Below are 273,542 nucleotides of genomic sequence, written 5' to 3' on the forward strand. Positions count from 1 at the left end.
ATGAATGGAACTGATCTGACCTGCCTGCGGAATATCCATCTGGCTTCTGCACACTCTTTTCCTTAGAATTCTCATTCTCACCTCCCAATCATTCACATTCTAAGAACTATTCAAAGCCTAAACCAAGTCCAGTCACCTTCAAGCAGCTCTCTCTCTCTTATTTTTTGTCTTTTTAGGGCTGCACCTGCAGCATATGGAAGTTCCCAGGCTAGGGGACTGGAACCGGAGCTAGCTGACCTATACCACAGCCACAGCAATGCCAGATAGAAGCCCCGTCCTCACGGACACTAATCAGGCTCGATGCCACCAAGGGAGGGCCACAGCAGCTCTCTCCAGCTCCCACCGGCCACAGTGATAACTGCCCCCTTATCTTCCTATATTGCTTTGTTGTCTCTTTTATAGGCCACGAGCACAGCTCCAACCTTGGATATCTTTTCCCAGTGAGACTGTGAACTCTTCGGGCCTGCGATCATGTTTTAATGCTTCTTGTATGATTGTGAGGTACAAAGCAAGGTGCTGTGCCTTGAGAACGTTCAACAAAGATTTATGGAGAAAAATGAATCTATGTGTTAGGCTCCATGAAAACCATTTTCCTGAAAACAGCCCCTCATCGCTCAAGCAGGAAGGCATATAAACCATCATTGACTGGAGTTGGTGTCTTTATTATTCTTTTCACCATCATACACATTCTAACACTTTCTGACAACCGCTTAGAGGAGACAGAGGCATGCTTATCAAATTTCGGGTGACACAAAAGCAGAGCTAATATATAATGCACAGGATGACAGACTCAAAATGAGGCAAGTTGGAATGAAGCAGACAACATTTAACACGGATAACTGCAAAATTTGATTTCAAAAAAAACAGCAGCCCAGTTACCGCAGGGACAGACATGGCTGATGCCGATTTATAGGAAAAGGCTTTCAGGTTTTAATTGGTTGCTGGGCTGACAGGAGCCCAGAGTGGGGACACAGGACCTTTTCTATAACTAGGCTCAGGGTAATTGGTGGCAAAGTATTCAGGCTCTTTCAAGGTGTGGGCATGAATTCAAGCACTAGGTGGAGACCGGCTGGAGGCAGATGAAAGCTCCGTGTTAGGAAAGGGGTGGAGGAGTGTCCCGCACTTTAGCCCGAGCAGGCTCCGCTCCCGGCTTGACCTTCATCTGTAGCCTTGGCGGGGATCCTCCGCTGAGGGCGCCTCTACCTGGCTTCTGGACACCAAGCTGGTTCCAAGAGAGCAGCATGGGTTCCCTGAAAGTTTTGCCTCAAGCGTAGAACCCAGGAGGTCTTAAAGTCTGTTATTTTGGTTTTGGTCCCCTCCCCAGTGTCAGGGTCAGAGCTATCTTTCACTTAAGACCCCTTATTTTGTGAGGCTGAGAAATGCCATGTCATGGGGCCCATTCAGTTCACCCCTGAGAGGGGGAAGAAGGCAGGTCACGTGTCCTCTGTTGCTCAGTTGGGACAAGTGTTCCAGGACCTCTGGCTAGATCTCTCCTAGAAACCGACAAGTCCTAAAAAACCTGTCAGAGTCCTGGCAAGACGGCTGTGGCCTGGGCCTCTGACCGGGACCACAAAACAGCCAATACCATCTGAGGCAGTGTTCATGGAAGCTTAGCATCTGGAATAAGGGTCCTCCCTTGGTCTGTGCTGGTCAGACCACACAGGAAGAACTGTTTCTATTCCAGATACCATGATTTTAAAGGGATACAGGCAGACTGGTGTGTATCAAAAGGAAGATGGCCAGAATGTTGCATCCCTGGTTCCTTGTTAGTGATTCTGCTCAAGGTCAGGGTGGGTCTGCATGATGGGTAGAAGGAGGGGTCAGGCAGCAGCAATAGCAGAACTGTCTCCAGATGGGGCATGCTGTCCCCTGAAGGAACCCCAGAGGCAGAACTAGACCCAGTGGGATTTAGGCCCCAAATGCAGCATTGTTAAGTGTTACAGCGCTGCAAAAGTGGAGTCCAGTCTGTGAGGTTTGGAAAGTTGCGGTAAATACAGATCTGGCGAATGTCAGAGATGTTTCAGCGGGAATTCCAGGACATTGAGGGTGAAGTTAGGTGAGAGGGTTTCTAGGGCCATTCAAATCTAATGCTGTATGACCGAATCAGTCTTTAAATTAGAAACGTGCTGCACAACTGAGGAAGGAAGGTTATCACCGGGGACTATTCTGGAGCTACAACCTGAAGTGGGTTTTCCTCTCCAAAAGAGCAGAACCACGAATTAGTTCCTCTGCAGTGTGCGGCAGGGAAAAAAACAGAAGCTGAATACCACTAAGAAGAGAAAGACACTTTCCGAGGGGCATGAAGAAAAGGAACATGAAGCAAATACCCCGGGAAATCCGCGAGGTTGGTACAGGTGCGAGGGAAAGGCGGCGGGGAGGTGGGGGGCGGGGGGGGGGGACGGGAAGCCTCCTTCTCAGGGACAAGCGTGCTGCTGGCCCTGCGGGCGTGAGCGCCCACCCATCCTTAAGGCCTCTGCCTGCCTGCAGGGGTCCCGCCAGAATCACCCTGTTCCTCAGAACCAACTGTCCTTGGAACACTGGGAGTTTCTCTGTCCGTTGCTCTGGGGGTGCTCCTTGGACTTCGTTTCCCACACGGGGGAAGACACAGTATTCCCTCGATGATCTCAAGTCTTACGTGGGGTGAAGGGTCCCTTGCAAAGTCAAGGTAACGGAGACTGGGTGCTAGGACAGCTGCCCACGCCACGCTGGGAACTGGGGGGGGCGGGGGAGGGCTACCCCGTGCTGGGCGACCTGGGAACAGGAGGGTAGGGAGTCAGGTCAAAGCCCCCGCATCCCCGCAGGAACCCCCCCACCCTCTGCGCCTCGACGTCCCGAAGCCCCTGCGGCCGCCCTGCCCGGACGGCGGCCGGCTCTGCGAGCGCCTAGGGCCGAGGCGAGCGGTGCACCTGCGCCCGAGGGCGGCCGCGCGCCGCGGGCCGAGGTTCCCCCCTCGGCCGCCGCCCCCCGCCCGCAGCCCCCGCGCTCGCCGCGGCCGGGCCGCCCCCTCCAGCCCCGTGCCCGGCGCCGCAGGCCGAGCGCGCGAGTGGGCGCGGGCTGCGCGCGGGCCGCGCCCGGGCTCTGGGCATGCTCAGTGGCGCGGGCAGGGCCCCGGGCGCGAGCCGGGCTCCCGCCGCACCGCATTCATCGGCTGCCAGGGGAGCGGCCGGGCGCACGCCGGCTCCTGCGCGCGCCGCCCCAGCCATGGCCGCGCTCGGCCACCCCGCCGCCTTCGGCCGGGCCACCCACGTCGTGGTGCGGGCGCTGCCCGAGTCCCTCGGGCGCCTGGCGCTGCGGAGCACCCAGGGCGAGGAGGTGGACTTGGCGCGCGCCGAGCGGCAGCACCAGCTCTACGTGGACGTGCTGGGCGCGAAGCTGGGGCTGCAGGTGGTGCAGCTGCCGGCCGACGAGAGCCTCCCCGACTGCGTGTTCGTGGAGGACGTGGCCGTGGTGTGCGAGGAGACGGCGCTCATCACCCGCCCCGGGGCGCCGAGCCGGAGGAAGGAGGTAACCGCCCGCCCTGAGACGCGAGGGGCGCGGCCGGGGAAGCGCGCCCGGCCCTCCCCCGGCGCCCGCGCCCGGCCGGCGGCGGGAATCGCCGAGCTGGCCTCCGGGCTAGTTCGGAACTTCCCGGTCGAAGCAGAGGCGGGTGTGTGCGGGACGCCCGTTGCTTGTTCACGCCCTCCGGCGCGGCTCCGAGGCCTTGGGGAGGCGCGGGTGGAGGGGGTGGGGGTGCCGACTCGGGCAGGTGGGTGCGGTGGGGAATCCATCTCACGGGCGTTTTTGTCTGGAAAGATTTAAAAGCTGCCGAGACGGTGCCGCTTGCTTGTTTCCCAGGGAGCGGGGGCGGGGGGGGGGTGCTGCTCCAGGAGGGCGAGGACTCCAGGGGCCGGGGGATGACCCTGAACCCCCAGTCCCAGTCCTGGCCAGAGCTGGAGCTGGGCGGGCCAGGTGAGTTGCGGGGCGTCGGTGCCCGCAGGCCTTTCCCGCGTTACTTTCCGGGGTGCAGGCTGAGGGCTGCAGAAAGGCAGGGCAAGTGAATGGGCATTGCCGAGCTGGCGGCTGCCTTTGAAAAGCTGGACTCACTGCAAGGTGTTGGGTGTGTGTGTGTGTGTGTGTGTGTGTGTGTGTGTGTGTCCATGTGTTTAACTGGAAACGGTTGTTTCCCAAATTCCATCTTTTTTATTCTCTATATTTTACAATTTATACCAATGAGAGTTTTTTGTGTTCTCAAGCGGTAGTGACTACTTTAAAATATTGCAGCCTGTGAAAAATGGCTGTGATTGCTTTAAACACAAGGTAGGTTAGAGAAGAGACACGAATAGAGAGAGACTGGATTTAAAACGCCATCCGGACTGGATTCTTCTCGTTGTCTATAAGAGCCCAGTCTTAAGACTGTGTTGGCATCAAGTGGCATGGCAAGAAGCCAGTGGTTTCTTTCATATTGGGTGGGTTAGGGACCCCCCCCATTTTGTCTTTATAATGTTCTCACTGGAAATGCCTCATAGAGCTTAGAGTTAAAATATGCTTATTCACACATGCTTCATGACTCGGTTGACTGAACTTTACTTGGTCTGAGGGAATAAGCCTGTTCGATTTATTTCTCACTGAGATAATCAGCTTTTCTTCCCCCACCTCACCTTAGCAGCAAACCAAGAGTAACGGGTCGCAGAGCACTTTTATCTCCTTTGCCACTCCCCTCCGTCGTTGAGTCTGTGGAGAAACCCACTCTGTTTTAAACCGATAAGCATGTCACCCTGCTTGAATACTTTCTGATGTGTCCCAGACGACGTGGCAAAGCTGTGGTGTGTACTTACAAGAGTAAAATAGATTCCCCAAACCCTTTCATTTGATGAGGTAGTCCAATTTCCTTCTAAGAGACCATGGTATGTTTCATCATCCATTTCATTTTATTCCTGTAATAAAACCTTTCAAATTTTGGCCTTCAGATTTTGAGGCATACATTTTTAATTAGCTTCACTCTTGGGTTTTTTTTTTTCTTTGAAGGCATACATTTTTAATTAGCTTCACTCTTGTTTTTTTTTTTTCTTTTTTTCCTTTTTTTTTTTAGAGCTGCACCTGCCGTGTATGGAAGTTCCCAGGCTAGGGGTTGAAGTGGAGCCACAGCTGGCGGCCTACACCACAGCCACAGCAATGCCAGATCCAAGCTGCATCTGCACCCTACACCACCGTTCCTGGCAATGCCGGATGCTTAACCCACTGATCGAGGCCAGGGATTGAACCTATGTCTTCATGGATCCCAGTCGGGTTTGTAATCTGCCGAGCCACAACGGGAACTCCCAGCTTCACTCTTATATCAGGCTGGTGACCCACTGCCAGAGGCCACACCGTATAGTGGATAAGAACATCAGACTGGATGGAATTCTATGACCTTGGGGAGTGTCTCGTGCCTCAGTTTTCTTAACCTGTAAAGTGGACATAATTGTCCCTATTTCATAGAATTGTTGTAACCGGTTTATGGATCCGTCTGAAGTGTAGAGGCCAGGACACTTCGTGGGTGTTGGTTATCACCCAGTGCTTGGTCACAGAGGGTCTCCTCCTTGAGCAGTAAGACGTCTACTGATCCCTGATGCAGTGACAGTGACATTTCTCCTTCCTGGGGCGAAAGGGCTCATCTTCATGCCTTAGGGTCCCTCCTAATCTGCTCTGTAGCACCGTCTCCCAGCCTGAGGTTCCTGCTGGTGTGCGGTCTCTCCCCACCCACCCTGGCCACTGCACCTCATCTGGATCCCCAGAGAAACAGAGCTTCCAACAGAGAGAGCAGCGCAGGCAGTCATGTTGGGGTGCATCAGAGATTTCCCTGAAATATCTCACAGTCTGCTGCCTTGGTTGAAGTTAATAAATGCTTCCTGCATGAATGGACACAGGAATTAATGAAATGATTGTTCATATCACTATGCCGATAATCAGTACTTCAGGGCCGTCCTGGATTGTTTGATACATATCTCACGTGACACCTATCTCCCTAAATGAAATTCTACAACTGCCGAGGTATTATTTTAAAATTATTAACACTGATTTTCTTGCCTCCTGTCTCTTCCCTCTCCATTCCACTCCGACACTGTAAGCTGGTTCTTCTAAACTCCAATCTGATCACGTCCCTCCTCTGATGAAAATTCTAGAGGGGCCTCCACTGAGCTTGACAGACCCACTGCGTGGGTTCTGCTTGCCTTTCCAGCTTCAGGTGCACCTCTGACCCCACCCCAGGTGCCTCCGCACCCTTGGCTTGAGCCAGGTTCTTTTCTCAAGCTCCCTGTACTGTTGCTTTTATGGGTACGCCTTCCTCCTCTGCCTGAGACACTTTGCCTCTTTTCTCTCCTGCTCTTTACCTGGCTGTTCTGTTCATGCTTCAGTTCTCAGCTTACTGTTACCATTAATAGCATTAGCTAATCCTTATTGGGTGCTCGCCATTTGCCAGACATTGTGCCGAGTTTATGACATGCATTTCATTGAATGCTCACATCAACTCTTTGAGCTCATTGCAATCATTATTCCTGTTTAAACATTGATGAAGGCTTTGAGAGATTAATAAACTGGCCAGGCTTGTAGAGTAGAGCCAGTGGAACGAGGGTGTGAACTCAGATTTGCAGGGCTCTGAAGCTCTAGTCTCAACTGTCGTGATATTAAACATGCGTCGCGTCACCTTTCCAAGCATAAGATTGGTTCTCGTTTAATGAGCGCCTCTGGACCCCCGTCTATGGTACTTATCATACCATATGGTAATTGCCTGTTTACCTTTCTGTCCCCGCGGTTATGAAAACTGTAAAGGCGAGAATCATATCTGCGTTGTTCGGCATTTTGTCCCCTGGGTCTTGAACACAGTAGTCGTGCAGCAAACACTTTGTTGGACCAATTCATCCGTGATTTTAGGCCAACCTTCGTTCTCCCCACTTAGGACGTATTTGGTGTGTTTTGCAAGCATTTCCAATCAGTGGCGTCCCCAGTTGCATCACAACTGTAGGGGATTTATAACTTTTTCTCTCCCTCTCTCTTCCCTTGCCTCTGTCTCTTGTTGTTGTTTTGTTTTAAAATCCCAAGAAGTCTCTTCTTAATCAAAACAACATGTTGCATTTAATGCCTTTTCTTCCTTAGAAGAAAGGGCTGAGAACCACACTCAAGAAAGGAGTCCTTCCGTGAAAGCCCAGCGTTCGCCGTAGTGGGGCCTCAAAAGATGAATGAAGTGCAGACTGTGTCTGCAGGCAGCTCAGGCTTGAGTGAAGAAAACTCTGTGCAGAAAGGCAGCAAATGACGCTGCTTGCCTAATAACTCCGTGTCTTTAGGACTTTGCATGTTTTAAGATGTTTAATCTTTTGAAGACAAACACATTAGCCTGGAGAAGCCAATCGTATTTTAAATGAGTGCAGCCTACACTGTAGGGGAAAACACGTCAACTTCCCCGTGTCCAAGTCCAGTAAACAAGTACCTAAAAGCCGAAGTAAGGCATGTTGACAGGGTGTGAGGATTGGGTTTTTAAAAAGCTAAGTTTTTGTCTTTGGGATACACGCCCGCAGTACCACGGTCAAGAGGTACAGGAGGGCCGCGGTGAAAGGAAGCCTCGCCCTCACGTCACCTCGCACCTGCCACCTGTTCCCATCCCCAGAGGCAGCGGCTGTGAAGGCCATTTCCTTGAGTTTGTTTCCCAGAAGGTTTTTGGTGCTAAATAAATGATTAACTGCCAAAGCTTGCTTACGGAACATTGTGAAGTAAACCTCGTGCCCGTTCGCCCGTCTCTCAGCGCCCTTTAACCCTCCTCGCCCCGAGCATCAGCACGGGCGGTATTCCACCTGGGGAAGCAGCACGCAGACCCAGGCTCGCGAAGGGGTGGTGGCCTCCGTTAGCTTTGCCTGGAGCACCTGCACTGTGAGCGACCTCTTCGGAGCAAGGCAGGCCTAGCACACGTCGCTGCCGAGTCTCTCAGGTAGAAATATCAGGGGCATAGACGGAAGAGGAGAGCAAATTGGCCTGGGTTTATCCTTTTGTTAGGGAAGAGCCTAATTATACTGATGCCAGAGGCAAGACGAGCATCTGATGACTAGACCGTGTCTAACGAGCAGCCCATGTGTGCCAGCTTAGGTGTATCATGAGCTGTATTTAGGAGCTAAGGAGCCGAGGCTCTGGTGACCAGGTTCAGTAACTTCTCCAAAGTCACCCACAGCCAGTAAGGGGCAGAACAGAGCTTCTCCTGAAAGTACGAAGGTCATTTTCACTTGAAGTGCTTGTTGCCACTTGTGGTTAATCATAGCACATCATTGAATCAATATAAAATAACTGCCTGAATTTCATTCTACACTTTAACAATATGCAGTGTAACTTGGGTGTTAACTAAGCGAATCATTTTACTTCCCTCCTCTCCTCAACGAGAGCAGGTTGTCTTCAGTTCAGAAGAATTATTAAAAAATAATTCTGTCGTTGACATGAAAGCCTTGACTTGCCCAGGCACAGTTCATGTGTCACCGTGTCTCGTTTACCAGCAGACTGGGGGGTCGCTTTTTCACACACATTTCCTCCAGCTTCTGTGTAGCTGCAGGTGAGGAGACTGCCCCAAAGCGTAATTAGAAAGGCCCTGCCCCTCAGCAGGCTGGACGGGGTGTGCACGGCGCCGTTGATCGGTTCTTGATAAACGGTCACCTCCAGCTGGTTGGAACAGCTGCTCCCTTGCAGGGGGTTTCTTTTCCGGCTCTTCTGCATGGCCTTGGCGTGAAATGTTTGGAGGGTAATGTGAGTCGTGGAAACTGGGTTGCATCCAGTAATCTACTCCCATGCAGTTGGTCTTGAAAGCCTTGAAAATAAGAACGCAATGAAGAGCAGGGCGTGGCTACTGTTAGATGCGCTCAGCTGAAAATGAGCTTTCGGCAGAGATCCCCGGAATCCTTAGCGAATCGTTAGAGGAAGACTAAGAAGGCAGGGATGGATCCCTTATAATTTAGATGTCCTGGAAAATTGCTTTTGCGTGTTTTTGAATTCTTATCGAGCTCAGATTTCTTCAAAATTAGCTTTATCAGAGTAACAGTGGGTATCCAATCCATTAATATAAACCACCACGCAGAAAAATCTACTTAAGATGTTAAACAGATCTATTTTCCACTGTCTTTGTATCATAAGTAAATTATTCATGGCCTCTTATGAACCTCAGTATAAATTTGGAGGTGCATGTTTTAAAAATGAGTGATGGTTCGTATTTATTTTCTGACATTTGCTGTTAAAATCTGTAACCACCTCAGCTTCGTTTTCCAACCAGAGACCTGGGCATGTGGCAGAGTTCATTCCCTCATCAAGAGGTATCACAATTAGAGACAGAATAGCTGAAATCTTAATGAGAGAGGGGAAGCTTTCGTCTCTGTCGTCTACGGAGCACAGTACCTTGTCCGCCCCAGATAGGAGAGAAATGCTTATTTACTGAAACACATGTTCCTTCGAAATCCCCCGACCTTTGAGGCTGGCTCTCGTGCCTCTCACTAGACTGATGCTGAGCGTGACATCTGTCGGAGTCCTCAGACTCATCTCTAAACGTCGGCTGGATAAACGGGAGTGATCTCCTCAGACTCATCTCTAAACGTCGGCTGGATAAACGGGAGTGATCTCCTCAGACTCATCTCTAAACGTCGGCTGGATAAACGGGAGTGATCTCCTCAGACTCATCTCTAAACGTCGGCTGGATAAACGGGAGTGATCTCCTCAGACTCATCTCTAAACGTCGGCTGGATAAACGGGAGTGATCTCCTCAGATCCCAAACACCAGATCCGTCTTAAGATGTGTGCCTGTGATAACGGCGCCCTAGTCTCCGTTGTCGTCACTGTCCACCAGGGCCATGACGCTCATCGTCTCCCCGGCCTGATGCTCACACCGCAGCAGGGTCGCCAGAGAGGCCCGGATCCCGAGGCTTGGGACGCCTGCTCCTGCGGCCCGGGTCTTCCAAGCACGCGCTGCAGAGAAATGAGCGCAGGGGAGTGTGCAGATCGGAGCACATGTGAGTGCAGGGTTGGTTTAATTTCAGCCAGCAGCTCCGTGTGGACGAGGCTGACTTTTAAGTCTGCTTTTGTAGTTGGGTGGCTTGTGGGGTGAATTGCCTTTCCGGTGAAGATAAATACATTGGTGCTCTGCTGGGTTTGAATATGCGTGAGGAAACCTTTGACTTCATTAAAAATACGTCTGCCCTGATGCCTTTGTTCTTATTTTGTTTAAAAAATATTAAGGTTTTCTGGAGTTCCCATCGTGGCGCAGTGGTTAACGAATCCGACTAGGAACCATGAGGTTGCAGGTTCGGTCCCTGCCCTTGCTCAGTGGGTTAGCGATCCGGCGTTGCCGTGAGCTGTGGTGTAGGCTGCAGACGCGGCTCGGATCCCGCGTTGCTGTGGCTCTGGCGTAGGCCGGTGGCTACAGCTCCGATTCAACCCCTGGCCTGGGAACCTCCATATGCCACGGAAGCGGCCCAAGAAATAGCAACAACAACAACAACAACAAAAAGACAAAAGACAAAAAAAAAAAATTAAGGTTTTCTAATTGGCTTCTGGCTGTAATTTTGAGCACCATGCCTGCATTAAAAACGGTGGTGCTTTTGAAGGGGAAGGCACGACGATTGCCTCCCTCGTGCAGTAAGTGTGTGCACTCAGCACCCGTCTGCCACACGCCCTACCCCGTGTTTGGGGCTGGGGAGACGGGGGTGACTCAGCCCCGTGGCCCACGAGGACCTCGCCGTCCAGCCAGGGAGCAGACCGGGGGCGGACATGCACAGAGCAAGGGGACAGGTTTTATGACAGAGCCGGGTCTGGGGCTACGGAACCTCCAGGGGGTGGGTCCGACCCCTGCCAGGAAGTGATCACTTCTCAGAAGTGATTACTGAGTTCGAAGTACCCAGGGCAGGCCGAGAGGGTAGCCTTCTGCGGGGACTGGGCGACAGGACGGGGGCGGCCGAGCACACGCAGCTCGCCGGTGACGGGAAGGGCCGGAGCGAGAGCAGCCCGCCGGTGCCCCCACATCGCTGAGATTTGGGACCCCCAGGTCCAGGGCCACCAGGAGAACCAGACCCTCAACCACATTTCCCGTGGGGGCCGGACAGATTTGACTGCCTGGCACCTCACTTCTCACTGCCGTTTCTCCTGCCACACGTTCCCACGTGACACTCTTTCCAGGACTCCTGACTCGCATGGTTTGGGAACGTTATCGTCCCCCCAAGTCTGAGACGCACTTCTGAGGCTGCTAGAATGTCATTTGGCTGGGCAGTAATTTTTTCCCTTTGGCCCAAAATACTCATTGGGATGCGTCAAGCAAACCTGGAATCCGCGACGTAGAGTGGATATGATATGATCCATGAAATAGCGGTAACGGAAAACGCCTTCCTATTTGTTGTCGAAGTGTGTTTTTACTCGCAGACCTTCCCGTCTTGGCAGAAGACACCACCGCGTCTCACATCAGCGTAAATCACGCACAGCCTAAACCGAGCGTGCGTCTGCAGCCACGGGCTGAATTTTGTATAAGCTGCGGAAGGCAGCGTGGTGGGCATACAGCACGGTCCTAGGTGTTAGGGGACCCTGATTTTGACTCTCGTGGTGATGATAAGATCTAGTATCTCTCCAGCGTGGAGCTGCTGTGCCTTCCTTTGGGAACTCAGGTGTGTTGGGTGGGAAGGGCCAGTGGGAAAGGGATAGCAGGAAGGGGAAGAGGGTGGGGGGTTACGATAACTCGCATTCGCCAGATGGGATCGGGGTTTGAGGAATAAAATACACGGGATTTTATTCAACCCAAGACTTGTTCTACTTCATTAACCAGTCCCTTAAACTCATGCCTTGCTAATGGTAATCCATCACGAGAGGAAGTTGAGTTTGCTAACTCTGTTTCAAGATCTCTGCGTCCTCGGCCATTTACATAGCTGAGTAATTTGATAAGAAATATTTCCCATAGAAAACTTTTGTTTTTCTGTCTTTTTAGGGCCGCACCTGCAGCATATGGAGGTTCCCAGCCTAGGGGCTGAATCAGAGCTGCAGCTGCCAATCTACACCACAGCCACGCCAGATCTGAGCTGCATCTGTGACCTACACCACGGCGCACAGCAACGCCAGATCCTTAACCCACTGAGCGAGGCCAGGGATCAAACCTGTGTCCTCATGGGTACTAATCAGGTTCATGAACAGCTGAGCCACGACGGGAACTCCCCCATAGAAAACTTTAAATAAAAGCCACGGAAAGAGCCTAAGATTCCAAGGCCACGTGATTTCTAGCGTCACGCACCAGTGTCGTTGGCGTCTGCCAGCTGGGTTTCGGTGGCAACCGTCAGTCGGTGGCTCGGACAAAGGAGAGGAGGGGTCTAGGTCTGTGCTGGGGTGCGTTTCCTGCTCCAAAGCCTTCGCTTTGCACAGCACCCCTTTCCTGTAAACCCTCCCAGCCTGTGTGCCCGTCTCCTTCCCACGCTGTAATTGGAATTTCGTGTCCCAGATTTTTGATTTTCATCTTCTAAAACTGCAAACAGTTATTTTTTCTAAGTAAACACAAAAAAGTAAAAGATACCCATGGAAATGCAGCCTTTCTATGGTGAGCTGCGCACCCACAGTAAGACATTGATGTGACAACTTCTTTTGAACTTAGAGACATGCTTGCAGTAAACTTAGACATTTTTGGCCTGAAATGATTCAAAAACTTAGCATTTGTTAAATAATCTTGGTGCAGTTACAAGATAAAAATAAAAGAGAAATACATCCATTTTATTTGAATTTTTGGAGTCATAAAAAAACTTTCATTTTGTGAAGAAGGAGTAATGTAACTGGCCTTGGATCCTGTTTTAGGCTGCCTGTGATGTAGGCCTCTTTTCAGGTCAAGCGTCTTAGGTGCGGAACTTCAAATCTAGGGCTTTATTTGAGGTGCTCAAGCCATTTTTGCTTTGCTTTTAACCTACGTGTGCTGTCCTAGCCCCGCCTCAGGGCTCCTGGCCTCTGGCTCTGCTTTCCCTGCAAGATGCGCTGTTGGGAGACGGGGGCCCCAGGCAAAAAGGGCACTGATTTCTAAGCTTTTCTCTGTTACTCCCAAACCAAACATCTCTAATGCTCTAGGCCTCCCCTAATCTCCCAGATTCCCTCAGCCACTCTGTGTAGATAAGCAGTTTAACTCGGAGTAGAGCACAGCTTTAAGAAAGCTTTTAGTATAATTGTGCGTGTGTGTGTGCACGCACTCGCGTGCACACACGTGTGCATCTTCAAATTGCTGCTCTCCACCCACTGTCGTGGGGTCACGGTACCATTGAGTGGGTCCTGTCCAGCCCTTTCATTTTTGATAGAAAGAACATGTCAGCGTCCCTGGCAGCACAGGATCAGTACTGTTTCATGACACCTTTCGCTTGATACATTTGCATTTGTGTATGTATTAATTAGGACTAGAAAGTACGTTTCTTACTCTGACTCATAGTAAACGGTGTGAAACCCCACTGTATCTGCTTTCAACCAGACTGCACCGCTCAGTCTCTTTACCCAAGTTCTAGAGGGTCACGCCCGCCGGCCAGTGGTCCTCAGAGCCGCGGCCAGGTCCCCAAATGTTTCTCTCTGCGGTCAGAGCCCACATGACGTCCACTTGCTGGGGCTCACTCTCTGCAGTGCTGATGTCCTGGCTCTTTGGGCCCCTGTCCATCCAACCCCAGCGTCAAAAAGCTTAACCGGGTCCAGGAGGAGGAGGAAGCGTGTCACCTTCACCATCTGCTAGGAGCTGGTCCCACCTCCCCTTCTTTGGTGACATTCTAGCCAGTTCAGGGCTGGTTACATTGACCAAGATGGGAAAGCATAGTTTCCATCTGAACTTGCCTCTTTTTAGTCTTTGGAGAAGAGATTTGGCGGCGGTGGCGGTGGCGGCGGTGCACCCTGAGCCGCTTGCATGGGGAGGGGTCGTGCTCCTGTGTCTTCCCACGTGCAGCCTCCAGGGGACCTGAGCTCTGCCTCGGGGTCCAGTGTCAGGATCTGGCCACGGGCGCTCTGGGGATAAGGATGGAACCTCAGAACACCCTGTTGTTGTTGTTAAAAGAACCCCGGGATGTGTCAAAACAGAATGTGTTAAAACAGTTATAATGTTCACGTCATTCTCAGACCCGAAGGCCTTGAAAATCCCTGCTTTCACCATGTTATCTTTGCACTTCTGCAACACTGAACAGGTGGAAACCCGGCCTTTATGGAAGAAGGCCTGCAGGAAATGTCGTTTTCTCCCCCAGGCACCCCCTTTCAGCAGCACCTTGGGTGGTGTGCCCATCACATGGGCGTTTGGGCTGGTGGAGCTTGCAGTTCCTTCTGAGAAAGCGAGTTTGCCTGGTTAGTGATGAGTCTGTCTGGATCACGGGGAACCAGAGTGTCAGGTTTTCGGCAGTACCAAGAGTGGAGGTGCTCCGCCACAGCCCCCCGCCCCCCCAGGGCTTTGAAGATTTTGGTAAGAGACGTTAATGACAGAGGCAAACAGAGAGTGGTGGTGACTGGAGGAATCGTGTGTTTGCGGGCAAAGGGCTTGGAATTGTGGTCTCAGCCGCTGTGGTGGCGTGAGAGAGGGTGGGCATTGCGATTGTCACGTCTGGGAGCGCCTTCTTCCTTGTGAGCCCCGAACTGGGCAACTGAAGCCTCTGAGGGGATTGCTGTTGCTTCCAGACTGGACCCCACGGAGAAGCATCTTGGGGGGGGTGGTAATAGGGATTTAAGTTAGAGCATTTTCTTGAGAGTAAATGCAGGCGAACACACACGATCCAGCCCACCGCCTTCGACGCAGCTGTGGCCTCAATTACAAGCACACCCTGGATCCCTTGCCTGCCCCAAGGTCAGCCTAATGACTGGAAATTCCACAAATGTAGCAGTTACTGTCCCTTGGCTGGTGTAAACACACACACACACACATGCTGAATCAGATTTGGATAAAATCAGTTTTCCATCAATGCCTTCCTTATGAATAATGCTCGGTAGTAATTTGGGTCAACAGAAATGGTTAGAGGGGAGTTCCTGCTGTGGCTCAGCAGGTTAAGAACCCGACTAGGAACGATGAGGACGTGGGTTCGATCCCTGGCCTCGATCAGTGGGTTAAGGATCCAGCGTTGCCGTGAGCTGTGGTGTAGGCCGCAGACACGGCTTGAATCCCACGTCCTGGTGGCTGTGGCTCCATTCGACCCCTAGGCTGGGAACCTCGTGCCGTGGGTGTGGGCCCGAAAAGAAAAAAGTGGTTAGAAGGAGTCTCGAGTTCCATTGTTTTGGTGGACCACGAGCCAGGGAGCCACATGTCTTACCGGATCCTGCGTTTCCACGGGGCTCCTTGGTCTGCAGTCTCCTCCGCGCTGCCCCCATCTCCCTGGCTTCTCCCTCTGCGGGAGCCGCCAGCTGAGGGCAAGGAGCCTGCGGGGCTCCTGAAGCCCCCCTTCCACCCCGCTGCCAGGGAGTTCCTGAAACGCCACGGGTTTGTCCTCGTATTCTGGGCCCGGATAGTGACTGTCAGAGGACAAGTCGAACCCCCAAGGGGATCATAAAATCACCCTCGTGCATCACTGCACTTTTTCGGTTTTTTTTATAAGTGAACTGGACTTGGATAGCAATATCAGGGTGCTCGCGCTGCTGGAGGACAGCCAGGTATTGTTTCACGTCGGCTTTGTTCGTTATCCACGTTCTGCCTGCTCCCTCGGTTGTGATGGGGCTCCCGTTCGTTATCCACGTTCTGCCTGCTCCCTCGGTTGCGATGGGGCTCCCGTAAAGGGTCTTTGTTACCATGGGTCACTGTCATTGAAATCTGCTCTCTAGGAGACCATCAGGAAACTGTCGTTTTAAACTATCATTTTAGCTTTTGTTGTCATTCTGCACAGTTTGCAGCAACAGCAGAATTTTGGCACCTGTCAAAGGCACTTGACCGTCCTTGAGCAAATGGGCAGCTTGGTCTCAGGGACGCCTTGGTAACCTGGTAGGAAGGGACAGCCACTCAGCTAAATGCAGCAAAGTGCAGAGACGGATGGAAGAGAAGAAAAGAGGCAGCGGAAAGGGGTGAAGAAGTAGTTGAAAGTCTTGGGCTCTTCTCGGTAAGTGAGCGTTTTCAGATTTCAGGGACCCGCACATGAATGCTACAGAGTGTTTCCACACACGTGGACGTGGTGAGTAAACCAAAGCATGACGTCCTGCGTCCAGCGCAGGATGGCAGATGTTCAGAAAGCACAGCTCTGGTTAGAAGGGCCGCAGCAGAGCCCTGTGCCCCTTCGTCTCGCCGACCCCAGCCCAGCTCCGCTGACGCTGCTCTCCCCGGCTGCCCGCTCCTCTGCCCGCCGCGTCTTTAGCTTTGCTCCAGCCTGCAGGCGTCCAGTCATCCCAGCAGACTCCCCGGTCACACGGGCCGGGTAGGCGAGACGTGCATCCGAACTGGCTCGTGTCGCCCTGAGCGTGGGCGGCTCCTGTCTGCGCCCCGCGAGGAAGAGGAGCACGGCTGTGACTCCAGATGTGGGTCCACCGCGTGGGAGCCGCGCGGCCTGGAGCACATTGCACTTCAGCCTCATCATCTCTACAAACTGAAGGGCTTCCGCCGACCAGGCGGCGCTCACGTGCCGCCTCTTTCTGTGGTTGTCTGCTGTCTGCCTTTCCAGAGAGCCGTGCCACCGGGACTGCTGGAGTCCCCGGGCTGAGACTGCGCTCTTCTCCTGCTCCTTTGTCTCCATGGAAACCGGAGACCTCCGTCCCCCTGGCCGTGCCCTCCTGCCCGGGGCCCGCCTGGACACTGAGTCGTGGCCCAGAGTTGGGATTCGTGGCTCCTGTGTGTTGGAGTCCTGTGCTGGCACTTCCACCTGGAACCTGCCAGGAGCGGGGGGGAGGCCTCTAGGAAGAGCCGCCCGAGCCTCAGCGGTGGCTGGGCCAGGCCCCGAAAACCTGTGCTGCCGAAAAGGCAGGGGTAATACGGGCCTGGCCCTTCTGCCCACCTCTCTTTTCAGGAGCCAGTCCTCGTATTCAACTGAATCGGACGATGCGCCCCTTCCTGTTACTCCTCTTGGTCCTCCTGCTCTTCTGCAGGAGGGAATGCTTAGAGCACCGCCACCTCGAAGCTTTCCACCTGAACTGGTTTGAACTGGTTGTGTGTGCATGGATGCCTTGATTTGAATTCACAGTTTCCGACACCTTGACACGTTTAATGTCTTTTCCATTTTTGAAACACTAAAAATGCTGCTTCCATTGCAAGGTGAAATCCCAGCTGGAGTGGTCGTGAGCCATGGTTCCGCTTCTCGGCTGCATCCGCTTGGACAGTTCACCCGCTTCAGGGTCCAGCCCGGCATCTTTTCGCCTGCTTCCCAAGAGGTTGAAGATCAAGGAGGTCTCAGTGCCGTGATGCCGTCTGCAAAAGTGATTCCCCTGTACCACTGTTACGAGGAGTGATTACTTAGGGACTGGAGCTGACCCCCTCGTTCTTGATGAGATCTGACCGATGACCCCTAGGCTCGGCAGCCCTTTGAGGGCCCCCGATGTAGAGGCTACTCTCAGAAAGCTTCAGGCAACTCGAGAGACCCAGATCTGCTGCTTGTTAGCAGGTGAACTTGGGCAAATAACATTTGGGTGCACTGTGGTCCCCTGTTAAAAACAGTTAACACAGGAGTTCTTGTCGTGGCACAGTGGTTAACGAATCCGACTAGGAACCATGAGGTTGCGGGTTCGGTCCCTGCCCTTGCTCAGTGGGTTAATGATCTGGCGTTGCCGTGAGCTGTGGTGTAGGTTGCAGACGCGGCTCGGATCCCGAGTTGCTGTGGCTCTGGCGTAGGCCGGTGGCTACAGCTCCGATTCAACCCCTAGCCTGGGAACCTCCATATGCCGTGGGAGCAGCCCAAGAAATAGCAACAACAACAACAACAACAAAAAACAGTTAACACAGCTCTTTTGTTCCTTCAGCCAGCAGTGACTGTTGTTGAGTGCCTGCTCTGTGTGAAACTGATAAAGTAAAGGAACACAACACCTGCCTTGATGGAACCTGTAGTTTCATTGGGGAGATAAACATAAAATAAATAATCACAAATAATGTATACTTCAAAGAATGGTAAGGACCTACCGTATAGCCCAGGAACTGAATTCAATATCTTACAATAACCTATAATGGAAGAGACTCTGAAAAAGCATGTATATGTTTATAGTTGTGTCTGTCTATACACACATATGTACAACTGAATCACTTGGTTGTGCACCTGAAACTTTGTAAATCAACTATACTTTAGTAAAAAATTAACTAAAAACATGAATTTTATTTTTTTATTTTAATTTTTTTTGTCTTCTTGCCTTTTTCTAGGGGTGCTCCTGCAGCATATGGAGGTTCCCAGGCTAGGGGTCTAATCAGAGCTGTAGCCGCCAGCCTACGCCAGAGCCACAGCAACACTAGATCCGAGCCGGTCTGCGACCTACACCACAGCTCACGGCAACGCCGGATCATTAACCCACGGAGCAAGGCCAGGGATCAAACCCGCAACCTCATGGCTCCTAGTCGGTTTCATTAACCACTGCGCCACAACGGGAACTCCTAAAAACATGAATTTTAAATTAAAATGTTGAAGATAAAACCGTGGTAAGCATTGCAAAGGAAGGGATGACTTCCCCGTAAGAGTGGAAAAAGTCCCTGAGAGACCACGCCTGGAAAGGGCCCAGGTGTTCTAGACAAGGCCTCCCATTAAATCGTAGGCAGCAGTGTCTGAGCAAGTGACAAATAACTGGCGGAAGAGGGGTTTGCCAGAAGCCCTGCCCCAGGCAGTAAAGAGGTAGTCGGCATGGAGCCGGAGCTGGGCTGACAGTCTTCAGACCTCTCTGCTCAGAGCTGTGAGTTGGGGGCCGGCCTGGCTGGTGGGCGATCTCTGTGGACCTCAGGATTCCCCTCCCCCCCGCTCTCGTGAACCGGGGCAGCGCTGCTTTCAGCCCGCCTCTGTTGTGCTCAAGTTCAAGTGAACAAATGAATGAAAGCCCTCTGTAAGGGTCGCGGTCATGGATGTTTTGTAGCGGCTGCCTCTGACCTCTCAACCCGGCACCTGTAGGAGCTGGGCCACGGCCCGTCCTGCCAGGTCACCTGAAGATGGGTGCTAGTCCAGAGTCCTTGCCAGAAGCCTTAGAACCAGCTCTTGGGGTCCCTGCCTGCTGGAGATGGTGCCCAGACCTTTGGTGTCAGGACCCGGAGCAGTGGGGTGCGGGGCGTGGCCTTCTCCCCGTGTTAAGGGACCGGCTCGCCTATGGGACTCCCCGGAGTGCCGCCTGCTCCCCGAGCCCAGGAGCCTAGGCGCAGCAGAACACGCACCCTTTAAGTAGAACTTGGGAGCTAGATGGTCTCCAGGTACTTCCCGTGGGCTGTGCCTGCCTCTGTGTTCACCCCCTTATCTCATCCTCCAGCCCCCACCCCGGTTTTCAGGTGAGGGACTGAGGAGATTACTGGGCGACTTAGTGAAGGTCACATGGGTGTGAAGTAACGCGCTGGGGGCCGGGCCTTTCCTGCCCCCAAGCTCGGGCACTGGCCACAGGACCACCGAGAAGGCGAGCTGCTGTATAACCATCAGAGAATTGGGGCTAGCAAGACCCTCTTGATGAAAACACCACAGCCTCGGCTTGATGCCCCCCAGGGCAGCTGTCCCAGCCATTAGTGAGGGCATCCAGAAGCATGAGAGACAGAAGTTCCCGTCCTGACTCAGTGGTTAACGAACCCGACTAGCATCCATGAGGACATGGGTTCGATCCCTGGCCTTGCTCAGTGGGTTAAGGATCCGGTGTTGCTGTGAGCTGTGGTGTAGGCTGCAGACGCGACTTGGATCCTGCATTGCTGTGACTGTGGTGTCGGCCGGCAGCTGTAGCTCTGATTCAACCCCTAGCCTGGGAACCTCCATATGCCTTGGGTGTGGCCATAAAAAGACAAAAAAAGAAAAAAGACAAAGCCTTCCTTTCTGAGTTTCAGAAACCTCGGGTTTCAGCTCAGCACCTGCCGTCTCTCCATCCCTCACCCATGAGGTGGGCCCCGAGACGCTTCCCCCACCAGCAGAGTCAGTGTCTCCAGCCAAGCATTCAGTCTGGGCTTGATATTTGCTGGCTGGGTTCCTCAGCAGGTAATTAATGGCCCATGGGGAACTGTGACCTTAGCTTGTACGCACAGGAGGATGTGCTGACTAAGAGTTTGAACTGGAATCCTGGGAATGGCCACAGCTCGAGGAAGGAACCCCTGGCTCTTTGGAACAAAACACAGGATTAATTCCATCCATATGTCCACACTCCCTCTTGCTCAGTCTTCCCAGAGGTGATTCAGAGGGAAAATTATGTGAAAAATACGTGAAAGATGGGGGCACAGCTTGTCACTGTTCTGGACATAGATGTTACCCTGACTGTGTGTTTTCATCGGTAACAGAGACCCCGGGTCAACAACACAAACAATAATACAAGCCCCCATACAGGCAGTAGGAAAATGGGCTGCAGCCTGTTTAATTCCTGGGCCCCTGTGTTTTGGCTGAAGGAACAGAGCTGTTCATGGAAGTGAGCTGGACGTTGTTCTCTCGGGGTCTTGGAGGAGGGAGGGTGCGTGACAAGCCTGGCTTTGGGTCCCAGCATCCCTTACCCTACGGGTGAGATGCTCCGTTGGCCTGGGTAAGCTGTGGCTCTGTTCCCCTCCCGTCAGTCTTGCTTTGGGGATCAGGGGTCAGTATTTCCTGCATTCAAGAGGAATTAGTGCATCACCCCTGCCGGTGCTTCTGTTTGTCAGGCTCTTTGTCGTGTTCTTATGAATCTTCCCTCTCCCCTCTGGAGGGACTGGACTCCTGCAGCCCCTGGGGACCCGCCTCTGGCCAGCTTCTCGCATCCTCCGCCTCCCAGCCTCCCTCCCACTGCTTTCTGCCACTGTGCTTTCCAGAGACTCTGCCCGCTGCTTGGACTCCCACCGTCCACACGTCTAGTTTTTGGGTTCGTAGACCCCTTCCAGGGCGAGCCACCCTCTCCCTTCAAACCTTTAACAATAAACACCAGCAGTAAGATCATTTCTCGTGTGTTTAGTGTGCACGAGTGGTTTATTTCGTTAGCTGTCTTGGTCCTGTTCCAAGCTCTGGAGCAGTCTGGCTATTAGCAGAGGAAATGAAGGGACCCCGGGTCAGTAGATCAGTGGGTCCGCCTCATCATTTCTGCTCCTGGCCTTGGCCTAACTTGACCCCATTCCTTTCACATGCTGAGGTCATGCCCTGGTGCCATTCGCTAGGTTTATATCTTGACGCCCTTTGCTGAATTTCTGCTGGGAGCCCCCATGAGAGCCCTCAAGGCTTAACTCTGGTCCTTATGTGAGAGACTCCCTGAAACCTCCTGCCAGGCCTTCTGGCGCCGTGTTATGCCAGCCCGTTCATGTTTCTGCCCAGGGAATGTATCAGGCCAGCCCCCGGCCTGCCTTGTGCTGGGCTAACGCGTCAACCTGGTCCCTTTAGCTGGGGCTGGAGCCGTCCCTGGTCCCTGGCCTTGTCCTGGGGGACCACTCTGCTCACTGGACCTGGGATCCAACACATGCTTTATGAAGTGTCTGTTGGGCTCACCATGAGGAAGTTTGGGGCGAGTTGACTTGAGTAGGCATTTAGTAGGTGTTTAAACCTTTTCTCCCGCCTCACCTCCTATAGTAATTAGCTATCAGTTAAATGCTACTTTTCCAGCTTAGTTTAATATGTAAGTTTATTCTTCGAATTCTCACTAAGGAGACTTTAGTACAATTTAGTAAATTGGCATTTTCTGGTAGAAAAGTAACCTTACTGTGTTTAATTGAACAGATTAAAATGTGATTGTCTCAGCTGTCAAAAATGTTTTCATAGGTTTCCTGTGTTTAGTGTTGTTTTTTGTAGAGGAAACATTATTCGCATTATTGTCATTCCATGCAGTGCGCAGCTAGAACAAAGGAGTTGATGCAGAGCCTCCGGCAGAAAGGTCGCTTGAGTCGCGGCAGCGTCCCGGACCACAGTGGGAACTTGGAGCTGCCGTTGCTGCAGTCCATTCCTTGGGATCCTGACACCACTCGCTTGTGTGGGTATTTGCGCCGAAGGGGCGCCATGGAGACCTTCACCTGTAAGCAGAGGCAGGCCGTGTGCGGGGAGATAAACGTAGACGTCCGAGATAAACCAGATTCTCGGAGCCTCTCACTGACTAATTCCTGCCGTTCTCTCTCTTTGAGGACAGAAGGGATTGAGGGAATTAACGAGCAGGATGTGCGGTGATAAAACATGCGTTCCGACGGGTGATGCCGGGGAACGACCTGAGACACGTAGACCTTGAGGTTCTGACAGCGAGGACGACGAAGAGTCCGAGCCCTGATGCCGGCTGGTTGTTCAGCAGTAAATGTCTCGAGGGCTCCGCGTCTTCCTGGGGTATGTTCAGATCAGTGATGCCCACGGGGCACAGCTGGCTCGTCTGGATGAGTGAGGGCGCAGGAAGAGGGCAGTTCTGCGGAGCAGAAACCTTTTGAGTTAGCCTGTCGATGAGGAAATCCGGGAGCAGAGGCCAGTGAAACTTTTGGTTAACGTTTTGCAGAATTCAGACTGACTAAGCCCACAATTCCTGGTAACTCAATTTAAATCTTTGGCAAACTTTGGAACTAGATGGGGCGTTACCTGCCTCCAGGCTAAAACGAGCCATCCATTACTGGGTCAGTGATTTGTGCATGCCAGTCACATTGGTTTAGGGTCGTTGCAGAGACCTGTCCGCAGCCACGGCGAGAACGAGGGGGAGAATTGCCAGGATACATGGAAGTGAAACCACAGACGCATTAGGAGCACACAGCTCTTCTTCCCCCCAGGCTCCGCTTGTCTCTGTGGGTCTGCTTCACTCTGCTCTGTTTTCTCCCAGCGGCTTCCCTCTGGCTCGGACTTGACCTCATATCCCTTTAACCTGTAGCTGCCACATCAGTCCGACTCAAAGCGGTTTCTCCACTTCAAATTCCCAGAGCAGGAGTCTCGGGCACGTGTACTGCTTGCTGAGCCAGGCAGCCAAGTCGCTGGGAGCTGGCGTTGGTCTGGATAGACTGGGTTTTTGCTGGTGCCTGAGGCTGGTCCAGTCAGCTGTGCTTCAGGGTCAGAGGCCAGAGCAGGTTTGCTTAAAGCGGCAGAGGGTGGACAGGGCAGAGTCTGGACAGGGCAGAGGGTGGACAGGGCAGAGTCTGGACAGGGCAGAGGGCGGCGCATAAACAGACAGGCGACAGCTAGTCTCCTGCTAACGGTGCACGTGAACACTGACCTGTTGAGGAGAAACTGCGGCGGGTGAACCACCACGTGACCTTTTCTCTCTGTGGTTTTGAAATTCCGTGATAATGACCTTCCTGTCTCTCCTGTTGTAAGGTGGCCCCGTCCACATCCCTGCAGTGAGAACACTTTTCTCATATGGAAATTAAGACCTAACATAAAAAGCTACAGGAAAATGGGCCCTGAGAAGAAGGGCAAATGGGAAGAGAGAAGGGGCAGGATGGGGGGGAACGGGCTGGAAATGAGAGCCTCACTTTGCACCTACAAACCTGACACATCTCCATGGTGCTAAGCTGTAAATTCAAAGACTAGGCGAGGGATGGATGGGAGGTTTGAGGAAGAGGAAGAGGGAGGCGTGGCTTAAGAACCCGACGAGTACCCAGAGGAGGGAGGTTCCATCCCTGGCCTTGCTCTGTGGGTTAAGGATCCGGCGTTGCTGTGGCTGTGGTGCAGGCCGGCAGCTGCAGCTCTGATTTGACCCCTAGCCCGGAAACTTCCATATCCCATGGATGCCACCCTAAAAAGCGCACACACGCGCGCACACACACACACACACACACACACACACACACACACGGGGTGGGGGAGAAGAGGAAGGAAGCAGAAGTCAAAACAAGGGCAAAAGAGCAGGAAGGAGAGGATTTGGGATGTTGGCCTCGGGGTGAGGATTCCACCTTGGAGGGACACGGCCGGAGGGGAACGCGCAGGAGGATGACAGCGGCGCAGGCCGGCTTTCGGGCTCCCCTCTTCCTGAAGGCAGCCCAGTGGACAAGCTCACGGGCAGTCTGGGGCAGCACAGGTCAGCAGGAGCATCGCAACGTCTAAGCAGCTCCGGTTAGAGGTGCTCCGGAAGACAAACCTGGCCATGTTGCAGCCACCTTTACTGTTTTGGTGATGTTTTGGTTTGCCCTCCTAGCAGACGGTCACGGTTGCAGGTGACCTTTTACTGTGGGCGTCAGTTCGTCTGGCTTTAAAACGCAGCATGGTCGTTTCATTGAGCACATAACCTTCAGGGAAGGGAAGGGCCCCTCTATTCTCCTGTATCTTTATTTGCTTCTAACGTTATCCATCCCTCCTAATTTGATGTCCTATTCAAAAGCCACCTACGTCAAGCTTCCTGGACATTTGGTCTTGGGCACAGTGCTTCCACTGCAAGAAGCACTGATCTTTTACCTTCTTTATTGACAAGGCGGGGTCTGCGTGTGGAGCTCTTGAGGTCATCCCGCTAGACCCCGCTCAGGCGCCCCTCCTCGAAGCATTCCTAGAGTCACGTGTCCTCTGCACGTCGGTCAGCACAGAGCTCTCTGTGTTGCAGTGGCTCATGTGCGTGGTGGGCTCCCTCCCCCACCCGTGACCTCGGTCCTGCCTCACCTGTGACGTGTTCACTTCTGGGCCTCCAGCCCTGAGCATAGTGAGGCGCCCGCTGCAGGTGCTCGGGGAATGTCAGTCGAAGAGAGTGCGTCCAGCCCAGCTTAGCGTTCCCAGCCTTCTCAGGGCCCAGCCTTGACGGCGGCAGCGTGCGTGAAGGAGGAAGAGCATGAGCGTTGGAGTTGGGGCACCTGTGCTCGAGCCCCCGTTTGTCCTTTAGGAAGGTGTGGATTTGGTCACAGCCTCCCTGAGCTTCAGCGTCCTCACATGTAAAACGGGAATAAGGATTCCTGCCACTTAAGGCTTCTGTGAAGACAAAGTGAAAACACATGACGTGGCAAGTCTTCGTCATGTATCAGATCAGCAAGACGTCACCAAAAGCATCCTTTTGGATATTCAGGAAGCAATCTTCGTGCGATGTGCTCAAAGACCTTTCTTCTGCAGAGTCCTGCCCTGCAGCAGACGCGTCATGGTGTGGAAAGCTGTGCTGTTGTGAGAATGATCAGCAGAAAACATCTAGGACGGGCCCAGCTTCCAGGAGTCGCTCAGGGCGGAGGGCTGTCCTGGCCGTGGTCTCTGCTGCTGCTGTTAGGGTGCCACGGCGCTTCCTCGGCCGGCTCGGAGGGAGGCAGTTGGGGGCCCCGAGCGCGGCGGCAGAGCCCAGTCCTGATCCGGCCCGCAGCGCTCTCTGCACAACACGCAACTGATTTCTTGCCCGCGTGTCCATCGTCTGACCTTCACTGAGCGATGGCGCTGCCTCTGAGCGCAGCAGGAGGCGCTGTAAAATCCAGGTGAGCGCAGCTCTCCCCTCGAGCGTGTGCTGTACTCCTCTTACTGTCTGGGTCTGTGGGGCGTCGGAGCCTCCGCGGAGGATGGAGAGACCACAGGAACACCTGTGTTTATCTGCAAGGCTGATCCACCCCTTCGTTTGGAGGCTGAGATGGAACCAGTCAAGTGACTTGATGCCATTGGGCCTGGTTGCCATGTGAAAAGGGTTCATTCTTTCTTTCTCTCTCTCTCTCTCTCTTTCATTCGTTCTTAACCATTCTTAATTTTCCAGTCCTGCTTTTTGTTGGCTTCAGATGTGCTCGCAGGAGTCCTGCCAGCTTTGGTTGGAAGGAATATATTTCCGAGCTTAGTTGGACATCGGTTTTTTTGGGGCCCGGCCCAGACTCTTGACAGAGGAGGTAGTGTTAAGGGGTTGATGGTGTCTAGACAGTAAGGTCAGAAACTGTGTAATTTATGTTGTATTACAGACACTCACTTCCCGGATTGGAAAAAGGAAACTGGTTTTTATCTAAGGAAGTTACATGAAAACACCAAAGCCCCTGGGTAGTTCTGACCTGTGAAAAGTTGAAGCTTGCCTGGTTTTACACAACATTCTCCAGCCCCTTTAGAGACGGGAATGACCGGGAGTGTGACCGCGCCAGGCCAGAGGCGACAAGAGACTCCAGGTCTCAGGAGACGGTCCCAGAACCGGGGAGTGATCTTCCGGCTGCGCGCCTGGGGTCAGACCCCTGCAAGCTCACGACGCAGTTGGGCTATTGCACAGCAGTTGCAGAGGGACACTGGCAAGCTGGAGAGAAGTGTGGCTAATGACGAGAGAGGATACAGTTGTCTGGGACTGTAAAGAGGATTGAAGATCTGACTCAAGGATCAGAAAAGAAATTGGCCTCGGCCTTAAAGAAAAAGCACGCTCTTGGTCAGGGGAAAGTATGATAAAGTCTTTAAAATGCCTCCATCACACTGTAATATCTTGTGTTTCAGTTTAGGTTGCTTAATGGTCATACATATCCGATATTCAACATTCATTACCATGGAAAATACTGGAAAGACAGAATCTGAATAAGCTAGGCAAATTTATGTGGAACTAAAGATTTTTAAAGCCCATGATGGCTTTTGTGAGTTGGATAATCATCCAGGGCTTCAATTAAAACTCTGCATTTCTTCAAAAAGAAAGAAAGAAAGAAGTGGGAGTTCCCATCGTGGCGCAGTGGAAATGAATCTGACTAGTATCCATGAGGAGGCGGGTTCAATCCCTGCCCTTGCTCAGTGGGTTAACGATCCGGCGATGCCATGAGCTGTGGTGTAGGTTGCAGACGCGACTTGGACCCTGCGTTGCTGTGGCTGTGGTGTAGGCTGGCACCTGCAGCTCCGATTCGACCCCTAGCCTGGGAACCTCCATGTGCCTCGGGTGAGGCCCTAAAAAGACAACAACAATAATAATAACAATAAATAATAAAACTGCATTTCTTTTGGAAAAGTACAAACCGGTCTCAAAGGCTGCTTTCTGAACTGTCCTAGAAGAACACATGCCTTTACAATGTTGTAGTCTTATTAGCATGACGAATTCAGCCGCTTTTCTGTCAGTCTTGTAAAAGTTATTAATTGCTCTTAAAATAGGGAAATTAGGAGTTCCCGTCATGGCTCAGTGGTTAGCGAACCCGACTAGGAACCATGAGGTTGCGGGTTTGATGCCTGGCCTCGCTCAGTGGGTTAAGGATCTGGCATTGCTGTGAGCTGTGGTGTAGATCACAGACACGGCTCAGATCCGGCGTTGCTGTGGCTGTGGTGTAGGCCGGCGGCTACAGCTCCTATTCAGCCCCTAGCCCAGGAATCTCCATATGCCATGGGTGTGGCCCTAGAAAAGACAAAAAGGCAAAAAAAAAAATAGGGAAATTAATCATCAAACTTCATTACCAACAAACTGTCTATCTTTATCAGGACCTAGGTTACTCTACTAGATTTAATTTCAGTGTAATCATTTTCCCTGCCTCGTACCCGAGTCCTGAAAGCGCACACTCAACAGGTGGTGGTTGAACTGTATGCTGACCTGTTTTTAAATCTTTCATGGAAGCACTTTTTCGTGTGTGGGAGCTACACAATTAAAATTATTTAAAGAGCAGATAGTTTCAGAAATATTCACTATTTGACAGTGATATTAGATGTTGGAAAATAGAGAGGAGTTTCACGTGCAGATCCTCACGGTGCGTGCGCCATAGGCAGAACGCTTTGCGGCAGCCAGGGAGGTGATAAAGCGCTTTAGCAGGGAGCCGGGATCGGAACCCAGTCGGACGCCTGACGCTCAGCTGCTCTGATTGCTGCCTCTCAGTCTCCGTCCTTCCGTAGTTCCCACAGGTGTAGCGCCGCACGGGGAACGTAGGGGATGCCGTGGGGACTTCTTGCTTAATTGGCGAAATGCCTGCGTCGACGATGACTTTGGTAACTGGCGTAAGCGGAAAGATCAGTATTCCACCCCTGCTAATGACGGTAGAAAGCAGAGATGGAAAAACTGCAGAAGTAGCAGTAATAATGGTCACCGTTAACGAAGGATGATGGGAGGCACTCTCAATCAAGCACTTTCTCCCCACGGGCCTGTGAATTTCGTGGTGTTCCCACAGTCTTCCCGGTGGGCGAACTGAAGTTCAGAGACGTCGAATGACTTGACTAAGATCACAAACTCCATAAATGCTAGGGTTTTTAGATTCCCATTTGGTCTGTCTTGAGCCCAACAACCATCCTTATTTTATTGAAATATAACTGACATGCGGTGTCATGTCAGCTTCAGAGGAGCTGCTCAGAGATTGACACTTGGCGTCTTAGGAAACGGTCACCGCCGCCGCCTCCCCGCCCCGCGGTCATTACTGTGTTAATGACCCGGCTGGGTTCCTGAAGCTGTATGCTACCTCCGGGCGGCTTAGTCTCGCCTGCAGGCCTGTGCCCCTTAATTCTCTCCTACCACACACCCCCCTCCGCTCGGGCACCGCCCCCCCCCCCCCCCCCCGCCGTGTGTTCGCTGTATCTGCGGATGGGCATTTGTTTTGTTTTGTTTGTTTTGTTTTGGATTCCACATAAAGTGAGATCATATGGTATCTGTCTTTCTCTGACTTATTTCACTGAGCACAGTGTCCTCTCAATCCATCCGTGTTGTTGCAAATGGCAAGATTTCTTTTTTATGTGGCTGAGCATTTTCCATTAGGATTAGATAATATATCATGATGGAAAATAGTGTGTGTGTGTGAGATACACGTTTATAAAGAAGATGTGACTGATACGTATGTATATACATCAATTACATCTTCTTTTTCCATTCATCCATCAGTGGATACTTAAGTTGCTCCTGGCCTTGGCTGTTACAAATAATGCTGCAGTGAATATTGGTGTGCACATACCTTTTTGGTTCGTATTTTTGCTTTCTTCGGGCAAATATCTGAAGTGAAATTGCCGGGTCATGTGGCAGTTCTTTTTTTAATTTTGGAGGAGCTTCCGTACTGTTTTCCAAGGGGCTGCACCAGTTTACAGCTCCCTGTTCTTCACATGCGCGCCAATACCTGTTATTTGTCATCCTTTTGATCATAGCCATTCTGACAGGTGTCGGTTGGTACCTTATTGTGGCTTTGGTTTGCGTTTCCCTGATGATGTGGGATGTTGAGCATCCTTTCATGTACCTGTCAGTTGTCTCTGTTTCTTCTTCGGAAAAAATGCCTATTCATGTCCTCTGCCCGTTTTTTAATCAGGTTTTTGTTTTTTGATGTTGACTTGTATGAGTTCTTTGTGTATGTTGGATATTTACCTCTTATCAAAAATATCATTTGCAGTTTTCTTCTCCCATTCAGTAAGCTGTCTTTTCATTTTGTTGATAGTCTCTTTCACTGTGCAGAGCTTTTTGTTGGATGTTGCCCCATTTGTTTTTTATTTTGTTTTTCTTGCCAGAGGAGACAGATTCAGAAAAATATTACTAAAACAAATATCGAAGGACATACTGCTTATATTTTCTTCTAGAAATTTCATGGTTTCAGGTCCTACTTTCAGTCTTCAATCCATTTTTAGTTTATTTTCATATGTGGAATGAGAAAGTAATCCAGTTTGATTCTTTTGCTTATTTTTCCCAACACCATTTATTGAAGAGGCTGTCTTTTCCCCATTGCGTATTCTTTTTTTTTTTTTTTGGTCATTCTGCCATTTCTTGGGCCACTCCCACGGCATATGGAGGTTCCCAGGCTAGGGGTCTAATCAGAGCTGTAGCTGCCAGCCTATGCCAGAGCCACAGCAATGCAGGATCTGAGCCGCGTCTGTGACCTACACCACAGCTCATGGCAACGCCGGATCCTTAACCCACTGAGCAAGGGCAGGGATTGAACCCACAACCTCATGGTTCCTAGTTGGATTCGTTAACCACTGCACCATGACGGGAACTCCCCCCATTGTGTATTCTTACTTGCTTTGTTGTAGAGGCACATATGTGTGGCTTTATTTCTAGGCTCTCTGTTTTATTCCATGAATCTGTGTGTTTGTTTTTGTGACTGTACCATCCCTTTTTGATTACCATAGCTTTGTGGTGTAATTTGAAATCAGGGATCTCCAGCTTTGTTCCTTTCTCAAGATTACTTTGGCTATTCAAGGTCATTTGTGGTTCCATACAGATTTCAGAATTATTTGTTCTAGTTCTGTGGAAAATCCCTTTGGTATTTTGGTAGGGATTGTATTGAATCAGTAGATTGCCTTGGGTATTATAGTCATTTTAACAGTATTAATTCTTGCAATGCATCAGCAGGGCATGTCTTTACATTTGTTTGTGTCATCTTCAGTTTGTTACATCTTATAGTTTTCAGAGGAGAAGTCTTTCGCCTCTTTGGTTAAATTCCTTTTTAGATATTTTATTATTTTTGAAGCAGTTATAAATAGGACTGTTTCATTAATTTCTCTTTCTGGTAGTTCATTATTAGCATACAGAAATGCAACCAATCTCTCTACATTAATCTTGTACCCTGCAGCTTTACTGAATGCATTTATTAATTCTAATAGTTTTTGGTAGTGTCTTTCGGATTTTCTCAGTATAGTATCGTGTCATCTACAAGCAGTGACAGTTTTGCTTCTTCCTTCCCAATTTGGATGCCTTTTGTTCCTTTTCTTTGTCTCACTGCTGTGGCTAGGAGTTCCGTCACTAGCGGCAAGTTGAATAAAGTGGCAAGAGTGAGCATCCTTGTCTTGTTCTGATCTTGGAGCAAATGCTTTTAGGTTTTTTCTGCTAAGTATGATATTGGCTATGAGTTTGTCATATACGGCCTTTTATTGTGTTGAGGAATATTCCCTCTATACCCACTTTGTTGAGAAATTTTTTCTCATAAGTGGATGTTGAATTTTGTTGAAAATTTTTTTTGCATCTGCTGCAGTGATCCACTGATTTTTATTCTTCAGTATGTTAACGTGGTATATCACATTCTTGTATCTCTGGAATAAATCTCATGTGATTGTGGTGTATGATTCTTTAATGTTGAATTTGGTTTGCTGATATTCTGTTGGAGATTTTTGCATCTATGTTCATCGGTGATATTGGCCTGTAATTTTCTTTTTTTGTATATCTGTCTGATTTTGGTATCAGGGTGATGCTGGACTCATGAAGTGAATTTGGAAGTGTTTCTTCCTTTTCAATTTTTTAGAATAATTTGAAGAGGATTAATGTTAACTCTTCTTTCAGTGTTTTATAGAATTCACCTGTGAAGCCTTCTGGCTCTGGAGTTTTATTTGTTGGGTTTTTTTGTTATTACTGATTTAATTTCTTTCCTGGTAATCAGTCTTTTCATACTTCCTATTTCTTCTTCTTTTTAAAAAAATTTAGTTTATTTTTTGTGTCTTTTTTGGGGGGCATGGCATATGGAAGTTCCCAGGCCAGTGGTTGAATTGGAGCTGTAGCTGCCGGCCTACACCACAGCCACAGCAAAGCAGGATCCAAGCTGCATCTGTGACCTACACCACAGCTCCTGGCAACACCAAATCCTTAACCCACTGAGTGAGGCCAGGAATCGAACCCATGTCCTTATGGATCCTAGTCAGGTTCATTACCACTGGGCCACAATGGGAACTCCCCCATTTCTTCTTGATTCAGTCTTGGGAGGTTGTACATTTCTAGGAGTTTACTTATTTCTTCTAGGTTGTCTGTTTTGTTGGTGTATAATTGTTTCTGCTAGTCTCCTATGATCCTTTTGTTTCTGTGGTATCAGTTGTAACTTCTCTTTAATTTCTGATTGTATTGATTTGGGCCCTCTCTCTTTTTCCTGATGAGTCTGGCAAGAGGTTTATCAATTTTGTTTATCTTTTCAAAGAACCAGCTCTTAATTTCTTTGATCCTTTCTATTTTTCAAAGTCTCAATTTCACTTATTTCTTTTTGTAGTTTATTTTCTTCTACTAACTTGGAGTTTTACTTGTTCTTCTTTTTCTGGTTCCTTTAAGTGTAAGGTTATATTGCTTATTTGAAATTTTTCTTGTTTCCTGATGTAGGCTTGTATTGGTTTAAACTTCCTTCCTAGAACTGGTTTTACTGAGTCCCATAGATTTTGGATTTTCATTTGTCTCCATGTGTTTTTTCACTTCCTCTTTTATTTCTTCAGTGACCCATTGTTTATTTAGTAACATTGTTTAGACTCCAAATGTTTGCAGTTTTTGCAGTTTTTTCTTGTAGTTGATTTCTAGTCTCATACTGTGGTGGTCAGGAAAGATTCTTGATATTTCAGTCTCCTTAAGTTTACTGAGACTTATTTTGTGGCCTAGCATGTGATTTGCCCTGGAGAATGGTCCGTGTGCTTTTGAAAAGATTGTATATTCTGCTGATTCAGGATGGAATGTTTCTCATATATACTTATTTATTTATCTATCAATTCCATGTGGCTAATGTGTTATTTAAGGCTGTCTTTTCCTTACTGACTTTCTGTCTGGATGATCTGTCCATCCACGTGAGTGGGCGTCGCTGTTATTCCGTTACTGTAGATTTCTCCCTTTGTGCTTGTTAATAGTTGCTTTTTGGGTTTAGGTGCTTCTGTATGAGGTGCATGTATTTTTACAATTGTTGTATCTTCTTGTTGGATCGATCCCTTTACTGTTATGTAATGTCCTCAATTGTCTTTTGTTACCATCTTTGTTTGAAAGTCTATTTGTCTGATATAAGTACTGCTACCCCAGCTTTCTTCTGGTTTTCATTTGCATGGAGCACCGTTTTCCATCTCCTTACTTTCAGCTTGTGTGCGTCTTTAGGTCTGAAGTGGGTCTCTCGTAGGCCGCATATATTTGGGTCTTGGTTTTTTTTGTTTTTTCAGTCTCTTCAACCACTCTATGTCTTTTGATTGGAACATTTAGTCTTTTACATTTAAAGTAATTATTGACAGTTATATCTATTATCATTGTGTTAATTGTTTTCTGGTTGTTTCTGTAGCTCTTTTTTTGCTTCTTTCTTCCCTTATTAGTTAATAACTGTATTTAGCGTTGTGTCTGGATTCCTCTCTCTTTTGTATGTGTGTATGTAGGCTTTTGGTTTGTGGCCCCAGGAGGTGCATGGATGACAACACATGACTATGACCACTTTAAGTCAATCTTTTCTTAAGCTTGGACACGTTATAACAGCCCAAGGTTTTAACCACTCTTGCCACGTTTAATAATTTTGATGTCATATTTTGCATCTTTTTGTTTTGCGTATCCCATAATTATTTATTGTGGGCATATGATGTTGCTACCTTTGTCTTCTAACTTTCCTGCCAGTTTGATAAGTAGTTAATCTTCTACATTTATTGTATTTTTTCCTTCATCAGAGAGATTTTTCCTTTTGTAATTTTCATATTTCTAGTTGTGTCCTTTTTTTTTCCACTTAGAGAAATCTCTTTAACACTTCTTATAAAGCCGGTTTAGTGGCACTGAACAATTTTAGCTTTTGCTTGTCTGTGAAACTCTATCTCTCCTTCAGTTCTAAGTGAATATCCTTGCCAGATAGAGTATTCTTGGTTGTAAGGGTATTTTTTTTCCTTTCATCACTTTACATATATGCCACTCCCTTCTGGCCCACAAAGTTTTTGCTGCAAAGTCAGCTTATAGCCTTATTTGAGTTCCCTTGTGTGTGTCTGGTTGCTTTTCCCTTACTGCTTTTAATATTCTCTCTTTGTATTTCTGACATTTTAATCACACCGTGTCTTGGTGCGGTCCTCTTTGGGTGCCCTGACTGGGACTCTCTGGGACTTCTGGATTGGGATGTTCTTCCCCAGGTCAGAGAGGTTTTCAGCTATTATTTCTTCAAATAAGCCTCTGCCCCTTTCTCTCTCTTCTCCTTTGGGGACCCCGGTAACGTGAGTATTGCTACACTTCATGCTGTCTCAGAGGTCTCCTAAGCTACCCTTATCTTTTGGCGTTTTTCTTCTTCTGTTCAGCTTGTGTGATTTCCACTACTCCGTCTTTCAGATCACTGCTCCGTTTCTCTGTATTATCTGATCTGCGGCTGCTTCCTTCTAGTGTAAATTCATTACCGTACTCTTCAGCTCTGTTTGGTTCTTTATATTTTCTGACCCTGTTGAAGTTCTCACTGTGTGTATCCATCCTTCTCCCAGTTCGTTGAGCATACTTACGATCACAACCTTGAACTCTTTATCAGTTAGATTGCTATCACTACTGTGTTTAGTTCTTTTTCTGGAATTTTGCCCTGTTCCTTCATTTGGAACATATTTCTCTGTCTCCTCATTTTTGCTCAATTCTCTGTGTTTATTTCTATGTCTCAGATCAGTCAGTTAGGTTTCTCGATCTTGGAGAAGTTGCCTTCTATAGGGGACGTCCTGTGGGTCCCAGCACTGCGCCTATCTCCAGAACTGTTTGCTCTGGGGCGTACCCCTGTGTGCTGTGGTAGATAGACTACTGTGGATGCACTGGTGGGGTACTCTGGCTCCCATGGGGTTGACTGTGAGCCATGCCTTGTACAATGGTGGGGAAGCGCAGCATAAGCTTATTGTGTGGCTTCTTGCATGGCCCTGGGTGTGGGGGGGTGGAGCTGCTGTCAGCCTACTGGTGGGTGGGGCCAGGCCCCTGCATGCCTGTCTGCATGACCCAGGAAGGCTTGGGACTGAGTGCTCACATGGCTGTTGGCAAGGCCTGGGGGCAAAACGTATCCACTTACTTATCATCCTGTTGTAGAATATTTATTCACCTTCACCATCAGTTTCTCACGGAAGGTTTATTTTGACCTCCCCTGGTCTGCTCAGCAGGGCTCTCTGGGTGTCTGTGTATCACGTCTCAAAAGCTAAAGGCCCTTTGAAAGTAGATCTTCTGCATCGTCATCCTCTTGGTCTTTGTTCTGGTTGTTTAATGCTACCTGACAAGTTATCACAGAACTTAGTGGCTTAAAGCAATGGCAGAATTTGCTCATAAATTTGCAATTTGGGCAGGACTTAGTGGGGCCAGCTCATCTCTGCTTTGCTTGATGTCAGCTGGGGGAGCTCAAAGAGGAGAAGAATGATTATTTACATTTTTGGCATATGATGCTGGAAAGACTCAAACAACTGGAGGCTGGCACTGCTGGGGCTCCCCAGGCCTTTCTCTTCCTCTCCGTGTGGATTTGCCTGCAGTCTCTCCAGAATGGTGGCATCGGAGTTGGTGCGCTTCCTAAAGTCAGCTCAGGGCGTCCTAGCGACTGAATCAGAGACAGATGCACACACACGCTGTGGGTGGGGGGAGAGAAAGAGAGAGGTTGGGGAGAGAGAAGGCATGCATGTGCAGGGTGGAAGCTGTGTTACCTTGACTTAACCTTGTCTTGGAAATCTTGCATCATCACAGCTTTTATTATTATTATTATTATTATTACTATTACTATTATTATTATTATTATTATTAGAAGCAAGCCATTAAGGAAGATATTTAAAGGAAGGGGAGTTCGTTTTTACCATTTGTTGGAAGAACGCCAAAGAAGGTGCGAACTTGTGTTAAAACTCCACAGGGACATGAATCTTGCTTGAGTAGACCCTCTCCTGTAGCAGCTTTAGGCAGCAGGGCTGGCTCTGGGCACAAATGGGAGGGCAGCGTGCAGGGTCCACAGCATCCGTCAGGCCGCCGTTGTGGCCCTGGCCTCTTCAGGGCCTCTCCTCCCACTGGCAGTGGCCCCGGTGCTCTGGAGTTCCTCTGCCCCCGCCGGCTCAGCCCTGGGCAGCTCTCCTGCGCTGCCCCCCTTACCTGCACCACGACACTCATCCAGATGATCACTTCACCCGGGACAGGGGAGCCCAGAGGTGCCAGGCGCCAGCAGCGCTCCTGCAGCCACTTCTGAGTGCCAGGCACCAGCACCAACACAGCCAGCAGAGCTCCTGCAGCCACTTCTGACCAAGGCCCACAGTGTGCCGATATCGCCGTGGCACACATTTTCATCGTTGCTTTCTCATCATTTGTATTCACGATATAACCACAGCTTTCCCAGGATGGTTCTGCCAAAACCTTCACTGTCCATTTTAGTATACCACACTCTTGTGTTCTCTGAACTATTAAATCAACGCGAATGGCATAAATGGAAGGTGATAGCTTTTGCATGGCAAACACCTATTTGATAGCGTAGAAAAGAGGTGCGTTTGCCTTCCTAGGAAGAAAACAGTGGTTGCCGAGACAAGGGGGGATTTTTCTTCTTTGGCTTCCTTGATGATTTTTTTTTTTTAAGGTAGTGTTCATGGCATGTGGAGGTTCCCAGGCTTAGGAGTCCAGTCGGAGCTACAGCTGCCGGCCTATACCACAGCCACAGCAGCTCGGGATCTGAGCCGCATCTGCGACCTACGCCACAGCTCATGGCAATGCCGGATCCTTAACCCGCTGAGCGAGGCCAGGGATGGAACCCGCAACCTCGTAGTTCCTAGTCAGATTCGTTTCCATGGCACCATGATGGTAACTCCAGCTTCCTTGATGATTTTGATTTGCTGGAACATAAAATATAGCACCTTAGGGATTTTCATAAATCTTGTTGCATATTTTTCTCAAGTTTGTGAAAATTTATTTTTAGAAAATAAAATTAAAATACTAAAATCTTCTTAGAGCTTTGAGAAATGATAGAGAGCACTTTTTTGTGCTAGTAAAAGAAATTATTGTACCATTATTTCTTTGTACCCTTAAGGGACTCCTGCAGATTCCAAAATCCACAGATGCTCGAGGGCATGCTCCCTTATATAAAATGGTATAGAATTTGCATAAACCTGTGCACGTCCTCCCTTGACCTTCAGATCACCTCTAGATTACGTCTAATACCCAATACAGTATAAATGTTATGAAAATAGTTGTGAGTCCTATGTAAGTAGTTTCTGGCACACAGAAAATTCAAGTTTTGGGTTTCGGAACTTTCTGGAATTTTTAAAAAATATTTTTGATCCGTGGTTGATTGACTCTGCAAGTGCAGAACCCACAGATATGGAAGACTGACTGTGGTTTTGTCCGGAATGTCCTCTGCCTTATTTCCGAAACACCATCTTTTCATTGTGTTCTTAAAGCTGAACTAATTTGCAGGACTTAGGGTGTAAGGGCCGGCGGCTCTATGCCTTGTTTTAAGTCATTTTGTAAGTTGTGTCGTGGTCTGTGAAGGCATGGACCAAATCCATTTCCGAGTGTAAGATGCATCCCTTGATTTGGGGAGAGTAGTCACGGCGCTCAAGGCTTCGTACGTCACTCCTGTTCTTGGTCCGTTCATCCCGCGTGAGCAGTGGGTCTGTGCTCCCCAGCCCCGCTTCTGTCAGCAGCCATCCCCAGTCTTTGTCACTGAGGAGGCTGCATCCTGGTGTGTCCTGGCAGTGCCAGATCATGAGGCTGAGTCCAGGCACGGTTGACTGTCACCATCGCCAGTGGCCCTGTGACAAGGACTTCAGATTTTTTCATCTCCTAAACCCTCTGAGGTAGATGCTAACACCCACATTTTATCAGAGCAGCACCAAGGCTCCAGGAGATCAGTTGCCCAGCATCACCCCCAAGCAGATGTGGAGAACTTGCTTCTAAAGTGGGCTTTCTGGCTCCCAGCCCTTGCTTTTGCCTGGTATCCTCCACAGCAGCCGCCAGGAGTCACGCTCCTAATGCTCCATCCTCCCCTCCCACAGCCTTGCTGTCATGTGGCAGCTCCCAGCTGCTGGAGGGTGCTCTTTCCAGTGGTGCTGCTGGGAGGTACTGTCTCTCCTGCACTGTGAGGTACGTGTATAGTAAGCAAAGAATCCAAGGGTATTTCCATTAATATGGGACATTGGATTAACAAATCTTTTTTTTTTTTTTTTTTGGTATTTGAAAAATACGTCATTTCCTTTTGGCCTTCATGGCTTCTGATGAAAAATCCACTCTTATTTGAAGAGTTTTCCCTCTGTAGATAAGTTGTTTCTTGATACTTCTGAGATTTTTATTTGTGTGTCTTACTCTTCAGAAGTTTGATTGTGGTATGACTTGGTGTGGATTTCCTTGGGTTTGTTTTCTTTGGAATGTGTTCAGCTTCTTGAATCCGTAGGTTCATGTCTTTTGCCAACTTTGGGAAGTTTTCAGCCATCATTTCTTTGAGAGCTGTTCAGCCTTTCTCCTCTCCACCTGAGATTCTGATGACACGAATATTAGCGCTTTGGTGACAGTCTCACAGGTTCATTTGTTTCTTCTTTATGTGTTCTCTTTCTTCGCTACAACCTCCTATTTTTCTGTTTGTTTCAGGCATATTGTGATTGCTCACAAAATATTTTTATGAGGCTGCTTTAAAACGTTTGTGTTGTGCTTCTAACACACTCATCGTCTCGGCGTTGGTGTCTCTTGATTGTCTTTTTAAAATGCACGTTGGGGTTTTCTGTGACCTTGGGATGATTGTGATTTTCAGTTGAAACCTTCAGGGGTCATAGGCTGTAGATTTTATTTAAAACATTTGTCTTAATTAGCCTCCTCTGGCACCACTCTGGCAAGGGGAAGATGAGGATGTTGCCTCAGTACCTGAACCCGGCTTCTTTTGTACAGCGTGACCTCTTAAAGTTCCTTTGCCCATTGTGCTTATATTGAATGTGTAGATCAGTTTTGGATGAGATGACCTCTTGACAGTATTGAATCAGACAAGGAAGACCTAACTATTTAGGTCTTATCGAATGTCCCACTGCAATGTTTTGTAATCTTGTAGTTTCCTTACCTAGTTGATAATTTTTGATGCTATTATAAATGGCATTTTTTTCTTAGAATTATTTTCCCCTTGTTTATTTGCAGTATACAGAAATACAGCTGTTTAAATTGTGTGTATTGAGTCCATCTCTGCAACCTTGCTAAATTTATTTATTTATTTCTTAGGGATTTTGTGGGATTTTCTGTGTCCGTGATCGTGTCATATAAAACCACACAGTTGCACTTCTCCCTCTGAACAACCGTCTCTCCTTTTTCCTTCCTCCTCCCCTCCCTTTCTTTTTGGTCGTATTGCTCTAACTGGGACCTTTAGTACAACATTGAAAGAGGTTGTGAAAGTGAGCATTCTGGCCCATTTCTAATCCACAGGGGAAAAGCATTCAGTTTTTCACCATTAAATACGATGTTAGTTGTAAGTTTTTCATAGATACCCCTTGTTAGATTGATAAAATGACTTTCTATTCCTACCTTGCTGAGAGTTTTTATGAATTTCATGAATGGGTGTTAAATGTTTTCATACGCCTTTTCTGCAGTCTTGAGATAATCATATAATTTGCAATTCTCTTAATATGGTGATTTTTTTTTTAGTATGGCAGATAACTACTTAAATCAATGATCAACATTAAAACATAAACATTTTCTTATTAAAAATTATCACAGGAGTTCCTGTTGTAGCTCAGTGGTAACAAAGTTGACTAGTATCCATGTGAACACAGGTTCGATCCCTGGCCTTGCTCAGTGGGTTAATGATCCAGTGTTGCCATGAGCTGTGGAGTAGGTCGCAGATGCAGCTTGGATCCCGTGTTACTGTCGCTGTGGTGTAGGCTTGCAGCTGCAGTTCTGATTCAGCCCCTAGCCTGGGAACTTACATATGCTGCGGGTGCCGCCCTAAAAAGAAAAAAAAATTATTATCACAAGTTGAGGCCCATTTCACTTTTACTTGCTGTTGTTCTTGAATTTCTGGGCAGTGCAATAAAATATGAAAGAGCCGTAAGGCTGCAGCCTGACCATGTGTGCTGTCCTCACTCCCATCTAACTGCTCCCCAGAAACGCTCCCTTCTGAGGCTTCGCACCTGCCAGCTCTGTCTGTCTTGAACACTCCTCCCTCAGACCTGTGCGTGGCCCAGCCCCCACTGCCATCATGCCTTTACTCAAGGAGGTCACTGTAGACCACCTTATTTAAAATTGCAGAACTGGAGTTCCCACTGTGGTGCAGTGGGTTAAGAATCTGACTGCAGTGACTTGGGTCACTGTGGAGATGTGGGTTCACTCCCCCGACCAGTGCAGTGGGTTAAGGATATAGCATTGCCACAGCTGTAGTGTAGGTCGCAGCTATGGCTCTGATTCAGTCCCTGGCCTGGGGACTTCCATATGCCCAGGGTGCAGCCGTAAGATAAAAATAAATAAGCCAATGAAAATAAAATTGCAGAAGCCCCCACAGCCTGCATTTCTTGTCTCTGTTATTCTTATTCTGCTCTGTTTTTCCTTAGGATTCATCGCCTTTTCACATCCCTTATTTATAGCATTTATTTTTTGTATCCCCCACTGGAATGTAAGCTCCCTTAGGGTGGGGATTTTTGTGTGTCTAATTTCACACATCTCTTCCTGTTGTCTAGGTCATGCCCATTATAATAGAGACTCATTGAGTATGTGCTGAATGAGTGCATATTTATTGGAAAGGAAGAGACTAAAGTCACGATTATTTGCCTTGTTAAATTGTCCAATTAACATAGTTTGGAAGAGACTATGACAGTTTATATCAGTGTAATTGAATCGTTTTGCGCTACAGCAGAAATTAACACATTGTAAACCAACTATACTTCAATAAGATACATTTTTTAAAAAATAACCTATTAGTAAATATTTTTAAATATTATGCAAATATAAAATGCCTGGGGAAGACTTTTATTTAAAAATCCTCAGGACTCATAAAAGGAAAATTAGGAGTTCCCGTCGTGGCGCAGTGGTTAACGAATCCGACTGGGAACCATGAGGTTGCGGGTTCGGTCCCTGCCCTTGCTCAGTGGGTTAAGGATCCAGCGTTGCCGTGAGCTGTGGTGTAGGTTGCAGACGCGGCTCGGATCCCGCGTTGCTGTGGCTCTGGCGTAGGCCGGTGGCTGCAGCTTCGATTCGACCCCTAGCCTGGGAATCTCCATGTGCCGCAGGAACGGCCCAAAGAAATAGCAAAAAAAAAAGGAAAATTATAAAACTTTACTCGGAGATATCAAACAACAAGAACACAAAAAGATATGCTTCTGGATGGTTACCTAATATCACATATACTATAAAAATTTCCATTCTTACAAATTAATGCATACATTTTATAATCTTTAATATGAACATTGTTTAATATTGTATGTCTAACAGTGTTCCGATTAAATCCCAATAGGGTTTTCTTTGCCTTCACAGATGAGTTAAAGCTTTGCTGTAAATTCAAGACTGCGTGGGTACAGATAACCAGGAAAACTCTTGAAGGGGCAAGTTGTGTTCAGTTAGAGAGTGTCTCCTGTTGTGAGTACTGAAGCAGAGTGTTACAGGAAAGCAAGTCAGGTGCTGGTGTGAGAGTAGAGGTAGAAATGAGTAAAGCCTAGGAGGTGTCCAGGACCCAGACTCAGGTGTGCATAAGGATTTAATAAATGTGTTAACAGCATCGCAAATCAGGCTGAGCAGTTGATTAAAAATTAAGGTATCACATGACACATCCGAATAAATTCTAGATGGATCAAAACGTTAAATATAAAAACTAAAAAGGCTCCACTGTGGTGCAGTGGGATCGGTGGTATCTCTGCAGTGCTGGGATGCAGGTTCGATCTCCGATCCCCTGCCCAGCACAGTGGATTACAGATCCAGTGTTGCCACAGCTGTGGCTTGGATCTGACCCCTGCCCTGGAAACTCCATATGCTGTGGGGCAGCCAAAAAAGGAAAAAAAAAAAAAACAATGAAACTAAAATATAATAAACCATGGAGAAAAAGAGAAACAGGTCACTTCCGTGTGTTATTAGGATGGGGGGAGGGCTGTAACTGCAAAGCAGGGAAAGGAAGGAAGAGCCGCAGGAGGAGTCCACTTTCACCACCGTTTACCTCCTGATACCATCCCTCGGGTTGGCTTTTAATTAATCAGAAATATGGTATACAAAAATGTTAAATTGTGTTCTTTGAATCCCACATTTGATCTAAAGAACTGAAATAAATATCTGGGGTTTATGTGTTTCTTTTCTATAAAATCAAATATCAAAAACATTTAACATACATGGATTTTGAATTAAGTAAATAGTAACTAATAAAGTATTTATTGTTCTCTTGAGTTTAAAATTTTCCTAGCATTTCCCTCCATAATTAACCTAGCTTGGGCTATAAATAATCCATCTAGGTTACAATGCCTGGTTGTCAGCTTGTCGACATTGTTTTTATGAAGGAACTTAGATGCTCTGAATGACTTTCTTATGAAAGAATGGTACAAAACGTGGCAACTTGAGATTTTTAAATATTTGCTCAGTTTTTTTCCAGCTGAAGAACTTAATTCAAAGGGATTAGATCTTACGTGTTTCATCACAAGAAAAAAAAATTTATAGCAATGTATGGCAAGGAGTGTTAACTAGACTCACTGCAGTGAGGTGCAGATATGTATGCAGATACATGTTGCACTGTATGCAAATGTCGAATCAGGTTGCAAACCTGAAACCAATAGGTCAGTCATATCTAAAAAATGATAATAATTTGGTGTAAGTGTTATGTGTATTATCTGTTTTGTTTACCTAGTTGTTGGATTGACAGCAATGCCTATGAAATTCCTTACAATTTTCTGTATCAATTAGCCTTCTTCAGAGAATTCAAATGGTATTCTCAGACCGGGGGCCAGGTTTTTTGCGTAAGCGCAGTGGTCATTGTTATTTAGCAGCAAGGATTGGAATCTCTGCAGACGTCCGGCCAATACTTGATGCATCTTCCGGGACCTCTTTCCGGGGGGAGGCTTCCCGTGCAGAGGTGGAGAAGGCCCCTCTCCTCCCCCACAAGCACAGACCCTGCCCTGCTCCCTGCCTCTCCCTGCCTCGGGCCTGCCAGCTCAGGTCCCTTGCCAGGTCCTCCATGTTCTGCCTAATTACAGCTCTTCTTGGCATCCCAGCCTTCGCACAACATTCTCTAAATGGCACATACAGGACCTCAAAAACAAAAGCACAAAAAATTGAGATCCCCCCCCCCCCCGCCAACTACGCACACGCACACGTGCACACGCACGCACGCACAGCCTGGCCCCAAACCAGTTCTGTTACGTGAACTGCTGTCACACAGCGTAACTGTCATTAACCCAGAGTGGATTCCATGGTGTGGAGCCATCGCCTCTGAACCTGTTTAAGCCAAAACGAAATGCAGAATTACGAGGTCGGGAGGGTGGTTTTGTTTTGTTGGTTTTGGTTTTGGGGACTCGTCCAAGTCCTGATCAGTTCCCGCCCTCATTTGCTTTCACATTATGTGCCTTCAAGACGCTGGAGTACCAGAGTGCAAAGGGAAGGATTCTCGTATGTTTTTAAGATGCTTTAAATTCCGAACATTTGAACTAGCTGATGGAAGGTGGAGTTCCGAAACCAAATCAAGTAAACTGAAATTCATTTATATTGGTTTCTGGAGTGTGTCATGTGGTATTTTCCTGAGAAGAGTCACATTCTTAATTATGTCTGGTTTACAGTAATATTAAAATAACCGTATTTCCTGAGTACGATTCAATTGTGCCTTTACGGGACGTGGCATTCTTTCATCATTCCAGGCAGAGGGGAATCCACTGGGAATAAAAATGGGCCGTGCATGGTCCACAGAAGTAAAATAGATTCGATTGTATTTAGAAGCATCTGGAATAACAGAGTCTGCATTATCTCTGAGTTCTTGTGTTGCTGAGAGGCTCAGAACCCTCTTTGGTGGGGGGTGTTGGAGGGTCTCCTCTGGGATGGGCACAGGTTAGCTGAGGGCCTGCGCTGGGCCGTGCGCTGAGGTCGCGGACAGGGAGGCGGGAGCTGGGGAGGCCACACCCTCAGAGAGCTCCCCGTTGGGCCATGTGTGGTCCAGCTCTCTCCAGCCTCTGTTCACTCCTTCATGCCCCGGGACTTCCAGGCAGGGCTGGTCCACCACCTCACGCAGCTCACAGTCTAGGAGAGGATGCAGGAGACGGGCCGAGCAGGTGGGGAAACCTCACCTTCCAGCTCCACAAAGGCACCTCACGGCTCCCGCGGCTCTTCCAGAAATGCCTTTCCTTGGGCTTAGGGATGAGGAAAGCACGTGCCGATGAAGCTGGTCACCTTTGGGTCGACAGGGACACAGCGCCCGCTGAGGGTGTAAGCACAGAGCAGGTGCCGAGGCTGTGGGGACGGGCCCTCCTCCAGGACCCTGCCCCTTCTATCCACCCCAGAGGCGGCCTCGCGGGGAGATGGAGGGGCCCTTGGAGACCATTCTCCTCGCCTGGCTGGACAGCTTTGCTCCGTTGCTGAGGCCGGACCTAGGTGCACGGAAGGAAAATTTCGGATGCCCCCGAGCACCCGCTTGGCCAGGCTGGAGGTGCTGCTCGGCCAGTCACATGCCTGATGGGATGAAATGTGCTCCTGCGCAGGGAAGGACATGGGTAGGTATCTTTAAAACACTGGCTTTGTCTTTAAAATAAAAAAAGGAGGCAAGAGGGAGAGAAAAATGTCCTGGTCGGTAGACACAGGAGGAAGATCTAGCTTAGGAAACAGTGTCCTTCCCTTTAGTTCGTGGAACTGCTCCCTGTCAGACGGGAAAGGGGGCATTTTGCCCAGGGCCTGCTCTGCAGACCTGCCCTAGCATCCTCGGCAGGACTCAGAATCCTGCGGCCCCCACAGCGCTCCCGGTTTCCCAGTCTGCTTGTCCATGGCTCTGGGCTTCTGCTCCTGCCCCTCTGCCCGGTTCACTTTCCTGCGTGGCTCCTCCAGCCGCATGGCCCAGACCCTTGGACTTGATCACACGTGCTCAGCAGGAGAAGCCCGTGCTGGGAGACTGCAGCCAGTGGGGCTCAAATGCTTGATCTTCCTGAATAAAGCGCTGCTTCCTTTGCTGTGCGGCCAAGCGGGAGTAGACAGCCAGCTGCCGGCCGTGCCGTCTGCAGTTACTCGTCTTGAGGCTGTGGCCGGAAGTTCCCGCTGCTTCTCATGTATCCGTTCGCTGACCTGGCAGCAGCCTGCCCCTTGCTGAGTAGTGCTTGTCTCCAGGCACACACCTCGGCAAGGCAAGCACACCCTCTCCTGAGCCTTGATTCTAAGAAATCCGGAAAGGCAGGTGGGTAGCTTGAAGGATCTCGGGTGGCACCGACGGCTTGGGTTCTGGATGTGGAGAGACGCTTGGCGCAGTTAGCTGGGCCCCAGAACTTGCCGTACCAGCGAGACCAGGATGTGGTTGGTGCCATGAACGCGAAGGTCGGGCTCACATTCACGTCGCTCGGGTCGTTCTCTGTGTTCGGATCTCAGGGCCGGAGGAGGTGCTTGACACCTGAAGGACCAGAGTCGTTCTACCCCTCCTTCTAGCATGTTCGGGAGCACAGTTCACCAGGGAACCCCCAGATGTTTACGGGGTGGGAAGGACGCAAAAAGGAAGAACCGTGCTCGACAGTCAGAAAGCCCTGGTGTGGCCTCCTCTGACTCTTCTGCTGCTTCTCACTCTGCCTTCTGTCACGTCCTTAGAGAGAAGCAGGGTATTTTCACTGTCTTTGTCTGTTTTTCAAGAGCGGTTTACAGCAGACAGTCGTGTGCGCATTGGCTTAACGCTCGTGTGAGCGGATGACGCTTCGGGTCTGTCCGCTGAGCCGGCCCCGCGAGGACGGCCGGGGCCCAAGCACTGCACACCTGCCGTTTCTGCGTAGAGATCCCACAGCTGGAAAAGTCTCGCTTGAATCCAGGTTACCTCATGAACCAGCTGGAATAAAACCTCAAACAAAAGTTCCATCACTGGCTTGTTCCTTCTGAGCAGGCTCCTTGACACCTAGAAATCTGAAACTTCACATAAAAGGTTTCAGAAAATGAACAGATTTTGGGATGTGCTCTAATAGAAATGCCCTCCTCTCCAACTTGTTTTCACCGTTTCTTCCATTAAAGAAAAGAAAAAAAACATCAAACAAAAATGGAACCACAAGAATGATGAGCTCTTTACACACCATGGAATTGAGTAGTGTTTAAATGAGAGTCCGAGGCCTGTGTTCTATTTTATGTGTAAACACACCTAGCACAGACATGTGAAATGGAAACCGGAGCTGATACTAACCGGCTGTGGTCCTGAGGGAGTTGCTGAACTTCTCTGAGCCGTATATGCTTCAGCCGTAAGATAAAGGACTTGAATGAAGATCACCCATAAGATAATGAGGAGTTTTAAAAGTTTTAGCCTAAGTGACTGTGCGCAGAAGATGTAATGTGTTTCAGGACCGTTGCGATCTGGGGCCACGTGTTGAGAGCCAAGAATAGAGGCGCAGTTGGGAAACTGACGGCCACTTACCTGCTTTGAGTGGTTGGTGTCTTCAGCCTCAAGCGTTTTCACGATGGCCTGAAAAGTGGCCGTGCCACTTACAGCCGATGCCACCGAAAATGACCATTCCGCTCACTGAACATGTCGGGAGGCACTTGGGAATGTAAGGACCGATGCCAGAAGCTGCATAATGACACGTGTAACCTGCGTAGCGGTTGATGATGTGTAGCAGCGCTTTCATGTGAATGGTTTCATGTGATTTTGTACCAGCACTGGGCTGGAGAGCTCTCACCATTTTACAGGCGAGGAGACTGCGGCTCGGTGAAGTCGCACGGAACTAATTTCATCTGTTGTTTCTGGCTTCCAAGGAGACAGGGAATGGGGAAAAGATGAGAGGAAAGCTTTCTGTGAAAATTAAACATCAGATAGTGATGATGATGGCTTACATTCAGTGAGTTCTCGTTGTGTGCCAGACCATATTCTGAGTTTAATTCTCATAACAATCCCATGAAGAAGGGCCTGAAATCATCCTACCGGCGATGGATCCGTGTCAGGTCCCCGAGGACAGGGCTTTGACTCATGTTCACTGCCGTATCCCCAGCAGTTAGGATGGAGTAGACTCCGTTAATATTTTTTGAATGAATAAAAGTTTCTAAATGTTTTAAATGAATGAATGTCTGTATTTCAGATAGAAAACTGAGGGACAGGAGTTCCTGTCATGGCTCAGTGGTTAACGAATCCAACTAGGAAACATGAGGTTGCGGGTTTGATCCCTGCCCTTGCTCAGCGGGTTAAGGATCTGGCACTGCCGTGAGCTGTAGTGTAGGTCGCAGATGCGGCTCGGATCTGGTGTTGCTGTGGCTGTGGTGTAGGCTGGTGGCTACAGCTCCGTTTAGACCCCTAGCCTGAGAACCTCCATATGCTGTGGGAGTGGCCCAAGAAAAGACAAAAAGGCAAAAAAAAAATTTTTTTTTAAAGAGAAAGAAGACTGAGGGACAGGATAATTAAGTAACTGCCCTTGACCAAGGTCACTCTGCTAATACAAAGTGGATACAAGGTCTAAACTTGGAGAGCCTAATCCAGAATTCTTTAAGACAATAAGCCAGCATTGTATTAAAACAGCTCACTAACCAAACTAAGTGTATACTCTAGGGGGATGTTTTAAACTGCCGTGGAAAATCGCAATAACTTTCTTATCCTCAGATTTAAATTCTTGCAAAGAAACATTTTATGATGTAAAATCCCAAACTTGATCTATAAGTTTATATATATCACCCAGACTGGTGGTGATCGGGGTCGGAAAACAGTGGTTTGCCTGAGTTTTCTGGTGCTTCTGCTTAAGAATGTGCTCTCTAATTAAGTGGGCGAGAGTTTCCCTTTGTGTTGGCCGAGGCACTCATTCAGACTAGAACAGTTTAGCGCTGATGTACCCATCCTTAGAAATCTGCCTGAGAGATGACTGACATGACTGCCCGTAGGCACTGGAGATGTACATGCAGTGGAGAGGGATGCGAACTTAAGTCAGTCAAAAGAAAACACCTAAGAAACACTGACTTATCAGAAAGCTGCTAACTTGGAAATTGGGAAAGGGAAATAAGAAAAGAAGGGAAGCCTTGCCTTTAAAAAATAAAAATGTGAAACATGCAATCTTAGAATGAGATTTTGGTTTCAATATGAAAGCGCTGCAGTGTAAACTATAGAAAGTATAACTTCATTCGGCAGATAATATGACCTGGCAGCTCACCTGGAGGTGAACTGTAAAGACATGTTTTATTTAAAAGCAATATTGCATGATCTCAATAATTAAAATAGTGAAAGCTTCTTGGCAGAGCCCAAGTCGGTTTTCCAGAAAAGTGTATTCTGTCGTACAGACAGCTTGAGAGGGTAGCCTGGGCGTCATGATTTTTGCTGTTGTTTGTATAACGAATGCAATTCCTATGCCTTTTCTGCAGTTTACACTTGCCTCTTATTTTACATTGATAAACTAGAAAGGAAAGGCAAAGATAGATTCCTCTTTATTTTGAAATTTCTTTCTATTATATAATTAATACATTCATTGGAGAAACTTTGGAAAATATAGAAACACTTTTTTTAGACTTGTGGTTGCCAAGGGGGAGGGGGAGGGAGTGGGATGGACCGGGACTTTTGGGTTAGTAGGTGCAAACTTTTGCATTTGTAGTGGATAAGCAATGAGGTCCTGCTGTATAGCACAGGGAGCTGTATCTAGCCACTTGTGATGGAACATGATGGGGGATAATGTGAGAAAAAGAACGTATATATAGATGTATCACTGGGTTGCTTTGCTGTATAGCAAAAATTGACAGAACATTGTAAATCAACTATAAAAAATGGAAAATAAATAAATGAATAAATTTATTATCTCAGAGTTTAGACATTTCCTGTAGAGAGGTGACATATGGTGTATGTTAAGTCCTTTCGGAACTCAAATAATTGTTATTTTGATATTATGTACCCATGGGGGTTAAAGAGGAGGGAGATGATGGTACCCATTTTAACACTTGAGAAAATGAAGATACTGGCTGAGGAAAGGGAAAAAAAGGAATGCGTTTTAAAAAACGAATCATGCCCACTACACTTTATTTACAAAGATCTTCCTTCCCATACTTACATCTGTACTATCAGCTTAGTTCATATTTGCAGAAAAACGTGGCTATTTCAGGTTCCATAATCCATGATACCCTAGCCTCACGAGTCCCAGGGTCTTTGCCATCTCGTCCCCTTGTGAGCAGTAACCTTCAAAGTCAAACCAATAAAAAAGCACCAGGTCCAGTTGGTTTCATTGGTGATTCTACCCAATATTTAAGGAAGAACTGACACCAATTCTCTATAATCTTCCAGAAAGTAGAAGCAGAGAAATACCTCCTAACTCATTCTCAGACAAGTGTTACCCTAACAGCCAAACCAGATAAAGACAAAAGGAACACTGGATGCAGGCCAGTATCTCTAATGAACATAGGTACAAAAAGCCTCAGCAATGTGTTAGCAAATTGCATCCACTACCTGTACAAAAAGTTACATGCCATGACTGAGTGGCCCTTATTTCAGGTTATATAAGGCTGATTCAACATTTGAAAATCACTGGGTGTAATCTACCACAGGGACAGATAAGGAAGGAAAATTAAATGATTACAATAATACATGAAGAAAAGAATATTTGACAAAATCCAGCACTCATTCATGATTAAAAAAAAATACTCTCAACAAAAACTAGGAATGGCAAGGAACTTCTTTAACTTAATAAAGAATATCTACCAAAAAACCCTCCACAAAACTCTACGGCTAACACATACTTGATAGTAACAACCCAGATATTTCCCCCCTAAGATCAGGAACAAGACAGAGATTATCTCTCTCTCGTCACTACTGTTCAACGTTGTACTGAAAGTCCTAGATGGTGCTGTAAAACAAGAAAAGGAAATAAAAAATTTACAGATTAGGAGGAAGAAATAAAACTGTCCTTCGTTTGTTTGTAGGTACCATAATTGCTGCATAGTAAAACCCCAAAGAATTGACTAAGAACCAAAAACTGAAATCTTCTGGAATTAACAGAGCATGGTAAGATCTCAGGCACAACGTTGATATGCAGGTTAACTGCTTGCCTGTATACCACCAACAAACAATTTGAATTTGAAATTGAAAAAAAAATACCATTTGCAATAGCACACCCCCCCAAAAAAAAAAGAAAAAAAGAAAAGAAGGAAGGAAGCAAACTGGAAGCAGCCAAGATGTCCCTACCTAGGTGACTGGGCTCTTATATGGTACATCTGAAGGAAGGTAAGTATTAAAACTGAGAAATGAGCCATACAGCCATGAAAGGATGTCTGTGAATCTTAAATGCATATTGGTAAGTGAGAGAAGCCAGACTGAAAAGGCTATGTACAATATTATTCCAATTACAGGATACTCTGGAAAAGACAAAATGTAGTGACAGTGAAAAGGTCAGTGGTTGCCAGGGTCCCAGGAGAGAGGAGAGTTAAATATGGGACACAGAGGTTATTCTGTGGGGCAGGGGCCCTGCTCTGTATGATCCTCTTAACGGACACAGGCCATGACGCGTTTGTCAGAACCCTTAGAGCAGGACATTACAGCACAAAGAGTGCACTTCAGTGTATGCGGACTTCGAAAAAAACATTTGACAGACTTGCGGTTGCCAAGGGGGAAGGGGAGGAAGTGGGATGGATTGGGAATTTGGGGTTCATAGATGCAAACTCTTACCTTCAGAAGGGATAAGCAATGGGATCCTGCTGTGTAGCCCTGGGAACTATGTCTGGTCACTTATGATGGAGCATGATAGTGTGGGAAAAAAGAACGTGTACATGTACGTGTAACTGGGTCACCTTGCTGTTCAGTAGAAAATTGACAGAACACTGTAAACCAGCTATAATGGAAAAAGTAAAAATCATTTTAAAAAAAGCAAACAACCATTTGGTGCTGGAGAGGATGTGGAGAAACGGGAACCCTCCTCCATTGTTGGTGGGAATATAAGTTGGTCCAGCCACTCTGGAAGACAGTATGGAGCTTCCTCAGAAAACTAAGGATAGAATTATATGATCCAGCAATCCTGCTCTGGGCATATATCCAGACAAAACTTTCATTCAAAAAGACACATGCACCTCTATGTTCATGGCACCTCTGTTCGCCATAGCCGAGACCTGGAAACCACCTAAATGTCCATCAACAGATGAAGGAAGAAGATGTGGTGCATGTACACAGTGGAATACTACTCAGCCATCAAAAGTAATGAAATAATGCCATTTGTAGCAACTAGATATTATCATGCTAAGTGGAGTAAGTCAGAAAGAGAAAGACAAATACCATATGATATCGCTTATATGTGGAATCAAAAGTACAGCCCAAATGAACCTTTCTACAAAACAGAAACAGACTCACAGATACAGACCTAGAACAGACTTGTGGTTGTCAAGGGGGAGGGATTTGAGGGAGGGCTGGGGGAGATTGGTGTTAGCGGATGTCAGTTGTAACACGCGGAGAGACAGTCAGCAAGATCTTGCTGTATGACACAGAGAGCCGCGTTCGCTGTCCTGTGTTAAACCATAATGGAAAAGAATATGTTCAAAAAGAGGGAATATGTATATTACTTATGTATAACTGAATCATTTGCTGTACAGCAGAAATTCACACAACATTGCAAATGAGCGAAGCTTCAATTTAAAAGAAAAATTTGGAAGATTGGGAGTCCCAGGATGGAAAAAAGAATGTGATTTTAAAAACCAAGCTCTCTATATTACAGGGCATGACACAGCCTCACGGAAGGGAGAGAGCTGCTGACCTAGTGCTTTGGAAATGAGTGGAAGCGCTAAGGGTAAAAGCAGAAGAAACAGTACACGAGCACTGTACAATAGTTGGCATTTTTTTCCCTTGGAGATACCAGGATTCTTGCTACCCATGCACACTGGAGTTGAACGATTAAGTCATGGATGACAGATGGTAGAAGCTATGTTTCTCACTGTTGCAGTAAGAGTTTAAAATAAGCAAGAAAAGCCAGAATGATTCCCTACAGTAATAAATCAGAGTTGGAGACATTGGTATGAATTCATGTTTAGCTTCCTATAAATACAGATGGTTGCATATAGAAATATTTATAGGTATGTGTATATACATGGGTTAATATATGCAAATATATTTCTTGCTCTACCAGCCGGGAGGACCTACCCGTAATAACACTACGTCGCCATGACCGTACGGTGCGCCCGGATCATCCCCCCATAAAAGGGACCAGGACTCCTTGGAGAAACAGTCAATCCTGGGACTAGATCAGGAAGTCTCCACGGTGAGCCTGCATCATCTTGTCATGCCGGGAAATCAGGAGATACTTAACACACGCGCGGACTATGGAGTACGACAGAGGGACACAGGACTAATCCAAAGAGCTCCCGATGGCGGAAGAGGGAAAACTGAAGCAACAGAGCGTAGAAAATGCATGATTATAACCCAAAGTGTAAAATAACTCCCTGAGCTCACACGGACACAAATGCATGATTGAATAAATAAATACACGTGGCAGAAGAATTCCACATAATGTGTGTAGATCACCTGCCTTCCAGGAGATAGAATGAAACTGCCCCGTTTTCGGTGTAGGCTGCACAGTGACTTCCTCCCAAAGGTACAGGAGGGACGAGGGGAGAGACGGTGACCTCACAGGGGAGAGAGCCGACACCACGGCCTCCGCCGGGGGCAGGGCCAGCATGGGCAACGGGGAGGCAACAGTAGGTGCTCTAGATGTAGTGCGAGCAAAGAGGGGTCTTCCTCCATCCCCCCAAACCATAAAACCCAGGCCTGCCGTGAGAAAACCCTCAGGCAAACCCAAACCAGGCAAACCCAAACCGAGGGACGTTCTACAGCATACCTCACCAGCACGCCCCAAAACTGTCAAAGTCGTCAAAACAAGGACGTTCTGAAAAACCGTCACAGCCAAGAGGCGCCCGGGAGACATGTGGCTGAAAGGAGTTTGGTGCCCTGGATGGGGTCCTGAGACAGACAGAGGCATCGGCGTACAACTAAGGCGACCCCAATAAAGCCTGGATTTGTGGAGAGAACTGTCTCAGTATTGGTTCTTAACAACACACCAATCAATACTGGGAACAAAAGTACCGTACGAATGTAAGGTGTTAATTGTAGGGAAAACTGGTTTTAACTGTCTGTATCAGCTTCACAGTTTTTCTATAAATCTCAAACTGACCTAAAAACAAAGTAGTTTTTTTTTTTTTTAATGTTGTCCAGACTTTCTTGCTGCTGCTGTCCTAAGGGCCCGTCCATTGCACAACCCAGCAAACGCATGCATGTTAAGTTCCGTGTGCATGATCCCCGGAGTCTTGCAAGGCTGAAGTTCTTCTCCAGCTGGAGTGGCTTTTTCCCAAGAAAAACCATTGCGTTTGCCATTTGTCAGCATATGTTTTCCCTGTGAAACTCGCGCTCAGTTTATTACAGACCCCACCTCACTGGTTCTCCCAGGAGGGGAGGATGGGGCTGGATGGGTAACAGGCTTTTGTGGACAGAGGAATGGACGACGGCCACCCTCTTGCTCAGGAGGCAGTGGCCCACGTACGCGCAGCGAGGAGAGCAGAGCCAGGCAGGGCAGGCCGACTGCTCGCGTTGTCCTGGGCTGTGACCACCTGTGCCCTCGGGTGGCAAGGGCCGCTCCTGGCACACGTGGCCGTCTCGAGGCTTCGACCTCCGGAACCAGGAGCCAGTTCAGATGGGCCAAGAAAGCGGGAATCGTGCTCAGAGTTGCATCGGTCGCAATTCTGAACGCCAAGAAGGGCTTTTCCAGCAGCCGAAAGATTGCTACATTGTTTTTTCAGCCTGCCCAAATGAGAATGTGAAAGAGAAAACTGTGTGGACTGCTCTGAAAACGTGGCCCTTTAGCTGAAATATGTAAATGAAATATTAAATCCCCAGGACATGTGAGGCCTTCCCTGCGCTTTGGTCCATAAATTGTGTTCCACCAGATTTGAGATCATAAAGTTCCCCTCATTCCAGACCAAATTAATGACCTTTCGCTTTCTGTCCCTGTAAATTATAAACCCCAGATGTGTCAAATTATGTAATGAAAACCATATAAAAAGGCATTTGTTTTTAAGGAACTTCATAACTTTTTGTTTTTCTGAGGTTTATTGGTCTTATTCTAATGGGGCAGAAGAGAAATTGACCTCGGGTGCTTACCCTGTTTTTCCGCACTGAAGGGAGACCCCGAATTGTCAGGGCAAAAGGGGGAAATACTTTCCTGGGGCCAGTTTTGTGAAGACAGTGGGTCCAGTTGCTGAGATAAGGCCCTCACTGGATCAAATGTGGGCTTGGTGTTCGGTCTGGGATCTTATCTGCAGCTTAATAACAAAGGAGCGCCAAAGAGATGAAGCTGTGCGGTGTTCTCACAGAGCTCTGTGGACCGGGTCGCTGCGCGTCCTCATCCAACTCTGAAAGCTTATCTTTTGCCACCATTTGCTCGCCTTTGCGCAGAGCGGCCGTTGTTCATGGTCATGAGTGGACGGGCGCGTGGCGTGTAGATACACTTGACACTTCCTCTGCGGGACATGGCTGAAGACCATCTCTTAAAGAATCTCAGGCGACGTGAACTTTTGCTTTATTTTTTGTTTTCAAATCGGAGCCCTTTGTAGGTCTTTTGCACACATGGCAGTGGGTGTCCTCAGTTTGTTCTTCAGTTCAGGAGGGAGACGGCTTTTTTAGGGCAAATAAGTTGAATGGGTGCCCTGGGGGGGGGGGGGTCCTAGGTGACCGTGCAGGATGGTTGCACTCTTTCTGGGTTGGATGAAGCTTTAGGAAGATGCTCCTGATTATAGGGGAGTTTTGTGTATGAAGATGGGTAAAGGAGATTATTTTAAGGCTTTAAGATTTCCCCAGAATGAGATGGGATTCACATTCTAAGCTTGGTTTTCTTCGAAGGATCATGTTTGCTTAAACTCCCAGAAACTGTGGTTGGCGTCCTCAGTCAGCTGAGTTGAAGGCGGTCTAGACACCTGCCCGGAGGCGGGGCCTGCCCACGTTGGGAGGGTCTCGGTGGAGACGTTGGAAGTGGGACTGTCATGATGGGAGTGACGGGGACCAAAATTCCCAGGGCACAGGCTTCTTGAGCCCCTTGTCTCTCCACGAGTGGGGCTCGGCCATCGCCTCCCCTCCCACGCAGGCAGCCCAGGACCGACCCCGCCGTGCCAGGAGGCCGCTGTCCTCGGCAGGAGCCAGCCCTGGCTGCGCGCTCTGCTCCCCACCGCCTTCCAGCACCACCAGCTGGGCGCGGAGGCCTCGGATTCACCTCCACGCGCCCACGAAGCCCCTTCACTAAGCTCAGATTTTTTCGCCTGGTACTTCCTACTTCCATCATTTCTCGGTTGGTGGGTTTCATCCACAAAAACGACCTTCTGGAAGCTGAAGTCCTAGGCGCTCTGGCCTGCTGTTAGAGCAGGAACGTAGCCTGCGGGAGCTGCGGAGAACCTCGGTGAAGGGTCCAGTTCAGTCCTCTGACCACTCCAGCTCCGACTGCACCGCTCGAAACTCCTCTGGAAATAAAAAATACTTGTTTTGAAATAAATATCATTTGGGAATGTGCATCTCCCTGTGGATAATCAGACTAAGCAGATACCATTTATAGAAGGAAAAAGCAAAATCAGAGGCACGGAGACGGAGTGAGGGACTCTAAAGTAAAAAATTCCGAGAAGGTTCTTTTCGTCATACCTGGAAGTAAATGTTATGCAAATATGTTCTAATACAAGCAAACTCGAAACTCAAAAATGTGAATATCACCATAGATAAATTAGGGCATTATTTTAGTTGCTTTACTAAGACTTTCATGATACAATTTATGCAGATAGATAAGTCCTAAGGTGGGATTCAGCTAGAATTTGATTTACTTAAAAATGCAGCCCACATGTGATTCTGTAATTATTAAATAATATTATACGTTCAGAAGACTATTATAAAACATAACTGAGGAGTTCCCACTGTGGCTCCGGAGCCCTGGGACGCAGGTTCGATCCCTGGCCCAGCTCAATGGGTTAAGGATCCAGCGTCGCCACAGCTGCTGTGTAGGTCACGACTGTGGCTGGACCTGATCCCTGGCTTGGGAACGCCATATGCCATAGGGTGGCCAGGAAAAAAAATATTGAACAGTTTACAGAGAAATAATAAAACACTTGTGTATTTATTACACAAATTAAGGAAAAAACCTCAGAAGGCCCCTGAATAATGCCCCCCCCACTCACAACCCTCCCCCAGGGGTAACCACTCATCTGAATTTGATGTTAACTTATTTCCTTGTTTCTCTTTATAATTTAATCATCCGTGTAATTTTTTTTTCCTCCAAAATCATACAGTGTTTAGTTTTGTCTGTTTTCAAACTTTCTATAAACAGAATCATACTTTCTGTTTTCGTGTGCTTTCTTGGGTACATACTGTTCAGTGTATTCCAGGGTGCAGATACAGTCAATTTATTTATCCGTTTTACTGCTAATTTACGCTTGCCTTGTCTCTAGTGTCTTGTTGTGAGCACTCCTGCCTGCTTTCTGGGCCGCACGTCCACGGGCGCCTCTCGGGTGGAATCCGGGAGCAGAGCCGGCTTGTCGGGTGCTCGGCTGCACTGAGTCGGCCACCGTGCCTGCCCGGTGGCCGGTCCTGTTCATGTCCCCAGCATCACGTCCCTCTGCCACTCGATGTTACTTGGCTCGCGTTCCTTCCAGAGCAGTGAGTATGCTCTCCCGTTGTGCTTTTCGTTTTGTGTCCCTGATGACCAGTGAGGCTGGATATTTTCTATACGTTTATGAGCCATTCGTGTTTTCACTCATTCAGCTGATATTGTTGGGGTGCCTCATGTGCTAGGCACTGTGTGGGTCTCTTCCACTTCTTTGAAATATCTGGACTTGTCGTGAATTGCTTTCCCTCTTTCAAAGGAGTTCTTTATAAGTTCTGAAGGCGTCGTTTGTTGGCGCTTGTCTTCAAAATCTGTGCAGGTTTGTGGCTTACCTTTTACTCTGTGTGGTTCCTGGTGAAGGAGCTCTTCGTTTTGATGTGATTAGATGCCCTTTCTATAGTGTCTTCTTAAAGCGTGAACTTTTGTCTTTCAAATTTAAGACCTCTCGTCCCTTGAAATGTACTCTTCTACGTCGTTGCGTGAGATCCGACTTCTTTCTCTTCGTTTCTTTACTCTCCCGGCATCCCTGCTGACTCTTCCTCCTTTGCCTGCTCCCCCACCGTGCCTGCTGTCGCCCCGTGCCCTGGGCGTGGCTGTGCCCTGCTTCTGGGCTCTCCCTCCCGAGTCGCTGCTCTCTTTGCCTCCCTTCCATGGCCCCACTGTCTTAATTACCCGTCACGAGAAAAGAGGACGGTAGGGATTATTTTGGAAGTGCCTGACACATGTTAAGCCTCAGAAGATGTCATCAATTACCATTTGAGTAGAGAGGGTGCTTTAATATGTTGTCTTAAACAGTATCTAGGGAATTCCCGGCGTGGCTCAACGGTTAACGCACCCAACTAGGATCCATGAGTTTGAGGGTTCGCTGGCCTCGCTCAGTGGGTAAAGGGTCCGGTGTTGTTGCCATGAGCTGTGGTGTAGGTTGCAGATGCGGCGTGGACCTTGCGTTGCTGTGGCTGTGGTGTAGGCCGGCAGCTGTAGCTCTGATTCAACCCTTAGCCTGGAAACTTCCATATGTATTGGGTGTGACCCTAAAAAGCAAAAAAAAAAAAAAAAAAAAAAAAAAAAAAACCTCTAAACTCTGTAGCGACTCAGTAACCATTCAGTTAGAAATAACCACTTCTCTTTGCATTCCATCTGGGTTCCATGGCCCTCCGACTTAGGACGTATTCATGCTCAGTCGTTGCCTTTGCCCTCCTCTAAAGCCTGTGGGAAAAGGTGAAAGATGAATTCTACATATTCTTTACTCAGTTCTCACTCAGCAGTCCCTTAAAAAGGCTAAAGGAAGCAGGCTTGACTTGGATAATTTGTTTCTTCTACAGAATTGAATTTTAGAAGACAAAATGTATGAAAGACTAAAGAGGCATTTTTGGGAAAGACTTTCAGTGATAAATATTTACAGCACCCAGCTGTCTACACCTTGCTTCTATTCCATATTTATTACAAGTCACCTCACAGTTGTTATAAAATCTGATGGAGGAGAGGGAAGTGCCACATTTTAACTGTTACTGAAAAAAATGTTCTTTGCTCTTTCAATTTTGGACTTTCACAAAATACTTGATTCCAGATGTTAAATTGTTTTTTCAGAAGCCTTGTGAACGTGCCAGAGCATTAGATTTTTGAAGGCATTTCCAAACCCCAGCTGATTATCACAACACACAGGAATCCAAACTTTCAAAGCTCAGCTTTGGCTCTGAAGTGTATCAGCAGCTGCAAAAAATATGTGCAAAAGCACAGGTTCACAGGACTGGGATCCAGTGTCCTTATACGGTCAAACTATAAGTAAATTTCCTTTCCTTCCTGGTTTTCAGACATTCGGTTCAGTTTCTTGAGGGGCACTATGTTTCCTTGAGTCCATCAAAAAACTGTGGCAAGGTGACATGTAGGGTCTATTAAGTAACACCATAGAGTTTTAAAATTTCTTTAATTTTATAAGTTCTTCTACCAAATTATTCACAATAATTAATTTATTTTACTTTTTTTTTTTTTGGATGTGGCCATGGCGTATGGAAATTCCCAGGCCAGGGATAGAACCTGAGCCACAGCTGCTCCTTAACCGTTGTGTGGCTTCAGCACTGCTGGCTCCTTTAACTCACTGCACCGGCCGGGGATTGACTCTGCGCCCCTGCAACACCCTGAGCTGCTGCAGTTGGATTCTTAACCCACCGCGCCACAGCAGGAACTCCTGTTTTACATTGTACTGGACCTGTCGATTCCAGAGCACATTAACAGGGTGACCGTTCCTCAGGTCACACGTAGTCACTGTCTGTGCTCTTGAGAGGCTTCGTCATCTCCAGGGAAACAGCTTCATGCTTTGCACACACACACACACACACACACACACACACACACACACCACACACACACCCGTCTCCCCGCCGCTGAGGGCAGAGGAGCAGGTGCCCTGGACACAAAGAGGGTGGGACGGTGTGGCATTAGGAGGGAACCGAGGGGGCTCTGGAGCCACGGCTCACCTGTCGCCGGTGAGGAAGAGCGGAAGAGCCGTGGGTGGGAAATGACCAAGCCGACGCACAGCGGCCGTAGTGGCCGAGACTCTTGTCGCGGGAAAGCTCGCTTACCCACTCAGGAGGGAACGGGGGATTGTGGTTTGTTAAGGGGACAAACGATTGGCAGACGATCCTACAAGGTAAAAATTCAGTGCGTTCCAAGAGCAGGTTGCTTGTTTCTGTGTTGGTCTATATCATTTGATGAATAGCATTCGAGCATCTAGAACAGTAGCCTCCACACTCAATAAACTCTTGTTGGATAGAGTTGAATTACAAGGACAGTTCATAACAAATGAGAGGCCATCCCAAGCCTTTACATGTTTGAAACTAATTTTTAAAAAATATCTTCTGTTTCCGACCACTGGCATGACGCCTGGAATTTAGTGCATGGAGGAATTAAAAATCAGCCTAATGCCTCTTTTTCTCCTGAATTCTGCAAGTACGGTCCACGCTGGCAGGATCGTTTAGAAGAAGCCGTGAGGATATCAGTGTGGAAAATTCCTCCAGGCCTGGGTGGGGTGGAGGCTCTGCTGTTATCCATTTCTGATGTCCTCTCTAGCTGTTGATTGGCCTCTGTGGTGCCGAGGCAGAGGTCTCAGCCGATCTTCCTCTGGTTTCTTAAGATTTCCCCTTTAAAAGCAGAAGCCAGCATGACCAGACATAGAAGCCCTCAGCAGCGGTCCCCGCAGGGGGCCTCGTAGTGAGCGGCGCGTCCCCCTCGCTTGGCTCGGCAGTGGTCATCGTGGCCTCGCTCAGGACTGCAGGTGTCTCTCAGGCTTTCTGTTCGGGCCCAGCAGAGCTCCCTGCCGGCCGGCCTGGCATCTGGGTCTAGACAGATGTGCTGAGCAGCCGTGTTGCTAAGGGCTGGGATCCAGACGTGAGCGACTCTGTGACAGCACAGGGTGATAATCCACCCAGCTTAGCGTAAAAACCAGGGTCCACGCTGACTTGGCCGGGCACCCTGCTTCGGGCAGGTCTGTTACTGTCCTAATTGGTTTCCCACTATATGAAGTCTTTTCTTTGTTCTACTTGACCTTACCACTTGCAGGTTTTTTCATCTTATTCTAAGCTACTCCTTGCAATTGTTCCAGATGTTTAATTTGTAATTCTTCTAGTTCCTCAAACTACTTTGTGACAATAATGGTTCTAAAAACCACGCCCTAAAAAGCAAAACAAAAACAAAATCTCGAGCATACATTTCTTAGGCAATAATTCTGTTCTCAAAAGCTGCCTGTGTGAAGGAGTTCCCTGGTGGCTCAGTGGGCTAAGGGTCTGGCATTGACACTGCTGTGGTATGGGTTCAGGCCCTGACCAGGAAACTTCTACCTGCCATGGGTGTGGCCAAAAATGAAAAATGAAATTAATTAATTAAAAACTGCCTGAAAATTTAATTCAGACAGTCGTAACAATTTATTGCTGTTTCTCAGACTGCCACTTCTCTGTCAGACTGTTTTGGTCTGTTTCACGGATGACAGTGGCTGAATATTTTCCCAGGTTCTGCAGTGGCTTTGGTGATGTGCTCATTTGTGGGCTGGTCTGGGTCCCTCCGGGCACTCAGTCAGAAGACCTGCGAAGAGTGTAATTGCACAGAGTTGGTCGCAAGACGTCGTCTCAGAGCCCTGGGTGAACAAGACTGTCTGGCGCCGAGCCTGTGCTTCTCTGGTGTCTCCCTGGTTCAGCAGCCCCTTCACAGACCTTGTTGGTCCATTTCCCCAAGGTCGTTACACCAGAAGCAAGGGGATCCTTTTTACTGACTTCCTTGCTTTGATGGTCCATCAAAGAAGAAAAGGCTTAATTACTTATGAGATGAAGCTAAGTCAGATCGAGAATTAAAATATTCTTGGGACTAGGTCCTGCCTACCACTACATATTATCTTTTTTTTTTTCTTGCTTTTTAGGGCTGCACCCACGGCTTATGGAGGTTTCTAGGCCAGGGGTCCAATCGGAACTGCAGCTGCCGGCCTATGCCACAGCCACAGCAATGCAGGATCCGAGCCGTGTCTGCGACCCACACCACAGCTCACGGCAATGCTGGATCCCTAACCCACTGAGCAAGGCCAGGAATCGAACCTGCATCCTCAGGGGTGCTAGTCCAATTTGTTTCCGCTGCACCACAACAGGAACTCCTTTTTTTTTTTTAATGGCTGCACTCACAGCATCTGGAAGTTCCCAGGCCAGGGATTGAATCCAAGCCACAGCTGTGACCTTCATTGCAGCTGCAGCGACACTGCATCCTTTAACCCGCTGTGCCAGGCTGGAGATCAAACCCCCCACCTCCACAGTGACTTGAGCCACTGCAGTTGGATTCTTAACCCACTACACCACAGTGACAACTCCTTATCTTTAAGACCATATTCAAAATATGCGTTCTAAACCAAATCATATTTAAACCTAAAAATATTCAATATTAATCTCATTTTCCCTTTTCTCAAAAGGAGATAAACATTCAATTTTAAGGGAATTTCTTTAGCTCTATCTTTTCATTATATGTGTTGGAATGTACAGAAGGAAAACTGCTATGATTATAATAAGGATTGGATCTGCCTAGTTCTCTTTTAGCTCAACAAGTCAAGTTGGGATGAAGTCTAGTGGAGCCATGGGTCTCATATGACTAATAGCTTATGTTTTGATGAAACTTCAGCAGAGTACCCTCAAAATGGTTTTGCCCAATAAGTAGCATTCCCTGTAAAAAGAGTTGACAGCTCACATATGCGTTGCAGATGACGCTGAAGCAGCAGCGAATGCCATCATGGAGGCGACACAGACTGCTCTCGGAGCACAGAAGCACCTGCCTGCTGTGTAGGAATCAGGCAGCGTTTGAGCTGGGTCTAGAATGATGAGCAGAAGTTCCAGGCAGAGAAAGGGAAATAACCTTTTTTCAGGCTGTGTGAAAAAGCATAGAAATGTATCAGCATCTCTACAGAACAGTAGGAAAGTTCATGTGACCGGAACTTAAAGTAACAGGAAACAAATTGGCAGGTCAGCCTGGATGCCAAGCCGAGATGGTCCTGCTCTCTCCTGTACTGCAGGTTAATGGAAAATGATGACCGTGTTTCTCTAGGCGGAGATGTGCTTAGATCTGAGTCTGGACCAGCAGGGACTATGGGCCCAGAAGGCAGGTGATGAAGTTGGTGGGGCTCAGAGCTCGGCGGTTGGTTCTCTGAGGCCAGGGAACGTGTGTGTTTTATTCACGTTCGCCCCCCAGAGTTCTCTCTCCCTGTTGTGATTCCCACGCTGATGGCCCCTTCTCGAAAGCTCCCAGCCTTTGCACTTTATTCCCCGGTTGTTGCTGGTTGGTCCACACCATCCAGTGTAACCAACCCACTCGCAGCTTCTGTTGCCGCCAGATCATAAAAGTGTCATCAACAAAGTCAGTAAAAATCACACTCAGTATCCTTACTCATCTGTACTTTTTCCTACATTTTGTTTCATTCTGTTTGTCCATCCAGCTCATGCTGGAAAAACAGCTACATTTTTTGGTAGATGTGTGTAATGTGCCCTATTTCTGATAGTAAGCTACATATTATGAAATGATCCTTAGCAATTACTTTAAAAAGTAGAATTATATATACAGATATGGAAAGATTTCTAAGAAGTTCTTTTTTTAAAAAAAGTAATTTGTAGAACAATATGTGACAATATACTAAACAGAGAAAATAACCAAAAATCAAAATTATCTGTTTATTGATGTAATTGATATATTATATATAAGATTGATAGAACTATGTAAATGTTCAGAAAGCAGCATGAAAGCGAATACTCCAGATTGATGACCGTGGTTCCGTCTGAGTTGGAAAGACCAGAAGGGGAAGGGGGATCTTTCAGCTAATCTTTATTGTTTGAATATTTCACACCCCCCACCCAAACAAAAGATGCAAAAAAAAAAAAAGAGAGAGAGAGAGAAAGAGACGGAAGGAGAAGAGGAGGCGATAAAGCGGCTAAAAGCAGAGCTCTTTTTTTTCACTTTTAAAAGTTTTATGGACGTCTAGTTGATTTACAGTGTTGTGGTCGTTTCTCCTGTTCAGCAAAGTGGTTCAGTTATATAAACACACGCATCCATTCTTTTTCAGATTCTTTTCCCACCTACATGATCACGGAACATTGGGTAGAGTTCCCTGTGCTCTACAGCAGGTCCTGTTAGCCTGTCATTCCGTTATCTCAGCGTGCAGATGCCCCCAGTCCATGCCTCCTCTCCCCGCCTGTCCCTTTTGGTCCCTTTATAAAGTCTGTGGGTCTGTCTGTTCAAGCAGAACTCTTTCAAGGCAGAAAATGTCTTGTTCTGTCTTCCGTTTGTCAAGAGCAGAAGAAATTGGGAAGTGTGTCTTTGTCCAAAAAGAAAAGGAAAGATGGATTTGGTTTCATGAATTATTCTTTTAATTGCTGCTGAGTTGGACTGGTTAAAGTAGTGCAACAGATCTAATACTTAATTTTACACTAGAAAATCTATGTTGTAAATCTGGACCTGCCCTAGGAGCTCAAGCAAACAATTTAAATTCCATGTGCATCGTCTTCCAGCTCTAAGGCCAGAGAAATAACACCCTGAAAAAGGATACTGGAGGGACAAATGACAGATCTGAGCAAAACAACTGAACTCTTTGAATTTCAAGTGAACATCAGATGGGATGTTTGGGAATCATCTCGACATGTATGCGTCTCCTGACAGACCCTGGTATCTCTTGCATAATACTTCCCAATTTCACATGTGCAAATTATTGTTTAGGGTTATCGTGGGTAATCCTTGGGTCAACATTATAAAACACTAACAATCAGTTCTTTCAGCTTCAGATTTCAAAAAGCCTCCTTTCAGATTTAAATCGAATGGGCAGCCACTGTCTTTAGGGCTTAAAAACACTGGACTCTCCAGTTAGTAGCAGCTGCTGTCTAATCAGGTGAAAGTGATCTTCTGAGACAGGCTATCGATCCTTATAAAGGCTAGAATCGTAATTCAGGTGTACTTGCAGATGCCAGTGAGTTGCCGGAGAGCCACAAGTTTCACTTTCCGCTCCGACAGAGTTTTAAAAGAGGTCAGAGTACGTGCTGCCGTCGTGTCCAGCGATGTGCCTTTCTTCAGACCTTCTGGCCGTCATTCCTGCACATTCCGGCTAAATCAGTGAACCAGCCATTGCTGGCTGGCTCCACTCTCAGTTGCTAAGAGATTTTTCAAGCACACTGAGGCTCCATTTCTACACGGCCTATAAAAAGGGCAAAATCTATTAAATTTTAAAATGTCTCATCGTTCCTAAATGAGTAGTTAAAACTTTGCCCAGAACTTTAACATTGGATAATGGGAGCGTCAGTGTGCGGCTGGAGGAGTTTCCATTTAGGAAAATACAGGAGAAAACTTCCTATTCATAACTCTTCACAAATACGTGTATGGAGGAAATGGAAACAGTTAAAACCCCAAACAAAAACTTGACGAGAGAGGTCCGAACTCTTTTTTAAAAACCTGTGCTTGTTCGTACAGCTTTCAGATGAAGAAGGGGGTCTTTCGTTTTTATTAAAGTTTCATTGTTTCTCTTTGAGCCATAAAGATGTTCTTTGTAATGGAGCATGTTATTTTAAAGCTTTGATATACTAGTTTTTAATGCAAAAATTAAAAACTACGATAAAAATGGAATGTATTTTTTCAGCTTGCAATTTATGAATGTATAAATTATATCATGTTCTATGTGTATCCTTCCTGAATATTTCAAGCTGCAAAATACAGAATCCCACAATTTATCGTAGAGATTAATGTTTTATTTTAATGAGAGGAAAGAGAGCATTTGGACTACAAATTTTAAAAGAGAAAGAGCATCATGACTCTTCAAAACAAGGTTTTTCAAAAGTGATTGGATTTGGACCTTTTCCTTAGTTTCTCAGGATAAAATTCTATTCCCTAAACCTCTCATAAGGATGAAACTTTTGAGTTAGAATATGGGCTTTGAAGCTGAACCAGCTTGAGTTGTGCTCCTGGCCGCCCCACGTTCTAGAAGGCATGACCTTGGTTGAGTTACTGTCTTTAGGCCTCAGCTTCCACGACTGTAGCATAATTACACCCATCACAGCAGGTGCTGTTGGATTCCACTGAGGAAACCTCTCAGCCCTGGCACTTCGGGGGTCGGCAAACAAGCCCTTCCTCGGCTGCTCCGGCACTCTGGGCGGCTGACATCAGGACTCTCTTAAATGCTCAGAACCAAACCCCATTTGTTTTAAGCTGACAACCTTAGTGCTTGTTGCACTTGTAGTTTCAACAGAGCTGTATTCCAGCGAGTTGGGGAGACCATGCGTCCGAGGTTGGGGAGTTTGCCTGGAAGGGCCTCGTGCCTTGGCCTTCTTGCCTGCAGAGAAGCCAAACATTTGTCCTTCTTGGCTTCTTGCATCACCTCTTCCTGCAAGAGCCTCTCCTTCTCGCTGTGGACCTGAGCTCCTTTCAAGACCCTGTTCCACCTGGCTTCTTCAGCCTGCTGCTCACCGCTGGAAGGCAGGACTTCGTTGAGGGCGCTTGAATTTCTCCAGCCAAATGTCGGGCAGGGGATGAGCCACACCTTCACGCTGGCCCTGTTCTGTTGATCCAGAACGTTGCTTTTTAAGACTTTCAAACAAACTTACAGGAAAATAAGGAGTGACCTGTTTATATGCCTAAGCTCCCTACCACCTGGATTTGTTCAAAGGAAATAGCTCCATGTCTGTACTAATATTTGCTGACATCCACCCCACCAAGTACATTATTTTTACAGTAAGTTTTTTAATGTCGGGGAAAAACAAGATCTTTTCCTCAGGTGTTTGGCTATTTCCCTCTGTAATCTTAGAAACAGTTTAATCCCTCTTTCTTTTAGGTAATCTTTGTTATGCTAGCGTGTCAGCAAATGGAATAAAACCATTTGGCCTGTCCGATGAGTGAACCTGCAGAGAACAGCTAGCGTCTCTGCTGTCAGAATGACGTGAAGAGAACCCGGTAGCCCCTGCCTGAAGAAAGAAGGCCGCCTGTGGCTTCAGAGTCGTTTCAGCAGAACCACGCCACTGTCCTTGCCCAGAGGAGACGGAGCCGAGCACAGAGGATGTGACACTCAGGCTCTCCGGAGGCAGACTCTGCAGTCGGTTGCTCCTTGGCAAAAATGAAGCAAAACAAAACCCAAAGGATAGACGGTTTTAGGCTTGATGCCCAAAGAAATGACGTCCCCCAAATGAAGAAAATCGGCCTAGACGGACTGCAATTGCAGGGCCGGCATTCAGAAGAGCATGACATGGAACCAGTCATGCGGCTTTCTGTTAGAGTTGCACCTCGCGGTTGTAATTTTTGTAAATTCAGCTTGGGGGAGGGACGTCGCCCTCACTTTCTAAATCAGGGCTCAGGGGCGCATTAGAGGACCCCCGGGCCGGAGACGCCGTGACGGGGAGATGAAGAAATACCCGAGTCTGCAGAGTCCCACTGACCTCGTTCCCTCTCAGCGGAGACACGCTCCGCATTCCCGCCAGAGTCTGGAACATAGTTCCGTCTATTGCCCGCGGTCTGGACGCGCAGGTCGGGTTATTCTCGGCTCCCGGGCGCGTTGTCCAGGTGGATGTTAGAACTGGGAGCCTGCTGGCGAGGCTGTGGGGGAGCCGCTCCTCTGAAGCGGTTTCCGACGGCAGTGTGCCCGCGGCCGGCGCTGCTGAGGGCAGAGGAAGCTTGGAGCGCCTTCTAGAACGTGGCCCCGCGGGGCCTGTCGCCTGCAGTCCTGTAGGGCAGAGGTGCGTGTCTAAAGGGCCCTTATGCCCCAGTGGCCTCCTCGAAGAAGAGGGGTCTAGAAACGAAGGTCAGTGCATTTAGAAACTTGTGAATTGTTATGTTGCTCTGACCTTTTCTGATTAGTTTTATTCGCGACATACAATATGCAGGTCTTAAAGGAAAATTCCATAAACCTTTTGTTTTCTTTTGTGTGGGCTTTAAAGTATTCTAGAAAATTTCTGTTAAAGACTAATTATGGAAAGATTTCTTTTTTTTTTTTTTTTTTTTTTTTGCCATTTCTTGGGCCGCTCCCGTGGTGTATGGAGTTTCCCAGGCTAGGGGTTGAATCAGAGCTGTAGCCTCCAGCCTACGCCAGAGCCACAGCAACGCAGGATCCGAGCCGCGTCTGCAACCTACACCACAGCTCACGGCAACACTGGATCATTAACCCACTGAGCAAGGGCAGGGATCGACCCCGCAACCCATGGTTCCTAGTCGGATTCGTTAACCACTGCGCCATGATGGGAACTCCCTAGAAAGATTTCTTATCCGTGAGGAGTAGCAAGAGAAATACAGTTAGGATTTAAGATACAGAAATTTTTTGTATTAAGGAGTGTTTAATTGTCGGCAGTTAGGATGTTAAAATGAAACATGTTGGTTTTGCCAAGAGCACAGCATGTATCTGTTTGTAAGCAGTCACAGAGGGAAACTGTACTTTACGATTCTTCCCACTGAATTATTTTTGTAGTAAACAACTTGACACAAAGTAGACGGAATTACCCATTTATTTTAGCCGCTATGTTCAATTGCAGATGAATGGTCCAGAATAAAGCGTGAACTGGTTTAATGCAGGAGTGAGCCTTAGGAGGAAACATGGGTGTTTTCCCAACCGAGACCCGTCGTCGTGTTTTCTTTGCTGAGGAGCTCGTTTCCCCTCACTGGGTTTAGGAGCTGCCCGGACCACAGCCAGCCTCGGGAATCCCTTCGTTCAGAAAGGGTCCGTATGGGCGAGGAGCGACTCCGGGGCTGAAAACAGATCAGCATTTCGGTTTCCGACTGCAGATTTTTAGCGAAAAGGGCCGAGAGCTCCAGTTGGAAAACTGCAGGTGCTCCAGGACGCGGCGCCTGGAGCTAAGACTCCTGAACGGCCGAGCTCGGGGACGCTCCGGAGGCCTTCTCGGAAAGGAGCCTTCGGGGACCCCTTAGGGGACCGTGGGCCTCGCACGTTTGGAGCGGTTCTTCTCAGGTTTTTCTGGGATGTAACTCTTCTGTTTTGTTTTACTTCTTTTCCACAGTTCTGTCCGGTAAACCTGGGGGTTTACGCGTCCATGGGAAAAATTCCCTCGGACTTGCTACCGTTGGTGTCCAGCTCAAAGCCTGGGAGGCCCTGAGGGGCGTCCCTGCTGCCGCCAACACACACACGCGCCGCTTATCAACCGGGGCCAGACGCTCCTCAGAGGCGCGCACAGCTTCCTGAGGAGAGCAGCTATCTGTGGAGGTTAAACTAATGTTTTTGAAGCATAAACAAGAATTCAGAGAAGATTTTTTATTCGTTCATTAGGATTTCTGGAAACGAAACCTTAGGTCAGCTTTATTTACTGGAAAATCCAGGCAGTACTTTTGTATCTTAGTATTTATAACTGACATGATAAATTTCAGAGGAAATTTTCAAATAAATACATTCTAAAACAGTGGGGGAAATTCATATATACTGTCTTTTGAAAACGTTTTGTCTATTAAAAAGTTTGGAAAGTATTCACATTTGCTTTTAGGTGAAAGACTGATTAAAGGGAAAAAAATTCAGCCTTAGACTCTGGCTGGAAAAGAGAAATAGGTGACTTTTTAAAAGACTACCCTTTCATAACACATTCACAAAGAACTAGGTACAAAACCGTTTATGAAAGGGTTTTCTTTGTAATAAGATGGTAATAGTGCATTTCCTTTTTAAAAATGCACATAGAGCCATAGCTGATCCTGCAGTTGAATGAGGAATTTTTAAATAGCTCAAGTGTTATGTCTCTTAAAATGCAAAGTAAAATTATAGTTCACCCTCGCGGCAGCCTTTTTCCTCTAACATAAACACCAGCCGTCCTGTGCTCTGTACGCTGTTGTCCCTGCAGTTGTGATTTCTTCCGTCTCGTGTGCTCCCAGAAAGTGAACGAGCCCAGGTAAGAGGAAGTTGCCCTCTTCTGATGAATTGCAGGTTTTCGTAGTTGTTTCCCTTCTGCCTTTGGCGCTCCAGACTCTTGGGGAAAGAAGACAATTCTGTCGTTTTATTGTTCAACTTGGCCAGCAGAGACTAGTGTCACAGCGGCTCTTAAGCGCTGCGGGGCAGTTTCTGCCCAGCCCCCAAATGTCCTGAGGAAGGAGAGGGCGTCTGGTGTACGCTCAATGTGCGCTCTGCAGCCCGGTGTCCTGCACCGTCCAAGTACAGCTTCACCGACTCGGGACCCACGCCTGCCCGTCGTCTTTGAAGAACGCGATCGTGCTGTGGGTGGGTACCATCGCTCTGCTTACTCCACTATGTTGTTCATTCATGCTGCAGAGGGATGTGCGACAGCTTAGAGGCATGTGTAAAATACAGGGTAGAATCCATCAAAATGCGCATAAAGGAAGAAAACTAATCACCATCAGGTAGAGCGTGGAACGTAATTTGTGACCCAACTGATCTCCACGCCGTTCTGGAGCCACAGTTCCACTGTGAGCTTTCTAAGTGCTAGTGTGAAGAGGGCTGCTGGCAGGCGTTTCACCCTGCGGGGGCCGTGCGGTATGGGCGGGTCCATGACTGAGAAGGATCCGGCGCAAGTGCACGGGTTCTCGATGCTGAGCTTAGAGAGGAATTTCCTGTGGGACCCTGTGGATGGTGTGTGATGATGCTAATAGCACCATCTGTGACACTCTGGAGTAGGTGTGCTACAGTACGGGAGCTCTCTTAATTCAGATGTGAATTTTAGAATTTCTAGAATAGGAGACTGGTGTTCTTCCGGGAGTCCTCCCTGATTGTTTTTGCTAAATAATGCCAATGAGCTCCAAATTGTATTATGAAAAGGTGGCTGGGATACAGCAAAACAAAGCCAAGATTTTCCAAAGGAAAGAAAACTTTGGGTCAGTCATGCACATGGACCGAAAGATAAGGGGAGATGGGGGGGACCCCACAGTCCTTTTCCTTTAGCAGGGCTGACTCAAGTGCAGTCTCACAAGTATGCAAAGCCGTAAAGCGGGACTCCGCGTGACCAAAGTAAGATCTTAGTGAAACCTGTGTTGAGTTGGGGCACTGCTGTTTCCTTGCCCGTCTCCAAGGTGAACTGCAGGAAAACAGCACCCCCAGGGAACTGAAAGATTTAGTTTCCTCCAGATGGCTGCGTGTAAGACAAATAAATGATAAAATCACTTCGGTTAGATGATGTTTGAGTTTTGGCCCCGTGTTTTAGTTATTACCAGTTAGTAAGTTTATCTTATCAGGCCATGCTTAGTTAGAAATAAGTCAGACCCTTGGCTTCCTGCTGCCTGTAGCAGAAGAACAAACATGTATTTCATCCAGAAACAGTACCGCATCCTCTCGCCCCTGAATTACAAGCTGTGTGTGGGGTCCGGGGGGCGGGGACCCTCCGCTTCTTTTCCTCGTTTCCTTAAAGGGGACCATTGCAGCGAAGCACTCTGGTCCTTGGATCCATGGCAGGAAGTGGCTAATCCCAGTGGGCAGCCCCCTTTTTGAGGGGACTGGCAGGTCCCTTTGCCTCCGAAGCAGGGAGCGGGTTCCACTTTTTCTCCTGCTCAGCAGAGCGTGCCTTGCCTCGGTCCCCCTGCCTTGTGGAGTGTCTCGGGACAGGGGGTGGAGTGGAGAGGGGTGCGAGGGTTTTCAGACCAGGTTTCCCCTGCTTGCACCCCAGGCTGTGCTCGGTTCTGACTGCAAGATAGGAGACCTGGGGAGTTCCTGTCGTGGCGCAGCGGAAACAAACCAGACTAGGTACCATGAGGTTGCGGGTTCAATGCCTGGCCTCACTCAGTGGGTCAAGGATCCGGCGTTGCTGTGGCTGTGGTGTAGGCTGGCAGCTGTAGCTCTGATTAGACCCCTAGCCTGGGAACCTCCGTATGCCGCGGGTGTGGCCCTAAAAAGCCAAAAAAGAAAAAGATAGGGGCCCTGGCCCGTGCCCCTGTCGCCCCGTTGCCAGGGGACCTGGACGAAGCTGACCTCTGAGCCCCATTCGCCGTCTCCCTCAGCACTTGTGCCCGGCACTCCCAGCCAGTGGTAAGTAGGTCAGGAACACGGGCCGGGCTCGGTTTGACCTTCCAAAGGAGACCGTGTGACAGTCACGCCTTTCTGTCCTTTGACTTCACATATTAAACTGACTAGAGTTTCTTTTTTTCTCTGATAAATAAGAAGGATCCTTCTGTTCCTTGTTGGAAAGAGGTCTTTTAGAAAAAATGTTGTTTGCCATTGAACTGTGCTGGCAGGACTGGAATAGAAATCTTTGGTATTTTATTCACGGCGATCCCTCCCACTGCCTGAAATTCCCTCCCCGCCCTCCCTGCTTCCGCTCCCCCTTTGGGGGCCTGGTTCCACCTCCTGCTGGAACATGAGTTCCTTGAGGTCTCAGAGTCCGTCTTAATTATCTGTGTATCAGAATCATTAATTCACCCCTTACTCATTTGTCAAAACCGACAAACAAACTCACCAGTGGCTCCTGTTGGGCAGGCACCAGGCCGGGCCTCCCAGTGGTGCCCCTGCCGACGTGACTGGCTGCCTTGAACCTGGGAACCGAAGCACGGAGCCCAGGCCCGGCAGCATCAGCCTCCTTGCCCGTGTCTGTTCAGTGGATGGTGAATCAGAACCAATGGAAGGGGCACCGAGGCAGTGCCCTGAGTTTTCTGGATGGATTGTCTGGGCTCTTAGATTATAATTTAACAGGTTGTAAATAAATACTATTTATGGAGTTCCCGTGGTTGCGTAGTGGTTAACGAATCCGACTAGGAACCATGAGGTTGTGGGTTCGGTCCCCGCCCTTGCTCAGTGGGTTAAGGATCCAGTGTGGCCGTGAGCTGTGGTGTAGGTTACAGACGCGGCTCGGATCCCATGTTGCTGTGGCTCTGGTGTAGGCCGGCAGCTACAGCTCCGATTTGACCCCTGGCCTGGGAACCTCCATATGCCGCGGGAGCGGCCCTAGAAATAGCAAAAAGACAAAACAAACAAACAAACAAAACATTTAAAAACAAATAAATAAATACTATTTATTAAGCATTTACTCTGGCTAGAGTCCCATGCCAGGTACTTACATGTACCGTTTTATTCAGCACAGCAACCCTATCAGGTGAAAGCAGTTTTGGTGTTCATTTTACAGATGAAGAAACTGAAGCTTAGCCTATAAGTAACTTGCCTGGTCAGCTCACAACTCTCAGAACAAGGACAGGACCAGGCTGCTCAGTTCCAAAGCTTGTGAACTTACGCGCTTTGCTGTACAGCCTCTCAGGTTTGTCCATCTGAATTCCTTTTAGGGAACCCTGGGCGAGTGGGACCTGAACAAAGAAGCCATTGATGGGAGTTCCCATCGTGACTCATCATGTTAAGGATCAGACTAGTATCCATGAGGATGTGGGTTCAACCCCTGGCCTCCCTCAGTGGGTTAAGGATCCCGCGTGGCTGTGGCTGTGGCTGTGGCACAGGCTGGCAGCTGCAGCTCCATTTAGATCCCTAGCCTGGGAAAGGTGTGGATCAAAAAAAAAAAAAAAAAAAGCCATCCATCAGTCAGGAAACCAAATATTGTATATTGAAAGAAGATGAAAATAGCTTCATGAAGTGTCACGGTGAGGGTGACACTTTCTTCTTTTTTGCTGTTTTTCAGAGAACTATTAGCTGTCCTGGAATGGTAGTATATCCTAGGATTTTTCTGAGTCTTACATTCAGATAAATTAAAGAGGAAATGCTTATGGTTCTTTTAATGAAGTTGTAGTTTTTAATATAAATTGTAATTTTAGACTTTATTAAGGGCCCTAGTGATTCTGGACAACACGTTTAAATGTGGAGCCAGGTGGGAAAAGAGGCAAATTAGATGCATTGTTCTCCTCCTTAGACACGTCCACACTCAGTTCTGAGGAAAACAGCGAACATAGTTAAAACTATTTGTATGTATGTATTTTAATTTTTTTATCTTTTTAGGGACACACCTGCGATATACAGAGGTTCCCAGGCTAGGGGTTGAATTGGTGCTGTAGCCACCGGCCTACGCCAGAGCCACAGCAACGCGGGCGGGATCCGAGCCATGTCTGCGACCTACACCACAGCTCATGGCAATGCCGGATCCTTAACCCACTGAGCGAGGCCAGGCATCGAACCTGCATCCTCATGGATACTAGTCAGGTTCTTTAACCACTGAGCCTCAACAGGAACTCCAAAACTGTTTTTATATAATTACTTTTCATTCAGCCATTCAGGGAAGTTCCCATTGTGGCTCAGTGGTAATGAGCCCAACTAGTATCCACGAGGATGTGGGTTCGATCCCTGGCCTTGCTCAGTGGGTTGAGGATCTGGTGTGCCATGAACTGTGGTGTAGGTCACAGACACAGCTCAGATCCCACGTCACTGTGGCTGTGGTGAAGGCTGGCAACTGTAGCTCCGTTTTGACCCCTAGCCTGGGAATTTCCACATGCTGGGGCGTGCAACCCTAAAAAGCAAAAAAAAAAAAAAAAATCCGGTTATTTCTGTAATCTCAGTTTGTAACATTTACTTTGTGTATGTATGAATTGTATTCACAAAGCTAGTGTCTGAGAGGCAGGTTTTTTTTCAGCGATCGTGGTAATAGTGGCGACAGCTAAGATGGAGTTTGCCGTGTGCCAGACATTATGCGAAGGCTTTTGCACACAGTATCTCACTTCATCACCACAGCAACCCTATGAGACAGATATTAGTATCATCTCCGCTTGAAAATGAAGGGCTCTGTCCTGCTGAAAAGCACGGGGGACCACGCCCAGCCTCTTGGGAGAGACCATGATGGAAGATGATATGAGAATTGTGTGTACATGTGTGACCGGGTCACTTCGCTGTACAGCAGAAATGGGCACAACATTGTAAGTCAACTCTACTTTAATAAACAAGCAAATAGAAATCCGCACCCTGGAGTGACCATCATGGCACAACAGGATGGCGGCGTCTCTGCAGTGCCAGGATGCAGATTTAATCCCCACCCGCAGAGTGAGTTAAAAGGATCTGGCGTTGCTGCAGCTGTGGTGTTGGAGAGGTTGGGTAACATCTCAAGGCTGATCTTCTATTCAAAACGAGGTCTGGATGATTCTAACGTCCATGAACTCAGCTGCTCTTCTCAGCAGGCCCCTGCAAGGTTGGGGGGTGGCTGTAACAAAACACACCTCAGGGGAGCCTTCCTTCCGGTTAAAACAAACATTCCCAGGGATTGGAGGGGAAGATGGGTGCATTTTCTAACTTGATAATATTCTTTTAAAATGTGTTTTTAAATAACAAATGATTTTAATTCGTTAAAAGCAAATTATTAAAGAACAGGGTCATTAAGACAACATTTAGTACTGTTTTATGACTCCTTTCTTGTCGTCTGAGATGTTCCTGGTTTTCCTCACGGGGCCTGAATGCACTGGTCTTCCCCCGAGCCATGCTGACTTTGTTTTTGCTTCAGGTCGGCCAAGCTCCCTGGGAATAGCTGTGGCTCCGTGTTTCCAGCTGCTTTGCTCTGTGTGGAGGCTCTCACTCCCAGAGGTATTCTGGCAGCCAGGTCTCTCTTGTTGAGATATTGTGGAGGAGAGGAGGGGAGGAGCCAGCAGCAGTTATTAATGATGCTTTGCAGCCTCTGCTAATTTTAATATAATGGTTAAATTTGCTTATTAATGACTTTGCTACAGGTTCATTTCCCAAACACAGTCCAGAAACAGACTGCTGTATCATTACAGATGGCCTCCCCTAATTAGCTTCCAAGCTCCCTTAATTAGTTAGCAACCATATCAGAGCATAGCATTTTAAGTAAAATTTAAATAAACACTGAAGGAGTTTTATCACACTCACTACCTGCCCCCTCTCATGCCAGCATCACTAATATCATCGGCAATCACTGTACTTATTCTTACAGGACTAATTTCTCGACCTTCCATTTATTTGTTTGGTCCTCATTGTTTCCATGAGGAGAGTCACTTGAGTCATAGGAAATTATATAATGTTGTCATGGAGGTTGACATGGAAGCAGCCACAATGTTTAAGTTTACAGGCTTGAGCCTTCCACTTCCATCCAAGAAAACCTGCAGGAATTTCCCCTTTTCTGTAAACAATTGGAAAACCGAACCGATTATATGCAAAAAGGGTTTTTAGACTGTGTGTAAGAGGAAGTGCAGGACTGTGATCCCTGAGGGAAGGGAAGCAAATGGAGCGAGATCTATAATTGCTCCAGCTGACTGTCTAGAAGCAGTTTCCAGGCCACAGAGGAGGGACGGGCAGCAGTGGTCTTACGAGTTGAGACGACAAAGATCAGAGTTTGGAGAGACCAAGATGGTAGAATTTGCAGGACAGAGGACTGGAGATGAAGGCGCTTCAGAGAGAGAGCATTTCAGAGATCTGCAGATTTGTTCCTTTAATCTTTGGCTAAGACTTTGTCTGTGCATACATAAGAGGAAGCACGTAAGGCTGGAAAAAGAACCAACAGAAAATATGTCCAACAATTCCCAGGAGGCACGCCTAGGTGGAAATTGTTCATAGTCCCACCAGCCAGAGTGGAGAGAGATGAGAATATATAGGACACAGGACATTGGGTGGAGCCTCGGAAGAGCCGTGCCTTAGAGTGAGGGAGAGCTATACCAGAGTAAATACTGCCCAGGAAGCACCGTAACAAAGCATGAAAGTAATACTCACAAGGACCAAAGTGATCTCAAAGTTACTGAACTTCACATCAAAACAAAAGCCAACATTCTTTAAAGAAACACAATAAAATCTAGCACCCACTAATGTAAACGTTTACAATGTCCAGAATCTAATTAAAAAAATTGTCAGCTATGCAAAGAAGCAGGCAACAATGACCTAGATTCAGGAGAAAAATCAATTCAATAGAAAAAAGACATGTAAATGAGAGGGACAGTGGAAACAGTAGATAAGGACCTGGAAACAGTTATCATAAAAATCTCATAAATACAGTTAAGGATGTAAAGGAAAGCTCAGAAAGACATGAAAGATATACTTTTAAAAAATAGCGACATTTCAAGAAATGAAAAAAAGTCTTGAAAACACACTGGGTGGGATTAATAGCAGATTGGACTGTAGAGGAAAAGATGGGTGAACTTGAAGACATTGTAGTAGAAACTTTCCAAAATGAAACACACAGAGGAAAAGTACTTAAAGGAAAAGAACATTTGGAGCTTAGGTGAGAACAGAAAAAATTCTTGAAAGAGTAATGGCTGAACATGAAAACTCTAAGCCTATAGACTTAAAAAAATGCTAAATGGATACCAAACGGAAGAAATAGAGGCAAAGCAAAATATGTTATAATCAAATTACTGAAAACCAGTGATGAGGAGAAAATCTTAAAAACAGAGGAAAAATGTGTCTCGTGTAGAGAAACAAAAGAATGACAGCAGAATTTTCATTAGAAACAGTGCAGTCCACAAGGCAGTGTACTGACAATTGTTTAAAGCACAAAAAAAGGGAAAAATACTGCCAACCTAAAATTCTATATCCAGAGAAAATATCTTTACAGTTCATATTTCCTTCCCTGAAACCCATGAGGCCAAATGTGCTCCAGAATTCAGAATTTTTCAGATTTCAAAAAAAGGTGGGATATATAAACTCTGTATTTCAAAATACATCTAGACTAGTCAGACAGCAACCTATATAGTCAAACACATTAGTATGTATGCAGAACACATATATTACTCATTCGTAGAATGTATATTATATTTTTTTCTAGGTAAGATAAAGTGTATAAATATCTTCACATCAGTTGAGGTTAGATTTTGCCACCAAATTTTAAATTTGATATTTCAGAATCACAGGTAAGAGATTTTGTGCTCGTCACTCTTCTAGACATTATTGTAACCTCTCATTTTTCCCAAACACATATTATTATTCAAGTTTTACTCAAGTGGAGGCTGATATTAAGTAAATGATGGAATTACTTCCAAGCAAGAAGCACCCCTGCTTCCTCTTCAGTGTGACCTTGGAAATCAGGAGGCGGGAGCCTCTTGGCTCCTTCTACCAAGGATGCCCTCCGCCACCATCACGTAAACTAATGGCTCCATTTGGCAAAGCCCAGAGAAGCTTCAAACCTCGTCGAGTCCGAGGGTTCATGTGGGAAGTCTTGGGTCGAGTAGAAATAACTGACACCCATCCTGGATTCCGCGTGGCAGCAGGTGTGATACATGTACTCCCGTGGCCCTGATTTCCCTACCACCATCCTTACTTTACTGCCCTTCACCACGAGTAAGCGGAGAAGAAAGGTGTGTGTGAGAGAGAGAGAGAGAGAGAGGAAGGAGCGGGCCAGTGGAGCAAAGGGACCTCACCGTCGGAACCGGATTGCAGGGCTGCAGGAGGCAGCAGGGATGCTGTAACCAGAGACCAGAGCGACTGTGGTGGTTCAGCTGGGACTGTGCCAGTGACCAAGACTCTAGGACCGTGACGGGATGATGGCGCTTCCCGAGCGGGGCCAGCCCAGGGTTCTGTGTGCGTGCTGTGTGAAAAATACCTAGAAAAAAGGAGGTGAATTCAACTGAGCTAAAATTTTAAATGAGTGAGGAATTACTGGATTTGACTATATTTACCTGGGCTGTTTTCTGTCTCTAGAAAATTTGTGTAGTTATAACAAAATAAAGTTCCATGTTTATATGACAGGATTTGTAGGGTTTTTTAAATTATCTACTGCATATGCCTTATGTCACAGGGCCTGCTTCATCATCTTTGAAATTAGAGAAAGTAATACCAAATTCACACAATTGTGTAAGATTTCAGGAGCTCCCATCGTGGCTCAGCGGTAACAAACGTGACTAGTATCCACGAGGCTGCAGGTTTGATCCCTGGCCTCAATCACTGGGTTAAGGATTTGGCGTCGCCATGAGCTGTGGTGTGGGTCACAGATGCAGCTTGGATCTGGGGTGGCTGTGGCTGTGGTGTAGACCAGCAGCTGCAGCTCCAATTGGACCCCTACCTTGAGAACTTATATATGCCAGGGGTGTGGCCCTAAAAAGCAAAAACAAAAAACAAACAAGCAGAAGTTTCGAGGAGTAGTGTGTGGGGGGAAAGACTTTAAACATTCAAGAGAAATTTCCAAGTGTGAACGTTAGGTAAGCTTAGGTCTTGAAACGGATGAGATTCCTGCTGTTGAGGAAACGTACCCTGGCTGTGGCGTGTGTGGTGAGCTGGAGAAGACAGGCCGTTAGGAGGAGACCCGTTCGGAGGCGGAGTCACTGTCAGGCCCTGGGGATGAGGCCGCATTTGGGACGTTACGGCGCATGGGGGTTCAAGTGCCTTTCCGGGGACAGGAGTGGGGGGGGGGTCCGAGGCTGGGCTTGGACTCAGAGCACAGGGATGACATTAACTGAGGTGGGGCCTGAGGGAAAGATGGGGTCCACTGGGTCCCGCCGAGCTTAGGAAGAAGGCAAGTCCCCAGTCGGGGAAGAGTTGCTTAGGATGGGATTAGCTCTGGGGGCAGACGCCTGCAAAAGTCACTTCAGCCCTCACTGCTTCGGCTTCCTTCCCGGTAGGCTGGTGGGAATTACACGCGCTTCATAGATTTGTATGATGCTCGGGTGCAAACTCGTCCCGGGTACCATCGTTCCGTGCAGCTGTGGTGGCCATCGGCCTTGAGGGGAGTGCAGTGCTAAGGACGTGATGGGAAGAGCACGGCTCTGAGCTGTAACTAGCCAGTGACTTTGAACAAGAGGTTCAGCTAGACCTCTGTCTGTCCATCTGTGAAAACAAGGGATGGGATAAATTCTCCATAAGGGTCTTTATAGCAGTTGCCGTTGCATGATAGTGTTGAGGCTGAAAGCAAAATTTGCTACAGATAAACTATAATGTAAATAATGCATTCATAGAGAGTGGAGCAATGGCGTTTAACACATTTTTAGTACCTGTGTGTCCAGCTTACGATATGTTTTTGCCTTTAGAGCACATTAGGGAATTTAAACACGGTAAAGGCATCTGGAGATTTTTTTTTTTATATTTATAGTTTCAACTATGCAGTATTCCAGTGGCTTTTTATGTTTGCTTGTCGCTATAAAGTTTCTGTAGGGTCTCAAATAAATGTCTGGAGCCTTTTCCTGTTATACTTGACTTGGTGATGCCGCAAAATAGCTGTCTGGGTGTTTTCTTCATTTTCAAGAACAGGTGCTTCATTTGCCAGAGTTTTCACTGGAAGAACAATCCCAGCTCCAGAGGCCAGGTACTGATTTACTATTTTTTGATAAAAGCCCTCTGAGCCGGGCGCCAGCCTCTCCCCATGAGGCAACTAGGAAGTTTCTTTGAAATGAACAAGCTAAGTATAGAAACAGAGCTAAGATTTGCATTCGGCATATTTGGAGAAAAGATTTTGAGAGGAGCTTTTACGGAGAAGATACCCAAGGACTCCCTCTTCATCCTTACGCCCGCTCTGTCGCTTCGCCACTAACGGGGAAGTTCATTCGCTCTCATTAACTTCTGTTATCCCTTTCTGGTTTTTAGAATTTGACACCCACTCATATGTATTGAACAGAATCATTTTTCCCTTATGTATCTTGTAAGCTGCAATGTGCAGGATATGTTTGAAAGAACAGGATGGAGCCTATGAGACACCTGAGGGAAGTCAGCCTCATTACCTCGTTACCTGGTGTTCATGCTGAGAGCTGTCTTCATGTGACACGTCCTGTCGTCCACAGACGCATCTTCACGATGTTCAGCCATCGGAAATTAGAAATCAGTACAAACACTGTGTCGGTTTATAGTACGTATTTTCTAACTTTTCATGTGGGCAGGTTTCAAACGCTAATGAAGAGGAAGTGAGCTTGTCCACTTGGGAAACCGGATCTCGAAAGTCTTCCTAAATGTGTGTGCGTGAGAGAGAGAGAGGGAGAGATTTTACTTCATGCAAGAACCTTTTAGGGAACTCTGGCAGACGTCGTGAATAGCTTTGATTTTTTGCTGTTTCCTAGCAGTTGAAAGCATGCAAGGCCGCCCGGACCGCTAGCTTTGCAGAGCACGGAAGCCTCTGCAGGTGCAGCAGGCTGCGGGATGAGACCAGACCGCGGTCCCTGCCCATGTCTCCCAGCGCCAAGCCACAGTTATTCTGTGGTCTTTGGTTTCATCAGCTAGCAAATGCTGCCTCGTTTGATACCGTGAAAAGTGAAATCCCAGCCAATATGAAAACTTTAAATGAAATCAGGTTACTTGAGCCTAAGAAGACAATTTAAATGTAATGCATATGTAATCAATAACATAAATTCTCACACCGTTTAAGTAGAAACAGTTTTTATTAGTAGTCTTAACATTGACTTTTTGTCTCAAAAACATTTCTACTGAGTCAGGAATTTTGTTATGCTATAAAGAATGGGACATGGGTTCTAGCCCTGCTTTTGTCCGGTAACTGGGTAACGTTACCAAAATCAAGTGGTACTTGGTCCTCTGATCTGTGTAACTGCTAAGATCTCTTCTGATCTTAAAAGTCTGTGATTCCGTGAGTTACGCATTCTGTGCTAGTTTCTTTTCATTTAATTCTCCAGTCCAAAAATTTACAACGTGTATATCTGCATCCGGCTTTAACATCTATAAGATGATCAAAAAAATATTTGTTAAAGTAATGGTGTGTTTTGCTGTTTCTGATGGATTGTGAAATTGCTGTCATTTCACAGCTTTTTTATTGGGCTGTGACTCATTTCTGTTTTGGCCGAATGGGATCGTTGTTGCTTTAACATTTATTTCCTCTCTGCTCTGGCTTTGTGCATGATTTGGAGTTAGTTTTTATGTGTTCTCACTAAGGTGTTTCAGAGGGGAAGCTGCAGGAAAGACTCTTTCGCTATACCTAATCTTAGTTGCTCCAAAAAGATAGACACAAAATTTTCATAATCATAAAATAATCCAGAAAGTGGATTTTACTTTTATTCAGCTTGACTTTGCTCGTGGAGAAAACGCAAACACCACACTGTGAGGACACTGGCCGATTAATTTAAACAGTAGCTCTATGGAAAGAAACGCCACCCCACTTCTACCCATTGGAAAACCGACTGGTTAGAGACAAAAATTTGCGGCACCCTGAGTTGGAGGAGACCTGTCCTTTCTTCTAAGGCTTTTACATGGATATACCAAATAGAAAAAAGATACAGGAAAGCAGTTTCTTCCTGTTTAATGAAATAATTTTAAAATTAAGGCATTTATTCCCTTAAGGCTAGTTTTTTCCATCGTACATTTTCAGTTAATCTTTATATAGGAGATAAACTGCTCAACGAAGTCAGTCATCAGATTGGTAGTATAGATAGTGCGTTAGTTCTTTAAAAGTGCCCAGTTCTATGGGAAATATATTCTTAGTATTAACACCGATACAGCAGTGGCTTAATATACCATTTACAGTGGAGAGACAATTAGTTATGCTAGTAAAAAGCAAACTTTAAGGCATTTAATCCACTGTATATGATTGTTTGTTCTGAGCGACTTACCCAAGACGTGTAGGGTTTAATTTCGAACCCAGAATAAATGAAGGGACGGGAAGCCAGACTTCCCCCGTGCTGAGGAGAGACCCCTGCTTGCGACGGCCTATGAATGGCTGCACTGTTCAGCGTTCGTTCAGGGCGGCCAGGGTCTTGCCATTCCACACTCAGGCTTGTTTTTATTTTTAAGGAATGTCGGAAAATGGTGGAAATGAATGTTTTTCCTTTTCTTTTTCCTTAATACCTCATGGATCCTGACCTTTCCCTTTAAACTGGTTTAGTGTGTGTTTCCTTTAAAATCGGTCATTGATCCAAAAATAAGTTTGATTTTCTTTTTCCATGATCTTCTCGAAAGAATTCTGTTAATAGCATACTAAACTGGATTACAAACTTACTGAATAAGTGCTTTGAGTTCTGGGCAACCTTGGAATAAAGGGCACAGAAAGAGTCATCCTGCATAGAATGAGACTGGGCAAGTCGGATGAAGGAAAGGAATGCAATTGTATGGCCGATGCGATCCACATCTTTTAGTGGGTTTATTAGCAATTTAATGGATATGGTTATTCAAGCACAAGAATGGCTTCAGTGGAAAGGTCTGTTCTGCTCTCTTTCCCATACACTTTGGAATGAGTTGAATGTGACAGTTGAGCTTTCAACAAGCTTCATGAATTTTAAATCCTGTTTAGTCATAAACTGGGGTGCATGGTATGCAGTCAGTGTGGACAAGGAGTTGGCAGCCTCGCCAGATATTAGGGGTATCAGGTGTCTTCAAAACTGAGGACTTGGACCCACCAGGTGCTTTCTGGGTCTGCTCTACGTACCCACGAGGGATGGAGGACCTCTCTTTGTCCAACATCTAATAATGAACCACTTTGCAGAAGAAAATCTATACTGATATCTCAGAACAAAGTATTTTTTGGCAGACAAATACGTCTGTTTTTTCCTTCCTCTTGTCTGACTCACGCACCTATCGCAGAGCCTGCTCCATGAGTTGTTACATCGATCTGAACACTCAAATTTTGGCGCATATTCTGATGGATCCCGAAGCATTTCTTTGAATGTTTGAAGGGTTTATAAAGTTGCTCTTGAATTCTCCTCCCACCCCAAAAACCTTAGTCTTTGCTTAGGGTTAAGTCTTGAAGTATATTCTGAAATTCAGTACCAGGAGCTTTATGTGTTGTCTTTGGAAGTACCTCACAAAGACTGTTTTCAGAAAATAGTTTTTCAGGGTCACCTTGAAAGCAATCTGTGAATATATTTTTAATCACCTTATAATAATGCCCCACGTTTTATTTAAATATGGACTTGTGTGCTTATAGTATAATTTTACACATGTAAGCAAAAAACTGTTGTCAAAAACGTGTGTGATAAGAAGTTCTGGAAGTTTATGTGCCAGGTAATGAGCAGTGGCATCTAAGCCTGGCGTTGGTGTTACAAACATTTCTCAGGGTTTGTTTTCACTTTTCCGTGCCTTCTGATTTGTCTGCATTGAATGGGAGGGGCGGGCTGCGCTGCCTTTGTCACCTCAAGACCAGGAGCAGAGACCCCTCAGAGGCTGGCTCCGTGTTCCCTGCAGGCGGGAAGCACCACGGACTGGAGTCTGGGCGACCGTGGGGGCAGAAGTGGGGTGGCTGTTGAACGAGGGGCCACAGGACCCCGTGGCTGCGGCTGCACCTGCACCACCAGCACCCGTGGAGGGTTTGCGCAGACTACAGATGGGCCGGCAGGAGCAAAGCTGGGCTGGGGCTGTTTCAAAGCCAGTCCAAGGGGCGAGCCCAAGAAGTCCCAGGGCCCCCACAATGAGAGCCTGGGTGGCGGGGACGGCGGCTGAACCAGGGAAGGGCCGATGACCCAGCCCTGAAGGACGCCTGCAGAGCAGGTGCCTGTGGGCCTCTCTTCCTCCCCCGGGGCCACGATCCTACTTGCGTGTTTGGAGTCATGGGGCTGCGCTGGCATCGGGTCCTGTCCCAGGGCTGCCTTGGGAGCCTGCCTGGGCAGTGGTGCCTGTAGGTGCTGGCAGCGGATGAAGTTTCAAGGATTCGGGTGTCTCGCAGCGTCTCCCACCGGGGACATAACAGTCCTTTTCCACCAACCGACCAGGGCGCCTCTCAGTTTTGCACGTTTCCTTTTCGTCTTTATTAATAGTCACACCTTTAAGAAATTGTTGTAATCTAGTGTTTTGCATAGTCTTTTAACTGCTGAATTTATCTACGTTTTTTATTATTAACTGAGCTTCTCTCTCAGTTTTTCTCTGGGTATTTATAAAGACGCTCCTCGGTTCATTGCACGAACCCTAAATAATGTCATTCACTAAAGAGGCGGCCTGTTAAAATGGGCTCTGGAGACCTGAAAGAGTTACTTTACCTCTCAAGGTTCTGCGGTCGCGTCAGGGAGAATCTTCTTAACTGTACAGCATCAGTAAGAAATACTGAGCACGTATATTTGAATAATACTGAAATGTGTTTAGTTTTGACAGCATAAACATGTGTTTACAGGGACTTATTTCAAGATTGCGTCTCAACCTCTGTGATGGCAAATTTAGTTCAGAGACATCTGAACCCTTTACCCACTGTCCTCACTGTTAAAGCGGTCTTTTGCTAACACACTGTATGCTTTGTACATTTTATAATAAGCACATGCCTCCTGTGAAATGAATGCATCTGATCCGTAATAGATCTGGTTGAGAGACAGTGGAACCGAGCCAGCTCAGCCCCGGTTCAAGGGAAAAAGCAGTGAACAGCGGCAGTGACGTTTATGAGGATCTGATTTCATCAAGCTCTGCCTCCTGGGAAGAGGCTCCAGGTGGCATTAAGTTTATTGTACTTTGAGAATTATTCAAAACCAGACATGAAGTCCCTTCTGGGTTATGTAAGGGACAAGTAGCTGTTCCTCAAATGAATGTTTTATTTAAAAGTTAATAAATACTTAGGGGTGAATTGGAAAGAGGAATAAACTTTTTGAATAAAAAGAGAAAAACTGTAAGGGCAAGGACGTTCCCGTGTTTTTCTAAGGCAGTTTGGAAAAGGCAAAACTCATGAGCTAGACAATAATTTGTTTTCCTTGGTAAAACATTGACTGGAGTGTTTCTATTAGGAAAACATTATCAAACTGTTCCAGTCTCGGTCCAGCCAAGGACGCCCAGATGGGACAACAGAGAAGAGAAGTCACTCGCCGTTGGTGTCACCGTCTTGCCAGAATGTGAACAGCTGTCAAAAGCAAGGACAGTTCCTTGAAGCTGTAGCCATTTCGTACAACTATTGCTGGAAACAAGCCTTTACTTAGTATCTGTAAGCATGCAGATATTCAGCTGATGGCTTTGCACTAACGTATTTTCTAAATAAGCTTCAAAAGAAGCAAGTGTTTGAACATGTGACAAAGGGTGACTATTTACAAAATTTCTGCCCACACAGCAGCCTGGGCTCAGAAGGCAGCCCCTCAGGGTGAACCGCTGTCTCTTCTGCAGCCCTGACGGGGCTGCCCCAGCATCTGAAACGAAGGCTTCGCCGAGACTCACGGCAGCCCAGGACTAGGGAGGCAAAAAATCAAAAGGATTTGATTATCACGTGCGAACCCTGAGCCATCTGCTACAGTCAAAAGAGCACCAAGTCAGAATTCCCGCTGTGGTGCAGTGAGTTAAGAATCTGACTGCATCTGCTCGGGTCGCTGTGGAGGCACAGGTTCGGACCCGGGTCGCTGTGGGTTAGGGACCCTTAGGTCGTCGCTGCAGCTCAGATTCAAATTCAGTCCGTGGCCCGGGAGTTACCATGTGCCATGGGTGCAGCCATTCAAAAAAAAAAACACCAACTTGCAGCAATTGTGAAGAAAGCATGTTTCAACGGGTAGAAGATGAGTAAGTACAGTATTTTCCTAAAGAAATGCAGCCTCACTCGTTTTTCACACATACAGCAGACACTGAGGTCCACTGACGAAGGGTTTCTCAATCAAGAGCTCTAGTGAACCTATTGAATAGGGAGTAAAATGTGTTTGAATTAGCACAGCGGCGTTTATTCAGTCTACAGCTCTGCAGTCCAAATGGAGTTTGGACAGACTCATCTAAAACGTGCCTGAAAGTTGTTTTTCCTGCAGCCTGTGGACGCTGTTTATTTGCTTAATGAACTTTGCCTTGTCTCCTGTTCAAGTGCTCATTCAAAATTGAAGGTTTCTAAAAGAAGAAAATCTTGTACTACTGCTATATTTTATAGCTTCCACAAAACTGAATTTAACTGGAAACTGGACAGGCAACTGACAAGTACTGCTTGAAGACTTCACGCATCTACTGCTTCTGGAAAGTTCGTTACAGTCCATGGAGATGTTTCCGAACCTTCCATCCTGGTGGTGTCTGTGCGGTCGTAATCCTTGTGCCCAGAGCAGGGCTTTGCTGCCCCCGGGAGACTTTTCCAACCATTGCTGCAGATAGTACCATGCGTTGCAACAGCAGTGGGTCAAAAATATCTCCAGGAGTCTCTTTCTTTGAATACTGTTTTTAGGAGGAATTGTCACATCACTTCCTGCATGACAGAGTTTGAGATAGTTCTGATGTCCTTTGGTTTTTTGTTTGTTTGTTTTGTTTTTTTTTAAGGCCGCACCCAAGGCATATGGAGGTTCCCAGGCTAGGGGGCCAATCAGAGCTGTAGCTGCCGGTCTACACCACAGCCACAGCAAAGCCAGATCCGAGCCAAGTCTGCTACCTACTCCACAGCTCACGGCAATGCCGGATCCTTAACCCATGGAGGGAGGCCAGGGATTGAACCTACAACCTCATGGTTCCTAGCCGGATTCGTTAACCACTGAGCCACGAAAACCATAAGTTTTTCAATGTCTGTGAGTCAGTATCTGTTCTGCAAAGAAGTTCATTGTGTCCTTTTTTCAGATTTCACATGTCAGTGAAAGCATTTGATGTTGGTGTCTCATTGTCTGACTGACTTCCCTTAGCCTGATCGTTTCTAGGTCCATCCATGTTGCTAAAAATGCTGGTATTTTGTTCCTTTTAATGGCGGAGTGATATTCCATTGTGTGTATGGACCACATTTTCTGGATCCACTCCTCTGTCGATGGACATTTAGGTTGTTTCCATGTCTTGGCTATTGCAAATAGTGCTACGATGAACTGGTGTCCCTTGGTTTTATATGCTGTTTTTATGCTATTGACTCCAAATCTTGTTTCCAGTTCTGACTACTCCCCAGAAGTCTAGATTAATATATTCAAATGTCTTGACCTCTCCGCTTGCATATCTGCAAACATTTCAGACTCAACATGGCCAAAACGGAACTCGTGAATTTTTTCCCAGACTTGCTCCTCTGCAGTTTCTTCCATATAAGAAAGTGCTACCACCATTCACCCAGCTGCCCAAGACAAAAACCTGAGAGTCCGTCGTGATTCTTTTCTTTCCTTCCCGCCCGCAGCTAATCCACCAAGTCCTGTCCACTGTCCTTCGAAACACACCCCGCATTCGGCTGCATTCTTCCTCTCTGCCGTCAATACCCTTGTCCGTTCTCTTTCGTTAGCACAACGGCAGCGGCCCTTAATGAGTTTCCCTGCCCCAGTTCTTGCCTTCTGATCCATTTTCCCCAAAGCAGCCAGCTAGAATTGTCTTTGTAAGTGAGATTATGTCACTCGCCTCCCTCAAAATTCCAGTGGCTTCTGATGACACAAAATTCCAACCCCTTAGGCTGGATTGCTAAGGTCATGAGACCTGCCCGCATCCCACATGGCCAGCTTTATCTAGTACCTTGCCGCATTCAGTTTCTAGAGATGCCATAACAACACACCATAGACCAGGTGGCTTAGTTTCTTACCAATCTGGAGGCTGGACGTCTGAGATCCTGGGTCACAGGCCGCTTGCTCCACAGCGTCTCTGCTTGGCTTGTGCGTGGCCGCCCCCTGTTTCTTCAGTGCCTCTTCTGCTGCACCTGCCTGTGTCCTGATTTCCTCTTCCTGTACAGACGCCAGTCGGATTGGACTGGGGCTCACCCTAGTGGCTTCATTTTAACTTAATTACCTCTTAGAACCCCCTATCTTCAAATATGATCGTATTCTGGGGTTAGGACTTCAGCCCATGAACTTGCAGGGGTGGGGAGAGCTCCACTTATAACACTGCCCTTCTCACTGCAGTCCCATACCGGCGACCTTCCTCTTCCTCGAACGCGTTAAGCTGGCCCCCCCACCCTAGGACCTTCGCACTGGCTTCTGTTGGAACATTCTTCTCCCTCCTGGTCCTTTAGGGGATTCGGGCCTCAGTACACATGTCACATTTTCAGGAAGTGGTTCCTAGCTTCCCAGCCTACACTGAGATGGTCACCACTCATTTTATATCACATCCCTGAATCAAACCTCCACCTAATATGTTCTCTGTTTATTCCTCTCTAGCCTCCGTCTCCCCACCAGAGTGTACAGAAGGATCTTCTCTCTTTGCTGGTGTATTTCCAGGGCCTAGAATCGTACCTGACGGGTTAAAACTGTTGAATAGATTCTTGTCAAGTGGCAGATACATGAGCGAGATTATTGGAGAAGGTACAGACACGGGCGTTGGTTAATGGTTATTAGGACAAAGAGACCAAGGGTGATCTCCTCGGCGGGAGGTCTTTAGGAATAAGGATGAACCTGCTACCCTTCAAGAGTAAGGGTTGTCTGGAAGAGGTCACCCCATCTTGTGACTGTGCCTTGGCCAACTAAGAGGATAGTGTTTCACTGAGGTATAGCTTTGTTACACTGTTTCTAGACCTTATGACTCACTTGCAGAGTTGTTTGGCGTTTGGTGAACATACGGAGCGTGTGTGAGGCCACATCTTTGGGTAGTAGAATGCCGGGGGCAGGGGCGGACCCCGGGAGCGTATAGCAGGCCTGCAGTTGGGGCAGAAGAGCGTCTGTTGGAGGGACTTCGGGGCAGCTTAGGACCTGCCGTGTAGTCATCGTGTCCTGGACACACAGCATATTTCTCATGCTTTAAGTCTGATTGCCTTTATAAGTGGCAGCATGCAGCATCTCTGAATGCATAGGGAATTATGGGCACGTCAGGTTCTATGTCTGGTGCTTATTTTGGATGGATGGGCACAGCAGTTTTATGCTTCTTCACTTTTGGGAAAATTAGTTTAAACGTTTAGAAACTTGTCAGTTCCCTAGTTTTTAATATCCTGCATCTTGCAGGCCTTTTGGCAGCTGACATTTATTTTCGTTTGGTATTTGGTGATAAAGCATATTTTTATTTGTTCTCTGCAGACAGAAAGTCAGTGGCTCTTAGGCATTCAGTATGCTTATTGTATCGTCATCATCAACGAGGAAACAGACCATTTGAATCAGTACGTTACATCAAAAGAGCAGCCAGACCAACAAGGGCTCCTGCCTTGTTTTTCATTTAAAAGCTACATGTTGCTTGCATCCTTCTTCCGGGAAACGGTCTTGCTCTGACCTCTCGATGGAGGGGCCTTTGAACATTTAGAACTTGGCTGTTATGTCCTTGTGTTCTCTCCAGATGTGACAAGGCTCTTGCCCGGTTTTCTGCAGAGCTGCTGTGTCTCTCCTGTGTACTCTGCCCCCGCTGGCTTTCCTTCCGCCTTTCTGTCTAACTTTTCTAGTCACGTCCCTCCAGACTGTGCCTGGGCTCCAAGGTGTGTGAGCTGGAACGTTCGCTTCCAGCTCTGACACAAGGAGCTGTAACAGTTGGGCTTTCTCTAGAGAATCGAGGCGGTGTGATCCTTTTGGGGTGCTTTTCTCTTTACAAATTATTACTTGTAATTTGTTTTCTATAAGTAGGTGGTCTGCATGTGATCAGTGACATTCTTAACAGCCAAGTTAGCAGGTGTTATCACTCCAAGTAACATGGGCCTTATCGTGTAATTTGTCAGATGGCCAGTCACGGTGTATCCCGAGAGAAAGAAAAGTGCTCCGTCCATCGTTGTGTTACATCAGAATTTCCTAAGTCTTCGAATGTGGTCTTGCCACGGACTCTTTGGATACTGCCTGTCAATTTTGTCACATAAATAAATGAGTTGCTTTTAGCTGCAGCTAACAGAAAACTCAAACCAAATCGGTTCAGGAAATGAAGCATCTCGTCTATCAGAACTCCAGGGCTCCAGAGGTCAGTCCTCGCAAGGCCGTCTAAGACCCAGACTCTTTCTGTCTCTTTGGCCTTCGTGATGGAGGCGGATGACAGCTGTGTTCTCAGACCAATGCCCGTTCCAGGTGCTGACAGGACAGTGTCTGAAGGAAGAAGCAGGACTGTGTTTCTTCGTGTGCCGCCGGGAACCTCTCCACAGACGTCCCCTTGGTGGCCACAGTTAGGTCGTTTGCACCAGTCCCCACAAAGTTGGAACTGCCACGACCAATGTAGGCAGAAGAGGGGTGTGGCATCGTGCAGCGAGATAATCTGTGTAAAGCCACCTGTCACAATGCTCGGCCCTTAGAAAGAGCTTAACACATTTTACTTACTGATTTAGGTCTGTGGCATTTAAACTGTAAAAGAGGGCGGGTTAGAGGAGTCGAGAGGTAGACTCCTCAGATCTTGGCGATACTGGTCCCGCGTGGAGGACGGAGAGTGATGACAAGGGCCCCGTGCCTGTAGCAGGCGCATCCCCACAGCTGGGCTGTGGCACCAAGCTCAGAACTTCAGGAGAGGAGCTCCCGTCGTGGCACAGCAGAAATAAATCTGACTAGGATCCATGAGGACGCAGGTTCGATCCCCGGCCTCACTCCACGGGTCGGGGATCTGGCGTTGCCCTGAGCTGTGGTGTAGGTTGCAGATGTGGCTCAGATCCAGCATCGCTGTGGCTGCGGTGGAGGCCGGCAGCTGCAGCGCCGATTGGACCCCTAGCTGGGAACCTCCATATGCCGCAGTGTGGCCCTAAAAAGCAGAAAAGAAACCTTCAGGAGAGCACAGAGAAGGGCCCTGCTCTGCTCACAGGAAGAGACTGGGGTAGTTACTACAACAGGGCTCCAGGGCCAAGAATCAGAGCAGTGCCCAGGTATACGGTCTAAAATGGGAGAACGCGTGAAGAATGACAGTGCCGAGCCCCAGAGCGTCGTCCCGGAGCCTCTTAGAGCCTCCTCTCTCGGGTCACCGTTGGTCCCGGGAGCGGGTAGGGATGAAGCCAAAGCTGATGAAATCTATCGTATTCCATGTGGCTGCGAGAAAGTGCGCAGAGATTAGCAGCAAGCAAAGCCTGACATCTGTCTTCTCGTAGGAACGGCATTATTGCTGGTCTGCGCAGTAGAATTACTCTCGCTGTTGGCAGGTAGGGAACAGCACTGTGGATTACTCAAAAAAAAAAAAAAAAGTGCGTACCTAAGGTAGCATGAAGACACACGTACACCTTGATTTCTAGATACAGGTTCGCCCGCCGCCGCAGAGCCTCCCCTCACCCTGAGAGTCTCATCCGTTTTGGGACCAGTCTTATCTTTCCCCACATCTGTACACCCAGCCTCTTCTGACTGGATTTGCTTAAACGCCAGAATACTTTACTCATGAATAACCATCTGGGATGTTTTCAGTAAACTCTCTGGGAGGGAAATAGAATTACAGTTAGAGTCACATTTATGAATGCCAAAAATTGCTTTGAGACTACAACGCTTAGAAATCTGGAGCTGGAAATGACCTCATTCTTAAGCCCTGCCCCCTCGTCTTACAAATATGGAAATCAAGAAGCTAAATATCCGGGTCCATCTTTAGAACTTGTCACTAGAAATAAACCAGTAGGTTTAGAAATCCAAGAAATCAATGGGAAAAAATGCAACGCATATGTAATAGTCAGTGGGAAGAGAGAGCATTTTCGTGTCACAGTTGCTATTACAGAAGTTCAAAAACAGGGAAATGAACTGGGCGGTTGTAAAACTTTGGTACATGTTGACTGTTCTGTAAATATCATGAGTTCCCAGGATAATCACAGGATTGTCGACATTCATGTGACTGATAACTTTGGAAGATTTTAATGTATTAAATAGCGTCTAGTCCTCTTGACCATTTTCCCAAAACAGTGAGCCCTTCCTTACTTCTGCGTAGACTGAACTGAGCTGTTGACGGTCTGAGGATCCTCCAGAAGCCCTTTTCGTTGCTAAGGAAGCGTCCAGACCCACCAGCAGGAGCAGATGACTGCTATTAACACGTCGAGCTCTTGGTGCAAATGTTAGGTCCTCAGAGTGACCTTCCACGACCCTCTGAATCAGGTACCCCTCCTCCTCCCCAGAGCGCACGGCCGCTCTCCTTCAGGCCCTCGGCATGACGTACGCTGCATGTTGACTCGGGTGACCCTGGGGTCTGTATCCCGGGTCACTCTACGGCAGGGTCGTGTCTGTTTTCTGACGACCGCTGGCCGCAGTCTCTCATGGTGCCTAGCTCTCGAGAGACACGCAGTATTCACTGAGTACATGAAACAAAATAGTATTGAAATGGCCCAAGGCACAGTTTAACTTTATATTACGGCTTACATACCTGTATCGTTTTAATTTCTGTCAGCATGTATTTGATTTGCACCTAAAAAAAAATTAGTATAACTTATTTTCTTCATTTTAAAATGTAATTGCACAACATTTCAGTAAATAATGAATTAAGGAAGGTGGTGGGTCTGGAACCTTAAACTTATTTAAAACATTGTTGGGAATTTCTTAGGAGCATTTTAAGAATTGGTACATCATATTCTGAACAAACAACTTGGAAATGAATATTTAGTTCAACGTTTTGCTTCCATTCAAAGGCTGCTTTAAATACATTTAAAAGTAAAATCTGTCTAAATTTGAGGCTTTCTCTGTTAGTTGTCCATTGCTACCAAAAACGTAGTACTTAAAACACACCCACTCATTGTCTCACGGAGTTTGTAGGGTGGTGGTCTGGGCATCATTTACCTGGTTGTCAGCTGGGCTGTGTTCTCATCTGGAGCTTGGTTTTCCTCCCAGATTGTTCAGGTTATTGGAAGATTTCAGTTCCTTGGGGCTGCAATGCTAAGGTCCTGTGTTTTTGCTGGCTGCCAACCGGGACTTGTTCTCAGTTCCTAGTGGCCACCGTGTGGTTTCCACAGGCAGTTCCAACATGGCTGTTTGCCTTCTTCCGGAACAGGAGGAGAACGTCTCTCTGGCCTCCTCCATCTCTGACCTTTAAACTCTCTTTTAGGGGCTCGTCTGATTAGGTCATGCCCACCCAAGATAATCTTCCTTTAACTCAAGTCAACTGATTAGGAACCTTAATTACACCTGCAGACTGTCTTTGCCTGTGCCAGAAAACCTAACCTAATGGCAGGAGTGATAACACTCAAAGGGAGAGATTTGCACATGGCAGGTGCATAGGGATGGCAGTCTTGGGTCCTGTCATCGAATCCTGCCAGACATACCTACCACTGTGGCAGAAACCCTCCTCATAGTCTCTTCAGATTGATTGAATTTGGTTTGGAGTATATCTACCTGTCCATATGCTTTTGTAATCTCACTATAGTTAAAATCCATTGTTGACTATTTAAAGACTTCTCCGTAAGTAATTCCTCGTAATCTGATCTAGAAGCTGGAAGGATGAGGGAGTTCCCATCGTGGCTCAGTGGTAATGAACCTGACTAGGATCCATGAGGACTCGGGTTCGATCCCTGGCCTCGCTCAGTGGGTTAAGGATCCAGTGTTGCGGTGAGCTGCAGTGTAGGTCTCAGACACAGCTCAGATCTGCCGTTGCTGTGGCTGTGGTGTGGGCCAGCAACTGCAGCTCTGATTTGACCCCTAGCCTGGGAACTTCCATGACACAGGTGCAGCCCTAAAAAGACAAGAGAGAGAGGGAGAGGGAGAGAGAGAGAGAGAGAGAGAGAAAGAGGGAGAGAGAAAGAAAGGAAGGAAGGAAGAGAAAGAAAGGAGGAAAGAAAGGGAAAAGAAACTGCAAGGATGAAGTAATGGCTCCCAAATTCATTAGCTTTACCTTGTGCGTGCTTTTAGGAAAACAAAATTTAGAATCTTTAGGAACCAGACCTTGGTTCACCTTGCTGGGGTTTTAGCTCTGTCCCTGCGTTTCTCTAGACTGTCTTAGTTGACATTTTGTTTGACTGAATAGATGAAAGTGAACATCGCATGCTTGTAAGAGCACTATAGAGTCTCACAGTCATTTCTAACATTTATTTTCATTTGCACAGTGGATGGCGGAGTGATCTTTTTGTTAGAGATGAATTGTATAGACAAGAAGAACACACACCTCAGAGTGAAGCTAGGTTCGGATCTCAGCCCCTTTGCCATGCGACCCTGGGCAAGTCACTACTCTGCCTCGGTTTGCTCAGCTGTCCAGCAGAAATGATGTTGGCACTTGTCTGTTGGATTCCGAAGGTTAAGGTCGACTCTGAGCTCTGGGTGGGGTTCTGGCACGCAGGAAGACTCCGTGGATGTTTGCTGTTGTCATTACTAACTGAATTCCTCTGAAGAGTTTTTCCCCGGAATCAGAATGCAGAAGAGAATTTCAGTATGTGTCCATTTAGGAATTTTTTAGTCTGAGTCACTTAGTATGTTAGGCCTCTCTTTGATCTTTTTCTCGGGCGGTTTTGAATAGATTGGTATTTCATTGGCGCCTGTGGGAAAGAGGGATAAACCCGTGAGCAGACCTTAAGCACGTCGACGTCGCGCGCGGCGGCCCCGGTGGGCGCTCCAGCGAGGTGTGCACTCCCTGCTCGGCTTCCTGGAGGGCTTCTTTCACCACCCCTTTCCTCCTAGGGTCCCCATGTTCGGAAAGGTCACCGTCTCTGCCGTGAATAGATGGTGGAATCCAGCATCTCCCAGGGTCACGTAACCCGCAGGGGACGTAAGTGTGCGGAGCGGGAGAGAGCGTTCCCGAGCTCCCGCTCTGATGTGGGCTGTGCTGCAGATGGTCCCGCAGCAGAATCAGAGTCTCGCAGTGCCAGGAAGAGGAACGTGACCCGGGTGTGGGCTCAGGAGGCTCGGTGCAGCCATCAGCCGCCTTCCTTAGCCTTTTTAACCAAGGTCACTGCTGTGGCGGCAACCGTAGCTCTGATTCAACCCCTAGCCTGGAAACCTCCATGTGCTGCAGGTGCAGCCCTCAATGTAAAATGGTGCAGCAGCGTGTGTCCTCCCTGCCTTGGGGTTATCCTGAGCATTGCGACGAAACTCCACTTCACTGTGACTGCATATTCAGCATGTCTGCCCTACTAAACGGTTCGCTTCCCAGGGACAGGGACTCTGGTTTTGTAGGGTTTTTTTAATCTTCGCAGCTTGGTTTTTAAAAAAATGTTGAGGAGTTCCTGTTGTGGCTCAGCAGTTAATGAACCCGATGATGAGGACCCGGGTTCAATCCCTGGCCTTGCTCTGTGGGTTAAGGATCTGGCATTGCTGTGAGCTGTGGTATAGGTCACAGATGCGACTCGGACCCAGCACTGCTGTGGCGGTGAGCATAGCTCTCATTCAACCCCTAGCCTGGGAACCTCCATGTGCTGCAGGTGCAGCCCTAAAAAGACCAAAAAAACAAAAAAAAACTACAAAAACAATTGGCATCCACTAAATGTTTATTGAACTAAAATATTGATCAAATGAGAAAACATGTGAGAAAGCATGACATGGACATTGAGTGTTGTTACAACATCAGCCAGACGGGCTAGTCCCAGTGGCCACAGTGACCGAGGGTGTGCTGGACCACAAAGAACATTAAGGGGCATAAACGAAGGAACGTTCCGCGTGACCAGGGATGCCACAGGGCAGTCTCGGTACAGGTTCCAAGCCAGCTGCATCTTGAGCTCGAGACAGCACACCAGCTTCGCGAGTGGCTTCCTCAGCACGATCTACATGTCACACTAACATTAATCAGCAAGACAAAGTCAGCGACAAGGTGAGAAAATGAAACCATCTCACCACCCACGAAGCCACGTGGCTGCGGTCCAGGGCGTTAGAGCTGGACCAGAGTATGGGTGGGGCGAGGGGATAGTTTCAAAGCTCTCCAATATGATGAGTTAAAAGGGACTCGAGACCTGTGCATGGATGGGCCTTGAAAACATAGTACTAAGAGCGTTGGAAGCGCCCGGCCGAAAGCAGAACTGAGGGTGACCGAGGCGTGTCAGCTGCAGACAGGCCAGTACCCAGGGCCCTGTTCGCCATGAGTACATCGGGCAGTGGTGGAGCAGAAGCAGCCGAAGGAAAGGGGCCTGGCGAGCAGAGGGCAGGTTCTGCACGGAGCACAGACCTGGCCATCAGACCTCGCGGCCCGGTCGCAGCCTCCAAGGGAAGAGCTGAAGCGTTCCACGTGGTCGTTGTGGAAAACAGGCACCAAAATCAACTTTGGACAAGGCCGACTGGCAAGTACTGGCATCTAAACAACGAATATTTAACTAATCGCTGTATATTGCAAACGACTATGGAATGTAACTTGCCAATACCAATGTATAGGGGTTTTTTTTTTAACCTGTTTTGGTATTTTGTGTTTGCGGGAAATTTTTCAAGAAAAAAAGGAGAAGTGGGATCACAAGTTGTTTTATTTTATACCAAAAATGGTATGTTTTATAGTTTATTTTTTGAAAGGTAGCCAGAATCCAAAGCACTGCGTTAATTTAGGGCAAAAATAAGGATACCAGCAACTACTGGTTTTGAGCACAATGTGCCAGGTGCTGAACGGGGCACTGCCTGTGTGGTTGGTCTCCTTGCTATTCACGTAACCCCACTAGGGAGAGAGCACTGGCCCGTTGGCAGGTCAGGAAACCGGCTCAGAGACATTAACTCGTGTGCTGCTGAGAAGTGTTGAAGCTGGTTTTCAAATTCCCAGTTCCTCCTGTTCTCGGGAAGCAGAGGGAATTCTTCAGACTGAGCCCTTCAGAGGGACTGCGTCTTTGGTAACTCATGATCCCGTGTCATTTCGGGCTGATGCTCTTCCGAGGCCTGGGGGACGTCTCTCTGCACAGGCCCACTTCCCACCTTACGTATTGCCCCTGAGGGCGCCTTAAAGCAGAGATCACACGTGAAGTCTGGGCAGAGCCCGACAGCCTCCAGGAGCTGGAAGGAAGGCAGCATGTAACGGCTTAGATTTCCATGTGTCCCCAAGGTGTGTGCTGTGATTTTACGTTGGCTCTTTTGCAGAAGAGGCTGTGATTTCAATTCATTGGGAAGCAGATGGGGTCTGTCACGAGATGGTAAAACAGAAGGAACGCATCCAAATTTAAGAGGAAGCAACAGCTTTTCTCTTGTGGGTTGTTTTCATCGTCCAGGCATTTGTCACGGGCCCACACAGGATGGTTTTCATCAAGGTAACAGAAGTCATACCTAATAGTTACTAAGCAGTTGTCAGGTGCGAAGCGCTTTCCAGGCATTTGATGTTCAGGAGGAGCCTGGGAAGCTGACTACAGCACCCGTTATGACCAGCCGCCCACTTTAAAGATGGGAAAACCGAGGCTCGGAACGTTAAACAACGTAAGGGTCACGTGGCCAGTAGGTCACAGGGCTGGATTTGAACCCCAGGCCCTGGATCGTAACACTCCAGTCTGTGGACCTTCCCTCGAGTGCCCGAATGTCTGTCCCCAAGAACTTGACAGTGGGTCGCACTGGCCAGACAAGGAAGAAGGGGAGGGAGGGAAGATGCAGAGAAAAAGACGGTTGCCTCGAAAATAGCGCCAATTTCTGAAGAGAAGGATGTGCGTGTGCAGTGGCACGGGGGTCCCTGAAGCCCGGTGGCCAGAGGGCAGAAATGTGGGGTGAAGGCGGGAGGCAAAAAGATGGGTCAGGGAGCACTGGGAGTAGAGGTAAACAAGAGGAAGGACAGGCGGAACGATGCTCGTGGAGCAGCAGAGAGTCTTGCAGAGTTCTTAGACTAGGTGTGAAAGCAACGCGGTAAATGCAAGTTAATTAAGGCTGTTTCCCTCGTTCGCCCTTTTTGCTTCTAATTTCATGGGCTAACGCGACGCTTTCGGCTCCGCCTGTCGGGGTGATGCCGTGTGTTCTGTGTTTCTCTCCACCTGAGTGGTGCTGACGTCCCCTCTGCAAGGCTGCTGTCTCTGTGAAAGGTGTGTGTGCTGTTCAGTCTTTTTTTTTCCCCTCGAAAGTTAATTAAGTCCACACAGACCTTTCCCGGCAGCAGCCTCACTTCTGTAACTGTATTTGGTGCTCTCAGTGCCTGAAGGGCTGCCTGCTGGGTGTTGTCACCGAGTCGGTCTGCTCCACGGCGCCCCTGTGCCAAGAGCGCGTGCTGCTCAACGGACGGCGTCTGGGTTCAGCCTCTTGCTTCTTCTCCAGAAACTTCACTGGGGCGAACGTTGCCCATGTGATGCCACGTGGCCCTGCAGTTGTCAAAACTGTTGACTTCATGTTTAAAACATTTAAAATGTGTCCATACCCTTAACTCTGAGAGTCAGAGGATCACCAGTGCTGATGTGTGGACCTATCCCGTTGGCTCTGTGTACGTAGATGTGACTGAGTATTTCTTTAAGAAGTACTTACTGCCCTTGCACGAAGCAGTTTTTTCATGTCGATGCAGCTGTTTTAACTTTTAAAAAACCACAAGCATTTTATCCTCTGCAACTTTAACTTGAAAGACATAGAACTTTTTAAAAAAGTACAGTGTTGGAGTTCCCGTCGTGGTGCGGTGGTTAACAAATCCTCCTAGGAACCACGAGGTTGCAGGTTCAATCCCTGGCCTTGCTCAGTGGGTTGGAGATCCGGCGTTGCCGTGAGCTGTGGTGTAGGTTGCAGATGTGGCTCGGATCCCACGTTGCTGTGGCTCTGGCGTAGGCCGGTGGCTACAGCTCCGATTGGACCCCTAGCCTGGGAACTCCATATGCTGCGAGAGCAGCCCAATAAATGGCAAAAAAGACAAAAAAAAAAGTATAGTGTTCCTGAGACTGGTATGTATTAGCTTCCCTACTTCTGTTCTCTTTGAACTTTTAATTAGGAGTTGAATCAAGTTCCTGAGTTGAGATGTTACATATAAACTTTCCAAACTGAAATATAGTTGCTGGAGTTCCCATTGTGGCTTAGCAGAAACGAATCTGACTAGCATCCCTAAGGATGCAGGTTCGATCCCTGACCTCGCTCAGTGGGTTAAGGATCCGGCGTTGCTGTGAACTGTGGAATAGGTCACAGATGCGGCTCAGGTCCCGCATTGCTGTAGCTGTGGTGGAGGCTGGCAGCTACAGCTCTGATGCGACCCTTAGTCCGGGAACCTCCATATGCCACAGGTGTGACCCTAAAAGAAAAAAAAAGAAAGAAAGAAAAAAGAAAATACATGTTACTGCTGAATTCCTAGTAATCTTTGAAATACTAACTTATAACAAGCAGTAGCATTTGTATAGAAACAGAATTTAACAGCAGCTCCATTTTCATGATTTCTCCAAAGTCAGTGAATTTCCCCTGGACACAGAGGCAGATGGACAGAAGGAAAGAGTTGTGTTTCCTGGGTTCATTGCAGCCCAAGCCGTGGTAAATGTGGTGTGTATCTTTCATATGCTCTAGCAACAATTCCGCTTCCTCTTACATAGGAAAACCTGTTTGGCTGTGAAGAGAGGTCTCGCGATGTATTTGTTACGGCATTAAGACTGTTTAGTCCATGGAAATAATTTTTTATTGTTCTGAGTCACTCTGGTTTGTGGAATTTTTACATGAGTTCCAGGACACAGATGAGATGATATATTTAATCTGTTTTGCATCCTCTTTAATTTTTTTGACTGCACAAATTCAGGTTTTCTGTCAAAGGATTTCCGTATTTTTCTTACTTCAGAAGTTACCCTGCTGTGTTTATGTCTTCTGAACTCTTCATTGGCAATTCACTGTGTGTGCTGGGCATGCTCTATTTTGGCAGCACTTTTGCCAAAAGAACATTTGCTTTTCCTGGTGCCATGTGAGCTCTTGTTTTTCTCTTAATCCCTGTTTATATCTTCTCACGGTACATCTTTCCCATGTTAAAGGTTATACGGATCTTCAGAAATATTTCAGTAGTGAACTTCAAAGGCCATTTGCTGTGCTGTACATTTTTCTTATATTAATGTAAATCTTACTACGAGTGTCCCCTAAAATATCTCTGTGCTTTGTTTTATGTTTAATTTTTTTTTCTGCTTTTTAGGGCCACACTCGCGGCACATGAGTGTGGCTCACTCCCACTGAGCCACGACGGGAACCCCTCTCTGTGCTTCAGACTGGACCTTGGAATCATAGAAAGTCCCTGAAAGTCACTTTCAAGTATTCTTGGGCTTGATTGGAATTACTGTATTTGTTAATCACCTCAAAGGATCTAGGTTAAATTTAAAGGGCAGTTCAGGTTTACAGAGAAGCCTTAGGTGTTCTGATGTTTTAGCAAATATTTGAATAGCAAATAGTGACTCTTCTGTGGGCTGAGATGTCAAGTTACTGGTTGTCGTCACTGACATTCCTTCCACGGGTCACTGCGTATGTGACATTCTGATTGACTGGCTGAGTTAAGATTCGAAACGAAATCATGCATTTTCTGGCAAGGGTAGGCGAGGAGGGTGTTCTGCCTCCCACCTCTCTTGACTCCCGTCCCTAACTGGTCACACCTTCCACGTGTCCAACGGCAGCACGACTTATAATGTCGACTTGGTCTTAGACTAGAAGGGGACAGAGTAAACAACTTCTGATAGATAATTTCTTCTCTCAAAGATGATCACGGCTGGTGCAAACTATACCACACGTATTCCAGTATTCACAAGGGTGTGTGTGTGTGTGTGTGTGCGCGCACATGGAACATAATTCAGTGTTCTAAAGTTTTAGATGATTGTTTTTCTTGTTGGAAAATAGAACATTAATCTGAATCACTTGATTTTCAACAGGTTGACATGATGAAAGAGGCATTGGAAAAACTTCAGCTCAACATAGTAGAGATGCAAGATGAAAATGCAACCTTGGACGGTGGGGATGTCTTATTCACAGGTAGAGTTATCCTTACTTTCTCCTATCTAAAAATACTTCTCATACCTGGCTTACGTTCCCTTGTTTAATTACCGGGGGTTTTTTTAATGACCAAAGTAAGGGTAATTTGTAAAATCCCAGAAAAGCACAAAAGAGAGAAAATTTTAAAAATGACCTTTCATTCAAAGATAATCTGTTCAATACTTGGATTATGTCCTTTTAGTACCTTTGTTTGTACATATTTGCATAGTTTTAACGTGTTATCAGTGTACACGTGTAATTTATAGATTTTGCACCTACCGCGTTCTTCTGCAACATTAATTTGTGGGTTGCATGGCTTTGCATTGTGACAGTATATCTGGTCTGTGTTTGAAAGACTCTTAATTCAAGATGTGTCATTTACAAATAATATTCATCCCAGATGGCAAGATAAATTTAAGTAATTTTCAGTGCAAATTGGTTTGGCGCCATGCCAGATAAATAATAGCAGAACTCAACAAAATATAAACAGCTGATATTATTATTGATCTAGCTGGAATCCATTTTTTAGTGGGTATAACATAGCTACTAAGGAAATGGCAATTTTAGCATTTAGCCTTTCCAGCTCTTTCGGGTCATACGGTTATTGTTTTGTAAAACCATGTGCTAAAGTCTGGGTCCCCAGGTTCATTCTAGTCAATAAGATTTTTAATTAATTGTGAGAGTTATTTGCCCCTACTTGTCAGGGCATAAAGGCCAGTCTGACAGCTGTAGCCCTGACAGCAGAGGCTGGTCCACGGAGATCGGGGAAGGTGGCCCCAAGTGGCCACTGACGGCGAGAGGCTCCTCAGAGTTCTAGCATTTTAGCCGATGCGAATTTTACGTGGCACCCGTGCATGCAGACAGACAGCCGTCTTCCTTTTAGTGCAAAAGCAAGGTGCCATCTAACTTGATTTCGGTATAATTAATGTTTCTGGAGGAGGCGTTTTATCCTGGGACATTTGCTCTGTTCCTTGCTTGGGGTCACATACCCATGATGTGATGCCAGCCCCAGGGGCGCCCTTTTTGTCATGGGTTTGTGAATGGCCTCCCCTGGAGCTGTGCCCTGTGACACCACTGTCACAGGCAGTGGCCCTGCCCCGGGTTGGTGGCCACACCGCGGAGTCCTAAGGGCACAGAACAGGAGGCCTGTGGTGTCCAAGCCGACCCAGGCATTCTCTGAATCTGCCCGGTGAGCTCCGCTCAGGAGAGTCTTTGGGCCGCATCGATGGCACTTTTCATTCTTTCTCGCAGCGCAGAACAGCGGCCTGTTTCTCTTGGAAAGCAGGCTCTTGTGAAAAGCTCCTTGTGTAAATCACATTTCGTGACAATAGAACTCTTTTTTACCAGAGCATAGCCAGACAATAAATAACTTTTGTAGCGGGTGGTGATACAGTTGGAAGAACGACTTAAAACAGGCCGCGTTTAGTTATCTCAGCAGCCGAGCCGCACACGGTCCCCGAAGTCTGGTCAACGTGGGAACCGCTTCCATTCGCCAAAGGTTTCTTTCCCCAGCATCTCAAGCCTAATGTCTTTCCCGCAACTTCCAGTCAGGTCCTAAGCTTTGAGGCTTGCCTAGGACACTACCTGTAAGCTTTTTTTGTTGTAATATTCAGTACTTCCTACCTTAAAAGTTATTGTATTGAAAGCTGAGATAGGAATTCCCTGGTGGCTCAGTGGATTCAGGATCCAGTGTGGTCACTGCTGTGGCTTGGACTCGATCCGTGGCCTGGGAACTCCCTCCTGCTGCAGGCATGCACCCCCAACACACACACACACACACACACATACACACACACACACACAAAGAAAAGAAAGAAAAAAGGAAAGAAAGAAAATCGGGATATTCATGTAAAATTTTTATCTGCTTGGCCCCTCATTCACACCTAATGTCTGGTCCTGCCTTCTGTTCCTACTTCTCCATCTGATTCTTTTTAAAAATTGTAGAAAAATGTGTATAACATAAAAGTTGCCGTTTCAACCATTTTTGAGCGTGTGGTTCCGGTGGCATGGATGACATTCACAGTGTTTGCCAACCATCACCGCTCAGCTTTTAGAGGACGCAGAGCTGGGTAACAGCAGAATCTGGAGCACTTTCCACGTGCTCGGCCCCGGAGCTTCGTTCATAATTGATCAGGAAGCAGGCCCAGGAAAGCCATTTCCAACTCCAGTTCCACCGGGAATTCTGGCAGACAGGCAGCTACCGCCCAAAAGGGTTTCAATCCTGTTTCTCCAAACAGACAACACCGGCCTACCTCTACGTTCATGTATTTGTTTGGAGGAAATATGGAGCCCATTTTCAAAAGCGGTGAAGTGTTTGTGTGCAGCGTAAAGACCAATAATAACACGAACCCTCGGGTGCCCGCGCCCGGCTCCAGAAGCGCAACTGCCAGGGCCGAGGAGGCCTCCGCCTCCTGAGCTGGGCCTTAGCCGAGCCTCGTCCTCCCTGAGCTTCCCCTCGGGACGTGCGTTCCCAGTTCCCTGCTTCTTCCTTCTGCTCGCCTTACAGCTCGCCATGACTGGGGCGATACTGCGGGAACCTGCGGGAGTTTTCCGCCTTCGATCTAACCTGGTCAATTTAGCTGACGTTCGTTCGTTGTCCCTGCCGTGCGGAGTTCCGTGGTGAGAATACACCACGAGGTGTTTATGCACTTGCTGCCGAGGTACATCTGAGCGCTTTTCAGCTCTCGTCGTTGTCTTCAGTGCTGCGGTGCACGTTCTGTGTGTCCCTAGAGCGTTCCTCTAAAGGGACAGCCAGAAAAGGAATTTCAGGTCGGGGCGTAAAGGCTTCGTTGCCTCGGAGCGATGACTTCGGGGGCCATGATTTTCTTCTTGCATCTGTTGATGTGGCTAATCACATTAATTGATTTTCTGATACCAGTGGTCAAAGCTTACACTCCCGGGATGAAATCACACTTAAGATACATTCTCCTTGTGCTGCAGTGGTGCATTTAGTTGGCTAATATTTGTTTAAGATTTCGTTTCTGTGGCCTGTAATTTCCTTTCGTGTTGTCCTTGTCTGGCTTTGGTCAGAGTTATGCCAACCTCATGGAAGGTACTAGGAATACAACTGTTCCCCAAATCAGGAGAGTTCGTGTTGTGCATGAACCTCGGTGGGACTTACCCGTAAGCAGGCCCCGTGGGACTGTGCTTTCTTTGTGGGGAGATTTTAAGCAGCTTCTGACTATTGAGGTTTTTCTGAGTCAGTTTTGGTGAGTTCTGTTTTCTGAGACTATCTAAGTTTTTATGTATTGGGTGTTTCTTACCTTCTTAATGTCTCTCTCTTTTTTTTTTTTGTCTTTTTGCCTTTTCTTGAGCCGCTCCCGCAGCATATGGAGGTTCCCAGGCTAGGGGTGGAATAGGAGCTGTAGCCACCAGCCTACGCCAGAGCCACAGCAACTCGGGATCCGAGCCGCGTCTGCAACCTGCACCACAGCTCACGGCAATGCCGGATCCTTAACCCCCTGAGCAAGGGCAGGGACCGAACCCGCAACCTCATGGTTCCCAGTCGGATTCGTTAACCACTGCGCCACGGCGGGAACTCTTCTTAATATCTCTTCTAAGCTTCACCTGAACCGCAGCCATGTCCCCCTTTCATTCATGACATTTACTTGTGCCTTCTCTGTTTTTCTCGCCAGAGGGCTGATAATTTTCAAAGACCCAGTTTTGGGCTTTGCTGAGCTCTTTCTCTTTCATGTTTCTTTTTATCTTCCTATTTCTGTCTTTATTTCCTGCCTTCGCATTTCCTTGTTCTTGTTGCTCTTTTTCCCTGGCATGTCCAGGTAGAATGTTGTCTCTTTAACTTGGAATCATGCCTCTTCTTAATGTAAAGCATCGACGGCTGTTTGACTTTCCGTCCACCGACCGCTTCAGCTGAATCTTTTGTTTTGACAGGAATATCTTTGTTATCGTTAATTCCAAATATTTTCTGGCTTTCATTATGATTTAGTCTCTGGCTTATTAGTGGATAGTGATGCTTTTAAAAAACACGTTGTTCATTATTATAAGTTCCTGGGACCCCGGCTCATGGCTGTGGTCCTTGATAAAGGAAAGCCTCAAGTCCATCTCCCCTTTGTGAATCCTATTTCAAGCAGACCAAATAAATTGAGGAAAGTTTTTATTTTTAGAACTCTAGCCCGTAAATGCACATCCCTAATAAAATGATGGACCTGTGCAGTGATCCCCAAGGGATGCTCAAGCCTTCATTTGAAGGCTTGATGGGGGACTTTATAAAGGGGGGATTGGGCGATACCACCAGACACACTGACACCTCTAGTGTCACTGAAAGTGTGACAGTCGCTCACATGCTTCAGGGTGTGATGCAGCAGAAGCACAATCTCACCTCTGGAGTCCTATCCAAAAAAAAAAAAAAATCTTTTGAACAAGAATCTAATTAAGCATCTACATACACCATCAGTTTACCAAAAATAAAAGGTTAAAGGAAGAGTTTAATGTTCAGTCGGGGGAGTTCCCTTCATGGCTCAGCGGTTAACGAACCCACCTAGGATCCATGAAGATGCAGGTTCCATCCCTGGCATCCCTCAGTGGGTTAAGGATTCGGCCTTACCATGAGCTGCGGTGTAGGCCACAAACGTGGCTCGGATCCTGTGTGGCTGTGGCTGTGGTGCAGGCCGGCAGCTGTAGCTACACCCCTCGCCTGGGAACTTCCATATGCCTTGGGTGTGGCCCTAAAAAGCAAAAAAAATAAAATAAAATAAAGTAAGAATGTTAGACGGAACACACGGAAGCAGTCAACCACGTCCAGGATGTAGGAAAGTCAGTAAGACAAATGCCCTGGTTTCCTGTGTGACGGAACGAGGTGAGGGCGGACAAGAAGACGAGGGCGCAGTGGTGTGGGAGAAAATGGCATGAGACACGTAAGGACCAAAAAAGAAATTCGATTCCAGCACCTGCGTCGTTTTATCAGGAAGGCCATTTAGGGAAGAGGCCAGCAGACAGCCCGAAACAGGAGGCCAACGTACTTTCGTAAGGAGAAGCTTCTCTTTGTGCTTTCTTCTCACCTTAGTCCTTTAAAATGGAAACTGTGTGAGAGCCCTACCGTAAATGTGTTTTAAACAATAAATTTGTTTAAATTTGCTTAATGCAGTAAATGTTTTCCTTAAAAATTTGTGTGAATCTCATTGGGTGTGATAAAAAAGTTATGTTTATCTTAAGGGAGTTAAGGAAATTTGACTTTGTAACATTTCAGCTGACTTTCTTTCTTTTTTTTTTTGTCTTTTTGCCTTTTCTTGGGCCACTCCTGTGGCATATGGAGGTTCCCAGGCTAGGGGTCAAATCGGAGCTTTAGCCGCCGGCCTACGCCACAGCCACAGCTACTCGGGATCCGAGCCACATCTGCAACCTGCACCACAGCTCACGGCAACGCCGGATCGTTAACCCACTGAGTGAGGCCAGGGATCGAACCGCAACCTCACTGTTCCTCGTCGGATTCGTTAACCACTGCGCCACGGGAACTCCTCAGCTGACTCTTAATCAAGCGAGTGGTGCTTTTGTCAAGTGCAGGGCTTGCCCTCGGGTTTGATTTGCACGGAGCGAGTTTTATTAAAGAACAACACGGTGGCACCTTTGCCAAAACCCCGTCAGTGTGCCACTAGCCGTTCGTGTTTCTGCCTCAGCGTAAGCCCCTGGGACTTAGGTAACACCGTTTGACCTAAAGTGTCATTTACCCTCTTTATAAGGACGCCGCAAAGTTGTAAAGCCCACCAAGAAAGTCCTTCCACACGGCCGCTCTTCTTATACCTTAGCCTCATGGTCTGGGGGGACTGTACACTGATTTCTCCTGGAGTTTCCCTCCACATTCCGTATGGAGGCCTTTTTCCAAAGAATTAAGGGAGGGTCGCATCGCTGCATGTAACCCCGCCTCGCTCTGTCTGCTCTGTTCTTCGGCCTCGACTAGGAGACCCTTTTTACTCAGTGTTTTGCCTTTTGAGAAGAAAAGTGGTAGAACTGCGGAAAAGCCAGGTAAATGGGACGTTTCCTTCTGCTACAGCTTAGTACCGTGCAGGTCGGCGTCTTTGAGGTGTGATTTGACAGAAGCAGATGTATTGTTTTCGAGGCGGCCCTTATGGCTCAGACCTAACGTCAGCGCCAAATTCCCTTCACCCAGACGGTTTTTCAGCCCTTACATCAACGTTCATAAAAAAGGAATTTGACTTCCTCCAGACGGCCTAGTGCTGTGCTTTTAGAGAAAAACAGAAACAAAGCTCTGGTGACTTGTTGCTGTTGCTTAATTTCTGGTCACAGAATATTGATGTGCTTATTTCTATTATTTCCTAAATAAAAACTTTATTCTCCTGTTGTGGTAAAATATGTATAGCGTAGCATTTCCCGTTTAACCGTGAGTAAGGACAGTTCGGGGCATTCAGCACCCTCGGGCTGAGCACCCGTGCCCAGCCTCCGTCTCCAGCCCTTCTTCACCTTCCCCAGATGACACTTCATGCCCATTAAACACCGACTCCCCAGTCCCCCGTGTCGCCCGCCGGCCCTGGCAACCACCCTTCTGGCTCTGTGAATCCGAAGCCCTCTCTTTCTAAAGGCGCTCGGTGGGAAGGAGGTGTGTGTGGAGAGCGGGCTCAGCGCAGGAGGAAAGACTGTGTGATGCTTTAAGGTCTGTTTACAGAGAGAGAAATAGTGTCCCCTCCCCGGTGCCACCCACTCACTGTGTTCCATGACTGTGTTACAGGCAGAGAATTTTTTGTGGGCCTTTCCAAAAGGACAAATCAACGAGGTGCTGAGATCTTGGCAGATACTTTTAAGGTAGGTAAGGATAATTTATGCCAGGCACAGAGTGACTGCCTCATAAATATTCATAAATCCATTGAATCAGTATGTATTTCTATGTCGTGGGCTTTGCGAAGTAATTCCGGATATTTGTATGTTTGCCAGAAGTTTTAGAAGCTAGAACTTAGGAAACAGGCTTCCTGGGACCCCCAGCGGCAACCAAGTTAGCACATGTGGATGTGGTTTCCTCCCAGCGCATAAACACACAACCAGCCGACGGATGTTTCTGTCACACCTGATGACTTAAGAAAAAAACCCAGAGTCCCAGCTGACTCTGACATGAAATGTGGATTTTTCAGAGTGCAACCAAAGAGCACCGGCACTAAGGTGCCTACTGTGTGCTGGAAACTCTGCTGGGCGTTGCCCCTACATCGTGCCGAGGTCCCTTTGCTCTGTTGCTCATTAGCAGATAGGCTCACGAGACAGCTTAGGAAGAGAGAGGACTCCCAAGAAGCTGTCTTCTCCACAAAGACGTGAGAGGCTCTTATCTGCCCGGGAGCTTCAGACGCATCCATCCGGAGCAGCCCACTGCAGGGGTCAGCGGGCGACGCTGTGACACAGTCGCGCGTCTGGAAGGAGGCTCTGAACTTGCTCCCCAGACACGGTCTTCCCTTAAGTGCGATACCCAAACCTGTGGGTCCCAGTTTTCCTCCAGACATTCAGGGGCCCTGGCAGCCTTCGCCAGAGCAAGCGTGTCCCGGGGCGGGGGGCAAGCGGTTCGGAGCGGTGGTGCCATGCCGCAGTCCTTCTCTGTGCTGTGTGCGTAGGACTATGCCGTGTCCACAGTCCCAGTGGCCGACTCTTTGCATCTGAAGAGCTTCTGCAGCATGGCTGGGCCGAACCTCATTGCAATTGGATCCAGTGACTCTGCCCAGAAGGCCCTCAAGGTAAGTATGAACCTGCGTGTCTTAGGTTTTCCCAGTTCCGTCTGCGGAGCGGACAGCGAGCCAGGGGAGGGCAGGCCGGGCCTGGAGCTTCTCTGAGGGCCGCTGTCCTGACCCCACGTTGACGAAGGACCAGGCGCCCCTCGCAGGCCTCTCCCTAGGAAGCGCACTCCGAGGAGCAGTTCGCGGGAAGTGTGTCGGTGCAAGGACGTCTCGATGTGGCTTCCGCACAGCCAGGGGTCCTAGGCAGGCCCTGACAGGCCCGGCCGGGGGCTTCCTCTGGGGGGAAGGGGCGTCCCACCGGCAGAGCCACCGCGGTGGTTTGTGTCTGCGTCGGGCACTGGGGACCCGCGCTTGTTGCCGTTCCTGGCGTCCTTTGGTGTCTGAACTGTTTCATGGAATCTTGCAGAATGATTCAGAGCTGCTTGAGCGTCTTCTTCGTGGGTACCGGAATGCTTACCTTGTAGGAAAGGAATTTCCTCAGAACAGGAAAGGCCAGGGAAATTGTGACGCGCCCTGGGCCTGTCCCTCAGCGAGACGGAAGTGGCGACGCTGCTGACGAGCCTTCGTTGTGCCGTCTCAGGTCGAGGGCTTGTGGCTTCTCGGAAACCAGCACCCCAGGGGCCACCGGCCGCTTCCTCGGGGCGGGGGGCCGCTCTGGGCTTGGCCCGGGGGGCTCCTGACTAAACCTCGGTGAACGAGGAGCGGCCGGAAGCGGAGGGGAGTCTCCCCACTGTGCCAAGAGCTGGCCCGCTGGGCCCAGGCTGCCGAGAGGCCGGCACTGTCTGCGGCCCTTCCTCTGCCCAAGGCCAGACTCCCTGAAGGGCCGGGACGGAGCCTCCTTGTGGGGAGGGGGCCCCTGTGCCCAGGGTGCCGCCTGTGGCCTGACCCGTGCAGGTGTCGGGGAAGCAGGCTCGGCCTCCCAGGGGCCGAGCTCCCCTGTGCATGATCCGCAGCTTCTTTAAGCAGCTCCCCGGCCTCTTCCTTTTCCCAGACTGCACCTTTCACTGTATTTCTAGGGCCTCGAGCCGCCGTGGCCCAGCAGCCTACCTCAGAATTTGAAGTTGGTGGCTTCTCCTCTGTCGCCTTTAGAGAGTCTTCTTTCGTTTCACCTGGGAGGCTGTGTCCGCTCTCTGCGTGTAAAAAAACCTCTCATGGGCTGTGTGACTCGGGGGGCCTTCCCCTCAGAGGTTTAGCCCTGGTGTCCCCCCCCCGACCCCCGGCAGCGGGGTCGGTCTGCTCACGTCGAAACGGCTGACAGGAGAGGAGGGTGAAGCCGGCCACCGCTGTGTGTTTGTGTGAACGGAGCAGAAAGCACCTCCTCGGGGCAGACACAGGGACGTAGCCACCTGCCCTTCTGGGGAAACTCCGTCTCTAACTCAGACTGGTCGCTCACTTAAACAGTCTGGGGGCACTAACAGAACAAACCAAGAGATAGTGTGCGGTTCACGAGCCCCGAGCTGCAGGAAGCGGCCCTGTCACTCAGAGAAGAGGAAGCTCTGAGATCTGGCTGTTCAGAGGAGGCTTCGTGGCGCGATGTGGGTCTTGGAGGAGGTGTCAGGGGGCGCTGGGCGGAGAATCCCGGGGGAGGCCTCCCAGCCGTCCTTGCTTTAGGGTTCGTGTGAGTCAGTGCTAATGACCCTGCTCACTCTGCTGAAACCTTCGGGTCAGAAGCTGGAAATAACCCTCACGGACTAAAAGGCCTTCTTTGGAGACTGAATTTTCCGTCGGTGAATGTGCTTCACAAGCCATGGGCCGTGGAGTTGGCGGATGCCTGCCCGCCGTCTCCCTGGCATCAGAAAGGCCTCTTCCCTGGAGCAGAAGCAGGAGGACAGAGCGAACCAAAGAATAAGGAGACCTCCGCGAGGGCGCGTCCTCGGGTCGGAAATAGGAGCCTTGGTAAAATTCAGACTTGGTGAACTCAACTGCTTCCTCGAGCACGGTTTTGGCTCTTGGGTTAAATCAGTCAGCAGAATTGATAGTGAGTAAGTCCTACTCCTAATGCGGACGTATAAGTACCAATATAGGCGGCAGGAAGGCGGATGGGCAGGGACAGATATGTCATTTACGAGAAGTGAAAGCACATTGGTTTTATTTTTACTATTTCACGCGCGAAAATCCTGAGGTCAAATGAAATAAGGCATATTCTCAATAGGATCTCATGGTTCCAGAATGGAGTTTCCTGCGCCCCAGTTCTCCGCTCAGTTGCCCACCCCACTCTGCACCATTCTTTTTTCTGTTAGAAAGCCTATTCCTTTTTTTTTTTTTGCCTTTTCTAGGGCTGCACCCGTGGCACCTTGGAGGTTCCCAGGCTAGGGGTCTAATCGGAGCTGTAGCCACCGCCCTGCTCCACAGCCACAGCCACATGGAATCCAAGCCACGTCTTCAACCTACACCACAGCTCTCGGCAACGCCGGGTCCTTAACCCACTGAGCAAGACCAGGGGGATTGAACCCGCACTCATGGTTCCTAGTCAGGTTCGTTAACCACTGAGCCACAACGGGAACTCCGGGAAAGCCTGTTCCGATTATTTCACCATGAGTCCACTGCGAAAAAGCTCGTTCTAGCCAAGCTCCCTCTTGCTCCTCCCGTCTCTCCAGCTATCACCTCTTCCCATTTTTTGGCTGGTATCAGGATCTGACCTGTTTCAGGGACGATGTGAGTTTGGTCCCAGATACCTGCTTTTCCTTGGTAAATCTTGATGTCTCAGTCTTGCCTCTGTAGAGGAGCCACTTGGGCATCTCTCTGAAGGGTGTGGCATTTAGATGGCGGTGGACTGCCCCTTCCTGTGGCCGTGGCCCACGGCTGCCCCTGTGGCTGAGCACTTGCTTCCTTTGGAGTCTGCAAACAGCGGCGTCTTACGTATTCACGCAAAGCGCAGAGCCCAAGCCTTGCTGCGTTTGGAATGCTTTGTAATGCGCGGCAAACGCTTAGTGGTTGGTGAAGTGGGTTCCTCTGGAGAAACCATCCTACCTGCCGAGGCTGTGGTAGGTTTAATAGAGTATGCGCTGTGTATTTAGATGAAGTCGTCCCTCTGGGATGACTTTAGAAATTCCCTGCTGAAAAGCCCAGGGCACGCCTCCCGCAGGCTGCTGGCGATACACGCTGACGCAGGCAGGACGAAGGGCAGACAAAAGGAGGAGCTGGTGCTGCTGTATTTTACCGTTGAGGTGGACAAAGTCCCGGAGGTGAGATGGATTTGAAATCACGGAGGACTGGATGCCAAGTCTACCCCGAGCTGAGCGAAGGTGCCTTTAGAGCAGCCTGCCTTCGCTGCAGTTTTTCTCCCCCACTTTGCCTTGTTCCCTCTGTGCCCTGGGCACCCGCTTCCCTGTCCTGCTCCTCCAGCTGCGGAAGGAAGTGCTGTGAGTAATTAACTCCTGCGAGGGCCCGAGACCTCCTGGTACGCTTCCAGGAAGACCGTGTGTTTGCTCGAAGGAGGTGAGAGCTCCACAGCTGGAACCTCTGCTTCTAAAAAGGATTCGAGCAGAAGTCAACCTCCAGATAACACACGTTCTGTTACCCCTTCCTTTGAAGTTAAAGGGGACGCAAAACTTCTCTGGGCTAGTCGCCATCGGAATAGTGGTGATTTCAAGAAAGAAGGAGTCAGCGTCTGGATCTTATAGCATCTTGTATGTTACACTTTAATTTTTAAAGTTTAGTAAAAACACATGTGTCACATTGTTGGAAGCGGGCTACGATTTCCTTACAGAGATAATTCTCCAGGAGCTCAGTCCGAGTCTCCGACCTCTGCTTTACCTTGCGTGGCATGTGCCTGTCTCTTCCACAGGCCAGCCTGTGGGTTTTTGTTTTTTTTTTTTTCAACTAAGCGGGGGGACTGAAACTTTGTACCCCTTGACCAACATCGCCCCCCTCTCCCCGCCCCCGTGCCTGCCGGCCTTTGTAAACTTTCAGTGTTTAATTGTCCTCATGCGTCAGCAAAGTGGGGGAGGGAAAACGACAAGATAAGGGGTCCGTGGGCACCAGATCTCACTCTTTTTCTAGATCCATGCCAAATTCGGCTTGCTTTCCCGGAACCGCCTGGATTAATTAGATGCTGTCTGTCACAGGAGGACAGATTGTAATTCTCGCCCCTGAGAGGGACTCGCAGTAGTGATCTCGACTTTTTATTTATTTATTTAATGACCACCCCTGCGGCCTATGGAGATTCCCAGGCTAGGGGTCCAATCAGAGCTACAGCTGCCGGCCTACACCTTAGCTCACAGCAATGCTAGATCCTTAACCCTGAGTGAGGCCAGGGATCGAACCCACGTCCTCATGGATACTAGTCGAGTTTGTAACCACTGAGCCAGGGCGGGAACCCCTTGTAGTAATGGTTTGTAGCTCAGTCTCCTGGGTAGCGGTCCGTCATGCAGCCAACAGGAGGGAAAAGAAAGTTGGAACCAGTGGGGGGTGACGGAGGAGGGAGGCGCTCTGGGGAGCAGAGGCACTTAGCTGAAACTTGCCCGACACTCAGCAGCCCTGGACGCTGTGCCCTAGCTGAACTCAGAGCTCAGGGGCCGTGTGGTTCTGACACACTGAGGGCCGTGCCACCTGCTGGCACACCCTTCTTTCCTACCCTCGCCCCGCAAGGTGCCCAGGTACTTCTCCTTTTGGCATCTGCAGTTTGATGTAATGGCCTTTCTTTTATTAGTAATTCTATTCTTTTATATCCCAATGAATTACTGTTTAAGAAGACTTTTAGTAGAAGTGCCAAAAGGAGGTGACACGAAAACCATTATGAAAGCACCCCTCCACCTTTTGTCTTTGTCGTGTAAACGGAGCTGAAATAGAGTCCGTGGAATTCCAGTAGATGTATAATTTTAAATTAAAATGATCGTCATGCCTTTGAGTTTTTATCTACTTCCTGAAATAAATTGCATTTGTGAGATTCCTGGAGTACGGGCAGGGCTGCTTGCTTTGCGATGACTGGGTCTGCATGGGATGCAGTGTGTTTTTCTTTCGACTGACTGACTATAGAGTAGAGGTCACTCAGCATTTCCTCTCATATTGACTCAGCTTCAGCATTGATTTTTATGTCCAAAAATGTCCATGGTATTTTATAGGTGGCCTTATAAAAATGCAGATGGAAAAACCCTCGAAGTGTTTGGATTTTGTACGTTTTCTCAGTCGCCTGGAATTTCCTTTAATGACAACTGGAACAGCAGCAGCCCAAACCAAAAGACAGAATGAGAGCGAACAAGTTATCAACAGGGTGACTGAAATGGAAAAATAAAGACTTTGTGTTTTTAGTTGTTGTCCCAGGGAATTAGTCTGTAGCCACAAGATTCCCCACTTTGGGTCTCTGCTATGAAAGGCAAATTGACAAAATCCATTGCAGGTTTAATTGAGTCATTATCGGGTTGTCTGTTCTAGTTGCGCTGGATCCACTAGACAATAGTTTTTAAAAAAACAGTCTACCAGGCCTGAATTAAGAAATTAAAACACAAAACCACATAGCCTGTTGGTAACAACTGTTTATGCTGCTTTTCCTGGCAGCAGTTGCCTTCTCTGACGGTATTCCCAGAGCCGTGTGCCAACAAGGCCAGGGTGGCCAAATCAAATGCTTTGGCGTGATAGGGCAATAAATAATCCGAAGCCGTGAGACCAAAACAGCCTTGCTGAGCAGCAGCACTAGTTCCAAGGCAGGAAGGAGGCAAAACTGGCCAAGTAGGATAAAGGGAATAATAATTTTTTTCTCTTGAGCTTTCAAGAAAATGTCAAAGAAAAAAAGGAAGAAATTATATTTAAAGGGCTTTTCATTCCATCCATTATATGATGGGACATCAAAAAGTATTCAGCAGACTCTGGGGTGTTGTGGGCACGTTCAAGCATCTCATTAGGTGGTTGTGAACAAATGGCCTTTTTGTGTAGGACTCTTGCTTATACCAAAAAAAAACAAAAAACAAAAAACAAACCAAAAAAAAACCAAAAAAAACAAAAAAACTCTAAATGACCTTAAATTACTGACGAGAGGTGTGGTTTAAAAATCGCCTCAGGAACTTTCTGAAAACACGATGCCAGGAGCCTATCTTAGAAAGTTCTGATGTTCTGGGTGTGGGATCCGGCCCAGGTGTCTATGTTTTTTTCTGGGTGTGGGATCCATCCCAGGTTCTAGGTTTTTAAAAGCTCCACAAATGATTCTGGTGCACAGACTCCACTGCCTGCAAGGATTCCTGCAGCTCTCAAAAGTGCCTGTAGCTTAGGATCCTGAGTAATGTGCCCCAGTAAGCCAGTCACTGTGTACTAAAGGTACAGAATAGATCCCAGATAGAGGAAAAGTTAGGGAAACTTTCCAAATTAAAGCCATCGAAAGCTAGAAACTCCTGCTGCCTCGAGTTCAACATTGTGTGGCTTAAAATACAGCACCTGACTGGGTCATAACTTGAATGCCATCATTCAATCCACTTGACATGCTAAAATTCTTCGTTAAAATATCATGACCAAGAATGGCTAATGTTACCATTTTCTGAAAATAGGAAATTTGCATGTAATGCATGTTTCTATACCCTCTCCCCCAACACACATGAAAAAATCTAACAACAGGACCTGATTTTTTTTTTTTTCCTTTTTAGGGCTGCACCTGCAGCATGTGGAAATTCCCAGGCTAGGGGTCGAATCAGAGCAGCAGCAGCCCGCCTACACCACAGCCACAGCAACCTACACCACAGCTCACAGCAATGCCAGATCCTTAACCCACTGATCGAGGCCAGGGATCGAACCCAAGTCCTCGTGGATACTAGTCGGGTTCCTTACTGCTGAGCCACCACGGGAACTCCAACAGGACCTGGTCTTGATGTGTGAAGATTTGTGCCAAAGAGGGAAAAAAGGTTAAACTTCACATCATCACTGATAGTGACGAATATTAGAGAAGAACTTACTTTTAAAAATAATCATGTGTTGATTCTACTAAAGAAGCATTGTTGTATCAAAGGCCGAAATGGCTTCGAGGGCAAAGCGGACGACTTGGAATCCAGATCCATGGGGTCTGCTTCCGGCTCTGCCTCAGCTCCTCTCTCCTGTGCTCGGCCTTGGCCTGAAACAACAACGCTGAATTAGCCTCTCTAGGGAATGAGAGCTTTGTTCCTCATCAGAATTTCACGGTGGGCAGTCAGAGTGAAGGACCATGTCTCAAATTGGGCAAAAAGTCGCAATTATTGAATCGTAAAGCGCCCAGCAATGTAGATAGTTCCAAAGTGGGCCCACTGTAGCCTCTTGACCGCTGCGACATCCTCCTTTCAGTGGCTGGAAGTGATGGGAGACTGGCACTCAGCTGAACATTTTCACGCTGGCCGACGAAGGAAAGCGGCAGTAGACTCCGTCCGTCCTGGTTCCATTTTTCCTTGAGGAGGCTCCCCTGACACGTGCAGCTGTTAAATTGGACGTGTGACAACATCATGTCCTAATTCATATATAAAAACCTGAGGGGAAAAAGGTAGGGTTTCCAGAACCTTTCATTGCTGTCTCTTCTGAAGAAAGATGTCTTCAAAAGGCAATTGAGAAGAGGCCACAGGAGTTCCCGTTGGGGCTCAGCAAGTTAAGAACCAGACATGGTGTCTGTGAGGGTGTGGGTTCAATCCCTGGCCTTCCTGGGTGGGTTGAGGATCCAGTGTTGCCGCAGGCTGTGGTGTAGGTCATAGATGTGGCTCGGATCTGGTATTGCTGTGACTGTGGTGTAGGTCGGCAGCTGCAGCTCCGATTGCCCCCTCGCTCAGGAACTTCCATATGCTGCAGGTGGGGCCTTAAAAAGAGAGAGAGAGAGAGAGGCCACAGATGCGTGTGAAGCTCGGCTTCTTGCGCCTCATAGAGCAGTCCTCCCTGAGAGCATCTCTGTGAAAGATGTGGCCGCAGGCGCAGGGACACTGAGATGGACGAGGAACAGGACAGGGTCCAGGGTGACATCAGGCAGAGTCTTGAGTGGCACAGGGTCCTGGTGGAGGCGATGGGAGTTTGAGGAGGGCGTGATCCCGGGGGCGGGAGTCAAAGTCGGAGTGGTCCAGGATGACCAGCAAGCCGGGGACGCCCAGGGACGCCAGACAGGACAATGGGGGATCTATCTTATAGCCAACAGACGATGGCTGGAACAGGGGGTGCGTGCGGGGAGAGAAGGAGGCAAGGCCCGAGAAGTGAGTGGGGCTGGTCCCCACTCAAAGGAATTGGGGTCTTATCTGAAGGCTGTGGGGAGCCGCTCACAGTTTCCCAGCAAATTGTAAAAGGGGAGATTTCAGCAAGAGCTCTCTGACGTTGTGCCTAGAATGATTAACAGGAAGGAAGATTCGGACTAAGAAAACTCGTGAGATACCATGACACGGTCCGGGAATAAAGGCGAGGAGAGCGTGGACCAGGGGAAGCAGCCGCGGCCGTGGGGTGCGGGGTGCAGGGGTGAGTTCTACTTAGAGGAGCAACGCAGCTGATGGGCCTGGAAGGTGGGAGGGAGAGGGAGCGGGTCGGCCCTTGGGCGGATAATCACAGCACTGCTGTTCTGTGCCAGGCACGGTTCCGGGCCCCAGGGGACGAGGATTGAGGCGGTCCTTCAGAAATGGCTCCCAGATGGGGTGCCTTTGGTGGAATTCTCAGGAAAGAGTTCAAGTCCCCCTGTCCCCGTGAACTGGGTTCCCTCCCACACAGGCACAGACCGTGGGCAGAAGGCGTTGCTGGCTTTCACTGACCTAGGTTCACATTTTGAGAGTTGAGCTGCCCTCAGACAGCTGCTGCCAGCAGCTCTGGTGACCTCCGACGTGCAGGCCGGTGAGGCTCCAACGGGGTTGGCTCCAGTTTCAGTTTCCGTTGGCAGAGGCTCATCTGAACTGGGAGTCTCTGTCCTTTACCCTTTCCCATTTATGCTTTATTATCTTTAGCTACTCGCTCTCAAAGCACAGGAAAAAAACCGCTTGAACATTTGCATGCTCCCATCTCGGGCAGTGTCCTGTTGTTTCTTGGCTGACGGAGCTGGCAGAAGAAACCCAGGATGGTTTCTGCCTCATGGGCTGCAGCTGTCCATCGCAGCATGACCTGTGTGACACTCTGGCCAGGCCAACACCAGTGCCCTTGATGTCGAAGGGATTAGGGACATGTGTCCGCTGAGCTGCAGGCAGGATGGCTGGGGCGGGGCTGCTACTTCTCCCTGAACACTGCATGTATTAAATGCCTGGGTGTGGATGAGTATCCTATTGCTGGGCCGAAGGCTAATAAAGTATATGGTAAAACGTAGCCCCCGAAGTGGAAGTGACATTTGACCTTCAAGTTGTTCTCCAGCTTCTGGGGAAAACACCCACGCTGTAGGTACGGCACCGCGACGGGGTCCTCCTTAGAAATAACGACGTGCAAGAGAAGCAGATTGAAAGTAAACTGCCGGGGGAGGGTAAATCAGGAGTTTGAGATTCAGATATACGCACTACTGTGCATGAAGCAGATAGCTGGCGAGGACTGCTGTGGAGCACAGGGAACGCTACTCAGTGTTCTGCAATAACCGGGAAGGGAAGAGGATCTGAGTGCACCGGGGAATCCCTTTGCTGTACCTCTGAAACAAGCACATTGTAAATCAGCTGTGTTTCAACTTTTAAAATTTTAATTGTTAAAACAAAAACGTACATTTGCCGTCACCTTCCTGCAAAAACCGTTCCAGGATTACTTCTCTGCTCTTAAGAATCCCTGTTTCTCCTTGTTTTCCTCTTTCAAAGTGTCACGGTAGTCCAGCAATCTTTAAGAATATTTCTAAATCTGTGTTTCATTTCTGGTCACTGCTGTACTTGCCTCGGTATCGCTCAAACACTTTCTGTCTACAGATGTAAAAAGCTTGGAGGGAGGTGACAACAAGCCACTGGAGATAGGTGACAACAAGCCATTCCCTTTTATCTCTTTTTGAAGTGGGACCAAGTTCAACACTGTGACCGTATGTCCAGAGATGACTCTTGGTACAGAGTCTCAAAAGGGAAAAGCCAATTAGGAGCTACACGAAAGGTGTCTGTTACATTCTGTGCACATTTTCTTTTTTTATGATTTCCATTTTTTCCATTAAAGTTGATTTACATTCTGTTACATTTTTATTTTTTCCATTTAAAGCTGATGTGCAGTGTTCTATCAATTTCTACTCCACAGCAAAGTGACCCAGTTTTATATATATGTGTGTGTCTCTTTTCTTTTTCTCACATTATCCTCCCTCCCGCTCCACCACAGGTGACTGGATATAGTTCCTGTGCACACTTTCTAATCTTTTGTGTCTTTTTCCATCCACACCCTGGCAAGTAATAAGAGCCCACTGTAGATGAGCTCCTAGCAGCAGCAACATCACTAAGAGTAAAAAGACTTTTGAGGTGTGAACATCATGCTAATTTAATGTGAAGAGTCCAAGTCGGTGGTTCGCGAGTGTTCTCGCACCCGAGAGTCACACAGCGTGCCCGTGTGAGACGCACATCGCCTTTCTGGGGTTCGCCAGAGGAAACTCTGCTCCCGCAACCCCAGTGTGGGGCCGGGGACCGCGGCACGATCCAGGTGCGGGAAACCCGTGGCCGCACCGGCAGGAGCGCGTCAGACACCAGCCGACGGCAGCATTTGAGGGCAGAGGCAGGAGACTGGCGCCGAGAGTCCATCACCGTGTCTCTGGACAGAAAACGCCGCCTCATGTGGTTCAGAATAGCATCGCGGCGCGTGAAATGACCGGCACCTCCGACGACCAGCCCTCTCGGGGTAGGAAACCGGCAGAACGTCACTCGGTTATGGAAACACGAGCTCCTGTGGAAAGCTAACTTTTCTTTGAAAGGCTGTGTCTTGGAGTTCCCTGGCGGCTCAGCAGGTTAAGTATCCACTGTTGTCTCTGCTGTGGTGGGGGTTCGATCCCTGGCCCAGGAACTTCCACAGGCCAGGGGCTCAGCCAAAAAACCTACTAAAATTTTAAAAATAAAACCCAGTGTCTTTTTAGGGGGAGATGCTTGCAGAACAAACAGTCTCATGTATTGCATCTGGGGCCTTACGGGTACGCGGTGAACACTCCATCTCATTGGGACCTGGGCTTTTAGACTTAAATGGGAAGGCCTGAAGCCCTGTGGCTGGAAGACAAGCTTGAGACTAAATTCTTCAAGTAGGAAGAGAGGAAGGCAGAGGGAAACGAGATCTCTGCTTGGGGAGGAAGTGCTGTGGTCGCGTCCCCGAGCTGGCGGGAGAACCTGAGAAGGGGCCCCGCAGAGCACCCTGGCTGGTTGAAGCCAGAGCTTCAAGGACAAGTGCCCGTCGCCCAGGAGGCGGGGCCCGGGCGGCTCCCCTGTCTGTTCCAACCCAAGGTTGAGCTCAGGGTCAGTGCACTTGGAGGAGGTTGATCAGGAGGTTAAGTTAGGAGGGTTTTCAGAGTGATGGGACCACGGCACACTGCTGAGCGCCTTCCCCGAGCAGGCCCGGCCCTTGGGAGAGCGAGGTGTGGCTGTGCCTCCGGAAGCTTCTGGTTGTCTGCTCTTCTCCCGGGGCTCCTTGGATGCGTTGACACAATCCGAGCTGAACAGTGTGTGTCGGTCACCCCAAGGGGCAGACGTGCAGGCGCTGTGTGGCAGTGTAAGTAGTGTAAGTAGTGCCGCTCTCTGGACCCGGTGACCGTCAGCGCGTCGCCTTCTCCAGCTTCCAGGCCACCTTCCTTCTTGTTGACTGAACTTGGACTTTTCTCGGGGCTCTTTTGGCTGCACCCACAGCCGATGGAAGTTCCTGGGCCAGAGTTTGAACCTGAGCTACAGCTGCGGTAAACACCACAGCTGTGGGCAACACCTGATCCTTAACCCACTGTGCCAGGCTGGGGATTGAACCCGGGACCCAAGCCGCTGCTGTCAGATTTGTAACCCACTGTGCCACAGCGGGAACTCCAAACCTCGAGTTTTCATGAGCCCATTGCCACTTGCTAAGAAAGCAGAGCATAGATGTGTGGGGAGCAACCCCAACTCAGACATCTATGTGTTTTTGAAAGCTCCCCCCTCCCCCAGACGATTCTAATGTGTAGCCAGGGTTGAAGACCACCGGCCTAGAACATTCCTCAAGTCAGGGAATACAGTTCATTTGCACAAGACTCCCTGGTTCAGATCCCGAAGGGAAGAGAGCCTCCTTCCCTCGGGAGTGGAGGAGCGGCTGGGCAGGGGTTGACATCCGTCCTTTGTCCCACTTACATTCTCTCCACCCAACCAAGGTCACTAGAAAAGGCCTGCTCTGAGCCCCGGGACCTCGGACCTCATCCAGGCTCTGCGGTTCACAGTCTTTGTGTGGTTTTAGGTAAATCTCTTACATTGTGCATCTCTCTGAACCTCCGTGAAAGAGAAGTTGGCTTGGTAATTTCCAGATGTTTCCCTAGCTGTTCTTCTTACACCTTGTGACTCTTGGTCGGCTATAAGATGCCCTCACTTTCCCAAGTTCTGAGGCTTCCTTATCAACATTTACTGTCTGAAACCAACCGAGGTCAAGCCCAGAAGGAAGCTGCGATTTCTCCTCCCTGTTTCAGAAGTGTGACACCCGAAGTGCAGAGAGCCCAGGTGACACCTCCCACAGAAGTCATCAAGGTGGAGGTGGCTGCTTTCTTCAGCAGCCCTGGCCTGGTTGTCAGTGACAGGGAACTGGGGACACAAGATATATGGGGCCAAGGGCTGTTTTCTTAAATTCCAATTGATTTCTTTTCAGAGATCCTATTAATTCAGAGGAAGAAGAGAAAACAGCATACTTATCTGGAGGTTTGCTTTCTCTTTCCTTTTCTGGTTATTTTTCCTCTGGTTTCCCATAAGTATCTGTTCTTCTTTTAAAATATGTGTCGTTTGATAACTTTCTCCTAAAGCCAGTGGTTCTCAACCAGAGGCAACTGTGCCCCCACAGGGAGCATCCCGCAATGTCTGGAGCTATTGTCATCATAATGTGACCCGGGGGTGGGTGGGGGATGCTGCTGGTGTGGGGTGGGTAGAAGCCAGGGACGCTGGAAAACATCCTGCAAGGCACAGGACAGGCCTCACAGCAAAGAATTCTCCAGCCTGTAATGTCAGTAGGGCTGAGGTTAAGGAACCCCATCCTAAAGCAAGAGTGGGCTTGGCCAGCCCTGTCTCCCAGAAATCTCAGCTTCTCAGCCGAACCCTTAAGGGGCTTATCCCTGCTGCATTCAGCGAGAGCACTGACTCCTGAAGATCAGGTAGTTCAGGACAGCAAGTGTGTTTGTCCCTCAGAAGCAGGGAATTTAATCGCCATATGCAATCCCAGTATTTATCAGACTTCTGTATAACATTGTTTACAGGCACTGGAACTCTTCACATATACGGACAAAATGTAGTAACTGTAAGACACGCAGAGGAATTGCCTTCATGCGTGCAAAGCCTGCAGAGGTGCTTGTTACCAGCCTCTGAGAAAAGCGGACCCTAGGTCCCTAGACATTGGGATGGCCAGGCTCCTTCCTGGACAGATTCAGTGGGAGATAAAACAGGTCCTCTTCTGAGTATGTGCGTGTGTAAAACATGACCTGCAGAGCCCACAGCAGGCGGAATAGGGGTCCCATAAGGAAAGGGAGCCAAGAAAAGAAAAAGATGAGCTAGAGGAGTAGAAGACTTCAACATTTAAAAATTTTTTTGTTTTGATTTTTATTTATTTTTTTGTCTTTTTAGAGCCGCACCCATGGTATATGGAGGTTCCCAGGCTAGGGGTCTAAGCAGAGCTGTAGCCGCCGGCCTACACCACAGCCACAGCAATGCCAGATTCTTAACCCACTGAGTGAGGCCAGGGATCAAACCTGCATCTTCATGGATGCTAGTTGGGTTTGTTAACCGCTGAGCAATGACAGGAATTCCTCAACTTTTTTAAAAATTAGGTTTATTGAAATATAATTTCCATACATTAAAATTCATAGGCTTTAGGGGAGTTCCCATCCTGGTGCAGCAGAAACAGAGCCCACTAGGAACCGTGAGGTTGCAGGTTCGATCCCTAGCCTCACTCGGTGGGTTAAAGATCCTGTGTTGCCATGTAGGTCACAGACGCGGCTCGGATCCCACATTGTTGTGGCTTTGGCGCAGGCCGGCGGCTAAAGCTCCCATTAGACCCCTAGCCTGGGAACCTCCATATGCCACAGGTGCGGCCCTAAAAAAAGAAAAAAATAAATAAATAAAATAAAAATAAAAAAATAAAATTCACAAGCTTTAAATGTACAGTTCAGTGGGCTCTGACAAATGTATACAGTTGTGATAAGCCAATAGAACTTTTAACTTTATTTGAATCTTTTACAAGAAGCTTGTGCTTTGTACTGTTTATAATTTTAATTTATGTTTGAAAAGTATGTTTTTCGAAGAATTGAATTGTGTATTCATACCTTGCGGCTTACACAGATGCCTGAAGTAGAGCAACATAACGTGACTGGAAATGAAAGGGAAAGACGGTGTGAGGGGAGGGGATTGAAATTGGAGCCGAGTGCAGAATGCAGGCTGTGATTCCTCATGTCCTCTCTCCACGTAGCCCCGTCAGCTTTAAGCGTCCAGCCGGCCTCTGTGAAAAGGGAAACCAGATCATCTCTCGTCTGTTTGAGAGCGTCATTGAGTTTGGGCTCCTATTCATTCAGTGAACCCAGCTTGTTATCCTTCCTTTTAAGCACTCATGACACTTGCACCGTCAGTGTACTTCATAAGTTCATTGAAGGCTAGTCCCCAAGAGCTGTCTGCCCCTGAGAAAGCAAAGGTCACATGAGCCAGACCTGAAAGCCAGTTGTCCATGTCACTAACAAAGAGGGTGGAGGGCGCTTCAGAGCAGCTTTCTATGTGAGGTCAGCTCCTGCGGAAATTCGGGAACTACGTCTTGTAAAACCACGAAGTCTCCTGTACCGGGCCGTGATTTGCTGGAGCCTGGTCCTACCAGCTTGCGGGGACCAGTTGTTACATGTTGGGGAATTCTGACAGCTGGTTGTTCAACACACCCATTATTAAAAATCGAGTTCCACAAACTTATGATTAAATTTTGTTCAAAACAAAGTTAATCAGTGTTGAATATTCATCACTTCCTGCTTCCACGACCGCATTTTGCCATCAGCCCCGCTCTCACAGCGGTCGATGCGCTCGGTGACGGATGGTCTGTGACGGCGGCCGGCTCGACCCTCCCAACTTCATCGTCACATCACATTGGCCACTTGAAACCGGCCACGGTGAGAATGTTCGCGCCACAGAAAGCAGCAAATGCTACGAAACAGGACTTGATTTACGGTTTAGTGATTGCCTAGACATAAAAAAGTGATGGGGAAATTTTTCGTCACGCAGGTTTAATGTGAAACAGTTCCTTTGCACTGAGGAACCGATCTTACAGTATCCAGCAAAGATCGCACTCAGGCCACTGCCAGACAGGGGATTTGCAACATATGTCTTCATTGTTTCACTTGTCTTATTCATTAACGTAAACGAGAATATCACCCAGTAGCTGGGTTGGAACTACGCTGATTTGTCAGCTGCAACAATGAGACTGGCCTCGACTGCATCAGCTCTGCAGAAATCAACAAAGCATTCCATGAGAGTCAATTGGCAAGATGAAATTTATACTCAAGAGTACTGAAGATATTATTTGCAAGTTGTATGTTACCCGTCCTTATAATTCATGAACTTGTGCAGATACTGTGTGTATATTTTCCCCCCATTTTCCAGCACATCACTGCCTGGAGCTGGCCTAGAGGACAGCCAGGCAGAGAGAATCCGAGCTCCCGGGGATGACTTTCTTCACATCCCAGGAAAAAGTGCTCTTCGTGTGCACAGACCGTTTCGTAAGGCCAGGCAGCCCTTTCTCAGACTGCCAAGTGGACGGGGCAGAGTTGTGAATGCCTCAAAGCATAGGGGTCACAGGTCCTGCAGTGGAAAGACCATATTTAAATGCCTGCTCTACCGATGAAACAACCAGGGAGTCATTTGCTTATACAAAGACTAAGCACTAATCCTGGAGGGACGGATCCCCGTGAACAGGGCGGGTCCTAGGCCTCCAAGCACAGTGTGCCTGCTGGGCCAGTTCTCGCCTCCCTCCCGGAGCCTGTGGCTCTGCTGCTCTGGAGGTGATGACGCCTCTTCACCCACTGCCTATTTCTGCTCCCAAAGGCTTTGCTCTTTCATGTACTTCCAAAGCAGAATAGTTAGCGCTTGGAAAACCAACCTATATGGACTTCAGGGGCCGGACTTTGTCTAAAATTCATTTAAATGCGAACTTTTAAAACTAGGTCCTGTCCAATCAGTTGTCATCTCTGGGAAAAACTAGCCCGCAGGCTGTCGGTTAGTGGGCCCTGGGTCGAGCCTTTCACAGGCTGTTGGCAAGTTGGTAGATTCTCGTGTGACTGGGAAAGGCAGGCATTTGAGGGCGGACTCGCCTGGACCCGAATCCTGGATTCCTGTCTTAATGTGTGACCTTGGACAGGTTACTGGGTTTATCTGAACCTTGGCTTTCTCACCGGTAAAATGAATTGATAAGAAAGAAATGCGTGAAAATAGATGACCCATCAATAAATAGAAGATCGCTCAATAAATGTTCCAGTTTCTTGCCATTGAATGACCCAAGGGAAACAAAGGTTGCCAAGCTCCCACACCCGGGGGAGTTAGTTTTCAATGATGAGATTTCGGGAGCTGAATTTAGGGGCAGGTGTCAGGAGAAGCATGGCCTCAAAAGCCACGGAGCAGCTGACTAGGACACATATTCAAGACCTCAGACTCGGGCCGTGGGAGACCTGCCCCTGCCACGGCGCTAGTCCTATTGGATGCAGAGCAGGGGTGAGAAGGGAGGGTGGGGTCCCCGACTTTGGAAGGGGTGGCATTTGGAAGGGGTGCTTCGGTTTGATTGTCTTTCCTCTCCACCCCTGAGGTCAGAAGCTTCAATCAGGGCTGTCAGTCCTCCAGGGCAGCTCCCTCATTCTTCTGCCCTCGCCCTGCTCCTCAGCCCTCCCGGAGCTCAGAGGGGGCCTGGCGAGGAGAGGGGCTTCCCAGCCTTCCACCGAGGCCACTGTTTTTGAGAATCCCTCCCAGGAGTGGCTCGTGTGGCTTGTGGTTGTCGTTTGAAGGACAGAGGAATTTTTTCCCCCACATATCCACTGGGCCATGTGATCTGAGCAAAAGCAACAGATCCAAATGTGAGAGCTAATTTGTGGAGCAAAATGTCAGCTAGCTTGGAAGGGGGAAAGTTTGGCACTGAAAGTGTGCCCAGATTTAGCCAAAAGGAACCTCGTTCTTAGGCTCCGTCAAGCCCATCAACTCAGAGATGTCGTTCAAAGACAACCTTTCTCAGATTCTGTCCCTTTTGAGCTGATCCAAGGAAGGACTTAAAAAATGAAAACATGGTATCAATTCTAGAATATGATTCATAGCTATTTGACTCAGCCTTAAAAGGACTGCCAGGACTGGATGCCTGGTGTATGTCAGACTTTCAATAAACTCTTGATGGGTGGATAAATACATGTATGAATGATTTTAGATCTCCAGGAGCAATGAAAAGCATGCTTGCGATCTCAGTAGAATCTATAATGCGTTGCTTTGTGGAGTTGGCTAGGTTTGATGTGGTGGGATGAACGCATGTGTGCATTTCACAGGAAGATCGATTATGAGCAAGGCCACACTGCACTCTGTTTCCTCAACTCTTCAAATGCCTCCTCCACAGCGTTGCTTCGGGACGTGCCCCGTGTGTCCTCCGCCGTCCTGTGAAACAACATAGCCCAGGAATTTTTTTCAAAATAATTGATGGAGTACAAAGAAACATGAGTAACAAGGAGGAGAATGAAGCTGCCTCCCAAACTTTTGGATGAGAAAATTCCCAGAAATGTTGGAAACTGCCGGAAATGCCTGCTAGCTAATGCAACTGGCCATGCAAATTCTCTTGGGCTGAAAGCCAGAGCTTCCCACTCTGTTTTGTGACAGCTCCCTCTGGGGAGCAAGCCTGGCCCCTCCAAGCCAGCAGCTGTGTAACAGACCCCCCCTCGCCCGGTGGTGACTCGCGGAGCCATTTCCTTTCTCGGGGCACCTTCTTCCTTGGGGAGGTGCCTGTGGCAGGGGGGAGGCTGACTTTGCTCCTACTGCTGCCTCAGCCCTCACATGCTCGCCTTGCCTTAAGTTACAGATGGTCATCTGAAGGCTGAGCCAGGGGCCATTCGCCTTTGCATCTCTTTCCCCTTCCCACGTGTACCCAGGCCCCCTTCGCGCCCGGCCTGAAGGGGGCGCTCCAGGAGGACAGATGAATTGAACGAACCCCACCGTATGCAGTCTTGATAATAACTAGTCTCCTTACACAAAGTGGAATGACTCCAAGGGGCAAAGGCAATTAGAGCATCAGCTTGGCCTCCCAGACCTTCCCCCCAAAGTCCTGGAGGACTGCGTGATCCGAGCCCGGGCCTCTCCAGTGGTTGCAGCCGCCTGTGGATTTAGGTGCTTTCTCCTTTCCCTTCTGGCTCCCAGCACAGCAAGAAGCAGGAAATAAGCCCCAGGGGTTAAAAGAACCCTTTACACAGAGTTCTGAAGCAGTTTAGGAGAAAAATTTTGAAACACAGAACTAAACATCCCAGCAACCAACCAACCACATTCTTGGGATATTTGAAATGATGCTCATCTGTTAACAAAGGATTCTGTGCATCCGCAAAGTGGAAGCAAAACCTCTTCCCCCTCCCCCCCGCCTCCCTGTGACTCAGTCCTGGTCCTTGGAAGCCTGAGTTCTTTGAGGTGAAGCCCTGCCAGGCAGTGGCTCGCCTCACAGCTTCCTATCCCCACGTCCCTCCATCCACCCATGCCCACACACCCCATCCCCACATCCCCGAATCCCCATCACCACATTCCTGCATCCCCTACCCCCCACAGCCCCACAGCCCCCCATCCCCACTTCCTCCCCACCTCCACCTCCACATCCCCACATCCCCCACCCCACCCCCATCCTCCCAGCCCCCACATCCCCCCACCTCCATACCCCCCATCCTCCCAGCCCCCACATCCCCACATCCTCACCATGCCTGTTCCAACACAAGAGAGGAAAGATGCTAGAGAGACATACAGTTTCCTGAACCTTTTTCTGAGTGTCCTCTCTGGATGGCAGGTGCTCTGCTGTATATGCACGCATCCCCTGAACCCAACTCTAAATAAACACAAGCTGTCTTTTTCAGACAATAACCACAAGTAAGAGAAAAGAAATCACTGACAGGAAGAGAGAAACCTGTTCTTTGTCCCCAAACACAGAGACCCTTTGTGTTTAGAATAAGCACCTTTAGCTTTTTCATGGGAAAGAAATTGTACTTTTTAATTTATTATCTATATTTGCCACTTCCTAAGTCCTTTTAATTTGGAAAGACTACACCTGACAGAGCTTTTGTGTCGTTATTTCCCACAGGTAAGCAGAACCACTCACTGCTCCGAACAGGGTCCGTTCTGTTATCAAAAGTCTGTCCTTTTGGCACACTTTTTAACCTGTCTTGAGACGATAACCCTGGGACCTTGATAAACTAATTGAAAAGCTTCTCCTGAGGTGGCTTTGCTGGATTTGTTAAGACGTTTACTTTAAGGGTCGCTCTCAGTGGACTTTATCCGTGAATTACTTTATGTATTCCCAGCATTAGATTATTTCCCCACTGAGGACATTGCAGTTCCTTTCTGAACAGAGGTGAAAAGCGGAGCTGTCTTCAGGCCGTGCTAGGTTGGGTCCTGGCCCGTACGTCCGAAATTTCAGGAACGTTCCCACCAGTCCCACCAGAAGTTAGGAAGTCCAAGGCCCGGAGGAGAGGGAAACACGAGAGTGGGGAAAACAGAGACTCGAATTTCACCTAAATGCCCTCAGCTGAAGAACAACAACGCAAACAGCCGCGGGCACGAGGCGGGCATTCCTCCCACGAGGAAGCGGGTGGTGGAGAGGGCCCGTCACGTCCCCCGCAAGGGAGCCTTCGGCCCGGGGCTCCGGGACCCCGGGCCCTGCCTGCAGGAGGCGCCGCGCGGAGCCTCCGCTGGACGGAGGCCGCCTGATGACACCTTCGGTGACGCTTCCTCTGGAACGGACGACGGTCCTCGCAGCGGCTCCGCGGTCCCCAGCGGACGCGCCCGAGCCAGGCCGGGAGGGGGCATGTGCTTTCGCTCAAGACGTTGCGTGGTCCGCCTGTGCCACGAGCCCAGATGCGCCCTTCCCTCACAGCAGGCGCTCTTGAGACGGAGGTTTAGGAGGTCCCGTCGTGGCGCGGTGGTGAACGAATCGGACTAGGCGCCATGAGGGGGCGCGCTCGATGCCAGCCCTTGCTCAGTGGGTTAAGGATTCGGCGTTGCTGTGAGCTGTGGTGTAGGTCGCAGACGCGGCTCGGATCTGGTGATTCTGTGGCCGTGGTGAGGACGGCAGCTACAGCTCCAATTTGACCCCTAGCCTGGGAACCTCCATGTGCCGAGGGAGCGGCCCTAGAAAAGGCAAAAAGACAAAACAAAACAAAACAAAAAAGAAGAGTGAGGTTTAAGGACAGAGCTGCCACAATAGCGCATGGGCTGCGGGCTGGAGACGAACCTGGCTCGGCCTGTCATGGGGTCTTAAAATACTGGTCGCTGATGAAGCTTCTGGGGGGGCGCCTAGTTCCGTTCATTATCTTCACCTCCCTGTCACCCAAGTGCATGAAAGACTGTTATTAGCGTGATTTTATAGAGGAGGAAACCAGAAGTCAAATGCTGAATGTCTTTAGCTCACAAAGGACAGAGCTGAGGCTCAAACCCAGGCTTACTCCAGAGTTCATCATCCTAACATGCCCCCCCACACACACACAAGGAAAGGGAAGCTACTATGATGGTGTTTGAAAGCAGCGAAAGAAAGTCTGCATAAAATATAATGAAAGAGTAAAATTCATAACAGCAGAGAGCAACCTGGTCTGGCTTTGTTTTTGCTCTTAAACAAGCTTCTTCATGTTCTTTTTGGGCACATCCCTTTCATAAAGAGGACGAAGCTGAATATGTTGTCCATTTGCTTAGAATCAGTCGCCACTGTCCGTGTGTGGACTAGAGCTAACCCGTGCCAGTGTGGGGGCCGCCCTGGGTCTCTCCCCTAGGAAACACTTAAATTCCTAAGTGCAAGAGGGAGGTCCAGTCAGGTCCGGTTGTAGCTTTTGTCACAGGCGGGCCACACATGAGAAGAGGATGAATGGTACGATCGACTGAAAAAAATCCACAACCTGAAGGTTGAGAGTTAAGCTTTCTTTGGGGTGAACTTAGGACTTAGGCCCGGGAGACAGCCTCTGCAGCCCTGAGGCACCGCCCTGAGGCGTTGGGGGGGAGTAGGACGTGTAGGGGTTTTTGCAGCACAAGACAGGAAGCAGGAACAGAGGAGGCCTGGGCTCCGGAAATCGTTCCTTCGATGTGCCCCTCCGCTCTCGGGGCCAGGATCCTGAGTGTGCACAGCCTGCGGGGCTCGCCGCTCTCACCCGGAGGGGACTGCATTCACAGGGGACTGTGGCATTCGCCGGGCTGCAATCCCACCCCAGGGGAAAAGGGGGACCCTCAGGATGTGATAAAGGTGAGGGGAGGTGCCTGCAGCACACACGCATTTTACAAACATTGCGCCTGGTCTCCTGAAGGTCCCTGCCAGTCACGAGGAGCAGATGTCCCCAGGAAGGATTTTAGTATTTTTCTAGATGTGAGGAGATGCAAGAATCAGGCACATAAATTCTTCTCCTAAAAAATCTCAGACTATCTGAAGGCCCCTTCTTCCAGTTCTCCCAGAGCACAGAGGGTCTCCACCCTGAGCTCCCCCGGCTGCTGCATGGTGGCAGCTGCAGTGGCTCACGATTTACTCCAGGTAGAGGTTGCTGGCAAGGACCAGACTTTAGTTCACAGTCCATGAGCGAACAAGTGAAAGCATCAGGTGAAAGCAAAAAAGTCAGTGACATGTGTCTGTTCTATCGAAGGAAGTCTTGCTTACTCTGTTCTGCTCCGGTTTCGGCTGAGACGCCCTCCTGCGACCCCTCCTCATTCCGTCTTCTCCCAGCAACAGTTTGTTCCAGCTAGCCAGCCGGGAAGAGTGTGCGCCCTGACCTGACCCGTGCAGGGGACGGGTCCATCCCCTGCGTTAGGGGTGAATAGGGCGTCTCCTCTCCTCTGCGCGCCTTCTGCAGAAGGAAAGAGCTTTGTCGAGATCTCCCCGGGCTCACGTGCCTCACTTTCTGACACTGACAATCTGAGCCAGTCATTTTTTTCTCCAACACATGGTCGTTTATAGGAAAGAGATTCTGCCGCAGCTCTGGAGGGAAGAGAGCAGAGTGAGACGCTTCATCAGGAAGTTTGGAGTGGCCCAGATCTGGGTTTGAATCCACCTGGGCGGCCTCGGCAGGTTGCCTGGCCTCCCTCAGTGCAGTCTCTTCATCTGTAAGCTGGAGATTTGGGGATTCGGTATTAAAGGTGCAGAGTGTAGCGGGCGCTCTGTTGGTTCTTACCCTAATAATGCTCTGAGTATCTGTCGGTCTCCTCCGACAGGCTGGGACCTCTTAAAAAACGGGATTTTCGTCCTGGATCTCTGTGTCTCTGGGCCCTGACGCAGGGCTTACACTCATCCCCGCTCCTACGTGTCCTTCTCTTGAAGGGCATTCCCCTCAGATCACTCCTGGCTCGTGTGCCCTTGACAGGGTCCCCACCAGGAGAAGGGAGCCGGCCGGGGGGCCTTGGTCTCTGGGCTCTTCACAGGGTCTTGGGAACGAAGTTGCCGGGAGCCTCCCGCCGCCTCTGCCCCCCGCACTCGTTTCCCCGCCGGGGCCGCCAGGGCTGAGGGCGAGCGACCTCTTCGGGGTCCGGTGTCCACACACATACCGAGGGGTCACGGAAGACCCAGCCAGAGAGGGAGCTCGAACCCGACGGTGAAAGATGCTGTTACACCTTCACCGCGGGACGCGGCGGCAGGTCTCTGAAGACGCGCAGGTCACGACGAGGCACGGACAGCGTCCACATGAGCAGAAGCCCAGAGTCCCTCTTGTTTTCATTTGTGGTGTTTTGACCTTTTCGGCGTGTGGGGAGGGGGAAGGGGGAGAGGTGGTTTTTTGCGTTTCTGTTTTAATTTGCGGAGGGGCTGAAGATGAGGTATCAAGAGTTTAAATTCTGTGCAGATTTCATTTTCGTCTTATTTTAACATGATTTTATAGAAAGGTGCTGATGAATGCTTCCTTCGATGAACAGACCTGCTCAGTCATTTTTTTTCTCTGAGTTTGGTCCAGGGACCATCTGCCTCCGAATTGCCTGGAAGGCTTCAGAATACAGATTTCTGTGCCTCACCTCAGATCTGCCAAACCAGGATCCTCGGGGGTGGGACCTGTAAATGTGATCTGAACATGATCTGAACATTCTCTGGGGCATTTGGGCGTTCACTGTATTAAGGGCAACACCTGCCAGCGGCAAGCGAATTCCATTGTAATGTGCCCAGAAGTGGAAACTGTGTGTGTGCGTGTGTGTACAGGCGCGCAGTTATTGCTAAATCAGGTAAGGGACCATTCTCATCCCTGCGGGGCCCTTTTTCCCTCTAGACCAGAGCAGCCCCGCTTGCTCAGCCAACGTTGTCATCAAAACCCGAGCTGGGCCTTTTTCTCCATGTCTTTCTGCTAGACCTTCTGAGCAAAACTAGAAAAAAGAATCGTTTGTTAAAACTTTTAAAACTTAGAGACAAACACGTATTTTGAAAGAAGAACCTTTGCAGGTCTTCCAAAGAATCCCTAGGCGGCACGGCCCACCCAGCCAGGCGGCAGGGCGGCAGCCACATCCATCCGTGGTCCCCTTCCGGTTCTGTGCCAGGAGGGAGCAGGCGGGAACTCCAGCCCCGGGGAAGCTGCTCGGGTGGGATTGCGACCTTCGGCCCCCGCTCTGCCCTCGCCAGGGCAGGCAGGGTGCTCGCCTCAGGCCCCGCATTGCTTCTCTTCCAGATCATGCAGCAGATGAGCGACCACCGCTACGACAAACTCACTGTGCCTGACGACACGGCCGCAAACTGTGTGTATCTCAATATCCCTGGCAAAGGCCACGTCCTGCTGCACCGAACCCCAGAAGAGTATCCCGAGAGCGCGAAGGTAAAGCCTGGTCCTGCCGCCTGGCCTTGCCGCCTAGGGAGTCTTCCAGGAGCTGGTGACAAAGGACAGGGGCTTGCTTTCCTCTCCACACATCACATCACCGGGGAAGCAGAAACCCCGCCGCACTTGGGGCCAGAGGAAGGTTTATGTGACTCACTCTTCTCCTTAGTGTCCTTGGTCACTGAGGCGGCCTTACCTGGTGTTCAGCCCTGGTCACACAGGTACTTGCAGCCTGGTCTGTGCTCTGGCTCGGATTAAAGGCCCCTCCTCACACTGGCAGCCCGTTCAGCCCAGAGACTGCAGTCGGGGGGTCACAGCGTCTCTGTTTCCTGACACCTCCAAGCTGCGTTTGTTTCTCAAGGCAGAGGAGGGTGAATGAGCCAGGGAGCAGGGTGAGGGGGTTGGGGCAGCACCCGGGGCAGCAGAGGCACTGAGAGGACAGAGCAGGAAGAAGCATCAACGGAGCACACGTGGAATCGCCGGCCAGGCCTCCACGCGTTCCAGGCCCAGGGGATGCTGGTCTCAGTGGCATTCCTTCCTTCCCGCCCCTCAGGGTGCCCTGCCCGCCTCCTCTGTGTGAGTCAGGGATTTCGTCTAATCAGGCCAGGCAGCTAGGAGGTGACACCTACAGCTCCTTCAAGTGTCCATTTCATTTGTAGGCTTTTCACCATCTTCCTCTCTGCCCAGAGCAGCAAGGGATTTATTCTGAGCATTACAGAAGAGACTTTAGGAACCACCGATCTTTATATGTATACATGTGTCTTCAACATTAAAATTTATAGAAAATATGTTATGCCACCTTTTAAATGTGCAATAGTGTGTAATGACTAGGCTTGTCCTCATACTCAGGCTCCCCCTTAGCAAATAAAAAGAGACAATGGGAGGAAGATAATTGACTTTGCTTGTCGTGCCTGAAAGTGCGAGCCCAAGGGAAGTCTAAGCTGCCAACCTCAGCCTGGGGCTCTGCTCGCTCTCAGAGGAACATGGGTTCATACTCTGATGTGCATCAGAGTTGTTTCAAATACAGGGTCTTGGGACACCCCCCCCCCGCCCCCGCCTCCCCCAGGATCTGTAACATCAGCAAGCATCCCGGCCATAGGACTCACTCAGAAAAGCCCAGCTCTGGAGCACTCGAGCCTCTTCTGCCGCAGGAACCCTCTGATAACGGATGGTGGTTAACGGCTCCTGGATTCAACCCTGGGTCTATCACGGAAAACAGGGACCTCCCTGGTTTCTGAGGGCTCCCCCTGGGCCAAGCTCTGTCCCGGGCTGCCTCATTATCTTATTCATTCCTTCCCGCAGCCCCGGGCATCTTATTGCTCCAGTCCTACAGGGAGGTAATGGGGGGGGGGGCACACCACTGAAATCACACTTGAAGCAGTAAGTGGACAGAACTGGAGCTGAACCCACGTCTGTGTAGTTCCAGCAATCCTAGATGAACCAGTCTACCAAATTTTAAGGGATAGATTACATCCTACAGAAGCACTGAAGATTGTTTTTAGGTAGTGTTTTCAAGTGATTTTGCTTAAAACAATTTTTTTGGTTTTATCTTCAGAGAAAAATCCGTCCACTGTTAATTTGAAGTTTTGACACATACTTTGTGTTAGTGTTAAAAGATGCTCTAAAATTCACACCTGTAATTTTAAAAAAAGCAGTTTGACCTGAAATCCTTCACTTTAACTCTATTTTGTCAAGTTTTTTCCAGCGGTGGTGTTAAGGAAAGAAGCCTTACAGTGTAGCTGCGAGGGTTGCAAAGTGTGGAGAGGCATCCTCAGACCGGAAGCACGGCCACCGCCTTTCCCATAGCACTTAATCTCGCAATGACGAGGGCAGAGTAAAGGCATTTCTAGAAACAACCGCATTTCTGACACATCTTTGGCTTTGAGGTTAGACGCAGAGCTGGTGGTTAACCGATGCCTGTAGCTCTGTGGGTACTGCTGTGGGCATGTGTGGGCTCGATTGCACGTGTCACCCGGGGCTCGGCGGCTGGAAAGCCTGACCTCACCGGGGCGGGGGCGGGGCTGGGGGCGCCGAGGGCGGAGCGGGAACCGAACCCTCCCGTCTGCTTTTCCTCCTCCCGGCTCGCAGGTCTACGAGAAGCTGAAGGACCACCTGCTGATCCCAGTGAGCCACTCGGAGCTGGAAAAGGTGGACGGGCTGCTCACCTGCTGCTCAGTTTTCATCAACAAGAAGGCAGACTGCTGAGCTGCGCCGCCCGGGCCGGCGGCCCTGCCGAGAAGGCGGTCCGTCCCGTCGCGTGGACAATCTCCTCCGCCACCCTCGCGCCACTAACTCCCGCAGCCAAGTCTAATCGCTTCGTTCTGCACCTCCCCCCCCCCACCCCCGCAGTGGTACCTAAACTGTGGATTTGCTCAGCGAATTAAGCAATCTAGAAAATCTAGACCGAATGAAGTATTGAAATGATGAATATGCTAGTAAGGAGACTCATTGTGGTGATTGTATTCGCAGCGTGAGAATCATTTAGTTGCCAGTTCGTGCGGAGGAACAGCTCCGGGATCAGTCAGATGAGCTGGCTTGGTTTTTTCTGTGTCATTAATCATCCTTGGCTCGTGTGACACTCCCTGGTCCATGGATCCTCCCCTTGCCCTCTTTTCTTTCTTCCGGAGTCTGAAGACTTTCCCCACTTCTCCCGCTTCTGCCATAGTCACCTTGACCTTTGGGCAGGATCCGGGGTCCTGCCTTCTGCATACCTCCTTTCAGGTCAGACCCTGTCTCTCATCAGTCTTCTCTGCCCGGCGGCTGCATCTTCCGCCCCCACCCCCACTGTCCCCCAGAGGACAAAACAGGCCCCTCGCAGAACCACAACCCTGTTTGGGGGTGAGCTCACTGACCCGAGGCGCATTCTGGGGGGGGGGGGGCTACAGATCTAAATCCAGCAGAAGCAGGGCACCACGCCCTCCGTGGGTCTCTAGGGGACTGAGTCGGGAAGCCTGGGAACATCTCACAGTTCCGACACTTTAGAAATTCTTCAGGTCGCATTCCATGGATTTTTGCCTCCTTACTGGTCCTCTGCAGACCTTGGGGAAGAGACTTATCTTTGCCTTTCAACTCACTTCCACTTCCCCCCATTGTGACTCACCCCGTGACCAGCCTTCTCCCCTGTACCATTTTCCTGATCCTCAAAGTTCTCTCTTTCGAAAGAGACATTGCATCTAAAAACGAAGAGGGAGGGCCTGGCGTGAGCCACATGGCACATGTTCAGGACATGGGCGCCTTGGTGCTTGAAACCAGCGGCAGACCACAGCCAACTCTGCTGGGAAATACCCGCGAGTATTTGCTGTGGATTCGGTCAGAACGTCTTTCCTCTCTAGGCTTCCATTACACCCCTCACACTGACACGAAGCTCGCCGCAAAGAACAGCGCCGCAGCGAAGATAGTTGTCTTTTACTTAAACCCGAAAGAGTCTGCCTTTTGGGGGCCACGGCCGTGGCCCCCTCCAAGGGACGGTGACCCATCAGGCTTGTGCTCCAACCCCCGCCCATTGCCTCTTTCCTGTCCCGCCTGTGGCTCCTCCCGAACCAGGGAGGGTGGGAAACGCCGCCCCAGGTGTCACTCTGCTCCCCCACGTGTTCGTCACCAACCAGCCGTCCTGTTCGGGACCCAGAGAGATCGCCTGCGTTCACTTCGCCTCCCCAGGCAAAGGGCAGGATAAAACCCCCGCACAAAGCAAGGCATCCTTAACCACCGTCTCTTTCACGTGTTTGGTAGTTTTATGTCATAACTGGAAGAAACTCCCTCCCCTCCTTCTTTTTGCTTCACTTTAAAATTCGTATCACATGGAAATATCATAACTTTATGCATCCGGTGACTGGAACATATTGCTGTTGTATTTCCAACCGCCTCATCGTGGGTGAATGATATGTTTTTCCCAGAGAGAATGAATGCTCCCCACATGCCCAGGCTAATGAGGGTAAATTGTCCTCAGCTTTTACGGGTGCCCCTCTGGGTTAAATCCCAGCCCTGACGCTGCAAAAGCAGAAGTCCTCCCTGGGAGTTCAGCATCTCAGAAACAACCACCGGAAACTAACTCATCAGCCACTCTAGGCTTCACAGTAGAGCTAACCGGCAAGTGAGTTTCATACCCTAATTCCATCATCCCGAATTAAAGAACTCTTCCCTGTTACGTTTGATCCATTGTGCGTGAAGCGATTTTCCTTTGGGACAGTTTGTCCTGCGGAAGCCTGTTCTCACTTCCCTCTCCTCTGCTGCTTTCCACCGTTCCTTCTCTTCATCACAGGAAATCACTCAGATCTAGTGCCTCTCTACAGAGTCTTGCTCCACACTCCGCTACGCCGCCTACCAGCCTGGCTTCTCTGAGCTCCTCCTGTGATAGGATGTGAAAACCCAGACTAATTTGCAGCATCGTAGTATCAGGCCTCCGATGCACGCATCAGCCTGCTGTTGTCTTGGAAGAGGAAGGATAGTCGCTCACCCCATTAGGCAGGTTCTCCTCTTGTCCCTTGTATCTTACAAGGATAAAGGAGCTACTCTTGGACATTATAAAGGCGTTAGAAATTGTATTTAGCTAATTAAAAGTTGAGTCAGAATCACTTGGTCAGTAAGATTCATCCTACTAAGGACTGTAGAGACGAGTGCATGAGTCGGGATTATTCTTCAGCTGTGATGGACTGCTGTAGAAATCAGCAAGCCGTCTCTCCCGGGGGTGCTGACTGCTCTTTCAAGCTACTCCCAACGGATTGCCAAGGCCATCTCTTCCTCTCGAAGGGGGACATAGTCTGTAGATGAACGACGGGGCATGTAGAGTTGCATGTTAGTCTCTGTCATTACTTACTTGCTAACGTGCTCCAGAACTCACGTGTGGGCTCCACATGCCGTTAGATTTGTGCGTTTTATCTTACCATCCTGTTGCAGCCAGTGTTCAGTTATCTGCTCTGTGTGCCAAACCAGTAATGCCTTTCACGGCCCTTTAGTCCAGACAAGATCTGCACTGATTAGTCTTTGCTGACCTGATCTTACAAGTTTACCAATCACAATGGAATAAAGTGTGAGTTGTACTGTGATCAACAGCCTCTGTCTCTTTTTTGCAACAGAAACTGCTATGCTGAATGGAGTCACCATTTCCTTGCTATCAGAGATGGGGAGTTTTGGGGTTGCCATTGTGGCTCTATGGAAATGAACCCGCTAGTACCCATGAGGATGCAGGTTCCATCCCTGGGCTCGCTCAGTGGGTTAAGGATCCCATCGTTGCCATGAGCTGTGGTGTGGGTCACAGACACGGCTCGGATCCCATGTTGCTGTGGCTGTGGTGTAGGCCAGCAGCTCCAATTCTATCCCAGCCTGGGAACTTTCATATGCCACAGGTGTGGCCCTAAAAAAAAAAAAAGAAAGAGCAAGTTTTTCCCATAGGCTGTGGGATTAGAAATACTGAACCTGCCACGCAACTGCCATCAAAAGCTTGGATTAAAGTGGTGATCGAAGGGTGCTTCCTGCTTCTGGCACATGTTATCCACGCGTGGTCAGGTCTTGGCTTCACATGTGCTTCTCCTCGAAGTGGCTTCCCTTTGCTCCTTTCACTCCTAACTGCTGTCAGCACCTTACAGTATGGCTCAGCTCACAGAGACAGCGGGACAGTTTTTTTCCTTTGCTCATGTAAGAGTTTATTTTTTTGTTTCTGTTTGTTTATTTTACAGTCAGCATCTTCTTCCAAATTTGAAGATTTTTTAATGACGCTTTTTATTTCCAATAATTTTTTTCAAACTGAATGCAGCCTTCTTGTTCTCTTTTTCTGAGTGTAAAAATAATAACTGCTTACTGTAAAAATAAAAATCGAATCATACCAAAAACCCATAAAAACAAAAATAAAGGGGGAAAAAAGTGACCCCCAATTTTGTCAGCTACAGTTAGCCTCTGATGACATTTGGGAGAATAGTGTCACATCTAGAAGTAGGTGCAGATACAAATGTGGAGTCATTTTACATAACCACGCTGTTCCGTGGCCTGCGTCCTTCACTCGGGAATGTATTGCGGCCATGTCCCCGTGTCATTAAACATGGGTCTACATTATCAGTTTTGACAGCCTTGAACGCTCCCTGGTCCGGTCGCCACAGTGGCTCTTTCCACTTTATATGGAGTGTTACATCCCAGCTGTTCAGTGTGCCCGCAGTTCTAGCAGCCAGGGGTCTTTAGGCATCAAAAATGCGCTGCTTATAAGCGTTCACATGGGCCCAGAGTCAGCCCAATCGTCTTCTCAAACTGAAGGGCACCTGCAAAGGCAACCAGGAGCACAGAGCAACACTCAGACTCCTTGCCGAGGTCACTGATTTAGTCACAGCTTCTCAGCTGACATCACGCTGGTTAGCTCTCCGTTATGAGGCTGGCGTTGATATGAGCCATGATGCTAAAAGCTGCCAACGGCCACCCCTGCAAATGTGCTCTAGGCCCCAGAGGAAATGGAACCTCTACCCGGGGCCAGAGGTCAGCGCTGCTCTCGGAGGAGAAAGGGAGGCACTCTTTAAAGCACGAGTTGGCGGGGCTCCCCGGCTGGTCTTCCCCCAGCCTTCCAGAAGACTGGAGGAAGATAAGAATGAGAAAAATCCCTTCGCAGAACAAGCTGCAGATGCCAGAAATGGGAATTTGTGGAACAAAAGATGCTGGTCAACAATAGTTTGAGACAAGGGAGCCCGTGTTTGAAAAGGGCCCACCTCTGCCAGGCTCCCCGGTGGGCAGCGCCTGCCTTTCAAGAGCTGCCGGTCTGGGAGGGAGAGGGAAGAAAGGCCGCACAAGGGCACAATGCCCATGACCCAGTGGAATGGAAGGCAGGAACCAGAACGCTGCCGTGGCGGTTCCCGAGTGGGGGTTCACCTGGGCTTGAAAGGTCAGCTCTGGCTTCAATAAGCAGGGTGGGGGCCTGGGGCACAGCATGAGCAAAGGCGTACAGGTGGGAGGCACGGTGTGTGCTGTCGAAGCACCTACTGTGTGCCTGTTGACCCAACTGGGCCCTGGGGCAGGATGGCGATTGTCTCTGTTCTCCTGGAATTTACATCCAAACAGGAAGATAGACCTTAAACAAGTCACAGCACGTGTGAGCCACACACGTTGTGAAAGGAGAAGGGGGTTCTCAGAGCAGGTGGCTTTGTTTGGCTGAAACATGAGACAGATGCAAGGGCCCAGGGAGACAGTATAGGGTGGGTGTTGAGAGCCTTGGGTGTTGGGACAGAACTTGGCGTCTGTGTGTCCCCTGAAGACTGTGGGTCAGGGAGTCACACTGATGGAGCTCGATACGGCTGCACTGAAAAGGATGAGCAGGAGCTGACCCTGGCGTTTTTCCTAAACTTCTTCTCCCCAGATTTAGTCTGTCCTGTAAACAGCTCTTCTCATCACCAAATGGGCCCCGAGAGCTGGGCAGTGATCCTTTCTCCATTTCCTCTCCTGAAAAACAGATACATGACAGCGTTTCCTCCCAACTCCAAAGGGACATTTTCAATGCGAATGAGATAAAAGGACGGAGGCGTTCTTTGGAAGAAAGGCACCATGTAAGTATCATTATCATCATCTTATCCTCATCAACTCCCATCACGGCAAGTCTGGAGCCCATCAAAATGGCATCTTCTATTTGAAACATCAGTCACCTACTCCAGAAATAACTCCGGATTGTCGTCGTTGATGCCTGGAAGCTGGCCTGACAGCTTCCGTGGAGAAGTCACAGGTTCCCTGGTCCCTGGAGAGGCTGCTCCAAAGACACACTTGCCTTAGGGAGCTGTTGGCAGATCAGAATGCTTCTCACCTCCCTCCCAAACCCTCGTTCCTAACTCGGGGAAAGCTGGACCACTTATGGCACAAGATAACGGGGGTTATCAGCTTTTAGGGGAACATTTAAGTGCCAAATATGCCACTGTCACTATAAATAAGTGAAGGATTCAAACCAGTTTGCCCCCCTAACCACCTGGTATATTTTATATTTTATATTTATAGCCTGGGCTGGCTTGTGACATGAATGCCTAAGAGCAGTGATGGGCCCCTAGGTCTTGGGACGCCCCTTGACTTATAAATAGAAAGTTTAATCATTTGGTTATGAAGGCAAAGAAAGAGCTTGGGTGAACGAACACAGCCCTAGGAAGGTCGTTTGCTTTTCCCCAGGCTTCAATTTTTTAAATAATTTGTTCCTGCTCAGGGACAGGGAGACTTATTGACTAGATGAGGCTTTGGGACAGAACTCAGAGGACGATTGCTCACAGTTAAACTAGGAAACCTCGTGCTACATGTGAAATTTCCCATCACCCCATCAGGTTCGCGACTGCATATTTCACACTGATGTAGGACAAGTTCAAGGACAAACAAGTTCTGATTCCAAGCAGCCATCGAGCTACGTAGAATTGTTGGGTCTTCTGCCTCTAGAAAGAGCTCATGGAATAAACGGATACATGGCCATGGATCCAAGAGAGGCTTAGAATTCCAGGGTAGGATATGAACAAGCATCCATTCTGCTTATATGGGAACCAGAGGAGTAGATGAGGCTCCCGAGAGGTAACTTGCTTGCTTTTGCCCTGGACCTAATAACCACCGAGGGAGACAGATGGAACCCATCACCATGGCTAGGGGGTAACAAGGAGTCTGAAGGAAAACAGAATTCACCCTTGCTTGGAGCAAATGGAAAGATTTTCATGGAGTTCCCGTCGTGATGCAGTGGAAACAAATCCGACTAGGAACCATGAGGTTGCAGGATCAATCCCTGGCCTCCCTCAGTGGGTTAAGGATCCGGCGTTGCCATGAGCTGTGGTGTAGGTCCCAGACGCGGCTCGGATCCCACGTTGCTGTGGCTGTGGTGTAGGCCAGCGGCCACAGCTCTGATTAGACCCCTAGGCTGGGAACCTCCATATGCCGCGGGTGCAGCCCTGAAAAGACAAAAAGACAAAAAAAAAAAAATTCATGAAGGTCTGTTTCAAAGGTCTGATGTTCAGGCTACAAACAAGGCGGGTGATGGGTGAGACCCCCAGAAACCAGCTGCCAGCAGCACTTCTGGGCCCAGGAGGACCAGGCCAGGAAATGGCGCTGCTGGGTCTGGGTCAGAGAACCAAGGGCCACACGGCTCCAGCCAGAGACCAGGATCCAGAGCCTCTTTCTTCTCACTGTCTGACTTGATGGTGCCCCCTTGGCGGGACGCCACTGCTGGACAGCTGGTGAGGAGCCTGGGGAGGTTCTGTGCAGGGGCCAGCTTCTTGGCACGGAGCTGGCACAGGCGGGCAGAGAAAGGAGCCAGAGGGCTGGAAGACGACCCTCACAACGCCACCGGGAAAACGAGCTCTCGGGCCCCCCAAGAGCAGCCAGGACGGGCTCCGGCCCTCCAGCGTCGGCGTTTCATCCTGTTCCTTAGGCACATGCCAGTTGTGTGGTCCCGTTCCCTCTCCCTCTCTCTGTGTCTGAACATGAGCAGGAGGACATGAGCCCGAGGTGAGAAAACGTCACATCCCAGACCCGCGAATCCTGCGCCTCTTTCGTGAGCGCCGTTGGTTCTAAAATTAGGCCAGTCTCTGGGGCACCTGGTGTCCAGAAACAGCCACTTGCCTTTTGACTGCATGTCCATGACCTGCTGGCGACATAAAGTTGTCTAGGATCCCGAACAACCTGCTTTCTGCGTTTCCGCTCTGTCCATGCCCACAGCCGGCCTGCAGGGCACAGACCGTTTGGGTTTTACACGGTTGTGTTGCTCACGGGGTTAATATTCCGTCTAAACTAAGAGTGGTGAGTTCCCCATTCTCGGGGGTGTTCAAATGGAGCCTAAAGGACCACATCCAAGAACAGGTGCAGGTGATGCCCCAGCCAGAAAATCGGGTGTGAGCGACATCCAGTGCCCTTCACCGCCTGGAATTCCAGGTGTAGGTGTTTGTACTCTTAGGATTCGGAGGGACTTTCTTTTCCTCGGTGGCCCCCCACGCCGGTCTCCCTAACACGCAAAGGCTGCCACTCCTATTAAATAGCAGGAATGAGGCTCCCACTCCCAGCAGGACAGTAGGAGATCTGGGACTGGCTCCTCTGCCAAATGACCAAGACTTTAAGAAATATGTAAAATCTCTGGAAATGGGAAGCTCCCGCTGTGGCACAGTGGGTTAAGAATCCGACTGCAGCGGATCAGGCTGCTACAGAGGTACAGGTTCAGCCCTCGACCCAGTGCAATGGGATAAAGGATCTGGAGCGGCCACAGCTGTGGCTTGGATTCAGTCCCTTGCCCGGGAACTTCCATATGCCACAGGTGCAGCCACTAAAAAGAGAAACGAAAAAGAAAAAAAAAATCTCTGGAAATGGTCTCATGTGTATATATCAGATGAAGAAACACAGACGAGAAAACCTACTAAAGTAGGGAAGATCAGTGAGCGTCTGCGGGATTGATCGTGCACCCTTCCCCCTCCCCTCCCAGCCCAGTAAATCCTTCCTCCTCCCAGCTGAGTCCTCCCTCCCGGCTCAGTCCCCCCTCCAGGCCCAGTAAGACCGTGCCCCCTCTCCACGGGGAGCCAGGGACACAGCCCACTCTCCCTGCAGTGCCTGTGTTGCCCCCCGCCCCCGCTACCTGTCACTGATGCTCATTTCTGGACAGGTGCAGCCAGGAGGTGAGGTGCCCTCCTTCTCCCAGCCCCACAGGTGGGACAGAGCCACTGCACCCGGAGGATACTGGGGCCCTGGACGGGGGTCCAGCCAGCAGAGCCAGTGTAGGTGACTGCCCCACAACCAGCCCACAGCAGCTACAGCAGAGACTTCACTCAGACAGGAGCACAGCACTGTCCCTGCTCTTAGCTGCGGAGGTTCCCGGGGGCGCAGAGATTCCTGGGAGTAGGGGAGGGACATTGTGGAACACAGCTCCAGTTTCCTCACCGGAGAAATGACTTCTTTTGCAACAGAGTGTGGAAAAGTCCCTGTAAGGACGCAGTCCAGAACAGTGGAGCTGATAGGGAAAGCAGTTGCGGGGGGACTGGTGGTTTCCCTGGAGGTGTAGCCTCAATTGCAGGCATCCAGATTGGAAAGGAAGAATCAAACTCTCTCTGTGCACAGATGGCATGATTTTATAGATAGAAAATCCTAAGGGAGCCACTAAAAAATGATTAGAACTAATAAACGAATTCATGAAGGTTTTAGGATGCAAGATCAATATTTTAAAAATCAATTGCATTCCTATATACTTGCAATAAACAGTCCAAAAATAAAACTAAGAAAATAATTTCACTTATAATATCATCAGAAAGAGTAAAATACCTGGGAATAAATTTAATAAAAGAAGTGTAAACCTTACACTCCAAAAATTTTAAAAATTGTCTAAAGAAATTAAAGAGGAAGTGTCTGCCGTAGCTCAGGGGTAACGAAGCTGACTAGTATCCATGAGGATGAAGGTTTGATCCCTGGCCTCGCTCAATGGGTTGAGGATCCAGTGTTGCTGTGGTTGTGGTGGAGGCCAGCAGCTACAGCTCTGATCCGACCCCTAGCCTGGGAATTTGCATATGCTGCAGGTGCGGCCCTAAAAAGACAGACAGACAGACATTAAAGAAAATGGAGTTATCTGTTGGCTCAGCAGGTTAAGGATCTGCATTGTCACTGCTGTGACTCGGGTGGCTGCTGTGGCTCAGGTTCAACCCCTGGCTCTGCTGTGGGTGCAGCCAAAACAAAAAACAAAAACAAAAATAAAAGAAATGAGAGAAGAACTAAGTAAATGGAAAACCTCTCATGTCTGTTTATTAGACACCTAATATTGTTAAGACGGCACTATTGCCCAATGTGCAGATTCAGTGCAACACGTATTGGAATCCTAGCTGAGCCCTTTGTTAAAGCTGGAAAGCTGATTCCAAAATGCACGTGTAATTTCAAGGAGCCCCAAATAGCCAAGGCAATTCTAAAGAAGAAAAACAAATTCGGAGGACTCAGACGTCCCAATTTCAAACTAGCCGCAAGAGTAATCAAAACGGCGTGGTACCGGCATAGGGATAGACACAGAGATGGATGGAATGGAACCGAGACTCCAGAAATAGACCTCGTGTCTACGGCCAACTGCTTCAACAAGTGGGTCAAAACTAGTCAATGGGGAAAAGACCAGTCTTCTACTCTCCTGGGACAAACATATACCCACATGCCAAAGAGCGAAGTCAGACCCTCCCCTTACACCACAGACAAAAGTTAACTCAAAAGGGTTCAAATGCCTAAATATTAAGAGCAAAAACAGAAAACTCCTAGAAGGAAACATAAGTAAATCTGCATGACCTTGGTTTTGACAATGGATTCTTAGATTTGATACCAAAAGCACAAGCAACGACAACAAAAAACCAGATAAATTAGACTTCTCAAAATTGGAAACTTCTGTGCTTCAAAGAACAGTGTCAAGAACATTAAAAGACAACTCCCCAAATTAGAGAAAATGTATCATACATCTGATAAGGTATTGTATCTAGACATCTAAAGAAGTCTTACACCTCCGTGATAAAAAATACAAATACAGGAGTTCCCGTTGTGGCTCAGTGGTTGACAAATCTGACTGGGAGCCATGAGGTTTCAGGTTTGATCCCTGGCCTCACTCAGTGGGTTGGGGATCCAGCATTGCCGTGAGCTGTGGTGCAGGTCACAGACTTGGCTTGGATGTGGCATTGCTGTGGCTCTGGCGTAGGCCGGCGGCTATAGCTCTGATTAGACCCCTAGCCTGGGAACCTCCATATGCCACAGAAGTGAGTGGCCCTAGAAAAAAGGCAAAAAGACCAAAAAAAAAAATGCAAACACAAATAACCTAATTTTAAAATGAGTAAAGTATCTAAAAAGGGCATTTCTCCAGAGAAGATAAACCAATGACCAATAAACACATGGGGAAAAAATGTTTAACATTATTTGTCATAATGCAGATCCGAGTCACGATGAGATGCCACTTCACACTCGTTTAGGATGTCAAGAACTCAAAGGGCAGATAATCACAAGGCACAGGCAGGGATGTGGAGAATCAGAGCCCTCATCCCTGCAGATCGCGTGCAAAAACGCAGCCCCTTTGGGAAAAGCAGTGTGGCCATTCCTCAAGTGCTTAAACACCGAGTTACCATACGAGCCAGCAATTCCACTCTGGGGATGAAAGCACGTGTCCGCACAAAAGCTTGTACGTGCGTGTTTATAGCAGCACCATTCAAAATAACCAAAGCGGAGCAACAACCCAAACGTATCATCAACCGAAGGGTGGATACATGAAAGGTGTTATCTCCACACAGTGGAATAATCTTCAGCCACAAGAAGAACAGAGTCCCGAGAGCTGCGACAACACGAACGAGCCTCGAAAACACGCCCAGAGAGAGAGGCCGGTCGCAGAGGACCACAGAGTATATGGTTCCATTTATGTGAAACTCCAGAGCAGGCAAATCCGTAGAGACAGAGCGTGGATTGGCTTAGGGCTGGGAGTGGGGGGAAGAATAGTGTGGGCGAAGAATAGAGAGGGAGCAATAGCTCAAGGACAGGGGGTTTTGACGTAAGGAAAATATTAAAAAACCGACCGTGGCCATGGCTGCATCTACCCGTGACTATGCTGACAACCACCAAATTGCACGCTGGAAATGGATGACTGGCTTGGCGTATGAATCATATCTCAAGAAAGCTGGTTTTTAATGACAGTGCTGGTACCCTGTCGTCTTCGTGTCTCAGGGTGGCTGGGGTCATCAAGAGACGGAAAGCTGTAAAAGGGCTTGGTATCCGATGCAGCGCTGTGGCCTATTCTGCTCTTGAATGGGATTAATCAGCTAGACACCAGCGCCTGTCAGTTCAACACTCAGAAGCTGCCATTCCTAAAACTCCCTTCGCCCCCAATGGGATTTCCTCTTCTTGAGCCGTTAAAATTCATGACTGAGCCAGCCCTTGCCAGAGTGCCGCATGGTGACTGCTTGTGGAATGCTTCCCACCATCACAGCCTTTTTCACGTCTTCACAAAACCAGAGTGTGCGTGATAACCGCACATCCAGGTTCCTTGTTAGCCAGCCCTGGCGTCCACGTGGCCTGTGGACGAGTTTGGCTGAATAGTCACAGCGCCTTTCTTCTCAAGCCCAAACCTGTTACGTGTTGGGCATCACGGTGCGTTTCTGAGCTGGGGTGAACAGCAGTCTGAGATGAGATCAGAGTTGCTCAGGTAGCAGGTTTGAGAGTCATACTGAAAGACGCAGGTTCTCGGCCGTGTGGGCAGCACCAACCCGGCACTTTGATGTGGAAGAGGGAGGGAGAAATCAAGGCCCCTTTCCAGGGGCATTGGCTTCGCTTTGCCTGTCCTGTCCAACCCTGCCATCTAAATACCCCTTCTGGAGTTCCCGTCGTGGCACAGTGGAAACGAATCCAACTAGGAACCATGAGGTTGCAGGTTCGATCCCTGGCCTCACTCAGTGGGTTAAGGATCTGGCTCTGCCATGAGCTGTGGTGTAGGCCACAGACACGGCTCAGATCTGGCGTGGCTGTGGCTGTGGTGTAGGCCGGCAGCTGTAGCTCCGATTGGACCCCTAGCCTGGGGACCTCCATATGCCGCAGGTGCAAGCCTAAAAAAAAATAAACGCATACGTAAATACCCCTTCCTTTTTTGGTCCAGTGGTACTGCCTTGGACTGCAGCCCACCCTGTTTGGCTTGCAAGCAGCTGATGCTCCGTGGTCTCATTTTGAAATTTTTAAAATAATGTTTAATGATAATAACTTTTTTTAAGCTGTATGTGTCTGGCACGGTGCTAGGACATTTCTGTGCCTCGTCCCCTAACCCTCACAAGTGCCCAGAGAGGCAGGTGACAAAATGGAAACCCCAGAGAGGCTCGGTCCCTGGACAGAGTCACTGGGCTAGTGACTCTGGGCAGCATTCGCTGCTGTGCATTGAAAACAGGTGCGCTGCTAGCATTTTAAAATGATAGCTCATCAAGCCATTCTCAGAGTGTAGAAGGTGTTCTTACCTCTGCTTTTCCATGTTTATGCAGATCCCGGAGTGTGTCACCCTCTTTCCCAGAGGCATCCCTTAGCTGAGCCTCAAAAGCAAGGGCGACCTGGACGTCCCTGAATGCAGTTTTGGCGGGAAAATTGTGGAGTAACAGCGCCCTCGCGTGGTCGTTCGCATTTTTTCATGAGGCCTTTTGGCCCCTAGAAGGAGGTGAGGAATGTGGGGCCGCTGAGCTGGAGACCTCAGAATGAGCGTTTAACTCCTGGTAAACTGAGCCTTGCCAGGACCTGGCTGTGGACCTGGCTGTGGCTCTGGCCATGGCTCTGGCTGTGGCTCTGGCCGTGGCTCTGGCCGTGAATCTGGCTGTGGATCAAGCTGTGGGCCTGGCTGTGGATCTGGCCGTGGCTCTGGCTGTGGATCTGGCCTAGGCAAATTCTGTGGCCTGGACTCTCCCACTTTGGCTGAAACCAGAAAGAGTCAGAGACCCTGCAGGGGTTTTAAATTCTTCCACATTGGAATCCGGGAGGGTCTGAGGCTTCACCCTACCCACTCCTTAGCCCCCATCTGCATTTTCTTGCACACAGCAGGAGCTCGTTAGCTAAGGATTTGTTCTTTGGCTGAAAAATAAAGTCGCCAACTCGGAGGTAGAGGTGAGGGTGGCAACATTTTATTCTTTTTAACTATTCATACTCTTGTGTGAAATATGTCCATCTGACACCTATCTGGTAACAGGTGCTTCAGGAAAAAGGAAAGCACCTTAGGTTAATGGGATCCATGAATAGGTGGGAATAGCAAGCAATAGCAAATGGTGGCAGAATGGGGGGGGGGACGGGTGTGGGGCAGCGGAGGGGGCTGGCCCAGGCCATCGCAGTCAGACTCGGCCCTCTTTGCCCAGCCCTCAAGTGCGTGAAGACCCCACGAGGGCATTTTTGCTCAGCATACCTGTGGTCCCTACTGGACCCACGTTGCTGCCTGGTGTGCCGCCTGTGGGCTCAAAGAAACAAAGCTCCCAGGATTGTGCAGGCGGAGTCACTACGAGGAAGTGGCTTTTGTGCAGTGGCTGAGACGTCCAGGATGTGCCGCTGACCAGCTGGGGCCCCGGGAGTGGCGTTGCGATCCCAGGCCATGTCCAAGGGCTCAAAACCAGGGCGGCTGCCGGTGTGACTCCAGGGTGAGTCCAAGTCTGAGGCAGGAGGAGAGCAGTGGCCGAGCAAGAGGATGCTTCCCTGCTCAGCTTTTTATTCTGTTCAGCACTGCCCCCTCCGCCCCCCCGACTGGATGAGCTCCTCTGCAGGGCTGCCTGGGAACCGGCCCACTGAGTCCCATATTAATCTCATCCAGAAATACCCTGGCGACCACCCAGTGACCCGGGTGCTCGGTGGCCCAGTCAGGCTGACCTGTAAAATTCACCGCCCCCCTGGCAGCAGCTGTCGTCACATGCAGCTCTTTAGCTGCTTGTGCCCAAGCTATTCTCCCTTCGACGCCAGACACTGAGGGGGGGACGGCTCCTCCCTACGTGGCGCCCCCAGCATCCATCAGCTCAGGCCGGCTCCAAGGTATAAACAGTCAAACTCACAGGTGTGGGCCCAATATAAAGAAAACACAGCGTTTCTCTGATTACACAGACGTGTCCCCCATGGAGGACCACGAGCACTGAGGTGGGGGCCTGCTGGCCACTGCATTCCTGGTGCTTAGTGTGCAGTTTGACGCGTAGTAGGAGCTCAGATAATGCGTGACCCAGGAAGGCATGAGTCAGTGAGAGAACAGAGCCACCTGTGCCTCCCAGCTGCCGGGCTGCCTCTGCGGCCCCTGGAGCCGCCTGAAAACCATGCTTAACCTCTGCTCAGCATCTGAAACAAGCTTTACATTTTCTTCAGAGTCGAGAAGCTTCCTTTGCAAAATCCCAGCCTCCCCGGTTTTCACCGTGTTATCCCTGCAGGGATCCAGAAACTCCCCGACCCCAGCGCAGCCCTGGGTGGGGGGAGCCAGGGAGACGCTGCAGTCATGGCCATGTGACCGCCCTGAGGAGCCTGCGACGCTCTGGGCTTTTCCCGGAGGATCCGATGGAAACGCCACAGCCGGCAAGCCTGCTGGGCTGCCAGATCTGCCCTAATTCTGTGAGGCGGGCTTCCAGAACGATCTAGAGAAGGGGGAGACCCAGGCCAAGGTCATCCCTTGCGAGGGTCTCTGCTTTCAGGGTCTCGGTTTTGCTTGTGAGGACCAAGGACGGTCGCGGGAGAGGGGAGCTCACCGCCCCCCACTCCCCGGGGGGCGGGGCACGAGGAAACCACGCCCCCAGTCCGTCCCGGTTAGTCTTTGTCGGGTGGAGCTGAGCTCCAGCGTCAGAACTGCTTTCCCGGGGGCGCCCTGGTGGGCTAGCGGGTAGGATCCCTGCTTTCACTGCTGCGGCCCCGGTTCAGTCTGGGAACTGAGTTCCCGCACCAAGCTGCTGCACCCTGTGACCAGAAAAGAGAGAAAAAATCGCTTTCAGATCCTTGCTTGGGCCCTTACAGGGCTGACACCAAAATGTGGCTTCGCCGGGGGCTAGTGACCCGTGCTTCTGTCGGTCTTCAGGCTAATTGCCAACGACAATCGGAAGCATCATGGTAACAAACAGGTGGAACAGGCTTGACCCTACGCCACGTGTGACTATAACCTTCATTGAAATACTTGGTATTTTTGATGTTCACAGGCTAAGAGGGGACAGTATGCTTGTTGTGTAAACACAGTTTCAACCAGAACAGTCATCCTAAGAGCCCAAAGCAGGCCACCTCCCTGGGCCCTTCTGTGCGGAAATTCCGGAGCCTCTGCTGGCCCGTGACTGTCTTCCGTAAGCCCGTTTCCTCCTCTGCTGAAACAGTAAAGGCTACCCAGTCGCTGAGTACTTTCTGTTTTCCAGGCACTGAGCTGGATGTTTGCATGGCATTGCCTCACTGAACTGTCACAGCGACAGTATCAAGTCAGTTCTTAGCTCTCTGTGCCCGGGGCTCTCAGCTGTAAGCTGGAGATGATCGTGCTGCCTCTTGGAGCAGGAGTAGAGGTTGAAAGAGGCGATGGTGTCGGGCGCTCGGCCCTGATGGTACCAAGAAATGGAGGTGATGTGATGTGAGCGAGGCTGCAGGTGAGCGGTGGAGGGAGAGGAGGAGGAGGAGATCCTGGCTCCCGCGGGCAGAGGCTCTGGCTGCTCGTGGGCTCTCTGAAGGTGGGCATCCCGAGCTGCCGTCTCCCCCAGGCATGAGCCCTGAGAGGCTTCGACCACGTCTCTTACAGGTTTAATGCGCGTTAGCTGAATCCACACTCGACTGAAGGAAGAGGGGCCTGAGACGTCTGATGAGGAGGTGGATCTGGCCTCAGATGGCCCCACCTTGGCTGCCAACATCTCAGAGTTCCGCTTGTGGCTTGTCGGGTTAAGAACCCAACTAGTAACCGTGAGGACCCGGGTTTGATCCCTGGCCTCACTCAATGGGTTAAAGATCTGGCGTTGCTGTGAGCTGTGGTGTAGGTCGGCAGCTGTGGCTCGGATTCAGTCCCTATCTGGGAACTTCCATATGCCTCAGGTGCAGCCCTAAAAAGGAAAGAAAAAACAGGAGATCCTTTCATGACTCAGTGGAAGCGAATCTGACCAGGATCCATGAGGACACAGGTTTGATCCCTGGCCTCGCTCAGTGGGCTAAGGATTTGGCATTGCCATGAGCTGTAGTGTAGGTCGCAGATGCAGCTCAGATCTGGTGTAGCTGTGGTGTAGGCTGGCAACTACAGCTCCAATTCGACCCCCACCTGGAAACCTCCATATGCCTTGGGCAAGGCCCTAAAAAGAAAAGAAAAGCAAACATCTTGTTTCTCTCTTGTTGACGCCCTGTCCCATCTGAAGCTCCCCACCCACTCCACGCACCTTCTTATGAGGGGCTTGGAGGGAAAGCAGAAAGAACCCGTCAGGAGCAGGCCCTGCCCGGGAGTCCAGACAGGGCCAAGGGCTTAGGGTGCGGGGAACCTGGGGATGAGATCTGAAAGCCAGTAACTAAGGATGCAAGAGCCCCCGGCAGGAGGGAAGGGACCACGGGAGTGTGTGACAGAGACGGGCTGTCCCACTCGTCCTTCAGGAGGGGGCACTTGAAGCTCCCCACAGCACCTGCCGCCCACTGGAGCTCCCTTCCCAGCCTCCTTTCAGCTAAGAACAGCCGCTGGCACCGTTTCTGGCCTGGGGGTGTGCAGGGCAAGGATGTGAACAGTTCTCAGGCCAAAGGCCCTGCTCTGCTGTCTCTACCTGCCCCTGGGCCCAACCCCAGACCCCGGCCTGGTGACAAAGGCAAGGCCCTGGGGTCAGTGTGGCAACAAGAGGGGAGGGGCCGGGCTTCCTAGCCAACGCCGCCCTGGGCCACTCTCGTGTCTCTAGATCGTCACTGAGGGTTTTATAAACTTGTGTTTGCATAAAGCAACCCAGCCCCTACACGCTTGTCCATTGTCCAGAGTGAGTCCAATAACCAGGTGTCAGGTGAGCGCAGCCAGAGTCCCAGCTGGTAGACCCCCAAGTCCGAGCCATCCCGACAGCTCCCCAGGGCCTCCTGGGAGGGGGCATGGACTGGTTTGGGGAGATTCAGAGGAAAGAGCCATCTCACACTTCGGATGCCGCCTGCTGCCAGGTTGCACTGGGAGGGCAGTTAGCCTCTTCGGAGCCCAAAGACCTCATTCGCCACATGGGGCGGCAGGCACTGTCCTGCACGGAGGCCGAGGGGAGGACCTCGCAAGGTGCTGTGCGCGGCCCCATTCCGGGCACCTGTGGAAGCGTAGAGGTGCTCCTCTCCCCATTCGGGCCGCCCCAGAGAGCCCCGTAGGGACCTTCGCGGAAGGAAGTGGACCTGCTAAGGGGAGGAGCCCCGGTGCTGGCGCCGCAAGACTTCAGGGGGTCGGGCGTGAGACCCACGCAGTGCAGCTTTGCTGAGAGGCAGAGCGCGGCCACACTCAGTCGTGCAAGTTGTATGTGGACTCCGCTGTGGTTAGAACTGCAGGGCGCGTCCGTCCGTCTCGCCCTTGCGCGGTGCTTCGGGCTGCCGGGCGCTCCGAGACCCTCGCCTGCGCTCCGCGTTCACAGCCCCGCGCCCCCGGCGCCTCTATCCTTCCCCTGCCTCCTTCCACCCTCCAGGGAAAGTGGGGCTCGATCGCAGGACACTACGAGCTTTTTTAGGGAGACGGAAGTCGATGTGTCCTGCAGGGCTTTAGAGAACAAAATATCCTTCGTTCTATTTCTCAGTACAGGAACCTGCCTGCGTGTGTCACATAGCATTAGTTGGAGTACCGACTTTATTTATTCGGGTGGGTTTTGCTTTGGGGAGGGCTGTTTTTTTCCTTTTGGGGGTTGCTGTTATGATTTCCAGTCCATGAAGGAATTAGTGGCATTTTTACAACCTTGCCGGCCTCAGCGTGGCTTCAAGGGCATCCTCGCCCTGAAGCGGGTTTCCCAGGCTTGCCCACGTGAGGAGGGGCTCAGCGTCAGGTGCACGCCTGGCGCCCAGCGCGTCTGTCCTTGTGACTTCTGACTTGAGGACCGTTTTAGAACCACAGTGCGTTTCCTTTGTCCTAACGTGTAAGATGCGACTCTCCAGATTGGCAGGAGTGTGGGCCTCTGACGAACCTCAAATTCAGCAACCCTAGAGGACTCTGAGGTGTCCCCCAGGACCCCGTTAGAGTCCCAGTAATGACGTTTCACTTCCCAGACAGACTTCTGAACCTACTGAGAAATAAGCAAAAGATCAAGTACTTAAAGACCAAAATATCAGCTTTTTTGCTGACAAAGAGCTGATGTGTATCTATTAGCAAAAGGGAACAGCTTTAGGAGCTGCCATTTCCAGGCCATCCGTGCTGGGCCGTGGAGTTCCCTGGTGGCTCAGGGGGTTAAGAGCCCAGTGCGGTCACTGCCGTAGGGCGGGTTGCATCCCTGGGCCCAAGAGCTTCCTCCCCTTGCAGGGCAGAAGCTGCCCTGGAGCAGCCGAACTGGGCAGGTGCTCACAGAAATGAACCTACTCCCAGGGGGAGGTCTCTGGCCTCAGCCAGACTCACAGTTTTGCTTCCCAAATCGACAAAGGAGAAAGTCCTGGCCCGGGCTCTTCCTTTCCCTCAAAGTCTTCCTGAGGCAAATGCTGAAAGAATGACAGTTTCCTTCAAGAGGGACATCTGGTGGCCCTTGGATCTGTTCCGTTCTGACGCAGTGGTCAGATCACCGCTGGTCCATGCTCTTTCTGGTGTCAACCGAACACCCAAGTTGCATCCTGGCGTTCACACCTCCCACAGCTGCAGTCACTTCTTGGTCTGCCTGACGCCCAGCCCCACACACCCCAGCCGTCATCTGCGGGCACCTGGGGCACTGCGGCTGGAGCTCAAATTGCATCTTACGCCCCTTAAATGATACGACCTCTTCCTCTTCTGTCCTTGTGTAGACACGTTCTGTTGGCCGTTTCCACAGTTTGTAGACTTCAGTGTCATTACGTGTCACAGGGACCCATGACAATAATAAACGGAAAACCTGACCATTGAGTGGGCGCTTTAAGTCTGTTCCATTTAAATGAGTCACATCATTAAGTAAACACACAGTGTCCTGTAAGCCTTTCATCGGTTACGTAAGTACCCAGGCAGTTCGCTCTGACCCTGAGTTTTGTTACAGTTTGGTCCTTGTTCTGCAAAATTTTCATTCTTGGATTACCAGTTTTCGGGGACACCTGCCAATCCCTCCCTTTGCCTTCAGTTCTCTGAGCATTGAGTGTGTGTGTGTGTGTGTGTGTGTGTGTGTGTGTGTGTGTGTGTGTGTCGCGTCCCAGTCCTACGAACTGAAGGTACCTTTCCTGTTTTCCAGCAACCTGAATCGATGCCAACCTTCCACTGGGCTCCCCTGTTGGTGTGGGGGGGGTGACCTGCTGGCTGCTCCAAAGCTTTCCACTGGGCTTTGCAGGCTCCGCGATAAGGCATGTGGCACTGGAAAGAAACAGAACCTGCGGACCCTTCAGAGGCTCGGCCTTCTCCTCGGCGGACTGGGCTGCTGGGCAGAGGTGTAGGAGACCCTGGCTGCTCCTCTGTGCTGCTGTCACATTCCCAGTAACCCTCCCCAGTCCTCCACTGGGTACCAACCTCCCGTGCTTCAGGACTCGCTTCTCTCTCTCCTCCTGCCCTGTGAATCCCTCCAGGGCAAAACCCCTGTTCTGCTCCTGACTCCTGCGGGAGCTCAGGTAATACCTGAGGGAGGGGAAGGGAAGGTGGGAAGGCGGTGAGGGAGGCCAGAGGGGACGGAGCAGCCCCAGCCTCCCGAACAAGCTGTGCTCGGCAGCAAGCCGTTCCCCACGTTTCCCACGGTCGCCTCCTTCCTCTCCATCATTCCCAGTCCATCCATGTCACCTCCATGTCACCTCCTCACTCCCACGTGCATCCACGTCACCCCCTAGTGCCACGTGCATCCATGTCACCTCCTCACTCCCACGTGCATCCACGTCACCCCCTAGTGCCCTGCCCCAACACCCTTCCTCAGGGAGCCCCCAGGCAGCACACGGACACAGTCACACTCTGTCTTCTGTCCCTGCTTTGCCTACTTCCTGGCTCTTCGTCACCTGCAATTCTTTCAGCTGCTTGCTGGTTGTCGTCTGTCCCCTGCACTAGAATGAAGCTCTGGGAGGTACCACAGCTTCGTGTCTGAAACGGTGCCTGGCTCGTGGGAAGTGTTCACGAGCTTCGATGGAATGACTAAATGGAGGAGAGATGGGAAGGGAGGGTCCCCCCTCCCTTTTGCCCCATTAAATACACTTTAAAATGTGGCGTGTGGGGAGTTTTCCTGTGGCTCAGCAGGTTAAGGATCCAGCATTGTCGCTGCCGTGGGTCAGGTGGCTGCTGCGGCGTGGGTTCCATCCCTGGCCCAGGAACTTCCACATGCAGTGGGCGTGGCCAAAAAAAGTGGCCGTGGGCACCTCCCCGGGGAAAAAGCAAATGTTCTTCTGCCCTCTGTGACCTGCTCCTGGTCTTCTGTGTAGACTGCGGGGTCCCAAGGCACCCGGGTGGGAAAACAGGTGAGGGAACGGACTCTGGTCCTGAGACCGTCCCAGCCCCACGGCCGTGTGCAGCCAAGGACGGGCTGAGCCTCTGGAGGGTGAGGGGACCTTCACGGACCCTAAAGCCGAGGTCGAGGTCACTTTAGGTCCACGGTGGCCAGGGAGCTGGCGGCCTGATGAGGGCCTGGAGCTGGTCCCGGAAAGCCAGGCGAGGCTGCAAGGCTGCTCCTCATCCGCCTGCACGGTCCTCCTTTCTCCTTCAGCCTGGCACCTGCTTCCTTCTCCCTCTCAGCGCAGACTCTGCCCAGGCACCAAACGCGCTGCTTGAGAGGCTCAGAGGCCCATCTCTCAATTTCACGGGCAGCGTCCAAAGGGTCCAGCGTGGGTCACATGTCTACACCTCTTTCGGTCAGCTGTGAGTGTGGTGGGGGCCACACTGTATGGACATGGCAGCTGGCTCAGGGTTCAGAGAAGGGGTGCGTGGCTGGGGGTCACCCCAAGAGACATCTGCCTTGGGCAGCAGGTGCTGGGCTCCAGGCCCCAACCGTATCCGAGAAGCAGTTTTTGTCATTTCCTTTCACCTGTCCAGCTATTTCCCACAATCGCCCCACAATCGCCCAGCACTGGAAGCTCGGGGTCTAAGAGGCTGCTCTCAGAGATAGCTGCCGGGTCACTCGGGCACTGAACACGCATTTCCAGTGTTAGAGGACCTAAAAGCACAATCAGCGACAGAGCAACGGTTATCGCCCTAAGGTGGCCTTAAGCCAAATGCTACGGATGTCCGTGGGCGACTTTCCACCTTCCTCTTTTTGCTCCTGGGCCTGAGAAAACAATTCCGGGAATGTGCCCACTGAGGGCAACCGCCCCAACCAAACAAGAGAGTGTATCTTGTGTGGACCCAAAACGCACCTTTCCGTGGGGAATGGCGAGGCCAGCTCGCACAGCCTTCTGCTTTCTCGCTGACTCCTTCTGACTCACCCAGGTAGCTGTCTGACTCTTTAGCCCAGGGGTATGGGATCCAAGATGACAGCAGGTGAGATCACACTTTGGGTTTTTGGAACACTTGGTACCTTTCAACGGATTTGCCTTTGAGCAAACTTCTCTCATTGTGGGGAGCCTGTTCGATGGTTCAAGGCCTGGGGAGGGGGCTAGCGACAAGGTGGCCCCAGAAGAGGATCTGCTCTGCCCTTTAATGTGAGGCCTTCACAACTGTGGACAGAGGCGCATTTCCTAATAATGCAGATGTGTGTCAGTCATTGTCCTGCCTTCTTGCAAGGTTTGGGGCCAGTTCGGCCTGGTCACATGGTACTACCTGCCCAGGTACTCCTCCAGGAAGACTTCCGTGGTTTGTGCGAAGAGTCCTGGGCTGGTGGAAGAGAGCTTTGCACGTGGAGAGGGTGCAGCCGAGAGCCACACAGAATCCTGCGGCACAGGCGCTGGCCTAGGGACCTAGCTGATGGCCACTGTGAGCGCAGCCCGCGAGCATCCTCAGCACAGGTGCACAGGTCGTCTCATCTGGTGTCCGGGGTGCGAGCACAGCCATCTCTCTTCCTGTCCTCCAGGGCCCCTCTCTCCCCATCCCACGGTCTGTGGACCCCAGGAGAGGAGGGGTAGACCCCCCCTTTGCAAGTCTGCAGTTATGCGCCCGCCTCTTTCTGTCTTACACCTTTACCAGTGACTTTGGAACTTAAAAACTACAAATTTACCTCCTTTATTCTCTGGTTTAAGAATGGGACCTTCCCCCAAAGCAGTGGAGGACTCCTAACCAGTTCTTGGCTAAGACAAAGACCCTCAGGGGGCAAGTGAATAAAATCAGAGAGCCCAGAACAGGAAGTAAGGAGCAGGGATGGGTGGACATTGGGGGGATGTGAGAGCACAGAAATAATTCTTTAAAATACTACCCCTCCCTGTGGGAGCCAGGCACTGTGTTCTGAATACGAGGCTTGTTATGACGGTGTTGTGAGCTCCCGTTCTCCTGGTTTCATGAAGGCCGTAGACAGACACGCGAACCTTGAAGGGAGGACAAAGCAGGAAAAATACCAGCACCGTTCAAGAGAAATGCAATGTGACTCATGTAGGGAGTTTTACGTTTTTTAAAAACAAGTGAAATGAGACAAGTGACATTAATTTTAATGATATAGTGTATTGAACCCCATGTATCTGTAAGAGCACCATGTCAATGTGTGATCAATAAAAAAATTAACAAGGAGATATTATACTTTTTTTTTTTGTCCTAAGTGTGGGAAATTCCATGTGTGTTTTATATTCAGAGAATATCTCAGTCTGATGAGCCGCAAGTGCCTGGCGATTGCCATATGGGCCAGGCAGTTCCACACTGTCTCTCAAAGTTTCCCAACCCACGGGCCTGCGCCCCAGTTGCCCACGGTGGTAAATTTCATATTAGTGTGCGCTCTCCAGACTTCATCCCCGTCCCCAAATGACTTTTCCGCTTTTACCAGTGCTCCCTGCCAATCATCTGCCAAATGAAGCACACACACTCAAAAGTACGCCTCTGGAGTTCCCTTTGTGGCTCAGCGGAAACAAATCTGACTAGTATCCATGAGGACGCAGGTTCAACCCCTGGACTCGCTCAGTGGGTTGGGGATCCGGGGTTGCCATGAGTTGTTGTGTGGGTCACAGATGTGGCTTGGATCCTGTGTTGCCATGGCTGTGGTGGAGGCTGGCAGCTGCAGCTCCTATTAGACCCCTAGTCTGGGAATTTCCATGTGCCACGGGTGTAGCCCTAAAAAGAAAGAAAAAAAAAAGTGTGCCTCTGAGCCAGCTTCTGGGGAACATACCCTAAGACCTGGTGGATCTAGCCTGGCAGCGCCGAGAGTAGCCACATCTCGTATCAGTTAAGCTATTGTCAAGTGGGAACCTTCCCGCCGTCATGGAAACATAACAGGAGCACAGGTGGAGCCCCCGTCCGGGGAGTGCTTCCGGGCAATGAAGTAAGTACCTGCTAAGCTATAGTTGCAGCAAGGAGTGTCCTAGGCTGTGACAGCCTAGGAGAAGGGCCTGTCCATTTCTGAGCCCTAATAGCAAAGGGTAGAACAGTGTCCCCTCCCCTGAGGCCTGAGTGGTGACGGCGGTAGCAATGCCCAGCAGAAGGGCCGTCTCCTGAGGGGCCCCGGCAGCAGCGCGGCCGAGTGACAAGGAGACCGGGCGGAAGAACACCAGGGACCTGCTCGCCTTCCCACGAGATGGCTCTGGGGACGCTCAGACCCGCCGGAGGACCGTTTTCCAGCCACCAAACCAAGTGTGGGGGTACAGCTACGACATTTGATAGTCAAAGGGAAATTTAAACTTTTGTAGGCATGGATGGTAAAGTCGGGACACAGGAATGGCATGTGAATTACGTCTTGACCAGCTGTCTGAGTCAGGATGACCTCAGACAAGCCTGTATTCACGCCTCCGAGAGCATCCAAGAAAAACAATGGCCTGTTGAGATACGGATGGACTCTGACCCTGTTTATAGATTCTTTAGAAGAGGTGTGTGTTTCCTGGAGTCAGAGCATGACTTTAAATGCTTTCAAACAACACCCAGAACACAACCCAGCTCCATCGGGGGTGAGGCAAAGATGAGAGAGCAATTTTATGTCAGTGAGCACAAGAGTACCCCTAGAAGGACTCCGACCCCAAAATGTCCACATAGATTAACAAAATGTTCTTTGGTTATTTTTCTAATGAAAATGAAAAATCCCTTCCTGCTTATTTGTACTCTGTCTCCAACCCTCTTAGGCCAAGAGAAACAGTCCTCTGAGAAACCAGGTGTTGTTTCCGGGTGTATTTTCCTCTCGAGCCATCATCCTCACCAAATATAGGCCAGTACATTTCCACTTTTGAGCCAAACATAATAAATGAACACAAAGTCCTACAGAAGACCAGCCTAACCTTGCAGCCTTATCTCTTTACCTCCCCAAAACATGTTTTTTCAAAATAATGAATTTTTTTTTTTGGCTGCACCCTTGGCATGCAGAAGTTCCCAGGCCAGGGATCACACCTGAGCCAAAGCAGTGACCAGAGCCACAGCAGTGACAATGCTGGATCCTTAACCTGCTAAGCCACTGGGGAACTCGCCCAAGGTGAATTCAAAACGGCAATGGCGACGTTTCATCGTCACTTCCAGAGCACGCTCTTCTGAAATGACCTCCTACCCCCGAGCCAGGGATTGGCTCTGTGCTCTCATTCTACTGGCCTTTTCTGCAGCAGTTGGTGTACTGAACAGTCTTTTCCTGGTTCATTCTGTTTTGATAAATATTTACTCAGTACCCACTATGAACTGGGCACTGTTACAATCACCTTGGGAACATTAGAAACTGAAGCAAAAGCCCTCTGCGCTTTGGAGCTCATGTGATAGCTGGGGAGGCATCGTAAACCATTAGCCCCAGGAAGTGAGAGGGTGTGTGGGACAGTGGAGAACAAACCACACTTTCACAGCCCAGGGGAAGGACTTGGCCTCTGGAGGCTGGATACAATGGGCCGACTGTGTTTTTTCACCTAATGTATCTCCAAACCATCAGGAAATTCCCAAGCGCCACAAGATGCCAAATACCACTGAGTTTCTTATGGAAAACAGAGTTGGGGTGTTGGGCCTGGCAAGTTCCACTGTCATCTCAAACCCTCACCTGTTTCATGAGTTCAGGGGCTCAGCCTTAAAGTTGCTTTTCACCTAAGCTCCAGTCTCACACTTCTTTTTTTTTTTCTTTTTTTCTTTTTCTTTTTATGGCCACACCTGTGGGATATGGAAGTTCCCAGGCTAGAGGTTGAATTGGAGCTGCAGCGGCTGGCCTACACCACAGCCACCATAAGGCAGGATCCGAGGTCTATACCACAGCTCACAGCAACACTGGATCCTTACCCCAAAGAGCAGTGAGCGAGGCCAGGGATCACCCCCGCATCCTCACAGAGACGACCTCTGGTCCTTAACGCACTGAGCCACAATGGGAACTCCATCCGATCTTATATTTCTCTCCCCCACCTGCCAGATTGCTCCCCAAGGGATTGTTCCCTAAAATACAAATTGAACCTGTCACTTCCTTTTTCCTAAAATAGACCCTTGAAATCTCCTCAAGGGCTAACCAAAGACCCCCTGATAATATATGCTCTGAGAGATACAGGTTCATTTGTCAGTACAATCATACCTAGAGGAGTTCCCATTGTGGCTCAGCAGAAACGAATCCAACTAGTATCCATGAGGAAGCAGGTTCGATCCCTGGCTGCTCAGTGGATTAGGCACCTGGAGTTGCAGTGAACTGTGGTTGTAGGCTTCAGACTCCGCACATGGTGTACCCAGGGAACTAAGCACCTGCTGTGCATTCAGTCAGTCTGAGCTAAGATGTTGCTATTTCCCAACAAACCGCCTTTACTTCTCTTCCCTTCACGTACTTAAGCTTCTTTTCCAGGGTGCATGAGAAACTTGGGGTGCAGAGCAATTGGGAAACTTGCCTGAACTTGAAAAGTGAGTGATAAAGGAATGATTCAAACCCCAGTGAAGGAAGGCTGAAAACCAGAGAATGAGATGTGAGTCAGAAACCACGGAGACCGGAGACCGAGGTCAGGAGGGAGGCGCTGAGTCCTCCTGGAGCTGCGTCTGCTGTGTTACACACAGAATTCTCACCTGCAACGTGAGGATAATAAAGTCTACCTGGAAGGACTGTTACAGAGATTAAATTGTAATAGCAGGAGTTTCCACTGTGGCTCAACAGGATCTGTGGCATCACTGCAGCACCAGGACGAAGGTTGGATCCCGGGCCCAGGTTAAAGGATGTGGCGTGTTGAAGCTACAGTGTGACTCAAATCTGAACCCTGGCCCTGGGAAATCCATGTGCCACGGGGTGGCGAAATAAGGAGGAAAAAAAAAACTTTAACAGCAAAGGCAAGTGTCCTTGGCTCAGAATGGGTGGGAAATAAATTGTCTGTGATCATTTCTTCCCAGGCAATTGTATGGCTGTGGGATCTAGCCCCTCCCTCAAGGTCCCCCTGCTGGTACATGGGACATCGCCTCCCTCCACCAGATCCACGTTACGTTGTCCCATGGCCCTAGGCCTCCGACACCAAAGGCCTGCCCTTCCTCTGCACACCAACCAGTCTCCTGGGGGAGGTCAGAGGGAACGACGCCTCCCCCAGCTCCCTCATCAGTGTCTCAGTCTTGGGGTGCACCTGGCGACTGTCCTCAGGGAGTTTGCTCAGGCCCCGCCCACCTCTCCACACCCTCCTCGCCCTTCCTTCCTATAGGCTGGGAGCGCTCGGGGGGCAGCCCCACCTGGAGTGTCCCCAAATCCCTGAGCTAAAATGTCTAAGCTCCCCAGGCATCATCTCACCAATAAAACCCAGGAGTATCTGGCTCAGAAAGGCCACTTTTTCCCTCAAACTATTTATGGGAAATTTATAGCTCACGTCACTTGAAATAGCATGCATTGCTCACCACAGCACCTGGTATCTGGCAGGAAGTGTTAGAATAAATCATTCAGCAGCAGTTGAAGCTCCGCCTACTGAAGCCCTCCGCCCTGTTTGAATACACCCTCTCACGTGGTCTTATCCATCAGAAATGGTTTCCTCCTCCCACCTCTGCATCCCTGTAACAGCTGTCTTTACCGGAGGCGTATCAGTTGTCCCCAGGTCGTGCAGCGAATCATCGGCAAATCTTGAATTCAAGTATTGAGTTGAACAGCGTCTCTTCAAATGTCTGCTGGAACCTCAGAATGGGAGCTTATTTGAAAATAGTGTCTTTGCAGATGTAACCAACATCCTACTGGATTTGAGGGGGCCCTAAATCCAATGATTCGCGTCCTTATTAGAGGAAGGACATTTGGAGCTTGAGGCAGAGGAAGAAAACAGGCAGACTGGAGTTATGCGGCCACAGCCACGGGGCGCCAAGGATCGCCAGCGACCACGAGGCGCGAGGAAGAGAAGGAGCAGGCCTCCCTGAGGCCTTCGGAGGGAGCAGGGCTCTGCCCGTTTGGACTTCGAGCCTCTAGAGCCGCAAGCGAAGACATTTCTGCGGCTTACACACCCTGTTCGCAGCACTTCATCACAGCGGCCCTAGGAAACCACCACACTAGGCTGAGCTGGTCAGATGCCAAGATCCTCATTTGCTGCTGAGAACTCGTGCAAAGGAAATGATAAATTAAAAGAGAAATGGCCTTGGAAAACACAGAGGAATACTCGAGGGGAAAACTTGCTCATCATAATGCAAAACTGGGGCTAACTTGACGTCTCCTTGGGGAAGCGCTCAGGGCGCCCAGCCTGGTCCCACCGCCGCCCGCTTGGCCGGAGCCGCCGTGGGAGCTCCCGGCTGGTCTCTGCTTCCACACTTACACCTGCAGTCTGCTCTCTGCCCAGCAGCCAGCGTGATTCTTTGAAAAGGAAATGAAATCACTTCCCCCCGTCTCTCCAAAATGGTCTCCCCACCCTCACTGCCAGCAACCCTGTTCTGAGCCACCACCTCCTGGGGACAAAGGCAGTAGCTCCTTGAGGGTCCCCCGTTCCCCTCTTCCTTTCCCTCAAGGCAACAGTGAAAGCGCGCCTTTTTCCAATCATAAATGGGATCGCGCCACTCCTCTGCTCGGCGTCCTCCAGTGGCTTCTTGTCTGACTCAGAGGCTGTCCTGTGACTCAGAGCAGAGATGAAGCACAGCTGCCCTGGACTTGGCCTCCCGTCCCCCTGCATCTTTCCCCTGGCTGCTCCCTCTGCTTGTCCACATGGCTCTTTCCTTCAGCCCCTTCAAGCGCGACCCAAATCCCCCTTCTCAACAGGTCTTCACTCACCACGCCATACCCCTCAACCTGCTGCCCCGTTTTATATTTTCTGCGTATTTATCATCTTCTAACGTCATAAATAATTTACATAACATTTTTCAAATGTCTGCCCTGCCCCAAACACACACACACACACACACACACACACACACACACACGAATTTAAACTCCAGGAGGAAAGGAATTTTTAACTATTTCGTTCATAGCTATTTCCCCAGCACCTAGAACAGTGTCTGACCCATAGTTGACATTCAACAAATATTTGTGAATGAAAGAACAACTAGTTAAGTGAATTGGGTTAGAAAAAGATGACGGAAGATTAAGCAATCAGAAAACATACTGTGTATGAATATGGACAAACACACATGATGTAATGTTAAACGTAAGATCCCTGCCCTGTGATGGAAAAATACATTGATGCGGCCTTGACAACATTGTTGTTTTCTGGTTCTTGTTTTCCCTTCCTTTAAAGGATTCTGGATCCTCAAATTTGTCTTCCGCCCCCTGGTCCGCATTTTCATCTACCCTCTAGCTTCCAAATACCATATTCTTTCTTTCTAGTTTATTTACCATGTTGTCCAAACAATCATCTTGGGCCCTGAGCCCTTTCCGGACTTATCACCCTCGTTACTTTGGATGCACCGTTCTGAGAATCGTATCTGTTCATCAGTCTTCCCCAGGAAGATGGGAGAACTCTTACGGGACTGGGTGTCTAGAATATAGTAGGAAGGACTCAATAAATGTTTGAGCAAGGGCTGAGCACGGACTGTGGGCCCAGTACCTCTAAGAACCTCACATCTGTCATGTCATTGAATTGTCACCTGTGAGAGGTAGGAGAGACACATCTTCATCCCTCAGATGAAGAAATAAGGAAATACGTTTATCATAAACAGTGACCAGAAAGTATGCAGAGGTTAAATGAGGTGTTAAAGTGATGGGATTGTAGGCGGTTTTTCTCTTTCAGAAATTCCTTTCATATGAACTGCAGTTAGGCTGTATATGAGTCTCGTGTGCGCGCGCGAGTGTCTGTGTGTGACCAAACCATTGTAAAACTTGCGTGGGCAAACAGCAGCAGGAAATCGGTGGGCAGGGGCTGGGAGAAGGGGAGGAACACAGCAGCACCGACAAGCAGAGCTCCAGCTGCATCGGAGCTGCCCGCGCGGGCGGCGACCGCCCACAGACCGAGCCGCGCCGGCCCCGCCCACGGAAACGATCCTTTCGGGAGGCCTCCCCCCGCCCCATGCAAACGACCTGGGGGCTGTGGGCGGGGCCACCCTGGAAGGGTCCGGCAGGGGGCGGGACCAGGCCGGCCGCGGGCTGGCTCCGATTGGCTCTCGGAGAGATGGGGCGGGCTCTCCGAGGGCCAGCCTCCCCGAGGGGCGGTCCTGCGCCCCGGCCTCCGCAAGCGCGCAGGAGCCGAGCCCGGAGCTCGGCGTCTAGACGCGTAGGTCTGCGCCGCGGTCGGCCCGGAGGCAGAGCCGGAAGCGCTTGTTTGACCCTCGGTCCCCCTGTTTTCGAGGAGGTAGCCGTCCCCCCACCCTCTCCGCCTCCCCTCCCCACCCCTCCTCGGGAGGCCGAAGCCCCCAGCCTGGGCGGGGCGGCGCAGCCCGAGCGCGGACCCGGAAGGAGCGCCGTCCCCCGCCTCCGCCATGGAGCCCGCCGCGCCGTCCCTGACCGAGGAGGACCTGACCGAAGTGAAGAAGGACGTGAGTAGCACGGCCGGGCCCGGGGCGGGCGGGCGGGGCGGGCTGCGTGCCTGCGGGCGACGGGAGCGGAAACCCGGCGTGCCGTCCCGGCCCGCAGCCGAGGAGCAGCGCGCGGTGGGAGAAGCGGCAGGTCCGGGCGCCGCGGGAGCCGAGCCGGCATCGCGGGGACCTGGTGGAAGCGATCCGACCCCTGGTGACCTGTGAACTCGCGTGTTAAATCAATCAAAGCAGGGCTTGGGTTTCTGGAACCTTGTTGAGTGGAGCGCTCCTTCACAGCCTCCGGCCCACTCCCCACCCATCCTCTGGCGCTTCCAGGGGTGGAGCTACGTTGTCGGAAGTCGGCGACTCAAGCTCGTCCTTGAGTCTGAGCCTTGGCTGCTGGCTCGCTCAGTCTGGAGCAAAAGCTGGACCAGGTAAAGCATCCCAAGCAGTGGAGCAAATATGTGAAACTTTGGCAGCGGGGGTTGAGGGAAGCTCAGCAGCTGAAAGCACGAGTCGGAATTCCCCTAGAAAGCAAACGCCCACGTATTTAAATCGGAGGGGCGAGGGGGAGGGGAGGGGGGCCGGGCACCGAAGGCCGAGAGTTTATTTACAGGTGAACGCTGGAAACATTCGGTAGCTGCGTTATGCTCCGCTGCTTGGATGCTGCAGAAATGTACAAATCTTAATATTTATCCACCAAGAGTGACTTGTTTCTCTTATCCTTTGCTCTTAGTTGTTTGTTTTGCCTTGTGAGACTTGTATGAGTACCATTAAAATACTTTGTATTAATTCACATTTTAAAAATCAACATGAACTGTGTTCTCGCTTAGCGCCGCAGTGCTGTACAAAACCATCTTTGTGAAGTGGACAGGAAGCAACTTTTTAAATGTTCCTGTGCTTCCTTTTCCCTCACCTGTGAGGTTTATTACACTGTACCCATAATGCAGAGTCGGTGTGACTCATTAGCAGAAGGACTCTGGTTAAGAGTAGGGCTTGTGCCTTAATTTCCTCCTTCAGCAGATAATTCTGGGGCGCTCACTAGATGGAAAGCACTGTTCCTCGGCCTGGAAATATACCCAAAAATGGCAGGTCCCTGCTTCCCATTCCCGTCAGAACTGGGATGTTGGTAACTACTAAAGAATGAGTGTCGTGCTGTTCAGGATTTGTGCCAGTAAAAGCATGAACTTCAGGAGGCAGGTGCTGCATCGCACGGTTTACAGTGTTCTAGCGTCATCTGTACACCAGCCTCTGAGGGGGATCGCTGTCTTTTCCATTTTACAGTTGACAAAACAGGTAGTGAGAGGTTGCGAGTGGGAGGTTCCAAAACCCGCACACAAACACAGATGTGAAGGGTGACTGCCAGGCCTGTATTTTTTACCATCAGCTCATTGACATTCTCCATCTCCAAGATTTCAGCGCACAGCCAACTCTGAAATTCATAACCTTGGGGAATCATGCACGGGTTTCAGGACAGCTGTGAAAAAAGTAGAGCTGCTCATTTTTTTCTTAGAACATTTTTTCACGTGATGGAAATGGTTTATGACCTTAGAAGGTTTAAAATTATCATACATATATTTGGCCTGCCTTCTTTCCCAAATCTAAGTGCTTATTTCCAAATAGTTACGGGAAATCCAGTTTGATATCCTTCAGATTCCTCACCTTGTCTAAGGTTGATCATTTTATCATCCCTCCTTCAAAGCTGCTTGTTGTTTCTGCTGTTTTCTCTCTTGAAGAATATACAGTCATCCCTCTGTAACTATGGAGGACTGGCTGCTGATACTAAAATCCATGGATGGAGGTCCAGTCATGGCTCAGTGGTAACACACCTGACTAGTATCCGTGAGGACGCAGGTTCCATCCCTTTCCTCACTCAGTGGATTAAGGATCTGGCGTTGCCGTGAGCTGTGGTGCAGGTTGCAGATGAGACTCGGATCTGGTGTTGCCGTGGTGTAGGCCAGGAGCTACAGTGCAGATTTGACCCTAGCCTGGGAACTTCCATACGCCTCAGGTGATACCCTAAAAAGGCAAAAAAAAAAAAAAAAAAAAATCCCGGAGTTCCCGTTGTGGCTCAGTGGTTAACGAATCCGACTAAGAACCATGAGGTCGCAGGTTCGATTCCTGGCCTCACTCTGTGGGTTAAGGATCCGGCATTGCTGTGAGCTGTGGTGTAGGTTGCAGACTCGGCTGGGATCCCATGTTGCTGTGGCTGTGGTGTAGGCCAGATGCTACAGCTCCGATTCCACCCCTAGCCTGGGAATCTCCATATGCCGTAGAAGTGGCCCTAGAAATGGCAAAAAGACCAAAAAAAAAAAAAAAAAAATCCCGTGGATGGCCAAGTCCCTACTGTGTCAAACCCTGGTAAGCGCTGTCCAGTTAGTCCTCCCAGGGATCGTGCTGTGTATTTATTGGTGATGACCAGTGGGGAATCTGAAGCTAGAGGGGCTGAGGAGCTTGCCCAGCTCCCACAGGAGATGGTGGCAGATGCAGGACTTGCACTGAGGCTGGCCTGGGTCCAGAGCCGTGCTCTTAACTTCTCCACTATTCTGCCACATGAGAAACTTTATCCTTTAAGTTGCGGTGGAACACAGTGTTTCACATTTTTTAAAAATTAACAGCATTTCAGTCTTAGTAGAATTCATCTCACACTCCGGATTTCCATTTTTTTTTCTTGAGCAATGAGACGTCTGATGATGTGTGGGGAGGAATTTGAGGGCTGTGGGGAGAGAAGGAAGAGGTACAGCGAGAAGGCAGAGTACAGGGGACCAGAACTAGGACGGTGCTAGGGCTTGGGGGGGAGAGGGGCAGATGAGAGAAGTGTCGAGGGCGGACTGGCGGGGCTTGGAGGGAGGGTGACCCGGTGTGGCAAGCGAGTGAACGGGAAAAGCCCAGGACGAGTTGTCGGGGTGTATCGCGCGAGTCTGGATGGATGGCGGCCCTCCCAGGGGAGCCGAGAGCGTCCGAGGAAAAGGATGGGGACGCAGATGCGGTTTGGGGCGTGTTGAGTTTGAAGTACTGCCGGCATCTCTAGGTGGAGAGAGTCTTGATCATAGGCATTTTCAGGAGTCATCCACGCACAGGGGGTGGAAATTGCAGCAGCTGAGCTTTTCCAAGGAGATGGTCTTTTAAGTCTGTGTTTCTCATTTGTTATCCCCACAGCTTAAATTCTCGCACTCAGCACATCCTGGGTAAGAGAGTTCAGCAGTCTTCTCATGTCTCCTTTGACCCGTTTTTGTTTCTCCCAATCGTCTGTAAAAGTCTTCTTTTCGCCTCTTATTTATAAACCTTTGATGAGGTCCCCCCACCACTGCATTCCTTTTATGCTTCTAGCTCAGGCGTAGCCTCGATCAATTTCCCAGGTCCTGGAGGCAGAGTCAGTTGCCTGCTCTCTGCATCCCCAGTATTTGGCCTGTAACTTTTTTCCAAGTTATATCTCATTGTCTCCTAATCATTAGCTTGAGTTGATCATGTATTCTTCAGCTAGACCATGTGTCCTTTGCATGTAGGATTCAAGTCTTGTGCGTCTTTGCATGTCTACGGCTTAGCATGTGGCATATTAGGCATTTAGGTATGTGACGTGTTTGTTGTGTGAATAAATAAATGAATATGGGAGTTGAGTGAACCGAGAACCAGGGGAGCCTTCACCTGATCTGCTTTTCTGCCACTGTGTTCGGGAGTACTTCAGAGAGTTTCCATTGCCTTTAGCTCATCATTGTCAGTGTGAGTCAAATTAGTCGTCATTGTCCTCATCGCTAGCATTTATTCATCGCTTACTATGTACCAGGCACTTTTCCAAGTACTCTGCATGTGTTAACTTATTCCTCATAACCCTCAGCTGAGGACACTGAGGCACAGAGGAGTTAAGGTCCTCACCCAAGATCCCACATCTTGTACGTGGAGGAGCTGCAATATAGTCGCTCACATTGAATTATTAATACCGTTTAGGAGTTGCCTGGTGGTTCAGTGGGTTAAAGATCCACTGTTATCACTGCTGTGGTGCAAGTTCAATCTCTGGCCTGGGAACTTTTTTTTTTTTTTTTTTTTTTGTCTCTTGTATTTTGAGGGCTGCACCTGTGGCATATGGAGGTTCCCAGCCTAGGGGTCTAATCGGAGCTGCAGCTGCCAGCCTGCACCACAGCAACACGGGATCCGAGCTGCGTCTGCGACCTACACCACAGCTCATGGCAACACCAGATCCTTAACCCACTGAGTGAGGCCAGGGATTGAACCCTCAACTCATGGATCCTAGTTGGATTCGTTAATCACTGAGCCACGACAGGACCTTCTGGCCTGAGAACTTTTACAGGCCACAGAGGTGACCAAAAAAAAAAAAAATTGTTAGGACCTATTTTGATTTTCGGCTAATTAAGCCTCCTTAGGCACTTCTCTGGTGTAGACCTATTTATGTGTATTTTTCCAAAATCCACTCGTTTCTGTATTTCTTTAGTTTTTTCCAATATCCGCTATTCCTTTAGGTTCCTCCCTGTGCATGCACACGCACACACACACACACACACACACACACGCACACCCCCATTCTTCCCCCCTTCTACCAAGACTGAGTTTGATTATAGTCTTTCCAACGAACTCCACAGAGAGATACATTATGGGCCCTTTTAATTGAGGTCCTTTCTTGCTTTCTTGATTCCTTTCATGGTTTTACTCTAGGAAGGTAGAAAATTAATAACGTGAGAAAGTTAGAGACGTGACTCCTCTCGCTCAGTTACCCCTGTGGTCTTGACCAATCCAGAGGCCTTGCTGAGTGGTAGCTACCCGGTCCAGTGACCTCTCCTCTCGTCTGCTCCTGAAGGCCCTGGGCACGCCTCCCTCTGTCCGCAGACTCAAGCCCCCGCTTAGACCTGCCCCTCCTCGCAGTAGTTTCCTCCTGGCTTATAAGTGGGAAGCTGAGACCAGAGCAGGACACATCAGTGACAAATATCTTGGCTGGGACCTGAGTCTGTCTCCCTGGACCTTCATCTGATAGTAAAGCCCTCTCGGAGGCCTGAGCATCCTGCCTTCAGGATGCTCTCTCACCAGTTCAGATTCCTGACTGATAATCAATCACCTATGCGATTTCCTTATGTGTTAAAAAAAAAAATGCATTGAGGTGTATTTTATGTCTTTCAGGCTTTAGAAAATTTGCGTGTGTACCTGTGTGAAAAAATCATAGCTGAGAGACATTTTGATCACTTACGTGCAAAAAAAATACTCAGTAGAGAAGACACCGAAGAAATTTCCTGCCGAACATCAAGTAGAAAAAGGGCTGGAAAATTGTTAGACTACTTACAAGAAAACCCCAAAGGACTGGACACCCTGGTCGAATCTATTCGGCGAGAAAAAACACAGAACTTTCTGATACAGAAGATTACAGATGAAGTACTGAAACTTAGAAATATAAAACTAGAACACCTGAAAGGTAAGGTATCTCAGAGGTCCAGGAGATCACTTAAAAGCCACGCTTTTGATTTTTTTTTTTGTCTTTTCTCCTTTTAGGGCCGCACCCGCAGCATGTGGAGGTTCCCAGGCCAGGGGTCTAATCAGAGCTACAGCTGCCAGTCTACACCATAGCCACAGCAACGCCAGATCCGAGCCATGTCTGCGACCTACACCACAACTCACGGCAACGCCAGATCCTTAACCCACGGAGCAAGGCCAGGAATTGAACCCGCAACCTCATGGTTCCTGGTCGGATTCGTTTCCACTGCACCACGATAGGAACTCCAGCAACGCTTTTGAAAGTAGAAGGCAAAACAAGATAAAAAGCCCAAAAATGATGATTTTGCTTTTATTCAAACAATTGAAGCTTCAGCGTTACATTTGTTTTGCACGTTTTTGCCTTATTTGATGTCATTACATTGCAAAAGTGGAATATCACTCAGTGTTCTGTGTTTATGTCCCTTTAACAATATCGTTTAGAGAAAACCTAACTCTGGTGAAATCCCAGTACACACGGGGGTTCGTCTCTCAAGTCAGCAGAATGTAAGACTAAAGTGTTGCAAGTCCTCTCCAAACACGCGTACTGACCCAGAGAGCAGCCCGTCGGTGTCGACCTCCAGCAGACTCGGTGGTTTTTCCTCCTTCGAGTTGATCCCAAGATGAAGCACTTGGCTTCTGTGAATAGGAGTCAAATTAGCCATAACTTGGAACACTAGAATCGCACTCAGTTGGGCGAGATGAGAGAAGCATGAAACAGACAAGGACGAAGGGAGTAGCAGATTCACTGCTTCCAGCTCACGCTCACCCCAGAGCACACGCTCATGGGGCGCTGTGTAGACTCGTCTGCGCGACTTAAAGCCCCCTTTCTCTTCAGACCACCCGGCCTGTCTCGTCTCTCTCTGCGGAGCACTTGGGGTAGAGGTGCCTGTGATCAGCTCCCTTCCAGCTGTCCCAGGGCTGGGAAACTGGAACTGAGCCTTCGGGCTTTGCCCGTGAGGGACGCATCCGTGTGCTGGAACACAGCCCAAGTGTCCCCTAAGCTGGACTTCAGAAAATAGTTTCTCTTGCGTGGAACAGAAATGCTGACTGTATTGTGAGGTTGAAAAACTGGTGGAAAAAGTGACAAACAAATGTACTTTGTAGACTCCGCAGGTTTTTACATAACATTTGTCGCCTCAGGAAGTTGCGTGTCTGCAGACAGTTGGGTTGACTGTTTGCTAAGCCTGACAAAGGTACATTGTGCTTGTGTTTAGTCTCTCTACCCTCAGGTTAGTTGTTGGCTCTGCCCTTTGGATACGACAAAGTTCAGTCAGCACAGCCACTGTCGTTTCAGTAACTGTTCCCTCAAGAACCTGGACAGCGTCTGTTCAGCGTGAAGAGGAGACCTGGGTTCTGGTCGCCACCTTAGCGTGAAGCAGTCCTGCAGAGTTGGGCAGGCCTGACCTGCTCGGGGCTCTGTCTTGTCATCTCTCAGAGGGACCCGCCATCCCGGGTAACCTCCGAAATCCCTTCCCCTTCCAACACCCTGTGGTTCAGGAAGCAGTGTTGGAAGTAATTAACTCAAGGAATTTTTGCATACACCCAGTTTAAATTTTGTTTTTACTGGGTAATTTTTGTGAATGTGCTGGGATGCAAAAAAATATTTTTTTTTAATGATGAAAGCTACTTCTTATTTTATGAATAATTTTCAGGGCTACTCTATTTTTTTTCCAGCTCCTTCGGGTGGTTAAGGATAAGTACACACATAACACGAGAATTGTAGCATGTCATTTAACTTCCGGAGATTATTTCCTTATTTAGGAAATGTAAATAGGAGTTCTCTTGTGGCACAGTGGGTTAACAGTCCAGCGTTGTCACGTCTGCAGCTTGGGTCACCGCTGTGGCTTGGGCTCAATCGCTGGCCCAGGAACAGCCACATGCAGCCGGCACAGCCAAAAAAAAAAAAGAAAAGAAAGAAAATGTAAATAAGTGTACTTCCTGATTATTGGGAAGAGCAGATAAAATAGGAAATGGATTGTGACAATTTATAAATTGCTATTTAAGTTTTTGCTGTGTGGTAACTGGCTTATAATCTTGAAATGTCCCAGCTGGGTGTGGACTGTTTTCTAGTTCCTCCTCACTTACATCTGAGCAATTTTCTTGCAGGACTGAAGTGCAGCAGCTGTGAGCCTTTCCCAGATGGCGCCACCAGCAACCTCCCCAGGTCAAATTCGGATGAGAGTAATTTCTCTGAGAAACTGAGAGCCTCCACTGTCATCTACCATCCGGAAGGAGAATCCAGCACGGCCCCCTTTTTTTCGACTGATTCCTCTCTGAATTTGCCCGTCCTGGAAGTGGGCAGGACTGAACACCCCACCTTCTCTTCAACGACGCTGCCCAGACCTGGGGACCCGGGGGCACCTCCTTTGCCACCGGAGCTGCGCTTAGAAGAAGAAGGAACCTGTGGAAACTCCAGCGAGATGTTTCTCCCCCTGAGATCACGTGCTCTTTTGCGGCAATGACAGCTAACTACCTTTTTCTTTATTTTTGATGATGACCAGAAAATGTGATTGATAAAATATAGCATCATATAAAGTTGCTAGAGTGACTTACTAACTTTTGATACACGTCCCTTTAACATGCCATGTAAGCATACTTTGTAAATAGACTCTTTTAGAATAAAAGAAGCATACTTTTAGATAGCTAAAGTCAGTCATGTTGATCATGGGCTTTTCAGTATTTTGTATTCTCAGTTTTAAGGTAATTTAGTATGTTCACTTTTTTTTTTAATGATTTAAGACTAACAGAGAACATTTCTCCACTTGAGAATAGTCGTGGCTGGGAAGAGTGTTTCTTTGTGCATTTGTGCTAATAAGTCTCACAGTCTAATAGTCCCTTCTGACGTCCATCGGTCCCCCCTGGGGATGAAGCTGTTCGTATTCAGTGGTAAAGCCAATCTCTTTGGGAACAGCGCCAGTGAGCGGAATCTTTTCCCCACTCAGCGGGACCCACGGGCACATGCAGGGCCACCTTGTAGTTCAGAGGAGCAAGTAGTGGAATTTGACCAAAAGATAACAATTTGCCAAAATACATTTCCTATTAAATCTTACAAATTTATTCTACTTTAAGATGTTCATATTTTTTGCTTTATTATTTTCATTCCTAAAGAAAAATCTTGAAATAACCTTAAGTTATTACATATAATTTGAGGGGACTTTCAAACATACTTTTTCTGTACTTTTCTTTATCCCTTTTAATGACTACTGTACAGTTGAAATAATTAGAACAAAATTGTGTGGGTATGAGACAGTTCTGCTTTTAATACTGTTTGGAACAAATGGGCCATTGAAGTAGATTTGTCTTTTTGTTCTATAACAAAGTTTGACTAATTTTTACACATTTATAAACCTGCTTTCATTGTTTTCATTAAATTATAATTCTGCCTATTTCCTGCCATCTGTCTCATAGATATTTCCAGCACTTGCAAAAAGCAGAGATGGAAATATGCCATTCAAAATAAACATATTTAAATTGTAGTGTTGTGTTTTGGAAGTTTAAACTTTTTCAGTAATAAATAAATATCTAAAATTTTTTATATGTACCAATTTTTATAAGAAACATTACTCAAGTTGTGAGATGGAGTTGCATTTCTGGATAGCCTGACAAATTTATCAATCATGAAGACTGGCATATTGGCTTTAAAAAATTTTTAAAGACTGGGTGATATTTTGTGGCATAAACATTGTCTAATGATTATGGAGAAACATGTTTCACCTCCAGTGTAACAGTATAATACCAAAAATAGTGGCATTATATTTAAAGAAATCTTTTTAAAAAGCAGAAGCAGGAGTTGCCTAGTGGCTTACTGGGTTAAGAACCAGGAGTTGCTGCTGTAGTGTGCTGTGGCACGGGTTCAATCCCTGGCCAGGGAGCTTCTGTATACCACAGGCACAGCCAAAAAAAAAAACCAAAAAGCAGAAGCAGCTTTTTCCTTTCATTAATTAAAATTTGATATACAGTTGCTTTTTTTAAAGTAGATTTACTTGGAATCAAAGATCATAATTTAGATATATTTTAGGACCTATAGTTAGAGTTTTCTTTCAGACTCTACCAGCTATGTAGGTAATAAAATTAAGGTTTTCATAAACTTAGGCTTTTGAATTTCCTGAATCCTCTGAAGTCAGTCTTTTTCCTTTAAACACTGCAAATCGGCTCTTGCCAAAAACAACGTTTGAATGACAGACTGACATGACAGGGCAGTTGGTTGTTAGACTGATTCACGCAGCAGTGGAAAAGTTACTTTTCACAGATATCGTATTATCACTTAATAGAAAAGCAACATATTTGAGCTCACTTTTTAAAAACTGCTTTTTAGAAATTTTTATTTATTAGAGCAGTTCTACCCTTACAGAAAACTTGAGCAGGAAGTACAGTTTCCGTATCCTCTGCCCACTGCTTCTCATGCTAACATCTCACATTCGTGTGTCCACTTACTACAACTGATGAACCCGTCTTGACCCATTATCATTAGGAACCAAAGTGACTAGTTTACGTGAGGACTCGTTCTTTGGGTGGTACAGTGCTTTCTACAGGTGCAGACAAACGTGTGTCCTGCACCCGCCCCGCCCTTAGCACATGGGAGAGCTGCACTTCCCTGAAGATCCCTCTGTCTCACGGATCCCTCCCTTTCTTCTCCGCCCCGCTTCCAGCCTCTGGTCTGTTTATTCTCCCAACTGTCTTGTCTTTTCCAGAATGTACGGCTGGAATCATACAAGGCGTAGCCTTATCTGGATTGGTTTCTTGCACTGAGCGCGTGCATTCACGTTCCCGCTTTCTGGAAGCGATGTCGTCTTTGCTCTGCGTGTTCTTAGTGCAAATGGTCAAACGCAGGCCAACGAGGCAGCCAAGGCTAAGGGCACTTTATCTTTTTGCTTTGATGTTTTTGGTTTTGTTTGGGAGTTTGTTTTGGTTTATTTTGATAAACATTTTAACAATTTTTACTTAGTCAATGATTAGTTCTTTTGTGATGAGCGGGTTTTGTCTCCCATTTAAAAAATCTTTGTCCCAATATCATGATGATAATCTCCTATGTTTTCCTCTAGAAAGCTGTTTTAGCTTCACAATTAGCTCTCCGATCCGTTACAAAGTGGTTTTGTGTACAGTAGAAAGTAGAACTCAGAGTCTTGGAGCTACTGGCCTTTCACCTAAGAAAGAAGCAGTGTGAAGGGAGCAGGACGCTTCTGCCTCTGCCCTTCCTGTGTCACCCGAAGTAAGTACGCTTGGGGCCGGGCGGGGGCCCAAGCAGCAAGCCCTCTGTGGTCGGTCCGTGTGATCTTAGGGGGCCTTTTCTGAAAGAAGAGCTAACTAAGTACAAACAGTACATGGATAACTCCTCAGGTCCTCATCTGAACTTGCCCATCCATTTAATCATCAGACGTTGTCCTTTATTGCAGCGGTCCCCCAACTTAGCTGCCTGTTTCAGAGTCGTGCCGAGAGCTTGAAAAGATCCCAGGGCCAGGCTGTACTCTTACCAATTCAACCGAGGGTTCGAATCTAACCCTGCTGCTTCTAACAGGCAACATGGTCTGCAAACCACAACCTTACTGGGTGCCAGATACGAGCTGGGCGTCTCTGCACGTGTAAACTTGCTTTTAATCCTAATTACAACCCTGTAAGGAAGGCTTTATTGTTACTTTTTTTTTTTCTTTTAACAGATGAGAAACAATCTCAGAATAAATTATATGATTCAAAATCCCACAGCTCTTGAGGATTAAGATCTAGGGCTGTTTGATTCCAAGAGCAGGGTTCTTTCTACAACTCCCTGCTCTCCGATTAGTATTTCCTAAATAGCAGAAACGTAAGAGTAGAGGCTGTATTTTCACCCATTAATTCAACAATTATTTATTGCGTACCTATCATTCTAGGTGCTGGAGAGACAGTGATAAACACAACATAGTCTCTGTTCTCATAGAACTTTCATTCTGGCTGGAGGAGCTGGTTCTAGTCACCGTGGCTACCAAATGGCATATGGATGAGCTGAAGAGTATCTTGGGCGGAGAAGGGTCTGCGTCATGGGGGACCTGCTCCCAAAGCAGCCACCTTTGAGCTGAGACCTAATCACAAGAAGGAAGGAGCCAGCGGCGTGAAGTTCTGGGGGGACGTTGAGGCAAAATTCACATCGAGTCCAAAGTCCTGAGGCAAGGAGTCCACACGGCCCCCAAAGGCCCGAGTGGCGGAAGCATAAGTGAGGGAGGAGGAGGGAATCAGTGGCCGGGACTGGGACGGGGCGTCTCAGTTAGCGAGGATCCGTTGTAAAAGGGTTTACAAACCGTTGTGAGAAATTTGGGGGTTCTTCCGAGGTGGAAAACAACGGAAGGCTTGGAAAGAAGGGAGTGACTGAGTGCTCCTCGCTGGCTCAGCGGGTTAAGGGCCCAGCGTTGTCACTGCAGTGGCCCCCGAACTTCCACCTGCCGCGACTACCGCCAAAAGTGGGGGAAGTGATATAATCCGATTTGTGTTTTAAAGTTCCCGGGGCTGCTCTCTGGAGAGTGGATTGAGGGGGCTGGGGGGAAGATGAGTAGAAGGTTATGCAACATTTCAAATCTATTCCTCTTCCTCCTCCTCTCACCGTGCGTTTCATGCTCTTCTCTGCGCTTCTTTAATAACCCAACCCCAAGCCATGACGTGGCACCAAGCCCCGCGAGTGTCTGCCGCAGCGGGCCTTGGCGGAGGAGCCGGGTCCACGCTGGGCGTGGGAGGCCAAACAGGGTGTGGATTGCACGGTTATCTCCAGCAGGGTAGCAAAAGTGGAAGCGCTCTGCTCATCAGACCAAGTCGCAAGGCCAGACCGGCTTCAGAGGAGCGGACACCACCTAGCGAGGGAGGAGGGGCACACAGAGGCGGCGGGGTCGCTGGGAGCCAGCTTCGCACATGCTCTGCCGCAGGTGTGTGAAGTCTGAGAGACTTGCGAAGGGGCCGGGGGGCACGGAGGCCATGGCGCAGGGACCCGCCAGGGCCTCTGCAGAGGACAGTGCTCTACACAGGTCTGCAGGCGCTGCCAAGGAGCCCAGCTCCCAAATCTGCTGTTTCTTGACTCTCCCCCCCGCCCTCTGCATTGGGCCCCTTTTTGTTTGTTTGTTTGTTTTCTTTTGTGGCCACCCCGTGGCATCTGGAGTGCCCGGGGAAATCAGATTCAAGCCGCAGTCGTGACCCATGTCGCACTTGCGGCAACACCGCATCCTTGATCCACTGTGCTGAGCCAGGGATCAAACCGTGTCGCAGTGCTGCAGAGATGCCTCCAATCACCAATCCCATTGCACCACAGTGGGAATTCCTGGGCCAGTTTTTAAAGCCACAAGATAAGTGTAGTTATCTTCTTAGAAGGTCAGTTTTGGAGTTCCCTGGTGGCTCAGTGGGTTAAGAATCTTGCACTGTCACTGCTGTGGCGTGGGTTCAATCCCTAGCCCAGGAACTTTGGCATAGCCTAAGAAAGAAAGAAAAGAAAAAAAAAAAAAAAGAATCTCAGTTTTACTCAATGATAAGCACTTTAAAATATGTATTAGACATTTGCATACCTTTTCAAGATATTATACTAGATTCCAAAAAAGGTTATGCTCATGGGGCTTTGGGCCGAAATCTATCACCTTGACCTCTGGAGGGGCTGGAGACTGAGGTCGGCCGCATGGGGATCAACCGAGTCTACAGGACCCGTCCCCGCAAGAACTCCCGACGCCAAGGCTTGGGCGATCCTCCCCTGTGGGCTTCGCATGTCTTTGCAGCACAAGTCAGCACGGTCTACACCTCCGCTGGGAGAAGAAGACCAGAGTTCTGCATGGGGAGGGATCCACACTCTGCCCCCACACGTCCTCCCGCGGATGATTTTTTTTTTTTTTTTTTTGTCTTTTTGCCATTTCTTGGGCCGCTCCCGCGGCATATGGAGGTTCCCAGGCTAGGGGTCGAATCGGAGCCGCAGCCACTGGCCTACGCCAGAGCCACAGCAACGTGGGATCCGAGCCGCGTCTGCCACCTACACCACAGCTCACGGCAACGCCGAATCGTTAACCCGCTAAGCAAGGGCAGGGATCGAACCCGCAACCTCACGGTTCCCAGTCGGATTCGTTAACCACTGCGCCACGACGGGAACTCCCCCGCGGCTGATTTTAATCCTTGTCCTCTACAACGAACCATGATCATGAATAAAGCAGCATTCAGTGAGTTCTCTGAGTGCTTCTAGCAAATTATCCAACCTGAGGATGCTCTGGGGACTCCCAAAGTGCAATTTCCTTTGTCACTTTCCTCTGTCACCTTAGGTACTTGGGTGGAAATTTCTGAAAAACACTCAGACCTACACCTTCATAAATTATTATAATCCACAATATATTTTGATCTTCTATGCAGTGATAGGCACTGAGCTGGGTACTAGGAATATAAAAACAAAGCAAAATCCACCTCCCTTGAAGAAGTTCACAGACATTGTGCTATAGGACTGGGAAAGAGAAGTGAATAAAACAGACACATCCTCTGCCTCCTGGAGATGAGTGCATTGTGGAAATGAACAGGCATCCTTAAATGGGACCTGTGAACACCTACACTACACCAACTGTACTGCCCTCATTCGGGTATCGTTCCCGCGGGTATCGTTCCCTCTGAGCTCACCAGGAGAGTCAAAGATTTCTGGTTTCCTCGGTGGCTAGGCACAGGTCATCTACTAAGAGGGAACACAAATGCAGAAACAAATTGTAAGAAAGACCAGTTGCTGACCCTTAAATGGACATTTGAGACCCCAGTACAATCTCCATATGGAAAGTTTTAGAGCCAAGTTGAGGTCCAGTCCAGAACTTGGGGAGGAGAGATGGGAGCCGGAGACCTAGATTTGGGAGTCACAAGCATGAATGCCTTGGAAAGGGATGGTCTGACCTGCATCTTTGTAACACCTCTACAGATCGTTAGTGAGTATTGCTGAACGATGGTATCATACGTTAGAAAACACCATCGTTTAAGGGCATATGGCACAAAGCAGGCTGACAATAAATAAGAAGCCAGAGAGTCTGGAGGACCCCCGGAGTGGAGCGGATGCAATCCGAGAGCAGTTCCATCAGGGGGCTGCTCAGGGTGCGCTGGAATGAGGTCAAGCAGGAGAGGATCAGTGTGGAACTTGATAGGTCCACTTACCCACAGAGCTATTCCAGGACGACTGAGCAGAAGCATCCAGAGGCATTTTGTTCTGAAGAAGAGATGCAGCGGGATCAGAAAGCCTGGACTCTCTGGGCAAGGGCTTTAAGGTGGCGGCGAAAAGACAAAATGCTTAGTTCTGAGCCTTTAATAAATTCTTACTGACCGCTGAGCGTCTGCTTGGGACCACGGACTCCGGACCTGCAGGTCTCTGCCCAGAGCTGGGTGGAAAGGGCTTTAGCAGCTCGGGCCTGGGGGTGTGCGCGGCCACGCCTCCAACCCGCCTCCCGGCGCGCGCAGGAACGCGGCGCAGCCGCCAGGGGGCGCAGGTCCCGCCCCCTTCAGGGAGACGGGGCGGGGCCGACTGAGGGGAGGGCCCTGGAGCGGCTTCCGGCTTGCGGCTTCCGGCTTCCGGCTTCCGGCGGAGCCCGCCCTCGACCGGCTGGGCAGTCATGGCCGCGGAGGAGAAGGATCCCCTGAGCTACTTCGCGGCCTATGGCAGCAGCAGCAGCAGCTCAGGCTCCTCGAGCGAGGAGGACAACAGCGAGCCGGAGGAAACGAGTCGCAGGGCCCCGGATCCGGCGACGTCGGCGGGCGGCTGCGGGAACCTGGCGGAGAAGCGGCTGCCTGGCCCCGACGAGCTGTTCCGGAGCGTGACTCGCCCGGCCTTTCTCTACAACCCGCTCAACAAGCAGATAGACTGGGAGCGGCACGTGGTCAAGGCGCCGGAGGAGGTGAGCTCCCCGCCCCCGTTTCCCGAGCTGGGTCCCGGCCTCCCCCTCCCGCAGCCCCTTTGGGGACCGGCTTCCGTCCCCCACACGCAGTCACCCCGCGGGATGCCGCACGCCCTCGCCGCGTCCAGCCCTGGGGAGCCCGGGCCCCTGCCCCAGCCCGGTGGGTGTCGGACCGGCCCCGCAGCCCCCGCCCCTGCCAGGAGACCCGACCTCCGCGCTCGGTGCCCCGACCCCGCGCGGCGAGCACTAACGGTGGTGACTCCCCCGCCCCCCGCTGCAGCTTCTCCCCGAGACCCCTTCCCTTTGACGCCGAAGTGCCTGCGGTGCTGCCTCCAAGACAGTGTCTGCTGCAGCCTCCTGAAGGGGTCGGCCTTGGCGTAGTATCTCTGAGACTGGATCCTTCCTTGGTAACTAAAAGTTATTAGCTTTATTCGTCTAGGGAACCCTTTGGCTTTTCACTTAGCAGTATTGTGAATTTGATGGCAAAGTGTGTCTTTAAACCTTTAAAAAAAAAAAAAATCAGCCCGAACGCTGAGCGCACGGCAGGGAGGTGCATGTGTCCATACCGATTCTAGGGACCTCGGTTCGTCACAGTGCTTCTTCATGTGTTTGTTCAACAGCCTCCAAAGGAATTCAAAGTATGGAAGTCCAACTATGTATCTCCTCCGGAGACCTACTCTGCTGAGAAGAAACCTCCGCCTCCAGAGCTGGACATGGCGATAAAATGGTCTAACATATACGAGGACAATGGTGACGATGCCCCACCGAGTGCTAAGAAAGCTAGGCTTCTGCCCGAAGGGGAGGAGACCGTGGAGTCAGGTAAGGAGAGTCAGGCTCCCTGGTGACACCTCTTGATCCCTGTGGCGGGTTTTAAAAGGAGGAGCTATTGAATGATTGGAACTTCAATCCAGTGAGTTCGCGACCACATTATGATGGCCTTTGGATACTTTTCGCTGTGTTTTTGAGGAGAGTCACGTCTGTTTGACTTTGAAGTCTCTCTATCTCAGCAGTATTTGCTGTGTTGTAGAGAAATCATAAAGTGAACTCTGATATCTCGGCCAGTAGTGTGTGTGATTTTTGATGTCCTATTAGAGGTGCATGAGTTATTCCATGGACTCTGTGATGGTTGCAGTTGTGAAGTGCTGAAGGCTTCGTTTTATATCAAAACAGTTGTGCTTTACAAAAAAAAACCAATAACAACAGGAGTTCCCGTCAGGTTGCAGCGGGAACGAATCTGACGAGGAACCGTGAGGTTTCGGGTTCAGTCCCTGGCCTCGCTCAGTGTGTTAAGGATCTGGCGTTGCCACGAGCTGTGGTGTAGGTCACAGACCCGGCTCGGATCTGGCGTTGCTGTGGCTGTGGCTGTGGTGTAGGCCGGCAGTAACAGCTCTGATTAGACCCCTAGCCTGGGAACCTCCATGTGCCGCAGGTACGGCCCTAAGAAGACAAAAAAAAACAAAAAAAACACAGTTGTGCCTTAAAGCCAAAATGAGTGTCACAAAATGAACTTGCATGAGTATCATACTACCTAGGAATTAAAAATGATGATAAGGTAATGACTTCCTTGTGTTGCCTTAGTTGCTAGTACCACAGCTCCATCTCTTGCTTGGAGGGTAAGTGATCCCAGCAACCTCTGCTTGCATACCTGTACCCACTCCACCCACTTCATCCTTGCCCTGCAGCTCATCTGATCTGACTGAGTATCTCACTTGCTTAAACCCTTTCCCAACAACGCAGCGTCAGCACTAGGCCCTGCCTGTTCCTCCAGCCTCATTTCAGATGCCCCTTCTAGCACCTGAAGAGTGTAAATTTCAAAACTGAGCGGACCACACTGTTTCATGGTTCTGTGCCTTTCAGTATGTTACACCTCAGTCTGGAATGTTCTTCTCTCCCTCTTTGGTCAGTAAACCCATCCGTCCTTCAAAGTCCAACTCTAAGAAAAAACCTCAGGTCCGGCCTTCCTCGGGTTGCTTATGTGTCCCGTGCTCTGTGCACACGCACCTCCCACCTCTCTGCTTCACAGCCGCATCCAGGTGTTAAGTTTGTAGTACATTGTATTCAGTGGATCATCGGAGGAAAAGATTTTGGCTCATTTTTATGAAAGGGTGTGCCGTTTTTAAGCAGATTTCTGACCCTCCCATAGGACAGCTGCTGCCCTCGCAGCTCCTTTTACAGCTGTGCAGAGGATTGTGTTTGCTTTGGGAGGAAGGGTCACGAATCAGAAGGGGTCGATCCAGATTTGACTCTGCCTTTGCTTGTCACTGACTTGCCCGTGTGAGTGGGGAGTCGCTAGTGAAGGCACATCTTTAGTAAATGACATCTTTTTGGAGGCGCCAAATGAAGTGAATGTCGAAAATAGCTCATGTTGTGTAGTCTTTTATAAAATTAATACAAAACACTTATGTAAATTACCTTTAATTCTTCAACACCTTGTGAAACCAGATAGTGAAATGTGAAAATGAGAGCTTATGTGACTCGTCCAAGGTCACACAACTAGAAAATGCCACACTCTAAAATAATATCTTCATACAAGTTTTCTAATTTATTACTCTTGGCAAGCTAGTTCACAAGTTGGTACATGATCCATTATTACTATATTATAGATAAGAAGATAATCTCGGGTTAAAGAATTTGCCCAAATTCGTACAATTTAGAAGAGGCAGAAGAAGATTTCAAATTCACATCTTTAGGAGTGCCTGCTGTGGCTCAGTGGAAACTAATCTGACTAGGATCCATGAGGATGCAGGTTCAATCCCTGGCCCTGCTCAGTGGGTTAAGGATCCAATGTAGCCGAGAGCTGTGGTGTAGTTTGCAGACGTGGTTTGGATCCCGCATTGCTGTGGCTGTGGTGTAGGCTGGTAGCTACAGCTCCAATTTGACCCCTAGCCTGGGAACCTCTCTATGCCACGGGTGTGGCCTTAAAAAGACCAAAAAAAAAAAAAAATCAGATCTTTAAATGAAAATGATGCCTTCTTAAACTGGGGATTCTCTTGGTGTTTTCCAAGCTAGAGTGCTGGAGAAATAGCTGTCCCATGGGATAGCAGTAAAGCCACTGGAGTCAATGCTCAGTCCAGGCCGTCGTAGGCTGCTGCTCTCCTGTCTCTGTCCCTGTGTGGACAGGTGAGGGGTATATATCAGGGCCAACAAGGGGAAAAAAATCACCTTTCTTCCCCGAGCTTTGCCGTTAAATGTCAGATAGGAGGAAATATATGGCCCATCACGCTGCTGTTCCCGTAAGTGATTGTGACCTTTTGACCAGTGATGGGTCCCCCGTCACAAAAGAGAGGTTGGCAGTAGTGAAAACCAAAAGTACCCAGTGCGCAGTCAGCTTAAAGCTGGGTCGTAAGATTACAAGATAATACTAAAATCTTCAGTTTTGACATTAATGTTGGTTATTGAATGGAACAATTTTATTCTTGTAATAAATACCTTTTCAGAAGTAATTTTTGCCATTTCAAACTCCCATACCATGTTCACAAATTGAGTTGCCCAGCATCTTCTTTTTTTGTTTGTTTGTTTTGTTTTGTTTTGTCTTTTGTCCTTTTAGGGCCGCACTCGCGGCATATGGAGGTTCCCAGGCTAGGGGTCTAATCGGAGCTACAGCTGCTGGCCTACACCACAGCCACAGCAACATGGGATCTGAGCTGCATCAGCGACCTACACCACAGCTCATGGCAACACTGGATCCTTAATCCACTAAGTGAGGCCAGGGATCAAACCCACAGCCTCATGATTCCTAGTCGGATTTGTTAACCACTGAGCCTCGATAGGAACTCCTTTAACTTTTTTTTTAAAAACTCATAAAATACCTTGTGTTAGAAACCCCACACACTCTTAAATTATCTCATTTTTTGATTATCAAATTACTTTGTTTTTGCTTTTCTTTCTCACTTCCTGCCCTTTGGCTTTTTTTGCCAGTTAACGTCCAGAGAGAAGAAGCTGGGAAAAATTCACAACTCGCCATAGAGTCTTGCTACTTACCCACACTTCTCGTCTAGTGGTTGTAAAATGTAGATCAGTAAGGCTCAGATACTTAAATTATAGCTTAATTAACATGCGATTAATCTTTTCTTTTCTCTTTTTTTTTGTCTTTTCAGGGCTGCACCCCTGGCATATGGAGGTTCCCAGGCTAGGGGTCCATGGGGGATATAGCTGCTGGCCTACACCACAGCCACAGCAATGCAGGATGTGAGCTGTGTAGGCGACCTACACCACAGCTCATGGCAACGTGGGATCCTGAACCCACTGAGCGAGGCCAGGGGTCAAACCCGAAACCTTATGGTTCCTGGTCGGATTGTTTCCACTGCGCCACGGAGGGAACTCCTTTTTTTTTTTTTTTTCCTTTTGTAATTAGTCTTGAAAGCCTAATTAAAGTAGCTAATGCTTGGTTTTTTTTTTTTTTTTTTTTAAAGAATTTAGAAAGTTACTTTCTATGAGTAAGTAAATGTGTTTACCCCCGAGTGACATGAATTCTGTAACAGAAAAGCTGTTTCCTTACCTGGGCATCTGTACTCTGTATGACAGAGTAGAAACTCAGTAAAGTTGGTGAAGGAACGTTTCAGGACTTTTTTTAAGGCAATGCCTTGTTATATCACTAGGTGGCACTAGCTCTTCTGTTCAGTTACTGATAGGACGTTCTTTTCCAAAAGTCAGGCATGATGATAATTAAATTCCAGTTAAACAAAGGCCAGGAGTTCCGTCATGGCGCAGCAGGAAACGAATCTGACTGGGAACCATGAGGTTTTGGGTTGGATCCCTGGCCTCGCTCTGTGGGTTAAGGATCCGGTGTTGCTGTGAGCTGAGGTGTAGGTTGCAGACGCGGCTCGGATCCGGTGTTGCTGTGGCTGTGGTGTAGGCCAGCAGCTGTAGCTCCGATTAGACCCCTAGCCTGGGAACCTCCGTATGCCTCGGGTGCGGCCCTAAAAAGCAAAAAATAAATAAATAAAAAACAAAGGCCATGGCTCATTTAAACTGTATGTCATACCTGTTGGTCCGTAGAGCAAGTGTTTTATCTTACCGCCTACGTAAGGCTGTGGCGCTCTGTGAAATATGTGAATAACATCCCTGTGCTGTGCTTGAAGATGCATCACTTGCTGTTGCTACTCGTCATTGTCCACGTCACAGAAAGTGTCAGGAGTGTGGCACAGTGAGCAGGAGGGGTTCGAAGGCTTCATGTTTTAAGGGTGTTTTTCCCATAATGAGTTTGTGATCTGAAAAACAAAACAACACAACAAAATAGAAACAGACTGGTGGATGCAGTGAACAAGCTGGTGATTGCCAGAGGGGAAGGATTCGGGGGGGGGGGGGGGGGGGGGGACAGGCGAAATAGGTGAAGCAGATTGAGGTACAAACTTGCAGCTCTAAAATGAGTAAGTCGCAGGGGTGTTACTTAGAGCCTCTGGGGATATATACATGGTGATGTAACACTGTATGGTGACGGGTGGCAACGAGACTTACTGTGGTGATCATTTCGTAATGTATAAAATGTCAGTTCACTGTGTTACATGCCTGGAACTAATACTGTGTGTCAGTTATGATCCAGGAAAAGAAAGAATAGTGACAAGCTTCCCTGCCTCTGTCAGGGAACCACCAAGAAATAACATGTCAAAATGACCATAAAGTCCTTTTGTGTGTTAAGAATTAAAATTGGCATTGTTAGTTCTCATAACTGTTAATAATAAAAGGGAAGTTGAACTGCAAAAAAAAAAAAAAAGTTTATGCTGTGATATCAGTGGTTTCCCAAATTTGTTAATATGAAGTCCCTTTTTCAGCATCACAGTATTTCAGAGCCACCACATGGTAGTTACTAAACTTTGAGTGTCTGTTGATTGAGAAAGTAAGATCAAAAGTGCAGTGAATTCAGTAATGTACTTAAAATGAATTTGTATTTTATAAATCATAACGTCTTCTATGTGTTATTTATTCCATCTGCGTGGAGTTCTTGAAATAATGCCACGCATTTGTTCAGAGAGCTGGGAATTAGCACTGAGACTGTGCTACCCTGCATTTTATTGAAACTTACAGTTGAATTGCTTTAATCGAATAAAGGGGCCCCCGGTTTTAGGCTTGACAGTATTTTATTTATAATTTGGAGATTTCCTGTGGCTACAGATACTAATAACATCTTGGAAAAGTGTAAAGGACATGGTTTTAATATGAGATTCTTCTCCACCCCTTCCTCCCCCAAATTCTCCATACTCTGAAGGAGGGGAAGATGGCTGTTTTTCTGTGGCCATTGGAATATTATGACCCTCCTAGGAACGGGTGAGAAGGTAGAACTACCTACATAGGACAGAATTGAAAATACAGTTTCAGAGAAGATCTACCTGTGAGTGCTTTTAACTTCACGTGGCAGGGTGGGGTGGGGGGGTCGAGGGCCGAGCTAGGGAGGGGAGTGGTTTGTGGGAGAGATTGGAAGGGAAAAGATTGGAAGGGAAAGACTAGCTGATAGCCACTTAAATAATGTCATGGTTAAATTGACATCCTTTCTTAATGAGTAGATTATACATTTAAATATTCACAATGTTTATCCTGTAGAATATTTGAGAATAGCTTTATCAGGACAAATCTGACTTTATGATTTTAAGCTACCTTAATATTAGCACTAAAGGATCGCTATGAATTTTGTTAACACTACAACTGAAAACAATTCCTTATTTTTGCTTGCAATATAAAAATCAGAGTTCTGGAGTTCCCATTGTGGCTCAGTAGAAATGAATCCTGTTAGTATCCATGAGGTTGTGGGTTCGATCCCTGGCCTCACTCAGTGGGTTAAGGATCCGGCGTTGCCGTGAGCTGTGATGTAGGTCACAGATGCAGCTGGGATCTGGCGTTGATGTAGCTGTGGTGTAGGCCAGTGGCTACAGCTTCAGTTCAGTCCCTAGCCTGGGAACCTCCATATGCCTCAGGTGCGGCCCTAAAAAGAACAAAAAAAGAAAAAGACAAATCGGAGTTCTAAAAGTTATTTTTTATTTTTTATTGGGAAACTGAAAGGAACATTAGTTGAGGATGATGATTTTGGTATAGAGTCAATGAAATTTTAATGCATTAACAATTTTTAAAAATTACTGATCGATACTTTTCTTCTCCTGTTTAAAGATGATGAAAAAGACGAGCATACTTCTAAAAAGCGCAAAATAGAACCAGGAGAACCAACAAAGAAGAAAAAATAAATAGAAAACAAATGACAAGAATTTCTGGACTGCGAAACTTGTTGAAATGGTCCTTTTCGACAGATTAAGTTGATATTGTAAATTATTATGAAACAACATCTTCATGAAAGTTCATGTTAATTAACTAGTGAGTATTGCTGCAGGAACCTTCCACTGTAGAATTCATTTTTTATTTAAAAATATGTATTTAAAACTCAGATGGTATCTTGTGATTGTGAAACTGACAACACTTGGAAGTGTTCTTGCTGTCACAGAATTGGTGACACACTTGGAGAGTTTTGTCCCATGTTGACATACCGATGTTCTATGAACCTTTTATAAAGGAATATATTTTTAAAGTAAATGTAATGTACTGTGAACTCGTAGGTGCTTTGCAACAGTGTTTGTACAGTGTAAATAGATCATGGAAATAAAATTGCCAGTGTTACCAGTGCTGCATAACAGTAACATTTGAGTATCTGTAAGAGCTGCCCTCTTTGCCTGTGACCCCCTGGTAGTAGGTTCCCGGGTAGGGGTGCCCGGGTCCCAGGTGGCTTGTGCACGTGTTTGCTCTGACCCTCAGCCTAGTCAGGCAGGTATTTATAGCCTCCTTTTATAATAGATTGACCAGGTTACACAGCTAATGAACAGTGAATTTGATTCAACTCAGGACACTTGAGCCCCCAAAACAATTGCCAGTCAGAATTTGGTCTTCTTTTAGGAACTGCAGTTTCCATCTCCTCTGGGTACTCGTCTGTGGTAATCAGTGATCCTACCCACCCCCGTGTGTTCTGGCGCTTCTGCCTTACGTGACATGACTGTTGCTTAATTTCCCGGTAAACTAGTAAGCTCGCCGAAGACAAGGGTCTTCCACAAAGAACTGCCAGACGTAGCGAATGAAAACAGAGAAGACTCGGTCAAATTCGAATTTTAGACAACAAATACTGTTGAGGTATATGCAATATTTGAGACATACTAAAAAAAATATTTATCTGAAATTCAAAGTTAACGGAGTGTATTTTATCTGGCAACCCTCCTTCTGTGTGTTTTCTCTGTTTCCAGCTATTTTGATGCTTCGCATATAATAGTAACATCCGCAGGGGTTACTTACGGAGACAGTAGTCTTTGACTCCTGTGGTCTGAAATGCAGTGCAGTTATTTGTAGCATTTGAATGATCCACAGGAGAGGTCACATGCCGCGTTGATCTTTTCCGTGACACTCGTAAGAGACCTTGCCTGTTTCTTGGGAGACAGGAGTTGGAGTTCCCACTGTGGTTCAGCAGGTTAAGAACCCGGCTTCGTGTCTGTGAGGATGTGGGTTCCGTCCCTGGCCCCGCTCAGTGGGTTAAGGATCCGGCGATGCCGTGAGCTGTGGTGTAGGTCGCAGACACGGCTCGGATCCCGCGTTGCTGTGGCTGTGGTGTAGGCCAGCGACTGCCGCTCCCATTTAGTTGAGAACTTGGGTCCTGAAGTCTATGAAAGGCATTAAAAGTGTGCCAGTCACAGTGTTTTGTGTCCTGGGGAAGGACGTGAGAGTATACCGTGGCTCCCGCTGTATCGTAAGCTCACAAATCCCCCTCTATGGCTGCTTGTCCTGTAGGTTTATAAGTACAGGAGCCCCAGAACTGAAGTAACTGATAAAGCAGGAAAGCTTCATTTAAGGTCGAAGCCTATGCGCACGAATACTTGGGAGGCAGTGATTACCACGGGCAGCACCAACGAGTGAAGCCTGAGTCCAGTGTGACAGCGGGTGGACTTACACTTAGGTTGTGATCCCCAAATCTGGAAATAGCTGTGGTCTGGATGCGTGTATTATTGAAACAGCACAGACTGTGTGAGATACTAGAAGATGTGAAAAAATAGCATGAAAATAAACCTCACGCAAAAAGAAAAAAAGCCCAATAAGCCACTGTCTGAAAATCTTCCTAACCTCTTTTTACCACTCATTGGTTCAACTCCTAACTTACGTCAGTCAGTCAGTGATGGAGAACGAAAGCTAGGTCGCCCCTAGCGGGTCTTTGAGCCTCCTTTCTAGAATGAGGGAAGGGAGAAGCTAAAAGCCCTTTTTCTTGGAGGGGATGAGTGGTCTGATGTTGTGGACAGACAGGTAGTTGCAACACTCGGGAGATTATTAAGCAGCAGCTCCCGGGAGACGTGCACATATGCAAGAACGGGTCACGCCAGGGCTTTGGTTTGGTTTCCATTCTTGGCATGTGTCAGTTCCCTGGGTAGGGATCAAACCTGCACCACAGCAGCGATCTGGGCCACGGCAGGGACAACGCTGGATCCTTATGCACCACAGGGGAACTCCCTGTGCACCACAGGGGAACTCCCAGATCAAGCCAGCTTTAATTTAGGAGGGAGCACAGAATTTAGGAAGCAAGCTAAATATTTTGGGGCAGTCGGACTTAGCCATTTGTGTTTTTTTGGTTTGGGTTTTTTTTTTTGGTTTGGGTTTTTTGTTTGTTTGTTTGTTTTTTGTCTTTAGGGCTACACCTGCAGCATATGGAGGTTCCCAGGCTAGGGGCTGAATTGGAGCTGTAGCTGCTGGCCTACCACAGCCACAGCAATGCATTGCGGGTCATATTTTAAAATTCAAAATATAAATAGCTTTATAGAGTTTTATGGAAAACATTATAATTGGAATCAATCAAAAGAATATTACTGAAAAAATTTACCTGCTTTTTAGTCATTAAAATACTAAAAGCACTTGGACTGACTTCTCATCCTGACCCTTAGTGGTAGGTTTTATCGTTTCCAAATTAGAGAATGAAAAAGGGGCCCAGCGAGATGAAGCAGCAGCGCTACCCATGCAGTCTGATCCCGTTCGTGCATAATTTATGGAGTGTCTATTGGCTGCAAGGGTTATGATAAGAACAAAGGACTCGTCCTCATTTTGGCAAAATCACATTGGCGGCCGTGGGAGGGTGGATGTGTCGGGTGCAAGGCAGAGAGACTGGTTGCTGTGGAGCGAACAGTGGTGAGTGAGCGAGCGAAGGCCCTGGAGAGGAGGAGGGCCTTGAGAGGCCGAGAGCGCTTAGTTGCTTATGATGGCTGAGAGGGAGGCTTCCTTTTATTGCACACTACATATTTTAATGAAGATGTGAATGCAGCAGTGCCAGTGTGGACAGGACCTACACCTTAAACACGTTGCCATATAATTGAGTTAGAGACAAAGTGATGTTTGAAAAAATGTAATTGTTTCTATAGGTATCTGAATGAGCTCAGCACTTTTTTTTTCCTTTTTTTCTTGGCTGCACCTTCAGCATACAGAAGTTCCTGGGCCAGAGACTGAACCCGTGCCACAGCAGTGACAGCACCAGATCCTTAATCTTCTAGGCCACCAGGAACTCCTTGGCAACTTTGATAAGTCAAAAGCTTTGACCAGCTCCACAGCTGGGCTTTATTTTGGATGTTACAGTTTTGCATCCACAGTCAACTGCTTTCACACAAACACACACCCACACACACCTACCCGAGTACGGAAGTTGCAGACATTCCTACGAAAAGGTGTTCCACTCCTAGCAAATGCTTTGGAATTTGCATTAAATTATCAAGTTTTCTGTCTTCATCTCCCTCCACAGATAGTTTTCCCTATGTGAGGCATTGCATTTGCATTTTAGTGCAAGAAGAAAGACGCAAGAAGCATTTGTGTGTAGCGTCAGCAGAGACAGGCTCTGCCGGGTTTGTTCATTGACTGGTGGGGTCCCCAGCACGCAGCAGGCTCCGTGTAAGTGCCTAGTCCCTCAGCCCCTCCTCGGGGTGAGTCCCTAGGGGCTTGTGTGTTCAGTTAGGTGAGCCATGAAGTCTTGAGAATTTAAACCAGTGTAAGTTTTGTGTCCTTTTCGGTCAAAAGTGTCCTGATGGCTGTGACACTTCTCTCCCTTTGGGCTTTCTGCAGGCCCTGCTCTCCTGGGTCGTTTCCGCTCTGGCTCCTTCTCTTCCAGCCACCCTCAGACGCCAGGTCTGTTCCTTGTTCTCCCTCTCCGCCCTGCTTCTTGACATGTCAGCTAAGCTCACGGCCTCCAGTCAGGAACACGGAGGGTTCGCTGGGCTGTAGCTTTTCCAGAATGCTCCTGTCAGGCCCTTGGTTTGTGCGTGTAACCATGCATTTCTGCTTGGGGCTCAGAGTCCCCTCACCGCCTCTGTGCCCAAAACCAAACACATGGAGCCAGAAGCCGCACCACCTCCCTGTGACATTTCTGGTTGATGGCATCGCCATGAACCGAGAACCCTCCCTCTGCCTAAATTCCCATCGCACAGGTTTGGTCAGTAAGTCCCCCGGGTTCCCTGCCTTCGTTCTGATGCGCTTGTTAATCCAGCTCTAACGAATCATCTCCGGCTCCCCGGATACGCTATTTGGTTCCATCCCTCTGCGCCTTCGCTTGTCCCATCTGCGCAGCCTGGCCTGGCCCTAAGCTGTCTGCTTAGTGAACCTCTTCCCTCCAAGGAGTAGTTCAAGGTATCCCTTCTTTATGCACCCGTCCTGGGCATCTCGGAACCAGAAGCTGCACCTGTGCGTGGCTTTTCCCATGCTCCCTCCCTCCCTCCCTCCCTTTTCATTTTGGCAAAGTGAGAGAGCGCCAAGCCACAGACTTTGCCTAAAATGCCTTTGGCATTTCTCTAACATCTGGCCTGAGTTTGTGGTCACAGCATGAGGGTGAGGAAGGGCCTCTGCACCTTTCCTGTCTTTTCCAGGCTCATAGGCAAGCCCAGGAAATGGGAGGTTTGCAGGCTGGACTTGAAAAGTCATTTCCTGTGTGTCTGTAATATTTTGGTTCCAGGGTCTGGAACTCCTGTTCCTTTCCCTGTGTTTAGCATTTTCTAAAAAAGGAGAAGAAACAGGATTTGGTGCCTATCATTGAAGTAAAAGTGCAGCTCTATTCCTGACATAATTACCTGTCTGATTCTAAATGGACCAAAATGTAGCAAGCTTCCTCAGCTGACTGCGGGGTTTGAATTAACATTTTAAATTTAGATTCCTGAGAAAAACTGCAGTGAAATAACAAAGCAATCACTTAAAACTAAAGAGGCCACTTGTGGGCCAGCAAAAGCTACAAGCAAAAGCCAACTCAGGAATAGCTCATGGCACCAGGGGGATTTTAAGGCCCTGTTGCTAGTTTTCGCTGCTTTTCAATCTGCAGGAACAGACACCGCCATTGGAAGCTTCCTCTCTTATTTTTACCATGTTCCAGCTTCGGGCCTCCCCTTCAGTCCTCTCCTTAGCTAGGAAATGTGGCCTGGACAGCCTCAGCAGTAAAATTTCTTCTGTAACAGCTGGAATCCACACGTCAAGTCTGTAAGGCATAAACACTTCTGTTGTTTTTTTCTTAGCATTTAGACTTAATTACTGGAGCCCCAATCCCCCTGCCCCTGCATCCCTCCGTACCACACTAATGAGGGCAGTGAGCTGAGCCACCCGGGCAAAAAGCCGGGTCTCTAAAGCTCGTTCCTGAGGCTAACAGACGAGAGGGTTCATCTCCAGCCTGCTCTGTAGCCGGGAAGAAATGAGCCCCCCCATTTGCGGGTCGGTTTGCATCCTCTCTATGCCAAGCTGCCACCTCGGAGAGGGGCTTCCTTTGGGGATGCCAGGCCGTCTGGAGCCCTGAGGTGACTTAATTCTGAACGGAAGCACCTGGAAGTCATCACTGCAACACGAGGGCCCTGAGCCTTCCTGCTTCGGCTTGGGAAGAAGATTTCGATGCTTTTTAAAATAAGATTGCCAGGCAGTAAATAGCTTCTGGCGCCAACCTGGAGATGTTGACTTCAAACCTTAGACAGTAAGTGGCTTCTTTTTAGATAATTTGACCAGGGCTCTGGGTATTTTTAAGCTACTTGGAAGTTCACCCAGTCACTCTGGCTAATCATGAGCTGCTTAGGTTTTCCTCTTCTTTTTCTACTTTTCTTTCCACTGTGACAGTAGCAAGGCTATCTTATGTCACTCTGGCTAAGTAGCTAAACCCGAGAGTTCCTAATTTAATTTTTCCCTGGAGGGTCTTTACATTTTATTGAGAGATGGATTGATCGGTTGATTGACTGATGGATTGATTCCCGTGGCCCCTGTTATGCGCAGGCACAAGCTCTGGTGCTGCCTGGAGAGTTTTTTTAAGATCACATAGCCTAGGTAATTTTTTTTAAGCCCAGGAGATTAGTCGAAGGAGGATTAGATTTTCTTAGCATTTACCATGATTTCAACTAAGTTTCCCAATAGGGGTTTGTGAAAACGTGAAAAACGACGGAGAACAAATTTTCAGTTACCTCATCTAAGTGCCAAAAGTAAGACCAAGAGCCCCTGTGTTGCGGAAGCACAAAAAACAAAGGTTTTTTGGAGTTCTCATTGTGGCTCAGCAGGTTCTCGAGCAGACTAATACCCATGAGCACAGGGTTCCATTCCTGGCCTTGCTCGGTGGGTTAAGGATCAGGCACTGCCGTGAGCTGTGGTGTAGGTGGCAGATGTGGCTCGGATCCCGAGTTGCTGTGGCTCTGGTGTAGGCCGGCGGCTACGGCTCTGATTCCCACATGCCGCCACAGGTGTGGCCCTAAAAAGCAAAAAAATATGTATATTTTTTAAACTTTTTTTTTTTTTAACTACAAATACATTTAACCTTTTCAAGGACAGGAACAATGTTGACACCAAGAAAATACAACAACAATTCATTATATTTGCAATTTTGTTTTAATTCTCCTAACATTAATATTAGATACAAATTCTTTATAATAGTAACATTCATTTAAAATTTTTCTGGGAATTCCCTTTGTGGCTTGGTGGTTAATGAACCCGACTAGGATCCATGAGGATGTGGGTTAGATCCCCAGCCTTGCTCAGTGGGTTAAGGATCCAGTGTTGCTGTGAACTGTGTAGGTTGCGGATGAAGCTTGGATCTGGTGTTGCTGTGGCTGTGGTGTAGGCCAGCGGCTGTAGCTCTGATTGGACCCCTAGCCTGGGAACCTCCATATGTGGTGAGTGTGGCCCTAAAAAGCAAAAATAGTAATAATAATAAATCTGATTATGAAAATGATGCATGCTCACTGTAGAAGTTCTGGAAAAAAAAAGTAAGAATCACTTTTAGTGGAGAAATTCACTGTTAACATTTTGATATACAGTATTAGACTTTTTTATGTATATGTGAAATATTCTAAACTATAGATATTCCATGTTTTAACATTAAGCAGTATCAGTTCCATCAAGAATTCTTCAAAAACCTAATTTTTATTTTTATTTTATTTTTATGATAATTATTTCCATATTTTTACCACTGTAAATAATTCTATGATGCACACCTTTGTAATTAAGTATTTGGTTGTAGTATTTGATGATAGAACTGCTTTTGTGAGTAAGAATTCAAGATTGAGTCAGAGGTCGAGCTCATCTTTTGCCTGCTTTAATGCTCCTAACCTCTTGAGACCACATCGAAACAAGTATTTTCAAAATTTTCGTATATCTCCCTTGAAAGTCCTAAGTGTCAGGTCCCTTGCCAGAAGCCAGCTTTTTTTTTTTTTGTCTTTTTGCCATTTCTTGGGCCGCTCCCGCAGCATATGGAGGTTCCCAGGCTAGGGGTCGAATCAGAGCTGTAGCCGCCGGCCTACGCCAGAGCCACAGCCTCGCGGGATCTGAGCCGCATCTGCAACCTACACCACAGCTCACAGCAACGCAGGATCCTTAACCCACTGAGCAAGGCCGGGGATCGAACCCGAAACCTCATGATTCCTAGTTGGATTCGTTAACCACTGTGCCACGACGGGAACTCCCAGAAGGCAGCTTTTTATGATTCCAATTTGGTGTTTCTAATACGGTGCTCTGAAAAACGACAGTTTCTTTTTAAACTGCTCCAAAAAGCTCCTCGGATTTTAAAAATCTACTCACCTGTGCTCAAATTGAGACACTGGGTATTTTGCCTTTATGCACATGAACTAAAGACAAATTTGGGGTGAAAAGAATGAGGGGAAAAAAACAAAACCCACTCAGCTTTTCTCCCACACGTCTACATGATGGCAATATTAATGCACTCAGCCGAGGAAACCCTTAGATGGAGCCAAAGGCCGCTGAAGAAATGCCCTCGGGCCAGGCCTCTGGGGTTCCCGCAGAGCATCCAGCTGTAGCTGCTAGGAAGGAGCACCTCCTCCAGAAAAGGGCGGAAGGAAAAGGCCTCCTTCTCGCGGCTTGTGGGATTGGGGGAAATCGAACACTGAGAGCTCCCAGAAAAGCTTCAGCAGACGGTCCAACCGCAGGGGCCTCCTCTGGGAGAAGTTACTTTATCCTGCCTCTGTCACTTCATCACCCGACACTGTTGCTTCCTGCCCCAGTATCTCACTTTCCTAACTGGATTAGCAGCTGTGGCCTTGCCTGCAGGGCCTTAGAATTCTTGCAGGGCCAATTCAGGAAGCCAGCACAAAGCAATAATATTAGAAATTGTTCAACAAGTAACTGATCAGATGAACATTCTCAGCATCTCAGGGCAAGTGAGTTTTCAGGGCTTTTCTTGCCAGCCGGTTTGGAGGGTGGACTGAGAGCAGGAACCAAGGGAAACGAGGCTGTTTCCCTGCTCTGGCCTGCGGGAGCTCACCAAGACCATGTTCTGATTCCTGTGCCAACAGCCTTCGACTAATTGAGATCCTCAACCCGCACCCCCTTCCTCAATGTTTAGAGAAAGAAATTATAAGAACACAATAAAATTTTCATGTAAAAAAACCCAACTGAAACCACTTTTCAGAATTGGCCATTGAGAAGTGTAAATACAACCCATCCTCCTAGACCTTCTTCATCCGAGGAGTGTGTTCCAGGAAAACTACGTGTGTGTGTGCTCCGAAGGAAAGGGCTCCGGGGACGGGGTCCAAGACGCGTCCCTCCTGGAGACTCCCACTGACCCTGGGAGTCGCCAAGCCTCTGAGGGCCAGGGATGAAGACGCGCCTTCACCTTCCCGGCTCGAGTATCTCAAACTCCCGTGAACTGACGTTGAGGGGGAAATCGTGAGCCGCTGCAGCTGCCGACCCACAGCAGCCCCAGAGGAGCTCAGGGCGGAGACCCGGAGGGAGGCCCTCTGTGCTCTGGGTCTGCGGGTAGTCAGATTTTTTAGGAGATTTTATGAGCTCCCCCTATCTAGAAACACACTAAAACCCTTCAGAGATGACTGCTGTCTGTGACTAGCAGTAACCTTCAGAGACCAGCGGCAAACCTCTGGAGCGTGTGCCCGCTGCGGGCACCTCCCCTGTCACCTTGAAGACTGACGGCTTGACATGCCCGTCCTCTTTGGGGCAGTGTTTAAGAGCGACCTCCTGGGCAGCAGTCAAGTGGACAGAACTAAAGATGTCGCGGTCATCTGTGAAAACAGCCACACCCTAGGGTGGGCCAGTGAGCCCTGGGGGAACTCAGGAAGGAAGCAAAGAAGACGGCCCCCAGCTGAGGGGCATATCCGAGGAGAGAGTCGGGAAGCCCAGCGAAACCGGCTTTCTGTAAACCTTTTGTTCCTACTACCTTCCCTTTGTTGTGAAAACTCACACATTCTAGCCCCCCTCGCCTCACCCCCTCATCCCCTCAGCTCCTCAAGCGGTTTCTCAGGGCCACCTGAGATGCTGTCTCCCAGCTTCCATCCTAATTGCACTTAAACTTAACTCTCAAATTGCAGGTTGTGATTTTTTCCAGTCAACACGTATTTGAAGGACAGCTGGTAAAACCTGGGCTGTCCATCACGTGGAGCCACCCTACTTATTTGGGTTCTTACACCAGTGGGGGGCGGGGGGGGGAGATGATTGATTATTCAAGGGGTCAATAGCCTCAGTAGAGTCTATTTTCTAAATTAATTTCCAAAAGGCTTGTTGGATCAAAAAGATGTTTTGAAGATAAATGCAAATTAATACTACTAGGAGATACTATTTTTCAGCAACTGGATGAGAAATTTCCACCTGACAGCACAGTCTGTTGATAAGGCTCCAGAGAAGCAGCATATGCCCATAGAACACAGGAAATTGGGCAGAATGATCCAGCTGTGGAGAGCAAGTTGCTAAAAATCCAAAGAAGTTACACATACTTGTTGATCCAGGAATCTCACTTCTGGAAATTATCCTGCAGATATACCTGTAAATGTGCAATATGCCAGATATAACATGCACGTGACATGCAGCTACTGAAACACTGTTTATACGAGCAAAATCCTGGCAGTAATTCGACGTCATGGGTGGCTGGTTAAATACCTATGGTTTGGAGTTCCCATTGTGGCTTAGTGGTAATGAACCTGACTAGTATCCATGAGGAGGCAGGTTTGATCCCTGGCCTCACTCAGTGGGTTAAGGATCCAGCGTTGCCATGAGCTGTGGTGTAGGTTGAAGATGCCACTCAGATCCAGAGTTCCTGTGGCTGTGGTGTTGTAGGCCAGCAGCTACACCTCTGATTGGACCCCTAGCCTGGGAACTTCCATGTGCCACGGGTGCGGGCCTAAAAAGCAAAAAAATAAAAATAAAAATAAATACCCATGGTTTATCCACTTAGTGGAACAGTGTGCAGTGGGGGAAAAAAAAATAAGAAAATTTCTCTGTGTAGATGAGGAATGATATCCAGGATATACCATAACATTTTAAAAAAGAAATTGCAGAAGGTATATATACTATGCTACTTTTTACTTTTTGTGTAAGAAAGGGAAGGATAAGGCTATTTATTCACCAGACAATGGAATATTATTCAGTGTTAAAAAGAGATGAGCTATCAGGCTATGACAAGACATGGAATGAACTTGTGGACATATGACTAAGTGAAAGGAACCAGTCTGAAAAGACTACACACTGTATGACTCCAACTATATGACATTCTGGGAAAGGCAAAACTATGGGGACAATAAAAGATCAGAGGTTGCCAGGAGCTGGGACGAGTGGCAGGGCTGAACAGAACAAAGAGGATCTTTAGGGCGGTGAAAATACTTTGTGTGATACCATGATGATGGATACGTGTCATTTTAATTTGTCAAACCACAGTGTGTGCAAGAGCGAACTCACGTAAGCCAAGGACTCTGGGTGACGAGGGTGCGTCAGTGCAGGTGCGTCTGTTATTAACAGATGCCCCTGGGGGCAGGGGGGGGGGGATAATGGGAGAGGCTGTGCGTATATGCAGGCAGGAGCTATGAGGGAAATCTACGTACCTTTTCTTAATTTTACTGCGAACCTAAAACTTCTGTTAAAAAATAGTCTTGAAACTGGAATCTAATATCCAGCACAAATGAACATCTCCTCAGAAAAGAAAATCATGGACTTGGAGAAGAGACTTGTGGCTGCCTGATGGGAGGGGGAGGGAGTGGGAGGGATCTGGAGCTTGGGCTTATCAGACACAACTTAGAATAGATTTACAAGGAGATCCTGCTGAGTAGCATTGAGAACTTTGTCTAGATACTCATGTTGCAACAGAACAAAGGGTGGGGGGAAAAATGTAATTGTAATGTATACATGTGAGGATAACTTGATCCCCTTGCTGTACTTGGGAAAATAAAATAAAAAAAAATAGTCTTGAAAAAAAGAATATATATTCATACTTACCTGTGCTAGTATAAGGTAAAACTAATACCCATGCTGTCATATGTCATGTGTTTCTTGTGACAGGCAAGAAACCAATCGAAGCAGCCCCTATAGAGGGCAGAGTGACAATGCAGAACTTTACCTGAAACTGTGCCCAGAACAGTGAAGGCTGAGAACCCTGCCCTTCTGTGCTCCAGGAACCAGCCAAGGACGCCATGCTATCTGAATTGAGACCCCCCCTTCATCCTTCAGAGCCCCCGGAGGGTGCCTGTGGGCCACGTCTGGTTTACCTGCCACCTTTGAGACAGTCCTCATTCGTGAACATTCTATTACAACAGCCGGAATAAAATCTTAATTGGTGCATTTTCCAGGAGGCATGGAGATAGAGGTGGGAGACATATCATTTAGACTTTCAAACCATGTGACTGCATGACCTACTTTAAAATTTTTAACTTAAAGTACAAAAGAAGCAAGAGAGATTTCCGATTAACGAATGGCTAACCTGGGGACTTCTCATCGTGGCTCGGTGGTAATGAATCCCAACTAGTATTTATGAAGATGCAGGTTTGATCCCTGGCCTCGCTCAGTTGCTGTGAGCTGTGGTGTAGGTCGCAGATGCGGCTTGGATCTGGCATTGCTGTGGCTGTGGTGTAGGCTGGCAGCTGCAGCTCTGATATTCGACCCCTAGCCCGGGAACCTCCAAATGCTGCAGGTGCGGCCCTAAAAAACAAAACCAAACAAACAAAAAGGCTAAACTGGACGTTCCGTGCTGATCTAGAACACAGAAATTTTAATTATTTCATTAACAAATGCGTAAGGATAAAACGGTCCCAGGAGTGATTAATATGAGGGTTCTATGATTAGAGCCCCTAGAAGTGTAAAGAAAAGCTATTATAATTTTTGACTGATTGTATTGAGATGATTTTTTCATACATTTTATTGCATGGTGGTTAAGAATACTCTAAATGACTTTAAAGTCCGACGGCCGAGATCTGACTTCATTTCTTATTTGGGACAAGTTGCTTAACTTCTCTGGCCTTGAGTTTCTTCATTTATAAAATGGTTGAATGCACCTCACGTATAGGGTCAAAGGAGTTTATAGAAAGGTTTTAGTCCTGCAAAGTGCCAGTTATTATTATTTCTAATAATTCTAATGGTTTCTAGAATTAGAAATTCTGCCATGGGATCCTGGCATGGGAGTAGCCTGATGGTCATTGCATCACAATAGAGAACCCAGAAATAAATTGACGGTAAGACTGCTGTCCACTTGCTTTGCATGGTGCCCCATAGCACTGGTTTACAAACAGCATCTGTTCTGACTGGCTCATGCACACACTGCTCTGTTGTTTATATTCAGAATATACCCCTGGTCCCGGGACATATGGAAAAAAGGTAGTACATGCAAATGTTGCACATCAATTCAGTGGTTAAGGAGGATGGGTTTCGCTGGCAAACACTCACTCTATACATGGTAGAAGAAGAAGTAAAACCATTATCTTATACTACATAAACATACATTTCAGATGAACTTGAGACTTAGGTGAAAAAAACGTATCAATGGAAATTTAGCCCTAAACATCGGAGAATCTTTTAACAGGAAACCCAGAGCTGTAAAAGTAATGGTAAATAATTACTCAATTAAAACACACACACACACACACACACACACACACACAAAACCAAAAAACCATATATAGTGTGGAAAAAGTACTACAAAATTCAATAGACAAATGATAGATTAGGAAAAAATATTCCCAATGCATGTGAAAAATGAAGGGTTAAGAACTTTATTATACAAAAGGCTATTTTAATTTATTTTAATTAATTTATTTTTTTGCCTTTTCTAGGGCAGCTCCTGCGGTATACGGAGGTTCCCAGGCTAGGGGTCTAATCGGAGCTGTAGCTACACGGGATCCGAGCCGCGTCTGCAGCCTACATCCCCAACCCACTGAGCAAGGCCAGGGACCGAACCCGCAACCTCATGGTTCCTAGTTGGGTTTGTTAACCACTACGCCACAACGGGAACTCCAAAAAGCTATGTTTTAAAAGTAACCTAATAGAAAATGGACAAAATGTGAAAAGATAATATATGTAAGAGCAAAACCAGGATGGTCGCTGAACACAGATGACACCACCGAGGATCAGGGGACTGCAAACTGGGGGAACAGTGACGTCGCCGTTCCTTCACGGACATCAGACTGGCAAAAACAGAAGGGAGCTAACAACCCCTGCTTTCAGGAGTATGTGGAGGGGGTGCTCGCACACTACTGGTGGCATTGTGCGTTCCTCCAGGATTTTGGAAAGCAAAATTAAATTTTAAAGATGTCCTTTTCCACTCATACAAAGAATTTTTCACTTAAATGAAAGCCCCAGTATGCAAGAGGTATATGGATGTTTATTGAATCCCTGTTTGCCACTGGCTAAAACCGTACAAGTCAGGCATTCGGCCCGTATGGTCCATCCGCTCAGTGGAACAATTACGCAGTCACTGAACAGGACGCGGTTAGGAAGACACAGTTTTCGCAGGAATCTCCACGGCCGAGTTTAGATCAGACACATAAAATACAGAGAAGCATCTATTCCACACACAGACACACATGCACACACAGCAGAAATTCATCTGATTATATAAATATGGGGAAAGAAAAGGACATATCTGTAGCACATTTTTTATATTGATTCCCTGGGATGAACCAAACCACCAGCCAAGCAATAGTTTTTAAATGTTAAATGCCCTGGAGCACTCCCGTCGTGGCTCAACCGGTTAATGAACCCAGCTAGTACCCATGAGGACACGGGGTCCATCCCTGGCTCGGATCTGGCGTTGCTGTGGCTGTGGTGCAGGCCGGCGGCCACAGCTCCAATTCAACCCCTAGGATGAACCTCCATGTGCCTCGGGTGCGGCCCTAAAAAGACAAGAAAATAAATACATTGGTGAACTCTTTATAAAAGTTAAATTATAATCCTGAAAAGAACTCTGTTATAACAAGTTATATAATATTGCACATCAACAACACTTGGGTAAAACTTACATATAATAAAACCATTTTTCACAACTGGTTTTATAGGGAGAGAACACTGGGCAGTGAAAGCGGATTCAGAATAAGCGCGTGAGGGATTAGGCAGCGAGAGGGAACGCCGTTTCTGTCTGGACACACCCACTGTCTACAGCGTAACTGGACACACACCCCAGTTTTCTCTTTTCTGGCTCCCCTGGGCTCCTACCTCCCAACCCTCTCACCATTGTCTGCCTGCTCCATCTTTTTCCCTTTTGCCCGAAACATCTGCATGGTTTTCTTGAGTATTATGATCCAGTTCCTTTTCTTTCACAATAAGAGGCTTATTGGGATCTAAGTTTTAATAAATGTATTCTCTCTTCAGTGACCAGGGTGTTGAAAAGCAAAAAGTGTAAGCCCAGCTGAGTTTCTCAGCCGTTCTCGGTCCCTGGAGGGATGCATGGGCGTGGAGCCGTGGATCAGGTCAGCACCGGACAGGGCCACCCCCGCTGGCTGGAAGCCTCACTTTGTCCCTGACAGGCCCATTCTGCCTTTTTAGGAGTTGGAAACGCACGCTGGTGTCACAAGTGCCTCTCCCGTAGGGTGGCTGTAAAACTTTAGCCATGTGTTTGTGGCATTTTCCACCCATTGCTGAAAGAGTTGAGGAAATCCAATGTTAAATCTTGTTCCTGTGACTGCTGTGATTCATTTTGCTTTAGTGATGCAACAGGTGAAAAAACAATGGTTGCTTACGATCAGGAGAAGGGGGAGATTTGCATATGACCTAAAGAATTGTCATCTATTTTTCCGTGACAAAAATCTTATTCAAAGGGCTCTCTGTAGTGACTGGATGTCAATGCTTTTTCAAATCGGAGCATCTGTTTTGATGCTCTGCAAAATTCCAGCTGCTTTCTGCAGCTTCCGTATTGACAGGGCTATCAGGCTTTCCCAAGAGGGTCTTATCTGCAAGCTGCAGCAGGGACCCAGAGAGCGGCCAGACAGGTTTAGTGGGACTGCAGGGCTGCCTGAGAGCTGGAGGCCAGGCTGGGTGCACTCAGCTTTCTCCTTTCAAGGCCTGCAGGCTTTGACCTGTAAGTAGGTGCCTACACAGGGTCTAATCTGTCACACAAAAATGCCTTAGCCAAAGTGGTAATGCCCCTTATTACCTGGCTTAGCAACAATCCCAAGACACATATTTTGAGAGGTTCTTGTATAAGTGAAACTATGCCTGGTATTTCTATAAAACCCTCTTAAGAGATGATACAATGATGCAAATTTATTTAGAGCAGCCAATGAGAACAAGTCCCTGCCTACCCCAGCTCTCAGGAGCAGCCCCAAAATAACAAACCAACAGGTGCCCCTGGCGCGTGTCGCCCTTTAGACTGAGCGCCAGTGTTCTGTTCTTGGGGACCGTGTTGCGCTCACGGGGGACGGCTTTTACCCTCTCTCCTCATCATGATTTATGATCTTAATGCCTTCATTTAAAACATACTTTAATTTTTAATGTTTTCTTGATAGTTCAGAGAACTGTTTTCAATTTGGGGAAAAAAACACTTCCTAAAATTGGAGTGAACTTTGATATAACCTTAAAAGTAAATTCCTGGTAAGATTTGTTCTTTTATTCTTAAAATGGAGGCAGATTGGGTAACACATTGAAAGTAGGCCATTGGCAAGTTATTTGGGGGGAAAAGTAATTAGAGGAGAGATTAGGAGGTCCATTCAACAAACACTATAAATATTTGTAATAGCTGTAACAGCACCTTCTAATAACAAAAGCCTTTATCGGACTAGCCTTCCTCCTTTGCAGTGGTGGGGAACAACTGGGCCATTCTGTCGTCCCCCCCCCCCCCCCCCCCCCCCCCCCCGCTCCCTGCCCCCCCGCCCCGTGCATCAAAGCCTCGGCTCAGTATTACCAATGAGATAAACTACTAAAACACTGTCTTCCTTAATGTGCATTGCACGGATGAGTTATTGTTAATATTCTGCAAAGGAAACAAGTTACAATTTATTTAATACATATGGCAAGGTGCTCTCTCTCTCTGTTCTAGTAAAAGACAAATAAGTGTTTACTGAGAGAAGGGCGAAGATGGGTGTAGAGGAAGCAGGGTAGGCCCTGGGGTGGGGAGGGCGTGAGGGGAGGGTGTGGCGTGTGGGGAGGGTTACAGGGAAACGCAGACAGAACAAGAGGAAGAGCAGGTAGCCTCTTAAGAGATATACTTTAATGGAACTGGTTCCTTTGTGGTGGAAAATAGTTAATTATTTGAAGGTAAACAATGACTTATGAGCCTTTCTTTTCCTTTCCTTTTTTTTTTTTTTTGAGTCTTTTTGAAGACTTTTTTTGACCACACCTGTGGCATGCAGAAATTTCTGGGCCAGGGATAGAACCCATGCCATAGCAGAAACCAGAAATGCCAGGTCCTTAACACACTGAGCCACCAGGGAACTCCCTGAAGATATTTAGAGGTTTCTATCTAAGTTGGAAGAATTTACAATTTTTTGCTCTCAGCATTAGCTCTGTGATGGAGGGAAGGAAGCAAGTGTTGTCCAGTTTTCCATTTTTTAAAAGTGTCCACAATTTAATATTAAAGTAACAACTCTGAAACAACTTATTTTGTAACAACAAGAACCAACAGGTATCCTATTTATTTATCCTACAATAAATAGCTACAAGGTGTATGCATGATACTATATCGTTGATAACACAGATTGCTTGGACTGTTGTCTCAATTCCAGAAATCCTGGTTTTGTCTCCAAGTCTTAGTCTGATTTATGTGTCTATGTTAAGACCACTTACTGCCTTTTGCTTCACTTTCTCCCCACTTTTACTTTCACTCATTCATTCACCGGCTGTTGACCATGTGGTACCAGGCTCTGAAGATAGAAAGAACAGTATTTGAGCTGCAGCTCGAAAAGTAGTTTGGTCCTATCCATGCTTGGTCCCTACTCCCATGGAGCTCATACCCTAGCTAGGGAGACAGACAGCAAACAGGTGAAATACATGCGTGAGAAGGATCATCACAGCTTGGGCTCCTATGATCAGAGACTCTAGTTGCTGAGATCTGAAGGATGAGAAAGAACCAGCCATGCGTCCTCTGCAGAGACTGCCCCTGAGCAGGAAATGCCTTGCAGATCTGAGAAGCGGGAAGGCGGTCAGGAGGTCAGCACGGATGAGGAGTGGGCAGAGTGGGAAAAGGTGAGGCTGGAGAGGTGGGCAGAAGCCACAGGATGCAGGCAGAGGGAGGAAGTCTGGAATTTAGTCCAGGAGCAGGAAGACCCTGCATGGCTTAGGCAGGAGCGGGCCGGTGAAAGCGGAGGGAGCGTATTCAGGATCACGGGGCCGCCACAGGCAAAGAGATGTGGCAACACGGAAAAAACGTGGTAAAATCGTTAAAGTTCAGGAAAGAGCCCATATTTAGAATCTTGTGCGCAGGTCGGTATAATGACTAAGTCAGGCCGGTTTCCACACCAAAATTCTGTCACTAGGTCAAAAACTGACAGCCCCTTAAGTCCAAAGCCTTGGAACACTGTGCCATCTTGGTGAGACCCAACCCTTATTTCTGAAATCAGTTTATCCAGCTCAGAGGATATATTAAAAAAACCAAGTGTGCAGTTCCTGTCGAGGCTCAGGGGAAACCAATCTGACCAGCATCTATGAGGACACAGGTTTGATCCCTGGCCTTGCTCAGTGGGTTAAGGATCCAGCATTGCTGTGAGCTGCAGTGTAGGTCAAAGACGCAGCTCAGGAGTTCCCGTTGTGGCGCAGTGGTTAACGAATCTGACTAGGAACCATGAGGTTGCTGGTTCGGTCCCTGCCCTTGCTCAGTGGGTTAACGATCCGGCGTTGCCGTAAGCTGTGGTGTAGGTGGCAGACGCGGCTCAGATCCTGCGTTGATGTGGCTCTGGCGTAGGCCGGTGGCTACAGCTCCGATTCGACCCCTAGCCTGGGAACCTCCATATGCCACGGGAGCAGCCCAAAGAAATAGCAAAAAGACAAAAAAAAAAAAAAAAAGACGCAGCTCAGATCCTGTGTTGCTGTGGCTGTGACGTAGGCCGGTGGCCTGGGAGCCTCCATAGGCTGCAGGTGCGGCCCTAAAATGACAAAAAATAAATACATAAGCAAACAACCAAGTGAGTGACTTTGATCCGTTGCTAGTGTTTCAAAGGACACAGAACAATATCATGCCCATTCTCTTCTTGGGCCACAGGTAATCAGAAATCCTCGGCGATCCTTCTTATGTTTAGTGGTTCAGAAATGTCTGCCTCTTTTCAGGATGCAGGAGAGAATTTGTGGTGGGTGCACCCATTTCTGTGCGTCAAAACTACATTGCCAGGATGGGCTTTTATATCGCTAGGACATCTAGGTGTTTGGAGAGAAATTCATTAGAGCTTTTCTGAAGCCTTGTCACTCAATTATGAGTTCAAGTTCAGCCTTTGCACTTGGTGGCTATTTGTCTTGCTGATGTTGGTGAAGACCTGCTCCTTATCTTCCGAAAGGGGGGCTTCGGGTGGGTTCTTCACTGGTGGCCTTTTTAGTCACACCTCATCTTCCTAATTCCACTTCGTCTTTCTGCCTCGACTGTAACTGACCTAACTCATGCATTTTCCTGGGTCCACCAGCTCGCCGAGTCCCCTGCGGTCCTCCAGGAGCAGTTCTGGGAAGCAATTCGCTGTACTTTCTCGTGTGGCTCATCCTCTTGTTGATATAACGCTGTGGGATGAAGTCTTTCATCCCTGACAGGACTTGGCAGGAACCACTCCTTACTTCCCTGCGATGGATGTCCCTTTGGGGTGCAAGCCCTTCTCCTCTCACACAGCCTTGCCGCCGACCTCCTTCCCAAGAGGAAGGCTGTTCCCCTCTCCCCCCTTCCACCCAGCAGCTGACGCCGCATTCCTGCCAGGGCAGACCTCTCACTGCCAAGCCCGCGGTGAATTGCCCACCTCCGTGCCTGTGCTCACACGGTCCCATGAGTCTATAGCAAGAGTGCCCCCCAGTCACTCTGAGCCAGCCAGCGTTTTTTTGTTTTTTGTCTTTTTGGGGCCGCACTCATGGCATACAGAGGTTCCCAGGCTGGGGGTCGAATCGGAGCTGTAGCCGCCGGCCTACACCGCAGCCACGGCAACAGTGGATCATTAACCCACTGAGTGAGGCCAGGGATCGAACCTGTGTCCTCATGGATAGGAGTCAGGTTCGTTTCGACTGAGCCACAACGGGGACTCCATAGCCAGCCAACATTTGCTCCCCGCCTCCTTCACGAAGTCTTTTCAGAGCCCTTTAATCAGAAGTCTCTGTTCCACACCTCATTAGGCATTTTTCCCAAGACCATGCAATGAGCTGTTCGGATCTCCCGAAGACAATAATTAGAACCCACAAGGTCATTAGATAAACCAAGGGTTAAGCCTGTGGCTAGAGTGGGGAGAAAAACAGCCAGATGTTTGGGAGAGAAGTGCAGCATAGGGAGAAGCTTAGGCCTTGGAACCTGATGTAAGCTTTTAGTGTGGAGTCCAACAGTCATTTCCAAGTTCTGTGCCCTCGGACAAGTAACTTTCTCTTCCTGAGCTTCTGGCATCTCATCCATGAGGCGGACGAGTGAGTCCTGTTTCTCAGAGTTGTGAGGAATAAATGACATGATATATGACGTCGTGCTTGGCCAGAGCTGGATCTCCATAAATGTTAGCTCTCCTCCACTCAGTTCTGTGTGGGAAGAGAAGCAGGGGATTGGTCTAGAATTCCTAGCAGCATGTAGAAACTCAGGTGAGGGCCAGTGTGTACAAAGCTGGGAACAAAGCAGGCAGGCAAGGAGAAGACGGTGAGAATTCCTGCAGGTCTCGAATGATGGAGACGAGGGGTCGTCACCCCCCCCCCGGCGGGGGGGGAATGGGTACCGGCAGCAGATTGTGACAGCACGCAGCACGTTTGAGGACAGCCTCTAGGAACTAGTTAGGAATTCCAACCACGGGTTTAGAAGCATCGAATCTGTGTGTCTTCGGGCTAGGCCTAGCGACTTTCTTTGATCAATGGAATGTGGGCAGAAATAGCTTGTCAGCTCCAAGACTAGGCCTTAGAAGACATGCCAGGGGCAGCCGCTGCTCCTTCAGCCAGGCAGCCAAATAAGGCCCGTGTAGCTAAGCTGACCTGTAGCCTTATCACAGCTGCCCCAACTGACCTGCAAACCCACGAGAAAAAGTAAACAATCGTCACTGTGTGCCCTGGAGATTTTATGGTTGTTTGCCATGCAGTATCATGGCAGCAACTGCTGACTGATACACCATCTTTCTTTTGTGTCAGCTCAGTGGCAGGAGGAGCCCCAAACCTCCAGGCGGTAGTTTCCAATTGCAGTTCGGTGGAAACATTGTGTGTCCCTCCACAGACAAGGACCTCCCCACAGAGCTCAAAGTGCCAGGAAGGAAAGCAGACCTTCTGTTAGGGAATCGCTAGACATATTGCTGAGAGTCCTACCTATTCCGGATTGCGTGTTTGTGTCCCACCCCCGCCCCAAACTCATATGTTGACGCTTTAACCCCAAAGTGATGGTATTTGGAGGTGAGGCCTCTGGGAGGCAATAAGTTGAGATGAGAGTGGTGCCTTCATGACGGGATTTATATTCTCATAAGAAGAGATGAAAGGAGTTCCCATCGTGGCTCAGTGGTTAACGAATCCGACTAGGAACCATGAGGTGGCATGTTCGATCCCAGCCCTTGCTCAGTGGGTTAAGGAGCCGGCGTTGCTGTGGCTGTGGTGTAGCCTGATTAGACCCCTAGCTTAGAAAAGAAGAATGTTAGTGGTTGGTTGTTTGAAGCATTTATGTAATAGCTGTGTTTGTTTGTTTGTTTTCTTTTTAGGGCTGTACCTGAGGCATATGGAGGTTCCCAGGCTAGGGATCCAAATCGGAGCTACAGCTTCTGACTAATGCCACAGCCACAGCAATGTAGGATCTGAGCCCATCTGCAGCCTACACCACAGCTCATGGAAGCATCTGTTGTCAAGTCGGCATTAGTGTCTACTGCCTGTCTTTTCCTGTGCAAGTTGAGATTTTCTGGTTATTCGTACCCTTAAAATGTTGGCTTATATCCTGGACATATTGAGTGAAACTCTGGATCTTGTTAAAATCCTATGAAGACTGTTGATTTTTTTTTTTAACCAACGATCCATCTGGCTAGGTTAAAGTTGCAAGTTTCAACCCATTTTCTGTGGGCTCTGTTTCCAGTGCAAAGTTAGTTTTTCAAATCTTTGCAGCACTGTTCAGGTATGTCCCACGCGTGGGTTACCTGGTGGTTAGTTTGGAACGTGGGTGGTGATGTATCTGTGAGTTCAGTTTCAGACTTCAAAACCCTGCTTAGGATCAGACCCACACATGCCGAGCTCGGGCGTGAGCCCAGGGGTTCATGAACAATCCGTCTCAGTCTGCTCAGGCTGCTATAACAAGAATGCCAGACTGGGTGGCTTCAACAATAAGATTCATTTTTTACAGTTTCTTTATTACAATTCTGGAGGCTGGGAAGTCCGAGATTAAGGCACCCATAGGTTTGGTGACTGATGAGGGCCCGCTTCCTGGTTCAGAGGCACCTGCCGTCTCACTGTGTGTTCTTGCGCGGCAGAGGGGGAGGGGCCCTCGGAGGTCTCTTAGAAGGGCCCTGATCCCGCTCATGAAGCCCCTGTGACCCAGTCCCCTCCTAGAGGCCTCCTTCCTCATACCAGCACGTTAGCTTTCAACATACGAATCTGGGGAGACACGGGCATCTGCTCTGTGGCACTGTCTGCCAGGTCCTTTTCAGTGCCTGGGCCTCTGCTTTTCCCGGGGGGCCCCCAAGCTGAGGTGTTAGTTACGGCTCTCCGCTGCCACGCCTGTGATTGTGCTTGATCCAGGGCAAGTAGCAGGATAAAGAGAGAAAAAGGCAGTTCGGGGTTTGTCTCACCTTCTTGGGGGTCCCAGCTCCCCTCCCTTGGAGTGTTGGCTTCTTCAGCTGCCCCTGTGGCCTCCGCCATCACCACCACGGGACTGCTTGGTTTCCGGAGCACGCAGAACAGAGAGAAGAAACATCCCAGGAATTTCTGCACTTTCTCTGAGCACTAGGAGTTCCCTGGCGCCTCTGTCTTTGGGTCCAGCATCCACTTCCGGGTGTGAGACTGCATTGCATTCAGGTCAAGACATCCTGTAATAAAAAAAAAAAAAAAAAAAAAGGCAAACTCTGGATCTCCTGCTGTGGTGTGGCGCAGTGAGCTCGGAATCCACCTGCAGCAGCGCTGGTCTGGTCGCTGTGGAGGTTCGGGTTCAATGCCCGGCCAGCGCAGTGGGTTAAAGGGCCCGGCATTGCTGTCGATTTGGCAAAGGTCACAGCTCAGATTCAGTCCCTGGCCTGGGAACTTCCATATGCCTCAGGTGCGGCCATAAGAGAGAAAAATAAGTAAATAAAAGTGAGAAAAATGTAAAAGGCCAACTCAGTATCAATTGGATGTCCTTTGAACTTTGGCCTCGCCGACCGGCCTCCTCCTGTTCACTCTTCCCAGCGCTCAGACAGGGGCTCCACGCAGTCTGTCCCTGTATTCTAACTACGACATAAGAGCGCACATTTTATCCAAAACTCTAGTTGCTTCACAGATACCTATCGAACTTGCCATGACTGCATTTTAGGAGGATCCATGTGAACCTATGGCTGTATGTTCAGTTTTAATTAGTAAATTCTACCTGAGAAGAATTTCTTTAGTTTCTCCCTGTGTGTAGTATGTGGAGCAAATGTAACTGTGGTTCATATATTAAATACGCATTTATTTAATCCACTCCTGGATAAACAGAGACATTAAACTTACACCTCCAGGCAGTCTTACTTATGCATTGTTCTTCGTTTCAGAGCTCTGTTCCCTTTTTTAGTTTGCTTTCTAGGGCTGCACTCGCAGCATATGGAGGTTCCCAGGCCAGGGGTCTACACCACAGCCACAGCAGCGTGGGATCTGAGCTGTATCTGTGACCTACACCACTGCTCATGGCAATGCCAGGTCCTTAACCCACTGAGCCACAAAGGGAACTCCCTTTGTCCCCTTTTTATTTGAACAATCTTTGGGTATGTAATTATGAGGTTGCCAACTGGTGTGCATGGTAAAAGAAAAAACAAGATTTTCAGATTGGTGAACTTCATCTTCATTTAAAGAAAAACAATTCCTAGTGTAATTTCACAGAGATCCTGGTAAAAATGACATTCCCCATGCGTCATTTGAAATTCTTTTTGTAAAAGAGGTTTTCATGCTTTCTTTCCTCAGACATACCAAATCAAATATACTAGCTAGTATCATGTTTAGTTAATAAAACATCAGCTCTAAGATGACTGTTCTGTATTTTACCAGAATGTTATTTTAAAACTATTACTATGTTGTTGAAATATTGAAAAACATGGTTTCCCAGTAGCAACTATCCTTTATGTGAAGTTAAGCTCCACTTTAACGGGTGTGTGTGTGTCTCTGTGTGTGTGTTCCACGGGTGGGTACACGAAATTTTTTTTCACTTATCTTTGCTGTTCTGTAATTTTCAAGTTATTTATGATGTTAAATAATCATTGTCATCAGATTAAAATATACTTCTAAAAATGAAGGGATTTGTACTAGAAGCTTGGAAAACTGCACGTGGATTGTCCTCAGGCCTGAGCAACTACGATTAAATGTCTTTCGGTCTGGGTCTCAGCTGCCTCATCCCCTATGACAAGCTCTGTCCTGCCTACTCCCAAAGACCCGCCCCAGACCAGCAGGGGAAGTAAAAACTCTGACTAGTCATAAAATTCCTGAAGCTTCTGCCAAGATTGTAATAATGAGGAACACGGCAGGAGAAGGAATTGGGTCATTAGCATAGACCCTGGTGACAGTAGGTTATTGTAAATTATGGCCCTGAACTTACTTTCTTCGGGAAACAGTATTTGTGTATTATTCCGTGAGGGTGAGAGGTCAAAAAGTGGCAACCAGTATGTGTATTTGGGTGACCCCTCAGAGTTAGCTCCTATGGTGTTTTTTTAAAACGTGAAACACTTCCTCAGCCAAAGGCTCTAAAAGAGGAAGATGAGACGTGGGTGAGTGGGTGGATGGGTGGACGGGGTAGTTCTTCATCCTCGGGCTGGGAAGGCCGGTCTTCCCTTTTAACCGGCAGGTGTGGTTCTCCGGTTCTATCCCAGGACAGCACACTCATGCGCAGGACCTGCCGGTTCCCAGCGGGCACAGGGTTTGGATCCTGTTGCTGGTGTGTAAGATCCAGTTGTCTTTCCATGAAACTCTGCTTTAGTGTTTTCGGTGCAATTACCAAGTTTTCGTGGGGTGCTGGCCCCTCCGTGGATCATCGCCCCGTGGACGGCTTTGCAGTCTTCCCTCAATAAAGGAACCACTCACGCCTATCACTTGAATCCGTGGAATCGAGGGCGTGATTGAAGAACTAGGATGTGAGGTGTGAAAGCCTTTCTGGCAGTGGCTGCCCAGTGAAACAGCTTGCAAGTTTCCCTACTTGCATCTCTAGGTGCATCTCGGAAGACCGTCATTATGCTTCATCTTAAGGAGTCAGTAGAGACGGTGATTTTGTTTACTTTGGAGATAAACAGACGGCCCTGGTCTGCATCTCCTATGTGTCCTTAGTGTGGGAAAGAGCGTCATTAACTTCAGGGTGAGTAGTTCAGTAAAACTGACAAGGTGTGTTTTGGAAACAGTAATGTGACTTGAGCCTAGTGTCCAGATTTCAAAGATGTGCAACGTTGGGCTCAAAGAATAACACGTGACCCCAGCATCAGGGAGCGTATAATGCAAGAAGGAATTTCCTTGGCAATTACTCTCTTGTTGTAATCAATAACTGGAGGCAGAACTTTTCAGAGCAAAGAAGAAATTGTCATCACTTCCTGAAGTGTTTCATCAGTATTACCACAGAAATGCAGGCAGTTAAATCTTTGCCACTTCAGTTTAGTTACTTATAACATAGTTCTTCCCTTCCTCTCTTCCTCCGTTACAGCCACTCCTGTGGCGTGTGGAGTTCCTGGGCCAGGGATTGAACCAGTGCCACAGCAATGTCCTGAGGCACGGCAGTGATAACATCAGGTCCTTAACCTGCTGAGCCACAAGGGAATAAGGCAGGAGAAGGAATTTGGTCATTAGCATAGACCCTGGCGTCCTCCCAAACCTCATTACTTTAAAAACTTTCCTGGAGTTCCTGCTGTGGCACAGTGGGTTAAGAATCCAGCTGCTGCGGCTCAGGTCACTAGGAGGTACAAGTTTGATCCCTGGCCCAGCCCATTTGGTTAAAGGATCTAGTGTTGCCACAGCTGCAGTGTAGGCCACAGCTATGGCTCTGATTCAATCCCTGACCCAGGAACTTCCATATCCCTTGGGTGCAGCCCTAAAGAAATAAAAAAATAAAAGCCCTCCTATTTAAAAGAACCCACTTGTCTTAGTCTGCTCAGGCTGCTTAAACAAAATATAATAGGCGGCATGGCTCGAACCACAGAAATTTATTTTCTTGTAATTCTGGGGGCTGGAAGTCCAAGAGCAGAGTGCTATAGCATGGTTGCTTCTGGTGAGGGTTCTTCCTGGCTGGCAGAAGGCTGCCCTTTCACCATATGCTCCCAACACACATCGCAGGTTTGTGTGCCTCCAACTCATGTAGCATCTCGGGAGGATGCAGATATTCACAGCACAACTTGAAATGTGTTTCTCGGAATCTACCGCTTACAATCTGAATGGACATTTGTGGCCTTGCATATACGATGTTCTCCTTTCTTGTATGTGTAATAATTGATGAATGTACCACAATTTAAGATAGCACCTGAAATGAAATTGAGAGTTTTCTAATGTAAAACCATGGAGGTATTAATAGTTATATGTGTTCTTATGAAAATGACCTTGGGAAGAAATTAACTGGTTTTATATAGTGAAAAAAAGTATAGCACCCTTTGTGGATTACCTGACATAATTAATAACTTAGTACTGAAGTTCCCTCTTTACATATAATTGAATAATCAGAAAATTATTTTAGTCAGGAGAGAAATTATCAGGCAGGTTTTGGTTTGTTTTTTTTTTCCCAATTGGATTCCTGCTAGTCCAAAATAAGTAGCTCCTTATCCCGTGCTTCAGAGAAAATTGACCAGGAGAAGAATACAAAAGGCTAAACATGTGTTTACTTACCTACCTCTCTCGGAGTAATTATGGTTTTTTTTCAGTAGTTCCTTGCTTATAAGTAATGCTCTTTGGTTCTATTTACATGAAAGAACTATGAATTCCTGGTAGGAAATAAAAGGAAGTTCGTTCTTTCTCCCTCTTTCTTCGGGCTGCACCTGCGGCTTGTGGAAGTCCCAGGCCAGGGACTGAACCTGCGCAACAGCAACAAGTCTGTTGGATACTTAACCCGCTAGGCTGTCCGGGAGCTCTTCACTCCAGTCTTAAAGATCCCTTTAAAACATTTTCTTTGGTTGAGATTTTGCATGAATATTAGCTGGGAGTATAAAGATTAAAAAAAAAAAAAAAACAGGAAAATAGAGCTTCTTTTTTTAAAAAAAAAAAAGTTGAGATGTAATTTGCTTACCATAAAATTCACCATTTTAAAGTGTACAATTCAGTGAATTCTAGTATATTTAAACATTGTGCAACCATCACCGCAATCTAATTCTAGAATAGTCTCATCATCTTAAAAAGAAATCCCATGCCCTCCTTCCCCCGTCCCTGGCAACTACTAATCCATTTACTGTCTCTCTGGATTTGCTTATTCTGGAAACACAAATGCAGTCCTAAAAGACGTGGGCTTTTGTCCCTGCCTTCTTTCACTTGGCGTAATGTTTTCAAGGTTCATCTAAGTTGTCTGTTACCTCTTTCAATCCTCTTAACAACAACCTGTTAAACAGTACCAAACTGACTTCACCCTGGAGGAAATGGAAACACATGTTAACTTGCTCTTGGGCATGAGAATCACACACTCATTCAACAAATATGCATGAAGCACCTGCACGGGCCAGACCTATTCTGCCAGGTGAGGTTATGGCACTTGGGGGTGTTGATGGTGCCACATAAACAAACAGATACACATCTAATGTAATCTTCAATAGTCAGATGTCCACTGAAGAGAAATAAAGCAAAAGGAATGAAAAGGTCGTGTCGGGGTATGACTTCGGGCAAAGCGGTCGGGGTGCAGCTCTCTGAGGAGGTACCATTTGGGGGAGACCTGGATGGAGGGAGGGAGGACCTCCCACAGAAGTCACTGCAGGCAGCAGGATCAACAGCTGCAAAGGCTCTGAGGCAGGAGCGTGTTTGGTGGAGGAGCAGGGACGCCTGTGTGACTCAGGGCAATGAGAGCGGGGAGGAGGGGAGGGCGGAGGCCGGAGCGTTGGCCTCAGGTGGGTGCAGCACAGCCCGCCTCGCACAGGGTCGGGGGGGGGGGGGGGGGGGCTCTCAGGCGCCCGCAGGCAGCGTGGTGGAAGAATGGGGCCCGTCTCCTCCCGCACGCTTGCTTTGTCTCTGTGACAAAAGGGAAAATCATCGCTGAGAGCGAGGAGGGTGGTGGCATCAAAATTAAGAAGGCGAAGAGAATGCACGGCCTAGGCTGCTTGCTGGAGCTGCTTGGCGGCAGCGAGGAACCACCTGAAGTCTGTGGTGCGCTGCTTTCCAGTCGCATCAAGCCACCAAAGGGCAATGCAAGGCACGTGGGGAAGTGTTTTAACCAGCGCTGAGATTTTGCCAAGTGAGGAGAACAACGGGAAGGGAGGGCAGGAGAGCTGAGGATGTTTGCCAGGGAGGGATTTTACAAAGACCACGCGGTCTAATCTGGGAAGGCAGGAAGGGCGAGATGGACTGAGGGTTAGTGGGATTAAAGGGCTGCAGACTGGCTGCGGAGGGAGTGAGCTGGAAGATGTGGTGTCCGGAGAGTTTGCAGCCACTGGTCACGACAAAGGCTAATGGAGACTCTGCGACTGGGTGGCTTAGGTGGGTGGACGATAAGATTATGAGAGAAGTTCCAGAAAATGATAGGCCAGGGTATTGGGCGGATCCTTGCTGTGAATCATGAAGTCACCAAGAGTGATGACGAGGAAAGTGGTGGGGAGGAGGAGAGGGAGGGAGATGTTAGTAAGAACAAGGGGAAGCGGAGACGACCATAAAGGCAGGGGCAGCGGGGCAGCGGGCGGGTGGTATTTCAAAAGAGCCGTGCATTTTCAGGAGGAGGGGAATACTGATCTGGAGCTGGCAAAGCAGAGCAAAGTTCACCGTGATTAGCAGCTGGGGGCGAGCGATGGCTCAAGTGAGGACTGAACTAAGTCTGAGTTCAAACCATTTCCATGATACCATCTCAGGGTTTGGAATTATAGTTCTTGGACCTCGATTTCAACATCCTCCTGCCTGCCCTCAAAGGTGTATTGCTTTAAATGGTTGCCAGGATCTATTTGAAAAGTTGGATTCCAGTTACATTGTAAAAGATTATGCAATTGCAAGTGGTTAATATGCTGAAGAGACTAGATCCTCTGACCTGTCCTTTCCTCAGTCGGGATTTCGTGGTTGCATCCCCATGGTGTTTCTACCGTGCTCCTCTGATCTCCGTAACTCCTGGAAACCGGGAAGCAGATCTTGAGGGTGATCAGACTCCGGTTTCATTTTTGGTAAGAATCCTCATACATGGTGTTGTGTCCTTGATCAGAGCCATGTAACGTCGGGTTGTCTGTTTCTCGCTTTGTGTTGTCAGTAGTCGCTGGTGACTCTGCCTAGGTCCATTATTAGATCTGTTACTTCCTTAGGGCAAAAACCCTCGATATTGTATCAGATCGTGTTACTGGATGGACAGCTCTGAAAAAGGGCAAATTCCCTTCAGTTGTGGCTACCCGGAGGTCTAAGTCATTTAGGAAAGATACAGGCTTTATCGGTTCACTTTTTCAAGGGGTTTATCTGAGAAACCTGTGGTTTTAAGGATGCGTAGGTTTTGTCTTTAAGGTATTTAATTGTAGCTTGTCCTACTTTTAGAATTAGACATTTACAGGGTGCAGTTTCACATGTGACTTAATACTCCCAGTTAAATGGGAATATATTACAGGATTTAGTTCTAACGCTCTTGAAAGGGCTGCACTGAGAAGGAACGCACATGTTCAAGAAGCAGATTTCCAATGCTCAGCTGCATTTCACAGAAGCTCCTAAAATATTACAATCTCTCCTGAAAGGCAACCAACTAAACATCTGAGAGCAAAGGTTCAGGTCCATGCGCGTAGACAATGTCCATTCTCTTCTTCTACACGAGGAAACACCCCAGGACTGTGTGGCTCTGGAATCAGACAGACGGGGTTTGAGTTCCCTTTCTCTCATTATGGTGTCCTTGAGCGAGCCACTCCTCACACCCCAAGTCCAGAATAAGAGAATCTGAAATAGCGAATATTCTGCAACGGTGTACAATTCCAAACATTACAGAGTACAGCATATATGTATGTGTGACTGGGTCACGTGGCTGTACAGTGGAAAACTGACAGAACGCTGCAAACAAACTATAATGGAAAAAATAAAAATCATTTTTTAAAAAATGTACTTAGCAAAAGCCTCCTTTTTATTACTTTGGTTGGGGGTGGGGATGAGGTAAAGGAATAGCACCAACTGCCAGATATTGTTACTTACAAAAAAAATTAACTGGGGGATTTTCCTTGGGGTGTGGTGGGCGAAGAATCTGGTGTTGTCACTGCAGCAGCCCAGGTCACTGCTGTGGCATGGGTTTGATCCCTGGCCTGGGAACTTTCACACGCCACAGGCATGGACAAAAAAAAAAAAAAATTAACAGAAAAAAATTGCTGTATTGAGGACACAGCGCTTTGATTCCCAGGGCAGCAGTGGTGTGGTCGGCAGAGGTGTGGCCTGCGTTGGGCTGAAGCCCTTTTTAGGCAGTGCTGATGGGAGAGCAGGGCAGACCAGGCCGGTCTAGACCAGAGGGTCCCCATAAGGCAGCTGAGAGAGAACTGGGCAAGAGCCAAGTTCAACTTGCCTTTGGCTCCACTAAGAATCAAGAATGGAAGACTGAGCAGCAGCAAGACAGAAACGCACACTAAGTTCCCTGGAAAATAACCCTCCCATACGGAGGCATTTCCCTTCTATTGCTGTTAAACGTGCCCTGTCTCCAGCTGCCCTTCTCCTTCCCATTTTTTCCTCGCCTGAGTCAGCGTGGCCTGTCTCCAGTCTGTCCCGCCCTACTCAAGCCCTGCTAACCCTATTTATCTTTTGTTAATTCATAGGGCATCACAACGATTTCCAAGTCAGTGAGAAACAAAACAAGTACAAACACTGGAAAATATATCCCCACCTCCTAATTCCCCAAAGCAACTGCCAAACATCAAGGTACCTGAAGGAATAGGCGAGAAATTTAAAACACAAAAAGGATTTTACACAGTACAGCTTATGCTCATATTCTGTCATAGTCTTTATAATATGTATGTTAGTTTTGTGGACACTGTTTTCTTAGAATTCCATTTTTATAACCTTTTATTAAAGTGTTATGCACAGGAATTACTGTTGTGGCACAGTGGAAATGAATCTGACAAGTAACTGTGAGGTTACAGGTTTGATCCCTGGCCTTGCTCAGTGGGTTAAGGATCCAGTGTTGTAGGCTGGTGGATACAGCATTGAGCCACGATGGGAACTCTTTTTTTTTTCTTTTTCTTTTTTTTATAATTCCTGAACTCAAGAAGTTGACAAGTTGAATTAAGGATGAGGGGCAACCAAGACCTTTCAAACTATATTTTTCTATTCATTTTAACACAGGCATGTAAACGATGTTATTCTTTTTTTTTTTTTTTTTTTGTCTTTTTGCTATTTCTTGGGCCGCTTCCGCGGCATATGGAGGTTCCCAGGCTAGGGGTCCAATCGGAGCTGTAGCCACCGGCCTACGCCAGAGCCACAGCAACGCGGGAGCCGAGCCGCGTCTGCAACCTACACCACAGCTCACTGTAACACTGGATCATTAACCCACTGAGCAAGGGCAGGGACCGAACCCGCAACCTCATGGTTCCTAGTCGGATTCGTTAACCACTGCGCCACGACGGGAACTCTGATGTTATTCTTAACAGCTATGTTAACTACAAAAGGTAAAAAGATTTTGCAGCTGGGAATTGGAATGGAAATCATTTCCGAGATAGAGATCAAACTGTTTACGGCTTTACCATCAGTCATTTCCTGTGGGAATATTTCACTTGGACATAATTTTACGTCTTGACTGTTCATTAAATAGCCTTGGTTCTATGGAATATAAATAGCCTAGAATTATACATAGTAATGTATGCAAATTATAGTGTAACCGTTCATTGTATTTTCATAGATGATAATTAAGATTATTTGGAGTTCCTCTCAGAGCAGAGGAAACGAATCTGACTAGGAACCATGAGGGTGTGGGTTTGATCCCTGGCCTTGCTCAGTGGGTTAAGGATCCAGCGTTGCCAGTGAGCTGGGGTATAGGTTGCAGACACGGCTCGGATCCCGAGTTGCTGTGGTGTAGGCCGGTGGCTACAGCTCAGATTAGACCCCTAACCTGGGAACCTCCATATGCTGTGGGTGCGGCTTAAAAAGACAAAAGACAAAAGACAAAAAGATTATTTAACAAACTATGTTCTTAGTCACCACTGAAAGAATTTAAAAATAACACCAGTAGGAGTTCCGTCGTGGCGCAGTGGTTAACGAATCCGACTAGGAACCATGAGGTTGTGGGTTCGACCCCTGCCCTTGCTCAGTGGGTTAACGATCCAGTGTTACAGTGAGCTGTGGTGTAGGTCACAGACACGGCTCGGATCCTGCGTTGCTGTGGCTCTGGCGTAGGCTGGCAGCTACAGCTTCGATTTGACCCCTAGCCTGGGAACCTCCATATGCCGTGAGAGCAGCCCAAGAAATGGCAAAAAAGGCAAAAACAAAACAAAACAAAACAAAACAAAAAACACCAGTAGAGTATGGTCTAGTGGAGAGTTAGGCAATAGACGGAAATTAAAGCCATTTGTTTCCTTCATATTAAAGTTGACATTAGTTTAAAAATACTTATTCATCACGTACAGTATGTAAGACACTACGCTTATGCTCTATGAAGAATACAGAAGTCAATTACAAATAGTCCCTGCCCTCATGGAGTTTATAAATTTTCTTGTATGGGAGACTGTCTTGTATAAAACAAAAACACAACAAACATACTCTGAGTGGGTATGAACAGAATACCGCTGGTTCATGTCTCTGTGGAAGATGAGAGATGACTTCATGAAGAGGGCAGCTGAATGGAGTCTTAAAAGGTGGGTAAGATTTCCGCAGGGATTCAGGCCCAACTGTTTCAGGATGCAGAGACCAGACACTCACCAAGGAAGTACATATCAAACCACATTTAGAGGCTGGAGCCTTTGACTGGTAGGGGCAAAAAAAAAAAAAAAGAAAGAAAGGAACTTACTTAGAGATATATAGTTGGAAACAGGCTAAGTTAAAACGAAATTCTCTTATTCAGTTATGCACGAATTTGTTTAATCAACAAATATTTCTTGAGTCCTTACTTTGTCCAAGTACCGGGGTAGGAGTTAGCACATTTGTGAGCTATGCAAAGGCACTTTCTAATACCTAACACTAAAAGCGTAACTCTGAAAGCAGACTGATTCTTATCAATCAGCGACAGGTCCACTAATCCGCGGCAACACAAAGTCCTGGACAGCCACTACACAGAACATGGAATTTGATGTTTTTGAAAGAGTTGGCATTTCCAAATGACATCGTTTTTCAATTTTGATTCAACTGTTTCTCAACCCAATGTGAATGGAAATGAAGCGTTAGCAGGGTGATGGGGGAGGCTCTATTTGTGGCTCCGTTTTACAAGTTTTGGTTTATGTCAGAACTAATTTTGCTAGAGTGAATAAACTAAAAGAAAAAAGAGAAATAGAAAATTTTTTAAATTTTGTGAAGGGACGCCGATGGTGATATTTTGGACAAAGGATTCCTCCTAATTGAAAAGGAATAGCCGAAAATTTCCTGTAAATGGCTAGCACAATCACAATTATTTGGAACACACGGCGCTGAGATACACCTGTACGCACACCTCGTCTGTCCAAACAATCTTTGTTCTCTCTCAAGCCAGGACTCGCACACTACACGCCTCGTGCAATGGTGGCAGGGGCGACAGAGTGGCAGCCAGGCGGGCGCTTTCCCTTTCTCGGTCTCGCCAGCCAGACTCACCTTCCCGCTCGTCCTTCTTCCCGCCCGGAGTCTCCGCACCCGCACGCTCTCGCCTCCCGGTCTAGTTATTAGCTCTCGCCCCCCGTCCTTCCCGCCCTCCGCCGCGCCTCGCCCGGCGAACCAGCGCGGCAGCGGGCGGCCCGCGCGCCCGGGGCTCCAGGCTCCAGGCTCCCGGCTCCGGGCTCCGGGTCCGGGGCATGCGCGCTGCGGCGCCGCCGCCCTCCCCCACCTCCCGCGGCCGAGTTATGCCAAGTATGCGAGGAGCCCGCGAGGGCCCGCGCCGGTCATGGGGAGCCGCCGCCGCCGCCTCGGCGAGCGCCGCCCGCTCCCGGGCCGGGCTCCGACCTCTCCCGGCGGCCGGGCCGAGCCTGGCCGCTGAGGCCAAGCGCATGGCGGACCCTCTCAGGAGGACGCTGTCCAGGCTCCGGGGGCGAAGGGGTCCCCGCCCCGCCGGGGGGCTCGGGCTCCGGGCGGCCGCTGCGGCTGCCGAGGGGGACGCCGGGGGTGCGGCGGCCGGGTCCCCGCGCGAGGCTGCGGGCGGCGCCAGGCTGGGCCCGGGGCGGCCCCCGCTCTTGGGGTCGCCTCGGGCGGGGCCTCGCGAGGCGCGGGTCCGGGGAGGGCGGCCGCGCAGCGGGAAGGAGGCTGCCGCCCCGCGCCGCGGGCCCCCGCGCGCCCCCCTGCACGCCCGGCCGGGATCCGGGGGCTGCGGCGCGGACGAGGACGGCGCCGACTACTACGAGAACCTGCCCGGCGGCTGCCAGCCCGCGCCGGAGCCCCAGCCGGAGGGGGCGGGGGCGGAGCGGGGGCCCCCGGCTCCCCCGGCGGCCGGCTCCTCCCCGGGGGCGGAGGGCGGCCGCCAGGAGACGGGCAGGCTGCAGACCCAGTTGCGAGAGGCCTATTATCTGCTGATCCAGGCCATGCACGACCTGCCCCCTGACTCGGACGCGCGGCGGAGCGACCGCGGCTGGGCCGGTCGCCGCTGCCCTGCGGGGACCCGGGCTCCGGGCCAGCCGCCTTCCCCCTGCGGCGCGGCGCACCGCCGAGCCTGCCCCCAAGCCGGGGAGCGGGGAGGCGGCGGCCGCCCCTGGCGGCAGCAGGTGTCCCCGCCCCGGTCGCCTCCGAGGGAGTTGGGGGCAGGCCGCTCGCGGACGCCTCGCATGTGGCTGTCCTGCAGCAGAAGCCTGGACAGCCTCCGGGTGAGTGCCAAGCCGCCTCCCTTGCAGCGGTGGCGGAGCGACAGCTGGATCAGGTGCGGCGCGCGCGGGGACCCGGACGAGCCCCCGCCACGTGGAGGCGCGATGCACGGCTGGAGCGGAGGCGGCCCCCGGGCCGCGGCGCCCCCCGGCCGCCGCAGTCCCAGCTCCCCGGACCCCGGCCGCTCCTCGGGAAGCCCTTTCCGGGACCCCGCGGGGTCCTCGGTACTCCACCGCGGCAGAGACGGCCCGCAGGGGCTCCCCTACCTCAAGCCGCCTGCAGTGACAGTCAGGAAGCTGCAGAAGTGGATGTACAAAGGCCGCCTCCTGTCCCTGGGAATGAAGGGTCGCACCCGTCGGACACCACCCGAAGTCCCGGGAGTGCAGGCAGCCTCTCCAGATCTGGGCGCTTTGCAAGTGCGAGAAAGCCACGTCCTCTCTGTGCCTCCGGACCAAAGAATTAGGCTGACAGGTAGGATACCCTCGCTCTCGAAGTGCGAAGCCTTCGAGCCTGATTGTTTACCAGGCAGGTTCTGGCTTCAGAGCGAAGCAGAGGCACGGTTTGGCAGACAGGTACCTGCCGGTGCCAGAGTGAGTGCCATGTCTGTGGCAGCTTCATGCGATTTCGAGGTCACCCACTGTAATGCATTCCCTCCTTTTCCTCTTTGGTTTTAAAGACAGTGGCATGAGAAACTTGGGGGCTAGTTTTTTCTTCTCCGCACCTACTGCCAAGCACAGCAGAGACTGAAGGTTAAGTTTACCACGCGCTTTTGAGGTGGTTTAGAGTTGGGCGGTGCTGCCTTGACTTTTATTCTTTGTAGCTCTAGGCAAATCTGTCGACTTTTGTGGAGTCTGTGAATTTGAATTTGATCCAGGTTAGACTTTATGGGCTTCGTAAGCTGTCATTTTACGCGGTGCACCTCCCCGCCCCCACCCCAGGAGCGCGCGGGCACCTAAGATACGCACGACCAGCAGCCCCAAGCAAACCCGGCTGAAAAAACCACCAAAGCAGAATTCCTCTTCGGTGAGCTAGGATTTCACAGCTCTTCTCTTCCCCTTTACCTCCCTTCCCCTTAGCTCCTAAAAACCCAGCCACGTATGTAATCTTACTGTGGAAAGTGAAGGACACTTGTATTTTAATCAAAAGAAAAATATGTCTTATGTACTTTTAAAGGAAGTGTAGACATTGAAAGGCATTTGTAAATGTAAGTATAGGAGTTCCCGTCGTGGCGCAATGGTTAACGAATCCGACTAGGAACCATGAGGTTGCGGGTTCGATCCCTGCCCTTGCTCAGTGGGTTAACGATCCGGCGTTGCCGTGAGCTGCGGTGTAGCCGTGAGCTGCGGTGTAGGTTGCAGATGCGGCTCAGATCCCGCGAGGCTGTGGCTCTGGCGTAGGCCGGCGGCTACAGCTCCGATTCGACCCCTAGCCTGGGAACCTCCATATGCTGCGGGAGCGGCCCAAGAAATGGCAAAAAGACCCAAAAAAAAGTGAATGTAAGTATATTTGTCCCAGTAATAGGATTTTGCTCCCTGTTTTGTACGGATGTGATTTTTAGTTCTCAGGGAAGGTCTAGGCTATCAGTTCTAGAAATCTCTTATGTTGAAGACAGCAAAAAATTATCTCGTGAAAGAAGTACCTTCAAACTGAGCCAGAACCAGCATGATCTTTTGGACTTAAATATAAAGCCCTTTCATGAGCATCATGCCTTACATGTCAGTGTAACTTTTAAAAGATTAAATGCTGGAAGGTAAAAATATTCACTGTACTTGCCAGTTTCTCTGGTAAGAATTACACATCCTGCAGGACTGGGTTTGTACACAGTAACTTTTTTTTAACCCATAAACAGGGAGCAATGGAGAGAAACAAAGTTCACAAAACTTATTTATTACACAGTGAGAAGCCACCAGATGAGTCACTTCAGGTGAACACGAACTAGAAAAGTTTCTTTGAATTTTAAATCTCTAACCCACACCTGTCAAAATAGTCCTTCAAATTTATTCCACATCATCTGAATAAAAGGATAGTGGAATGTACATTTTTGTGATGAGAGGTGTATTTTATGCTAAACTCATGTTAAAAGATGCATTACCAATAGTGAAGTATTTGTAATCATTTATTACGTTTTACTGCCGTTATCTCCACTGACTTTGGTTCAGTTAATTCTTTGTAAGACAGTTCATTTTTCAGCCATAACAAAAATCTGTATAAAACTCTAGTAAAGTCACTGTAAACCAGCTGTGATGGAAAGAATAAAAATCATAAAGAAAAACTCTAGTAAGTTATTTTAAAAGTAATCATAATGTAATGAGTTCTTTGTGTTTTTTATTGAGAAACTAATTAAATGAAACTAATTTTAAAAGGAATTCAATGACACATTAGAGTTACTATGTGATAGTATTTTAGACACTTTATAAGAAATCTAAACAAAAGCTTAGATTATCTCTGGTTGAAAGAATTTTCTCTGATGTTATTTCCTTTCAAATCATCAGTTTATCTTCTAGGAAAGATAAAAATAATTTGTGCAGCATTTATGTATCTAGTATAGATTTGAAGAGTTTTTTAAATTGGCTTTTATGAAGTTAGCTGAACTTATTAAAACCATTCTGGATACTTTATGGGGTTTGCATGTAACAATCTTTTTTTTTTTTTTTTGTCTTTTTGCCTTTTCTAGGGCTGCACCCACGGCATATGGAGGTTCCCAAGCTAGGGGTCTAATTGAAGCTGTAGCCACCCGCCTACACCACAGCCACAGCCACGAGGGATCCAAGCCTCGTCTGTGACCTACACCACACCTCACAGCAACGCTGGATCCTGAACCCACTGAGTGAGGCCAGGGATTGAACCCACAACCTCATGGTTCCTAGTTGGATTTGTTGACCACTGAACCACAAGAGGAACTCCCCTATAATAATCTTTATTAAAAAAAAAAAAAACCCTAGTCCCGCCAGGTATAACATCTATTATTAAACAACAACAACAAAAGGAAAAGAGAGATTAAGCAGTTTTCCCAAGGTCACTTAAACTAGTGTAAGATTCCTGTGTACTAGTAGATTCAGACAATTATGTGGATTCAAACTCAGATCTTTATGACTTCAAAAGACATATTTATATAAGGTCAAAAGGACTCTGAAGTTCTTTAGAGATTTGATCCCATTAAGTCTATTAAATTGCTTGGGTTGAGAAGATGGATGGAATTTTAACAAGATTTATTGGGTTAAATAACTTTCCCAAAGTTGCAAAGAAGATGGGTGAATCTTAGGTTTAAAGACTTAATCAATGGATGTATCTATCTTAAATTTTTACCTTTAAATGTTTAGTTCAAATTGGTGTTACTTGGATTCTACTTTTAAATCACGTTTTCTGAAAAAATTACCTGGACAAGTCCAGATGAAGCAGTACACTCTTGGTTGTATAAAGATGTTAAATAGCCTAAAAGGCTTATATCACATTTTTCTATATAATTTTATTTGTGAGGATATTTTCTTTCCAAATAAAGTTAGAATTTATCACACAGAAAAAACTATATAATGGGATAGAGTTACTTAATCAAGTATTTTGGAAATTTTTGAGACCACGTGTCAAATGGAAGCCAAAATGATTTTCTGTTTTGATTTCTGGCCCCTACTAAGAAACACTAACACTTTTTATTTTTATTTTTTTATTTTTTTGCCTTTTCAGAGCTGCACCGGGGGCATATAGAGGTTCCCAGGCTAGGGGTTGAATTGGAGGTGTAGCCGCTGGCCTACGCCACAGCTGTAGTAACACCAGATCCGAGCCACATCTGTGACCTCCCCCACAGCTCACGGCAACGCCAGATCCTCAACCCACTGAGCAAGGCCAGGGATGGAACCTGCGTCCTCATGGATGCTAGTCAGGTTCATTTCCGCTGAGCCATGATGGGAACTCCTAAAACTTTTGATAGTACGATACTACCAACAATTTGATGCTGTTGGGTATGTAGTGCTCACAGACTGGCCAATTTGTTGCAAATTGAGATGATTATTTAAGAAATCTAAAGTCATTACGCGTAATAAATATCATCAAGTTTCTGCAACCCCTAAGGTTATGAAGAAATTTTAATCTATTTGCAAGTATACTTCATTCTAAGTCTTTATAAATAAGTTTTAATTTGCTATTTTTTTACATATAGTGCTCAGAAAGAAATCAAAAAACACCAGGTTGAGCTGTTTTGGCTTGTTTACTGCTTTAAAAAATAATTAGCCTATTTTGACTCTACTCTTCTTGCTCTGTGATCTGTGAAAGAAAAAAGAATTAGGGCATGTAAATTGTTGATATTTTGTTCAAATTTTTTATACAGGTTCCTTAAAAGTAGAATTAAATAGCTAGTAGGATCTTAGGCATCATAATCTTAAAGTGAAGTTGGCACTGATAATGCAGGTTCCCCCCATTCTCTTTTCTCAAGTATTTGTAGCTCCAACTTCTTAACTTTATGAGCTACATTATCTTTACGAATTTTTCCAACAAATTCTTTTATTCATTAGCCCTCTCAAGACTAGTAGCTGTAGGCAAATAATTATTTGTTGTCTCCTAGCTCTAAATCCCTCTGTGAAAAATTCTGCCATTGTGACTCCAGGAGCAAGGAAATCCAGTTTTTTGCTTTTGTTTTTTGTTTTGGGAAGAATGCCAGAGAACACTGGAATTGCTGGTGGCAAGAAAACATTGAGAATTACAAATTCAGCAGAAAAGGGTGTTGTGGTGATTTTTGAAAGTCCTGCATTTCTAAGTGATGTTTATATTTTGAGAATCACTAAGGCTGTTTTTCAGACCTTTGCCGCTCAAAGCATGGTTCACAGTTATAGAGAAGACCTTTTCAAACTTAATGCGCGTATGAATTTTCTGAAAATCTCGTTAAAATGCATATTTAGTATATGTGGGGGTGGGACCTGGAGATTCTGCGTTTTAACACATTCCCAGTGTGGATTCTGCTGTTTGGTGTGCACTTTGAGTAGGAAGGTGCTAGAATTCTCAGTACCTCTAATCATCTATCTTGGTACATTTTTAGAAGTTTTGAAAAAAGCATCCTACTGTGTTCTGAGACTCATTACTTAAACTAACCCCTACTAGAGGAAAGCACTTGAGCTTTTTCTGCTTCAGTTTTATGTGTATCAATTTATACTTACTGCTTATAGATGACAGTTTTTAAGCAGTTCCCTCCGTATTGGTCTTATCGCACCAATAAAAGTGGGTTTGGGGAACTGGCAAGAGAGGAGCCCATCTGGCATAGCGGCCAATAGAGTCAAGTCTGGGTTTCTGACCATATCCACCGCTTCCCAGGCTTAAGACCTTGGACAAGTTACTCACCTCTGCACAACCTCAGTCCTCAGGTTGCTGTGAAGATGAAAAAAGGCAAAAGCCATTTGGTCCCAGGGCTGACACTTAGCTGTCGACAAGAGAAAGGCAAGCAGGCTTTGTGGAAACACAGCCTTGCCCCAGATCATTAGGCTTGTGGGAGGAAAGTGAGGTGACCTGAAGTGGACAGGGGTGCCTTCAGGAGCTGTGGGCACCGAGCTCAGGGGACCCCACCCCAGGGCACCTCTTTATTCTACTCATCTCTCCTTTTGTGCTTCTTCCCTCTTGTTTCTTCTCATTATTTTCAGGAAACTGAAAACGGTCTCAAAATTTCTCTACTTTCCCAACCCCAGAGATATCACACAGCTTTTTTCCTTAAGGGTTTTTATTGCTAGTCACAAGGAAGGAAAAATAAAAGATAGAAAAACACCTTTTTCCTTTTCATTGTACCCCCTTTTCATTTAGATTTATCTAGGAAAGATAAATACATATGCAGAAACACACTCATAAACCCAAGGCTTAAGTTTATGCTAGTAATTTCGTTTGGGCTGCCAAGCTTGACTCTGTAAACAGGGATGCTTGTATTTATTTAAGCTCAAACGCATTGTTCATAAAAGAATACTTCTATTTAGGATTTTTAAAGAAAAGTAAGCAAAAGCAACAGTTTGTTTCTGCAGTAGAAATTTTTATTTATTTATTTATTTTTGTCTTTTTGCTATTTCTTGGGCCCCTCCCGTGGCATATGGAGGTTCCCAGGCTAGGGGTCGAGTCGGAGCTGTAGCCGCCAGCCTACACCAGAGCCACAGCAACGCTGGATCTGAGCCGCGTCTGCCACCTACACCACAGCTCACGGCAAGGCCGGATCCCGATCCTTAACCCACGGAGCAAGGGCAGGGATCGAACCCGCAACCTCATGGTTCCTAGTCGGATTTGTTAACCACTGCGCCACGACGGGAACTCCAGAAATTTTTAAATGATGAAAAGATGTCTGTAGATACTGTACATTTCCAGTGAGGGCTGAAATACATAATTTCTCAGAAGGTTTGCTGTTGATTTTGAGCCGGGGCACTAGGTAAATTCTTAGTAATGGTAAGTCATCTAGATTTAGTATGAAACACATAATAGCTGAGAACCCAAAATTGGCTTGAGTAGCTCACCACTAGCTAAATATTTTTCTGAATGAAAAACTTTTAATTGCCACTTCCGTATTCTCTTACAGATTTTCAAGGAAAAAGACGTTAGAATCTGGCAATTATACCTTAGTGTGTATAGTTGTGAAAGAAAATAGACTTTTTTGCCTTGCAACTTGGCACACTTATTTTTATATCTTTTTTACTTGTGTCTTCTTTAAATGTATAAGTATATAAATGTCTATATATACATATGTATTATATTTATATATAAAATTTGAAGCTAAAGGTAACTTTTACATTTAGGCCAAGAAGCTGTAACGTTAATTCGGCTTAAGTGGAGGGTGAAGGGAAGATGGCAAGGAGGTGTCCATTTCTGCGTAACTTACGCTCATAAGCGTCCATTTAATTACCTGAGATGAAAATGAAATGCTTCGTTTGTAAATAATTGCTCAGGTAAAACTTGCTGCCTTAAATAATGCGTTGCTTATTTTCAGCTTCAATAGCTGAATAAATTTGGCTTTTATCGGAAAGTGTAATAATGTACTTATTTATCTCTAAATTTAAACGTCAGCCTCATGTATTTTGAAGTATTCAGCAATAGCAGTCAGCCTGTTTCGTCTCAAAAGTTTGTCATGAAAAATAGTTGCATTGTGTCTCACTATGTCATTATGACTTTTAGTATTAAAAACTCTTTATACACATATCAGTAGATGCATCAGCTTAAATATGGGATATGGTAGCTTTATTTTTCTCATTGCAGTTCCTTGGAATGTAGTAAAAATAGAAGCATATTTATTTCATTTATAATGTCTGTTGAAAAAAACTCTGACAGGGCTCAAAATAATGTGTCCACATAAAATTTTGGAGGTTTTGAGAGATGACTGAGAAAAAGATAAGATATGGCTCATATCCATTGTGAGTTGCATAATTTTAAACTTTTTTTTGCTTTAAATGTATAACTGTGTCTGCACTAAACTACAGGTAATATCCTGTGAGGTCTGAGATGCCGTTAGATAACAAGGGTTTGGGGCTTGAGTGTGGAATAGATCTAGACTGTAGTGCCTTGGTGAAAGGTTGTGGTCACTAAAAACTCTGAAGTCCCGTTGGTCCTTGAGTATGTGTCGATTTTCAGTTCTTAATTTTTAAAAAATTCAAGTGTAATGGGGAGTTCTCTTGTGGTGCAGTGGGTTAAGGATCTGGCGTTGTCACTGCTGTGGCTCAGGTCGCTGCCCTGGCGTAGGTTTCATCCTTGGCTCAAGAGTTTCCACGTGCCGTGGGCGCCACCAAAACAACAAAACAAAACAAAATTTAAAAAGATAAAAGGCAGTTGTTTTATAATGTTGCATTAGTACAGTAAGTAATTCAGATATATATTCATGTGTATGCATATATGTGTTCTTTTTCAGATTCTTTTCCATTATAGGTTATTACAAGAGATTGAATATAGTTCCTGTGCTATACAATAGGCCTCTGTCGTTTATCTGTTTTATATGTAGCGGTGTGTATCTGTTAATCTCATACTCTTAATTTATCCCTCCACCCGCTCCTTCCCCCTTTGATAATAAGTTAATTTCTATGTGAATCTGTTTCTGTTTTGTAAATAAATTCATTTGTATCATTTAAATTTTTTTTGTCTTTTTGCAATTTCTTGGGCCACTCCCACGGCATATGGAGGTTCCCAGGCTACGGGTCGAGTCGGAGCTGTAGCCACCAGCCTACGCCAGAGCCACAGCAACGCGGGATCCGAGCCGCGTCTGCAACCTACACCACAGCTCACGGCAACGCCGGATCGTTAACCCACTGAGCAAGCGCAGGGACCGAACCCGCAACCTCATGGTTCCTAGTCGGATTCGTTAACCACTGCGCCACGACGGGAACTCCCAGTTCTTAATTTTAAGTGTAAGGGAGACAGAATCAAAGAAAGACTCTTGAATCTTCAGGTTTTCGTTACTTAAATCAGTCCAAGCTATTTGTTGCATATCTGTTACATGCATGCATATTAAATCCCGGCGCGTGGACGTGGGTTCTCCTAAGTAGTGGCCAGGCGCACCCCTGCAGATTGTGGAGCCACCTGTTTTGGGTGCTGCCTCTTCCGTTTACCAGCTAGGTGATCTGGGGCATGTGACTTGACCTTTCTCCATAGTACTGTATAGTTTTCAAGGAATCTTGTACATGATCTTACTTAATCCCGGCAGCCACCCTATAGCATTAACTAGGTAGATGGTATCATCATGTTTAGGTCACCCTACTTCCCCACGTTTAGTGGGTAAAGTGCTGTAGGGAAGGTGGGTAAGAGCATGGACTTTAAGGATAGGCTTCAATTTGAATCCTAGGACTAACACCTTGACCGTATTCCTCATACGTTTCAGGCTCATGGAACTAATCATGCCTGTCTCAGGGCTGTTGTGGAGCTCACAGTTGCTTAAGGGCTCTCTTACTGCTTTATCTCTTGTTCCTGGCACATAGTAGGCACTCAATAAATACTTCTTGAGTGAGGAAATACCTGGCACAGCAGATGTTCATGGGTGATCTCTTCCCTTCTGATTCTTAGTCTGTTCCTCTTCCTGCCCCTGGAACTGATAATTGAACTCGAAACCCACTTTGAGTTTAAGGTTTTGTTTTTTACACTTATCTGCTTCACTAGATAATGTTTAGGGTTAAAAAAAAAAAGAGCAAATTGATATATTTTAAAGAATTTTTTTCAGTAGAAGGGAGGTTACTAAAAGCCTTGATTATACATAATTTTTGCTTTTTATTAAGCTGCTCAGCGTTTACTGTGTTTTTGTCACTCTCTTTTATTTGACTGTTATGTTTTACTTGCTGTAATACTAAGGTGAATCAAGCATATACACAGTTATAGTAACATAGACTGTAATTTACAAACCTGGCATGATTTTAAAGCTAGAAATGTGGTTTTAATTATCTGTGTGTCGTGAATTAGTATTATGGTGTGTATTCAGCTTATTGACTGTCGCTGAAGCTGGCTTTATGCAGTTCTTCGCAAGGGCAAGAAATCATCCCCTTTGTGTGGAATTAATGCCATATGCATGTTTTAGAATCTTATCACATTACGTTAATACACACCCATATAAGTACTTGATGGTCTCCATGGGGCTATGGATTCCTTAAGGGCAGGGGCTATTTTGTTCATTCTTGTGGTTTGTTTGTTTTTTTGGCCGCCCATGGCAAATGGAGTTCCCAGGCCAGGGATCAGATCCCAGCCACGGTTGCACCTGAAGCTGCAGCTGCGGCAACACCAGGTCCTTAACCCACCGTGCCCGGCTGGGCATCAACCCTGCATCCCAGCGCTCCCAAGAGGCCGCTGCTCCCGCTGCGCCATAGCGGGAACTCTGCTCTTGTATTCTTGCTCTTGAGCTGTCCTGCCAGTAGTAATAGCTGTGTTGTACTTAGTGTGAGACGGGATAACTGGTTCTAATTTAGGGCCACTTTAAGGGATTTTTATGTTGTTTTTGCTCTGGATATTTAGAACTTAAACTCCGCATAAGATGCTATTGCACTGTATGGTTAGGAAATATATATTATTTTGAAATTTTAGTAATGAGTAAGGCATTTACTAATAAGTAAGTCACAGTTATTTTGAAAGATTTATTCAAAGTTAATCTTTGTGTGAAAAGGTAGTAATATTACTTGTTTTCCGAAGTGCTTGAGTAGTGAGTGTAAAATTACTTAAAAATTAATTAACAGCATATTGGGCACAAAGCATTTTATATAAGCTTTTTATAAAGCATGTTTTGCTTAGGATACAGCGTTTTCAGTCCTGCCTTTATAAGGGCAGTCTCAGGGTCTGCTTAACCTTTTTCTTAGAATTCTTATGATACCTCCACCAGCAGTCTGATATCTAAATAATAGAAATCATTTTTAGGCGGGAAATCCGATTTTTTTCTTGCTCAGTTGTCGTCTCTGAGTGTGATTCAGATTACTTTTCTTTCTGTCTTTTTGAAAATACTGGTCTCAAGTGACATGTCATTCCTGGTATGCCAGGCATTATATTCTGCTTTCTTTCTTCCTTTGACACAGATTTATTTGAAAACGTCTATGCATCTTCCGGGGAGAGAAGAGAACTGGAGGAGCTGCGTGGTGACAGTGGCGTCCGGCGTCACGAGCCACTCAGCAGCATCACTGTGTCAAAGAAGCGCAACTGGCTGTATCAGAGCAGCCCGAGATCCCAAGACCCGAGACCCCAAGACAGAGGCCGTCTCCCCTCCTCTCCTGCTTCTCCGCCGCAACATCAGCGCTCACGACCTTTGCTCAGGGCGGCCGAAGACTCGTGCACCCGTGGGGTGTGTAAGGCTCCAAACTGGTCATTGTCAGGAACCTGTTCCTTGGACTTTAGTGAAGGAAATGATGCGGATGATGAAGGAGAGATATGGTACAACCCCATTCCTGAGGACGAGGACTCTGCCGCGCCCCATTCCTTGAGTTTCGGCGAGGCAGACTCTGCCCTCCTGAGGCCTCCCGCAGTCCCTTCGAGAGGATTATCCGGAAGTGACCTGAAGGAAACAGAGCAGCACCCTGGGGACGTGAGCGCTTCTGATCCCGCAGACAGTGTCCAGACCTCGCAGACCACGCAGTCCAAGGAAGCGAGTCCCGCAGATTCCATCTCTTGCCCGGAGTGTGTGCAGCGGTGCAAGCAAATGTGCGGACCCGAGACACAGGGAGGGTTCGCGGAAGAGGAGAGTGCCGGGGCGAGACCTCCTTTTGCAGGTAAAGGTGGGCATCCATCCGCCTGGTCTTCCTTCTCTTCCTAATTCTTGGCAGCATCTAAAATTAAATATGGAGGAGTTCCCGTCTTGGCGCAGCGGTTAACGAATCCGACTAGGAACCATGAGGTTGCGGGTTCAATTCCTGGCCTCGCTCAGTGGGTTAAGGATCTGGCGTTGCGTGAGCTGTGGTGTAGGCGGCAGGCGCGGCTTGGATCCCGCGTTGCTGTGGCTGTGGCTCTGGTGTAGGCCTGCGGCGGCTACAGCTCCAATTCGACCCCTAGCCTGGGAACCTCCATATGCCGCTGGAGCGGCTCAAGAAAAGGCAAAAAGACAAAAAAAAATTAAATTAAATTAAATATAGATGTCCCTTGTGGCTATGTCCCTTTCCTTTACGAAGTGAGTATATCTTCATGAAAATGAAGAAAACTCAAAAAGGTTTATGAGCATGTGTATGTACATGGTGGTTTAATTATTCAGGATTTTGTGGGGTCCTGCAGCAACCTTTAGCTTGTCTGTCCTCTGAGACAGTAAGTCCTTTTCTCTTAGCTGAAAGAGCGGGAGAGCTGTCTTCTTTTCGTGGGTCTTGTTTTTGCTTCATTCACTCAGTTACACCTAGCCTGGCCACAGATGAAAATATTCAGTGTATAGTAGTGATTAGTTCTCACTTTTGTGTCTGCATTTTCTCAGAAACAAAGGAAAGAGGAGAAAAAGAAATGAGGCGTAGAAGTGAAGAGCTTGCAAACAGGTGCTGCGATGGATAGGGACCCAGAAAAAATAAAGTTAGATAAATGTTAGGTTGAACCGCATGACATTGCCAATATTTAATGGTTCTGATCTGAAAAGGAAACACCCAGCGCTTCATATAGTTCAACTTAATGATTTTATTCTTCCTTGATTGCCTTGATTTCTGACGTGCTTCTCTGGGTTTTTTTTATCTTTTTAGGGTCACACCTGTGGCAAATGGAGGCTCCCAGGCTAGGGGTCCAATTGGAACTGTAGCTCCTGGCCTACACCACAGCTCCCAGCAACGCGGGATCCTTAACCCACTGAAAGAGGCCAGGGATCGAAACTGTGTCCTCACGGATGCCAGTCAGATTTGTTTCCGCTGTGCCACTACGGGAACTTCTGATGTGCTTCTTTTTAAGTTTTGTCCCGTACCAGCTACCCAGGAAACAGAGCGTACACCACTTTGGTTGCAAATGCTGAAATTTTTTTTTTTTTTGTCTTTTTGTCTCTTTGCTATTTCTTTGGGCCGCTCCCACGGCATATGGAGGTTCCCAGGCTAGGGGTCTAATCCGAGCTGTAGCCACCAGCCTACGCCAGAGCCACAGGAACTCGGGATCCGAGCCGAGTCTTCAACCTACACCACAGCTCACGGCAACGCCGGATCGTTAACCCACTGAGCAAGGGCAGGGACTGAACCCGCAACCTCATGGTTCCTAGTCGGATTCGTTAACCACTGCGCCACAACGGGAACTCCTGAATGTTGAATAGAAAGCAGTTCTGTTTTATATCAGGTCATTTTAATTTATAAGATTTCAAACAGTCCAGAATATTCAGGGATGTGGAGTGTGGCAGCTGCTGCCGGTACTTGCCCATATCCCATGGGTTTTCGTGTTTACCTAAATGGAGGCAGCGTCCTTCCAACATTGGTATCTGCATCTCTGCTTGAGGACCCCCCTGAGGTGTCGGGGGGCCCTGGCAGGGCAGTCTGGGGGTGCCCTCCATGGGTGCTTAGAGGATGGGTGCAGGCCGACCTCGGCTCCCCCGATGCCTGGGCGGGATAATTCTACGTTGTTCTGCAGAGCTTTCTCTGGGATTAAGCTCCCATTGCCATGGTTGCAGTCTTGATAATCAACCTTGAATTTTCTCCTTAATTTCCTTACTTCCTGGCTGATATTTTTGTACTTTGCAAATAAACCACTTGTGTTTGGATTCTTTTCTTAGGGAAACGAGGAGGAGGAGTTAATGTTAAGAAAAAGTGAATTAAAAACAGAGTGTATTGGAGCTCCTGTTGCAGCTCAGTGGTTAACGAATCTGACTAGGAACCATGAGGTTTCGGGTTCGATCCCCGGCCTTGCTCAGTGGGTTATGGATCCGGCGTTGCCGTGAGCTGTGGTGTAGGTTGAAGACACGGCTCGGATCCTGCGTTGCTGTGGCTCTGGTGTAGGCTGGCGGCTACAGCTCCGATTAGACCCCTAGCCTGGGAACCTTCCTATGCTGTGGGTGCGGCCCTAGAAATGGCAAAAAGACAAAAAAAAAACAACCCGAAAACAGAACAAAACAGAGTGTATTGTATGACGTCAATTTTGTGAGAACAACGAGAAGCTATTCTGGAAACGCTAATGTGTGTCACCCCCCCCCCGCCCCCCTCCCCGGGCCCCCGTCATGTTGGGATTAGACGTGTGTGTGGGTGTGTGGGGGTGTGCGTTTCTAACTGTGGACTGACTCTCCAGAGTGAATGTGTGTTTCCTTTGCAAACTGGATGGGAGTGGGAATGAATAACTGCACACACGGGTAGTTTGGATGCGGGCTGTGATGGGGTCGAGTGACAAGGAAGGCTTGCAGTCCAGCAGACAGCGCAGCGAGTCTGGAATAGTGCAGAAAAGGCCAGAGGGCAGGAGGACGGGAGCCTGGTCAGAAAGCCAGGTCTTTAAAGGGGTACACACTTTAGTTACTGTCTTCAGCCTTGTCGTGTTTGTGGCAAATCGTGAATCAGGAAAAACTGACACATCTTACTGGAAAACAGATAAACAAATGAAAATGTGGAGTTCCTATCATGGCTCGGGGTAACAAACCCAACTGGGATCCATGAGGATGCGAGTTTGATCCCTGGCCTTGCTCAGTGGATTAAGGATCTGGCATTGCTGTGGCTGTGGTATAGGCTGGCAGATGTGGTTCCAATTGGACCCCTAGCCTGGGAATTTCCATATGCTGCAGGTATGGCCCTAAAAAGCCAAAAAAACCCCAAAACCCAAAAACCAAAACCAGACTAAACCAAACCATCCGAACTCGAAAGTACGATAGGGCTGTCAATTACGTCTCTTTCTTACTGTTACCCTTCTCTTAAACATATTAAAATATAATAAGCACCTTCCTAGCTTGACCAAAGAAGATATTTAGACAATTTATTTACATGCTATCATTTTTCGTTGTAGTTTGATTGGAAAGATTACCTAAAGTGGTAGTTTTCTTTAGCAACATTGGCAGAAATCTGTTGGGAAATAGGCAAAAAGAATGACTGAATTTCAGAATAAGTTTTTGATCAAGAAATATGAAAGGTTGGAGTTCCCGTCGTGGTGCAGTGGAAATGAATCCAACTAGGAACCATGAGGGTGTGGGTTTGATCCCTGGCCTTGCTCAGTGGGTTAAGGATCCAGCGTTGCCAGTGAGCTGGGGTGTAAGTTGCAGACACGGCTCGGATCCCGAGTTGCTGTGGTGTAGGCCGGCAGTTGCAGCTCCAATCTGACCCCTAGCCTGGGAACCTCCATATGCTGCAGGTGCGGCCCTAAAAAGACAAAAGACCAAAAAAGAAAAGAAAGAAAAGAAATAGGAAAGCTTAAGTATTTGAGTATGAATGACAATCTTATGATCATTCGAACACAATTATGACTGGTTTTTGGCTTATTAACGTCTGGATGTGTTGTATATATCTCTGTTATCTGGTTGCTGTCCTAGTGGACTGTTTTTGGTTTTGCTGTTTTTCACTTGTTACCTATAGTTTGCATTGTTACCCGAAGATTAGCATTATTAGTACCAATTTTTATGGTATTTAGTCGGGTTGAGGTACCCTACTCTGTTTTACCGGCTCCCCACTGTCAGGTGTTAATAGGAAGTTTCCACTGCTATTGCCGGGATCTTTATCATGACCTGTTTTGCTTCATTAGGGTCAATTACCAGTATCTTTATCGGGTCTTTATAGCTGGTAACTGTAACATTTATTAGAGGTAATTTCTATATTGTATTTCCTAGGAGGCTTACTAATTTACAGGCAGCTACCAATTGGTTAATTCATTTATTCAATGAGCGCTGAGTTTCTGCTATGGGCCAGTTACCCTTCTAGGTGCTGAGGGAGTGTGCCAGTTTCAGTTGATCTAGCCCGGTACATAAATTATATTTAAAGACTTTTGGCTTTGTACTTTCTGCTTATAAGCTACAGCTAATCTGTGACTTGGTTAGTATAACTGTGGTTTAATTTTAAGCGATGGTTGAATTTGGTAATATTTCAGCTCTTGGATTTTATAAAAACAAAGCATTTTTGTTTTAGTAAATTCAATCTTGTCTGCAGTAGAAATTGCTAAAATATACAGTATTTCATTTTAATCATTAGGTGAGGACATCACTAGGAAATATTTAATGTACAATGTATAAAAACCTCAGAATGTTAGATTAACTGCTTAATAATTTAATAAAATTTAGAGCAATTTCATATACTGGGTAGCTTTTTATTTATTTATTTTGTCTTTTGTCCTTTTTTTTTTTTTTTAGGGCTGCACCCGAGGCACATGGAGGTTCCCAGGCTGGGGTCTAATCAGAACTATAGCTGCCGGCCTACACCACAGCCACAGCAACACCAGATCCAAGCCACGTCTTCGATCTACACCACAGCTCGCGGCAACGCCGGATCCTTAACCCACGGAGCGAGGCCAGGGATCGCACTCTCAATCTCATTGTTCCTAGTCGGATTCATTTCTGCTGTGCCATGATGTCCTAGCCTTTTTTTTTCTTTTTAGCTCTTCAGGCTGCACCTGTGGCCTATGGAGGTTTCCGGGCTAGAGGTCAAATCAGAGCTGTAGCCACTGGCCTGTGCCACAGCCACAGCAGCAATGCAGGATCGGAGCCGAGTCTGTGAACTACATCACACCTCACGGCTCACTTAACCCACTGCGTGAGGCCAGGGGTGGAACCTGCTTCCTCATGGATACTAGTCAGATCTTTTACTGCTGAGCCACAACAGGAACTCCTATACTGGGTAGCTTTTTTAGGCCGTGGCAAAGTATGTAGACTATAGACTAGAGCAGGACTCTGATTATTGTAGAATGTTTTAGTACAGCTAACTAGTAGAATTGTACTCCAACTTACAGTACAAGGAAACACCTTGTCCGGCTTATCAAACACTCCATTGCTCATTCTTTGCCTACCAGAAAAGCCCAGCAGGCCTACTTAAAATAGTCTTTTCTCTGTAAAGAAACACTTTATCAATAGAACACATGAAGAAGGGTGGAGGGAGAATATCATAGTAATACTTTAAGGAAAAGTCGTTTAATCTAATGATTTTTGAAGTGAATACTCATTTAATTATGAAATGTATTACATAGAGTAGCCTCTCCTATTAGGGTAGTAGAGCTCTTATAAGGAATAAAGTATGAAAAATTAATTTAAATTTTAAGTAATTGGGATAATAGTACACTGTTTCTTTCAAGGCACAGTTTAAATTTATATACCATTAGATTTTTAGAAGCTATTTTCAATTTTGTTTTACTATTTTGAAGACTTACTAGGAGCAGGTTCATATTTTTAAGTGAAATAGATTAGTCTGTACATTTCTTTTGTAAAGGAGTTATTTATTTTTCATTTTGTTCTTATTGTTGTTTGTTTGTTTTGTCTTTTTAGGGCTGCACCCTCGGCATGTGGAGGTTCCCAGGCTGGGGGTCGAATCAGAGCTGTAGCTGCCGGCCTACAGCACAGCCACAGCAATGCAGGATCCGAGCCGGTGTCTGCAACCTACACCACAGCTCACGGCAACGATGGCTCCTTAACCCACTGAGTGAGGCCAGGGAATCGAACCTGCCTCCTCATGGATGCTAGTCAGATTCGTTTCTGCTGAGCTATGATGGGAACTTACATTCTTTTTTTAAAACTGGGGAATTGAAAGCTTGAGGTTAATGGAGTACTTTCACTTCTTAATAATAGTTGAGAAAAGGTCTCTGAAAATCAACTTGATATATACATACATATGCTCTAAAATATATGGACAGAAAAATGTTTAAAAGGATGGAGAGGGAGTTCCTGTCGTGGTTTAGTGGTCAACAAGCCCGACTAGTATCCATGAGGTCGTGGGTTTGATCCCTGGCCTTCCTCTGTGGGTTAAGGAGGGTTAAGGAGGGTTAAGTATCCGGTGCTGCTGTGAGCTGTGGTGTAGGTCGCAGACTCAGCTCAGATCCCGAGTGACTATGGCTGTGGCCGTGGTGTAGGTCAGCGGCTACAGCTTCGATTAGACCCCAGGCCTGGGAACCTCCACAAGCCACGGGTGCGGCCCTAAAAAGGCCAAAACAAACAAACAAACAAACAAACAAAAAAACGGATGGAGAGACTGAAAGTGCAGTATTTTAGAGCAGAGACTGTGAAAGCCTGTGTTTAGGGTTGAGTCTTGATTCTTCCACTGAGCGGTTTGTGATCCTAGACATACCAACTCGTGCTTGAGGCTCCTTGTATGGAAAACGGGGTGATAATGGTGCCTTAACTCTTAGGGTTATTGTGAGAGTTGTTAAATGAGGGTCTGTGCATTACCAGGTATTAAGTTAATTTTTCATACTTTGTCCAGCTTAGCAAATGTAGGCTGGTGTTCTTTTTAGTAATAATTAAATTTAATAATCTAATAATAACAATATGAAGCTGCTTTTAATATTATTTACCATGATTAAACTCTGGTAATGAGGTTTTACAATGGTTGATCTCTTGGTGGTATGGGCTATTATTTACTTTATTTGTACTTTTTTGAATTAAAAAATATTTTTTTAATGTAAACCTGAATAATTTTGACATTCAGGAAAAAATAAAGGTATTTTTATGTGGCGTAAAATTCAAAAGCATACTAATGCTTTACCCTGATGAAAACTAAAAGTTATAAGAAAACATATTTGTATCTCTGTACTCTCACTTACTATATTAAAATTGCAAAAAATTTCAAAAGCCCCAATCTAGCTTTTGAAGTTCTAGGGAATTATTTCGTACAGATAATATAAGAAAGAAACTATCTATACAGTTTTAAAAATTATTTAGTTGGATTTATGATATTCAATATTCGGTTATTCTCGGTTAACTGGACTTCATCCTATATGATCTTTGGTGATACATTCTAATAGAGTTTTAGAACACAAAGCATCTCTTAGTTGTCAAAATTATATTCTTTGATTTTTAGCATTTTTAACCAGAATGCTATGTGATGAAATTTCATCTTTAGAGGACTGTAAATATAAAGGAATTATTCTGATCTAAGGTAAAATTTCTAAATAAACATTAAAATAGGAAATACGTTAAATGTTTCTTTGTTTTTTGTTCTATTTTTTGTTTTTGGCTTTGCCCGTGGCGAGTGGAAGTTCCCAGGCCAGGGATAGAACCTGCACCACAGCAGTGACCAAGGCCACTGCCGTGATGATGCCAGGTCCTTAACCTGCTGCACCACAAGGGAACTCCATGATAAATGTTATAATATGTTAAAATGAGCATATTAAAGCAGGAAGCTTTCCTGGTTTCCTCTGATATCCACTGTTGTGTTATAGATACACACTCATTGAAGCGTATTGCAGTGGGAGGGATTTAAAAGGAACCTGTGGTGCCCTCTTCCAGCCTTCAGAATAGAAAGGCAGGTGGAGAAGGAAATGCTTCTTTCCAAGGCGTCGTAGAGCTTTATGTTCTGCTTGAGTGTGTAGTAGACACTCGCCTAGACTTACAACCAAATCTCCCCATTTGGGTGAGACAAGGGGAGAAACTCTGTCCACGTGAGAGCTTAAGTGGGTGGTTTACAAAGTAAAAGTGGGAATTGAAACATTGCCTTATGGAGTTCCCATGGTGGCGCAGTGGTTAACGAGTCCGCCTGGGAACCACGAGGTTGTGGATTCGATCCCTGGCCTTGCTCAGTGGGTTAAGGATCTGGTGTTGTCATGAGCTGTGGTGTGGATTGCAGACGCGGCTTGGATCCTGTATTGCTGTGGCTGTAGTGTAGGCCGGCGGCTACAGCTCTGATTAGACCCCTAGCCTGGGAACCTCCGTATGCCTCCGGAAGTGGCCCTAGAAAAGGAAAAAAGACCCCCCCCCCCCCAAAAAAAATCGCCTTATAATATCTTTCTTTTTCAAGGTCCTGGGATCCTAGCTGCTGCAAATGAGACTGAACTGGGAGTTTCAGAACCGTCTTCTCCAAGCCCTAGCCCCGTGAAAAAAGGCGGTTCAGTTAATTGGTCTTTCCCCGATAAAATAAAGTCTCCACGAACTGTGAGGAAGCTTTCCATGAAAATGAAAAGGTTGCCAGAACTTAGCCGAAAACTGAGTGTGAAAGGGAGCTTGAATTACATGCCTAGTCCAGAGAGCCCTCCTTCCTTGTCGAAGTGGAACTGTCAGGAAATGGGTCACGCCGTTATCCCCCCTTCTGGGACCACAAGCACGGCGGCTAAAAGGAATGTGATAAGCCGGTACCATCTCGACACCAGTGTGTCGGCTCAGCCCAGCGACCGGCAGGAAAGCGCTGTGAGCCCCAAGTCTGCCTCCAAAGGGGGTTACCTCAGTGACGGCGACTCACCCGAGCTGATAGCTAAGTCTAGCAAACATGCATCTGAAAATAAGTTTGCAAAAGGAAAAGAAGTAACCCCAAATACTTGCAGCAAGAATGAAATAGACATTGATGCTTTTAGGCATTACAGCTTCTCGGACCAACCGAAGTGTCCCCAGTACATATCTGGGCTCATGAGTGTGCATTTCTACGGGGCTGAGGACCTAAAACCACCTCGGATGGATTCGAAAGATGTCTTTTGTGCGATTCAGGTGGATTCGGTAAACAAAGCCAGGACAGCTTTGCTCACGTGTCGGACAGCGTTTTTAGACCTGGATCACACTTTCAACATCGAAATCGAGAATGCACAGCATCTGAAGTTAGTGGTGTTCAGCTGGGAGCCCACGCCGAGAAGGAACCGCGTGTGTTGTCACGGGACCGTTGTGCTGCCCTCCTTGTTCAGAGTGACAAAGACGCATCAGCTGGCCGTCAAACTTGAACCGAGAGGTCTTATTTATGTGAAAGTGACCCTTTTGGAACAGTGGGAGAATTCACTTCATGGACTAGATGTAAATCGAGAACCAGTAATATTTGGTGTTGATATTCGAAAAGTTGTGGAGAAAGAAAACATAGGCTTGCCGGTACCACTCCTGATTCAGAAATGCATTATGGAAATTGAAAAGAGAGGCTGTCAGGTATTATTTTCCTGTACCTTTCCACAGTCCTCTTTTCTGTCTGAGTAATTAATTACCTTTATTTATAGTAAGTCTTGGGGGAAGGAGTTCAAGGTAAGGTCTTAAACATTCTAATTTAGACTTCTGCTCATTCCTATTCTTTATTTTCCTTCCGTTACTGCTTAGGATATAATTTATACCTTAACCTATGTTGTCAATGATTGAAAGCATGCTGAATGGTTCCACAATCTATGTTGCGATGCAGAGAGGTGAGGCCTTGTACCTGGAGATGAAGATTGCTTTACAATGGCCTTCCCAGGAAAAGCCAGAGACTAATTCAGTTAAGGAATGTGTCTGCCTGCTTGGACATTCTTTTGCTAGCGAGTTAGGGTTAGGGTTAGGGTTAGGGTTAGGGTTATGGTTAGGGTTAGGGTTAGTGGCTCTTCTAACCCTGTTCCACTCCTCAGTTAACTCCCCACCGTTGTTCCTGCTCTCTTTCTGCTCCACTCTTTGGGAAGCACAGCCTTGGCCATGTCTGCTGTTGGGCCAGCTCGGAGGGTAAAGAGAGGGTCCTGCTGATAAAAGGCGTCTCATTCTCTTTTCCTTTGAAGTAAGAAAATGAAAGCAGTCCATTAAGACAAAAACCCTGTTTGTTTTTTGTATCAAGATATGTAAATGTTAACCAGTTAGAAGAGCTTGTGTTTATTTTCATTAGTACATAGTCTGTGACAGTGAGAGATGGCATATCACTGAGGATACTATTCTGTGGTACAAGTACTTATACTAAGTTTTGCAACACAAAATAAGCCTAAAAATAATTATGTTCTCGGAGTTCCCGTCCTGGCGCAGTGGTTAACGAATCCGACTAGGAACCATGAGGTTGCGGGTTCGGTCCCTGCGCTTGCTCAGTGGGTTAACGATCCGGCGTTGCCGTGAGCTGTGGTGTAGGTTGCAGACACGGCTCGGATCCTGCGTTGCTGTGGCTCTGGCGTAGGCCGGTGGCTACAGCTCCGATTGGACCCCTAGCCTGGGAACCTCCATATGCCGCGGGAGTGGCCCAAGAAATAGCAACAACAACAACAACAAAAAAAAAGACAAAAAAAATTATGTTCTCAAGTATTTTGCTTTAGTGGTGTTGCAGTTTAGAACATTGATTTAAAAACATCGAGGGTAAAATATCACAACATTTGAAATATGACTCCTTTATAAATATGTAGAAATGAACTTAAAATCACCTACCTTGAATTTAACATGGAAACTACAGAAAGTGCATGAGTTAGTGGAGTTTTGTATTAAGATGCAAGGAACTTGCATCCTGGTTGTGTGATGTTGGGCAAGTCGCTTAATCTCTGTGGGTCTTATTTGCTTATATGAATAAAAATAGATGCAGCAGCTTTTCCTGAAGCTGAGAGGTAGACATTTGAATCTTTGAAACCTCTTTTCAGATACGGTTCTGTCAAGCTGAGTTTACATTGTCTGGGTGGAAGCCTTTAGTTTCCAATTCAACTTTTTTCCAGTTACTTTTTTCTTCAGGTTGTCTGTTTTTGCACCTTTTTTTTCTTTTCTTTTTTTAAGCAGCTTCTAGGGAGACCAGAGATTAGGCAGACTTTAAAGCTAATTATTAAACAGAAACATTTACGATTGTGTATTAAATAAGTTACTCAAATAGCACTGTACTTTTACAATCTATGTTCTGAAAAATATTAAGAGCAAATATATAGGGCTGTTGTAACTGATTTTAAATGCCAAGAAGATATTTTTAGCAGTGCTTTTTATTTCTATATTTAAAATTTAAGAAAATTTATATTGATAAAGAATCATTTCCTGTGAAATAATAAATTTTGCAGTGGTACCTTTGGAACCATACTTTTTCTTTTTAGGGACACACCTGAGGCACATGGCAGTTCCCAGGCTGTGTATGGATTGAATCAGAACTGCAGCTGTCAGCCTACACAGCCACAGCAACACGGGATCTGAGCCGCATCTGTGACCTATGTCACAGCTTGCAGTAATGCTGGATCCTTAGCCCACTGAGTGAGGCCAGGGCTGCAGTCTGCATCCTCACGGACACTAGGTCTAGTTCTTAACCCACTGTGCCACGACAGGAACTCCTGGGACTGCACTTTTTAAACACCTTTTCCTGTTTTGTCTCTTTGGCTTCTCCCTGTCCCACCCACCCCAACGCTGTCCTTTCCTTGACACAACTATAGTAGATCTTCCTTCTTCTTCTTCTTTTTTTTTTTTTTTTTTTTTTTTGTCTTTTTAGGACTGCACCTGCAGCACGTGAAGTTCCCAGGCTAGGGGTCCAATGGGAGCTGTAGCTGCCGGCCACACAGCCACAACAACGTGGAATCTGAGCCGCATCTTAGACCTACACCACAGCTCACGGCAACACTAGATCCTTAAGCCCCTGGGTGAGTCCAGGGATCGAACACATGCCCTCATGGATTCTAGTTGTTACCGCTGAGCCACAAAGGGGACTCCAGATCTTCCTTCTTTTATTCACCTTTACAAAGATGTTTGTAATTTCAGCTTTTGAAATAACACGTCCCGTTAATTTATCACTTCCTATTGAAGTATTGCCTTCTTTAATTCATTCTATATTCATCTCTTTCTCAAGTTCAAGGGGCCACATCCTTCTGGGATTTTATGACACGTGTGTGCTTACACCAGAAGGGCCCTGCTGCAGGTAGTTTCTTCTAAAGTAGAAGCGTTTCCTTGGACCCTGCTTGATAGTTTAGCTTCATTTTCTGGATCATCTGTTATTCTGCCTTTCTTGCGATAAAGTGACCATAGCGCCTGCTCTTCTCCATGCGGATGTACCACGAATGTGGATGAGAGGAGGAAATTTGCGTTTTCTTCCTAGGATATCGCCTGGTTTCCCACATTATGATCCTTTAAATGTGGCAGCACCTCGAATTGCCTTCTCTTAGAAATAGGTGTAGCTTCCTTGCTGTCTTTCGGTGAATACCTGCCAGCTTGTCATCGCAAGCGCTTCGGGTGGTATTTCCCCGTGTCCATTCTGACGCTTTCCCAGATTGGCCTCTACCTTCTGCACTGTGTTCTGCTCACTGTTCGGTGGCTCGGGGGAGGTTCGTGTCATGAGGAGCCCTGGAAATTTCGTCTGTGCACTTCCTCTAAATAATTTTCACATTTTGGAGTGATTCCTGGTTCAAATCTTTGGGAGTCCCACTGCGTGTTTCCAGTTTATTTCTGTCTTGAAATAATTTCTTTATCCATAACTTCCTTCAGTTCAAGGAGATTGAAAGTCCTAAATAGTTTTTGACGTGGAGGTAGAGGTGACAGCCACTTACTTTCCTTAATTTTCTTGAAGGTTTATTCTTTTAAAAAACTCCACTTGCTGAATCAGGCATGTTTTGTCTTTAAGACACCGCATTGATTTTCTTGTCGTGAATTTATGGTGAACTTCTTAAGGCTTGATATTTTAGAACCTGTGTGAACTACCAGGGTTTCAAAACAAATCCTTTTAGTGTACGGAGGGGAGACTGAGTGGTGTTATCACATCTTTTAGACATTTTGAACTAGCGGTTTTATTTTACCTTTAATATATTAATTGAATTTCCTCCATTGCTTTATAATCAGTTAATTTGATGAATTAAAAAAATCCTAGATTTGTTTTGTTTCTTCCTGAGAACTATTTTTTTTTTTTTTTTTTGCTTTTTAGGGCTGCACCCGCAGCATATGGAGGTTCCCAGGCTAGGGGTCTAATTGGAGCTACAGCTGCCGGCCTACACCACAGCCACAGCAACGCAGGATCCGAGCCGCATCTGCCACCTGCACCACAGCTCATGGCAACGCCAGATCCTTAACCCACTGAGTGAGGCCAGGGATTGAACCCGAAACCTCATGGTTCCTAGTCGGATTTATTCCTGCTGCGCCACAATGGGAAATCCCCCCCCTTTTATTTTTTTCTAAAAAAATAAGTTTATATAAATAGTATTCTGGAAACTTATTTCGAATATATACTTTTTTAAAAACATAAATAAGCCAGATTTTGAAGGGATTAAATAACTTGCCCACATTCACCAAGCAGGGAGTGATAGAGTGGGGCTTTTCAAATCCAAAGCTCTTGTTCAACTGCTCTGCTGTATTATTTCAGTGCAGAACAAAAGAGGTGCAGAGGCACCGTCCTGGACCATGGAGATCTTGGTTGCATATGAAACTAAAGGGAAGAGAGTCTATCTCGGTTTAAGATAGCCAGCTGTACAGAAACCATAGTATATTGTTCAGATTTAATGAAAGAATAGAACGTTTTTATTAGACTCTGTAACTATAATCAATATAGTCTTTAGGAAGTGATGTTCGAGCTATTTTTAATTAAATGCCCTCAGAGCGTATTTGATTGTCAAGCCCATGTGAGCTCTGCCTCCCGTACTGCTATGTTTTGTCTTTCTCCAGTTTACCGTAATGTGGCCATAATTTTATTTCTAGGTCGTAGGCCTGTACCGATTATGTGGCTCAGCAGCAGTCAAGAAGGAACTTCGAGAGGCTTTCGAGAGGGATAGCCAAGCTGTTGGTCTGTGTGAAAGCCAGTACCCAGATATAAATGTAATAACAGGTAATAAATGGATATTCTTTTTATGAACACATTCTGGAAAGACTATACCTGCAGGAAAGAGAATTAAAATACTATTTTATTGCCTAAATTTGATTTGCTTTTATTCTTAAGTCTTATTTTCCTTCTTTCACAAACAGTCCTGTGTTATTTTCTCTGAGAAGTTATCAAGCTGTGACTCCTATCCTCAGACAGCCGTGAGAGTTGGGGGGAAATAGGCCTACATCACATTGGTGGTGACAGCTAAGAGAAGGAGAGAGCTTCTTTTCCTTCATAGAGGGATAAATAAAACGTCATTAGAGATCGGTCTGCTGGAGCTTAGGTAATGAAAGGGACATTGCCACTCTGGTTCGAGATCATAAGTTTAGATTTATTATCCATCAAAAATCCATCAAAGATTTTTGAGCCGGGCGGGTGGGTGCGAGTGTGTGACACCTTTAGAGATAGTCCTCAGGGATATTTATCTGGCGCGTCTGTGTGATGGGTTGAAATTAGACACAAGTGGAAGGCGACCAGCTAGGGGGCCGTGGGGGCGTCTCAGCAAAGAGGCGATCCATGGCGCCGGGGCGTCTTGCGGCAGGAGCGGCGGGAAGGAGGGACCGAAGGAATCTGAAGAAAGGGAGGGTCTGGGCGGACAGGACTGGGCTCCATTAGCAGAAATAAGGCAGCCGAGAGGAGAGCTGCTGCTTTGGGTGGGGAAAAGCAGAAAAAGATTATACATTGGGCTTCTTTCCAAACTTACAGGATGACCTTGAGGTCCTAATAGGAGATCTTAGTGGATGTGGGAAGCAAGGCCAAGGCATTCCTTGGTGGCCTTGTGGTGAAGGATTTGGCGTTGTCACTGCTGGGGTGCAGGTTTGTCCCCGGCCCAGGAACTTCCACAGGCCTCGGGTGAGGCCAAAAGATGACTAAATCAGCAAAGCGAAGTTGAAAGTGCTCGCCTGCAGCTAAGGAGAGGGTGCAGTGGGCTGTGAGGACGTGGTGGAACGAGCCAGGGGGCGCGCAGTCAGTGCATAGCCCCCAGCCCCCCCAGGGTGTGTTGGGTAGAAGAGGGCAATTCGAGGCCATTGGCACTGATTGTCGTTAACGCCCTGCAATTGGCTGTAAGTTTGAAAAAGCAAGAACTTTGAGGATCTCCACACTTTAGAGGCAGGTGAAGAAAGAAGCCATAGCTAAAGATTGAGAGGAAAAGAGAAAGTCTGGGAAGAGACCATAGAATTTTAAGGAAAGGTGTGGCTCAGTCATCCTGTGAAGAAATCATGCAAGATGAGGATAAAAAAAAGGCCTCTGAATTTGGCCATAAGGAGGTTTTTATTTATTTATTTTTACTTTTTTCTTTTTGGGCCATGTCTGTGGCAGGAGGAAGTTCCTGGCCCAGGGGTCGAACTCGTGCCACAGCATGACCCAGGCCACTGCAGTGACAATGCTGGATCCTTCACCTGCTGCACCACAAGAGAACTCCAAGACTTTTTCATAACTAATTGATATTTGACGACTACTGGCTTATAAATCCAGTTCGTTGTTGTCGATTTACTTTTTATTAGCAAAATTTACAAATTTATTAGCAAAATGTACAAATTTATTAGCAAAATGTACAAAGTAAAGAGAATACCATGATGAGCCTTCTTTATCCATCCCTTGGCTTCCATAATCAACACATGACCAATCTTGTCTCATTTCTACCCTCATTTGATTCTCCCCAAACTTGGATTATTTTGAACCAAGTCTCAGATACCACATCCTTTCACCTTTGGTTTGTATTTCTAGATCACCTGCGTGTTTTGATAGTTTTTCTCTTTTCTCTACTGTCAACTACTATTTTTTTCTTGCTGTGGTATTATGCATTTTTCTCTTTCAGTTTTCTTTCTTTTTTTCTTTTCTTTTTTTCCTTTTTTTGGCGGTATCTGCTGCATACAAAAGTTCTTGGGCCAGGTATTGAACCCGCACCACAGCAGCAACCTGAGCCTCAGCAGGAACAACAGTTTTCTTTCTTATTTTGCGCTCAATGAATTGTCCAGGTGAGAATATGAGTGTTCATCTTGCGCATGCTAAAGAGGTTTTTTTTATTGGTTGAAATCCTTAAAATTAACTTTTAGGATTGAGACTTTCCAAATAATTGAGATTCCCAATCTCTAAATTCTGGATGACTCTTATTTTCATAGAGTATTTAATATATATATTCTAGAATAACTGAAACTTTGATCCCAAGCATTTTAATTCTAAGAGAAAACAAAGCAATTCTTCTTTCTCATAAGTGTTAGCAAACCAGAAATAATGGTTATTTTTAAAAAGGAAGAAGACAATTTCTATTAAAAATGGGTCACTTCTACAAAAAAGCAGATTTTTTCTCATAATAATATATAATTAACAAAATCATCAAATATCCATTTTATGAATTTATTAAAGAAAAATTTTATAAATAGCAGTTCTCCAAGAAATTGTACTCTGTAACTAAATGAGAGGAGGTTTTGTCTTGGTTGAAGCCTTGTCTTAGAGATAAAAATTATGTCAAATGTGTGCAATTTGAAAAGGTGAAATGATGTGATTTGAATTGATTGTTTGCTATAAGAGAAGGTCCCTAGCTGGAAATTTGCAACATACGCAGAAAATATGAATACTAGGTCAATGAGTGTTAGATTTACAGCAACATTCTTTTCTAAAATTGAGAATTTCCATCATTTATGAATTGGGTGTTTCTTGGCTCTATTCTTTGTATATTCCATTTCAGTAAAGCTGTTTTTCAAGAGAAGCTAGAGCTATTTTCTTTCTTGATAAAAAGCCAATGGAATGATTTAGGACTTGTCTGAGAAATATCATTGGAATTGCAATAAATTATACACAAGGGCTCATGGTGGCTCAAGATGAAGGGTATTGTGGATTCAGGGAATTGGCCATTACCTCATGTGTTTGTTCCATGTGAATTCACATTTCTAAGTAAACTTTGAAATGTGATTAACAGTTCAGTAGGTCTAAAAAGAGACATTAATGAAGCGAAAGATCAAGTTTACCGACTACTTCATGTGTTCTTAGTACTTGGCTCGTCTGAAATACAGAATGAAGGGTTCCAGACAAACCAGACTTTTTTCCAATCAGGTGCAAAATTTAAGGTATAAAATCAAGTCATAGTACACAAAAAGAAATTAGAAAAATCAGAATATTTATTATTTAATGATTAGTAGAAGAGATAAGTCTCCTGAGGAGGAAAATTCAGCACAAGGGCATCTGCCCGCTGTGAAACAGGTCTCATGTGTCAGTGCTGCGCAGTCATTGTCTAGGTTCAGTGCTCAAAAGTTCATTTGGCCACACTTTTTTGTGATTTTAATCCTACCTTAATTCTTTTATATTCCTTTGAAAGCAAACTTGATTAGAAATAAACCAGAAATTATCATTAAACCATTAATACTTTTCTGAATTTATACATTTACGAATATATTTTAACTGTATATTTTTCATACCATACATGTTATATGTTTGCTGATATCTGGCACATTAACTTTCAAATTGTTTCTGTTTTTCTTCATCCGGATTGAACATAGACATCTAAACTGTACAAACACTAAGGAATGCAAACCATTAAGGAACGGTCGTGGATTTAGAAACCAGAGCACACTGAAACAGCATGTGAGAGCCATTTGATCCGAATAGCATGTGTGGAGTAGGTCTCAGTAAAAGTAAGTTCAGAAAGAGTAAGTGAGGGAGTTCCTGTGGTGGCACAGTGGTTAACGAATCCGACTGGGAACCATGAGGTTGCAGGTTCGATCCCTGCCCTTGCTCAGTGGGTTAACAATCTGGCGTTGCCGTGAGCTGTGGTGTAGGTCGCAGACACGGCTCGGATCCCGTGTTGCTGTGGCTCTGGCGTAGGCCGGGGGCTATAGCTGGGATTCGACCCCTAGCCTGGGAACCCCTATAAGCCGCCGGAGCTGCCCTAGAAAAGGCAAAAAGACAAAAAGAAAAAAGAGTAAGTGAGGCAGTTGGGGTGGATTAATGAATCTCGAAAATTAATTTGCAGCACCAGCCTCAGGAAAAGACAGTGATTCTGCATCCAGATCTACCTGCTCTAATGTAGCTTTACTATCCGTGTAAGTTTCACCCAAGAAAGAATGAGTCTCATGGTTCTGTAGCTGCATTTTCAATATTCTGGTTCTAGTGAGTTAGTCTTTTGTTGTGGGTGCTGGTGGAGGACAGAGGCGTTTTCACCGGGGGCAGAGTCTCATCTGGAGAATGAGGTTACTTCGTGTATTACTTCAGATCCTGCGGTTGCCAGAAGAAAGGTGGCACCCATCCCTCCAGTGACCTTCTGCTGGATGCCAGAGACTTTGCTGAGGCGTTTGGAGTACAGTGATGAGTAATCGGCAAACTCTGCTTGCAAGAACGTTAGTCTCAAGGGGAGACCGACGTGGAGGCAGCTGTTGGTAATTGTGAGGAGCTCCTCCCTTGTCCTGGGAAAATTCGGGAAAACTTCCTGGAAGAGAAGGCTTCTTAGCTAACTTTTAAATGGTGAGCTGGGCTTAGTCAGGCAAGGGTTGCCGGAGAGCAATCTCTTAGCAGAAATTTGGAGATGGGAAGCCATGTGACTCGTAGCCCTTGCTGAAGAGGAAGGCACCAGGTGAGTGGTGAGGGGTCCCTCGCAGACTGGAACCAGAACTGACACTCTGGATCGCTTATACGCTGCAGAATTAGAACACGGCCGTCTCCCTTCTTCCTTCCTTCTTTCATTAGTTGGATGAGTGTCCTTGTATTAGGCTTTATAATAGCATTTCCTTACCGGACTTCCTTGTGATGCAGCAGGTGAAGGATCCAGCATTGTCACTGCAGTGGCTCAGGTCGCTGCTGTGGCGCAGGTTCAATCCCTGGCCCAGGGACTTCCACATGCCACAGGTGTAGCCAAAAAGAAGAAAAGAAAGAAAGAAACACACACATATACAAATAGCACTTCCACATCAGGGACGTACAGGTGCCGGGAGGGTGAAGGAGGGAAGGAGATGGTGACCTACCAAGTTTTGGAGGTAAATAGATATAATTCTGTAATAATTCTCTTTCTTATTCCTGTGTATTTAGTTTAAAAAAGTTTTTAAAATTGCTTGTTTTTGTTGCAGTGCTAAAGGGTAAATACTGAAAGATTATTTGTTTTGTTTTTTTTCTCCAAATTAGAGCTGAATTTTTTTTCCCTTAGGGCCTCACCCACAGCATATGGAAGTTCCCAGGCTAGGGGCCGAATCAGAGCTACAGCTGCTGGCCTACACCACAGCTCACGGCAAGGCCAGGTCCTTAACCCCCTGAGCAGGGCCAGCCGTCAAACTCGAACCCTCGTGGATACTAGTCGAGTTCATTGCCACTGCGCCAGTGGGAACTCCCAGAACTGGGGTTTTAAGTTGAAGGCTGTTATGTCTTCCTGGGATGCTAGTGTCATGGTAGCAGGAACTCTCAAATTGGGACCCTAAAGGAGAGGTGGAGTCTGTCCATAGAAATAGCCAGAGTCTGTTTAATCCCTTGCCCTTCCTTATCCGGAAATTCATTAATCAAACACACACTGTATGCCAGGCATTCTTCCGGGTACGAGGGGCAAATTAACAACGCACAGTATCTCGGTCCTCATGGTCTGGGTCTCTAGTGGGGAAGAAGTCAGTGATCAAGTTAGCGAATAGGAGACGCAGTGACCATCGGCGGTACGTAGGCATGGGAACGATGGCGGCGACTTCCAGTGACCCCTGGAGGTTCCTGGGGCGAGGGTGGTCCGAGAAGAATGTCCCTCTGACGAGTCCCGAGCTGAGATCTACGTGACGTGAAGTGAACCGCTGGGAGATCTGGGACCAGAGTTTCAGGCAGAGAGAAAACAAGGTGAATTTTGTGATGGAGAATTAATAAAATATAGGTACTTCAGACCAGCCTCTGAGAGGTGGGAGTGGGTTTGGAGATTAGAATGCCACCTCGCTCCCCTTTTTTTAGTTTGGTGATTCCTTTATTCCATCATGGGGATGAGTAGAATTTTCCTGTGCAGTTGGTCCTTGTGCCTGAATGAGGTGAGAGGCGTGTACTTTCATGGTTTCTAACTGTCACAGAGCAGCTTGAGATATGTAAGTAGAACCAGGTCTCTAGTTACCTGTCATTGCCTGCATTTTTCAGGTACATGATGAAATATTTACTGTGTTGCATTAAATAAATGGCATCATAAATGTTTCCCCGTCTCCTTTAAGTAGCTCCTGTAGCATTAAAGTTTGTCTCCACAAACTTACTATCTTAAGGTTATCATGTCGCAAAGTGTTTGAAGGTGTTATGAAGGGGGTTCGGCTTAAGATGCTGCTGTCTGTCACTGTGTTTTGGGGGTAAAGCCACATAGCTAATTTCTAGATCGATAGGTAGTAATTATATGGTAGATGTCACAACATAGTATGGACACCTGCTCTCTGTATCCTTTTATAAAATATTTTGATTGTTTTTCCTGTGAAGTTTGTCAGCTTATAGAAAAGCAACTATGATTTTTACTTTATTGAACATAATGTGCATTGAGCATACTTTAAGTGCTTAATATTTATTACAATAATTCTCCCTTATTTGCCCTCAAATTATAGTGACGTAGGTAATCTTGACCTTGGATTAATTTAAATTTCATTTATATTAATGGTTGCTTAGTATATAAATCATATAAAGGATAATGGTGTTTGAAATATATGTTTCACTAAGTTATAAAGTTATCTTTTCTGGAAATCTTTTAGGTTTTAATTTAATATAATTGCATCATAGGGCAAGTCTCAAACTACCAGGTCATATTGAGTTTTACTAGAACAAGTCTTGCTTTGTCAAGGAACAAATGCGAAATCCTTACAAACAATTATGCCCTCAAGCGTTCGTCGTGTCTTTATTCGGCATTGCAGAAAATTGCATTTTCACTTTCTAATTGTAACTCAATTACCCTCTTTAACCTGAATGTTGCTGTTCACTGTAGAAAACTAATGATAGCAGTAAAAAATCACATGACATACGTTAAGGCATGGAAATAAACAATTATTGCGCATGTGCTGCGTAGGCAATGCTTTATCATAACCATCACTGTACCTCCAACATGCAATGATTATTATTGTATGTCAGACACTTTATATTTGTGTGTCTCCTTACACATATCAAAGATAAAGTTTGGTCAGTATTCTCTTGGTTCCTCAGTGCTGTTTTCATAGTAGAAATCTTTTTTTTTAATAGTAGAAATCTCTGCTCTCTTAAGGAATAAGGCTCTTTTGAGGCTTGTGGCACATTCTTGCACCACCTGGCCTTTGCTATTTCATGTCATCTGCAGAATCTTAGGCATTCCCATTTAGTCAGTCAGCACTTGGAAATCTGCCCTGTGCTTGCATCTCCAGCCGAGGTCTGCTGTTGTCCTGAATGATTTTAATATCCGCATGACCAGGCCAGAACAGCGTCTTCATCTACCCAAGCCGTCACCGGGTGTCAGCTGACACCTTAAACTCTTTCTTGAAACATTCTTGATTTCCTTGGCGGCACACCTGCGTGTCCGCCCACCCCGCCTCTCTTACCACGTCGGCTTCCCCAGCCGTTCTTGCCCTTCAGCCCTTCTCCCCGGTGGCCTTGGAAACCCTCTTCCTGACCACCCGTCAGGGCGGACTTCCGTGCGTCTGGGCCTTCCCGCCTCCCTCTGTGCCACACCATCGTCTCAGTCGTTGCAGGCTTCCGGTTGTCTCTAAGCGGATCATTCTCAGATCTGTGTCTCCCGCCGTCACTTTCCAGGGCCTCAGATTTTCTTTTTTTTTTTTTTTTTTTTTTTTGTCTTTTTAGGGCCACACTCATGGCATATGAAGTTCCCAGGCTAGGGGTCAAATCGGAGCTGTAGCCGTCGGCCTACACCACAGCCACAGCAATGCCAGATCCGAGCTGCTTTTGCGACCTCCACCACAGCTCTTGGCAACACCGGATCCTTATTAACCCACTGAGTGAGGCATCCTCATGGGCGCTAAGAGTTTGTCACCACTGAGCCATGACAGGAACTCCCTGTTTGGTTTTAGGAGTGACTTTTTTCCTCCACAGCGTAACATGAGAGATTCTCCCACTACCTGGGATATGTGCCCCCTCCCATATCAAAGAGGAAATATATTTGTATAGCTCCTTTATCTGCAAGGGCTTATGAAAAGCCTAGAAATTCAGAGTTCACATAATTGGAAGAATTTACAATCACCGTTATGCCTTATTTTGTTTTACTTGTGCTTAGAGGAGCTTTTTACAGAGGGGGCAGAATCAACAGGGTGTGTGTATCAGGAATGACTTACTGGGGGTCCTGTTTTGGCACAGCCGAAATGAGTCTCACTAGTGTCCATGAGGAAGGTTCAGCCCCTGGCCTCTCTCTGCGGGTTGGGGATCCCGAGTTGCTGTGGCCGTGGTGTAGGCCGGCAGCTGCAGCTCTGGGAACCTCCATATGCTGTGGGTGTGGCCCTAAAAAGCAAAAAAAAAAGAATGACTTTCTGAGCAACAGACATCATAGTATGATAACTGGAAATTATGTATGTACATTACTAACATGCTTTCAAAGCAAAAAGTCAGTTAATGAAGCAATTTCTAAGTATACAAAATGCTACTGTTTTGTTATACTTTCTTTTTACGTTATTGCTTTGTTTTCAGAATATTAAAACTACGCCGTAATAATACCTTGAAAAAAAATCCACCACAGTTTTTATTTCACTCTAAGGACGAATTGCCATCTGCCTCTGGTTTGTTTGTTTTCCAAAGGTGTCCTTAAGGATTATTTAAGAGAACTTCCTTCTCCTCTGATAACAAAGCAGCTTTATGAGGCTGTGTTGGATGCAATGGCAAGAAATCCGTTGAAGATGTCGCCAAACGGTTGTGAGAATGATCCAGCTGACTCCAAGGGCACGGTCCACCTGCTGGACTGTCTGCCCGCTGCTGAGAAGGTGAGAGTGGCCGATGCACATTCTTCCTGAAGCCAGCTGAGGAGTTGAATGCTTAGCTCCAGAGCTGCGAGTAATTGCTTGGGTGTTTGACATTTGCCGCACTTAGGAGTTGCCGGAGGCCACCGAAACAGCATAAATCGCGAGTTCCTGACGTGGCGCAGCAGAAACGAATCTGACTAGGAACCATGAGGTTGCGGGTTGGATCCCTGGCCTCGCTCAGTGGGTTAAGGATCCGGCGTTGCCGTGAGCTGTGGTGTAGGTTGCAGACGTGGCTTGGATCTGGCGTTGATGTGGCTGTGACATACGCCGGCGGCTGCAGCTGCGATTAGACCCCTAGTCTGGGAACCTCCATATGCTGAGGGTGCAGCCCTAGAAAGCAGCAACAGCAACCAAAAAAAAAAAAAAAAAAAAAAAACAAAAAACCCAGCATAAATCTAGAAGCTGCTTCTTAAACAGAATAAATCTAGAAAGCAATTTTTCTATGTATGATTTTAGCCTAGGCATGAATAATCCCTATAAGTCTTTAAAGAGTATTGTTACCTTATTGTGAAAATTATATGTTTATTGTAGAAAAATTGGGCAGTGTAAGAAAGAAGAGTGGAAATCGTAGTTGTCACTATCTAAAGGCAGCAATGATAGCATTTTATTTCCTTTAGCCTTGTGGACATATGGTGGCTGTTTCGATGTCCGGGGCTTAGCCTCAAGACCTCACCAACCCTCACCCTGCGTCCCCCTGCTCCTTGCCTCACCCCATTCTCCGCTCCCAGACCTGAATCTTGGGACCGCTGTCTCCAGGGACCACTGCAGGAGAGATAGGAGGACTGAGTCTGCAGAACCAGTCTTAGCCTAACTTTAGTTGTTGAGAACAAAAGGGAAAACGAGAGAAAGAATGTGGCCAGGCTCATCCAGACGAGGCCTCCTTTCCCCGTATGTCTCTTGAGAGCAGAAGGTTCGAGAATGAGTGGGTAGAAATGCTTTAAGCCCGATCACTTCATTCACTAAGTTACTGTACAGTCATCTGAACGAGCAGTTACTGCTCCTTTGGGTGGGGAGGGGGCAGCCACAGAGAAGTGGGCAGAAGCTGCCGGGTGGCTGGAGTGGTGGAAAGACCCCTCACCCGAGCAAGGTGAAACTGTGAGCATGTTTCTTCTAAGTGAAGATTCCAACGTCAGGGAATTTAAATCACTTGCCCAAGGTTATGTAGCTTTTGCGAGTATTGTGGTCAGTCATATGAATTTAGATCTCTCTGGTCTTAAAGCTCATGCTGTTGACATTCTTTTTTTTTAATGTATTTATTTTTATTTTTTTGCTTTTCGTCTTTTTTTTTTTTCTTTTTAGGGTTGCGCCCCTGGCATATGGAGATTGCCAGGATAGGGGTTGAATTGGAGCAGCAGCTACTGGCCTACGCCACAGCCACAGCAACGTGGGATCTGAGCTGCACCTACAACCTACACCACAGTTCAAGGCAACGCTGGATCCTTAACCCACTGAGTGAAGCCAGGGATCGAATCCGAGTCCTCATGGACACTAGTTGGATTCGTTACCGCTGAGCCACAACAGGAACTCCTAACATTCTTTTTCTGTTTTTTTTTTTTTTTTTTTTTTTTCTTTTTGGGGCCATATCGTAGGCTAGGGGTTGAATCAGAGCTACAGCTGCCGGCCTACACCACAGCTCATGGCAAGGCCAGATCCTTAACCCACTGAGCAGGGCCAGTGATCAAACTCTTACCCTCATGGATACTAGTCAGGTTCATTTCCCCTGCTCCACAATGGGAACTCCTCCTAACGTTCTTTTTTAAAAGGCTGCGTAATGTTCCATCGAGTGGATCTGACAATTTAATCGCTATTCTCTTCTGTATAATATTTAGGTTTTGCACCTATTTGTATTTATTTGTCCACAGATTTATTTTCCATTATAATTATTTATTCAGAATAGAATCTCAGTGGAACTGCTGATTTAAATGATGTGAACATTTTGAGGCTATTAATATGTTTCATTAAATTTCAAAACTGGACACAACGATTACATTTTTGGGCTGATTTTATTTAGTAGACAAAAGTAAAAAGACTATTACTTTAGGTTGTGTTTCTTGTTTTGCTACTGAAATTGAACTTAGTATATTTACCCAGGGTGTGTGTGTGTGTGTGTGTGTGTGAACTGTGCTAGCCAGCATGTGACTGGCTTTGATTTGAAAGTATCGGTTGTAGTCTGTTCTAGATCCATTTCCCCCCATTCCTGCCCTTCACAGCCGACCATCAAGCAGGTGCTCACTCTGGCCGAGGGCGCCCCTGCAGTGCCAGCCGCTCCTCAGCTATGCTCTCTGGCCTCCTACCCAGCTCTCTCTCTGGACTCGCTCTTGCCGGGGCTAATAGTTAGCTTCTAGTCGCCAAATCCACTTGTCAGTTTTGGCTCCAGAAATAATGCGCCTTTTTTTTTTTTTTAATACTTTAACAAAATTCTAGGTTATAGTTGCCATTTATTTCCCCAATTCAATTATGAAGAAGAAATTACACATTTAATTTATTAAATGATTGATCCTATGCCAGGATATCAAAAAACATCAGTTCTTTCCATAATTGCTTCAGCCTAAAATAGTCATTCTACTTCTTTTTTTTTTTTGTCTTTTGTCTTTTTTGTTGTTGTTGTTGCTATTTCTTGGGCCCGCTCCCGCGGCATATGGAGGTTCCCAGGCTAGGGGTCCAATCGGAGCTGTAGCCACCGGCCTACGCCAGAGCCACAGCAACGTGGGATCCGAGCCGCGTCTGCAACCTACACCACAGCTCACAGCAACGCCGGATCGTTAACCCACTGAGCAAGGGCAGGGACCGAACCCGCAACCTCATGGTTCCTAGTCGGATTCGTTAACCACTGCGCCACAACGGGAACTCCTCATTCTACTTCTTGAGCAAATTCCCCTTACTAGTTTCTTCAAAGACTTAAAAAATATTTTTTCAATACATTTTTTATTTCTAACTGTGCTATTCTTCCCTTTTCCATGGCTTGTCTACTTAAAATATTTATTAAGAAGCACATTGTCCTTTTTCCTCATCTGGATCATAGTAGAGCCTGGCCATGGTCAGCTTCCTTGATTTTAGGATAATTATCCCTAATTATGACTCCAGGATTCTTCCAAACTTTCAAGTGAACGTTTTTTTACCCTAATCCCTTTTCCATCACAGCCTTAGCTGTTGTCTTTTCAGAGGAGGGAAGAGAGGAAAAAGTTGATGGTCTATTTTCCTATGGACGCCAGTTAAAATTTGGAATGCATTCATGAGGATTTTATGGAATGTATATTTTTTAGCCATTTAGTGAATCAAATTATGTCACTGAAACCTAAGGATCCGATAAGAAAATATGTTTCAAGTTCTAAACGTCCAACTTACAAGCATATCTTCAAAATGATGTTTTAAAAAGTAACAAGATGCCTCTCTGCATGCTCTGCTATAAACTGTATCCTTGAATTTGCCTCTGTATGATTGTATTAAGTGAAATTTAATGTAATTCAATTTAGGCAACCCTAATGATGTTGCTGGATCATTTGAAATTGGTGGCTTCTTACCAGGACGTGAATAAGATGACTTGCCAGAATTTGGCTGTGTGCTTTGGACCAGTGCTGTTAAGTCAGAGGCAAGAGACTTCCACCCATAACAACAGAGTCTTTACCGACTCAGAAGAACTTGCTACTGCTTTGGATTTTAAAAAACACATTGAAGTGCTTCATTACTTACTTCAGCTCTGGCCAGGTAAGTGGTTCTGTGGAAATACTCTTCTCTTTCAATGACAGAGTGTTTGAATTAGCTAATCGTTAAATTTGCCCATGTATGACTGAAGAAAAGTTTTCTAGATTTTGTGTTTTGAAATAGTTACAAATTGATCCCTGCCCTTTAGATTTTTTTTTCCCACTTAAGTTTCCTGCTTTTGCTGATACCACTGTAGACATAGAGACCAGTGAACACATTTTGGATTCGATCAGATCTGGACTTGAATCCTGGTTGTATCACCTGTTAGAACCCTGACCTTGGGCAAGTCCCTTAACATCCCAGAACCTCAGTATCATCTTTTGTCATGTGACTTTAATATTTAGGGAATTTATAGGAGGAGTAAGTAAAAATTGTGTGTAAGGTGTTCAGCACAGTTCCTGGCACACAGCAGGTACTCGGTAAACATTAATTTCTTTACCTTTCCCTTTTTAGTTCAGCTGATATAGAGCAGACTTAATTTTTCTCCTTCAGTCAGTTCTTCTTCCTGACATTTCTGTTGTATTCACAGTCGTTCTTCATATTATCCGGGCTTGAACCGACATCTCCGGTCTTTCCCTCTCTCTTACCCGTGTCCCTTCTTCCAGTCCATACCAAGAGGCTGACAGTTATCTCCTGATACGGGTCTTAAGCAGTCTCAGAGCCAAAAGGACTGTGTGTTGAAGCAGGTGTTTTATAAGGTCCTGGATTTCAGTTCCACAGTTTTCTTACCCGATAGTAGCCTCTGCTCCCCTCCCCTCCCTGCAGCGCCAGATGTGAGGGTAGCTAGGGGCTCGGTGTAGGGCACAGCAGATGGAGGGCATGGGCCCGGAGTCAGGCTTGGATTCAGATCTGGGTGGCACTCAGCAGTGTGGACCAGGCAGATGCTGTCCTTTTCCTAAGCCTCAGTTTGCTTCTCTGTAAACAGTGGCTATCGCGGCACTGTGGTGAAGTTTGAGATAAAGCATCTCAGGAAACGAGCAGGGAGTTGAGCATAAAGTTAGCCCTCGGTAAATGTGCTTTGTCACCCGATTGTTAGTGTGCATGAGGAGGACAAACCTAAATCAAAGGATTCTTGATTTAGTCTTTTTTAAAAAATCTGGAGTTCCCGTTGTGGCGCAGCAGAAACGAATCCAACTAGGAACCATGATTCGGGTTAAATCCCTGGCCTCCCTCCGTGGGTTAAGGATCCAGCGTTGCCGTGAGCTGTGGTGTAGGTCGCAGACACGGCTCAGATCCCGAGTTGCTGTGGCTGTGGTGTAGGCCGGTGGCCTTGGCTCTTATTAGACCCCCAGCCTGGGAATCTCCATGTGCCTCGGGTGCGGCCCTAAAAAGACAAAAAAAGTCCTGAATGAAGATTCTCTGGTTAATTGGTCTTGATTTCTGCATTTGGTGCCTGACATAGGGATCTCCAAAGTTCAAGTTTTAAATGTGTTTCCTGTTGTTTCCTAGAACTGCTTTAATTTTCATGAACATGAGAAATTGGGAAAGGAGCCATTTTAGTCTTCTAATCGCAAATGAAAATTTACTTGTCAGGAGATGCCAAGTTTATCAGTACTTGAGTTCTTTATCATTAATTCTGTATCAGAGATTAGTGTCATTTCATTTATTTTGTTATAGCTGTCTTAGTTTTGGGTTTAGGAGCAAAAACAACACGTTATAGAAGAAAGGCAGGTTCAGATTTGAGATCACTGTATGGTTTTTTAGCGACAACTTTAAGCAGCATTCTCCTTGTGTGTAGCACCTTGCTCCAAAGATGTGTGTGGCTGGATTTACACTAACTGCCCCATTTCTATAACCTGCTATTTTCTTTAGTTAGAGTACCTCAGACGAAAGGCAGAACACGAAAGAAAGATGAGAGGGAGCAGCAGTCCGCTTCACTTTCTAAATCGCTTGCTCTTGGATTCAAGAAAAGGCAGAAACCCCCTGGCCAAGGCCCCCTCCCTGTGTCCGCGGTGGTTCGGGCCCCTTGCCGTTCGTACCCACCATTGTTCTTTTTGGGATTTTCCCTCCTGCAGGTGAAAAGAAGTGGGTCGCCTCTCCTGCCCACCGTTCACTTTCTTAATTTTCTGTTTTGTTCTGTGTTATTTTTTTTCCTTTTCTTTCTTTCTTTTTTTTTGGGGGGGGGGGCGCACCCGCAGCATATGAAAGTTCCCAGGCTGGAGGTCAAATTGGAACTACAGCCGCTGGCCTACACCACAGCCGCAACAACCCCAGATCCGAGCCGCATCTGCAACCTACACCACAGCTCACAGCAACGCGGGATCCTTAACCCACTGAGTGAGGCCAGGGATTGAACCTGCGTCCTCATAGATGCTAGTCAGATTCGTTACTGCTGAGCTGCGACGGGAACTCCTTTGCTATTTTTTATTTTTAAATTTTGGGCAAGAATATAATTCACTTAGAGCTTTCTACTTGAAAGCTCCTGTCTTCCGAGTGATCATTTAGAGCCCTGGCACTGGAACGAAAATCCTTCTGCCATTGGCTTTTCCGATTGTCTTCTGCCAAATCCCCGAGTTCTTTGGAAGCAGTTTTGGGGCCGGATTGGCAGCAGGTGAGGGAGCAAAATGGAAACATATTTCTCTTTTGACCAAAACAGTCTTCTTTCCATCTTTTTTGCATACTGGAGTTTTATAAAGTTGTTGCTTTTTAAAAATAGGTTTGCTGTTTTAAGAAGAATATTGACAATTAATGACAGGCTATCCTTTCACCCTTTTCGATGGGAAATGGCTTTAGCGAGTGTGTAACTCTTAGACCAGCTGTTTGCTGATCCCATTCGCCGTGATGAATAGATTTCGGACAGGGTGTTTTGGGGGGAAGGCTGTCAGCTTTCCCTGATTATTTTTGTTTTGTTTCTGCACTAGCCTGAGCTTCCTTAGGGCTGAATGTCGTTCACGCTTATGTCTCCAGGTCCTAACGGAGGACTCGGCCGCCCGCAGATTCTAGTAAATAATGTGATTATACATAGCCAAAGGCTAATAAAGAGATGAATAAAATATAATTCTAATGGTGGAAAACAAGAAAAGAAAATTAAGTTTCTTAGTAATTATCATTACATTTTGAAAGTTTTCCAGCAGCTTTATTGACTGCATTTTTTCATTTTATTCTGTTGAAGGTGGGTGGTCTCAACAGTACTGGAAAAAGCAAAACTTTTCTTTTGGGGTTAAAATTAGCCATTTTAAGTGCATATTTCATAGAAAACCATTTCAACATCAGTAGTATAAAAAGCCAGTGAACTTGATTTTTAGAAATTGAATTTTAGTCTAAAAGATATAAAATATTATAATTGGTTTCTTAAATGTTTTCCAAGAAAATATATGAAAAGAATTTTTGGGTAGGGACTTTGTTAAACAACTTTGAGCACCTGGCAACAAAATGAATGAGGGTTTTGCAGGTGAAAGTTGGAAAATGCAGACGAAATAAGACACGCTTAACACGCAGAGCCAAAAATGTTTTACTGTGGTTGAATCACAAACCAGATGGTCTCAAGGTTAGCAGAATACCCTAATGGGTTGACAAAAACAATAGGCATGACCCTTAAGCACCAAGAAGAACGGGGTCGCAAAGAAAATGAAGGGAAAAAAGCAAACAGACTTAGTGGAGATAAGCAGCTTCAGCAGAAGATGGAATATGAATAATTAAACAGCAGAAAAATGCAGATATCCATTCTGCAATTGCATTAGCTAATGGCATAGGACATTCTAGATTAATAACTGTTATTAAATAGCAAGTTAAAGTATATATCAGACCTTTATTTTCCAGGAAATTTTAGATCAAGAGCTTTCAGCTATTCGTAATCATATGTAATAACCACCATTAAAATGCTGATAAACAGAACTGTTACAGCCATACCTATACGGACTTATCAGGTAGTTTAATAAAATCTAACTAAAAAAATTATACAATCTGAAAATAAAATCACTGTAAATCTGGAAAACTAGAACCATGTAAATGTTGGTATTGGGCTCAGTTGTCATCTGCAGTAGGAGTCCAGTATTTCTGTGCCGGAGAGGGAAAGGTGCATTATCACTAAACATATGACCCCTTTGTCCTAGAGAGAGAAGGTAGGAATGGAGGCGGACTTATTAGTGGGGAACAAACAGGCAGAAGGAGAAAGGTGCCTTGCACAGTTTTTAACGGCTGCGCCTCAGTGTTTAAGCTCATTTGCCAAGTGTCTGGTTCCGTAACACACAGCAGAGTAAGCGGCAGAGCCTTGGTTTGTTGTGGAGTGATGTGTCTCCATGGCGATCTCTTTGGCCAGTGCAAATGGTGCATACTAACAGGACACATTAGTCGTCATGTGAGGAATGTTATTTGAGATTGTTAGATTCCTAACCAGAATGGCAAAGTAAAATTTCTGTACTATTTTCAGGCAATAAATGAAGACTGTTAGTAGCTAATGCTGTATAACCAAAGGTAACAAGTGGTCGAGTCTAGATTGTATGCATTTTATCAAAGTGAAATTTGGGCTGCTTAGTAAATTAAATTATGACACTGCTGCTGATAGAATTGCAAAACCCCACAAAGGTCAGAACTTTTAGAGCGAGCACCTTAGATGCCTTGGCCTCGTTTAGATGTCTGCAGATGAAGGGCTTTTTCTTTTGTTCTGTTTGTACATCAGCACGCCTTGCCTGCTTTTTGCTGTAGCTTTTAATTAGAAGAAGCTGTCAGCTTAGCTACTGTCTGAATTAAAGCTAGAGAATAATTAACTTGCCCAGAAAGTCAATCAGCATTGGAAATTGGATTGATTTGGGGGTATTGTGATATGGCATGATTTAGCACCACGGAACATTCTGCTAGCTTCTGTCCCTAATCTTGATTATGTCTGGTGACAGAAAAAATAATTATGGAATGCTTTCTTTTGGTAGTGTGCATGTTTTCGTTTTAATGCATGTTTGTAGTTGATTATTAAATGGCTTATCTTTAGTTCTGTGTTTTTAAATTGGATGCCTGTCACTAAAGCAAATTTATTGTTTCTAGTGCAACGTTTAACTATCAAAGAGTCAGCAGACAGTTTGTTCCCAGAGCAGAAGTCTTCTCTGAATTATCTTCGGCGGAAGAAAGAACGACCTCACCTGTTAAATTTGAGGGGCACCGGTCCATGCAGAGCACTGAGGCCAAGGCCAACCCGGTTAGACAGTCCACTTAGTAATCGTTATGCAGGGGACTGGAGCAGCTGCGGAGAAGACTACCTTTTAAATACAAAAGAAGCTTTTAGGAATGTGGATTATGATGACGTCCCCACGGAAGACAGAGAAAATGCAGAAAACTGTAGCAAAATGTATGACCCAGACATCATGATGCAACAGCCAGCTCCCGCTTCGGAAGGGTGTCCATTTCAGACGTATTTGACCATGCAGACCGCTGGGTCCACGGTGGACCCCACCGTCAATCTCAGAGATCTCCAAGAGAGTATTGATACTTTGCTTGGAAATCTGGAACGTGAGCTCAGCAAAACCAAGCTTGCTATGAGTGCTTGAGTTTTATTTTTTTCGTAATGTCTTAAGTTTCACGTCAGTCTTTCTCGCTTTCTTATATTTCTCACCATCATGTTTAAATTGTTTTACTCTTGAAACCCGTCAGTTACTAAGCAGTTCATGTGACTCAGTTAAAAACACCATTCATTAATATAATTCTACTTATTTCCTTAGAACCTTTTTCTTGAGATAAAGATAACTTGGACCTCTCGAGGATATTTTATTAAATCTTGCCGATTCGGTGGAGGTAACTTTAAAGTGCACTTCTAAGGTTCAGAGAAGTTACTAGTCCCTCAAGACTTTTGTGCTTTATAGGAAGTGCTTTTCTGGAGCTGAAACATCTTCCTTCTAGAGGAAGCTTGTGGCTGGCTGCCCAGTCCGGTCTGCAGGATGAGTCCATGCATACTGCAACGTCATTCCATCGCATTGCGTTTGCAATGCAAATGCTGCTGGAAGAAAACCTTTTTATAAATAAAAGTAAAATTATACAACTATTAATGTATTCTGTATTAACATTCAGTAATTATTTAAGCTTATAAAATTAAGTATTTTTATAATCCCCAAAAGATGTCTATAGTTATAATACATATATGTATAGGTATTAGAATGGGGGAGGTGTTGACTGCAGAGGCACATGTATCTTTAAAATATATGTCATGAGGCCAAAATCATTCAGGGAAAGAACATTTAAAGGAGTATTTGCATAAAAATAACTTGAACCAAAACACTTTAAGAACATCTGAATAGAAAAAATACTTTCTTTTTTTGATTCATAGAAAGTCACAATATCCCCAGGGAGAAGTCATCCTTTAAATTGAAATCTTCTAACTTTTTAAGGGGTTAAGTGCTTAGATTTCTACACTGGTGACTTAAATTAAAAAATCTTTGACTGGAGTTCCCGTCGTGGCTTAGTGGTTAGCGAATCCGAGTAGGAACCATGAGGTTGCCCGTTCGATCCCTGGCCTTGCTCAGTGGGTTAAGAATCCGGCGTTGCCGTGAGCTGTGGTGTAGGTCGCAGACGAGGCTCAGATCCCAAGTTACTATGGCTCTGGTGTAGGCTGGTGGCTACAGCTCCGACTTGACCCCTAGCCTGGGAACTTCCATATACCATGGGAGCGACCCAAGAAATGGCAAAAAGACAAGAAATAAATTAATTAATTAATTAATTAATTAATTTTAAAAAAAAATCTTCGACTATTCCATGCATTTTTATGTTCTGCTTTTTAAAACAAAGTAATTATATTTAGAGCATATTTATTTGTAGTAGTACACATATAACTTTGACTTTATAATTATCTTCATTTGTTTCTAAAGAAATCTTGCCAGTATAATACTATGTTATTGATTTTTTAAAAATTAACTTATTTTGGTTCAGTATATCTACAAGATAGTCACTATAGCAATCACAACAGTGTTTGACAATGTAAATTTAGAGGCCGTTTTTATTAAATTGGAAAGTATTTTTTTAAACTTTTATACCTACAGAATAATTTTAAAATTATAATAAAATTTGAATTACCAACTTAAAGATGTAGCAGCCATTAAAAAACTGACTTCTCGATGTTTTTCTAAATATTATTTAACTGTTTCTATGCAATATACATGGGTAAATGGAACATCTTGTTATTTAATTTGAAATTTTACTTGTTAGAAAACCAGATAAATAACTATTTTTATATGGAATTTTCATTTTTAAAGCTTTGTATAGCAATCCAGAAGAATACCAAAAGAATATGACACACACACACACACACAGTCAAAAGAAATGTACCTTAAATGTTTTATAAGACGACTGTCTTCTTTGTTTTGTTTGCTGTATCGTGTACATTGTATGAATCAAGTTTTTCCAGAAGTGTAAACGTTTTATTAAAATATTATAACTTTGGTGTCGATGCTGTTAATTGTGATAATTTTTAAGGATCACTTACTTTAAAGTCATTCCTTTCAAGTGAACATGTTGAGGTCCTGGGCCATCATATGTTATCTGTAAACATGTGTGATGACATCCTCTGTCCAAAACTGGGTTGTCCAGAACCTCCAGTACTTTAAGGGCCACACCTATTTTGCTTCACTGTTTTGGATGGGAATAGTTTTAATCTCTGTTATTTTAAGCAGAAAATACTAAACATTTGTTGTTTAAATCACTGTCATAATAAACTGCTTTTGTGGACTCTGCTGTAGTGGTCAGTAGGCTTATGCCTGTATTTTAACTGGTCTTTTCCTTCGAACCCTTTCTCGAGTTTTTATACCTGCTGTTTATAGTCTTCTGGGATCTTCCTACACTGTTAGACAATCAACTTTTATTCCCTTCTAAGCCTGCCAGCCCTCATGTTTTTAGGATTGTGTGTAAAAGCAATTTTAATTTTAGGGCGTGTACTTGAACAGACATTTTAAACAACTCGAGGAGAGAGAAAATAAAAAGCTCTCCTCCCTGCTGCCTACGCCAGTCCTGCTTCTCGGAAGAAGCAGCCCCCTTTTACTCTTTAGGTTGCTCCCTCCATCCGGCTAAGTTTACCGCTGTTTCTGGCTTCGTTGTCTACGCGGTTCTCCGTCGTTGTCCGTGATGATGAGAAGCAGTCTATCTCCCTCAGCACTCCTCTCCCCATGCGGGTTTGTTTGTTTTTTTTTTTTTTTTTTTTTCCCTGCTTTTTAGGGCTGCACCTGCACATGTGGAGGGTCCTGGCTAGGGGTCTAATTGGAGCTGTAGCCGCCAGCCTACACCACAGCCACAGCAACGCCCAATCCTTAACCCATGGAGCGAGGCCAGGGATCGAACCTGTGTCCTCATGGTTCCTAGTCGCCACGATGGGAACTCCTGTAACTATTAACTAGTGATTGTTATTCCCTGACCCATCATTTTGAAGCGGTACCTCTTGGCTCCACACTGTGGAAATGACCAAGCCTGTACTTTCCAACTCGCCACAGCCCTTTACTTCCAACCCCTGTCGGTGACACTATTAGCTTGTATAATCAGCTGTTAATAGATGCGTATTATTTTGGAGAGCCACACTTACGTTTTTCCTTTGTATACTGATTCTAAAAACCCACAAATCTGTAACTCGTAGTTGTCCTAGATAGTGCAGAGGTATTCGTGGGTAAACCAGGTCACTCCATCTCCAATCATATTATCAAGTCTGGATACTGTACACTGATTTAAGTTCAAATGGACTCTTTTATCTTATAGCCATCAACTTCTCCAGGCATGCCATCTGTCTTTTGCTTCATAATTGGGTCATGGCTTTTGAAGATTTTAAATTTTCCTGGAGTAAGTAATTGCCCTTTTTTTTTTTGGAAGAAAACTAACTTTCTTCACTGGAACACTTCACCATACAGTTGAATTACCAGATTTGTTCAGAGTACTTTTAGCTCTCATCCTGGGATTCTTGAAGTATTTTCTTGCCTTTATTTTTCTTTGACAGAAGGAAAATATTTTCTTCACTATAACTCTGAGATCATTTTAAGCTTCTTAATCAGCTTCGTCAAACTTGGGCAAAGTGATCTTTAGGTGTTATCTAGGATAAATTTTCTTTGCATTTCCATGTGCTACTTTTTTAAATATCCTATTCTTTCTTGATTTCATTTCTTTTTCTGCTTTGTTTGCTGAAGTATATGTAAAGGCACTCCCCCCAGCCTCCCAAACGGGGCGCATGGAACATAAACTGTGAGTCCTTGGGTGTCTGACAAAGCCTTTATTTCTCACTTACACCTCACTGTGCAATTGGGCTTGCAGTTCTAGGTTCAAACTCATTTTCCTTTAGAACTTGGAAGACATTTCTCTATTATCTTCCAGCATCCAGTTTTGCAGCAATCCGGGCAAGAAAGGTGGTAATTGAGACAGGAGAGGGTAATAGAAGTGGTGAGAAGTAGTTATATTTTCTTTTTTCTTTTTCTTTCTTTCTTTCTTTTTTTTTTTTTTTTTGGTATTTCTTGGGCCGCTCCCGCGGCATATGGAGGTTCCCAGGCTAGGGGTCGAATAGGAGCTATAGCCGCCAGCCTACGCCAGAGCCACAGCAACGCGGGAGCCGAGCCACGTCTGCAACCTACACCACAGCTCACGGCAACGCCGGATCCTTAACCCACTGAGCAAGGGCAGGGACCGAACCCGCAACCTCATGGTTCCTAGTCGGATTCGTTAACCACTGTGCCACGACGGGAACTCCTGTATTTTCAATATACTTCGAATAGGAGCCTAAGAAATCTGCCAGTGGACTGCCAGAAAGGACTAAGTCCTAGTGGCTGAAGGGGGAGCTGCTCAAATGAGACTGAGACGACTGTGGCATTTTTAAATGCGTTCCTGGTGATGGATGGTGCTATGCATTTTTTATCTTTTTTTCATGTTTTTAAGTTTTATTGAAGTATAGTTGATTTACAATGTTGTATTAACTTCTGCTGTACAACAAACTGATTCAGTTAAACATAGACACATATCCATTCTTTTTCGGACTTTTCCATCTAGGTTATCACAGAATGTTGAGTCGAGTTCCCTGTGCTGGCCAGCAGATCCCCGTATACAATGCAACGTCCGTTCCATGGACAAAGGTGTGGCTGCTGCTGTTATGAATACGGTGGTTATTAAAATGCCTTACAAAGTCCTGTTAGCTGCTGAGTACCCCTGCTTCTATACCTGGTATTGATGCCCATCGCATCACTGCCAGAGCAGGAAAGGAAGACTTCCCATCTGTCTAAGCAAAGCCCCACATCTTTGGAAGTTTTCAGACTGTGTAAGTTCATATTAGGGACCCTAAAGAAACAGGTTTGGGAGTGATACTGTTCCTGGAAAGCGTTTAGTTCCAGGCGCCAGAGTGGCTTAAGCTGAGTAATTTATAATTTCAGGTCATCAACTTTTAGGTACTTGGATGGTGATGAGATTGTGTTATGTTCACGAATAATAACAAGTCCCAATTTGAGTCTTGCTGACCTGAGCAATTCGGTACAAGGAGGAAGGCCCTTTGCCCTGCCCAGTGTTCACTTTGAATTCCGTAAGCGCCTCCGTGATAAACACTCCTGATGCCAAGTCCCGACAGAAGCCTCGGACTGTGTGCCCCAGCTCCCAGGAGAGCAATCAGGCAGCCTCGTCCCTGAAACTCAGGCAAAGGCACATGCCGCGAGGGTGAGAAAGGGGCTCCGACGCAGAGCAGTCACAGGCGTCCTCGGCAGTCCCCGAGGCTGGATCCCACCCTGTTGCCTCAAACTTGGAGTCTTTCTCCTACCCTCGTGCACAACCTGGCAGCAGTCTGACGATGCCAGACCACGGCCTGTGCGCCTCAGTTGTCACTGCTAGTGCCCTGATCCAGGCCACCATTATCTCTTCTGTTTTATCACTTTGTTACCACTCTGTGCCCTCCATGCCCACAGTCCTCCGCCCATAGAAGCTAAAGCACACCCTTGGCAAGATCAGCCCCTCCGCTCCCGGGCTTCGCCCCCCTCCCTCTGCTTTGGCAACACTAAGGACCTCGTTCCTGTCCTGGGATCTTCGCACTTGTCATCCACAGGCACTGGAAGGCTCCTTACCCACGTCTGACTTGGGTGGCTTTTTTGTCATCTTGCATCTGCTTAAATACCAACCCAATCAGTACCCGCTTCGAGAAGTGGGGGAGGAAGACGATGGGGATGTCTGGTTTTCGAAATGAGAACAAAATAGTTATGCTACTATCTGATCAAGCTGTGGACAGTTATAACTTTGGAAAATGTCTCCTGCCTTCTTTTCTTTTCCTTCTTTCTTTCTCTTATTTTTTTGGCCACAGTTTTGGCACGCAGAAATTTCCAGGCCCGGGGTCAAACCTGCTCCACAGCAGCAACCAAGTCCTCTGCACCACAAGGGAACTCCCCTGGCTTGTTTTCACCAAGATGTTTATAAAAATCTGAAATCTCCTTGTTTGATTATCATCTGTGTCTGCTTTTCTTGAATGTAATTTCTCGGTGGCAGCAGGGAACTTGTACATCTAGTTCGTTGCCATGCGCCTGGGACTGACAGCGTAGAAGATGTTCGGTTCATTATTAATAAGTGGGCGACTAAACAGAGATTCTTGGAGAGTGGTTATCTTTTACCAGGAAAAGACTAAGGACCAGAGATGCAAAGTCAATGTGATTTTTTCAAATATTTATTCCGGAGCAATAAATCACTTATGGTTAAGAAAGTGATGCTTTCTTTCTTTTTTTCTTTTTAAAATGATTTGTGTTTCTTTTGGAACTAGAGCGGCATTTGGAAAATTACTGACTTAAAAGTTGTAGGTTGGTAATTTTGGGTAATTTTTTGCTGCAGAATTCAGAACAATTGTTTAAATGATATGTGTATGAAAAAGTACATCTCGCTACGAGAAAGAAAAGGTTTTCAAGAAAGCTGTTGTGAAAATGCATCATTTATTTTTTATAGAAACCATCATGAAAAATATCCTCCTAATTTTTATGTACTTTTTACTACAGTTGGAGAAAGCTATTTTTATTCAAAATGTTTTCATAAAGTTAAATGAACCCTATAAGTAACATTCCTCTTCTTACTTTAGAGAGAACAGCAGAGACCATTTTGAGGACAGGCACTACATTTAATATTTTTATTTTTCTCAAACAAGTGTTTGAGTAAGTGAGAAAAATGCCTATACATTGTCCCTGAGTTGGGTTAACTTAATCCTTATTTGTTCAATTAGGCCATTGGCATGCTTCTAAGTCAGCTGAGGTAATCTTCCCTTTTCGGCTTAGCGGCGATATTATGTCGTCAAAACTTGGTGTCGGCCCAATAGTCTACATACTTCTTGGACTGGAGATTCTGCTCTTCAAATAAACTTCTGAGGAGAGTGTAAAATTCCAACTCTGGAAAAGCACAGTGGATATTAAATCCAGAAAAGGGGAAGTCCCTTCCCTTCCAGATGATTTTGTGAAAGTGATGAGCCTGCAGTTCATGTCTTTTCGCAACTGCGGATACTGAGCAGTGACCCCTTCTTCCTGACCTTTGTTCTAGAAAAGGGATCCTATTTGCACCTGTTCTTGCCTGACGTCATACCCACCCCCGGTGCCAGTGTAAAGCCCACATTTTAACCTAAGAGCAAATACGAATCATTAGGTAAGTGACAAAAGCTTGTCTAAACCTGGTAGACGGGAAATGGCGGAGCATAAAGTGCTGTCTGTCCTAGGTTATGAGTCTGCGTTTGATCTGTGCTTGATGCCACAACTCACCTGTGAAGTGAACCAAATCTGTGCATAAAAGAAGGCGCTTTGATTGATGTCTTTTTTCATCAACACTTTATCACGAACATTTTAAAGCATAAAGAAAGTTGAAAGTTATACAGTGAACACTCCTATCTACCACCTAGATTCTATAACTGTTAGCATTTTGCTGTATTTGCTTGATCAAATATCTATGTATCTACCATTACTGTCTTAATTTCGGATACGTTTTAAAGTAAGTCATGGACTTCCAGCACACGCCACAATGTGTCATTTTGGACACAAAAAAAGTGAACTGGAGATAAACTTTGTGTAATTATAACCAACCTCTAAAAGAGTCACGTAACACATGAATTCACCACAAATTCTCGGTTTCATCGTTGTTGGAAAGATCCGTGGTATGAGTAGCCTTTAAAAAGTAGTGCGTATTTTGGGTATACCTTGCGTTCCTTTCCACATTTTCAGCTATTATCCCAGACTTCCATCCCTCGCAGACAACCTTTACAATTTCTACCATATTCAAGTACCCTGTGTAATATTATTTTCGTATTTTCCCTAGATTTTTTTCAATTAAATTTATTATTAAGCTAAAACTTCATGTGGCTGCTGTAACCAACCAGGGCCCTGTGGGGCTCCTGGGCACTGAAGGCTTTCTGGGTCCCCCATTTCTTGTTTTTATGAAAAGAGGCCTCCTTCAGCCACTGTGACCTTCCCTGAGTTCCCAGGGTCAGGTTCAGACAGGTGCTAGTCAGGGAAGGGAGGGGAGGCAGAGACCAGAGAGGAACAGGCAAGAAACGGGTAGTACAGCCCTGGGGCAGGATCCTGAGTCCCTCTCAAGGGATACATAGGATAATATAGGTGTCTTACGCACCTAAGAGAAAAGTTATATTCCTTATGCTTCTTTTTACTCTATTTTTGTCTTTTTGGGGCCCCATCCTCAGCATATGGAGGTTCCCAGGCTAGGGGTCCAATCTGAGCTACAGCTGCCGGCCTACACCACAGCCACAACAACTCGGGATCCAAGCCGTGTCTGTGACCTACACCACAGCTTGCAGCAACGCCAGATTCTTAACCCGCTGAGCGAGGCCAGGGATTGAACCTGCAACCTCATGGTTCCTAGTCGGATTCGCTTCTGCTGCGCCACGACGGGAACTCCGTAAAATTGAACAGCTTAGAGTTCTTCCTTGTCCTTCTCCCTGGCTTAATTGCACCCTAAACACAATCACCTGTGAGCTAAAGATGAGGCACCCTGGGGACGATGGCCTGTGGGTTAAAGATTACTAGCATATGATGTTTTGCAGGAACTTTCCTAGTTTGTTCTCATCTCTGATCATACACCCTTTTCTGGGATTTCCTGCTGTGGCACAGTGGAAACAAACCCGACTAGCATCCATGAGGATGTGGGTTCAATCCCTGGCATCGCTCAATGCATTAATGAGCCGGTGTTGCCTTGAGCTATGGTGTAGGCCGAAGATGTGGCTCAGATTCTGGGTTGCTGTGGCTGTGGTGTAGGCCAGCAGGTGTAGCTCCAATTTGACCTCCAGCCTGGGAAGTTCCATATGGTGAGAGTGTGGCCCTAAAAAGCAAAAAACACCCTTTTCACAAGTACCATTATTCTCGGCAATAACCCAGAAGACCCCCGTTGTGATCAGGCTGAGGTCTCCTGACTCCAGCTTCCATGGCTCAGATCCCCCCAGAGAAGCAAGGATGCATATCTGCCCCCATCCTGACTCTTATCTGAAACCCGGTTTTTCTCTTTTAGACTATGAAACTCCCTGCAATTCTTCTCCAGTGCGAGGGCATGGGTTTTAAGGCATTAGCCTGCCATGGCCTCCTTTGCCTGGCAAAGCAATAAAAGCTATTTTTTTCTCCACCCAAAGCTCTGTTTCTGTGGTTCTATTCAGCGCCCGTGGACAGAGGCCAAGTTTCAGCAACACCACCATAAATGGAAAACCAGTGTCATATGCTGCAGACAAGTTAATCACATATATTTTTTCAATACACTGGAGTAAATTCATAGTGTACACCTTGGCATGCATGCCACACAGGGAAATGCTGGATGATAGTCCCTGTTCTTTCCAATTTTCCTACCACCTATCTTGGGAGACAAGAACAGTCAAGGCTGCCCTGGAAGGAGCCTGGGCCCAGGCATGACACCAGGCTGCTCTCCTGTCGAGCAGCAAAAGCGGCACATCCGGATTTGCCCAGGTCTCACCCTGAGCCTCGACGGGGAGAGCGGGTGGGTTTCCCAGCAGGCCTCAGGTCGAGGGTCTGTCTGCAGCCTGTCTG

The 273,542-nt window shown here is 47.5% G+C and overlaps 4 protein-coding genes and 1 long non-coding RNA gene across 12 annotated transcripts; 4 read left to right on the plus strand and 1 right to left on the minus strand.

Annotated features, from left to right (window-relative positions):
* The first annotated feature begins 3,146 nt into the window (after positions 1–3,146).
* On the plus strand, positions 3,147–136,432 carry DDAH1 (dimethylarginine dimethylaminohydrolase 1). Of its 3 annotated transcripts, none has more exons than XM_047785416.1 (6): positions 3,147–3,504; positions 99,623–99,722; positions 106,423–106,496; positions 107,288–107,407; positions 131,247–131,390; positions 133,479–136,432. In XM_047785416.1, exons 1-6 carry the CDS (start codon positions 3,202–3,204, stop codon positions 133,593–133,595), a joined length of 858 nt encoding a protein of 285 aa, XP_047641372.1. In that variant the 5' UTR covers positions 3,147–3,201; the 3' UTR covers positions 133,596–136,432. The 3 variants fall into 3 exon arrangements, with proteins under 3 accessions (XP_047641372.1, XP_047641374.1, XP_047641373.1); XM_047785418.1 differs by lacking the exon at positions 3,147–3,504 and adding an exon at positions 68,723–68,790; XM_047785417.1 differs by lacking the exon at positions 3,147–3,504 and adding an exon at positions 99,395–99,503.
* A 27,081-nt stretch (positions 136,433–163,513) lies between these two features.
* BCL10 (BCL10 immune signaling adaptor) lies at positions 163,514–172,752 on the plus strand. The gene is made up of 3 exons (XM_047785419.1): positions 163,514–163,767; positions 168,874–169,162; positions 171,328–172,752. Exons 1-3 carry the CDS (start codon positions 163,711–163,713, stop codon positions 171,681–171,683), a joined length of 702 nt encoding a protein of 233 aa, XP_047641375.1. The 5' UTR covers positions 163,514–163,710; the 3' UTR covers positions 171,684–172,752.
* Positions 172,753–178,717: 5,965 nt separating this feature from the next.
* On the plus strand, positions 178,718–198,087 carry C6H1orf52 (chromosome 6 C1orf52 homolog). 5 transcript variants are annotated; one of them, XR_007135632.1, is made up of 4 exons: positions 178,719–179,066; positions 179,687–179,885; positions 185,272–185,394; positions 186,165–186,685. XR_007135632.1 is itself a non-coding variant. In XM_047785421.1 (3 exons), the coding sequence occupies exons 1-3, from the start codon at positions 178,785–178,787 to the stop codon at positions 197,858–197,860; spliced, it is 543 nt and encodes a 180-aa protein (XP_047641377.1). In that variant the 5' UTR covers positions 178,718–178,784; the 3' UTR covers positions 197,861–198,087. The 5 variants fall into 5 exon arrangements, 2 of the variants coding, with proteins under 2 accessions (XP_047641377.1, XP_047641376.1); XR_007135633.1 differs by lacking the exons at positions 185,272–185,394; positions 186,165–186,685 and adding exons at positions 179,347–179,473; positions 197,799–198,087 and having other exon boundaries at positions 178,720–179,066; XR_007135631.1 differs by lacking the exon at positions 185,272–185,394 and adding an exon at positions 197,799–198,087 and having other exon boundaries at positions 178,727–179,066; positions 186,165–186,365.
* Positions 198,088–218,637: 20,550 nt separating this feature from the next.
* On the minus strand, positions 218,638–221,386 carry LOC125130059 (uncharacterized). The gene is made up of 2 exons (XR_007135634.1): positions 221,327–221,386; positions 218,638–219,050 (listed from the first exon to the last, which is right to left on the minus strand). It is a non-coding gene; the product is annotated as an uncharacterized LOC125130059 (long non-coding RNA).
* On the plus strand, positions 220,222–265,010 carry SYDE2 (synapse defective Rho GTPase homolog 2). 2 transcript variants are annotated; one of them, XM_047785424.1, is made up of 8 exons: positions 220,222–221,531; positions 231,545–232,231; positions 240,308–241,410; positions 245,842–245,968; positions 254,696–254,877; positions 258,390–258,621; positions 262,988–263,031; positions 263,596–263,657. In XM_047785424.1, exons 1-7 carry the CDS (start codon positions 220,256–220,258, stop codon positions 262,996–262,998), a joined length of 3,618 nt encoding a protein of 1,205 aa, XP_047641380.1. In that variant the 5' UTR covers positions 220,222–220,255; the 3' UTR covers positions 262,999–263,031; positions 263,596–263,657. The 2 variants fall into 2 exon arrangements, with proteins under 2 accessions (XP_047641380.1, XP_047641379.1); XM_047785423.1 differs by lacking the exon at positions 262,988–263,031 and having other exon boundaries at positions 263,596–265,010.
* Positions 265,011–273,542: the final 8,532 nt, after the last annotated feature.

The sequence above is a fragment of the Phacochoerus africanus genome, chromosome 6 (assembly GCF_016906955.1).
Source record: "Phacochoerus africanus isolate WHEZ1 chromosome 6, ROS_Pafr_v1, whole genome shotgun sequence".
Taxonomy (NCBI): Eukaryota; Metazoa; Chordata; class Mammalia; order Artiodactyla; family Suidae; genus Phacochoerus; species Phacochoerus africanus.

Excerpts from the sequence above, each read along its gene's own strand:
- DDAH1 (XM_047785416.1), top strand. The coding sequence starts at position 3,202 with ATGGCCGCGCTCGGCCACCCCGCCGCCTTCGGCCGGGCCACCCACGTC. Across the intron at positions 106,497-107,287 it reads TCTTGGCAGATACTTTTAAG|GACTATGCCGTGTCCACAGT; the intron begins GTAGGTAAGGAT and ends CTGTGTGCGTAG. Across the intron at positions 131,391-133,478 it reads AGTATCCCGAGAGCGCGAAG|GTCTACGAGAAGCTGAAGGA; the intron begins GTAAAGCCTGGT and ends CCCGGCTCGCAG.
- BCL10 (XM_047785419.1), top strand. The coding sequence starts at position 163,711 with ATGGAGCCCGCCGCGCCGTCCCTGACCGAGGAGGACCTGACCGAAGTG. Across the intron at positions 163,768-168,873 it reads TGACCGAAGTGAAGAAGGAC|GCTTTAGAAAATTTGCGTGT; the intron begins GTGAGTAGCACG and ends TATGTCTTTCAG. Across the intron at positions 169,163-171,327 it reads AAAACTAGAACACCTGAAAG|GACTGAAGTGCAGCAGCTGT; the intron begins GTAAGGTATCTC and ends ATTTTCTTGCAG.
- C6H1orf52 (XM_047785420.1), top strand. The coding sequence starts at position 178,785 with ATGGCCGCGGAGGAGAAGGATCCCCTGAGCTACTTCGCGGCCTATGGC. Across the intron at positions 179,067-179,686 it reads TGGTCAAGGCGCCGGAGGAG|CCTCCAAAGGAATTCAAAGT; the intron begins GTGAGCTCCCCG and ends TTTGTTCAACAG. Across the intron at positions 179,886-186,164 it reads GGAGGAGACCGTGGAGTCAG|ATGATGAAAAAGACGAGCAT; the intron begins GTAAGGAGAGTC and ends TCCTGTTTAAAG.
- SYDE2 (XM_047785423.1), top strand. The coding sequence starts at position 220,256 with ATGGCGGACCCTCTCAGGAGGACGCTGTCCAGGCTCCGGGGGCGAAGG. Across the intron at positions 232,232-240,307 it reads GGCGAGACCTCCTTTTGCAG|GTCCTGGGATCCTAGCTGCT; the intron begins GTAAAGGTGGGC and ends TTCTTTTTCAAG. Across the intron at positions 258,622-263,595 it reads CTTACTTCAGCTCTGGCCAG|TGCAACGTTTAACTATCAAA; the intron begins GTAAGTGGTTCT and ends TATTGTTTCTAG.